We start from the raw sequence: 247,208 nt of genomic DNA on the forward strand, positions 1-247,208 counted from the left end.
CATAAGCTCAATCCAGATAAGATTGAGGCACTGTTAGCAGGCATCTCTCTAGACCTGATGAATGGGAGGTTGCCTGCTCTTGATGGGGTTATGCTCCCTCTAAAGGAGCAGGTACTTGGCTCAGAGGTCTTTCTGATCCATTGCTGTTACTTGAGACTGAGGTGGCTCAGTGGTGCGGAGTGCCTTCCATCAGCTTTGGCTGGTGACCCAGCTATGTCCCTATCTGAACAGGGATAGCCTAACTTCTGTCATCTATGCCCTGGCAACCTCTAGGTTAGATTACTGCAAAGCATTATACGTGGGGCTGCCTCTGGAGACAGTTCAGAGACTTCAGCTGGTGCAGAAATCAGTGGCAAGGTTGCTCACTGGGGCAAGACGGTTTGAGCATATTACACCCATCCTGGCCCAAATGCACTGGCTGCCAATTAGCTTTATAGGTTAAATCCAGCACTTTGAATTGGGATTGTCCACAAAAGGCTTATTCCTTTTGTTTTCTTCACCTCTCCACTCCCATCCACCCGCAAGCTTCCTCCAGCTCTGAAAATGTAACCTCCAAAAATTCCTCTTAGGGATTTTCCATGTCTTCCTCAGCATCTCCTTTATCCTAACACAGTGTTTCTCAACCTTGGGTCTCCAGCTGTTTTTGGACTACAATTCTCATCATCCCTGACCACTGGGCTTGCTAGCTAGGGATGATGGGAGTTGTAGTCCAAAAACAGCTGGCAACTCAAGGGTGGGAAACACTGTACTAAGTTTCCCATATTTTTTGTTCTGAAGGCTTTGTAGAGGAAAACATACCATTGCTTTTAATCTCAAGTAATCCTATGTACACAGAACAAAACAATGCTATTGGTTAAGTCAGGACCCACATTTTCCCCCCATGACAGCTCTGGTTTTGCAACAGCCTTAGGTGCTGTGCTCTTGGATGAATTAGTTCATTGTATGAAAGCCAAATGAAGAAGCTGTGGTTGCAGTCAATTGCCTTTGCCAAACCCTGATCCATGTGGAATTCAGTAGAGCACTTGGCTTTCAAAGGCTGCAGTTCAGTGGACAGACTTGAGTACATGCTTTGCATGCATAACTTTTCAGGTTTAATCCCTGGCATCTCCTGTTAAAAGGCACCTCAGGTAGAAGGGCTGGGAAACATTTTTGCCTGAAGCTTGGTGAGTCAATGTCAGACACAGCAAATAGTATTTGGCTAGAGAAACCAAAGGTTTGACTTTGTCAGATGTTTCAGAGCCAAACTAGAAGTGATGTATGTGCTTGGTTTTTGTTTAGATGGGTGATCTGGACCAGGAGTGGTCAAGGGCATAGGTCAGTGGTACAGCAGGTGCTTTGCCTACAAGAAGTCCCAGGTTCAATCCCTGGGGGACTCTTGCTTAAAATCCTGGAGATTGGCGACAGTCAACATCAACAATAGTCCTAATCCAGATTCCCACTCTTGCAGCTATTTGGTAAACAACAACGAAGTATGCAAGAGCCAATAATGTAGTTAAAGTCAGGTCTACTTTGCCCCTACATCAGCCTAGGCTCATGCAACTGTGAGGTTTGAATGACTAAGCTCTATTATTCTGGCACCCATATTAGGGCAATAATACACAGTGGATATGATTTTTGTTCTTCGCATGGGGCCTCTGTGCAACATGAAATTGGCAAGCACCTGAAAGTGCCTCATTTGAATGCCTGCTGGTTCCTCCCAGACACCATCTAAAACTTACTGGATGGAGACATAGACAGCTTGGCTAACAACATCCAGTTTAAATCTTTCCCTTCCTGCCCCTTGAGCTCTCTCTCTTTTTTTTTTAGGCCTGATGAAGATTTCTGGGAACTTGAAGGTGACTATTTTATGACATTTGGGTTGGGCTAATAACAGTATTGCCCTAATCTGAATTTGCATTTTTCAAAACTTTTACGCTGTATTATTCTGTCTGCTGTGAATAACATAGTGTGCAGTTACCTCATATCATAACATTATAATGTTCCTGTTTTCAGCAGACTATTAGGGATGTGGGTGGTGTTGTGGGTTAAACCACTCAGCCTAGGGCTTGCTGATCAGAAGGTCGGCGGTTCAAATCCCTGCGACGGGGTGAGCTCCTGTTGCTCGGTCCCAGCTCCTGCCAACCTAGCAGTTCGAAAGCACGAAGTGCAAGTAGATAAATAGGTACCGCTCCAGTGGGAAGGTAAACGGTGTTTCCGTGTGCTGCTCTAGTTCGCCAGAAACGGCGTAGTCATGCTGACCACATGACCCAGAAGCTGTACACCGGCTCCCTCAGCCAGTAAAGCAAGATGAGCGCCGCAACCGCAGAGTTGTCTGTGACTGGACCTAATGGTCAGGGGTCCCTTTACCTTTTTTTATTTTCACCTTAAGCCATAGAGAATTTTGATTATTACTGTCTGCTGGCTTTCTAACCTTGTAAAACAGGGCTTCTCAAACTTGGGGTCACCAAGGTTTTCTTTTGACTAGTTTAAAACTGCAAGTCTACACGGTGCCACCAGAGGGGGTTCGTGACACACAAAACCCAAACTTTGCTGTGGTACTTGTGAGATGCTGAGAAGACACCAAAAATGTTGAACAAATTCAGAAGCAGCTCCTTTTGAGACAATACATGATGCCCAACAGTTTCCCTCATGGCCTGGGGGAAGTGTTAGGCAGTGGTTAGAAAGTTTGGTTTGGATTTCATGTCCCCACTTGGGCCTAGTCCTCACAAATAGATGAGGTAAACCTGTTTCAGGGGCACTTCAGACTGCAAGTGTGAGATGTCAGGGAAAATGTGTTCTAGCCTAGACTTTCCCCTGACATTTCACCTTCTGGGTGGAGGGCAATTTTGGGGCCCCCAACCATAGACTGAAAAGGTACAAACCGGAAATCAGTTTACTACTTCATCTGCTGTTTGTGAGAATGAGACTGCAGTAGTACTCACACCTACCTAGGAGTAATGTAAAAGCTAAAGGACCCCTGGACGGTTAAGTCCAGTCAAAGGCAACTATGGGGTGAGGCACTCATCTCGCTTTCAGGTCGATGGAGCCGGAGTTTGTCCACAGACAGCTTTTTGGGTCATGTGGCCAGCATGACTAAACTGCTTCTGGAGCAATGGAACACTGTGACGGAAATCAGAGTGCACAGAAATGCTGTTTACCTTCCTGCCGCAGCGCTACCTATTTATCTACTTGCACTGGTGTGGCAGGAGCTAGGTTGGCAGGAGCTGGGACAAAGCAATGGGAGCTCATCCTGTCATGGGGATTTGAACTGCCAACCTTCCAATTGGTAAGCCCAAGAGGCTCAGTGGTTTAGACCAAAGTGTCACCCTAGGAATAAAGCCTCTTGGAACAAAGGGGACTTACTTCTGAGTAAATATGCATAGCATTTCACGTGGCCATGTGCCCTACTCCATGAAGGACAGTCCTCTATTTGAAGGGCTGTCTGGTCCAAGTCCAGTTTAAACCATGAATGGGAGGGAGGCTGGGAGGGAAAGGGTCTTGAATTAGCCCTTGGGCACCAGACTGAGCAGGGACACAATTCTCCTGGCCAGATGTGCTACATTTCTATTTAAATGACAGCGATTACTTCTAAATTTGCATTGATATGTATACATTAGCACATACAGTTTTTATGCAAATATGTGCCCCCCCTTTGTCCTCTTTTTGGTGCTGCCTACATCTCCATTCTAATAGAGCTGTGTGATTAATGGCCTTGATCACTATCTTCTTGATGTGGCTACTATATTGCCCTGGTCTGTGCTTGCCAAGATTTTTCTTATCATATTTTTCAGTATTTTGCATCCTCTATATAAATTGCATCATCAACTGAGCAGTGTTAAGCAATTCAATACAAGACCTAAATAAGCTCCAAAAAGACAACATACATAAAAAATGGAAGACTGGGGTGTGTGTTCACATTTTCCTATAAAATATGACTCCTAGAAATGTGGAGTTAAGGCAGATAAAAACATTCAAAAAACAAACACTATGCAGACAGGGGAAATGATGGGAATGACTTTACCATCACAGTTATTAAGACTATTAAGAGATGTGAAGATTATGGAAAGAGAGGGGGGGGAACAGGAAAAATAAGCAGAAGAGTAGAGTGAGCAGGCGGAAGTGGGAAATACATTCCAATGATGTGATTTAAAATCACACTTGTGCATCATACAGTTAAAAACTGGCTATTTGTTGAAGGTGTATGTTGAAGAAGGTATTCTTCACAAATTGTACAGATCACTATGAAAATCTTGTAATTCCAAGAAAACAAGGCATATACCTGTATATGCATTCCAATGAAAGCCTGCTATGTAATACAAACACTCTCTTAAACACACAACAACCCTTATCACGGTATACTAGATAAAGCAGGCAAGATGGTTACAATCAGTAAAATGGAGCTGATCAGACCTTGTGCCGAAGGAAAACAAACACAGTTAATTTATCGTGTTTTTAAATCCTTATAACTAAAGCGCCCAGCTCCTCTGTCCTAATGAGCAAAAGCGAGAGATCACAGGACACAGTATTAGGATCTCTCTGTCTAGTCCAAGGAGACAAGTCGTCCTTTCACTCTGGTGCTGGGACCTGTCTGAGACTTGTACCGAGCTGAGCTTTCTTCTTGTAAAACAGCAAGTGAATAGGCCCACAGTTAAATGTAGTGCTTATAATGCTGGCACTCCAGTATCTCACTGCCAAGAGCAAGTGCCCTGCCACCACAGAGATTAGGAGGAATTCAATTTACTGCGTTTTGTAATATTGCCAAGTGTAGTGATTTGTTTTCTATTACTCATGCAGAGGTCATTCTGCAGAGGGTGAAAATGGAATGCAAACTTTACGCCAGCTATGCTAGGCAACTGTGCTCAATACTTTCCTCCGAAAATTACTTCAGTACTACTGAGAATCCATTTAACCTACCGTGGGGCATTCCAAATTAAAAATTAAAATTTAAAAAGTACCCAGTTTGCGCAGCTCTGTATACTTTTTCTTACTCCCACACCCGTGGTTAGACAGTGTAAGGAACTGGTTAAGGGCTGCAGTTATGGAGACTGACCCTAGGCAGGTATACTTGGAAGTAACTCCTCTTGAGTAACATGGGATTTACACCAAAACAATGTTATAAATCTCAGTCTCTCCTTCCCAGGAACCTGGGTTAAGGCCATTGGCATGCTACTATAGATTTCCAATTACTCCATTACAGTCCATTACATGAAAAATGTAGATCTCTTTTGTTCAGCTTGGTGATCACTGAAGACACTCTTTTCCTACTCAGAAGTTAATTTACACTGTTTACAGTGCTGTTTTGGCATTTTCCAAACTTTTTTGCCAGAAGTAAATGAGGCTTTAGAGGCATTGATCCAATTACAAAATAACCAGTTCTATAGAATGGAGAGGAAAAAAGCAAATAAGATTAACAAGACAATGATTAAGGAAACTGAGTTAATCCACTGAATAATAACATTAGCTGCATCTATTGATTTCCTAAACAACCCTGGTTTGGAGATTATGGGTCACAAAGATCTCAAATTAGTGGCATTTAATGACACAGGTACAGAAAGGGGAGGATGAGCAAAATGAAGGTGTTCGCAAATCTTTTGTTCAGTATGCCTTTTGTCAGAGTAAGTAAAATAAACTTCAGAAATCCTTGTTAAGTGTAACATTTCCTTGTATTAGAGCAGCCCATTAAAAGAAGTTTGTTAAGCCAATGGAAAAGTATTTTGCCTTTGTTCAACATATACTGGATCCTGGGTTTCATTGGGGGGGGGGGAAACAATCAAAAAGCCTTGTGGCTCCTTAAAGATTAACAAACTTATTATGGTATAAACATTTGTGGGCTCAAGCCCACCTTATCAGAGGCATAAAGTGAAATCTTAGCTGAAAGATATATAAAGGAGAATTTTGTAAAGTGAGGGTTGAATGGCAATGAGACGCAAAAATTACAGTCAGCATATTTCTCCACCCCCAGTCCTTTCAGAATGAGATCCTACTAGTTGCATTGTTTAGAAAGATGATGTTTTACTTCATGAATCCCTCCCGTCACTTTTGAATCCCAACTATGTGATGCTACAGACTGTTAACATTTATATTTGAACAATGATTAACAACCTTGAAAGAGAATTTCAAACAACTAGACCTGTTCTGTAATCCTTTTCAGGAAAACACAGAAAGACTGCCACTTCACATGGCTAAAGAGAAAGCCACACAAGGATTAAATATAGCTTCTCCATTGTTCACTTTGCAGTAGTCCCTGCATATGAAAAATCATGACTCAGTGGCTTGATCCTGGACAGTTGGAGGGCCCTTGAGACTGGTGATGGATGTGGTGCAGGAAGCTGCAGGAGGAGGTGGTCGAAATTCATCTCCTCCATTTTGCATGAACAGAGGAGCAGCTTAGAATCCAAGAACATAGAGTTGAGAGGAGCAGATTGCACACCATAACTTTTGAAGTACATTTGAAGCACATCTGCTGCCCAATAATTCCCCAAGAAAAGTGTTTGTCAAGGGTGCCAGTAATTGTAGCTTTGTGATGGGCAGCCAGTGAGGCAGTATGGCTGGGACACTGTGGCTCTCCTGGAGCCAATCCAATGCTTCTGCCACCATGTGCTGGACTGCACCAAACTCCCCACACACCTTGCCCCTCCCCTTGCTAAGCAGCAGCAACCTGCTGTGTTGGGAAGCCAGGAAGGACACTACAGGTGAGAGGTAAAGTACAGTTCCCTGTATTCTTGCAGGGGGGCGGGAGGTATGTGCTCAAAGGTATGGTGGCATCTGTGAACAGACTGCTGTTTCCGTGTAAGGAAAGACCAGCTTTTCGTTAGTGTATGTCCACAGTGTAAACATAAAGCAGTTTTGAAATAGTTTATCTGTTATTATTACCATTATAATAACTATATTAAAATAATTACCCAGCCTTCACCAGCAGGTCCCAAACGGGTTACAACAATTTAAAGTATTAAAAATACTTAAGATTGCACTACAGTCACAGGAATAGCATGGGTCCTAAAAACACACGTCTGCCAAAGATCAGGGCAAAGAGGTGTGTCTCCAGCATTCACCTGCACCTCTGTGGGCAGTTCCACAATTTAGGAGCTACCACAGAGAATGCCCTCTACTGGGCCACCCAATCCCCAACTTCTGAAATCTGCAGAGCTAGTATCAGGAGACCCTTTTCTGCTGCTCTTAAAGCCTGAGAGAGCCTGTAGGGAAAGAAGAAGAGTTTGGATTTGATATTCCGCTTTATCACTACCCAAAGGAGTCTCAAAGCGGCTAGCATTCTCCTTTCCCTTCCTCCCCCACAACAAACACTCTGTGAGGTGAGTGGGGCTGAGAGACTTCAGAGAAGTGTGACTAGCCCAAGGTCACCCAGCAGCTGCATGTGGAGGAGTGGAGACGCGAACCCAGTTTACCAGATTACAAGTCTACCACTCTTAACCACTACACCACACTGGCTCTCAGTCTCTCAGATATTTGGGACCCAAGTCATTTAAACTGAGTTCAGAAATGAACTAGCAACCAACGCGGCTGTTTCAGAATGGGAGTTGTATGACTTTTATAGGCAATCAGGCTGCTGTATTTTGAACCAGTTGAAGTTTCCAAGTTGTTTTCATCTGGCTACAGATTTCTGGTAGATTGCTTTAGATGCCCCCTAGCAAAATAGCACACTCTACATGCTGGGCATTATTTATTTATTTTCCAAAGTTATACATCACCTTCAGGGTAAAAGCCTCCCAAGGTGGTCCACTTAAACATTTTAAACCATAAAATACAAATAAAACATCTCATTACAATTTCAAAAACTAAAAACAGCAGTTCTAGAATACAATTCAGTATAACTCAGTACAGCAATCCAGATAAAACAGATTTTTAACCAACAACAACACAACAATTTAACAGTTAGGTACTCAGCCCCTCACCTTATTAAAAGCAAATTGAAATAAAGAAGGCTTTAAAGCTAACACAAACAGGGCCAGACATCAGTTCCCTCAGGAGTGAATTCCACAAATATGGGGCTACCACTGAAAAGCCCATGCCTCTAGTGTTTTCCAATCTAACAGATCTTGACAGTAGCCATGTGAACAAAGCCTTTACATTCTAATCTTAAGGGCCAGGCAACTTCTTTTGGGTACAGGTGGACAGAGTCCTTCAAATAACTTTGTCCTGAACTGTTTAAAGGTCAAAACAAAATAAAAAATAAAAAAATTCCTTCCAGTAGCACCTTAGAGACAAACTAAGTTTGTTCTTGGTATGTTTAAAGGTCAGTATCAGCACTTTAAACTCCCCTGGAAACTACAGTGGTACCTCGGGTTACAGACGATTCAGGTTACAGACGCTTCAGGGTACAGACTCCGCTAACCCAGAAATAGTATCTCAGGTTAAGAACTTTGCTTCAGGATGAGAACAGAAATCATGTGGCAGTGGCGTGGCAGCAGCGGGAGGCCCCATTAGCTAAAGTGGTACCTTAGGTTAAGAACAGTTTCAGGTTAAGATGTGGGGAGGGAAGCAGGTATTTATGATATAACCAAAGTTGTGTTCATTCTGAGAATGACAGGACGCATGCTGCCTTTGTACCCTCTGAAAGATCAGCTGGGTTGTAGTTATTGCAGACTGGCAAATCTTGGCGTATATACACACTGAGGTGAAATGGTTCCAAAAAACCAACAAAGGGATCATCGCAGTAGCAATCTGTTTCCTGAGGAAAGTGGGAAGGTACAAAATGCTCACTCTCCCTCCCCAGGGATTGATCTTGCAAAGATTCCCATAATATGATATATGTTGGTTTCATATGCGAATGTAATTTTCTTCTTTTCATGAGGTTCCCACCAAGCAGAGACACATACACACCAAGTGGGATGCCACGTATACTTCTGCTGCATAACATCCTGGCAAAAAGCATTTTTAAAGTCAATAGCCACCATCACCCAATAAACATTTGCACATCTCTGGTTCATAGTAGGAAACATAGTAGAAAATATTCAAATCTTACAGAGAGAAATGCTTCTGCCAGAACAGGATTCCCTGCAGCTGTCTGTTATTAGCTTCTCATGTGGATCCTTTGGATTTTATAGTGCAGGCCCCATACATACACAGCTTCCTGAGGGCTGGAGACACAGCTGTAGGGAAAAATGAGCCACAGAATTTTATGCAAAGCCTCCTTGATGTATGTAGCCCTCCAGATGTTGGCATCAATGTCCCATTATGCCTGACCATCGGTCATGCTGGCTGGGGCTGATGGGAGTTGGAGTATCTGAAAAGTCACAGCTTCTCCGCCCCGTTGTATGTTTAGTCCTCACAATTTACAATGATGCATCACTACCTCCTTTGGTTAGTTCTCTGCAAAAATAGCTGCCCCCCACTTCCCCCTGAAAATAAGCTATTAAGCTGCTAGAGGAAATGTGTCCCCCCCATTAATAGGAATAATGCTACAATAGTATTTACAGCAGGGATAGAGAACCTGTGGCCCTCCAGATGTTGTTGGGCTATAAGTCCCATCATGCCTGATCACTGGCCATGCTAGCTGAGGCTGATGGGAGTTGGGGTCCCATAACATCTGGAGAGCTGCAAGTTCCCCATCTTTGATCACCATTTATTTTCCTTCGCAAAATCATTCTTCTCTTTCAGAACTAGTTGACTAACATCCAAGCAAATTTGTGACGTTATAATTCCTTGATAACAGTTTGCAGTTTATGAACGCTTCACATCATGCTTCAGCAATACACTAGTGTATTGGGTGGGTGATTCTATTATTTTATCATGTTTTGAGATAATTTGTTTTTCACCATTAGAAACTGAGATTCTCTGTGAGATCTCTTCAGCTTTGCCCGGCGATTCTGGAACCAGATCTGAAAATGTTTGGGGGGAAAAAAAGGTACACTTGTTACAAATCAACCATCTTTATAGCACCACTTAAAGGAAAGTGCCATGTTGGAAAATGAAGCCTCAGTGTACAACCATATACTAACATAAAATATTGCCATAGGGAGTTTCCTTAGGAACATTGTCAGAGGAAGAATGTGTCTGAATACCAATTGCTGAGACTCACAAAGACAGGGCTGTTACACTCAGATCTTCCTTGTGGGCTTCCCATGGGCATCTGTTTCGCCACTGTGACAACAGGATGTTGGAATATACGGGCCTTTGGCCTGATCCAGCAGGGCTCCTCCTTATGTTCTTTGAGCTATGACACACCCAATCTGGGTGCTAGATTGAAATGAACATTTTGTAGATAAATGAGAGAAGAAAACTTGTGGAATGGCTGCATTTGGTGATTGCTTTTAGGAGATCAGACTGTCACAGTCTCTGATGCAGATCTAACCAGACTTCTAAGCTACTAGAAAGTGCTGGCCCTGGATGCTTGGTCATCCACTGAAGTCCACAAAAGAAAAACTTTTTAAAGCATTAAATGATGCAGTTAAAAAAAAAGTTACAAGTCAATCATCAGCACCTGAAGGAGAGTCAGAAAGTATTCTGAATGGCATCTAAAATAAGTTGCAACCAGGTTACAAAATACAAATTATGTCTACTTAGTAAGTAAGACATAACTTCAGTCTGTTTGAAGGCAGATAAAACAAAGTTGTTTAAAACTATTTGGAATTTTAAATCAAATGTTGGATAATAAGTCTCAGATTGCTAAATACACTTTCATCATTTTGTAGTTATAACAAATCCTATTTTAAGTTTCTCATTCCACTTAAACGGAAGTTTGAAAAATGTACAGCACCCAATGCCATCCATGTTTACTCAGAAGTAAGCCCCATTGTGTTCAATGAACCCTACTCCCTGGCAAGCATGCTTAGAATTGTAGCCTTAGTTTTTGCTAATATAAATTCCTAATATAATCATAATTTTACATTCTCTTGCAATCCTAAACACACTTACTTGGGATTAAACATCACTGAATTCTGTATGAGTTACCTCTCACTATACAATCAAGACCAAGTCTTAAATCCTGGCAACATCCATGCTTTCAGGTTAAATAAAATGCATTTCTTTCATTGTAAGTTTATATTTAGGCAAATATATGTGGAGTTAGGGAGTGCAAATATATGCAGTGTCTGGTTTTCTCCCATAAAGTGCTCCAAAGGCAATCCCAAATCAGTAGGAATCAGAATCTCTGCAGCTGCTAAGCAGACAGACAGACGTGATCAGAGAAAGATTCAAATAATGCTATTCAAAAGTTACCTGGATCCTGTCTTCATCTAAATCTAATTTTTGAGCTAGTTCTTCTCTAACATCAATCCCAGGATAAGAGTTCATTCTGAAAACATTTTCCAGTACTTCAATCTAAGGAGAATAAAGAGGAACGCTATTATTTATTTATTGTTCACTGCAGCAAAAGATAAAGTTGAATCGCCTGATAAAAACTGAGGTCAGATTCCAAACTTAAATACAAATCAACAGTAATCAACTAAGCTTTTTTTTGAAAACATTGATGATTACATGTTAACATCTATATTTTTTTTTATTCAGTAAATGAATGATTGTACAGACTTTTGTGAAACAGGCATTTCTGGATTCTTGCCAATAAATACCCTCTTACTAAACAATGCACCAAGCAAAACATCCATTCTTAGATTTATGAATAGGTTAAATGTACTCAATCCCTACCTGGCTTCGAGTGAATGCAGTTCTTGGCCTCCTACCTCTGTACCAACTCAATTCCCTTTTGTAAGAAAGCTTTTCATTGACTGCAAAATAGTTTTCACATTTCCGAACTCTTTCTTCTGCCTCTGGGTAGCTGATCGCATTAAACAATGGGATTGCATAGGAAATGGCAGGAAAACGCAGACAAGGGTTGCAATCCTCTCCTGAAAAGTCACAAATGCAGTGTTTTAATACCATGAAATGTTGGGTTATACGTTTCAAACCTAAGAAAGACAATACAGTATTGAAAGATAATGATCTGATTTTTTCTTTACAGCTTATTTAATGGATGCACACTGGCTTGTTAAAAAAACTTTTTTAAAGCCCTGAACTCAGATTGAAAATTTTAGAACACAGAAATTAAGCTTCCCATCTTACCTAAATCATTGCATTTATCCATCCATGGCCTGTGTGGCTTTGCAGCAGTTGTGCCATCTTTTTTCCGCTCTAACCCCAAAATGCTTTCAATGGAAAATGAACAAGATGCCTTTTTGCTTTCCCCAAGATTGGATTTGTCCTGATGGTTGTGAGAAGTTGCATTAAGAGGAAAGAGTGATCTGCTTGCCATTCTTGTACTGTCAGCCTAGGTACCAAATGCACCATAGTTCAGGTTTTTCTTTCTCAGTTCCTCCTTATAGCTTTGTTGACAAGGGGGTTGGATTCGCCAAGTCATTAATTAAAATCTTTTATTAGAAAGTTTTAGCATGTCAATGAAGATTCTCCCACCAAGAGGCACGAGGAGTTAATTGTTTATTTGTTTGCAAGTAATTAGCAACTAATGGTGACACCAGGGGGGGCACCAAGAGGGACAAAAAGTGTTATCTCCTCTAACCAGAGCATCAGACTTAACTTTCTCAAAAGAACCAGCACACAAATATAGCACTTCTCTTTTATTTGAAATCATTAATGTATAAAATCAGGTTTCTTTAAAAAAATAACATTCTAATGGACTCCACTTACCTAAACATAACAGCATGATAGGAAACCAGTCAAGTAATAAGTAATCTCATTTAAGTGAATTTTCTTCCAATGAAAATTTAAAAATAATCTCTTAATGCTATTAGGGTAATCCTGATGAAAAAGCTTCTGTTTTTTCATATGCATATGTAATAGTGAACATGGTCAATAATATAACAATGGTGTTTGGCATAAGGCACACTGCAGTGGGTTGGCAATGTTGTCAGAGCTCAGTGTAATTGTCTTCCAAGAGCATGGATTAGTTAACAGGAATTGTTGAACTAAGTAGTTTGAAAAGGTAGGAATTTGTTTGCTTCTCCCCAGCCCCCAGCACTTATATTATGCTGATGTAATTTTATGCTCTAAACAAAATAAAAAGTAAAAAATCCTTCCAGTAGCACCTTAAGAGACCAACTAAGTTTGTTCTTGGTATGAGTTTTCGTGTGCATACACACTTCTTCTGATATTCTAAGAGGAGTCCAACAAATACTTGTACAAAACTTTGGAGAACAATCCCAGTGAAATCAATAGCAAAATAAAATAACCTTTTGTTTTAAAAAAGCAGGATTGTACCCTGTATGCTAATGATTAACATTAGTCAGTCTCAGGGTAGACTCACTGGAATCAGTTAAGTAATTTGCCATTAATTTCAGTGGGTCTACTCCAAGTCGCAAAGTACACCTTTTTATATCAGAAACTTATGGATGGTGTCTTGTATGACTCCTTCCGGCAACTCCTGTAGTCTAAACCACTGAGCCTAGGGCATGCCGATCGGAAGGTCGGCTGTTTGAATCCCCACGACAGGATGAGCTCTGGTTGCTCAGTCCTAGCTCCTGCCAACCTAGCAGTTTGAAAGCACGTCAAAGTGCAAGTAGATAAATAGGTACCACTCCGGCGGGAAGGTAAACGGCGTTTCCGTGCGCTGCTCTGGTTCACCAGAAGTGGCTTAGTCATGCTGGCTACATGACCTGGAAGCTGTCTGCGGACAAATGCCGGCTCCCTTGGCCAGTAAGTGAGATGAGCGCTGCAACCCCAGAGTCGTCCGCGACTGGACTTAACGGTCAGGGATCCCTTTACCTTTACCTTTTTAAAGCATATAAAAGAAGGTTTGAAGTTAAATACATTTATTAAATACATCGGTACTGTTTGTCTCTGTTCCACTGTCAAACAGTTATTACTGTCAGAAAGTTCTTCCTGGTGTTTTGCTGGAATCTCCTTTCTTGTAAGTTGAATCCATTGGCTTGGGTCCCACCTCCAGAGTAGGAGAAAACAAGCTTGCTCCATCTTCCATGTGACAGCTCTTTAGATATTTGAGATGGCTATCATATCTCCTCTCAGTCTCTTTTGTCTTTTCCAAGCTAAACATACCCAACTCCTTAACCATTTTCCTCATAAGGCTTAGTTTCCAGACCATTGATTGCCTTCTTGATTGCCCTCCTCTGAACACATCCCAGCTTGTCAATGTCCTTCTTAAATTGTGGCACCCAGAACTGGACACAGTATAACAACAACAACAACAACAGATAATTTATACCCCGCACATCTGGCTGAGTTTCCCCAGCGACTCTAGGCGGCTTCCAGCAAAATATTAAAATACAATAGTCCTTCAGGTATTAAAAGCTTCCCTAAACAGTATTCCAGGTGTGGTCTGACCAAGGCAGAATAGAGTGGTACTATTTCTTCCCTTGATCTGGACACTATCCTTCTGTTAATGCAGTCTAGAATAGTATTAGTTTTTTTGCTGCTGCATTACACTGTTGGCTTATGTTAAGCTTATGGTCCAAGACCGCTAAATGCTTTTAATATTTACGGTTGGAAATCCAGGTGTCTCTCATCTTATATTTGTGCAGCTGGTTCTTCCTACCTAAATGTAGAGTTTTGTATTTGTCCCAAACTGTTAAAGTCATTTTGAATTCCGATTCTGTCTTCTGTGGCATTAGCTACCCCTCCCAGTTTGATGTCATCTGCAAATTTGGTGTCATCTGCATCCTCTCAATTCCTTCATCCAAGTCATTTATAAAGACATTGTTGAACAACAACAGACCCAGGACAGAACTCTGTGGTATCCCACTTGTCACTTTTTCCCAGGATGACAACCATTAGTGAGCACTCTAGGTTTGGTCATTTAACTAGCTGCAAATCCACCTTGCCCAGCGCACATTTTGTCTGCTTCTCTGCAAGAATATAATGGAGGACTTTGTCAAAAGCTTCACAGAAATCAAGATACGCTACATCCACAGAATTCCCCTGAGTTGGGAATAACAGTTTAGCCGCATAGGTGAATTGTTGTGCCATTTTGTAACATTTTTATTTTATTTTAAAACGAATGTTAAATTATTGCTTTTTGTTCTACAGTAGTTTGTACTGTAGGTTGGACAGTGTTCTTGAAGCTACTAACATGAGTTTGGCCAAACTGCGAGAGGCAGTGAAGGATAGGCGTGCCTGGCGTACTCTGGTCCATGGGGTCACGAAGAGTCGGACACGACTGAACGACTGAACAACAACAACAACAGTTTGTACTGAAAAGAACATTAACATTAATAATAGCTCTATAATGCTGCCATCTAGTGTTGGCAATTTCTTGGTGTAAGCTTTGGGGGTAAGGTAAATTATAGAGTTATTTAAAACATTAAAGTCTCTTTAATTCCTTATTCAAAAGAAATTATAAAAATGAGAGCTTAATTAATTTATGAATAAGCAGCTTTAATTACATTTTTGAGTTAATAATCAATTAATATTTGCATTTATCATAGTTTGTTTTCTGAGAATGGCTTCCATAGAAGGAAAAACTAGAGAAATAAATTACTTCATGTATGGCATACGACTGAAGCCTGCTTTGCTCCTTTCAGGTATGCTGACCAAACCCAGGTTTGTGGTTAAGCTCTCTCCAGACTCACCACGAGCTGTAGCCAAAGTTTGTCTGGAGACAGGTTAAGCACAAGCCTAGGTGCAGAGAACACATGAAGCCAATCCTTTGCTCCTTTCAAGTATGCTTTCAGCACAGGCTTGAAAAGGACCAGGGAAAAGCAAATTACCTGTAGGTATGAGCTCCAACCAAGCCATACATTCGTGCTCAGCCAAAGTTTAGTTCAGTGTGATGTGCACAACAGCCCAGGGAAATAACAGCACTCTGTTCCACACCAGATGGAAACCCAGCAATGAAATATTGAAATCTGCAGGAGTGCAAAACATCCCATAAACATGTTCGACTTTAAAAATCCAATATGTATACAAACTCTGCTCTTCTTTGGGAATACATTTACAAATAAACTACCAACGATTGAAGAATGGCAGATGAAAATGATGGACTATATGGAACTTGCTGAGATGACCGGGAAACTCCGTGACCAGAGGGACGACGCGGTGGGAGAAGAATGGAAGAAATTTAATTTGTATTTTAAAAAGTATAGTAAGATTGAAATTTAGAAGAAACTTGGAAGAAAAGTTAGACTGCAGATTTAGAATTATGCTAAGTGTTAAAGAAATGGGAAATAATGAATTAAGATTATAGTTAAAGAAATGGATAGGATCTTTTGAAAAATAAGGTTTGTACAATGTAAAGAAATTACTAAAGATGAATGATAATGAATGCAGGAAGGGCAGACGGGAGGAAGTCAAAGTACAATGTTAAGGGAAGATGCAATTTTTAATGAATTATTTTTTTATTTTTAGTAGTTTCTATTGGTTTTTATTGTCATTTTTGTAGTTTGTATTAGATGTATTTGTTTGTTGTATGTATTTTGTTGATGTTTTGAAAGTTAATAAATATACTTAAAAAAACCAAACAAATAAAACTAATTTGAATGTTTATTGTAGAACCTTTGTTATCTGTTGGACTCTTGAAGTGAGCAATGCTCTCAAGGTTTAACTATCTAGCTATACTTGTTCCAATTTTGCCAGTGAACTGTCTGTATCTCTCCATCTTCAGTCCAGACAAGCAGGAGGAGGGGTGGTGAGGGGTGCAGCCTAGGGCAGTGTTTTTCAACCTTTTTTGGGCAAAGGCACACTTGTTTCATGAAAAAAATCACGAGGCACACCACCATTAGGAAATGTTAAAAAAATTACTCTGTGCCTATATTGACTATATATAAAGTAATTCTCTTGAATTTTTCAATTTTTCCCACGGCACACCAGGCAACATCTCGCGGCACACTAGTGTGCCGCGGAACAGTGGTTGAAAAACACTGGCCTAGGGTGAGGAGACTGGGTGTGGCTAAGGAGAAGGTATGGCCTGGAAAGTCCTGCAGGCAGATAGAGAAGGCTGGAGGGCTCCATTTGGCCTGCCTGGCCTGAGGTTCCTCACTTCTATCGTGATTTATGTGAAAGAGCCCCCCCCCCAGCCTGTTCATAGGTCCTTATATGATCAGTGAAAACAGTTGGTCCTGGCAAGTATTAACCGCTTTCAATCTTAACCTGATAACTGCCATTTGTCCAGATTTTAATTTGTCTGAATTAATTTTAAGATGTATTTTAATTATTTTTTTTTTTAATTTTATTTTAATAAACACATTACAAACTTACATATACATACATACACATACACGTATACAAATACATACAAATACATAATACAAATACACATAAAACATACCTACACAAAAAAAGCAATTACATGTAATTTTAATCCGAATGATTTTAATTAAGTAAATTCTCTAAAAATAATATCTTATTCTAGCCTCCTGAATGAATTTTAATTAATTGATGCCTGTTTTATGTATACTGTTTTATTTGTATGATGTTAGCTGCTCTGAGCCTGGCCTCGGTTAGGGAGGGCGGGGTACAAATAAAATTTATTATTATAAAAATGTAAAGAGTGAATGGCAGATGTAGTATGAGTACCGGTAACTAATGACAGTGCCCCTTATCTTCCTAAAGATGCAGCCAGTACCGCAGAAAAGTATTTTACTCTGGAATGAGTTAAAAAAAAACATGGATGCACCTTTAGATTAAGTGCAAATGCAGCCTTATGCTTTCTGGTGGTAATGTAAGTTCAGTACACTGGAATTTTGATTTATGCTTTATTTATTTCCTTTTTTTAAAAAAAAATGAACCTTTGACTATTTTGATGTATCTGGCAGTCCAGCCAGTGCCATCTCAGTATACATAAAAAGAGAGGGGAAAAGGTCAAACCAGGAACAAAACGTAATGGCCTAGGCTGCAGTTCTATACACTTACCGGTACCTGGGAGTAAGTACCATTGAATTCAATAGTGCTTATTTCTGTGTAGACGTTAGATTACACTGCTAATTAATCATTTGATTAAAGGTCTTACTTTTTCTAAGTAAGTTTGTATTACACATGGTAAATATTTGATAATGGAGTAATTCTTATAATGACTTTGGTTTATATATACTAATGTACTGCTGCATGTATCCCAGTCTCTGAGCAATGAGACTGCTGGGATTTCTGTGCTTACCTAGGGTTCTATTTTCTTGGAATGAAGGTCAACAGAGATTTTGGTGTCTTTAGGATATGTTGTTGTTTTTACACATATATACAATCTGAGCATAAGATTGGCTCACAGCATTAACACACTAACATATCAATTCTCCATTTGGGTTCCAGGGAAGCTCCAAGCCACAGTGCTTGGATCCAGAACAGAGAATGGCATACCTGTCTCTTCAGCTTCCTGTTGTTGTCGTTCAGTCGTGTCCAACTCTTCGTGACCCCATGGACCAGAGCACGCCAGGCACGCCTATCTTCAGCTTCCAGTATCAGCCAAAACGTACCTACAAAAACATGGCTAGCTCTTCTACCTTACAAGGTGATCTTGATTCTACGTAGGGGCAGTTTTACCCCCACTTGTCTATATGGCAGCATGGCTAATGTAAACGGCACTATTATACTGCCTGCCATTACCTTACCAAAGGAACAGGTTCAACCGGTTTCCTCATAGAGATTCCACCCCCACATACACTGGATCACAGGTTTGAAAGGAGCCATGGGTGTCATCCAGACTGACCTTGGCAAACTCACAGCAGTATTCTTAAAGCGCTCAGTATAACTTTATTTTAAAAACAATACTAATATATGATCAATTCTTTTTGATTGACCTCAGACACTTTGCTAGGTAAGCATAATGTTGGATAAGCAGAGCATACTCCCTCCTCCTAATGGTGCAGACAAGAGTTAATGGACATCATTTTCAAATCCATCTGGAATTTGCAGATCCCATGCTCTGCATGCCTCTTAATATATTTCGACCCATTCTCCTTTCGTATCCAACGAATAAAATAATATTGTACGTAAAGTAAAACACACACACAAAAGTAAACCCCCCCCTCCCACAATTGAAAACGTGTTTAAAAGATCCACCTAACAACAGAGGTGTGTGCTAGGCCGCAAAGCAGTACTTTTAAGAGTCGAGGTTGGTAGGGAAAAGGGCATCGGAAGCGGCGGCTGGGCTGACATGCAACATGGCGTGCCTGTGCCATCCTTTGCCCTTGCTTCACGGAGAAGCCCCGCTGGGCGCGGTGAGGAATTGCTCCCAGGTGAGCCTCGCGCAGAGGGCGACCAGCCGCCGCAATAACCGGGGGGGGGGTTCCCCTTCCACCCTCTGAGGGCCGCACGGGGTGGGCCAGGAGGCAGTGCAGGAAGGGCCGCCAGGCCAGCCCCGGCGCAACAACCCCCGCAAGAGAGGCCAAGAGGAGAGAGAGCCTGTGGATCCGGATTAATAAAAAAGAGGCCGCGCGCCTCCTCCTGCTTCTGCTTCTTCGGTTCGGAGTGGCCGCCTCATCAGCCAATGGGAAGCAGGCGGAGCACGGTCCGCCGCGTCTGAGGGAGAAGGAGGCGGCTTTCGCAGCAGCGGCCCGCTAAGTGAGAAGTGCCGGGGCGGGATTTCCTGAGCTTCCCTGTTGTGGCTGCTCCGGGGAGGAGGAGGAGGGAAAGGGGAGGTGCCAGGCGGCGGGCAAGCGGCCGGGCGAGAGCGCGAGGGTGGAGATCCGTCAGCTGGGTGCGGCGTGAGGGGGCAGCTGGGCCGGTCCGGCCTGTGGAGATCCGTCCGCCGACATGCCTGGGATAGACAAGCTGCCCATCGAGGAGACGCTAGAGGACAGCCCCCAGGTGAGGAGGGGAAGCGGCGGGAGTGGTGGCGAGCTGAGGGCCCTCGGCGCCGCGAGGCGGGCGGGCGGGCTGGTGGCGGCGGCGGCGGGCTGCGAAGCCCCATCCCTCGCTGCCACCATCTCGGAATAGTAACGCTTCGCTCCCTCCCCCCCTTCCTTCCTCTCTTATCTCCCGTCGCCGTCGCCGACCCCCGCCTCACGAGCGACTCCATAGCGACCAGGACCCTGTGTGCAGGCGGCAAAAACTGTCCCGCCGCGGTCTGGTCTTTCTGCTTCGCCCTCTGTAGCATCTTCCCCAAGTGACACGGAGGGTTTGCTGCACCTCACATGCAGAAGTGCAGCAGACTTTTAGGGATGCCCCCCTGCCCTTTTTCAAGTCGCCACGGTGCGCTTAGAGTCCGAGGAAGCATAATCACGCGACTTCGACTGTCTTGGGCACAAAAATAATCAAACCCAAAAGGCCTTCTCTCTCCACCCCACTCCTTTTTATTTTTTTAGCCCTTGGCTAGTTTAGAGGAAGCACTGCCTCCTTTCTCCATGTTTGGGCTGTTGGGGGTTAAATGGGGATGTTGCTTCTGTCCAGTATAAAATCTGGAGGGTATGTACAGGGTGGGACATAAGAGCTCTTTCAGCGTAATCTTGATTTTTATACAGTATTGTATTCGCCCACCCCACTCAAGGTCTTTTTCCTCAGGTCCCACAGAGTCAAGGGAGACAGTATGGTAAGGGCAGTAGAGCCCAGTGAAATCTGTTCCTGTCATAAATCGCTGTGCAAAAAAATAAAAAATAAAAATCACTGTGCAGTTATTGAAATTGCTGCCTCAGTTTCCTCACTACACCCTTACTCCTACATTTGGTGGATTTGTTTATCAGTGACTTTAAAATTGTTGCTTTACATGTAGTGTTCAACCAACAATATATTGTACCACGGTTACGTAAATACATAAGCAAACACACCAAACGTAACCAGCTGCATTTCTTCATTATTTTATTTTTGTTATACACATTGAAGTGGTTTATATTCATTTTCTAATTGTATGCAGCTGGTTACGTTTGGTGTAAATTTACATGTAGTTAGCTGAATTGCCTTGTAGGGATACCTGTTCAAAGATTAGATTAATAATGTACCATTTCCTTATGCACATTTACTTTGAATTTTGTTCTCTTGTAAGTGTGATTGTTTTCAGGTACAGTTTTGCAGCCCACTCCTATACACAATTAAACATTCATTTTTAAAAACTGAAATATAACAAAATGCTTGTCAACCACATACTGTCTCAAGAAAACTTGACAGATGCTTGCCTGTTGATTCTCAAAAAAGTAAAGATGTGTAACAATATACAGTAATGCTTTGAAAACTTTGTTTCAACTACTGAGTCGGTATGTGACCAGATTGGAAAGAGATGATGGTGATTAGCATCTTCTGTTTCTTTTGAATAATTGGCTTCATCTCATATGTTGCTGTGTAAGATAGTAACTAGTGCTGAGATCTTTTACACTTCCTGTGATCTTATCTAAACAAGCTTTCAGAGTAGTGCTTTGCAGTCTCTTGTTTATGGTCTTGGCCACAGCAATAACATTAGTGTGCAAATGTTGTACGACAGATGCAACTTTGTTAGATTGAGAGAGTTTTTATACTAAGAGAAAGACTACATATAAAATATGGAATTGATCTAGACCTAGTCTATATATTCATTAAATCTAGAAGATACTTCTACCTAATCTACCTAAAATCCCTTCCAGAATTATAGAAATTTAAAAAAGAGGTGTTATTTGGTTAAGGGTTAGTCAATATAGTGCACTGCAGATATTGTTGCACTATGTCTCCCACCATCCCTGTAGACATACTTGCTGGTGATGATGATGGGAGTTCTAGCCCAACAATATCTGGAAGACACAATGTTTGCTACCCCTGCTTTAGTTCATCATGCATCAATAGGACGGATGGTGATTTCCCCCTAATGATGCAAATGGGCAATAATTAAAGTATAAAATGTTTCTAAAATGGATTCTCTAGAGACCAGAGACATTCAAGTTGCTGCTAGCTTGATTAATAAACAACAATCAGACCTTGAAGCACAACAGATTATAGGGGTACTATGCATAATTTCCTATATCTTAATGAAGTTGTTTTCAAACTGTGTTCTGGTGTTCCTTAAAAACTTAATAATGCTTCATTCAGAAAATCAGTAATGTGGGCAAGTGTGCTCATTACTAGCCATCTCCTTACAAAGCTACCCCTAGGGCCCATTTGAGAACTAAAAATTACTGAGGTCCACCAATCACAAAATTGTGCTGCAGGGGTTGGATAGAAGCAGAAATTGGCACCATCTGCTGACAATTAACTAACATCCAAAAATCATTGTGCTTGTGGAATGACTTCATTGAGTGCAATGAACTTCTCCAAACTTCTCTGGAAGGTTGGGGGAAGCCCCAAAACCAATTTTGGTGTCCTTCCTCCTCTGAATGAGGGAGCTGCGCTGCTAGCATCTAGCCAACCAAAAGTCTACTGTACAATCAGGGGGTGGGTTGTAGCATTGAGGCAGGACCAGAAAGTGGGCTGCAGGCCACTGCCAGTCCTTGAACCAGTTTGAGGAATGCTGCTCTACAACTCTCAGCTACAGTTTGACATATTCTAGGAATCTAGAATGTATTCTCAGTGTGGTGATTTAGACCTGGACAGCATTACTCTTGAATCAACTGTGCATGCTACTGATGGTTCAGTACCCTCTGCAATGTACAAGAATTCCTTTACCGAAGCTCCTCATCAAACTAGCATGAAAAGGTTTTCCTGAAAGTGGAAAGCTTTGGTATAACTCAAAGATCCATCATGCAAGCAGACAAAAACATTCAGCAAATTTTCTCCAGTTTGAGCATTCAACTGATAAAGTGTAAGCATAGGATTGTACTGTTGGCGTCACAGGAAACTTGTACCCATACAGGGTCATTTATCACAACCTCCATTTCTTATTCTAAATTCTTGCATCTGGAAAGTGTGAAGCTTCATTCCCTTGCTTTGCATAGCATAAGGACTCTATCTACAGAAAAAAATATTTCTTTTCCAGACCCCAAAGGAGCCTTTGAGAGCATATCCATTAGTAAACACCCCTATATAAAATAAAGTGTAAGCATGACAAACTTCAATTAACTTCACACTAACATAGCCTGTTTGAAGTCTGTTATGAAAAGCGATGGAAGCTCTGTTGAATTACAGAACTGGATCAACTCTGATTTTGTCATGATGATAAATTGAAAGATTGGGGGCAAGGCAAACTGAACAAACTGTGGCTTGCTTAAATTCAGTGCTTAAGAAATATTTGACTCATAGTGTTCCTGACTCTTATCCACAATGCTACACCAGTCTAGAACATTAGTACGTTTTTACACACATTATATTTTATCAGAAGCTACTATTTTAATATGTTTACTTCCTTTTGGAGAAGAAAATATACATTCCATTACAATTCATTTTGACTGAACTTTTGGAGGCATGGTGATTGCACATAAAGTATAAAATGAATAGATAAGGCTATAATCCCAATATTAGGACAAAAACCAGTGTACTCAAACAGCAGCATAAAGGCTGTTCTACTACTCCAGAGGTGCAGCATTTAAACAGTTCCACAAATAAAAACAAATATTTAAAATTGTGTTTTCCTAATCAAGTAAAAAATCATATAGCTGAAGAATAAAAGATGAGCTAAAAATGTAGTGTCCTTTCTGGCACCAAAAGAACAGCAAGTTTGATGTTAGGCAGGTGTCCATGGTAAGCTGGTTAGTAGTTTACAAGCACACCTAGGTAGTGTTTGTCATTCCAATTTAAATCCCAGAGTAAATAGAGATTGGGTGGTGGCTCTAGTTTTAATGTCTACACTTCTAAATAGCTCATCGTCAGCAATACAAAAAGTAGGACATGCATTATAGGTGTTGGCATATAAAAGAGATTGCATGCCTTCTTTGGAATCCATAATAGTCTATGATAGACATAAGAAAATAGCAGGCCAGTGTGGGAGAACTTGTGAGCCCTCCAGATATTGCTGGACAACAGCTTCTATCATTCTTGACCATGGACATAGCCAAGGGGGAGCAGGGGGGCATCTGCCCCCCTAGAGCAAGTAAATAAATACAAATACTTAACTAACTGAGGTTCTGCCCCCACTAATATGAAGCCCACCCCTAAAAATAAATCCTGGCTACACCCATGTTCATGTTGGCTTGAGCTGATGAGTCCAACAACATGGAGGACCGTAGTTTCCCTATTCTTGCTCCATCCCTCCCTCTTTCAAACAGCTGCTCAGTGTTCTGTCGTCACCGAGTATGCACAGTTGTTAATAGATCTGCATCATAGGGTTTAAGGTTTTTTTGTACTTCTGCAAACATAGGTTAAATAGCTGTTTTGGCTATTTAAGAAACAGCGCTTGACTTTGGTCACATTCATCACTTCTCTGACTTTTGGCTAAGATCAAGTAACTATGATCACATTCATGTACTTGAGGCACATGCATTCCCCCAATGAATCCTGGGAACTGTAGTTTACCCTAACAGCTACCATTCCCAGCACCCTCAACAAACTATAGTTCCCACAGTTGTTTGGGGGAAGAAGCTATGTGTTTTAAATGTAAAATGTGGGTGTAACCGATGAGTTTGTTAATAGTATATAGGATATAGAAATAAATGATTTTATTCCCCCCCCCTCAAAGAAGTAATAAGTATAGAAGTTTATGCTCTTTGAAACTTGAGATTTATGGGACATCCCAAATTGAACTAGAAGCCATAAAATTAGTCTTTTCCTCTCTCCCCTTCTGTGCTTGTTTGTTTGTGTATTACCGGTACATAGACCAGAAGCTATATATTCCAGTACTTGGTCTTCATTAGCAACTAGGTGGATGGAAAGCTCACAAGGACATGCTGGAAATGGCTGTTCCTGTTGTTTGTTATCAGGTCCCCCTAACTGGAAGTATAAGCTGTCTTCAAAGATATGAGTTCAAGTTCTTGTTATTACAGCATGTAGCCATTGATGAACCTATTATCCATAAATTTATCAAAGGTTTAAAAAATAGCTATGGTAGACAACATGCTGTAGCAGTTGATTCTGCAAGGAATCTATGTACTGTTTGCAGTATTTATAAACTTCGGTTGTATTCTAATCTCTTCTTGACTTTTACTACCCGCTGCTTCCTGTCAAGTTATCATTCCATAAGTCATTGCTCAGTTCCTTATCAGCCTTTAGTGAGTGACTTTGTTGAAACATTTTGAAAAATCGAAATATAAAGGCCATCTGTGTCGCTCAGGTAATAGTTGGATCAGAAACATGCCTCAGTTTCAAGCTTTGCTTTATTTACTTTAAAAATTAAGAACTTAATGTCAAATCAGTTTAGACTATATTTAACTTTATGTAAGGCACCTCAACTGCGACAAAGTAGGAGTCCATTTGAAAATTATCCACTAACTTAGCATTAAAAGCAAAAAACTCATTCACAAAGGAAATATATCTTTAGTGAAAGCAACCTTAACTATTCTGTAAAGCGAGATGAGTGCTGCAACTCCATAGTCGTCTGCGACTGGACTTAACTGTCAGGGGTCCTTTACCTTTTTTACTTTTTTATAGGGACACGGGTGGCACTGTGGTCTAAACCACTGAGCCTCTTGGGCTTGCCGATCACAGAGTCGGCGGTTCGAATCCCCACGATGGAGTGAGCTCCCGTTGCTAAGTCTCAGCTCCTGCCAACCTAGCAGTTCAAAAGCACACCAAAAAGTGCAAGTAGATAAATAGGTACTGCTCCGGCGGAAAGGTAAATGACATTTCCGTGCACTCTTCTGGTTTCGGTGTTCCATTGTGCCAGAAGTGGCTTAGTCATGCTGGCCACATGACCTGGAAAAACTGTCTGCGGATAAATGCCGGCTCCCTCGGCCTGTAAAGCGAGATGAGCGCCACAACCCCAAAGTTGTCTGCGACTGGACATAACTGTTGGGGGTCCTTTACCTTTTTTACCTTTTTAGCCATGTCAATCTACTCTGGCCTACTGGGTTCACACACTTGTCTTAGGGGGTGCTTTCTGCTTCATGACTGATAGACACATACCAAATGCCTAGTAGCAATACATTTTATTTCAATATGTTTTGAATCACTGGAAACTAAAATCTAGCTACTACACTATAATTTTAATGTCATGAATGTACATTGTTTCTGATTTTTAGACACGTTCCTTGCTGGGTGTGTTTGAAGAAGATGCTGCAGCCATTTCCAGATACATTAGCCAGCTGTATCAAGCCATGCACCGAATTTATGATGCACAGGTAGGGTGATAATTGCTGAATGCATATATTAGCTAATCTTGAGTCAGCTCTCCAAAATAGTGTGATTTATGTTTTCTATATTCTATATGTGTCTTTGGGTCTTTTCCCCCCTTTCCATTTTTTCCCTTTGTGTTCATTACTTCACACTCCAAATGCCATGTACCGACATTCCATGTATATGTCTTTTCCTTGGTTTTTATTTGCTTATTTTTCCAGCTGCTGTTCTCCTCCTGGTTAACTTGTTTACCTGCCCTGGAACATTATCCAGCTGCTCCTTTCAGAGTTCTGAGGCTGCTCCCAAAGCTACGATAACTACCTTCCTGAACTCCACTTTCCTTCTTCCCTCTCTCCCCACCACCACCGCGCATATGAGCTCATGCATGCACACTTAATTATTATTATTTAACTGCCCCCTTTGTGGGTGTAGTTTTAAATATATGTATACTTTTACATACCTTGTCATTCCCCCAGGGATGCAGAAACCTTCCTTCTCATTTATTGGGTTTTCTTTCAAACTGATTGGCAGGGGACTAATCTTGCTGTTAAATGATACTGCCTTCTATTTTGAATGATGGTCCCTTTTACATGGACTTAACAGCAACCTGAATGTGATCATGTATTGTTGGTTTAACTTAGAAATACCTGGTATCTGCAACTTTTAAAAGTGTGAAATTTACGATACCCCCTTTTTTTACTTAATAGCTGAGCACCACCTAACCATGGTTAAATAATCCAGAATGTTGTGTCCAGAGTGGCTCTTTGCAGTTGTGTGGTGTATTTGTGAAATCTACAGTATATTTTCATTATCAGTGCAAAATAGGAAATATTTATTGTCTTTTTCCCCCTTAACCAGAATGAATTAAGTGCAGCAACACATTTGACTTCAAAGCTTCTAAAGGAATATGAGAAACAGGTATGAATGAACATATTTGGGTTATGTTCGTAGAACTCTACAATTCTATGTTACAATTTGAAGATTGCTAACCTCTTATACTGGGTCAGCTTATGTTCATTTAATGCGGGGCAGGGAATTGGTGGTCCTTGGTTGTTGTTGGACTCCCACCTTCCATCAGCCCCAGCCAGTTTCGTCAGTGAAAAGGAGAACTGTAGTTCAGCAACACACATTCACTACCTCAGCTTTAAAAGTAGCCAGTCATGTAGGAATTAAGCAGGTGAAGTGTTTCCTGTTTCTTTATTTCTGTGTGAGGCAGGGAAAGCTCCATTTGCTTAATTTCTTCACACCATGCTTACTGTTAAAAACACAGAACCTGACTAATAAAGAAATAGCATCCCAAGTTAAAACCACCAAGAATAAGCAGACTTAACATTTCATTTTTAGAACAACATAGGCATACTGGTATATGCCCAGTGCAATCTACTAACATCAGCTAACTTGTCTTTTTGTCAGGTTTGTTCATTCAAAAAAGTTCCACAAATACATTTTTTCTTGGCCTATAATCATCCAGGAATTTCCATTCTTTGAGCATATCAATGCTATTACCGGTAGATACCAGCATATTTTACTAAAGCTTTGAAGTGTTGTTCTAAATCTTTATAAGAAAAGTAAACGGAGGTTAACTTCTGAGTAAAATGGATGTTTTTGTTTTGGTAGCGCTTCCCCTTGGGGGGTGATGATGAAGTTATGAATTCTACCCTGCAGCAGTTTGCAAAAGTGATAGATGAGGTAAGGTTGTATGTGTGTTGCTGTTCTTTTTTAGACTCACATTTGTCTATGTATTTACAAATCATAGTGATTGTTTGCAATAGACCAATTCATACTGAGCCTTTTATGTAAAACTGGTGACTCTTCCCCTTTTCTGATGCTTTAAATGAAGAGTCTCAGTAGAATGCCTTAAATTAGGAAGGGCCTGTTGTGTTTCTAAAGCAACAGAGCATGTGTTTTTTCTGCATTTCTTTAAGTTCATTTAAGAGTAACTTCCTACTTGTTATTCATGGTTAGTGCTATAATTGTACCAGAGGGCCTTGTTTAGGATTGGTACCCCATTGTGCTAAATGCCGTAGTTCCTGATAAATTGAAAGAAGTCAAGTTTAATAGTTATGTTCTTTTGGTGACAGCATTTCATGGCTGAAGAAATTGGTGTTTAACTGTTGAAGAGACAGGTGGCTGTTAGAGAAAGCTTTTAGCCTATGTTAAATGTTATTTTAATCTCCAGAATGTAAGTGTCAAATGAGGAAATGCATCATTAATAACTAATGTTGTTTAAAAATGACTCCCTTGTGCTTTTTATCTCTCTATACTATAGTTTTGTAGGTGTCATGATGTAGTTTGCATGGCCACCCACAGGTGGCCATGCCAACTTCAGTGCAACAGCGAGAGAGCAGCAGGCAAACAAATGAGCAAGTGGGGAGAGGGGTGGGGAGCCAGCCTAGGTGAGCTGCTGAGGAAGAAGAGATGCTTAATGTAAGGGGGGGCACTTCAGGGATCAATTTTCCAAACCACTATTTGAAGCACGTCTCACCGTTCTTTAAGTGCTGCTCCAGGAATGTGAGGATGCTTCATAGAGTGCTTCAGCAAATCACTCTTTCATGCACCCTATCTCCATTAAACACATAACAAGTTGTGAGGGAAGAGCTGTTTGAGCAAGATGTGAAAGAAGCAGGTTGGGATTTGGTGTGGGATGGGTGGAGGAGGTGGGGAGTTTGGTCAGGTGTTGGGGAAGGGACATTGGCCTGGTGTGAGAGATTGGTTGGGGTTGGGGAGTGGCACAGAGGGGGAAATAATTAGATCCTTGATTGCTGTACAAAATTCATAAGGCGGTCCCTGTCCAAATGACCCTGCTACTTAACTTACACAAATACCATGAATAACCACTTTGAAGTTTTTACAATCAATTTACAACCAAATTTTAGGAAACAAATTAACAAACTAAAACCGGTTGAAGGTCGAAAGAATAGGACAGACTTGATGAAGGAAATGAGTTGTAAGGACCACCCTATGCATATTTGTTCAGAGAGTTCAGTGGCACTTGCTTCCAGATAAGGGTGTGCAAACTGGGGTGGCTGTATGAACTTACATTGGCATTACTAGAATGTTGAAGTGCTTAATTTTGGCTGGATTGTGCCCTCTGTGTCTGTTTTTAATGAAGACTTGTAAGTTATCTTTAGTTGAAACTTGATGTTTGCATTAGATGAAGTATTTGTGAAACAGGAGAAATCTCTATTTGCAGATAAAATTGTGTACCTTTGTGGGTTTTTTCCTCTCCTTAGCTCAGTTCTTGTCATGCAGTACTATCAACTCAATTAGCTGATGCCATGATGTTTCCCATTACCCAGTTCAAGGAAAGAGATCTAAAAGGTACGGTAGTTACTGTCACAAATGATGTAGAGAAGTTGATCATGCTTAAGTTCAGATAATTTGAATTTTTAACATTCTCTGGTTTCAGTAAACAGAACTCCAGTATTCTATTTTAGATACTTTGAAAATTACTATTCATTGCAGTTTTTTGTTCTTCAGAGTCACTTTTGAGTGGAAAAGGAGGCTAATTGAAAAAGAAAATAGGCAGGAGTCAATGCCTATTAGACATTTAGAAATATAAGGCCGAACCCTTATGCACATTTACTTGGATCTTTTTTTCAGAGATAGAGTTGCAAGATTGGTTTTTTGTGCTGAATGTTCAGTTGTCCAATCATAAAACCCTGAATCAAGTCTTTTTCTATATTTCATAGTACAATTAGCAAAACTGCTTTGATATTATACACTTCCTTAAATAAAATGCATTCATTTCAGAGATTCTGACTTTAAAAGAAGTTTTCCAGATCTCAAGCAATGGTAAGTATACCTTAAATGTTAATTTCCTGACACTTCTTTAATGTTGTACAGAGGTTTGAGAGGAGTGAAGCATTAACATAGTCTCCATTTCTAGCTTCAGTGCTTTCTTTTGCTAATTTGTTGGCTGAAGTAGGCATCCTTTAACTTGAAAGTTTGAAGACATAGCTTATTTTAAACACAGTGGATGGGAGAAACTCTTTACAGGTTCGCAAGCCCTTGACATTCAGTTTGCTAGCAAACTCATACCATAATAATATCTCAAAAACTATTAAAATACTTCCAGAATATCTAAACGCATGGGGGGAATCTTAGTAGCTATTGTGTATTAAAATATCCTACTATGGCATTTCATAATTTAAATAATTCTTTTGCGCGCAGTCAAACATCACTTCTATGAAGAGAAGCTTATTTTATCTTTAAATTAAGCACTTATAGTATCATAGAATTGTAGAGTTGGAAGGGACCCTGAGGGTCCCTTAAACTTAAATTGTTTTGTAACTGCTACTCAAATGCAGTGTAAACTTCATTTTGCAGATCATGATACTGCCATCACCAGATATAGTCGACTGTCAAAAAAAAGAGAAAATGAGAAGGTTTGAGAAATTTTCAATACAGCACTTAGATTTCATGTTATAGAATGGCTACAAAATCTGGTAATTCTTAAATGATGCACATGCTTAATTATATTAACAGTTACACACCTCCAGCAGTTTAGACAGTCTTGCATAGAAAATATATATTGTCCCATTGTAAATGTGGTGTGTGGGATTTTTCTTTGAAAATACATAGTTCAATACAGCAGAATGGGGAGAAGGCATTAGTTCTTTTTTTAAAACATGAGGCGTTTATATTTTAAATCTCCAGAGCTTAATGCTTGTTAACTACAACCTGGTCATGAATAAGGAGGCTGATTTGGTGTTGCAGAGATCTGGTTGGGTGGATCAACTCCAAATTACCCTCTCATGGGTAATTTGGTGCAGGACCAGCATAGATTGAAAGGAAGAGGAAGCGGGTGTTGCATCTATCAAAATGTCATCTCTTTTACAGGAAACTAGTGTGCTTGAGTGCTAAATTTGAGGGTTGGTATTTAGTGCTGGGCCAAAGAGACAAAAAGGCACCCTCTAGGTATACCACCCACCCCAGTATCCAATAGTTTCTTGTCAAAGGTGGTGTTGGAGAATCCACAGTGAGGTTGTCCTGAGGACTTCAGCATCCACAGTGAGGTTGTCTTCTTAGGTCCAGCTCAGGAATTCATGGCCTCCATGACAACCATGGGACTATGTTATAAGAGCATAAGAAGAGCCTGCTGGATCAGGCCAGTGGTCCATCTAGTCCAGCATCCTGTTCACACAGTGGCCCAATTGCAGGTGATCGTTGATCTTGGATTTGCCACACAGTGGACTTGTCTGGTTCTGTGATTGGGGTGGTTGTCCTTAATACCCTTCTCATGGATGGACTTTTCTAGTGTAGTTTTACTTGACACCCAATTCCCCTCTATAGGTATGAGGGGACTGATTAGTATGATCCACCCCTAGAGGCTTATGAACTCTCATGAGTTCCTGAATTTGCTGGGGGATTTTAACATGTCTGATGCTCCTGCTGAGGCCTTGGTCTTGCTGTTGAATGGTGAGGTGGGGAGGCAGTTGGCAGGATTGCTCTTAAACACCTCACACTCAAGAGCCTAAACTGTGCCTTGGTTTTCTACTGAGCTTTTGGTGATGAAGCAGATCAGAAGAGAGCTGGTGCACATGCTCTGTAGTGAAGCCTATCTAACACTATATGCTGCCAGGCCTAGTTTAAGGTGCTGATGTTAACATACAAAGCTCTGCGCAACTTGGCTCCTACATACTTGATGCAACATCTTTACCCATATCAAACAGCCTGGGCTCGTGAGATTGGCTGAGGGAGCCCTTCTTGTCTCATTGGCGAGTGTTGCTTGCTGTATGTGGAGGTGGCACTGGGCCTTCTTGGTGGTTGTGCCTGACACTGGGGACTAGTTCTTCCTTGAGGGACAGGTGGCCATATCCTTGATGGGCTACTTAGAACATTCTTGTTCTCCAAGGTTTTGGAAGGATTTGGTTAATCTTGCTTTGGATCTTGGGACTGGCTTTATTGCTCTGTTGAGCTTAATTTATTAATTTAATTGTTTTATGGATTGTGTTACTTTAGTTATATATGACATTGTTTGTGAACATAACACGTTAATAAAAAATAGAGTTGTTACTTAATAAATGTCATGTAAAACAATTCTTTTATTGGCACAATACACTGCCTTGAGTCAGAAATTCTGTTTCTCCTCAGGTCAAATATGAGGTTACAGAAGATGTATATACTTCCCGGAAGAAACAACATCAGACCATGATGCATTATTTCTGTGCATTAAATACTCTGCAGTATAAGAAGAAAATTGCTATGTTGGAACCCTTGTTAGGATACATGCAAGCTCAGGTGAATGTCTGTGAAATGAGATGTGTACATAAAATTATTTTGGTTAAATAATAAGTGTACTTGGGATTTATGTCTAGGTGTGCTGTTGATGCTTAAAACAATTTAAAAATATTAAAACCTCAAAAATAAATATGCCAGTTGCATGAAAATTCAGTACATGAAGAAGTAGGACTGCCTTGTGCCACCATTGTGCCACCATTTGAATTTAGTATCGACAGAACAAGTCCTTGAGTGTGACTGGTGAGGTGTGGGGAGACTCCCTACATGCAGATAAATTGTGGAGACTGAATCTGTCTAAGCTTTTTGAGGAGATAAAGGCATATATAAACAGAAGTTAAAACATTGTACAGTCTGCATAGAAGTAGTTCTTCCTCATAATTAGTGGGGATCTGCGAACAAACGCCAGCTCCCTCGGCCTATAGAGCGAGATGAGCGCCGCAACCCCAGAGTCATCCGCAACTGGACCTAATGGTCAGGGGTACCTTTACCTTTATTCTTTTAGTTAGGAGAAATTGTGAATACAGTCTCTTATAGGGGTTGTGTTTTTCTCAGTTTTCTCTTTACTTAATCATAAAGTGTGACTGATTATCCTGCTCTGCGTCTGTAGTTATATTTTTGTTTCTTTAAAAATAGAATCTTAATTTCCATTATACACACCTAAATGTTAATTGTTAAATGATTTGATTCTCCTTTCTAAAAGATAAGCTTCTTTAAGATGGGCTCAGAAAATCTTTCTGAACAGCTGGAAGAATTTTTAACAAATATTGGGACAAGTGTTCAGGAGTAAGTTAACTTTTTTCTTTTAAAATGAATGGTTTAATGTCTTTTTAAAATAATACTTATTACAGTTAAACTAAAGCATTTGCCCAATTTTTTAGTGTTCGTAGGGAAATGGATCATGAAGTAGAGACTATGCAGCAGACTATAGGAGACTTAGAGGCAGCCAGTGACCCATTGTACCTGCCAGATCCTGATCCTACAAAATTTCCCGTCCAGCGGCACCTTACTCGGAAAGCTGGTTATCTTAATGCAAGAAAGTAAGAACCAATTTCCTCATTCTATGTATGAATTGCAACAGCCTAAGCTAGTTTATAGGACCTGAATTATTGCTATGTGCATTTAAAAATAGAAGTATTTCCTATGTCTTCCAAGTATTTGAAATGGTTTAATTTTCTGATCTTTCCCCTAACACTATATTGAATAAACTATTTTGAAATGACATACTTACATTTACATTTAGTGGCAAGTGATGCAGACAATTTAATAGAAGAACTTGCAAAAAGAACTATGCTAGAATACCAGTAAATTCTTAGATTACAAAGTTGAAATGCAATGCATATGCTTCTGTCTTAATGTGGTAGAGACTTTTTATTTTCTTTATTTGCAGTTTTATAAGCAGCTTCACAGCCAAAAGGTATTAAAGTAGTATACAATAAGATAAGATACAAAAGATTACAGAGTCAGAAAACTGAACACCAATAAAATAATTTATTATAATTATTTCATTAATATTCCATAACATGATTGGGCCACACTTCAGGGAAAGCATTCTTGAATAAAAATGTTTTAATAGTGCCTTAAATACCAAGAAGCTTATCTAATTTCAGGTAACTTATTCCAGAGGGCTGGAGCTGCAACACTAGAAGCCTGGTTTCTAGTACATACTAAGTGCATCTCTGGAGCACGTGGCACACTCATCAGTGCCCCATTCCAGGAGTACAGTTGCTTGGCAGGGCAAGATGGGGTCATCCAGTCTCCTTGGTGACCTGGTCCCAAGTTGAGAACTTGCTAAAAGCAAAACCTTGAATCAACAACCTACCTGCTGCTTTCAATATCAGCTGCAGCTTCCAGACTAAGCCCAAGGGAACCTCTACATAGAGTGTAATAATTCAGCATTGAGGTTACCAGTGTCAGAACCACAGTGCCACAGCTATATCAGTCCAGGAATGACCAAAACTGTCTTATCAACCAAAGCTAGTAAAAGGCACTTGACTGATAAAATAGCTGCCACGCACACTCTCGTTAGATTGGGAAATGATGATATGAATTTTACACCAGGCCTTGGATTTGTGAAAGCTCTTCCGTGTGGAGATGCCTGCCCATGCTCGCCTCCCGCTAGTAAAATATTAAGTTAATCTCTTTTCTTATTTCAGCAAAACGGGGCTGGTGTCTTCCAGCTGGGACAGACAATTTTACTTCACTCAGGGTGGAAACCTAATGAGTCAGGCAAGAGGTGATGTAGCTGGAGGACTTGTTATGGATATAGACAACTGTTCAGTAATGGCTGTGGATTGTGAAGACAGAAGATACTGCTTTCAGATAACCTCTTTTGATGGCAAAAAGTTTGTATTTTGTTTCTTTTGTTTTAGCTAATGCAGCTGTTAGAGAGAAATTTGAAAGCACTTTGGGTTGGGGGGGATTATTAAAGAGAGAAGGTGTGGGTAGAAGGGAGGGAGGCTTCATTTTTTGTCCACCAGATTGGAGAAAATGGCAGGCATGTTAAACTTCTAGTAAAATCCAAAGTGTTTATATTAAATCAAATCAGTTGATCAGGACTTAATATCATTCTGTGTACTGAAATCTTAAGTAAATTTTGTAGTCCGAAAAATGAGGATGTGCTGTATTCAAGCTTTATTTGGAGTAGGCTCATTAAAAAAATGTTTATATTGGGTATATTACCATTTTAGATTCTTAGTTAAAATTATTTTTGTTTATCTAGCCCCAGATTATTTTCTACTGAACTCTTCATTATCTGTAGCTTGCCTGCCTGCCACCTCTGTTCTTTTACTGAGATGACAGTATTGCACAATCCCAGGCAGGGCCAAATTCTTGTTAAAATAGACACCTCAAGATTGCTGACTTTTACCTCCCTTGTATCAGTGAGTGGCTGTCTCAGTTGCTTAGCTCATGGACGCAGCTGGATATGTGCTATTCACCCCTGGGACTTGGTAAGCCCTACAGCACATAGATAAACTTTCCAAATGTGAAAAATAAACCTGGAGTGTATTTTATCTGGAGTGTTTTATCTATAGTTTAGAAAGCAGCAAAGTGTCAGTTCTATATTTAGTAAAGAAATACACACACTGCCTAAATAGTATCAAAATTCCTATTATATTATATTATATTATATTATATTATATTATATTATATTATATTATATTATATTACCTGTATATTGTGTTGTGTTGTGTTGTGCTATTTCCCTTGAGAAATACATTTAAATCTGTTCATTTTACTTACTTTTCTGCCAGGTCTTCAATTCTTCAGGCAGAGAGCAGAAAAGATTATGAAGAGGTAAGCTGCTGCACAATAATGATGCTAAAATTACAGATTGTCTTGTGGAGCTTCAAAGACTTAAAGAGATGAGCATCTGACAAAGTTGACTGTGGCCTCAGTTAGAGCAGGTTAAAATACAGTACACAGTGAAACACCACCACAGTGAAACCAATTCAGCACACCTTATTAAAGCAGATAAAAAGACGGCATCATCAAAAGTACACAGAGAGTCATAACTGGAATTCTCACTTCCAGACTGTTGGAGCTTCATGCTCCAGCACCGGTGGGCGGAGAGCAGGTGGGGCTGGGGCTGGCATGTGTCCCAGGGGCAGGGCGCATTGCCTGCAGGGGTGTGGTGCCTAGCGCGGGGGGGAGCCGCGATGGCACCCCACCGGGATTGCGCTGCTGTGGGCGGTGTGCTTCCCCCGCACTCCTCATCCTCCACCAGTGCTTCCAGAACCAACCAAATTCCAAGCAATCCAAGAAAAGCCTGGGCAACAAGATTGGCAGCTAACGGATTGAGGTTGAATCCTGACAAGACATAAGTACTGTTCTTGGGGGACGGGGTGGGCTGATATGGAGGACTCCCTGATCCTGAATGGGGTAACTGAGCCCCTGAAGGACCAGGTGCGGAGCATGGGAGTCATTTTGGACTCACAGCTGTCCATGGAGGCACAGGTTAATTCTGTGTCCAGGGCAGCTGTCTACCAGCTCCATCTGGTACGCAGGTTATATCGCCTGCTTGGACTACTGCAATGCGCTCTATGTGGGGCTACATTTGAAGGTGACTCGGAAACTGCAATTACTCCAGAATGCCACAGCTAGACTGGTGACTGGGAGTGGCCGCCGAGACCATATAACACTGGTCCTGAAAGATCTTCATTGGCTCCCAGTACATTTCCGAGCACAATTCAAAGTGTTGGTGCTGACCTTTAAAGCCCTAAACTGCCTCAGCTCTGTATACCTGAAGGAGCGTCTTCACCCCCATTATCCAGCCCAGACACAGAGGTCCAGCACCGAGGGCCTTCTGGCAGTTCCCTCGCTGCGAGAAGTGAGGTTACAGGGAATCAGGCAGAGGGCCTTCTTGGTAGTGGCGCCTGCCCTGTGGAATGCCCTCCCAGCAGATGTTAAGGCATTAAGCAACTATTTTATTTCTAAAAGACAACTGAAGGCAGCCCTGTTTAGGGAAGTTTTTAATGTTTGATGCTGTGTTGTTTTTAATACTCGGTTGAAAGCCGCCCAGAGTGGCCGGGGAAACCCAGCCAGATGGGCGGGGTATAAATAAATTATTATTATTATTATTATTATTATTATTATTATTATTATTATTATTATTATTATTATTATTATTATTATTATTATTGTTACAAGATGAATTTTCACCTAGGACCTAAATGACAAAAGTGTAGGTTCCAGTAATGCCTCTTTATAGGGGGGGTTGCCACTATGTCGAAGCACCAAAAAACTCAAAAGTAGGAGAAAAGGCTTGTACAGCTGTCAGTGTAGTAAGGAGGAACCATTGTTCAAATATGAAAATAATGAAATGCTGAACAAACCAGCCCCCCCATTTTTTTGGGGGGGGGGTGAACAAACTGGCCTTTATTGGTTGGAACTTAACTGACTGCAGCTTCCGATTCCCCTTACTGCCCCAGTGTGCAATTGCTTGCTATTAATCAGGTAATGTGTCATGACATTATGCTGGCAGTTTCACATTAATGTTGATGAAATTGGGCAAATATCAGAATTGGGTGCTTAATAGTCATAAGTGGCCAGAGCCCCTCTATTGGCCGATGGTCCAGGGGTCTTTAATTCTACAACAGGTAAATTCTTCACCTTATTATTAGTCTTATTCTGTGTACCATTATGAACATCTGAAATGAGTATTCTCAATAGGTTATTGTAAGGAATTCTTTGTACTTTTGACCAGGTATGAACAGCTTGCCCAATAATTTTTATTTTAAAAATGGCATTATCTGGAATCTCTACTGTTGGTTTCCTGTGATTAAACTTTCCACTGTTGCCCCCATGTGGTCAGATGAATCACATCTTTAAACTCCCTGAAAAATAAGCTGCTTCAGACGTTAAATATGAACATGTGGAAACAAATTACATGGAGAAAATGTAGTGAAAAATGTGGAAGAAGATTTTGCACTATTTTAAACTTAGTTGCACCTCTTGGCTTTCTTTTTCAGTGGATATGTACAATAAACAACATCTCCAAACAGATCTATCTAAGTGAAAACCCAGAGGTAATGTGATTTATTGGTCTTCTAGTGTCAGAGTAAATTTTATTTATAAACATAAATGAAAAGTTAAATTTGTGTTTTAATGAAATTTTCTAATCCAGTCTGTGCTGGGAAATTAAGAGGAGTGTTTTATAAATTAGTTCTAGTACAGAGTATGAAACTTCAGGTTTAAACCTACATTTACAATTTAAAGCAACTTACACTGCTTTCTAAGCATACTAAATGCTGCCATTTAGATGTTCATAAATTGCAATTTCACTATAAAGATCACTCTTGGGGAAAGAAATATGCGAAGCACCTCTGAAATGTGAATTCTTTTCTTGTACAGCAAGGCTCTTTATTATATAAATATGCCATTTGCACCCTTATGTGTCTACTGCATTTGCCAAAATGCTTACAATGCAGCAAGGTAAAGATTTAAATATAATTATTTATTAAAATAATTTTGAGAGGGTAAAATACAGTTGGCACACAGCTTCTATATGACTGCCAGTGAGAAGTATATATTCAAATTTAACTGAAAGGAAACTCCTTTTTTGTCGCCCTCCCTGCAAACATAGGAAATTGCTGCACGTGTAAATCAGTCGGCTTTAGAAGCTGTTACCCCCTCTCCTTCCTTCCAGCAGAGACATGAGAGCATGAGACCAGCTGTGTAAGTTGTAAAACAGGAATGCTTTGATAGTGTTTCCTGCTTGGCAGGGGGTTGGACTGGATGGCCCTTGTGGTCTCTTCCAGCTCTATGATTCTATGTTTAAAGATTATGTTCGGTCAGTCATGGTTATTCCTTCAGGAGCCAGTGAAGTTTGGATGGTTATTTGGGGTTGTTTTAAAATATTACTGAAGGTTACTTAAAGCTTGCAATGAATTGCCATGCATTTCCTCTCAAAGTCAGCTTTGTAAAAACATTTCATTGATGGTCTCTTATTGCAGAAGTGGCTCCTATTGCTTTAGGGAGAGCTTGCTGATAATCTAAATTCTCTGATTTGTCTGAGTATCAATTTGGATTTGTGAAGTTTGTTGACTTGGCTCTTTCTAAAACTGTCCTAGCATACAAGGTTTGGGATGTTCTTCCCCTTCCGCTTTGTATTTCCCTTCTAGCAAGTCTGGAAGTTAGGCTAAGACAGAGTGTCAATTAATTTTCCTTGCAAACTGTATCTTAACAATTTAGTCATTTCACTATTGCTTCTTTGCTGATGGGGTTAATGTTTCCAATTGTCTTGTTAATTGTTCCTGATGTATTAGTAGGTACTATTTGGAAGAATGGCATGTGGGGTATCTCTCATAATATTGAGTTCCAGCTGCAGTTAATTTCTTTAAAAAACAAGCTTGGGCACTAATTCTTAAGTTACAGAGATATTGTAGAGAACAATAGGAATGGGAACATTTGGAGAGAAGTATCAAGTTCCTTGTCTTTTAGCAGAGCTAATGGAAGGGAGCTGCAGTCCTATCTTTATACTTCTCTTACATCTTGATGGAATGGATGTTGTACGTATGTCACTTTAACAGCCTGTTTGACCTGGACATGATCTGAGGGATTATCACATTACTGTATCTTATTTAGGCCCTTGCTTATTATTCTTCATGACCATTCTGTAGTCCAGTATCTGGAGGGAACTGCATTGGCAATCCTGATTTAGGGTGTTTCCGTGATCCTGAAACTTTATTTAAGACCATCATACTGACCTGAAGTGGGATGACTGGCAGGTAGTTTCAGATTGGTAAGTGGAAAGGAAGTGATTATTGATGATGACTAGGGATTTCCTCAGAATCCACTGAAACATAAAACATTGTATAGCTTGAGACAATTCCTTTTGTTCTTACTTGTGTGGTTTTATGTTTTTTTTAGACAGGCTCGTCCTCCCACGACTCGTACTAGCAGCACTGGGTCTTTGGGATCTGATTCAGCATCTCTATCAGCTCTTTCCTTGGACTCTCTTGTTGCTCCTGACACTCCTATACAATTTGACATTATTTCTCCAGTAAGTGAAGATCAACCTGGCCAAGCAAAATCCTCAGGGCAGGCAGGCAGGTAAGATAAGAGCAACAAAGGATGTACAAGTGCCAAAACACAACTGAAGCAAATGCTGCTGATTTACAATAATTGGGAATAATTTATTAGGAATAATTTTATTGGCCAAGTACATTTTCCAACATACTTGGAATTTGCTTTGGCTAAATTGCAATGTAAAAATATACAAACACTAGTACATTACAGACCAAGAGCCTTTCTCGGCGCCTCGTAAGATGTGGTGATGAGTGTAGGCCCGATGGAGTTGGCCGGAGGAGGGAACAGTCTTCCCAAGCACTCACAGGAGCATCAACAGCAGCAGTATACATATACATATTACAGTATATACTGTATATACAGTATACATATTACAGCAATTTAAAATGGGGAAACCAAATTGCAGACAATAAGACATATTGAGTGCTACATTAATGGGATGAGGAGCATGCTGTGGGATAGCTTGCTGTCTCCCACCATGGCTGTATGCTTTCAGTCTACCATCAAGTACTTTCATCAGCTTTAACTATGTTTAGTCCTAAATAGGGCTTGCTTTTAATTAGGTTTTAAGTTTAAGGGCTTGAAGCAAATACCAAATCTTTGGTTAAGAGTGAAACCAGAATAGCATGTAGTCACTATTAAGGTGTATGCTGATATCGCCATTACCTGTTTAAAACTCTGTGAGGAATGCATGCATGTAGGGACAGGGGGCTGGCTTCTGAAAGTGTCTGGTTCCACAGCCTCTGGCTTAGTCCTTTAAGGGCTAGGATTGCCAGATCTATAAGAGAAGAGATGCAAAATCAAAATAATGCACAAATGGAAAAGGGTGTGCTTGAACCTCTATGTGCAGTGTCTTAATTCTTGTAGCAGATTTCTTCTGAGCAAACTTTAACCTGTTTGGGGTTTTTTTATTTTTAAAAAAAGGTATTTTCCTTTCCGACTGCTTGCTTGCCCCAGCACTTGGGCATTTCCTTTTGGAAACTCAAGAGAAATGTGGTAGCCCTGCCTCCAGGTGGTGATGGCAGACTGATGACTGTCATCCTAAGCTTCAAAAGGCTAGTGAAAATGATCTAGGCTTCTACGGTCACATCTCCTAGGAAGATAAATTTTGACAGTTTTTAAAGATATATTTTTCTTACCTATCCCCAATATTAATAATTTTATTTTAAATTTGAATATTTTAAGCATTTGCTTTTTATCAGAGAAGAAATTTATGTTTTTACATACCGGTATATGAAAAATGAAGCAGCATTCAGTACCTACAGTAAATCTACAAGGCTCCAATAAATGCAGTTTTGTAACATGAAGACTAGTCTTAATGGAGAATGAGGAAAGTGATAGAGAAGCTTTAAAGCTAAAACAGGAGCAGGCAGTATCTGACTTCTGTCTTATGTCTTATGGCTCTGCAAATGTGCTAGGACTCTTTTACTCTGGACAGAAATTACAACATGAGTAGAACCACTGTTTTCTACTTCATGTGGTGCCTTAGACACCCTCGTGATAGATAATGGGACACCCAAGTGCTGACTGAGACAGTTATGTCTTGGATTGATGTATGGGATTTTTGTGAGCTGAAGAAATGAGTGAACTTCAGTTACCACTAAGAAAAGTTTAAAACAGGTAGAGAACTGACTCAAAGAGAACTGTTGGCAGAAGAAATGTGAATTCATATTTAATATTTGAAATAAAATGTCTGTGATACAAAGTTGCCAAGAACTCATTTGAACACCACTACCAAGGTGTAATGAAGCTCAGTTTCTTGAGCTTTGCTCTGATGGAGACACAAGCTATTTCAGTGAAATGTCCAGAACTGAGTGATCATTGCTAAACTGAATGAATTTCTTGAAGTATGCTGAAAATGTCTCAGACTTCAATTAGTTCTGATCCCAAAGCTGAAGGCCAGTATTCAGGTACATTTAGTTCTGTTGAGCAGATGCATTCTGGTTGTAATTCTGAATGGCACTTGGAAACTCCAGTCAGAAAATTCATTCTAGTGATTCCTATCCATGAAAAGACAGCAGTTTTTAAAGTTTCCCGAGAAACTGCTTTAAATAAATTGGCAACACAACTTAACTGAGATAACCAATAATTTGCTGCTTATTTGTTTATGGGGCTCCTGTTTAAAATTAACATAGCGAAAGTTGCTCTCTTTCTCTTTTCCCCCTACTATTGTGAACACATAAGCTCTGAATGTGTTATACAACAATTGGGTGGTATTCAGCTAAGTTTTACTTAGAGTAGACCCACTGAAATTAGTGAATATGACTAAGTTGGGCCTATTAATTTCAGTAAATTTAATCTTAGTAAAACTTAGTTGAATACCACCCACTATATTCAAAAGTATTATTGACAAAATATTCTGTTTTACGACCTTCTTAAGACCCAATTTTTAAGTTTCGTTAAAGTTTTTCATTTGCCTGTGATACACACTAGAAGCCTAGAGAATTTTCACAAGTATAATTCTACAAGTTAATGATACGTCTACTGATAGCCATGTGTAGTCCATGTTTCTCTTAAGACAAGTCCAATTAATGCTTTCAGAGAGCTGTATTTTAAATGGTAGTCATTTATAACTGAATAGTACAGTGGTACCTCGCAAGACGAAATTAATTCGTTCCGCAAGACTTTTCGTCTTGCGGAAATTTCGTCTTGCGAGGCACCGTTTCCCATAGGAACGCATTAAAATTTAATTAATGCGTTCCTATGGGAAAAAAGTCAGGGAGCGCCGGTCGGAAGGGGCGCCGGCCGGCACCGGAGCCGCGCGGCGCCGCATTTTAAGGCTGCAGCGAGCGAACTGTTCGCCCGCTGCAGCTTTAAAATGCGCCGTAGCTAAAAAGGCTTACCTTTTGGCTCCGGTGGGGGGGGGGTTCCCGAGTCGCGTCCGCCATTTTGGATCGACTCAGACATGCGCAGTCGATCCAAAATGGCGGACGCGACGCGGAAAACCCCCCCCCACCGGAGCCAAAAGGTAAGCCGCGCCCCTCCCGACCGGCACGGCGCCGCGTTTTAAGGCTCTGGCGAGCGCTGCAGCTTTAAAACGCGGCGTCGCGCCGCAGCTAAAAAGGCTTACCTTTTGGCTCCGGTGGTGGTGGGGGTGTTTTCTGCGTCGCGTCCGCCATTTTGGATCGACTCAGACATGCGCAGTCGATCCAAAATGGCGGGCGCGACGCGGAAAACACCCCCCCACACACACCGGAGCCAAAAGGTAAGCCTTTTTAGCTGCGGCGCGACGCCGCGTTTTAAAGCTGTAGCGCTCGCTGGAGCCTTAAAACGCGGCGCCGTGCCGGTCGGGAGGGCTTACCTTTTGGCTTCGTTGTGTGGGGGGGTGTTTTCCGCGTCGCGCCCGCCATTTTGGATCGACTGCGCATGTCTGAGTCGATCCAAAATGGCGGACGCGACGCGGAAAACACCCCCCACACACACACCGGAGCCAAAAGGTAAGCCTTTTTAGCTATGGCGCGATGCCGCGTTTTAAAGCTGCAGCACTCGCTGCAGCCTTAAAACGCGGCTCCGGTGGCTCACAGTGGTACCTCGCCAGACGAATTCGTCTTGCGAAAAACAGCCATAGACGAATTCGTCTCGCGAGTCAACTAAAAACTCGCAAAACCCTTTCGTTTTGCGAGTTTTTCGTTGTGCGAGGCATTCGTCTTGCGGGGTACCACTGTATAACAAATAAACAAATGAGATGGTATGCATTCTTGATTGGAGAATATTACCTTTTGCTGTCTTTGCAACTTGCAATCTTGCATTGTATTTTTCAAGTGAAAGAAAATTAGCTAACTTGCCAGACTAGAATTGAGGTACATAAAAGTTTCTCATGGGTTGCTTTTGATCTTCTAGGTAAAACATTGGGGTGGTACTCCAAGCTACTGATCTTTTCACTTGATTTTTACTGAAGTGCAGCAGTTCTTCAGTAGAATAGATCTTAAATAATCCTGTGTTGTGAAACCCATTGCTGCATGTATCCTCACATGATCTTAAAATCTTGATCCTTGCTTTGTTATAATACAGAATTAGATTATTGGGTTTCAGTGTGCAAGAATCACTTTTATTTTATTTTTTATTGACAGACGAACAAATCCATTTGGAGAATCTGGAGGAACCAAATCAGAAACAGAAGGTAGAGCAAAACTGTACTTAAATTGAAGATGTATTTAATTATAATCTCTGTAGCCCTCTCCTCCTCCTTCTAAATCTGTTGATGAAAAGTGTTGGCAGACACTTTTGCAATTGAGCCTGAACAGAATTAAACAGTTCCTAGTTGGAGTTTTAGTAATTTTCATAGCTGATGCCTCCTGGTAGGGAAGTGGGGTGGGCTTTGAGACTAGAAATTCCTGTCTTTCTCCCAGTATTTCTGTCCATTTCACACCTTGTTCATCCTAAGGAGAAAATAACTGAAAACTGGCCATCCTGTTTGCTTGACAAAAGGGTGAAAGACTTGATGGTGAGGAATTAACTGAACCATCTGTTTGTCTGCGTCCTATACCATTAACTTGAAGGCCTCCATTCAGGAGTTTGAATAGACTTTGCTAGCAGCTTGATTTGCAAGGTATGAAATATTTCCCGAGATGAGGCCAGCATCAGGCTTGTACCAAGGTCAAGCAAGGTTCAAGATGGAGAATCTCATGTCCTGTTTAACCTATGTCAATCTTGTACTTATACACTCCTGTCCACATCTCCAAAGGCAAGGAAACACAACTTTCATTTGACAGCGCCTTTTCTTGTCCTTAGATTGGGGAAAGCTTAGATTTGCTATATCCTTTTAAAGTAATTGAAATTTGAATTAAATGTATGAAAATTGGAGCAGTGTTATTATTGTTATTCTGTTAGGCCAAGGCCACTGGTTTTCTAGAAAGCCCAGACGTTGTTCATATCATTTTGTTTAATATGTGCTTGCTCCAGATTCTATCCTACATCAGTTATTTATTGTAAGATTCCTTGGATCCATGGAGGTGAAGTCGGATGAAAGTCCTGATGTTGTTTATGAAACAATGCGCCAAATACTAGCAGCTCGAGCTATACACAACATTTTCAGAATGACAGAATCACATTTGTTGGTCACATGTGATTGTTTAAAGTAAGTATTCTCATTCCAAACCAGCACATTTGTCAAGTGTTTAAATACAGTTCTCTTTTTCTTTGTATCATAACTTATAGTTTCTTAAATTAACACTTCTAGGTTAATTGATCCTCAGACGCAAGTTACAAGACTCAGGGTGAGTTACTAAAATCAAAGCAGGTATAGAAACATGCTTCATGATACATCAGTACATTCTCTGTTTTCTGTCAATTATAAGTTGCACCCAAGCTTAACTTCCATTTACTATGTGTACTTTTATCACAACTTAACAGGTTCAGGTTCCACATATTTATCATATAACATCCGTTCAGTAGTGTCACATTTACACCAGCATTTGTAACTTGTAACACTTATAAGTTACAACAGCAGTTGCAAAGTACATGGTATGCCTGGTGCTAAGCATGTATTTCCTTGCCTATAAATCAGATCTGGGGGACCACTGGCTTCCAGATGTTGCTGAACTACAACTCCCATCAGGCCCAGCAACTAACATTAAATATGTTTATCTGGTATTCAATGAGCTTTAAAGTTCTATCATTTTTTTCCTCAACAGTTTCCGTTGCCAAATGTAGTTCTGTATGCCACACACCAGGAAAACAAACGCCTTTTTGGATTTGTGCTTCGGACTTCAGCAGGGAGAGCAGACAGTAGACCAACTTCAGTCTGCTATATATTCGAATCAAATAATGAAGGGGAAAAGGTATTTATCATGCTCCGGCTAAGTTCTACAGTATGCTAAACTATTCTATACTTGCAGCAATGTGATTTAATTATATATTTAAAGATGGTCACAGTTGATCATGTTTACTGACTGTGTGTTCCTTTTTTTCATCCCATTTAGATTTGTGACTCTGTGGGACTTGCAAAACAGATTGCATTTCATGCTGAATTGGTAAGATTTTCATTTGATGTAAAATATGTATGCATTCTGTTGGCACCACAGAATTAATGAGCTGAAAGGAACCTGAAGGCCATCAGTTTAGGCATCTTCAGTAACACAATATATTTTGCCTATTAACCATTTCTAGCATGTTCTGTTAATCAGTTTCTTCTTAAATGTGCTATGGGCCTGCATTTCTTCCAGTGCTTTTTTTTCTGGAGAAACATTTCTGTTTCATAAGTTCTTTCTTAACAGTGAATGGATGCCAATTGGAAATATATTACAGTTTTTTAGCTTTGTTTACTAAATACAAATAAAATAAAGATGCTAAAGTAGATCACTCCTTAGGCCATCAGAAACTTTTCTGATGCAAGTTGCAAATTATTCTATGATTTTTAAAAAAATTCTAATTTTTACTTTTTTGGAACATCCATATTTTACAGATACCTGTAAGCAAACACTTTAGTAAAGCAATCCAGATCTGCATTGCATTTGGCATGAGTTGCTAGTTATCAGGACAAAATAAAAAAATAAAAAATTCCTTCCAGTAGCACCTTAGAGACCAACTAAGTTTGTTCTTGGTATGAGCTTTCATGTGCATGCACACTTCTTCAGATACACTGAAACAGAAGTCAGAGTTGGAGAAGAAAAACCATATTAACTTCAAAGCAAAATTAGAAGTGTCATTTGTGACTCCTCATTTAACCACCCTGAGCTAGTGAATAGGAATGTATTTACAGGAACAGAGTTCCTTAAGCATTTAAAGGCTATTGTCTCAAATTAAGGACTAGACAGGCTGCCTGAAACCACTTTCCCACTTTTTTTTGCTTTACAAATCCCTACCCACTGCCCAGCCATATCCTTTGAGAAAATGCTTCATGACTATCTGCCTCTAAAGTATTATTAACTCGTGACACGTGGTCACTATGAAATGATGCTCAGCTTTCATTTTAAAAAGCAACAAAAAACTTGCAGCATTGCAAAGTAGGCAGGAAATTCCTTTTCAAACTTGTATTTGGTAGTGTTGCCAACAGTGTCCAGTCTAGAAATTGTTTGGTTTGGTGGTTTTTTTGCTTTTCTGCTGTAATCTGATGGTGCAGAAGAATCATGCAGGCAGTTCCTCTATTTTGAAGGGCAGCAGCAGATATTTATTAAAAAACATTTGCTACATACATCAGTTCTCTGAAGTGAAACTTTCAATGGAACATATATAACATACTAATGCAATTTTTCATCAAGTATTTATGATGTAGTAAATTACTTTAACAATTATTAATGTCCTGTGCCTTTTTTAATTTTCCAGGATCGCAGAACATCAGAAAAGCAGAAAGAAATGGATAGAGTGAAAGAGAAACAACAAAAAGAACTCAGTAAACAGAAACAAATAGAAAAGGTATGTTGTCTGCCAAAATTTTACCTGGAAAAGAACTTGTATGCAAGAAAACAATTTGTTCTAATGACTAAACCACAAAATTTAGCTTTAGAATTTTCATGAGCTTGGGCCTTCAGAAGAGCTGAAAGTGGATAGATTTTTCTCCCTGTTCACACTGGAGTTTGAATTCACCTAATGAAGTTAATGGCAGTACATTAGGATAGGCAAGGGAAAGCACTACTTCACGTAACACATAATGAAGGTTTAGTGTTCACTGCCAGAAAATATGCTGATAACCACAGACTTGGATGGCTTTAAAAGGGAACTGGATGAATTCATAGAACATCTGTGTTGAGAAGCACTGAAAACTAGTTACTGGAGAAAAGGCAAGCGGTGGGGAAGGCTGGTTGTCTTCATGCCCTGGAGTCTTCCAAGAATTGTCCAGTTTTATAACTTGTGGTTTGGTGACCATAGTAAAATTCTAGTCTTTTATTGTTGAAAATCATTGCACTATTTGTATGCCTATTATACATAAGAACATAGCCCTAGACCAAAGGCCTACCCTATCTCACAGTTTCTGGCCAGATACTGTACCTCTGGGAAGCCCACAAACTAGACATGATGGCAATAGCCCTCTTCATTGTTTCCCTGCAGCTGGTATTCAGAGACGTGAGAAATTCAGCGTCATACCCTTCTGATTTTGGCTTGCCAGACAGAACATTCCGCACTCTTCCCCCCCCCCCCAATAAAGTTTCCTAGTAGTTCTCCTGACTCTCCGGAGTGGATTTGAGGGAGGCACAGTGAAAGGAGGCAGGGAAAGCTCTCAAGGGAACCCTGGCAGTGGCTTCTGCTAACGCTTAAGAGCCCTTGAATCTGGGCCATGGTGTCACTGATCCTGGAGGTAGTATGCAGCCATCATGACTAGCAGCCATCAATAGCCTTATATTCCATAAATTTGTCCAATCTCCTTTTAAAGTAATCCAAGTTGGTGGCTACTGCATATCATGTGGTAGCAAATGCCATAGTTTTAGCTGTGCATTGTGCAAAGAAGTGCTTCCTGAATCTTCCACTATTCAACTTCATTGGATGACTGTTATGTATTGGGTTTAACACATGTTATGATTCTAACCAATCGTAGAAGCGTAGGTGGATGAAAGTTCTAATGGCAAGCTCTGTCAACTGCCAACTGGCAGTTCTTGTTGGGGCTTTCAGAGTGTGTTCTTGTTTAATATGGGAGTGAGCTGTTGAATAAACGCAGTTACATTGGGCTTCTGACTTTTCCTGAATATTTAATATTGGTGACGAGGATTGGATACATGAGCTCTCGCTAGATACCAGAGGCTTGAGACTGCAACGCAGCACAGCCACCTGCGAAGCCCCGGAAACGAGACCGTGCCTGCCGCGTCTTCGCAACCACCCATAATCGCACAAGCGACTACTTCAGGTCTGAGGATGGCCACCAGTCATAGTCGGCCGCCACCGGACTTCGATATGAGCCATCCTGCAGAATGGCCACAGTGGCTCCGCCGAATAAGGAGCTACGTCCGACTACAAGGCTTCACTAGGGAGGCAGACAAGGTGGATGTGCTATTGACAGTGCTGGGAAGTTCCGCCATCACTACTGGAAGGTCTGATGGCACCCAGGGACATAGAGGCCTGCACTTTCGATGAGCTGACACATGCTATGACAAGACACCTCGCACCTCAGCCAACTAAGAACCACCGCCGCTATGACTTGGCGCACAGAGTGCAACAAGCGCAAGAGTCAGTGAGTGAATACATCACCGCGCTCCGGGCAATTGCGATGTATTGCCAATTTACTGACATCGAGGAACGACTTCTCGAAAGATTCATCACTGGCGTGCGAGACAGCCATCTCCGCCGCAAGCTGCTGGCAAAAGATGACATCACAATGATGGAAGCAATAAATATGGCCACAGCCTTTGAGAAGGATAATGCCCATGAGGCGGCCTACAGCCTTCATGCCAAAGTGAGAACTCACCGCATACAGCGAGACCAGTCATCTTCTGTAGATTCCCACAATGAGGATGTCCACCGAGCTTCGGACAGATCCGACCGACAACACAGCTCCCAAGCTACGAGCACATTGTTGAACCAGCGATCATCTGACGCACCTCAAGGGACCTGCGCCAGCTGCGGAGAAAACCACGAGCGGCGGACATGCAGGTTTCGGGATGCCACATGTCGCCGCTGTGGGAAAACTGGGCACATTGGTCGAGTCTGCCGCTCCAAGACCTCCGGAGCACGACCCAAGCAACGTGTCCATGAGGCCTTCATAGAGGAGGAGTTACAGTCCACCTCTTCAGCCAGGGTACTGCAACTTCCGTCCCCGGGGCCCAATAGAGGGATCCCCATGTACTACTCCATAATATCTGCTAAGACTCTGAAAGAGCTTTGTCCTGACGGCGGTCCTCCTCTCCGCCCGGCCCCCATAGTGCTGCGGGACTTCCAGAGGAAAAGAATACAGCTAAAGGGTATGGGCACCTTCAAGGTCCAGTTTAAGAAGTACACCAAGAATTTGAACCTCATCATAACTAAAGGCCCATTCACTAGCCTTCTAGGCCTAGCATGGTTCGGGCCATTAGGCTTAAGCATTTCAGGGCTTAATCAGATTTCCCCAGGGGCAGAATTCGAATCAATCTGCCAGGAGTTTCCATCAGTCTTTGATGGAACCCTGGGCCTGTACAACGGACCCCCGATTTCCCTACGGCTGAACCCCACAGTGCAACCCATCCAGGTCAAGGCCCGTAGAGTCCCGTTTGCACTGAAACCCAGGATTGATGAGGAGCTTGATCGCTTAGTCGCACAAGGGGTCTTAGAGCCGGTAGATTCGGGAACCTGGGAAACCCCAATTGTCACACCGGTTAAGCCGGATGGCTCAGTCCGTATTTGTGGTGATTACAAATGCACCCTGAACCGGGCCTTACAGGACCACGCATACCCGGTTCCAGTAGTGAACCACGTGTTAGCGACCCTGGCTGGGGCCAAGATTTTCGGGAAGTTAGATTTAGCGCAAGCTTATCAGCAGCTGCCCGTTGATGAGGCCACCGCAGACGCCCAGACAATCGTGACTCACAGGGGTGCTTTCAGGGTCAAATGCCTACAGTTTGGAGTTTGCGTGGCCCCAGGGTTATTTCAGAGCCTAATGGACCGTCTCCTTAAAGGCATCCCCAGAGTCACACCGTTTTTCGATGATGTGCTGATTGCCGCATCATCAAAAGAGGACTTTACCGCCAGATTACGGACAGTGCTCCAATGCTTCCAGGCAGCAGGACTTAAAGTAAAGCAGAAAAAGTGCCTGTTGGGAGTTAGCAGTGTGGATTTCCTGGGGTTCCGGGTTGACGCGGACGGCCTGCATCCAGCAGAGGACAAAGTGCACGCCATTTGCGATGCCCCAGACCCAAAGAGCAAGTCAGAGTTACAAGCCTTCTTGGGACTTCTTAATTTTTACCATGCATTTCCAGATTCTAATATAATCACTTTCACCATACAATGCATAATTTTATAAAACCGTATCATATCTTCCCTTACTTCCCTTGTTCACCTTTTCTGTAAAACAAAAATCTCACATTGTTGTAAACTTCCTTTGTAGGCTACCCTTTCTGCACCTTTTCCAGCTCTGTAATACCTTTTGGGTTATGTGGTGATCAAAATCTACAAAATCTACACTGGTATTCCAAGTGTTTCAACAGCATAAAACTGTATAAATGCAATTACAATGGAAAGTCCCATTTAAAAGTGGATGCTTTCTTTCAGGATTTGGAAGAGCAAAGCCGGCTAATAGCTGCTTCTAGTAGATCCAACCAGAGCACTGGGGAGGGACAATTTGTAGTCCTTAGCAGTAGTCAGTCAGAAGACAGCGATTTGGGAGAAGATGGAAAGAAGAAACGAGAATCTGAAGCATGAAGTGACTCTGGTGTGCAAGTCTTCGGACCTGTTGTCTGACATGGCAAGTCGAAAGTCGGAGAAACAAAGGTGGTGGGTTTGCTTTATTAGATGAAACTCCATTGTGCTTTGATTTTTCTTAAACAGCCTGCTTAATGTGAATATGGACTTTCTTCCATATCATAAGGTACCATGGTGAAACTTAGAAGAAGTATACATGACTATATATGGATCTTTTCTTTTCTTCACTTGCCTTGCTGTGCAGATAATTTCATGAGGAAAAAATTGGTATAAGGTAAGCATAAGAAATAGACAAAAGCTTTTGTCTTCACTTTCAACCTGCATTGGATAACCATTTAGTGTGTTGTGGCAAAAACAGAGTCCTTTGACTCTTTTAAAGACCTAACAAATTTAATATTATGAAGTGGAGTGTAGTCTACAAAGGGCTCTGCTATAATAAATTTGTTAGTCCCTATTTTTTCAAAGTTCATTTTGATTCCCAAAGATTACTGAGAACAGAAACAGAGTGCTTGCATGTAGTTTAAACATGTCTGAAAATGAATTGCCAGCAGAGAATAGTTCAGGAAAACTGGTAATGCTGCAATGGTATTTTTACTTGAGAATGTACTTGGTGGTACTGCCCTTGGCTATTCTGCATTATACTTCAGAGCACTTTGGTGTGGAGGGTGTCAGAGACATTAAAGCACATATTAGAAATTAGGCTGCAATTGCAGTATGTGTTTTGGTAACGTATGAATATGTTTTGTAACAAATACAAATAGATGAGAAGAACAATTTGTATGGAGACATTGCCAACTATTATTTCAGATAAAACTGATTCTGTGATCTGTGCCCATATTTGCACAATTTCTCTAAATACTGTTTAGCAAGACCTACTGAACAATCCCACATACAACATAAGTGCCAAATCACTGAGGGAAATTATGCTGACCTTCTTCTTCTTGATCATTTTTAATTGCAAGTGCATGACAAGTTTAGTTATATCGAACATGCATTGGCCTTTTCCTCCAGCAAAGTAATACTATTAATACAAAACAGTGCATCTGTTTTTACAGTAGTCAGATCCTTTAGTTTATGCAAAAAGAACAATTGGTCTTACCTGAAGAGCAGACTTGATAGGTTGGGTATTATCTTGTCACATGACAGAGGCAGGATGGCAAAGAACCCTGGGAGGCAGGTGCGGTCATTCCTCAGTTTTATAGGATTCACCAAGCTTCAACAGGCATTGAACTTACAGTAGGAATTAAAAATCTTTACATATGCCTATCTCTGGCTCAATGTGTAAACTTTAAATAAACACATGTTGAAAACAATGCAGCAACTAACCAAATTATCAATATCACTGCAGTCTATACCAGGGAGAGGTCCCATTCATGTCATCATTAGCCTATCAGATCTACTCTTCAGATAATACCAATTGTTCTGTTTAAGTTGCTGATGCCATGAATGGGATGAACGTATCACAGCTTTCCCAATTAGGGTGTGTCCCAACTGCAGTTACAGTGACTAAAGCACCTGTTGAAGGACTCTGTGCCCAAAGGTAGCGGCAGACAAAGCAAACAGGTCCATTTTGTAATGCCTGGTGAAAATACTTGTGAGGACTAAGTAGCTGCTTTACAGATCTTTAATAAAGCAGCATTAACTATAAACTATAAAGTTGCTGCTGATCTAGTGGAATGATCTAATATGTGCAATGGCTGAGGCAACTTGAGTGACTCGCACCCTAGAGGTGTGCAAGCCCTGCTCCACCCTTGCAAGTGTGGAAGGAGCAACCTTTATACCCATAGTTGAAAGGAACAAGGAGTCGGTGATTCTAACATCCTTTCAATATACACCTTCAGTGTAAGGCAAACATCAAAGATGTCTCAGATGTTTTGGATCTGGACAAAAGATAGGTAGCACCAACTCTTGCTGGACATGAAAGTGGGAAAGGACCTTCAGTAAAAAGGAAGGATCTGTTAGAATGAACTGGTCTGTGACCAAAATAATAAATTCATTCAGTCTTTGTTGATCTCTTAGAACCCCTTTGTCTTTGTGAAAGGTGCACAGATGTTTAGCCACCAATAATACAGGCAACTCAGACACTTGACATGCAGACATAATGGCCACGGGGAAGAGAACCTTAAAGGATAGATGCTTTAAAGATATCTTGCACAAAGTTTCAAACGGTGGTTTCTGCAGTGCTGCCAGCACCATATGCTAACTCCAGGAAGGAAAACTATGTGCTACTAGTGGGTTTTGCAGAAATGCCCCCATCAAAAAGCGTTTAACTAATGAGTTTTGCAAATCTGTGAAATGGGGGCATGACCTGTAGTGCACAAAACTGAAGGTATTGGCAGAAACTTGCCTTTTTAGAGTATTTGGTTTCAAACCATTCTGTAGCCCATGCATTGAAAGTGTAACATAGTTCACATAGAGCTTCAGTTCCGGAAATGTCCAGAACTGAAACTTATGTGGACACAGCTTTACTGTAGAAACACCAAGTTGATAAATTGGTCCAGGTTGCCTGATATATCCACACAGTGGAAGGTCTGCATGAGGCCAAAATGGTGAAGATGACAGCTGCATCCAACCCTTGATGTTTCAGATGGCTGCATTCAAATGCCATGCAGTTGAACATAGTCACTCTGGATGGAACAATGGTGTTTGCTGCAGTAGGTAGGACAACACCAGAAGATGGCAAGGAGGTGAGATGGCTAGCTCTTGGAGCTCCGACATCCAAGGCCTGCAGTGCCAGAAAGGGGCCACCAGGATGTTCTCTTTCTATCCTGATCTTTTGGAGAACACATTGCAGAATTGACTGGGGGGGGGGGTATATAGGAGACATTTTGGTCAAGGTACCATCAAGGCATCCCATGCTTCCACTTGACTGTCTTTGAACCTGGAAAAATAACATGAAACTTTATTGCAAACAGATCCACTTGACATGGACCTAGATACTCCTGAATCAGGTGGAAGACTTGCCTATCACTCCCTTCTCGATCCGGGGGAGTGGATGCTCAACAGTCAAGTCTGAGAAGCTGACAGGCAAGTCTGAGAAGCTGACATACAGAGGCCCAGGATTATCGATAGATGCTTGATATCAATTTCCTTGGTAGATTTCAGCAGAAATGCTGCTGCTCTGATCTTGTTGGTGCACTCTGGAGACAGAGCCACCAAACCTTTGACTTGGCTTCCAGATGGATAAGCTGCTGTGATGGAACAAGGCAGCTCTTCTCCTTGTTTATCAGGAAACCATGTGATTGAAGGGCCAACATAGTCGCTTGGAGATACTCCTGAGCTCCTTGCAGGGTTGTCAAGATGTTTCCAGAGCCGATTCCCTTGACGTTTTTTGCACGCCACACTGGCTGTTGATGCAATGCACATAACTGGAGGCAAGAAACTAAGGACAGCCATCTCACCACCAGAGTTCTTTCCTGAGTGTGGTGATGTTTTCATGGACTGTTTACTTTTCCCTCCCTCCTGTTTCATCCTCACCTGAGGAGATTTTGGCCATACTCTTGACAGTGACCTCAGTTCTCAGGCCTGATTTCTGTTTTCCTTCATTCCGCCTTTTCCTGGCCTGGTTCAGATTGATATGGTCCATGTAATAAACACAAATCTGTTGATCATGAACAGTTTCCCATCTTAAAGGCAGTTCATCACCAACACAGTCAGCAAATGTCAATGGCTTTGTAATCAACATCATCTGTCAGTGTCTTGATGTGCAAGTGAAAACTTTGGCTTTTTAGTGCTGCTGCCTCTACCTGCCTCCCAGCCAGGCTTGTTTCCGTCGCCAGCAGCTTGCTTCCTTGGCCCTTCCCTCAAGGTCCCCCGCTCCCTGGCTGGCGCTTGGCTGCTCCTGAGGCACTCACCGCTGAGCGGGAAGGAGCCCCTCGCTAAACGTGCGCTCAGCTGAGGTGGCAGCAGTTGGAGCAGGGTTGTCACTCTTAAAAGTAGATCATTGAGATATGGATAGATACAAATCCCTTGAAGATGCAAGTAGCACAGTGGTTCCCAACCTTTTTTTTTTTGGCTATGCCTCACCTAAGCATTTCTAAAATCCTGATGTCCCCCCTCCCTCGGTGACATATAATTCTTATTATTCAAAAGGTGAACTATTCACGTGGAAGAAGCTTAAAAGGCCATTAACTTGGTCTAAACAAGCTTCCAAATTACCCCCCTAAAAATCATATTGCCCCCCTGTGGGGCGTGTGCCCCATGTTGGGAACAACAGATGTAGTGTTACCATCACCTTGGTAAAAACTTGGCGATGAACACCAAGCCAAATGGAAGGATGAGGAATTAGTAATGCATGTCACCTATGGTGAATCTTAGTACCTGTTGATGACATGGATGCATTGGAATTGAAAGGTACACATCCTGGAGATCTGTGGATGACAGGTAATCGCCCACATGCAGCGCCTCCCTAATGGAATTGAAGGACTCCATCTTGAACTTTTAAACCACAAGGTGTGTGTGCGCCACAATTTGAGCTGCCATTGCTCTGGCTGAAAACTGATTTACAACCAAAGTGGCATATGCCACGAAGACTTCTGTTTTAAGCTATTTATTGAAGGACTGCAGTATCCTCACACTATCCTGTGGAGGATTCTTTAACAATTTAATCCAAATAATACATGCACGGGTGCAAGTGGAAGTCGTGCAAGCTGCTCGCATTGAAAGTGCAGTGGGCTTATGTGCTTTATGCAAGGCAAAATCCATACGCCGGTCAGTCATATCTTTTAACTGTACCTCCCCATTCTTAGGCAATAAATTCTGAGAGGAAAGGGAGACCACAGGCCTATCCGCAGAAGGAGCCTTTAGCTGTACCATAAACACTGGCTCCAGGGAATAAAATTTGTTAGCTAAAGTCATTCTCCTTTGATAATGTAATGGAGCATCCCAATCAGCTTTAGCCACCCTCTTCAGTGCAGCAGGAACCATCAAATAATTTATCTGTTGAGTGCGTATCTGTCAGCAGAGAAATGCCCTTAGGAAAAGTGGCCTCAGCAGACTTACTTTCCTGTGAAGTCAGACGTAAAGTAGACATGACCTTATGAAATGTTGTAAAATTAGACTCCTGAAACAAGCGAATAGTAGTTTTTGCCTCCTGCAGTGAGCCTTCACTCCACTCATCCTCCTCTTATTCAAAGAATTGAAAATGACTTGACACCTCTGAACACAGAGATGGCAGGTGGTCATTCTGAGCTGCCACGTCATCTAGCATTTGGTAAGGATTAAGAGAAAGGAAAGGAGAATGAAAAAGAGACCGCAGAGATAATTAATAAGCTTGGGCTGTTTCCCCCCAGTAATATAAGGGCTTAAAGCAGAAGTTAGAAATTTTTGACCTTACCGCCTTGGGTGACCCTGCTGGGAGTACGAGATTCCCGACGGCTTTGCTCACAAGGCTCATAGGAACGTGCAAGCCCACTCACCACGACATGGTGATGATCCAGCAAGTGAGTCATGTGTGGATGCCTGATTATCGTCTTCCAAAGCAACTACTGTATTCTGAACTTTAAAATGGAAAGCGTAACGCTGGTGGTCAACAAAAGAGATTTAAAGACTTTCTCACTGCAAATCTAAAAAAATGTAGTATAAACACCGACAACTGGGAAACACTGGCCTGCGAGCACTCCAGTTGGAGAACAGCCTTTACCAAAGGTGTCATGGGCTTTGAAGACACTCAAACTCAGAATGCAAGGGAGAAACGTGCTAAGAGGAAGGCACGCTTAGCAAATCCACACCGGGATCAACTCCTGCCCGGGAACCAATGTCCCCACTGTAGAAGGATGTGTGGGTCCAGAATTGGCCTTCACAGTTACTTACGGACTCATTGTTAAAACCGTGTTTATGGAAGACAATCTTACTTGGCTACGAGTGATCGCCAAAGAAGTAGTAGTTAGAAATGGAACACAAAAACTGAAAGAACTGTAAGGTAAAGGATGAAGTATATGCAAAAGTAACCAAAATTAGATGGGAAATTAGTTCAAAACCCCAGTTGAAAAGAGAGATTGAGAGCCAGAAAACAAACTGCTTTGACAGGCAGGAGAGAGAAAAACTGAGGAGTGACTGCCTCTGTCTCTGCCTCCCAGAGTTCTTTGCTTTCCTGCCTCTGTCACATGACAAGTTAATACCCAACCCATTCATGGCATTGGCAACCAACTCAAATTGTGAGTAGATAACATAAAGAAATCCATTTCAACCTGTTGATTACCACTTTCTCATGTGGTCTGCCTTTTTATCTAAATCACTTCTTAAAAGAAATCAACAAAATATATTCAGTATTTTTTTTAGAAACAATGTGAGAGAAGAAACCAATGTTCTTCCCAAGCTTTGCAAAATCTATGCATCACTTCTTTCAACCCTAGCAGGTTTTCAGTTACTAAGAACACCTAACTTTGGGGAAAAGCAAACCCAAAGGAGAATTTAGTTTTTCTGTAGCAAAAGAAAATGCAGCAGCCAATATTTGGGACCTTTCAGAATACTCCAAACCTTTCCCACCCTTCTCCAGAGAGCTGTGGAGGGAAAATTCATTTTGGCCTTTATAACACTTCATTGTAATGTGTGTTAAGAAGCTTTTTCATACACATTGGGGGTGTTTCTGTTCTAAGCTATCTGAAGGAGAGGGATATCACTCCAGTAAACCTAATGGACTGCAGGAGCCTATTGAGCAGTAGTGCCATCTTCTTCTGTCTCCCTTAGTATAAGATTGAGGGAATGCCACCCATATGGTTCTTAGTTCTCTTCATTGTAAGGAACACTAATTTTAATTAAGTCTTCATATTTTTGGGCAGCTCAGTTGGCAAATCTATATTAAATCATACCACTTTTTTGAGCACTTGAAGCCATATTTAACAGTGCTCCCAGATAATATAAAATTTGATATAACCAGTTCACTTCACCTGATGAGTTGCTTTGTTCTCATGTTTCAAGCTAACCTCTGGCAGTTGTCACTTGCAATTTGGATATGTATATGTGTGTGTATACATGTATGTTAAATTACTGTATTATAATGTGTATAATACCAAATTTTCTCATTTATATAACCAGTTATTTTTTATCTTCTTTCTGTTAAATATTGATTTCAAAGGGCTTAATGCTCTTTGTGGAACTGAAACCTGACAATTGTTCCTATATATAATCTGTATGTTCAGAAGAAACATTAAGGGAGAGTATGTTTATACCTGCGTAACAGTGGAAAGGGGAATTTGTGGTATTCCCATTGTCAAAGTCTAGACATGTACTATAGACATGAAACCATGAATTTTGCAAGTCTCTGGTTTATGTAGCGTGTACCTGTCCCACAACTTGCTAGAAAAGGGGCCATTGGTCCTACCTGAAAGGTTTTTCTCTTGGGTAATCATCCCTGTGTGGTGTAGGAGAGCCAGTGTGGTGTAGTGGTTAAGAGCGGTAGACTCGTTATCTGGGGAACCGGGTTCGCGTCTCCGCTCCTCCACATGCAGCTGCTGGGTGACCTTGGGCTAGTCACACTTCTCTGAAGTCTCTCAGCCCCACTCACCTCACAGAGTGTTTGTTGTGGGGGAGGAAGGGAAAGGAGAATGTTAGCCGCTTTGAGACTCCTTCGGGTAGTGAAAAGCAGGATATCAAATCCAAACTCTTCTTCTTCTTCTTCTTCTCAAGTAAGAAAGGCAGGAAATTCATCAAATTCAAGAAAGTAGTTTACTTTGCTCACTCTATCCTAGCCAGCCTCTTTCATGACATGACCAGGACACAAATATACATGAAAATAGAAATACAGTGGTACCTCGGTTTTCTAACACAATCCGTTCCAGAAGTCTGTTCGAGTTCCGAAACGTTCGAAAACTGAAAGCGGAAGCTTCAAAATGCAAAACTCAAAATGGAAGCCACATTTCCTGTTCACGTTCCAAGGTATGTTCGAAAACCAAGGCATTTACGTCTGGGTTTTCGGCATTCAGGTTCCAAAATGTTTTACTTCAAAGGCGTTTGAGAACCGAGGTACCACTGTAACACAATTTGTATTGCTACCATACCTCCCCATCACAGTTATATATCAAACAGAAATAAATTTGAAGAACATGTTAAGTAGAAATAAAAAAATACAAGTTACAGATAACAATACATTAAAAGAAAATTCATTTGAAGATAATGCTGACTGACAGCTGCCCTTAACCCAACATATAATCGGGGGCCTTGATGGACTATCATCAAGGAGACATGTTTCAGGCGAGATCAACAGTGCCGCCTTCTTGAATGATAGTCCAGCAAGTGGGATGCACAAAAGCAGGCGATATTAAGGTGGGGAAAGCATGCTGTCTAGGTCTTCAAGACATATCACATGCCTCCTAAGACATAAGTAACAATTTTATAATGCTTTGTGATTGCATTTGATAAAGATCAACCCGTCACTCAGGTCTCAAAATAGATTCATTTGTAGGGAAGGCTGCTGTGGTTGTCTTAAATCTACTTAAATGAACCATAATGTTCCTTGGTACAGGTAACTTTAATGCTTCATAGGATAAAATAAATGCTGTTATAAGCCAACATGCTATGATAGCTGATGGCACCTTTTAACTAAAGGTTGTAGTATGAAAAGACACAAAAGAGGCTTTGTTTGTCTAAAGTCTATCATTCTGTTGATGTGAGGAGGGCATTAAACTAGTACATTATCGCTTTTCTCACACCAAGGAAATGGACAAGATCAGGGCAAAAAGTTCACAGGACTAATTGTTGTCGGCAATGGAAGCTAGAGTTAACCTTTGGCACAAAAGAAGGAACTCTTTATATCACACTGTCCTTATGAAAAAGCACAGATATCTTGCTAAAGAAAGAGCACTTATCTTTGAAACGAATGTGATTGCAACTAAGAACACTACCTGGAAGGACAGGAGCAGGAGAGGCATAGACTTCAGTGACTCAATAGGAGGATGCTGTAAGGCCAAAAGAATTTTCTGAAGGTTCCACAATGGGTTCCACATTGAGATGTCATTTAGTATCAGTAATAACTGAGCTGACTTAAAACGCTGCTCAAGCACCATGCTGTCTGTCTCAACCACCCTGGTGGTTCTTGTAATACTGGGTCCTGTACTGTTAGATCTGGCTGAGGTGGCAAGGCCCAAGGGTGTGACACCAATAAATGAAGCACTCCTGAGAATCACACATGTCCAGGCCAGTCTGGGGCCACAAGAATCGGTTGTGCCTTTTCTTCCTGGAGCTTCCAGAGTGCAAGCAGTGAGGAATATTTGGGGAGAGGGGAAGCATCCATAAGATCCTTCAGCCATGGAACTAGGAGCACATCCACTGGTTCTGCTTCTAGAGATGGATAGTGGGCAAAACAACAACAACACATTACTGACCATTGTATTTTATTTTTACAATTTCTGAGAAACAAATGGAGACTAAGAGCACAATTGGCTGGACAAAAGGCAGGAACTGGACTGGCTAGGAGAAAGAGCACAGCAACCTAGTTGCTTGAATTTTTATGCATTTCTTGCCTTTGGATGCTAGCTGGCATGAAAAAAAATCTGATCACTGTGTGCAAATACATTCTATTTCCTGCATTTTACTATTGGATATGATTGCTGTATCTAAAAATCTGGCAATTTGGTTGGTATGGTCATGGTGCATAACTCGCCTGTGCCACACTTCAAATTGTATGTTAAAAATGAGGTTTCCTACCCAGAACATCTTCATACTGGAAGATTCTAGTGTGTAAGGTAATGTCATGAAGCAAACTTTCCATTTTATTTTTGAAATAAAGAGTGAAACAGTTACACCCCCCACCCCCTATTGTCAGATTAGGTCTTTGAGTAAGCTACCACATATCAGTGGGACTTAATTCTGAGTAAAAATGCATAGGCTTGTGCTGTCAAGGAGCAGAACAGCTAATCTCCACAGTGAGCACAATTGCTTTATTATAGCTTTTATACTTCAGTTTTGTAAACTAGAATGATCAATGTTTCAAGGCCAAAATTGAAGAAAGAAAGATTATTAAATGTTTGTGAGAAGTGAGCTTCTTAAGATGTGCTTTTCTGTGTTACCCAGAAATACAGCAAAGCGAAAAACATTTTTGCATGTCCTTCTCTTCCCTAACATGCTGTAATTGAAATGCATTCCTTTTAATTGTTTGCAAGTGAATCTGAGGTTTAAAAAAAAAAAACAAATCAGATCAGCATTCTCACTTGTGTTCTCTGCCCCCCCAAAAAAGCACTAACACCCAAGTTTGGTGAAGATTAATTTTTTTAATTACTATTTCTGGACATCTCTTTTTTAAAGATCCTTATGTGAGTACTCCTCACTCTGCAAAATTGAATTTGCAACCAGTAGACTAAGATCATGTGCTCTAAGCTGGTAGAAAGAATAAACCAGCACACAGCTGAAGGAACAATAATGATCTGTAGTGAGGTTTATATGCAAGCTAAGCTGCTTGTATAATTATATGGGTGACTTTTATAATGTAGTGGATGGTCAAATTCTTACAGTAATGTAATGGTTTGGTCCTGTTCTAGTGATTGTGATTTTTTGCAATGTTTTAAGAATCTAATACAGTTTCCCTGAATACTTGTTAATAATATCCAGTGATTGTCAAGTTGGTATTGTCAACTGCAGACAGAAATCTAGAAGATACTAATAAACCTATCTGGGAAGGAGCTTGGCAAAGTCCAGTCAATTTTAGAAGATGGCTTTCTGTAATGATTATGTAAAATATATTTTGTTTGCAATTGCTTCCTAAAAGGTCATCACCATCATCATGTTATCCAAAAAAATTAAAAAGATCCTGAAATTTTGTCAAATGTATTTTAAGTCTGTCAGTTATTCAGGAATCTTATTCATATATTTAATATAGCCAGAGATCATTCATTGTACTTAATAAAAAAAGTTAACAGCTGGAATAATGTCTTCATTTATTTCCAATAGAACAACAAACATGTGCCTATCGTTTGTAAGAGCTCATATATAATTTTTATTTTATTTTATTTTATTTTATTTTATTTTAGTGTGGTTAGATTGGAGAAACTGAAACCATGTCCCTCCTAATGTGACTGGGGTTATATTACTCCATCTGCTTTATATGTAATTTGCAAAGAATGAGCAGATCAGTCTCTACACCTAGGGATATTTTACATCCAGAGATGTAAAAGGGGAAGAAACTGCAGTAGTTTGCATTACTTATGCTTTGTTCTTTGTGGTCTCTGTGCTGCCACACACTTGGGCTAAATCAACTCTTTCACAAACAGAAGGATTCCAATAGCTACAACTTAAACATGCACAGAATTACGTATAGGATCCCCTCCAAATATAACTCTGTATATACCTGTATTAGTAAATTCCTTTCAGGTTTCCTTGTCCAAAGAGATCATATTCCTTATAGAGAATATAGTCTTTCAAACGGTTTGGTAATCGCAGAAATGTAAGGAAGACAGGGCAGCGTAGACGCAAGCGTCCTAAGCACTTGCGGATTTTCAGACGACAAAGATGTTGCAGAGAACGGGTGTTTGCTGGAGGAGGAGAGAACATGCATTCATTGTTAGGCCTGCTTTTGAAGCTTCTTGATCTGGTGGGAGTGGGTACCTGGGATTAAGTCACAGGACAGCCAATGATATCTATAAGCATGACCTTGCATAAATCACTACCTTTCCTATTTTTTAAAAAGGAGTGACTTATTTGCTTCCCAGAGTTGTTAAGAACATCTGATGAAATAAATGGCTTTCAAGATAGGAAGAACTGTAATACTCTGAAGCTGCAAACGTATGTATACTTACCAAGGAGTAAGGGCCATTGAACACAGTATGAATTACACTTGAGTAAACAGATTGTTCTGCATGGATAGGAAAAAGCTCTCAGGCTGAATTGAGAAGTAACGGGAAACACTTTGAACACTGCAAAGTGTGAAATAAAAAAGGCTAATTACAACTAACTTTTTTTGGTCACGTGTAGCCTCTGTCCTAGTGTAACCTTTGCAAATTGTGAGCTGTGACAACAGGTACAGTGCCTTGATCAATCAAGGCAGAAAAGCAGGTGTCAGCTCAGCCATCCCATTGTGGATTGACTCTTGCAAGTACACAGTGTGCTGAGTAGGATATAAATCATGCACTCAGCATTTGAATACACACCTTACTGTATCACTCATGCAGTGCATTTGTGATCCATTGGCAGTGTGCTGGAGATATTTTGGATTTGCTGGGTCCCAAGCCCCCTTGTTCCCCCACCATCCCCCTAGATAGGCCAAAGAAGTGTGCCAACCTGGGAACTTGCAAAGTTATTTTCCTTCTCAGTGGAAGGATCCCCCCCCCCCTTTAAAGCCAAATAGGCAAGACAGAAAACAGAAAACCACCCAATATCCTCTCTTTTTGTCCTGGCAGGCACAAAGGGGCTTAGAAATGATGGACCCATAAGATTTTTCTGCTCTGCTCAGTAAGTTGGAGAGGTTGTTGGTCCACAATGTCAACATTTGAACATAATGCTAAGCCAAGCCATGGCTTAATATGAACTTGGTGGCTTATGAGAAGAAGATCACAGCCCTTTTGATCCTCCCTAGTCCTTTTAGCTTAGTGTGGTGCAGCAGCTAAGCAAAGGTTTGGCTTAATGTGACATGAATGCAAGATTGTGGTTAAGCTCTTTCCTCCTTAACCACAATCTAGCCAAGGTTTGCTCCCGGCTTACCTTGACATGTGCACCATGCCAACAAGTCATCTATCCAGAAGTCTGGATAACACAAGTGTACATGTCTGTATCTCCTTACAATACAGTGAAGGGTTTATTATAGGCAGTCTAGGTGACTTCATAGAGACATGGGTGATGTCAGTATGACCCACAGCAATTACACTGAGTATTGTGGCTTTGAGTCACATTTATCAAAACCAAACCTGCTGGATCTTTGTACCCATATCCAGCAATTGTTTTAATGCTATTTTAAGCTTCTAAGGGTGGTGGTGAATGAAATACAAACGTTGCACTGCTACATCCCTACCCAACCTTGCCATTACATGTAGCATTTCCTCCCACTGACTCCAACCACTGCCTGCCACATCCCTTTGCAGGTTGCTGACTTCAGAGCACTGACATTGGTTGGACCAAGGTTGCTGTAGAAAGGGAAGCTCCAGTGTTGGAGCTCCTATGCCTTGAATGTTGGAAGAATAGGTCTGATCTAGGGATTCTGGGAGGCCCTTGCAGGGACCACAAGTTTGCACCCTCAAATGTGATGCAACTGGTAATTGGAGGGCTACAACACACGCTGCCCCTCATATTTGAATATCACATTTCTCGAGATGCTAAAATGTATTTGACACTTACTCAAAATTTCGTGGATTTCTGGCCAGAGTTTCTGTTCTTGAAGTACAACTTGAAGCTTAGAGCAGATCTTGACATGATCAACATAATCTAGCATCACACGCACCACTTTCCCAGACAGGTGCTTTAACCACGCTACTGTTATCACCTCACAGAACTGAGAGAGAAAAATAAGAGCATTTGAGACCAGTTCATTCAGAATTTTGCATTATTAAAGTCCCCCAGAGGACTCAACCCAGTAAAGCCCCAGGCCAAAACAGCAGCAAAGCAAACCAGCCATACAGCAAATTCGGTTCAGAAAAAAACAACACCATTTGCAAAGAGGATAACCAAGTACTATCCATTTACTCTAAGGAGTGTCATCTTAAGGGTAGTATTTGATTTTGCAGTCCCCTATATCAAGATCCCTATTTGCCTTGAAATGCTAATACACAAGGTCAGCAGATGGTGCTTATTTCTTCCACTGTGACAATATCCAGTTGTTGTTTTTTAAAAAAACTTCCCACTCATATGCAGACTCACAGTTCTGGAGCCCAGCTGGGGGGAAATAGCCTGATGGGTGTTGTTGGGGCAAATCTGAAGATAGTGCATATGTAAGCAGTCCTCCCTCCCATCAGAAGCACTCACCATTGTGTCTTTGATAACAGTTGAGGTCCAGCCTTCAAATATGTACTGGGAATGCACACTGGCTCCATGAGGACAATCGAAGCAGCGGTGAACATTGTACCCATAATTCAGCAACATCCTTAACATTACTTCATCTTTCAACGTGTACTGCAGAGCTGATGGGAAATGTGTTGTATTAACCCTACAGAAATAGTTCACATTGGCCCCATGGCGAAGCAGGATACCAATGAGCTCGTAGTTGCCCATTCTCAAGGCCAGCTGGAGACAGTTAACTGGGTCTTGGTTTGGTAGGGCTCCAGCATCCAGGAGCAACTGAACGGAGTCAATATCCCCATTAGAGACAGCAAAATACAAGGCTGACCTCCTCTCATCATCATAGCCTTTGCGAATTCTCTGATGCAACATAAAATTGGCATCAAATCCAGATTTGAGAAGGAACTCAAGGCACTGAGGATGTCCGCCTGCGGCTGCAGAGTGAACTGGACTGATCCCACTCTCCTTGATGGCAGCACTGTCTGTCACTGGAACCAAGATCTGTACAACTCTAGGGAGCAAAACAAATCTTCGATAAAGCTCCAGCTTGATGAATTTTTGACAATGGGGACAATAGGTCATTTGTTGCTCCTCACTCAGGCAAAAGAGGAACGGTTGTAGCTGCATGTGTTGGGAGTTTGTCCCTACAACTTCAGCACTTTTAAAAAGATGTAACATGGTGGCGTAGGCACATGGGCAGACAAAGATCCCAAGAGGAAAAAGAAAATGCATGAATATACCCAAAATAAAACTGCAAATTGAGGAAATATATGAAAAAGAGAGGTGGGGAGGAAGGTTGGTTTAGTTTGTAGCTACAAGGAAAGGAGAAAGGTCCAAATGTTGCTGTGGTATTAGTGGTAAGAAAAGAAATGAGTGGGAAGTTGCTGATCTTGTCTGCTCAGGAATGCAGTTGAATTGGTGGACTTTTGCACCCAAAACTTTTACTGAGTTAGCCCTAGAAGCTTCTGTACAAGGGTTCTGTGCAAGTGCAGAACCTGTATGGAGGACTGCACAGAGACACTACCTGCCCACAGACTATCTCACCAGAGCAGTGCATGCTCTGGTTATCTCCCACTTGGGACTACTGCAATGCACTCTAGATGGGGCTACCTTTGAAAGTGACTTGGAAACTACAACTAATCCAGAATGCGGCAGCTAGACTGGTGACTGGGAGTGGCTGCTGGGACCATAAAACACCAGTCCTAAAGTATCTTCACTGGCTCCCAGTACGTTTTCGAGCCCAAATCAAAGTGTTGGTGCTGACCTTTAAAGCCCTAAACGGCCTTGGCCCAGTATACCTGAAGGAGCGTCTTCACCCCCATTGCACAGCCCGGACACTGAGGTCCAGCTCTGAGGGCCTTCTGCTGGTTCCCTCACTGCGAGAAGAGAAGTTAGAGGGAACCAGGCAGATGGCCTTCTCGGTAGTGGCACTCTCCCTGTGGAATGTTCTCCCTTCAGAACTACCTGTCCATAACTTTTAGAAGACATCTGAAGGCAGCCCTGTATCAGGAAGTTTTTAATGTTTGACATATTACTATATATGCTGTAAGCTGCCAAGAGTGGCTGGGGAAACTCAGCCAGATGGGTGGGATATAAATAATAAAATTATTAATTATTATTACATTACCATCATTATTATCGTCATCATCTCAGGTTTTGATCAGGTTGTTTACATCAAACTTGCAGATGAGTATATGAAAAATTATTGCCCTGCTCATTTCCTGCAAACAGTTATGTCACAAGGCAGCTTTTGGGAGAGTGTCGACCTGTAAGGCAGTGTTGACATGTCCCGGGCATATGATTAACTCCACTAACCCCATTCACCCATATCCATCCCAACTGTATAACCTGATGGATTTCATAACTCACAAGAGGTGTCCTCTATAAGCAGCTCTGTGAATGGGCAAGTGACCTGAATGCTTTGGTACATTAGCATCAGCTCCATACTCTAGCAGAAGAGAGACACAATCAGGATTTCCTCCTCCAGCAGCTTCAAATAATATGGATGCGCAATCAGATGCCTGGGAAAGAACATTGGCACCTAAGGGAGGAAGAGCAACAGAGAATTAGTAATTAGCACCCTCATTACAGCACCCCAGACTGCTATAATGTGAATTCTAGTTCTTTCAGAAATAGTTGTGCTGGAATAAGTTGGGGTTTTCTGCAACAACTTTGAGATATGGGATCAGTATTACACTGCAACAAGACCAGTCCCGAAGAAAGGGCTCTTGTAGGCAAAAGTGGCTTAACACATTAACAAACCAGCAATCTCTTTTTGCACATCCACACACATACATCAAATTGCTACCACAGTCTCACTTCACATTCTGCTTCCTGGTGCCTCTAAAACCTTATCCATCCTTTCTTTGTCCTTTATGCCTTACATCTGTGTTCTGAAAGTATGATGGAGCTAAAGAATAAACTTGCCACTAGTATCCCCCAACTAGAAACCTCCTCCTTCAATGCAATGAACCACACCCAGAATGGGCCGTCTACGAAATTCCCACACTCAGGAGCCACAGTTGTCTTTGAACTTTCAACCGTGTCCTGAATATATACACTGAGTTTCATTCCAATGTTTCAATGCTCACTGTAATGTAATATCTACCTTACGTTTTATGTCTCTTGGCTCCTTTTTTGGAGTAGCTGAATTGGTATCCGTGAACACAAAACATAAATTTGTGTTGGAGATGCTCACCAGATATACCAACTGAGAATCCTGAATTTGCACATTTAAGCAAAGGTCTTACTTTGCTCAACCAGCAAAGTTTTGCAAAATTCTCAGTGTACACACCTCCATCAGCATTGGCTCCTTCAGATTGGCTATCAACAGATCATGATGGGTTGGCTGCTGTGAATCAGCAATCAAAGACCGAGAGAGAAACATATACGTATATGCCTGGACAAAAATCTCTGCCATCAACTCCGTACAGAGTATTTTAAATTCTATACCTGTGTTCCCTTAGTTAGAACAGCATTCTGTCACAGGACTGCTCTGGCAATTACTAGAAAAACTAGCCTTAGGTGCACCACTGAACTTCCAAGTAATTGTATGAAAGTCCTCACCTTTACGCAATAGAATTTCCAGAATTTCTGTATGCCCATTCTGCGCTGCCAGTGCTAGAGGGGTGAGTCCATATGCACTCCGTGGATCCGGATCTGCTTTAGACCAAAGCAAAAGTTCCACCATGTTTTTGAAGCCTAGCCTGGCTGCCTCGTGTAAAGCTGTCCTCTTGTTGACACACTGGAGATTGACATCGGCACCAAATTGTATCAGCAAGGAGACAATTTCGTACGAATTGTGTTTAATTGCTGTAAAATGTTAAGAAAGAGCAGCATTTTACACGGTTAATTAAAAAGACATCAAATCCAAAAGCTTCCCTCTCTTGTGAAACCAAGACGGGAGAAACCATTGCTTGGCTGCCTCGTGCTATTTATATGCAGCAATAAAGGTCACGTAGCACTGCGAGGGGCTAAACTTAGAATCAGACTTTGTGTTCAGTCCCAAATTTAGCAAAATGCAACTAATATTGACAGTCTTGTGCTACTTTTGCAGGGTTTTTCAGAGATTGAAGAAACTCCTCCCAAACTCCTTCCTATTCATGGTGGGCCTCCCTTTGAATAGGGTGCAACCAAAGCGGGAAGCAGCAGGCGTTGCTTGATCATAGCCGATCAAGGTATGGGGAGAAGCACACATGTTTTTATTTGTGAAAGGTCCCAGGTTGAATCCCTGGCACCTCCAGGTGGCGCTGGGAAAGATTCCTTCCTGAAACCCTGGTGAGTGACTCAGTGTTGACAATACTGTGTGGGCCAATGGCAGCTTCCCATCCAAATCACGCCCTTTCATAAAGGTAGAGAGGGCCTCTGGCAACTTAAAATGGTGTATGGCTGGGTCTCCATGGCACAGAGCTTTGCAGCACACCTAAATACCCTGCAAACAAAAGGGGAAATAAGAAAGGGCAAGGTGATTTGAGTGTTGTACCTCAGTCACAAACCTCAACCCTGCCACCGCTGTCTAGAGCTTGGCCTCCTCCCCTAGTCTGAGCATGACTCAGAGAGGGGAAAAGGTAAGACAAGGCAGTGGAATGAAATGAGCTAAATTCAGGTCTGCCATTTGACCAGCACTGAAATAGACAATTGTCCCCCGAGTCTTTCTTAAAATGAGAAAAAGATTTGATACACTCACATTATTTAAAAAACAACACAAAAAGCATCCAAAAAAATCACTACGTGAAACTGTGCAATTTGATTTACCAATAATTAAAGCAGAATCTCCTTCTTCATTCTTCACATCAGGATTAAAACCATTGATGAGGAGAAATTTGACGTTTTTCTCAAGACATTTGTCCACTGCTACAAACAGAGGCGTTTCCCCTTTCAGGTTTGTCAGTTGCCACACCACAGGGTGTGAAGCTGAAAGATAATCAGGAGAGACACATCGTTTTGGCACCAAGTGAACATACAAAGCTGACTTGAGAACAAAGCTGCGGGGGGGGGGGGAGATCCTTCTACCTTTCAGAGTTATTTCTAGAATATTCTTGTTGGGTTGTGCTGCAGCTTCATGTAAAGGAAGGCACCCTTGCTGGTCTGCTTCCCGAAAAGCAGAGCCACACCTCATTAACTTAAGCAAAGCCTCTTCTTCACCTGTTAAGAGTGAAAGAGGTCACAATAATGCACCCTTCATGCTTTTGAAGTCCAAAGATATTTATGAGCATTGTTAACCCTAATGAACTCTAATTAAAATGGTGAAGTGGGAAGTTTCACACATTCAGTGCTTTTTTGTGGGGGGATGCAGGGGTACGCATACCCCTAAACATTTTGTGAATCTAATGGGAGAAGAAACTTTTTTTTTTTTTAAGTTTCTTCTCTAGCACAGTTAATCGTCAGCTCCATCGAATAGCATGGTGAATCATCAGTTCCGTTGCTACCCCCGATGGTGGCCTCATTTGCGTGGCCAGGCGGAGTCCCCCGAACCCCGGGTAGCCCTGGCCTCATTTCCTGTCACGGTGTTTCCTGAGTCTCAGATGGAAGTGAGTGTTTAATGTGTGAAGCAGGAGTTGGAATCTAGTGCGGTGATTGGCCAGTTTCATTATATTTACTTTATTTATTTTTCCTGATTTGAACTATAAAATGGTGATTTTCTTGAGTCAAAATGAGAGTACCCCTCAAAAAAAGCACTGTACACACCCATGTACATCCAGTTCATACCAAGAACAAACTTAGTTGGTCTCTAAGGTGCTACTGGAAGGAATTTTTTTTAATTTTTTATTTTGTTTTGTGCAAAATAAAGTAAATCAAGTACTCCTGTTTGTGTAGGAATCCCACTTAATTCCCCAAAGAGGTTAAAGCAGATACTTAACAGTCCGAATGGCAGTGATGATCTTCCTGTAATCTGTACTTGTAGCAAAATTAAAGCTGAAAGACAACAAAAATAGTAATTAAAATCAGCCAAAACTATTCATTTCTCCCTCTTGTTGCACAGCCTCCTAGCATTGCTCCTTCATGACATTTCTCCCCCAAACATGAAAAGAAACAAGAGACAATGCTCACTTGTTATCACTCCAAATAGACATTTAATATGTTTGTTTTTCACCCTCTAGGCGTTTGGATTGGGCTCAGTTTCTTCTGGTGTTTTTTGTTGAATCATTCCCCCTAATACTATGCTTGGATGGTCAGTTATCAGTTTAGAAATAAAACAAGATCATTAAAAATGTGATATCTGCACATTTAGCCACACAGAAGTGTATCTGCTTGCAAATTGAAAGAAAGAAAAATTAAAGTGTAAATATTTGATCCCCTAAAGCTCAACAATGGCCTATGGTCAGTGCTTTCCAAGAGCTACTGAATGCAGCAGGCAACTCAGCCAAAGTATGTTGAGACTCAAGCAGCCTTTGCCAATCTGGGGGAGAGAGGAGATTGTTCAATCTCGCAAGTGGCAATGTTTGTACAGACAGAACATTCATAATAGTGTGACATTTAATTGCACTCATGGTTCCCTGTAGGTGTCCCATTTAGATATCTTAAAGCATGGGTAGGCAAACTAAGGCCAGCGGGCTGGATCAGGCACAATTGCCTTCTGGATCTGGCCTGCGGACAGTCCAGGAATCGCCGCGTGGATTGCCAGCACACGCCCGCGTTCTTTCCTTCTCCCTCACGCGGCAGCGGCGGCACCTCCTCCCTCTCCCCTCCTGGCTTCTCGCCGCCCTGCCTAGAGGAGGAAGGGGGTTGGGCATTGTTGGTGCAAGCAGCAGCAGCAGCAGCGCTTGAGCAGCCGCCATTTTAAGCAACCCCTCTCCGGAGCCCTTTTGCACACCGCTCATCGTCCCTCCGCTGCTGCTGCCAGACCCTGCCACTGGCAAGAAACAGGTAAGCAGCCACCGGGGCTCGTGGTGCTCTTGCATCACCCCCCAAAAAAAATATAGTCCAGCACCCCACAAGGTCTGAGGGACAGTGGACCGCCCCCTTGCTGAAAACGTTTGCTGACCCCTGTCTTAAAGAGCTGCAACAGCACATAGATCATCTGGGGGGCTTAATTTTCCCACTGAAATAAATGGAATTTAAAAGCCCTTTGCTGTCTGTGTCACCAGAATTCTGACAGGAGGTTTGGAACAGTGTGGGAAAGGCTGCCATTTCAAAGACACACAATGGCACCTTTGTTGGCAGCATTCAGTAGTGGACATACTTTGGGAGAATATAGGATTCATCATTAATGCAACTGCCAGCCATAAAATTCTCTCTCTTTCTCTCTCTCTCTCTCTCTCCTCCTCCTCCTCCTCCTCCTCCTCTTCCTCCTCCGGTGGCATCCCACAGCCTTAGACATATTGTAACTGAAGCTATGAGGGTCTGTATGTGATTGTTTCTAAATGTTTTAAATACTTGTTTTAGTTTGCCACCCTGGGCAACTTTGACAGGAAAGTCAGGAGAAACTTAATTAACTGATAATGATGATAACAATGCTGCATGGAGACAGCTTGCTTCTATGTCCAGTGCAACAGGTGAACAAGACTTTTGAATCTTCTGAGGAAAGGAACCATAAAAGTGTGGCTAATAAATGTGCTGCTGCTCCCGGGGTGACCGGTGGGGAGTGGGGGGAGGGGCCGCCGCTTGTCACCCCCACGCACCGCCACTCGCTCTGTCACCGAGGGAGCAGCAGCGCACAGTGTGTGCGGTGCTGCTGCTCCCGGGGCGACGGAACAAACGGCGGCACGTGGGGTGACAAGCGGCGGCCCCTCCCACCACTCCCACGCGCCGCCGCTCCCTCCGTCACCCGGTAGCAGCAGCACATGGCCCGCCTCCGTCCAGCCAGTGGCGAAAAAGCCGCTGAAAGAGGGGGCATTCCCCCTTTCAGCGGCTTTTTTCACCGCTCCGCTCCCTGCCCGCTGTGCTCAGGGAGCGGAGCCCGGGGGGAAAGGACAGGGGCTGGCCCCTCTCCTTTCCCCGGGACGGCTCCGCTCACGGAACGCAGCGGGAGAGGGGCGGGGCGTCGTTCCGTGCGCATGCGTTATGACGTCATGCGCACGGAGCGACGCCCCGCCCCCATGGGTGCCGCTTGGCTTGCCGCCCCCGGCAGCCCGGCGGCTAGCTACGCGTCTGTGTGGAGGAGCGGAGACGCGAACCCGGCTCACCAGATTACGAGTCTACCGCTCTTAACCACTACACCACACTGGCCTGTATTGATTTTGATGGATTTAGGGGGAGCATCTGCCCCCTGCCTCCCCTTGGATACACCAGTGCTGGCATCCAGTGCTATGATTTGAAGCTGCACATTCAAAAGGTTCAACAATATCTAGAAGGACATACATACCTGTCATTTTTTGCTGTAGCCTCTTTCTCACTCTTATGAATGTCCTGCAAACTTTGCTGAATGACATACTGAGTTGGAATGTCATCATCAACATCATCATATATATCTGTAGTATTGTACATGCTAAAACCACATATCTTGGAAAACAAGTAGGATCAAATAGCTGTTCTATGCTGCAAAGACGACTTCTAATTCTTTTATTTCTTCTGCACTTCCAGAAACATTAGTAGTTATATATGTGGAAATAAATATATAGAATTAGAAACAAATAGAGCTGAAACAAAAGCAGAGATGTCTTAACTTAAAAGTCTCAACTGATCTCTTTTTTTAAAAAGCAACAACTTGATTTCCTGCCCACTGTCAGATTTTTCCCATGGTAGGAAAAAAGGATCACATCCGACACGCTGCTGAGAAATCTATTCTTGATCTTTACTATTGCTTTGCTCAATACTTGTTTAACTATTGGGGAACATACAGCTGTTGTGTTCTTGCCCCACCTCAAAAAGGTCATTGTAGAGTTGGAAAATGTTCAGAAAATGGCAATCAAAATGATAAGCAGCCTGGAGCAACTCCCCTACGAGGAAAGGTTGCAGAATTTGTGACTTTATAGTTTAGAGAAAAGGTGAGTAAGAGGTGACATGATAGCAGCTTATAAAATTATGCATGGCATGGAGAAAGTGGATAGAGAAAAGTTTTTCTTCCTCTCTCATAACATTAGATATTGTGGACACCTTTGCAATTTCTTCAAGTACTCTGGAAGGCATGTAGGACACAAAGTGGATTGTACCCATTAACAACACAACCCCCCCCCCCAAAAAAATTCCAGAGTAAAACTGCTCAGAATTTAACTTCATAAATAAAGTATAATAACATACAGCTTCAGAGTTTTTCCATATTGACAGACAAGTATTTACATCTGTTATACAGATCTGGTTACTTTATGAAAACACTAATATTTGCCATGCATATTGCAAATATGGTGAAATGTTATTCTCTATTACTGTTCAGGCAACACTCCCTATGGTAAGATGGTTCTGGTTTCTACTATTCATGGATACCAAATAGATATTTGAAAAAGTATTACAAACATTTTGAAACTAAGCAGGTGGCTAGAGGCAGTTTGAAACAGAATATATTTATCTACTAAGCTACCAAACATTTTACCATCAATAATTTTGGCTTAAAGCAAAGCATGCAGGTAAGTAGAGGTTTTTGGTACTACAGTTGCAATAGGATTTTAAAAATGCCAGAAGTACATATATACTCTTTAAAGTTTTTATTGTTGCTTTTAGAATTTCATTAAAAAGATTTAAGAAAAAGCACAACTCCTCCTCACCTTTCTTCCACATTTGAAACAGAGAAGACCTCACACTCTAAGCAAATGTTAAAACGAAGTGTGACGTTTTATGTATTGAAAAATGATCCTTTGCTTCTTGCATAGCCCATATCCATTAATAACTTTACTATAAATACCTGACCATAAGACACTCTGTTATGCATGCCCACAAGTTTCCCCATGAGGATTACACGAAGGTTAGCAGAATTCAGAGACATGAACCTGACATGTGAAAAAAAAGATCAGAAGGCCAGACATTTTTCATCACAATTCAAGAATTGCTAAAGGAAATACATTTCTCAATGGTACCCACTCAGAAATATCTTAAATGCATGGGAATGTAATTAAAACAGCTTCAAAAACAAAATACATTCAAAACTGATAAATATCAGACAACATCTACACTTTTCATAAACCTGGGGACATGATGCACCCAAATTTGAGGATTTTTAAAGTCCTGCTGATTTCAGTGCAAGATAAACAAACGGGTTCTCAATTACCATTAAAATCAATAGTACTTAAATGTGCTTAACTTTAGTTAGACAAATGCTTAGGACAAATTTCCAACAGGTTCTACTTTATTTACATATCTTTGCATTCGCTGTGCCAGAGTGGGCATAACTAATCCTGGCCAGTACAATGTCACATTGCAACTTTTTAGTTTACCATTCTTTTTCCACCATCTGGGTGGGAGAGAGACTCTCCCCACAGTTTCTCCTTGAGCTTTGAGTGTCTGGCTGCTGGAAGCAGATGCTGCACCACAGATGGTGCTCACTAGTGGGTAACTGGCACTGGTTATACAGACTCTCTTCTTCCAGGATGCTACGCAATTGCTAGTGCTATTATTCTGAATAGCACCCTGTGCACCTGTTTCCCCCCCTGCTTTTCATGTGATGCCTTGCACCATTTCTTTTGAATCCACACTACTGCTCTGGGCAAGTTGAATGGATATTAAGAGTTGAAAGGAAAAAACCAATATCTGTAAGCAACAGGAATGTGATCCTTCAACAGCCTAAAAATGCCTTGTTGATACATTAAGTAAGCCATTATTTTATCCTAGCAACTGACAATATTGTTACAAAAGAACAGGAGAATACATTGGTAACTTTACAAAGGAATAACAATCATGTTTAATTTTTAATTGCAAAATACTGCAATCAATTCAGAAGTTCAAATGATCAAACTACATCAGTAACAAAGTTCTTCACTTAGGGGAAGAAATCTCCCCATCTTTTCATGTTTTGATTCTGAGTTTTCCAGCATTAGTCATCCAGCTGGCAAAGCAGAGCAACCCCTCGCTTAATCCAGTGCTGGACTGGTTGATCAGTTAACAGCATTAATGCAATGACAAAGTTAGTAGAATGCCCAGTGGTTGAAAGGGTTCCTTTACGCTCACTTGTCTTGTAGAGTGGACACACGTAAGCATTTGATTTTTTTATGGCTGTTTTTTTTGCTGTAAGGAGAAATTTATTATTATTATTATTATGCTCTGTTAAAAATATTAAGAATACTGTATTGCATAAATAATTTCTGTGCTAAATAAAAAAAAATTTTATTCAGTAGAGCCTAGGAAAAAATTACTGTTCAACCTTATGTAAACAACAATTTGTAGACTACCCTGTAACACAGCAGCGTCAGTTTGATCAAGAGGCAAAAAAGAACAGCCACCCAACATGATGTATCTGTCGCTGGATTGTATGAATTCAGGCTGCAGGCTGGGCTATCAAAGTCATGTACCCCAAGGGTATATTTAAAAATCCTACACCTACCAGATCTGCAAGTCAGGGAGGAGATTCTAGCTTAGACTTCCCCTTGACAAGTTAGTTCAGGGAGTTTGGTTTGCTTGTTTTTCTTTTACATCTATTTGTTTATTCAAAAATATACCCATTCTTTCAGCTCTGTAAGCTGCTGATATGGTTTGGCAGGAATTACGAGAATAAAATCAAATGAGACATAAACATATCTAGGAAATTAAATTTAACCATCATCCAGGAACTGGGCACCATCTTAAACCAGTGACAGGAACTCTGTGTGACACCAGCGCAGCCAAAGTAAGGACTCGATTCAACAGCACCCAGAGTCTGCTTGAGCTTAACATCAGAGAGTATTAAAAAAGCCAGCCCTCCACCTATAGTCAAAAATAGTCCAGAACATCTGGAAAGCACCGAGTGGGGAAGGCAGGTATCATGTAGCCCTGCAACAGGTACTACAGATGACATTGCTGCTTGGCTTTTCAGCTCTGATACTGAATGAAGTCTAAGTTCACCATTAAGTTCACCCACTTGCAATCCAATCAAACTTTTTACACATTTAGCCCTGAAATAATGGCCCTTTGATAATTAATATATATATTGCTTCTATTTCAGGAACAATTCACAAATAGGTTAAATAATAATTATAATTCATTTGTCATGCTTACGTCATCCTGACGAATAGGACACTACATGTACGAACATGAAACAAAATGCTATTTTTTTTTAACCAGTCACTAGCAAAAGAAAAATATTTATGTTGCAGTTTCCAAACTATGTCCAACATGCATTTCAAATTAAGTCAGCAAAAGAATACATAGGAAGCAAAAGAGTACATCTCTTCTCCAAAGATTTCTAGATATTTAGGAAAACAGAAAAAATAAAATATATAGTCAGAAAGTGCAAACAAAGCAATCTAAGAGGTCACTGAAGATGAAAGAGATCTACTATACAGTAGATTTCCAGTTAATTATTTGCCAAATATCCAGTTTACTTACCTGGCTTTATCCATATAATTGGCATTGCGTCAAAGAGTATTTTAGGATATTGTTCAGCTAGAAGTCCTCTGATGAAAGAAAAAAAATGAACAGTGAAAAACAATTGTACACAACACATAATGCTGGCACAGATACTAAGGAAGATCTGAGAAAGAAAGTGTAATAGAAATAAGAGGGCAGAAAAAGAAAAAGTGTTGTGAAGAAAGGAAGATAGAAGTTAAAAGATGTCATAAACCTAAACTTCCAAAAACAATTGCTCCAAAATAGTTTTCTGGGTGCTCTAATGAGCTAATGAAGCTTCTAAATTCAATTCATTGTGCGTCTTCCATTCTAGTTAAAACAAAATAAAAAATAAAAAAATCCTTCCAGTAGCACCTTAGAGACCAACTAAGTTTGTTCTTGGTATGAGCTTTCGTGTGCATGCACACTTCTCGAAAGCTCATACCAAGAACAAACTTAGTTGGTCTCTAAGGTGCTACTGGAAGGATTTTTTTATTTTGTTTTGACTATGGCAGACCAACACGGCTACATTCCATTCTAGTTGTTAGAAAAAAAGTTCCAGTTGGTGAAGCTCCAAGTAGTGTTAGATGGAAATTCATATTAATGCCTTCATAAAGTAAGACTTTAAAGTAGTAGCAGAATCTCTGGCACGCAAACCTACTAAAGGCCCCGCAAGGGTCCCAATTAGGCCTGTGAGAACATTTCCTGTAACCATATTCTCTAGTCCCATACAGGATCTCATATGGCCCCTTTGAAGGCATCATGACTGGTGCTGACAGTTAACCCTTTGAAGTTGTCAATTTGAGGGCATGATTTTAATTCAAACTGCATCTGCAACAGGACCGGCCCACCCATGAGGGAAGGTAAAGCAACTGCTTCAAGTGGCAGGATCCATAGGAGCAACAGATCCCAATGTAGATTTTTACTCCCCTCTTTGTTCCTGATTTAGATCTTCACTCACCACTCCTATGCCAGTGGAAACAGGTGGTGGTGCCCTTTGGTGATTTACTTCAGCTGTCAAAATGTCTTGGGCTGGCCCTAACCTACAAACAGACATTTTTCTTCTGGAGACAGTTTTGCTAGATGCTTGGCTGCATCTGCAGATGGACAAAGGAGAGCTTGCTGTCATTGCCAATGAGCTGATCATCACCGACAGCAAGCCCTTGTGTAGCAGTTAAAATGCTGGTTTGCAACCTGGGACACCAGGGTTCATATCCCTATGTACCAATGATCCACACTGGGTAACCTTGGGCCAGTCATTGTCTCTCAGCCTAGCCTACTTCACAGGGAAAGAGGGGAATATGTATGCCACCTTAAGCTCCTTGGAGGAAAGATGGGATATAAATCTAATAATAAAAAATCATAATATTGGCATCACTCAATAGACAAGTGAGTGGCCCCACCCACCACTGAAAAGTGGCCCATAAAGGATAGGACAGTTCTTCCATCTGGTGCTCAGGCTGAAAAGGGACACCCTCTCCTGGTTTAAAAATAACTTAAAAACATGATTTGATATTGTAACATGCTGTAGGAATACTACTACAGTTGAGAATGTTTTCAAGTATTTCAAGCAGAAATTTGTCTTCAAATCAATACAGCAAATAATACATGACTATATTTATAAAAAGTGTTTTGTTGGCTAGAACAAATACATTCATATTGTTTTTCAATCTAATTTGATAGAGGAAAGTACTGTAGTCTTAAAATATTATTTCAATATTAAAAATATGTCAAGATATTAAAAGAAATTAAATATTAGCATGCATGAAGGATGTGGGAAAGCACTTTAACACATGCCAATTAACTGCACATTTACTGAATTACTAACTTCTTTCTGTCCCAGCGAGCTCCATCTAAAAACAATCCATGAATATAAACACCATCTTCTGGAGCAACTTTAGAAGTGTCCTTAGGAATAACCTAAACAAAACAGAATTTTCAAAGAATAAATAAAGTTGCAGTTCCATTTTTTTATCCTGTTCTGTTTTTTCAGATGGTTTGTGGTGTTGATAGATAGTTAGATAGATAGATACTTTATTGTCATTGTACGTAGTACAATGAAATTGAATGCCACCCCCCATTTACAGCCACATATATGCATTCATACATTTACAACCACACATACACATACATACCATCCATCACAACTCCCCAAAGATCATATCATTTGGTTACAGCATTTAAAATAGTTATAGCTCTTGGATAAAAACTGTTTGTTAGTCTATTCGTTCTTGATTTAATTGTTCTGTATCTTTTGCCCGAAGGCAACCGTGCAAACAGACTATATCCAGGATGAGATGAATCCTGTAAAATGTTGTTTGCTTTTTTGAGATAACGGGAGCTATATAGTTCATCCAAAGATGGGAGAGGATGACTGATAATCTTTTGGGCTGTGGTTATGACCTTCTGGAGCATTTTCCTGTCGGTGACTGTGCAACTGGCAAACCAAGCACAGATACTGTATGTAAGAATTCTCTCTATGCTGCCTCGATAGAAGGACACCAGCAGTCTCTCACTCAGATTGTTCTTCTTTAAAAGTCTGAGGAAATAAAGTCTCTGCTGGGCCTTCTTTACCAGAGCAATGGTATTAGTGCTCCAGGTCATACCCTGCTCGATAGTAACACCCAGAAACTTGAATACAGCCACCCTCTCCACCCGGTTCCCATCAATATACAAGGGCTGAATGCCCGCCTTTTTTCCTGTAGTCCACTACCGGTGTTGGTTGTGTTAGAAACACTATTATGGTACCAAACTTTCCAACACAGACAGCCAAAGCATTAGAGGGGCTTTTCAGTGCTCCTATGCCTTTAATTTAAAATTTCCTATTTGCAGGCCCTACCCATCTCCTGCTTCTTGTTGATAATGGCTGAAAGAGTGGCATCTTACTTGCCCCAAACAGTCTTGCAATTTATACCTATTCTGCTCTACATTTTAAAACAAATTTTGCTATACAGGCATTGACTGCATTCAGAGACAAAAGTGTGTACCAGGGCACAGAGAGGATCTGATTCAGGAACAGGCAGGCAAGTCTCTGAAGGGCCACAGGGTCATAACATGGGCTAAGATGGGCTGGTTTTGGAGCAGGCAGAGGAGAAATCCAGATGTGGCATGATAGAACAAGGGTTTTTCAATACTGTTCAGCAGCTACTCCCAGCAATGAGCTGCTCAGTCTCTGAGGCAAAGATTTGGGGGATCTGGACTAGCCTATGGAGTCATCTAACAACATTCAAACAATCTGGTACTGAAACTTAAAAGGTACCCTTGACTCACAAAACTTCGTCTGCTGTGCTTGCTGAAGAACCAGAACACTGACAGCACAGGAAGTAAGCATATAGTGCCTGACTGCTGTGAGCCGTGTGATAGCACCTTGTTTGTAGAACTCTCTCCTTGGGGAGGTATGCCTGATGGTGTTTAGAAGAAGACTGAAGGCATATTGGTTCACCTGGACTTTTGAAACATGAACATGATGGCAGTCTTAGCAACTTGATGTTGTTTCCCCACATTTTCTGGCTTTAGAGATGTATTCTTGCTTTTAATGTTTTTAATATTTTTTTGGACCTTCCATTCCTTCCCAACTCCTTCACACACACACACACATATCCTCACAGCTCCTCAGTATCCTCTCCACCCCTGCTTTATTCAAGCTTCTGCTGTTATTTAAAACTGCCATTTTAAAACCTGCCTTCTCTTTTGCTCCCCCCCCCTCTGCCTTGACTTCATGCAAATACAAAATTGTGATGAGGCACTACAAATTCTCCAATGGGGGCTCTTTGCTGAATAGTACTTAATTGTGAGTAACCCTTGTGGAAGGATCTTGATTATGGAAAAGGGCACTGCTGGATAAAACAACACTATATTAAGTGCTTTGAAGAAGAAGAAGAAGAAGAAGAAGAAGAAGAAGAAGAAGAAGAAGAGGAGGAGGAGGAGGAGTTGTGGCTAACATTCTCCTTTCCCTTCCTCCCCCACAACAAATATTCTGTGAGGTGAGTGGGGCTGAGAGACTTCAGAGAAGTGTGACTAGCCCAAGGTCACCCTGCAGCTGTATGTGGAGGAGCGGAGACGCGAACCCAGTTCCCCAGATTACAAGTCTACTGCTCTTAACCACTACACCATACTGGCTTTGTTTTAATTCCACTTCCAGCTAATTATGGAAAAGCAACCCCCTATAACAGCGTTAAAGGGCTCTAGTATGGAAGCAAGCACAATTGCTTCTGAAAGTCCCCTTAACTTCAAAAGTTGTAGAACACGTGGCTTGGCACCTGCTTGAGAAATATAAGCCCAAGTCCTCGTGGGCATGTGAAATTAGTTGTGCCATTCTTTGGATCTGTGTCAGCTATATTACTGAACAAGTGCTTGACTTCACACAACAAAAGAGGAACAGGTATAAAACCCTTTACAAAGATTAGTAGCAAGTTATATCCAATTTGAAAAATGTGGCTTATGCAGCTTGTTATACCTGAAATTCATATCCAAGTAGATCAATAGGAACAGTGTATTTTCGCGCATAGTTCTGCATTGCTCCAGTTAAAAATGCTTGCGTGAAGAAGAACCCTGACAGCCAAAAGACACAGGGCTTTCCAGATTCATACCATTCCTTAGAAGAACAGGAGATATACTTTAACATACTGGCTATAGATGTATCATATTTTACAAACTTATGTTAAGTAACTTATGCTGGTAAAAAACTCATTTACTGATGATTCCCAAAATACATTCCAAATATTATGATTATTTCTTATTAAACTAATTCATTTATTAGAAATTTACATTATTTAGTAACACAATACTTCTTGCTTTACCTGTAAGAATTTCAGCCTTCCTAGGAAATCAAGGATATAACTTCCCAGTGGTTTCAGACTTGGGTATGAACGCTTAGCCCAGTTCTCAGCAACTTTTCCAACGAGGAGACTGCCACAAAGGGCTTCCAGTTCAGAATCCATCACAACCAACCCCTTAATGGCTTTCTTCAAGTTCACTAAAGTTGTACGTATGGTTCGTATTAAACTAAATATGCAGAAACACAAACACAGATATATCACTAAAATTACCAGTTATAAATGGCCTGCAAATGTTGTATCCACTAATTTCAAAAATGATACTACAATGTTATGATGGCTGTACTACAAAATCAACTGTTTCTAGTGTAAGATTACATGGATTAATGAAATCCATGGGAGTTTAATACAGTGGTACCTCGCAAGACGAATGCCTCGCAAGACGAAAAACCCGCTAGACGAAAGGGTTTTTCGATTTTTTAGGTGATTCACAAAACGAATTTTCTAATGGCCGTGACTCGCAAAACGAATCGTCTTGCGCGGTACCACTTTAAGAAAAAGCCGGAACTTGCTGCTGCAAGGAGAGCGGCAGCAGTGGCGGGAACCGGAAGCGGCAGCTCGCCTCCTCCCACCGCCGAGGCTCACAAGTTCCAAGGTGGAGAAGCCGAGCCTGCCTTCGGCTCCCGAGCCTGCTCTTGGCTCCCCGCAAACCCCAGAACACTCACCGCTCCGGGAGGGAGGAGGTAGGTCCAGCGCCATTTTAGCCTCGGCTTCTCCCTTACTGCGGCCCCTGCTCCCCACACCCAGCTTTCTCCTGCTGCCGCCGCTCACTCACCGCTCTCGCCGCCCTTCTTGGCTGTGGCTTGGGGAGAGCAAGCGGCGAGCGAGGGAAGACCCAACTGCCTCTCCTTCTCCGTCGCCGCTGCCTACTTCGTTTCCCACCATGGCCGAGGCTCCTCAGCCCGTGGAGACTCCGGCCAGGGCCGCTTCTCTGCCCTGCTGCAGGCGGGTGGCCGCGGCTTTGCGCCTCGTCGCCCGGAGACCTGCTCAGCCTGCAGGAGGCTGGCGGCGGCGGCGGAGAGGGCTTCGAGGCCCTCCCCGCTCCTCTCCCCGCTGCCGATTGCTCTCCCCGCTTGCTTTCCTGGCTCCCCCCTGCGCTCCCCGCTTGCTTTCCTGGCTTCCCTGCTTCGGATCGTGCTCCCCGCTTGCTCTCGTTGCTCTCCCCGCTTCGGATTGTGCTCCCCGCTTGCTTTCCTTGCTCCCCCCACTGCGATCGCGATCCCCGCTTGCTTTCCTGGCTCCCCCTGCGCTCCCCGCTTGCTTTCCTGGCTTCCCCCTCTTCGGATCGTGCTCCCTGCTTGCTCTCGTTGCTCTCCCCGCTTCGAATCGTGCTCCCCGCTTGCTTTCCTTGCTCCCCCCACTGCGATCGCAATCCCCGCTTGCTTTCCTGGTTTTCCCCTGCGCTCCCTGCTTGCTCCCCTGGCTTCTCCTGCCGTGGATCCTGCTCCCCGCTTGCTCCCCTGGCTTCCCCCGCTGTGGATCCTGCTCCCCGGTTGCTTTCCTGGCTTCCCCCGCTGTGGATCATGTTCCCCCCTTGCTTTTCTGGCTTCCCCCTGCGCTCCCCGCTTGCTCCCCTGGCTTCTCCCGCCGTGGATCCTGCTCCCTGCTTGCTCCCCTGGCTTCTCCCACCGTGGATCCTGCTCCCCGCTTGCTCCCCTGGCTTCTCCCGCCGTGGATCCTGCTCCCCGCTTGCTTTCCTGGCTTCCCCCGCTGTGGATCGTGTCCCCCCATGCTTTTCTGGCTTCCCCCTGCGCTCCCTGCTTGCTCCCCTGGCTTCTCCCGCCGTGGACCCTGCTCCCCACTTGCTCCCCTGGCTTCTCCCGCCGTGGATCCTGCTCCCCGCTTGCTCCCCTGGCTTCCCCCGCTGTGGATCCTGCTCCCCGCTTGCTCCCCTGGCTTCCCCCTGCGCTCCCTGCTTGCTCTCCCTGCTCACCGATCGCTCTGCTGCTGGCTCTGCCGCTTGCTCTCCCCGCTCGCCGGCAGGAGGCTCGGACTTTTTTCCCATAGGAACGCATTGTTTAAATTTCAATGCATTCCTATGGGAAACCGTGCTTCGCAAGACGAAATTTCCGCAAGACGAAAAGACTTGCGGAACGAATTAATTTCGTCTTGCGAGGCACCACTGTATATTAAAAAAATAATGTTGTAAAATATAAGTATAGAAAATAATTCCCCTTACTTGTTAAAGCGCTCCATTTCTTGTACTAGCACAGTGTTCATACTTTCTTCATATCTCACAGGATACTTGAGCAGTGCAGCTTCAATATCATAATCACTTGGAAGCTAGAAATGTTGACATATTTGTTTCCATTTTGACAAATGTAAATAGGTTTTCATTTAATAATTCTGTGATAACATAATAAACTGACATGAAAGCTCATGCTGAATGAAGGATGGTCAAATTCTTATTGCCAGCAACACCACCATTACCTCTTTGTGTGCTTTCTAGATAATTCTGTGCTGTCATATAATTCAGATGGGAATTGAAGGTGGCTTTTTAGGGACCACAGCACAACTAAATAAATCATTACCAAATGAAACTTCACTAGTTCGAACTTTGCAATGAAAAAAGTATTAACAGGAATATCTAACTGGCTCAGACCTGATAAAGATGGCTATATCTATACCAGTTGTTTCCCCCAGGTAATCTCTTAGGCCACAGTAGTAATAGGTAGTACAGTTTGCACCTGAACCCCAACCCATGTGTTTGAGTAGGGCTGCTTTTTGGTTTTGTTCTAAGGAAATGTATTTCTTTGTGAAATAACTTTCATACAATGTCCCTTACAACGTTTGGACAGACACTGCAAAGGAAGTACCATCTTTAGGCTTGCCACTTGTTTGTGGGCAAACTGTTGCTGTCTGAAATGACAAGGTGATATATCCACTCATATGTAAATGGTTCTTGTGACATTTACAACTGACTTTTTAACATATGTAGTGCAAATACACAAACAAGCAATACAGGTGAATGAGCCAGTGAGGCACAGATTAATAGTGCTGTGACTAATGCTGTCGTTTTACTCTTTTTAAGTCTCATTGTTGATGGGGCAATATGAACACAATGAACATGTGGTTGTTTCAGGAATCCTAACCAGGTTCCTGTGTGGGGCTGAAACCTGATGGTGACTGAAACAGGAAAAGTAGCACTTTTCTGAAGTTATAGATTTGAAGGATGAAACTGATACTGCTATGAATCTCATACTATGTGCTTGATTCAGTACTCCTATAACACACAATCAATTTCAGCATTGGTACCGATACAAAACATATCACAAAGTCTCCCTCTTCTGCAAAGAAAATTCATTGTGTAAGGAAGGGTCTGTGCTTGTAGAGCATGAAATAATACAAAACAAAACAAATTTAAGAGCAACAAATTTTTTCTGGGAAAGACTATAAATACCTTGCTCAGGATGTCATCTGCAATTTCATACAAAGCAGTGTCACCACCACCTGAAGACCCTCCTTGATGGCTTCCTCCTTGTGTCAGAATCAGAGATTCAAAGAGGATTTTTGTTTGCTGGAGATCCTTTGAGATATCTACATTATCATGCAATCCAAACACCTCTGGCTGCTGACTGAAAGGGAGATTCTAGGACAAACAACATGAAGTTCATTATAGACTGGATGGCTACTAAGTATTTCAGAAAGAGTCCCTTTAAGTCAAGGACAGGGAACATGAAGACTGGGGGCTTAGTTAGGCCTGCCAGACCTCCCCATTTGGCTCACTAAGTCATTGTGACCTATCTACTCTCACCTGACAATCACCTGATGTCATATATATCAGTTGTGGGTAGTTAAATGTTGGCTGAGCTGGGCCAAAAGGGGTTTCTGTAGTACTGCCCATCAGCTAATAGGGATTCAGAAGCCCCTTGTAGAGTTTCAAAAACTACACACACTTGGCTTCTGAAGCTCCAGTGATCAGCTGATTGACCAGGATTCTGAAGTTCCAAAGATCAACTGAACATCAGGGCTTCAAAAGGCCACACAAGACTCCTTGCAAGCGCCTTGCACAGAGACCTACACAGCACTTTGAAGTCACAAGGATAAGGCAATTGTTGAGGCTTCAAAATGCCACCTCACCTAACATCAGTGTAACCTTAAATTTGGCCAGCAGGAGTTTGGGAGATAAAGATCTGCCCCACAAGTCTCACTCCCCACCCCTATTTTAAGTAAAGTTGGTATATGACCCAAGTACAGAGAAACAAGAGAGTACCTTAATAAATTCAATGTATTCATCATAGGTACCCCGCGGTGGGGCATAGTAATTGCCACTAGGAGAAAATAAATACTGAGGATTTTCAACTATTTCTGGATTGTAAAAGTCAGCAAGCATAGTTAGTAGTAGGCGTCTGTCCCAATCATCTGTCACTCGCCCTCCGTAGTTGCATTCACCCGTAAGGTAAGTTATTGCTTCAAATGGAACATGTTCATATTCATTTATAAATAACTGAAATTGGAAATAAAATAGTGGGTTTAAACAACTTCGCACTACGATATGGCTTACTCATAATACAACAGATAAGCAAAGTTCGGGAAATATCGATGAATTTATTCAATTGAAAGCATTCTATGCATATCACATTTTATCAATATTACTGGTTATATCCAATGCTAGTTCTGCTCAAGCAGATCCACTGAAGTGAGTGGACCCAAGTTAAACCTGTTCATTAATTTCAATTTTTAAGTAGGTCTAGCATTGGATGAAACCCTACATATATAAATTTTGTGAACCACATTGAATTTAGATTTTCAAAATAATTAGTTTATTTAAATAACCATTGCTGAATATATGAATGAAGTGGCATAGGGAGCTTCTGAAATTAATGTTATAAGCATCCAAGCTATACATGACATAATACCTTACATTCTTATTTGCTCTAATTTATGGGTGGTTTGCATGATGAAAAGGTGCATAATTCATATATGAACTCTTTGATCAGAATCTAGTATTTGAATAACTTTAACATAGCATATCTAACTGCTGATTAGCCAACTGCTAAAGGCTTGTTTCAGCATACAGAAACTATAGTCTGCAGCTACAGATTAAGCAACATCCTATTATTTGGCAAGTGTACTTACAGACCTATGTTTTTTAACAAGCAAACAAGCAAATCTTGAACACTGTTCTAGCTAACACTGGCTCTGGTATTGCTTTTTGAGATCCCTCAGGATCTTTCATAAGGAACAACTGCCACCCACTCTCCCCCTTATTTGCACAAACCACCCCAAATTCCTTTACACAGTAGAGCTGTGTTACACAGAACTTGCCAAACATCACCAAATTGCTGTTGACAACAATTTGTGGTACTCCTGCAAAAGGTCAGATGAACACTTGTACCAAAATTGGGACCCGAATGCACAAGTGAAACCTTTTTATGATTCTTTACCAAGGCCCTAGATGTGCTGCAGAAGGAATAAATATCTTTACCTGAAGCTGTCTTACACTGATTCGCAAGTCTGATTCATTAAATCCATATGGAATATTCCACCCAAGAGGTCCAAATTTCTTCCTCTCCTGAACAAGAGCATGAAAAAAACAAACTCCAAAGAGCAGTTTCTCCCATCTCTTTAGGAAATAAAAACAAACGGAAATAAGACAATGTAACCAAAGCTGAAGGAAGTATATCAATCTATATACAATCTATATACATGTATATTACTAGATATATTAGGATAAAAATATATACTCTAGGGTTGCCATACTTCCAAAATTTCCCAGACACAGACGGAATTCTGCCATCAGGAACAGTGTCTGGGCAGAAACGGCTGAAATGTCTGGGGAAATCTGGATGTATGGCAACCCATGTCAGCAGTGTCGGCAATTTTCCTTAAAAATAGCTCAACAACTCCCCCCCCCCTTTTTAAGAGAGCTCAACAACTTTTGTGTCCAGATTTTCACCTTTTGAAATACAGCAACACTAATATACTAAATGATATCACTCATTATCCTGAATAATACTGATACATCTCAGGAGTCCCATTACAGTCAGTAAGTCCATACCTAGGTGGATATCTTTATTTTTCTCTGGCTGCATCCACTAAACATCCTTTAACCTCCAGAACTTCAATTGCCTATGTCCCCTCTGTTTCCAAGTTCCTAGAGTTCCTTTGACCCTCCCCTGAGCATAATTTCCTGGGCAGAATATCCCCTTTAACTTTTAACTTTCAATTTTTGACTCTCCTATGCAGGAGAGCTTTTAAAGCAGAAATCAACCATTGTACTATTTGATTTCCAAAACGTTCGGAAACCAAGACACGGCTTCCAATTGGCTGCAGGAAGCTCCTGCAGCCAATTGGAAGCCACGGAAGCCGTGTTGGACGTTTGCGTTCCAAAGAACGTTCGCAAACCGGAATAATAATAATAATAATAATAATAATAATAATAATAATAATAATAATAATAATATTATTTTTACCCCGCCCATCTGGCTGGGCTTCCCCAGCCACTCTGGGCGGCTTCCAACAAAATATTAAAATACAGTAATCCATCAAACATTAAAAGCTTCCCTAAACAGGGCTGCCTTCAGATGTCTTCTAAAAGTCTGGTAGTAGTTGTTCTCTTTGACACCTGGTGGGAGGGCGTTCCACAGGGCGGGTGCCACTGCCAAGAAGGCCCTCTGCCTGGTTCCCTGTAACTTGGCTTCTCGCAGTGAGGGAACTTCCAGAAGGCTCTCGGTGCTGGACCTTAGTGTCTGGGCAGAACAATGGGGGTGGAGACGCTCCTTCAGGTATACTGGACCGAGGCCGTTTAGGGCTTTAAAGGTCAGCACCAACACTTTGAATTGTGCTCGGAAACGTACTGGGAGCCAATGTAGGTCTTTCAAAACCGGTGTTATGTGGCCTTGGCAGCCACTCCCAGTCACCAGTCTAGCTGCCGCATTCTGGATTAGTTGTAGTTTCCGGGTCACCTTCAAAGGTAGCCCCACATAGAGCGCATTGCAGTAGTCCAAGCGAGAGATAACCAGAGCATGCAACACTCTGGTGAGACAGTCCGTAGGCAGATAGGGTCTCAGCCTGCGTACCAGATGGAGCTGGTAAACAGCTGCCCTGGACACAGAATTGACCTGCGCCTCTATGGACAGCTGCGAGTCCAAAATGACTCCCAGGCTGTATACCTGGTCCTTCAGGGGCACAGTTACCCCATTTAGCACCAGGGAGTCCTCCACACCCACCCGCCTCCTGTTCCCCAAAAACAGCACTTCTGTCTTGTCAGAATTCAACCTAAATCTGTTAGCTGCCATCCATTCTCCAACTGCCTCCAGACACTCACACAGGACTTTCACCGCCTTCACTTGTTCTGATTTGAAAGAGAGGTAGAGCTGGGTATCATCCGCATATTGATGAACACCCAGCCCAAACACCCTGATGATCTCTCCCAGAGGCTGCATGTAGATGTTGAAAAGCATGGAGGAGAGGACAGAACCCTGAGGCACCCCACAAGTGAGAGCCCAGGGGTCTGAACACTCATCCCCCCACTGCTTTCTGAACATGGCCCAGGAGGAAGGAGCGGAACCACTGTATAACAGTTCCCCCAGCTCCCAGCCCCTTTAGATGGCCCAGGAGGATGTTATAGTCGATGGTATCAAAGCCGCTGAGAGATCCAGCAGAACTAGGAAACAGCTCTCACCTTTGTCCCTAGCCCACCAGAGATCAGTGACCAGTGCGACCCAGGCAGTTTCAGTCCCATGATGAGGCCTGAATCCCAACTGGAAGGGATGCAAATGGTCCACTTCTTCCAGGCATGCCTAGAGTTGTTCAGCAACCACTTGCTCAATCACCTTGCCCAAGAATGGAAGATTTGAGACTGGGCGATAGTTGGCCATATTGGCCGCATCTAAAGTTGTTTTTTTAAGAAGCGGTTTGATAACCGCCTCTTTCAGTGGGTCTGGGAAGGCTTCCTTACAGAGAGAAGCATTCACCACCCCACAAAGCCAGGATGGGCAAGGATCAAGGAGACAGGTGGTCGGTTTCACTCGTCCAAGCAGCCTGTCCACATCCTCGGAGGTAACAGATTGGAATTGATCCCAAGTAACTTGACTAGACAGGACTCTAGCACTCTCCTGCCCCGGCCCTGCTCCCACGGTGGAGTCCACCTCTTCCTGAATCTGAGCGACTTTATCTGCAAAAAACTTTGCAAAATCATTGCAGGAGATCATGTGGCCTGTACTGGGCCCCAATGGAGCAGGTGGTTCCACTAAATTGCGAATCACCTGAAAGCGTCTCCTGCTCAGGGCCGTCTTAAGCCTATCTGGCGCCATGGTGCAGGGATCTCTCCGGCGCCCCCCAACGCCCCACCATCCTTTGGCAAACAACGCCCGGTACCGCCTCCCTAACTCCCTCCCTCCCTCCCTCCAACCAGCTGGAGCCTCCGGGGGTGGGGGAGCACCGCAAATATACCTGCTCCTCTCCAGTACCCCTGATGCACCTGGAAGCGCGCAGGACGGCTGGGACTGGGAGCCCCTCCCAAAGGCGCGAGAAACCCCTTCTAAGCACCCAAGAATAAAAGCAGTGTTTTTCGGGGGCCGGGAAGGGGGCAGAGGATCCACCATCTGGGCAGCTGCAGGACAAAACGTGGAACGCCGCCCGTTTAATTGCGGGGGGGGGGGTTGGGCTGGATGACACCGGGGGGTCACTTCCAACTCTCCAATTCTGCCACAAACTTGGGAAAAACAGGCGTGGTGTGTATGTGTGCAGCAGGAGGGGACCTTGGTAAGCATCTAAAACAAACCTGTCCCCCCTTTTTGGATGGGGCTGGGTGGGATTCCAAAATAAAAAGCAAAAGTGCTCCAGCAGCAGGCTGGAGAAGCGCTCAGAGGAGCGGCGGCCGCCGGGGATCGCACCCTGCTCGGGACTCCTTGGGCTCCTTCCCACTGCCCCGCGTCCTGCGCAGCGGCAGGCTGGAGAAGCGCTCAAACTCAAAGGAGCAGCGGCTGCTGGGGATCGTCGTGCCTCGCCCGGGACCCCTCAGGCACCTTCCCGGCTGCCCCGCGCCCTACTCCAGTCCTGCGCAGCGGCAGGCTGGAGAAGGGCCCCGATGACCAATTGCAGCACTGAGAGGAGGGAGAAATAGAGGGCGCACGGAACTGGCGAGGCTGGAGCGAGGCGCCCCTTTTCCTTCATTCGCTCTGAGGCGCAGCGCTCGCCTCATGGAGGAGGAAATCTCCAAGGGAGAATGGGGAAGGAAGGGGGTTTAAAAGAAGAACGGCACAAATAAACACAGACCCCCTTCCTCCCCCCTTCCCCCTCGGAGATTTCCTCCTCCGTGAGGCGAGCGCGACAGATGCAAGGGAGTTACAGAGCCGCCAGAGGTAGACCGTGGAAACGCAGCGGCAGCAATGAGGGGAGAGCTGACTGAAGGTTCCTCCGAACTGAACGGCGGGAGAAGAGATGGAGTGAGTGGGGCTTCAGCCACAGAGCGGACTGAGGGACTGGCGGCGTGCAGGAGGGAAAGGGGAGGCCGCCGGCAAAGCCGTGCAGCCCCACTCGCTGGGGCGCCCCCTAGAGGCCAGCGCCCTGGCGCACCGCGCCACTAACCTCTATGGCAAAGACGGGCCTGCTCCTGCTGCTGTTTTCTGCAGATGCAATAGAGGCGAGGCAGTGAAGGTATTCTTCGCCGTCACTATCGCCACTTGGTAGGCTCGACATTGAGCTCTAACCCATGTCCAGTCAGATTCAGAATGAGTTATCCGCCACTGGCGCTCTAGTCATTTCAGTGATTGTTTCATTGCCCTCAGATGCATGGAAAACCACGGGGCTGTCCAGGCTCCATGCAATTGGAGAGGGCACTTTGGAGCCAAACAGTCAATAGTCCTGGTTAACTCCACACTCCAGCGGGCCACCAGAGAATCAGCTGAAAGGCCATCAACATGGGATAAAACACCCCCTACCACTCTCTGGAAACCATTTGGATCCATTCAGTGGTGGGAGCAGACCATCCGAATCGGTCCCACCTCCCTGCAGAGGGGAAGGGTCGCGGAGAAGTCCAGTTGCACCAGGAAGTGATCTGACCATGGCACTTCTTTAGTTTCACTTTTACTTAATGTCAGATCACCAACATCCATAGAGGTGAACACCAGGTTTAAGGCATGTCCGTGACTATGAGTTGGGCCAGATTTATTCAGGGACAGCCCCATGGAGGCCATGCTTTCCATGAAGTCCCGAGCAGCCCCTTGTAAGGTCGTGTCAGCGTGGATGTTAAAATCCCCTAGGACAACCAAACTAGGTGTCTCCAAGAGAACATCCGCCACGACCTGAAGCAGCTTGGGCAGGGAATCCTTGGTGCAGCGGGGAGGTTGGTACACCAAAAGGAATCCTGTACTGCCCCTATTACCCAGCTTCTAGAACATGCACTCAGAGAACTGGGTCTTCCCAATAGGATGCCTCACTTCTGGGTTTGTGGCATTCGGGAACCAAAACGTTTAACTTGCAAGGTGTTCAACTTCCGAGGTACAACTGTACAGGGTTTCAGCTTTATGCACAATCCCCTCAAATGTAACTCCCATGAAAGATGCAACCCTGGTGTAATCTAAACCTTAAAATTAAAGGTCATACTGAAGACAACAATATTCGGCAAGCATAACAACCAAAAAACTTGGATACTTAACATGTTAACAACTTAACATGTTAACAACTTCCAAGAGAAAATTTACCTGTTCCTTTCCAGGGCACCCAGCAAAAAAGGCAGGATCAGAAAGAGGATCGGAGACGTAGGACTGAAGCAGGTTTAACCGAAGGCCTGTAGGAGGCTCATTTGTCATCTTAACACCATTCTGTAAAATGGTTACTGGAAACTAGGAAAAACAAGTATGGCAACAGCACAGCATTAGAAGATTTCCATTTTTATTTATGATTTCTGTTCAATTATTTGGTATAAAAGTTGTTCAAAACAAGAATGTAATATACTGATATCTCAGGCAGCTGCAAACAAACAATTGAGGACCTTAAAGTACACCAGGAGATAGGGAAACTCTGCCCCCCCCAGACTAAACCTGGTCTATGGGGCCTCCCAGTTTGGCCCAGGAGGCTATCATGGAGAAGTCATGCCCCAAATGGGAAAGGGCAGGGCTGGGAAAAGGCAGGACTTAAAAATGACTTCTCAAGCTTTCACTTTCAACCTCCTATTATTAACATAACAACAGGCCTTGATAAGAGAATTTAATAAAAGCAACATGAAAACATTGACACTGTGTATCAAAGGGTGGTATTCAATGCTAGTCCTACTCAAAGCAGACACAATGACTCAGATGGTAGTGTTAGAGAATCATTCTCTTTTTAAAAAAGGAAGAGCTGAAAAACTTAGCAAAAGGCATGATCATCTACAGATTACGTACCTCTTATTTAGTACAGAATATAAAATTGTTTGATAAGTACACAGTTGACAAGACACAGAAACCATCAAACAAGAGGAGCAAAGGTCACAGAACAAAGAGGTCACAGGATAAAGCAGATGAAAGCAGAGATGGACCAAGTGAGGAAAGAAAGTAGCTGCAAATTCCCTCAACTCTCATGCATTTCCTGCCTTGGACACCAGGTGGAGATGAAGACCCATGGGACAGCTTGGCACCCATGGAAAGCATAACATGATTTTATAGGTTGTTATATCTCTCATTAATGGATCCTTGGGAAATAAAAGTACCTTGGGTGATGGATAACTAGTCAGCCAGAGTCTGAAAGTGCCAATGCAAGTTTCAGGACTGAACTCTTCACAGATTTTCTCCAACATTGGCATCCAGGAGACAGCAAGGTGGCAGTTTTGTAAGCAAACCCAAGTCCCTTCCTCCATTCCTGATCTAATCATTTTTGCTGCTATTGGTCCTTGTCCCTGTCCCAGAGATATGGACTGAAACTTGTTTCCAATCATATTTTTGTCATTTGCAAATTTCAGAAGACCTGTCATGAAAGGTGTCATATTTTATTCTGTGTTAATTGGAAAAAGCGGAGTACAAAATGCAAAAGTGAAGCTATTTGTATCATTTCATTTTCACTCATCAACGCAGATGACTAACAATCAGATTTGTGTAAAAAAGTAATTTTTATTGATTTTAAAATATACAGAGTCATATTTATCTTTCAGAGACACATGATGAATAAGAGCCTTAACTGGAAGACTGATTCAAAAGAAAAATGCACCACAACATTTAACTTACTGGCCATAGGATCTGCTCCAGGAGACAGAACAAAGATGAGTGGGATTGTAGAATTTGAATCTAAGTAGCTTTTTGTTAGGTCAAATGGTGGTGGCTCAACAAATTTCTTTCCAAGTTTGTCAGTCACAAAGGTGGTTATAGCAGGTGAAATCTGTTTTAAAAGAAATCTTCAGCATAAAATAGGATTTTGTTGCAAAAAAACATAAAATCTAGCTTGTTTCATCTAGGACCACTAAATAGTAACTATTTAGGGACTTTGAAGAAATAGAAATCTAAATCTTGTAGTCAATGACTGTAATACACACATAGGTAGACTCAGCTTATAGCTTAAGAGCAATCTTCCTAAAGAAATTAATATTAAATTCATCTGAATATTTGAAATAGCCTTAAAGAAACCAATAATGCATTTATGTTTTATTTCATTTTTGAAATTACGTTCATATATTTTACCTTGTCAGGTCTCAGGCATCGAAGAACAATCATCTTCTTTATTTCATTCAGGTTTGTATTCCATGGTTTTGGTAAGGGAACATTTTGGGGTTCTTTACTGTCATAGATTTTACGCCATTCTTTGAGTTCTTCAGCTATATGACTCCTACAGAAAGTGTAAACTAGAAATGCTTAGACTTCAGCTTTCCACTTAGTAAGAGCTCTTCCAGATGTCAACCTTTTCTAGAGCTCATGGTGCTTTTGGGCGACCCACAAGGAGCATGGGGCCTCGTGGTAGCTTCAAAATTGCTCTAGGTCCTCAGGCACCCAGCACATATTGCTGCAGTGGTGCCAGAAGTCCTAACATCATGCTTGTTGGGCAGCAGGCAGGCCATAAGTGGGTGGTTCTACCTAGGCCAAACCTCTTACATCTGTAGCCAATAAAGTTGTTGTCTTATTTGATCCATGTATCAGTTGTCATATCTTGCTATTCATTGAATTCAGGTGGTCTGCAGGGCAGGGGGATTGCAATGGCAATATCACTACTGCACTAACAGCATGTACCATATTTTCCCGTCTATAAGACGCTCCCATGTATAAGACGCCCTCTATTTTTGGGGACTCTGATTTATGAAAATGGGGGGAGATCTATCCATGTATAAGATGCCCCCAAATTTTGGACATTATTTTTTAGGAAAAAAACCCTAGTCTTATACACGGAAAAATAAGGTATATGGGGTGGGGCCCAGGGCAGGGTGCAGAAGTCGACTACTTGGTATTTGCTGGAGAACGGCCCTAAGGTCACCTTATACTGACCTTGACTATAGGAAAGCCACATCCTAGCACTCATTTCCCCCCTACATTTATTGGAGAGGGGTTGTACCCCATGGAAACAAAACTAGTAATGTTACAGCAGATTTTCTGTTTTACCGTAGTCCTTTAAAAGCAGTCATATCACTTGCACGGCAGAGTTCATCCCAGCTTTTATCTTGTATCCAAGATGGATCTGGATTCTTGTATTTGCTCTTGAGGCCAACTCCTCCAGTTAATAAGAACATAAATTCTTGGTGCTCTATTTCTTTCTTAGCCCTATTTTTTAAAAACAATGCTGTTTTAAGTCTACATCATTATTCTAGTTTGAAATGCAATTGTGACATAATCTTTTCTTTTAAAAAAAATCACAGAATAATGCTCATGTATTGATTTATAAACTTTTGCTCCTGCAGTTAAAATGACATGCTGTTCTGGGCAACTGGGTCACAGCTCATGTCCCACTTGTAACAAACTTACTACACGTTTTCAGACAGTCAGTGGTTCTCTGGAAAGCATGCCTCCATCTGCTTTTATTCACGCCTACCTACACTTACTAATGCTCTTGTGTAGCATAGTTGGGTTGTACAGGGACTGGGGGAAGCACTTGTGCAATTTCACCAATAGGATCCAGTGGTGGAATTACAAGCTGGAACACCCCTGTCCAATTCAACAGTCAAGCACCCTCCAGGACTGAAGCAGTGAAAGTGTCTATGGAAAAATGAAAGGAAACATGTGGACAGAAAAGAGGCAAAGAATTGGGAATTGAGACAATCTGACAAAATAGCTAGAGTGGCTAATCTGCACATTCCAATTACACCCCCTACTTCATTAGTTGTGGTGCAAGAAAGTTCCTCAGGCTTCCTAGCTGCAAGAATTTGCCAGAGCAAAAACACTGGTACTTGGAAGATAACTGCTGCTTTTCTTGTTTTTAAGATGCCCCTGCCTAAAGAAAACAATGTATTACTAGTTAATCAAAAGATTCCAGGAAACACAGCCCCTTACATTAGAAGATTACAGCACAATAAAAATGAAAACAGCAGCTTATCCTTCTCAAACAGGGAACGGCAAACGTTGCAATACAAGTTGTATGTGAAATGGTCATTCAGGTATCGCAGCCTTTTTTCCAAGATTTTAGACTTGTTGCTAAAAATAGAAAAGAAAGGACATATATGTATATTCAATTTAAAATGTTGATCTAAATAAAATAAACTTTCGGCATCCCCCACCCCCCCAAAATTGGTTGCGGGCCCCCAAAATAGGGGTAGTCTTATACATGGGGGGTGTTATACATGGAATAATACGGTACACGTGCTTAAAAATTGGCTTCAGTATTTCAAAACACAACAGAAATTAAAGAACTAAAGTTAGTAACTGCTCACCTGTCATGAATAGAATTGATGTAAAGATTTACAAACCAACTGAGAGAATACTGGTACATAGGATCAATATTAGCCAAATCAGCAATACTAAAGAACAGTACAGATGAATGTTTTGCAATGGGTCTGTAGCCTTCTCGAGACTGTGCTATTTTAATTTCAGTTTTTTCTGCAATCTAAAGAGAATATATTTCTTAGTAGAAACTAATAAAATGATGTCCAAATGTAGCACATGATATGGCACTTCCCCTTGTTTTCAATAAACAACAGTGTAGAAGGCTGGCCCTAAACCTTTTTCTCATTATATTTTCATACAGCAATGGTCCGTGCAATGTCAGTATAATGTCATGGCTTGTGCAGCAAGTCCTATGATCCGACTTCCACTGTGGGATAGAGTACCATGTATCCATGCAAAGCATATTGATGTGAATGAAGGACACCTGGAATCAGGGATCAGAGGAACCAGATCATTTACACCAGGGAAGGAAAATGTTTTCACCCTGAGGGTCACGTTCCATTGTGGGCAAACTTTCAGGGAGCACATAACATGGAGGGTTGGATGAGATGCAAACATGTGTTGAGCAATGGATGTGACTCATCTTTGTACAGTCACTCCAGCTATGACAAAGCCAGAGGTTTTCAAACACACACACACACACACACACACACAAGCACATATGGACGGGCAAACCTGTCAATATCAGTTTCTCTTTGTTTCTCACTTTGCCAATCTTAAGTTCAGTTCTCCACATTTCTACACCAGTTCTAAATTTTTTAAAGATCATGAAAATTTATCAGCATTTTTGTGTGAATTTCTTCTAGTATAAACTTTTGCAAAGCAAGTTTGCCTAGTATAATGTATTTCTGCATGCTATTTTGCCCCCAAGACTGAGGTCTCCCACCCCTGTTTTGCATTGTTTATATCAACAGCATGAGAGCAGAAGTGACAACAGGTGAGGCTGCCTCCTTCACACACCCCTCCACTGCCCTTGTTAATAGTGTAAGGAGAACATGGGAGCTGCAGTTTTCCAAATGACTCCTACAAGTCCTGAGTAGCAGTTCCAGTAATTCTCTACACTCGATCATGCTGTTAGCCAGGGCAATAGAACGACAGAAGCAGAGTGAAAAAGTTCCTCTTTTTTAGTATCTCCTGTTCCTATGTTTGTGCAGCCACCACTAACCTTAATGGAAGAAAGGAGTGTAATTTGGGAGTGCTGGGGGCAGTGATAATGCTTAGGGCTGAGGAAGGGCAGAGAGATGCATGAGGGGGGCTTGCCAAGTATTCTTCTCCCACAAAGTTGAAGAGGCTTGGGGCTCGTGATGGAGGCAGGAGATCAAAGAACTCTGGGAGGCAGGCACAGTCCCCTCAGTTTCTTTGGATTCACCAAGCAGTATCAGTCATTGCACTTATCTAAAAAGGAAATTTCTACAAACCTGCCTACCTCCCTACCAGCTCTACCCATGTAAACTAAAGGGACCACACTAGGGATGGATCCTATTCTGGTCATCAGCAAGCTATTAAAGCTACTTTTGAGACAGGGAAATGCTCTGTATTAGAGCAGCTGCTTTGTATGCAGAGAGGTTGGCCCATTGGTCTGATTTGGGATAAGGCAGCTTTCTATGTTCTTGGTTTTACAGGTTCCTGAGGTTCAGCTCCAAGCCTGAGCTTGGATAACTTCACAAACAGTGCACCATTCATTTAATACAACAATCATTTACAAATGCTGAAGTTGCTTACCTGCTGTTTCTTTGTAATTTCATTAGACATTAGTTTGGCAGAGTCCAAAATCGTAATAGCACTTTCATCTTCTAAAATATTCCCTTCAGAAGATTGCAATGTTTCTAAAATCTTATTTTCGATATCTTTTAGTTGTTTCTTATTGCTGGCTGACTGGAGAATAAGAGCATTCCGTTCCTCCTCTAATTCTGGTCTAAAAAAGGGTATATATCAAATATTACATACTATGCTGGTTGTACAAGGAGGAGCCACATTCCACATTGAAGCACATCACCTGCCACCCTTCAAAACGCCCTGTGGAGAATATGAACATTTACCTTTCCTTTGCTACAACAATGCCTAGAAGCTGATCTTCAAGTCCTTCTGGGGTAATCATGAAGTTGAGTAAAGAAACCTTGGTAGCTAGTTCAGGCAAATAATGTGGATTTCTTAATTTGGTGGTAATATAAAATTTGAAATCAAAGGAATATTCAATAATTGTTTCACCAAGCCGAATACAATCCATGCCCCCTAGAGTTGAAAAGACAAACATATTTAGTTGTTTTTCCTATGCACAAAAATATATATTCTGCAATCCAGCTTTCCTAATTGCAGAATAACATCAGAATCGTGCAGTGGAGAAATGCAGAGGAGCTATGCAGCATTCTGCATTGCTTTCAGAAAAAGTGTGGTGTTTATTTTAATTCAAGAGAACTAAAACTAAAGAGAATCCATTTGATTTCTCCAAGTCTCAACATGAATTCAAGTCATGTTTCTGTGGCTGGGTGACTTGAACAGTTAATTGGAACCCTGGGACCTAGGTGTCTAAAATCTGTCTACTTTCCTGCTTCAAGAGAAATTGTCAGCAGTGACCAGAACACTGAGCTGGAGGCTACAGTGCTGTTCAGGAGCCAGACCAGGTTCCTTGCTCTATCTAATGCTGGTAATCAGGTCACACTGAACCTGAGACTGGCAGGCAGACCACTGAACCAACTCTCATAGCACTATGGTCTCTAGAACAACAGCCAGAAAACCTCATAGACATATTCCTTTGGGTATGAGGAACTGAATGCCTTCCACAACGCCTCTCCAGCACAACAGGACAGGGAGCATGTCAGGTGGGAGGCCCTGGAATGCAGAAATGCCTATCTTCAGATGAGAGGGTTGGCACTTTAAAAGAATGGTTCTCCACAAGGAGACAGAGCCTTGGAGAGATGGACTAGAGCAGGCATAGGCAACCTTCGGCTCTCCAGATGTTTTGGCCTACAACTCCCATGATCCCTAGCTAACAGGACCAGTGGTCAGGGATGATGGGAATTGTAGTCCGAAACATCTGGAGAGCCGAAGGTTGCCTATGCCTGGACTAGAGGCAGAGCCTCAAAAGGACTCAGTGTGCTTCCAACCTTTGTTGGAGGAAGTAGCTCATTAGCAGTTGTCCTTGGTACTGCAACAACAAACCTGCTTTTCTCTATGGGCTCTTCTGCAGGACCAGAATTAAACAGAAAGATGTATATATTTTTACTTCTCACATGGCCAGGCTGGAGCCTTCATTGGTGCAACAACAGGGAGGAGGAAGCAAACTACTTCCTTACTGCTATTAGTGTGTATTTTGGTGGCATTAAGCACATGTTTTCCTCTTAAGACATTTTAAAACTGGTGTAAAACTGTATGCATTCAGGAGAACCCAAATTTTGTGAATGAGCTGAGTTACTGGCGAAAGAGTGAGGCTTCTTATTTTGATTTAAAACTAGCAGAGTGTATGACAAGAATATCTGCACCTGCCAAAATATTGTCCTTTATACAACTGTTTAAGGAAATTGAGTTTGGTCCTTCTTTAAAATAGGTCCTTCTAGCTCTCTTCACTTTGTAATTGCTGCTTAACAGAAGAGGGTGATCAAAGCAGCACAAAACATTACTGATTATTGTATATGCAGCATGGTAACTCGATCTTGAAGAAAATAGTATCAAGGTTCTTCTATTTCTATCTATTACTATACAAGACACTGCATGCGAACTATTTCATAAAATAAAGATCTAAACTCAAACATGCTCTCTTGTATTACCTTCATCTGTTGCTATGGAGCAGTATTTAAGGAATAAAAAGAAAAGTATTACACAATGCAATGAAGTGTACAAGAAATATCCAACAAATACTCCAATATAGTTTGGAGATCATAATGATTTGTTGTACCTTGTTTAAAAGTTGATTTAAGAAGCAGAGGTTCCAGTGAAGGATCAATTTCTTCTCCAACATTTTCAAGCAGAAGTGGAGTTCCAAACTGAATGCAGTTTTCTAGAATTCTCATGTAGTCTGTGTCTGTGAATTTTATTACACTCAGCCTGTTCTCTTTTTCGGAATTTTTTATCCATTTATTTGCTTGACCCTGGGGATCAATCATTAACGGCCTGCAACATATCAGATTTTCATTTTTTAAAAATAGAACAAATGCTTAAGGATACCCCTTTACAATATATTAGCACTGTAGTCAAAATAAAGTGAATTTCTATTTTGTTTCCTTATCACCACCTGTGTTCTATATTCTCGTTTTTGGTTAAGAGAATAACTCTGTTCTTACTTTACTGGTCTTCTTATAGATTTCACTCAACTATTTTTCACAGTATATTAATGCAGTAATTCCTTCTGCTTTCCTTAGCTGTACTGTATGAACATTTGATAATATGTGCCATGTTACTGGTAAGGCATTTCTGCTCATGTGAACTCTCCCTTCCCCAAATTCTGTTGATTCCTCCTTCCATTGCAGCCTGCTTCTTGAGTCACATCTCATACCATTTGGAAGAATCTCAGTAACTTGATGGCTAGGTGGGTGGAGATGCAGGGGTCTGTGGTGAGGAGCAGGAAGTTTGGTGTCTTGGCTCCAAGATGTTTGAAAATCCACTACACACATATATCTTCTTCCTGTTCCAAATGCCTTTCTGTCCACTTGTAGTGACTCATTAATGTTGGAAAATGTGACTTTAAACTCACTATCACTCATTCCACTTTTCATTGCCTTTGCTTTAATACATGGGCAGTATCTTTTGGGAGGTGGAGCTATGTGAACCTCTAATGCTTTTAAAAATACAATTCTTTATTTCACTGAGTTTATTATATTGGTTTTCAAAATTGCTAGCTCTTCCTCTTCTTTGAAGTCCACACTACAGTCATACCTCTGGTTGCGTTCACTGCGGGTTGCATTCACCATGGGATACGAACGCGCCGAACACGGAAGTACCGGAATGGGTTACTTCTGGGTTTGGCCCTTCACGCATGTGCAAAAGCGCCGAAACGCACAGCGCACATGCGCAGATTCGGCGCTTCAGGTTGCGCTCTTTTCATGTTGCAAACGGGCCTCCGGAACAGATCCCGTTCGCAACCAGAGTTCTGTTTCAGAGGATCCCCCAACCCACAGGAGCAAACTGAGGGGCACTGGGGGCTGAAAGGGGAAAGAGAAGGAATGTTTCTGGAACGAAAGCTCATACCAAGAACAAACTCAGTTGGTCTCTAAGGTGCTACTGGAAAGAATTTCCTATTTTGTTTCTGTTGTGTCAGCTGAAGCTTGTTCCATAATCAGGCCAACACCACTGGATATCACCCAATGTTTTCACCTTTATTCCTTTTATAGTTTTGCTGTCTCTCTTTTCCTCCTCTGTTTGGGCAACGTTTTCCTTCTTCCCTGAGGATTACTGCCTGCTATATTTTTTTCTCATTCTCAGAATTTGCTTTGGCATTTGAGTCAGTAACTCTTTTTCCCTTCAAAGCCTACAATTGTTGTAAATTGCTAGCTAAAATAATAGGTGCAGTTTTTCAGGCTTTCACCTACTGTATCAAAATGTAACTTGCTTTGCAGCTATATGCACCCTTCTGCCTTTTCGATTCATAGGCAAACTGAGTGAAATGCAAACCAAAAGCTTTTACCTTCTCTATGACATATATCATCGCTGAGGAGAAGGTGATCAAAGTCAGCCTCTCTTCAGATACCCCATGAAGTTTGACGTATCGGTAATATATTTCCCCCATATTTTGTTTCATTTTATCAACCCAGTATTTTGCAACACACACCCCCCATCCTCATCAATTTTGCTGCAAATGCCCAAGGACCCTCCACCATTAGTTCCTTACTCCTGCTCTCCCCCTTGGTCCAAATTGACTGGCAGCTCGGGCTTCCGGCGGCTGACGCCATTGCGGGTGGTCGTGGGCTGCTTCGGCTGCGAAGCACCCAGTCCATCCCGGGGGTTAGGAGCCCCGCTACAGCAAAGCGGGGCTCCGGTTGGGGTGCGGGAAGAGCGTCCCGCTCCCTGGGCTCCCCGGCTGTGCCCGTTGTGGCTCCGAACCCTTCCCCCGCTCCCCCTGTAAAGGGGGAGTGGGGGTGAAGGGACGACGGAGCCGGGCTATAGGGGACATGCCCCAACCGGGATGTAAATGCGGCGACAAAGCCTGTGATGAGCGTCTAAGTTCTACCTGTCTTTAGTGAGTGTAAAGAACCCAGAGGCGGTGAGTAATTGATTGACTCTTTGTATCTCTGGAACGATCTGGGGGAAAGAAGAAAGGCAGCCCGCCTCCCTCCCTTCGGCGGATGAAAGGAATTAACCCTTTAAGTGACTGCTGCCACAATAACTGATAGAAAGTATCTGGAAATTGAAAACTGAGACTGTTGAGATTTCCCTTCGGGGGTTAACTGGGGAAAAAATATCTCCATTTGAAGTTTTGGTCTTTATACTCCGGCATCGGAGAAATGGCGGCGACTTGGACTTTCGTGGGAAAAAGTTGAAACAAAGGAAGGAAGAGACAGGAACTGAAACTTGATACCCATCCTCCCCCCCAAGATGCTGGACTTCGCGCTCGCGCTGGCATTGAATTCTGATTTGGAGGATGAGGAAATGCTCACTGTCTTTCAACTGGAACTGCTTAATCGAAAACTACAAGCCTTGAGTGGAATTATAAATGGAAAGAACTTATTTTCCACAGAAGAGGCTTTTCAAAAGTTCTACACAATGGAAACAAACTTTTGCAAAGAGCTGGGAGAGGTGTTTGAAGGATGGTCTGAGATGGCTGGGCAACTCCGAATGGAAGGGGGGCCGGTTTCTGGGGGTGGCAGCCCTGGAACGGGAAGATTTACAATATCCAGACTCCGAGGTGGCAGCTCGGGGGCAAGGGACATAGAATTAAGATTTCTACAAGAAGAAGAAGTATGGCACAAAGAAACGGAGAAACCCAGAATAGAGGGGATGAATATCCTGAAGCTCGATGCAAGGTTTGTTGGGAATGCAGCCTGGTTCTGTGGACATCCAGAAGAAGATAATTGGAGATCCGGTCCTGGTGAAAGACAGAAAAAGACAATGGACAGAGGGGGAGTGGGTTGAAGTATTAAATGTATAATCTGAATGGTCTGCCACGGTATCCGAAATCGGAGTGTGAAGTCTGTTAATTACAAGTTTATTTTAAATAAGTAAGGAGATATTGAATTTTAAGTTAAAAGCAGCATGATAAAGGATAGAAGAATTAAGTTTAGCTATAGGAATATTTGGTCAAGATTTAGGTTATAATGCAAAGACTAAGACAATTGTGTTTTTTCTTTTTAAGTAAAGTTAAATTTTTTATAGAGAAAAGTTGTTAAGGAAATAGTATATTGATTTAAAACCGAAGGTGTATAGGCGGGGGAAGTCAAACGTCAAGATTCAGAACTAGAAATTTTTTTTTTTGTAAGGTATATAGATAAGAAGAAGAATCCTGACATTATGTGTATTTGTATTTGTTTTGGTATTTGTAGGTGTGGGGTTGGGTTTTTGTTATATTATGAAAATGTCAATAAATTCTGTTAAAAAAAAAAACACAAATTGACTGGCAGCTCATCCATACATGGGACATTCACTTTCCAACAGCAAAGACCACAGGTTCCTTGCTGTATAAAATACTGAGCAAGATGGACGAATGGTCTGACTCAGTGTAAAGCAGCTTCCTATGTTCTATGTACTCAGGATGTCATGATTATTTTTATTTTATGTACTTGACACTTTATATTCTCAACAAGCAGTCAAATGCATATTTAAATCATTTTGAGGACAATTTTGGCCATCATAAAAAGAATATTGGAAATCTGAATCGGCACTATGGAAAGTATAATGACTGCTCCCCATATCAAATGGGGGCGCCTTTTGCGTGGTCATGTGCAGCCCCCCGGATCCCAGTGTGGCGCCCGGTAGTATGGGCTGGCTTCGCCCTCCCCAGGCTGAATACCTGGAGGTCTCCGCCTACCTCAGCCAATCACCCAATCCCACCTGGGGTTTAGTCTATCTTCCTGAATGGGGGGGGGGAAGCGTGAAGCGGTGACCCACACCCCCCTTGTGGTGGTGATCCCAGGGTTCCCCATTAAAGGGGTCTTGAGGGGAGGCATTGGCCATACACTGAGAGGTTGTCATTGCTCTCCCCAGCGACGGCGGCAAAACAGGGGGCGGGCTCTCTGTTTGAACATATGTTCTCCAGAGCCAGCCCAATCCCCACACATTCTGGATAACCTCGATGTCTCCCAGATCCCTGGCTGGGGACTGGGAAGGATAAACGCCCAATGCCTGAGCCAAGGTCTCCCTACACCTGAAGCTTAATAAAGCTGTGACCAATTTTAACCCATAGCACGTTGTCTTGAGTCATTATTCCACTCGGGGGTCGCCTGTCCACACAAATATTACTGCAGTAAGCTAATTTTAGTTTAGTTTAGCAAAATAATAGGTTTGCATTACCTACCAACGTCTAGAGTTGTTGACAATCACACCATTGTCTATAGAAAACTGATCTGTTGGAAGACCTGCAATATTCCAGGCTCTAATTTTTATGGGATCACCAAGTGTTTTACTCAAGGAGAAGTTCTCAGAACAAGGTATATTTTTATCCTGTAAAGACAAATAAATTTCCCCATAATATCAAGTATTTATTAACAATTTATATAAAACCAGTTAACGGCTTGCACTGAACCTCAGTTTCTAGCAGGGCAGGTGACAGAAAATGAGGAAAGGACACAGCAGGCAATCACAAAAATATTTTTCCAAGTCACTACAATGAGTTATATCCAATTATGCATAGTAGGCTCTTGGCTCCAGTGGAGGCTTCTCTGAATGGTAAGAAAAGGAGCAATTTTTACAAATGCCCTTGCAGCCTTCCCTGGCACCGCCTCCCACCATGTTTCAAAGGGTCCCCAACCACACTGGAGCAGTTGGGGGGGGGCACAGGAGGCTGCGGAAGAGGGAATCTGCAAAAATGGGCTTCCCAGCTTCCATTCACAGAAACCCCCACTGAAATGAAGAGATGTCTAAAAATGGAGAATCAGCTGAATGCAACCCAACTTTTACGAATATGTTCTGGCTAATAAGCTCTCAGCGGGTATTTCTTGAGTTGGGGTTGTTTTGTTTTTGGCTAAAGCCACAAAACCACATTAAAATGCCTGAAACCTACTCAAGTACTGGACTAACAAGAGTGGCCCAGGAAGTGGGGATCCTTGCATACAACTTGGCCATACATTCTTGAAAGCTGCTGACTTTTCCATCTGTTGACAAGACAATCACATTCCTAGCAAAAGTATATTCAAACATTTCAGATAACACTAAAACAACAAGGAAGCAAAGTGAGAGACCAAGGACAGGCCATGCATCCCATTATGTTGTATTCAATGTTAGTCCTTCTTACAGTAGACCCTCTGAAATAAATGGACCTAAATTAGTCATGTTCATTATTTTTAATGGATCTACTCAAAGCAGCACTAGTAATGGATGCAACTCAAAGGGAAAGATTCAACAAGTCCTGCTATCAGAAGCCTGCTCATAGACTTCTACTAGCACAACAGGACTTTCCTCCCATCACCTCTACCTCCCCCCCCCCAATTGACTCAGGGGGTGTTGGGAAAGTCCCCAAAATAGTACATGGAAGAAAGAGAGGGAGAGATCATTCCATCTGGCAAGCTGAAATGTTTGCACTAATGTAACAATTGCCATAGTGCTACACTGAACTCCTATCAAAGCCATCAATAATTATTTAATTCCATTAATTTAAAAATCCACACAAACACTTGAAACTCACCCACCATAATCAACTAAATACATTTCACTGTTCCCTGACCTATACATAGATATGAGATCTACTGAAAGAGCCAGTACTAGGAGAGGACCTTGTTCTGGAGATTAATAACAATACTTTAACACAGTGGTTTTCAACTTTTATGGGTCCACGGCTGCTTCGACCAACTACACTCTTTCGCAGCACCCCTGTGGAGCTCCGGAGCCCAGTTGTGTCACCCCTTGCCTGCAGAACAGGCAGCCTCACACCCTTTTTCGAACACCCTCCCTTGTGGAGTTTTCCCTCAGAATCCTCTCTTCTCCCCTCTCCTTGGGAGTCCTCTGGGCGGCTGCAGCTGCCACTCCTGGTCTATGAGCTGCCCCCCTGCCCCAAAGAGAGGTGCCTCTTTGCACTGCCCACTGGATGAAAACTACTAGTTTCACACAATCTTACTTTACACAGCTTGCTCCAATCTTTTGCACACTCTTGTCGAAATCCCGAAGTGAAAGCACCCAGATAAGCTATCACTCCTGCTGATATCAAGACATCTCCTGTCAAATTATCATATGTGTTTTGAAGGTCATTTGCTGCATTAGACCACCTAGGGGGAAACACAATATTAACTTAGGTTAAAAAATGGCCTATTTCAACAGCATTTATTCCAGTTACATGGGAGCTGTTATAAAAATTAAAAATGGCATTTGTATCTTATTTAAAAATCCTGTTGTGTGTTATTTAAACAACTGAAATACAGATAATGTTTGGGGACATTTTTTACTTATGTAAGCTAACTTTTTCATTTTAAAATATTTCTGGTGTATTCTACTAAATATAATTTATTTTATACAAAATGTGTGTCTTAAATCTAGTTCTTGCTAGAATGGGTACAAAGTATTTTCATCTGACCTTGATTTTTCTCCACCAAGTCCTCCAATAAGCTTTTCTGCTCTTTCCAGCTTTTTAGCACACAAGTCCACCTGAAATTCTAGGCGAGCTTTTTCTTCAGTTTTCTCAACAAAGGTTTGTTGCAATGCTTCCAAACGGTCTTCAACAGCTTGAAGTTCAGCTCTTTTCTGATTAAGTAATGCCATCGTTTGTGCCAATGACTGTTGTGCTTCTGCTAATCGGGCTTTCTTAGGAGCAACCACCTATTAGATACATTTAATAAAATTTTACTAAATTTTACTAGGGGTGATAAAGTAATATAAAATGAATCTAGAAAAATACATGAAATCAGTGTATCTGGGTGGGATTTACTCTTAGGTAAGTGGGTTACATTGCTTGCTTCCATGCACCAGGCATTTGGTTAAGACTTATGCCCTAAGAAAAAGCAAGTTTTTTAGCTAGTTTACAAGTTTTTTCCCCCTTCTACATTTAAATTTTCTGTAAACTCTGGTTACACTGGAAGAAAATTCAATTTTACTTTTTAATTGCATACTGCACTTTGGGCCTTTTTCACCCAGATGCCTATTATAGCAAATGTATACTGGACAATATATGCAGGATTTTAAGGGGTTCTGGCAGCTAACTGGTCAGTGTGTTGTTTCCTTCTGTTTGTCTGTTTGCCACTTCTGTATCCCTCCCCTCAGAGAATATATGGGCTTTCCAACCAGCTTTCCATTCATGTACTGGCAGGACCGAGATCTACTCATGCTCAGTGGCAGAGGTGTAGCGGGTGCCCTGGGTGCATTTTCTGGAAAGGGCACAACCAGGCACCCCCACAACAGACTCCAGCGTGCAAGGGAGCTGCCCAGAAAGCTTCCTTGTGCCCAGACGCAGCTCAGCTTCAGCTCTGCTCCCAGGTCACGTCTGACCCAGGGCGGAATGAAGAGTCGGCAGCAGAGAGCTGCCGCCTCTCTCCTTGGCTGGGTAGTGCTGCACAAAGCTCCACCATATAGTGGAGAGAAGTCGCCAACTGTGACAGCTCCACCCCAGATCAACCCTGACCCAGGGGAAGAGAGGTTGCAGGCATGCAAGGTGCCCAGCTGCAGCACCTCCATCCCCGGGTCAAGCCTGACCTGAGGAGCAGAGAGAGCTGTTGCTTCTTCGCACCCAATGGCGAGAGGAGGGTGGGTGGCTATGCTGCCACTCACTCTCCTGGACTGTGGCATGGAAGTGTACCCTCTGCAATGTTTTGCAAGGCAAGCCACAGGGGGCTCCTTCTGCACCCCCCCAGGGGTGCATCCCGCCCTGGGTGGCGTTTCTTTATGTCCTCCACTGCTCAGTAGTAGAATCTTTCAGACACTTTCAGCCCATTCTAGGGTTAGTACACTATGACTTTAAAAGGATAAGACAAATCACTGAGGATAAGTCTATCCATGGCTGGTAACCACTATATCTAGATGCAGTATACATCAGATGTGTAAGTAAGTATCCTAGAGGATAAATTAGCATTATGTAATAATTTTCAATGTTGAGAAAAAATAAGGTAAATAATCATACCTTTGCAACTCTATCATAAACTTCCATTGCCATGATCCATTTACATAAACCTTCTGCTGCTGAGGATGCTTTAGCCACTTTAGGGGGATCAAACTCAGGATTAGTCAGATATTCAGCACGAATCTTCTGCATCACAGATACCTATATGAAAAATACATTATGTACAGTTGAATATAAATTTATATTTCGGATCCAGTAATTCAATTTCTGCTAATGCATGCACCAAAGGAGTACATCATCATCATAGACTTTTACTGCGCTAGTCATAGGCCATGGCATCATTCAGAAAAATAACAAAATGAAAAACAGCAATAACCATAAAAATCATCAGGCACCACACATACAATATAAACCATGATCACAACTACTAAGATTGTTTGTTGCATAAAATAGAATGGCAGAAGATTCTCTAGTAAAATGTGCCAAATTAAATATCCAAATCTCCTTTGCCTTTGACCACTATTTTATCTAGTTCTTTCCTCCTGATCTTCTTAGCTGCCAATGCATAGAGTGCTACTTTAGAAGTTACAAAGTCATCAGTATCGCTCAGCAGCCATTTCACCCTTTCCACCCTATTCAAGTGAGTTCCATTGGGAAACAGGTGTTTATGAATTGGTTTCTTGGGTCTATATATAACGGGCACTGCAATAAATAGTGGCACAGGTCCTCCACACAGGGTTGCCCACACAAAGTCTTTCTTCATAATGTACTTTGCTGTAGCTTCCATCCAACACCACCGAGGGCATCGATTGGAATTGTAATTCTGTGAAAGTGATTCTAAGCACGGCAAGTGGGAGCTTTGACGGGTAACTTGCCCGGGTATGCTCCGTTTTAATAAGTGGGAACCATGGCGAACTCTTGGTAGAAGCCATCATGGTTAGATCCCAAGGGAGTACATGCACAGCTACACTTCTGCTTGTCCCATGTTTCCCAAGAGCTTTTTTAGTTGCCCTGCTGTTTCCCCAGGAAGACCCACTGTTTACCACATTTTTATGTACGCAACCACAGCGGCTCAAATTTAGCTAGCCCAAAGATGGAAAGTGAGCGAGATCCCTATTAAGGAAGATTGGCAGCAGGTTTAACTTATAGAATAAGAGAGCAATAAGAATTTTTATTCAAAGAGGAGTGGAAAATTTTTGCTGAATATTTAGAAAAGAATTGTGTACAATTTAACGCTGGTAGTATTTAGATAAATTCAACAGTATGGTAAATATTTGAAGGATGTAAGATGGAGAAATGATTAGATTGGCTATAGTAAAATATGCAGTAATGATAGATAAATAAAATGAACTATGAAAGGGGAAGGAGGGAAGTCAATTGTTACATGGTATTATGTAAAATGTTTATTTTGAGATGTATAAACTGAAAAATTAATAAAAATTGTTATAAAAAAAGAAAACTGGAAGGAAGGAAACCACTTTCACATTGACTCTAGCAAATAAGAACATACATACGAAACTTACTGGAATGTTATCCTTGTCATACTCTCTCAGATCTCTTAAGAAATTCATGTCACCCAAAAGTTTTTTGCTAGGTCCCCAGTAGTCTAAAATCTTTAAAAGAAAGTTAAAGCAGTATGTAAAATATTTCAACACAAAAGAAAATGAGAAAATACAAGATTCTAAAAAGCTATTCAGATATTAATTAACAATCTAATTCACATTTTTCTTGAGATTTTGAGCAGTATGATGGAAGCTGAAGCTTCCTGCATGAGGAAGTAAAACTTCCATGCTTGAAGATCAAAAATATTCCCTTTATACATCCTAGGAAATTTGTAATTAGATATTTGTTGTTCTACTGTCAGCTTTTTTACCTTTCCTCCAATCCCTGAAGGATCTGCAACTTTTTCAGGTTTTATGTCCTTCATGACACAGATGGCAGCCATAACAAGTTTAACACCAGATGGTGGATTCTTCATTGATTTCACAATTGTAATATCTGAAGGCTAGAATGAAATAGATTGTTGACTTCTATTACAGTATATAATGCCTTAAAACATGATATATTAAAACAAAATCAGTCTTCATGTTGTGCACATAGACGCACTGCAACTAAGCCAAACCATGTTGAATTTTTCACTTATATCTAGGATTTACCTAATAATATGATAAGTCAACATATAACATAAATAAGTAAACATATAGCGGCTGGAATCTTTAGAAATCCATGGTCCAATTAATTCCTTTTTCTCTTCAGATATTAAAATATAAACAGGCAAAAGAGTAAAGCTAAGCCGAACCCTTTACAAGAAGTTAACTCTACAAATTGCTGATTAATCACCTGAGCTTGTATGGGGAAGAGCCCCATTCACTCCGATAGGAACATCCCCACTGCTACCACCATCATGCAATCAACAGGCCTGGATGGCAATGTCTGATCTGGACAGTAGGGAGCAAAGGGTTAAAGTCCCCTATCCCACACACCAGTGTACTGAACAAGAATGGAATATTCATGCTGAATATGTGGGAGAGAAAAAAAATCTTGTATTCGAGGGCAAACCTAGTGATTAACATAACCTGCAGTTTGACTCTGACTGGCAATGGCTCTCCAGGGCTTTAGGGAGAGGTTTTTCCAATCAAAGGCTACCTGATCCTTGAACTGAAGATGACAAGGAATGAAAATGGGACCTTCTATGTGCAAAGTATGTACTCTACTGCTAAGCTTTAGGACCTCCCCTTCAATTCATCCATATCAAAATAATGCTATTCCAGGTCATGCTCTTATTCTATTTATTTAACTTGCCTTCAGTGTATCAAGTGCAGACAATGCTGCCTCTAGGGCTGGAATGGCCTCTGCAAGATCACTTTCACATTCATTCTTCAGTGCTGTGGCTTCTGTTGCTTTTTCTGTAGCAAGCTCTTCATCTATTTTTACAGTTTTGCTTTTTGCTTCAACTTCTGCAGACTCTTTCTCAATTATCTAAAGAAAGAAGACATGAAATGAAATGTTCCATGTAGTAGAATAGTCCTGTAGAGCTCCATCAGATTTCTTTGTTGATTTATTCAGAAAAGCTATTATTTTAGAAAAGATGAATTGATGTTATAAAGGAGAACTTTACATAAAATTCTAAGCCCTGATTCCAATTAGCTGATATAATACAGATAGAGGCACACTTTGTAGTTACACCCTCCCTGGGGTGTAGTGTGGTAGAGTGAAATTATTACAAAAAGGGCCGCAGCTGATATTTCAATAAAAGTGCATGTGTGTGTAGAAATCTAGACCTAACCTGTTAATTAACAAATAGCATACTGGATTGCAACTGGCCTGAAATAAAGCAAATTGGACATTCCCCAGCTGCCCTTTGCTAGATGCCCAGTTAAGCTACACCAGCATCATTTAGACCACTGTGTGCACAGCAGCATTGATACATCTCTAGGAGCAGAAACCTTACCTTCATCATATTTGCATTGTCCACTTTAGCCTGCTCCAATTTAGGCTGCAAATCAACTAATTCTTGCTTCATTTCACCAACCTAAGATGAAGAGCAATTTCCCATGAGTTGATTTAAAGTATGGCAAATGGGGGGGGGGAGATAAATGAAGCATTTAAATGTGTCATTAAGAAATACTTACTTAGGGAGGAAGTCCCACTGAACGCAATGGGCCTTACTTCTGAACAAACATTGGATAGTGCCATAAGCAAAGTATTATAAGACAACATGATTTATTTATTCATTTGAAAGATTTTTAGACTTGTTTACATTTAAATATCCAGTTACCAGAAAAATAAGAGAGTACAGCATATAATATGCTCTAAAAATAGACTAAAACCAATTTCAACACAATCAACAAGTTTTAGGAGTAAAATATAGAGCACACAGAAACAAATAAATGAAAACAAAGGGCAAAACAAACCGGGCTACCTGCTGTGTTTTCTCTAAGTTGTGGTTTGTTTTAGTACAACTATGGTTGCACTGCACCACATTTCCTGAGCCGTGCCCCTTCCTCCTTGCTCTTGTTTTTTTTTTTTAATGTATTTTTATTAAAGATTTTCTTGATTTACAAAAGTATGTGCAATGTATCTCTCTCTTATTCCCCCCCCATGTAACATTTTTTTACAAATAGGTTTCATTTGTTGAGGCATTAGGAAGAAAAGGGGGAAAGAGGTGGAGGGGGGAGATGAGCGGGGGAGGGGTCGGGTGGCAATGTTTCTATTTTACTTAATATATTCCCCCCCAAGAATTTTTAAAACAAAACAAACACCAACCTTCAAACACTACAAACAATAACAAAAAAAATACAAAAACACAATACGAAAAACAGAGGGAAAAAATACAAAGATGATATTAAGCATCAAATTTCCTTAACATCATTTGTTGACTTCCTCACATCCTCACCTTCTGCATTCACTGAATATCATCCTTAGTAAGTTCTTAACATTTTAAACTCATCTTCACTAACTAATCTATATCTAACTCTATTTGCCTTATCACAACTTCTATCTGCTTTTATACCTTATATTAATTTCAAATCTGTAGCTTATCTAGTCTGCCTGCTCTCTTCTTAAATGCTGATCTTAACATGAATTTTTAAATATTCTTTAAATTTCTTCGTCTTTCCCCACCGCGTCGCCCCTGTGGGTTTTTGTGTCAGCATTGCTTGTGCAGGTTCTCTGCTGTTCACTTGTGTTCCTTTGGTGGTAAGAGAGGTTGGGGTTGGCCTAGGGTGTGGTTGTAGTTGGCTGTGGTGGTCTTTGTTTTCATGTGTGAGTGGGGTGGGTGGGTGTTTTGGATCAGGTTAGCCATATTGATTTGTATGCTGCTGGTGGATTTTTGTCATTGTCTTGTTGGGCTGTGAATGTGGTCCTTCTTGCTCTTGTTAAGCATGAGGAACAATCTGTTTTGGGAAGCCTGGGAAGCTGCAGCGCCCCACCCACACCTCCTCACCACCCTTCTGGATAGTTGGGATTCTGGACTACACTGCAGAGAATAGCATAAGTGTTTCTGACCAGCATTAGAGAACTTGCCTCAAACCAACCACAGAAGCAACATCCAGGCAAACCTCATCACCTTCACTGGGAATCTCTGGCCAGTTGAGGAAGACACTTTCTCCCACCACTGAACTGCTTGGCTGGGACAGGTGACAGCTCTGCAAATGCCACCACTATCAAACATTCCTTTTCCCTGGGCAACACCCAGAGCAGCTGTCTCCAAGGCTTCCACTCACATAATGGCCCAACATCTCCAGGAAGAATTTGCAATCACTTAAGACTGGGGAGTGGGGGTGGCATTCCCCTAATTCTCACACTGGTACGCTTTCTGCTCTGGCTGTTCTATAGTAGTGCAAAATGGGCAGAAATTACCACACATAAGCATCAAATCAATCTGCAGCTCCAGGTCAGTCCAAGATCCATCACATAACACCTCCAGAAGAGTAATTTTCAAGGATATCCACTATCAACACGCACCAAAGGCCACTAACACCCATTGAGGCTTTAGCAGTGCTCCATAATGAAGTATTCAGTGCTCCTCTGTTTTCTCACTGGGAGAGGAAAAGCACTAGGAAGAACAGTCAACTGAACAATGTCAACACCTTCTGATGGACCTCAACAATTGCATTAGAAATCAGAAACTTGCCCTACAATATGGTGGCACTCAGGACATTCAGAGGAACTGAGCAGCAAGGAAGAGGCAATCAATGCAACTAAGCTTGTCATCCAGCAGATCTTTACATAACAAACTGGCACTACGTTTTCTGGTTTCTAGCATACAGGCAACTCAGAGCTGGAGCATAAACAGTCTAGGAATATCTATGAAAGTAAGTGTTTTGCATAGGAAAAAGAAATTTAATTTCAGTATAGTGGCAAGAAAGGGTAAGGAGCTTCTTGACTTGAGAGACCATTGGGTGTTCCTTTAATGGGAAAGGAAATAATATGGTATGGTTTGGCTGTTGCCCAGAGCAGCTGAAGAGCTGCAAGGACATAGCAAGTAGGGTGATGATGTGGTGAGCTTATGCCAATACTTGAACAAATCACAGCTTCACACTACATGTAAACCAGGCACGGATAAGCAACCTTAGTTACAATGGACATACCTGAGATTCAGCGAAAGCTAGTTTATCTAAGCCATTAGTATATCTTTTCTTTGCTTTCATGACATTATCTCGGTTCTGAGTCAAAAGTTGTTGGAAGGAAGCAATAAGTTCAAGATAGGAGGTAGGAGTAACGTAATTATGTCGTCCCAATTGGTTCAAAAATCTGAGGAATGAGAAAGAAGTATTTCACTCTACTGGGTATTAAAACGGAAGGATCTATTTGTTTCATTGAGCATCTGATATCATCTGAATATTTGTCAAACTTTCCAAGGCTATGGTACTAAATGCTTTTTAAGACAATCATTTTTTTTCTAGAAATGGAGTTGTGTTACTTACTGATTGTGCAATTTCAAAGTGTCTTCCACCTTCCCCCCCTTAAATCTGTAAGGCTTCCTCTTCCCTTGAGTAAGCCTATCTGCTGCTATTTATTACTAGTGGGTGGATTTTTTTTTACAATTTTGAATAAGGGTGGTGAAACTGTTGTACAAAGACAATCTGGGAAAGCTATAACAAATTGACTCACTAGCAAAACCTATTCTATCAGTTTAGCTAAGGGTCAAACTAGATATGACATGGAGGATCTGTGAACAGAATCTTGTGTTGTTGTTTTTAAATTTATTCTCCATTCCTACCTGAGTTGGTGCTGCATGGGAGAAGCAAACACGTTGGCCCATTTACCTGATTTATCCCCCCATGAAGCTGAGATTTGCCATGAAGAGGAAAATACACAAATATCATGCGTGTGTAAGAGAGGCTGAGATCTAAATCAGGAATATAGGGAGGAGGCAGGCAACACTCCAGCATCATAATCTTTATCTGAATCTCTCCTTCTCTTTGCTTAAAAAAATGCAAGAGATTCCACTGACACATTTCATGCTTCTTCTAATTTGATTCTGAGTTGAGGATGAGGCTCTTGCTACTCACAGTCTATTTACTCTGGGTAAATTCAATTAATATAAATCAGATAATCTAAAACTGGCTTACAGAATGCGTTCAAGCATTACTTCTAAAATATTTTGTTTATTTTTGTAATAAATTTTAATTTTGTTTAGCAATGCTATTTTAATGTTATTGATCAGAGACATAAAAATACTTTTCTCTACCCTTCTAGTATTTCCCTCTTCCCCCTTTTATTTACAACAGCTTGCTTTATGAAAGTATTTTTAAAAGACCACCTTTCAGAAAGGGACAACACAGAAGTATGGAAATGTTTACAGATGGGAACAGCTTCCTGACGTTCATTGTCTGTGAGCTCAAGCCTTTCCAAAAATTTAATAGCCACACGTTCAAGAGCATCTTCAGGCCATGGCTGGAAAACATAAGAATAGAAACACTACTTGTGATATTCTCTTCATTATTAAGCATAGCACAGCATATTTGAGTATGTCCCCATCAGCAGTTCTTCGTGAAATCTGCTGCTAGCAGTTCGGGAAAGGAGGAATGGTTCATTATTTTCCTGCAAGTCAATGTCTGCGCTCCACTTTCTGGATTTCTTATTCCCCTCACAAACAAGCTGCAGCAGCCAACACAAATATTCTTTTTCTAGTACCACCTTACCCCTTCAACGAACACCCCCCACTGCCTTTTCCTGATTGCGTCCTAGTTTTTCCTGTGTATTTCCAGGCATATTTTAAGAACAACTCTTACATAGGTTTTAACCTCTTCTAAACTTAGCCTACTATAAGTATGCTGTTTATTGATGTTAAGATTTTTCGTAAACGTGCTAATTCCCTTTTGATATAATCAGATTTACTTCTGATTTATCTCCGTTGTCTGTGTTAACTTTTGGGGTGCCAAACTGTGGAGTGCATCCAACACCCAACAGCAAAAGATCCCCAGAGTTGAATGTCAGATTGCCTGCGAATGGCACACTTTATAATACAAACCAGTGTGCTTTGAGACAATTTGCTGTGGAGGGAGTTTTTAGTTTTTTGCTTTTACAAAAGCAGCATTATATTTAGAGCACAAGTTTCTACCAACTCACTGGGGCATACGTAATTCTTGCAATGTGAGAGAACATGTAATAGAGGTGAAAGCAAGCTTCTATAGGCCAGACTATATTGAGGAATCTATACTGAAGTCTTAGTACATAGTTTAAGTACCTGGAACCAGTCAATAGTACAGCAGTTGATGAGAGATGGGAACTGTCTCAGTCGGTTGCGAAAAGCATCTCCAATTGGGCTGAAGGCTACCACAACATGCAAGTTGTCTTTGCAGCGGTTCACAAAGAAAGCAAATAAAGCCAAGGGACTGAGCTCTTCATGCTTACTGCCTGCCTGGGCTACTGCACGAACACCCTAAAGGATAATAAATGTATCAAAAAGAATTACAAAAATTCTAAAATGTGATTCTGAAAAGTAATCAAAAATAAGTACTATAATCCATGCAGGATAAGACAAAGAAATTACATTTCTAGTTGTGAGTTAGATATCAGAAATCTTTGTTAATATGCAAGAAAATCATGCCTGTTAAACTAGTTTATAAGAGTTAGCTCCTAATCAGATGTAATGACCTCATTATGAGCATAAGAAATATTCCTCTTTAATGCTTAATCTTTAAAAGGGAAATAGCACATAGCAATTAAAAATAATCAGCCACTCATGTTAAAAAAGGAAATGGTGGTACTCAACTAAGTCCTTCTTAGAAAAGATCCATTGAAATTAATAGTTTGAACTGAATTCTAAGCAGTAGGTTTACATATTTTTTTAAAAGCAATGTTTATTTTAATTGTAACATTATACTTTACGAGAAGTAGTAAATTATGCATTTCTCATCATAGTACCTCCATAACCTCTTGTTTTTCATCAGCTGCAAAAAGGTTGGGGACTTCTCCAGTGTTAAGCACACTATCAACATCTTCTAAAAATCCTTCTTCCTTAATTTGTGTGTCTGTGATCAGAAATACAGTCTTCAAGCCCTTCATGCCTGCACTCCTCAAAAGAGTCTAAAAGCAACAACAAATATTTAAGTACAATAAATGTACTTAAATGTATTCAATAAATGCTTGCATTAAAAAAATCCTGGGTGCACATCCTAATGAAATGTGTTGCCTATGCCTACACTAGGTGTACAGAAATGTTTAACTTGTGTAAAAAACAGAACAGGTAAATGAGAAGTTGATTGGTAAATCTTCTGATGTTGATGGCTGGTCCTCTTCCCTGCTGCAAGAATCAGTTTGTCCTTTGAGGGGAAAGGACATCCCAGTTACTTGCCAGGGGAAGAGCAAGACTTGTGGGGATGTTTATTCCCTTCAAGCAGAAGTTCATAGTTCATAAAAGCTTCCCTTTATTGTTCTGTTCAGGACAGGAGTTGCTGGAGCAAGTTGCTCTTGCATTTAAAGGTAAAGGGACCCCTGACCATTAGGTCCAGTCGCAGATGACTCTGGGGTTGCAGCCCTCATCTCGCTTTACTGGCCGAGGGAGCCGGTGTACAGCTTCCGGGTCATGTGGGCAGCATGACTAAGCCGCTTCTGGCAAACCAGAGCAGCACACAGAAATGCCATTTACCTTCCCGCCGGAGCGGTAGCTATTTATCTACTTGCACTTTTGACGTGCTTTCGAACTGCTAGGTTGGCAGGAGCTGGGACCGAGCAACAGGAGCTCACCCCGTTGTGGGGATTTGAACTGCTGACCTTTTGAGCGGCAAGCCCTAGGCTCTGTAGTTTAACCCACAGCACCACCAGCGTCCCTTTAATCCCCTTTTAATAGCACTCAGGTTCAGGACTGGTGATACAACATGGGAAACTGGGATGTAAACTCCACTCCCCACACTGTACTGCTCAGATTGGAGTCCACCCCCACTATTTTCCCACAGCCAATTCATTCTTCCTTCTAAAAATCATTTTGGGTAGAAAGGGAGACTGCAACTTCCTGTGAGTTTTCCTAGGCTCCCAACTTGTAAAGTTACAGTTCGCTTCCAATAAATAAGATAGCATTGAGCAATATAAAGCTTACTGATTCCAGTCTAACGCCAACATATATAAACCTTTACCTTCAGATCGTCCCTCCACTCATTCATTCCATAGCTCTTAGAGATCTCTGGTTGGAATATATTCATTTTTGCCATAGATGTAGCTAAACGAGTCATGGACTGACGCCCACTTCCTCCCATTCCAACAAGTAAGGCATTACCTCCTGACTGCTTGAGCACACGGCATATGCGAGACAAATGTTCTAGCACATACCTATCACAAAAATATACACATCATTATTATAAACAAAGATCACAAATCTAGTGCTTTTAGTTATACAGACTAGCATGAAAGGGAGTTTCACTAGTCTGGATTTAGACTTTTTGGTCAGATCATGAAAGATTGCTGCCACCTTATAAGTTGTAGGAGTAGGTGTCTTTCATGCACTGTGGATATTTGAGAGGATATTTACTAAGACTTTTCATGGTAATGCATGTGTATACCACCAGCTGTGACCTTTTTGAAACAACTGACATGTTTAAGCAGGTTGTACAAATAGTTGGTGAGAAGTCAGTTGATTAAGCTCTGCCTGGATCATCTTAAGTAAAATTCTCTCTGGAAGCACTCTCAGAAGAACCCCTAGATCCCACAGTTCTAAAGAGAAATAATCTACAAACCCTAAAACAAAGTATCACATAAATCATTATAAATAAATAATTAAATATGCACCTGAAAATTACTAGGTTCATTCTTGTTTTATGAGTTTGGTTATATTCATCCAAACACAAATCCACAACATCACTAAACATTTGTACACTTGGAATTTCAAAATAAAGTCTTTCATCTCCTTCAAGATCTGGATTCATGTAGTCTCCAAACAACAGATTTCTCATATCTTCCTCAGTTACCTATTGGCAGAAAATAAATAGCATATAGTCTACAACATAGCAGTTAGAGTGTCAGACTTGGGCCTGGGAGGTCAGGGTTGAAATCCCCACTCAGCCATGAAGCTTATTGGATGACCTTGGGCCAGTCACTGCCACTCAGCCTAACCTACCTCACAGGGTTGTTGTGGAGCTTAAATGAGTAGGAAAGAACTATGTAAGCTGCCATGGGTGCCTTGGAGAAAAATTACAAATGCAATAAACAAAAAACCAAGCCTAAATGCCTTAACAACCTATTTTATGAAGGTAATAAAGGCCCCGTGATAACATAGGGTCTTGCAGCGCCTTTTAAAAACTAAAATATTTATTGTGGCATAATTTTTTGTGGACTAAAACACACTTCCAATCCTCAATTGGAGTGCATGAATGCTATTCACAGGAGAAAGAGAAATTGTAATCCAATCGGAATGTGGTGGCAACTGTTGCTAAGGAACCAGTGATGGCAGAGGACAGTTGCAGAGGCCAACAGTCACTTTGGAGAAAAAAAAAACGTTGGCATGTTAAGGATTCAAAATAATAATACTAATAATAATAATAAACACAAAAAACCTTGCCTATAGGCAATTAGAGGAAGCAAGGGAATGGGAAGGAATGTGAAAGTAAGACCTAAGCGGGAAAGGTTTGTTTCTTTGTTGTTGTTTTTCCTGAGTGGAGATAAGAAAAGAAACGAGTAAAGTTTGGAAATGGACACGCACACTGTGATAGACGAAGGACCCTTCCTTTCGTCTTACAACTTCGTCCTCTCACTTATTAAAAGAACTAACAGGGCTTTCTTAGGTAAAACTAAACCTTTCTCTTTTTAAATAAAAGAGAGTCCCTTTCCAGCACCAACGTGGCCAGGTACCCTTTTAAACTCTAGGCAAAATATGAGACTATTCCTTGTGTCCACAGTATAAGGGGTTCAGCCACTAGAAATCCCCTCATGTAAAAGCTCGCCTCTTCCCTGAGGTAACTTTGTGACACCCTGGGTCTGCCTGCCTATTTTGCCTTCACAGTGCACCTCGAAGACACACCCTCACCGTTCCGCTCTTGAAGGAAGTTTTGTCTTTTTAATGAGTGTCCACACAAATGAGTTTCATGTACCTTTGCTGGAAAATAACACAGACAACTTTTTGACTGGCACTTTAAAGATGGAAATTTATTTGCTTAAGGTCGTAATGGTTGCATTAAGGTTTTTTTGCATACAAGTGGTAATATCTTTGTTAATCATATAATAGATAACCTTACAACTACCTAACCTAAACCTACTCTCACAGACCTTCTTTTCAACCACCCCACACTCCCTCTCCAAGCACCCTCTCAACTGACAAAAAACGGCTGCCCATTCTCTTTAAACATTCATGGAATGTTCAGTCAGTTCAATCTGGAGTCTGCGTTAACCCTTGATGGGCCAGGTTGAAAAGGATAGAACAAACAGTGCAAAAACGTCACACACACAATACTATAAAGTGAAAGGATATAAGAGGGGACAGAAATGGAGTAGAAATGAAGTACTGTTAAAGGAAAAAACACTTAGCTGACAGAGCCGGGAGAAAATGACCTGATCCGTCAGGCAAAAGTGAAAAAACTGAAGGGGACTGAGCCTGCCTCCCAGAGTTCATTGCTCTCCTGCCTCCGTCACATGACGGGAGTCATAACCCAACCCATTTGGGCCCTCAGTAACTGTACCAAATTGTAAGAGGAATCAGTCTGAACAAGTCTATGTACAGCTTAAATATATACAGAAAAAACACACGGCACATTCACAATAGCAGTTATTCCTCTTTTCATTTTTTTGTTTTGTTTTGTTAAATTAACATTATACAATTATATATATTTGCTGTTTCAGTCGTTGACATTTTGCAACTGGCCCCATGGGCACAGGCAACCCAGCTGTGATGTTTTTGTAATATAAATATATGGGACACATATGGTCTCAAATAAATATATTTATTTACTTATTTATTTGTGTTTAATAAAACTTCTATTATTTTATAATTGTGTGTGTTATGTGTGTGTGTTGTTGAAATAACTGGACCTGAGCAGGAGTTAATTTCCTTCAATAGCATAAATTACCCCATGGGTGAACTAATCACAGGTGCAAGCTCAGCCAAGCCAGTTGCTATGACAACGGCCCAGTGCCTTGACTACATCTGTGACAAATGCATGTCAGCTCTGTAGTGTGTCTGTCTGTTAGTCAGTGTTACTTACCCAGTGTTAAGTCTTGAATTGCTAGACTTATTTACAGCAATTGAGATATTTTATGTATCTATATGTACATAAATAATATCAATGTTTTCCTAATCCCCAACAGACAAGATTTTCACATGGAATGATACAATGTGGTATGGTTTTGCTCTGGTTCCAATAAAACTAGTCAGGCAGAAATAGGTATGAATATGGGAGAGGAAAAGAGAGTGATAATCTTGTAATGAACAATATGAATACTCACTGGTGCATTTCCTTGTCTCAGATGTGAAAACACTGCATCAAATGATTCTTTGAAATGTTCTTTCACAATATCCTTCATTAGTTTGAACAGCCAAGCTCTATCGGTGTCATCCACAAGACGGTCATAAAATACTCGAAATACTTCATGTACAAAAAGACGCACCATTGTATGCTTGTTTACAACTGAATCCTTCTTGATGAGCAAGCAGCCTAGGATAACTCGTGCAAAGTCACGCAGATTGAATGTATAATGGGATTTAGCGGGTGTTGGTAACAGGTTGTCCATGGCCTTCTTATATACCTTGAAGATTGAAAGAAAAATTATCAAAACTATTTAAATTAAGTTTTTGTACTTAAATACTTTTTGTACTTAGGGCACGCAGATGTTTCTTGCACTCTTGGTTTAGTACATGTAGAATATTTCCCTGAAAAAATGTGAATGCAGAATCTAAAAGAAAAACTGCATTGTTGTTGCTCTGCACTTGAGACGATGTCCACACTGGCCCTAAATGAGCTACAATGAAAGGGAAGGACCACAAAAGACTGGATGCTGAATAAGAGCATCAGATTCCTGAAATATCCTCTACGCCGACACATCCTTAAAGTGCTATAAGACTGATGTCAGAAAACTGCTGAAATGTCAGTACTGGAGCCTCTACAGCTGTATATAATATATGAAGAACTGAATAATATTACATGGCATTAAATTGAACAATATCAGTTTTGCAGATATAGTAGGTAAGCAGTCATCATAATGGCTTATTGCCAGGCTATCTGAGGGACTATATTCTCCCATATGAACCTGCCCGGGTTCTGAGATATTCTGAGTAGGCCATTCTCTCATTCACTGCACCCTCACAGGCAGATTTGGGGGGCGGGGAGGAGAAGGGATTCTTAGTGGTTGCTCCCAGACATTGGCATTCCCTTCCTAGAGAGGTCACAGACTGTCTTGCAATCCTTCCACTGGCAACAGAAACATGAAGAACAAACTAAAGGAGAAAGTAGCAAAGCATTAGAAACTATTTCCCCTTGGAAACTAGCCAGGAATAGGCAGATAGATGGCTATACCTTTCATCCTAAATGGTTAGTCCATAGTTAGGCTAATTAATCTGTAACAGTAAAAAGCACTTTGAGTCAAGAAAAGGAGTTTTAATTGAATGTGCATGTGCAGACATACACATGTCTAATATCTGAACTGCCCTCTGAAATCTTTTCATGTACCTTTCTTTAAAAAAAACCCAGCTACGTGCCTTTCAGAACTGATATGCCTTTGAGACCCTTTGACCCTCCTGGAAGTCACCTATATATTCTGCCTGTGCAGGTAAACCAGAAATGTAGTGTATATATTGGCATCGTACCTCCATAGTGCCACTGACAATTTGGTTTCCAACTGTGAAGTATTCTGGGATAAATTCATTTGCTCTGAGGTAGAAAGATACAACAGTAGAGAAAATCCGGACCATTGTTTCATCACTAAAGGTATTAATTGTGCAAATGTTGAAGTGTCTCAGAAAACGAGGTGTGACTGGATTCCTTCCACCACCTGGTGGGCCCATGGCAGCCATCAATTGTATTTCAACTAATACAATTTTATTTGTATCTTTTAGGTCATACCTTCAAAAGAAATGGAAGTATGATCATCAGACAATTATAAATGGAACAGTACTTCTGCACTTGGAAATCTCTCATGTACAGTATCATGGGGTTCGTATTCTGCAGCAATAATTACATGAACACATTACATTAACGTAGGATACCTCCTTTACTTTTATGACTAATTTCAGCTTAGAATCTGCAAAAACAACAAAAGAACCTTAGATGAAGATGGAAATTAGAGATGGACACCCTGAATATCAGTAGTCTGGGACTTACAAAGTTTTGGCCAATGTTCACAAATCTAGCTTTACTAATGCATTGCATAAAAGCAAACTGATAAAAATGACACTTTTCTTTTAACTGTGTACATAAAAATAATTTAGTCTGAATAGTTACCAGATTCCATGGTCAAAAAACTGTCTCAGAAGTTCAATAGGAGGCTGTGCTCCATACTGTTCTAATGTAGGCATATTCATATCATCCACAAAGATGATACACTTCTTTCCCATAGGTGGGCCAAATATTCCTTTCCGTCTCTTGTCGAGCCTGGCCATGATAATGTTCTAAAATTCAAAAGCAAAACATATTTCTTAAGGATTAAAACCAGCTCATTCAAAAGAACAGTCAGTGTTGTTTCCAGAGGAAAATGTGCATAATGGGGTTGGTGAAAGCCGACTTCTTCACTGCCTCCCACTCGCAGAAGTTTGTTCTGTCTGATTTTCAAAGACGCCTTCATCCTCCCACCCCGTTCAGCAAGGTCCCTCAACCCTCAGAGGAATCTTGTGGGATCTACTGGAGAGAGAAGGGAGCAGGAAAATCAGCTTCTGCCAGCTTGTTATGCCTGCTTTTCTCTAGATCCAATCAAATTCTAGCATGTATTCTATAATACCGGTAAATACAGGTGTGTCTAAAGGTAGGTTTATTCTATTATTTTATACTGACTGCATTCACATGACACATTAAACTTTGGCTTACCAGAACTGTGTGAATGTCAGGGCTTCTAAATAGTCCTTTTTACTCTCACATCACATTGCCAAAGCTTAACCAAAAGCCAGGGTTTGGTGCTTTCTGAAGCACCATCCTCTGTTAAGTGCTGCTCCAGTCATGTTTAATGGGAGAGAGGCACTTCCGAAGTACCTCCTCCTCTTTTGAACAGTTCACTTGGGCTGCCTATTCCCCAACCATGCTTGCTAGCTCTTCTGCCTGCTGGTCTGTTGTCACACAAGAGTTGCCATGGCCACCTGCTGACAGCCATACAAACTGCAGCATGACAACAGCCTTACAGTTTTATTATATAATGAAATATGCAGTTGTAAACTGCCTGAGGGCCCATTTGCATCAAAAGCAGTAAGGAGTTTCAGTTTGTCCCTATTTGTCATTTTTTCCTGAAAATGTTTTCCATGAGCTTCTTGTGAAGATTTTCACAACTTGATTAAAAAAAACTCTAGGACTTAAACAGCTGTGCAAATATTCAAGCTTAAAAGCAGTTCAAGGGGGAAGTTATTGTTTTCAAGTGGCACATTAACCCATGTATTCCTGTTTACTATGTATGCCAATAAAGGTTGATTAATCGATTGATTAAAGTGGGCCATTACCTGCTTGCAAATGTTACTTGTGCAGATTCACCCTAATGAATTTATATTGATTTTAAAAATGGTGGTTATAAGAATAATCCAACCTGAAAAGCTAATATTTTTTACTTCATATGAAGTGGTGAAACTCCCCAAAAGGCTTTTGAGCAAAGGTAAAATACTATTTTACTGGTGAGTCTCCATCTGAGAAAAATGTTTTCTGGAATATCCCCTACATGCGAAGACAGGCTCCAGTAAATTGAGTAGATGAGACTAAGAGTGGGTCCAATGGTCAAGAAGGCAGTTTTTGCACATGCTGTAGAGGGGAATGAGTGGCAGATGGGGCTCATTAACCTGGGAAGGTAACCCATCTAGGAGAAGAAAAACTCTGATCCTAAACCTCTTCTGCCTTGTGGGACAACTTCAGGAGAAGAAAGGGCTAGAGCAGGCACCCCCAAATTCGGCCCTCCAGATGTTTACAATTCCCATCATCCCTGACCACTGGTCCTGTTAGCTAGGGATGATGGAAGTTGTAGTCCCAAAACATCTGGAGGGCTGAGTTTGGGGATGCCTGGCCTAGAAAGTAAACTGTACACAAATTCAGAGGGTAGTCTTCTAAGATGGTTGGATGGCGCCTTCTGGCAACTCCTACAGCCAAGCTGGTGCCAAGCGTATTGCTCTGCTTTCCTTTGGACCACATCAGTGTGACCAAGAGGAAAGTCTTCATCTGGGCAGCCCAAAACCTCCATACACACTGTCCAGGTTTGTGTCCCAGGGAGGTCACTTCAGCGCTGCTTCACCCCAGATGCGCACTCCATTGTCTCTCAAATGGGTGCCAAAAAACCCCCCAATGTACCTCCTGTATTTATTTAGTGTTATATGCTCAAGCCCTGGGATCTTCTACACCGAGACTAAATCTCCTGCCTTTCCCCTCCCCCTTTTAATTAAAAAAAATACTTACAGGGTTAAGTGTCATGTAAAGTGCAGGGCTTATGGAACTCCAGCAACTCACCATCTTAATTTACCCAGAGGCCAATTTGTGTCATTGGCTTAATGCACAATATCTTTAAAGTACCTAGCAACACTGCTGTTTTTTTTTACTAACCTGAGTCTGGTTAGCACTGGTTCGAGCAGAAAAATTAACAAAGAATGGAAAGTAGAGACTCTTTTCTATATGGTTCATTAGCTTGTCCTTCACATATACAGATTTTCCAGTACCTGTTGGTCCCACAAAAAGCAGCGGTCTTGGAAAGAAATTCATATACTTGTATTAGTTTCTCATTAGTGTAGACATAATGCTTGGAAATTATCAACAAATAAAGACTATTGATGGTAGCATTTTTACAGCGATTTTTAAACATGGCATTTTTCTTTTTGCATGAATACATAGCTAAAATCACAGAAATGTAAGAGAACAAATATAAATAAAATGGGATATAGAAGTACATGTTAGGCAAAAGACTCTTAGCTACAATTCCTGAATTATATTACCCCATAATTTTATTCACAACTCGTTTTTTATATGAACAGTAAGTATTTCAGAGTTTATAACAGAATTATAAAATTATAAAGAATATTTCTAAGACCAGACTAGTGTAGATTAATCTTTCTAAACTCTTAACTAGTGTCACTTACTTTTGAGACGCAATACAAAGTGATAGTTTACCTTTAAAGCCATAAACAGTGGTATCCAAAGGGCTGCTTTCCCCTCAAATGAACCTGGATACTTTCACTTTGGAGGTCAGGTAGATGGCTATCAGAGAGGGCGTTTTTGGTGGTGGCAAACAAACCATGAAACTCTCCACAAACAAGTTCATTTAGCACCTCTTTTTTTACTGTTTTCCAAAGTCCAGTTTGAGCCATCCAATTATTCCACAACTTAAATCTTATAATGGCCCAATTTGTCTGTTGTGTGTGTGTGTGTGTGTGTGTGTGTGTGTGTGTGAGAGAGAGAGAGAGAGAGAGAGAGAGAGAGAGAGCAGGGATGCCAAGTAGCCTGCACAGTTTGAATAAGATGGATCACTGCATTTAAGCCCCAACATTAAACTGGGGTTACATATGAAACAATCAGTTAGCTTCAACTGTGTGCTGTGTGCATCTATACCATTTATCTCAGCGAATGGGAAACTTTCCACATAGATCTTGGGCAAGAGCCATGGCTTTGAGCTGGAATATACATACTAAAAAGTGCAGTTGGGAACAATCAAAGAAACTTAGCACCCTACCTCTTGATGACAATTCTCAGAATTACCCCCCCCCCCCCCGATTTGTTATTATGTAAACTTTTTTCAAAAAATAAGATTAATTCACCAAGGAGCACAAAAAACCCAGCCGGACACAAATCTAAGAGGATAGTTTTTCTGGGGGTTCTATTTCTTAAGTGTATTTCTTGGAGTATTAATAACATTACTAGAATAGTATAATCTCATGAACAATGAAAACATTTTCACTATTATAGGAAGCAATTTTTCTTACTTTCCATATTTAATGCACAATTCCATCAAATAGGTATATCTCACTGTGTCCATTGTTGGGACTATAATGTCTTGAACCTTAAGATTTTTATCATTATAATTGATGCTTTTAATGGCTTCATTCCAATGCATCCAACGGCCCTTGCCTTTCATCTAAGAAGAAATGCAGAAATAATGTTTTGCAAAAGATACGGTACTGACAAAATATATTCAAAATAGTTTCACTAGAACTTGATGCTTTTAGCAGTTAGTTGTTTTAATTTAAAACATTTAATTGAATCTCAAAGCAATGGTTTCAAAATTATCAGCATTATAGATGTATAACATTGTACATCTATAATTTGCTACATATTTACATAGGGTGAATTGCAATGTATTTTTTAATTTCCTAACAAGTAATAATATTTAGTTCCGGGGCTCAGTAAGCTCACTCTCTTTCTTGCCCCTTCTACATATGGTATGCACAGCTGTGTTTATATAAAAAAGCCTCACTTGGCATAAAGCACAGTGGTGTATTAGTTGGAGTGTTGGACTAGGAGCTGGGAGAGACTAGGGTTCAAATCCACATGAAGCTCCCTAGGTGAGCTTGGGCCAGACACTTACTCTCACAGCCTAACCTACCTCGCAGCGTTGCTGTGAGGGTAAAATGGATGCAGGACTATGTCTACCACCTTGAGTTCCATGGAGGAAAAAGTGTGGGATACAAATGCAATAAATTAATAAATAATAAATTCCCCCTTCCCCAAAGAGGAAAAGAAATGTGTTTTCACTTCTTCAAGCTGAGCTTTGGCCTCACTGCAGCTTCCCTGCAAAAACCCAGTGGGGAGAAGGAAATACCCTTTTTTCTCTATGAAGAAAAGGATGAGAAGTCTCATTCTCTTCAGTTTTTGCAAGAAGCAGCAAACTAGTGCTTGTGCTAATTCCAAAAGCTCTTTTTTATCAGGAGAAAAACTTTTCCTTTCTTATCTCTGCAGAGAAAAGGAAGGAAAGAAGATAATGCCTCTGCCTTGCAAGCTGACTTCTTTTTTTATAAATAGTTTTTATTAAGGTTTTTTGTGTTACACAACAAAAAGGGAAAGGTACATCTATTGTCTCCACTCTCAATTTGTAGCCATTCCTCATTATTGCATATTACATGTCAATATCCCGACCCCTCCCGTGGTGAAATGAAGACACAGGACTCAATAAGTAAGGTTAATGGGCATGAAAAGGCCACAACTTTATTGGTTACAGATGTTGAGCGGTATTGGCTTAGGCATTGGAACTAACAGACTATATCCGACTCCAGCACATTGTGCTGGCAGTCTGGGAAGGGTTAACCACTGATGGGAGAGCCCCTGCTGCTGCACATCAGCTAGGGACTCACCCTGTGGTCACCGATATGGGGCGTGCCTTTGGCCCTCACCTACCACGGCTTTGGACAAGGACACGCCCCCCGGACTCATTTAATGAAGTACCCTTCAGCATTTGCGGGAGGTGATGACCCAACCTCCCCCCCACCTTCAGTCTTCCCGAGATAATCCAATGCCTAACCGCCAAGACCAAAGTTGTGACGAATTGCTACGAGGTAGGTGAAAACCACCAGCCACAGCCAATTTGCCAAGTAGGAAAATTCCTACCAGGCCCCTCAATGGCGACCAACCGTGGTCCATAGCAAGGTCAGGAAGAAAAGCTGCCTAAAGGAAGGGTGGGTGGGGAAAATGAGTCAGCTGGGAGCAGGAAGCAAGAGGCTGGGCCCTGGCCGCGCGCTCATTTAAATGCAACAAGCCACGCCCTTAGGCCGCACCGATTGGTCGGCCAGCCAGGCCCCGCCCAGGGCTCAACCAATGGCAACAGGGGATGGAGCCATCCCCTGCGCACGTGAAGGGCTCATAATGCCTGCAACCCCCCCTCCTTTCTATGGTCAGAAGGGGCTTTGCAAAAACAAGGAGGAAAGGAAAGAAGAGAAACAGAGTTTTCTTTTGTTTCTCTCCCGTCTCATTGGGTTTCTTGTAGGAGGCAGCAGCAGCAATGCACTTCTAGCACTTTTTGCAAAATATCTATTTAAAAATAAATGTAAGTGATATTTTAGCAATTTATTAGGTTTATTTAACATATATATATATATAAAACATAGCACTAATTATTCAGGCACATAATTCAGCAACCTTGCTTCTATTATGCAGTCCTGTTTATATATAAACATAAACATACATACAGGTACATATTTCAATGTTAAGGAAAGTGCAGATCAAGAGGTCCATGTATCAAATCCATGAGCCCTCTTCTAACTGCTTATATTGCAAACAATGGGAAGGTACAGATACCACACAGCATTTCCAACTGTATGTGTCATGCAGTTCCCAGGTAATGCAAAGCCATTTGAAGGCATACACATAGCCGGGGGGCAGGGGGGCAGCTGCCCCCCTAGATCAAGTAAATGGATAAAAATACTTAACTGACCAATTGCATCGCAGATAACTCGGTTCTGCCCCCCCCCCAACATGCCTGCCCCTCCTAAAGTAAATCCTGGCTATGCCCATATTTCAAGGCAAAGCTTTTGTGGATGTACCATATATAGGTGTATAATGCAGCATCATGTTTTCAAATTCTATGGCTTTCAACAGCTACTCATTCCTAATGAAATATTTAAGAAATTCAAATACCTGTTAATAATTATATAAATTATTCCATACCTCAAACATGAAATCATACACCATGCCTCTCTCTTCAAACGGATGTTCCCATTTCCCCACAGCTGCAGGCATCGGATGTTTGTCCATCTTCCCTCCTATAATATCCCTCATAAAGGCATCAAACAGAACCCGACCATCACCATCACAGGTTCCACCAATGGACCAAACCGTGGCGAAAGCAAAACAACCCTTCCATTTTTAAAAAGAGAAAGAAACGATGATGACGATGATGTATTCATGGCAAATCTCACTTGAAAGGCTTTAAAGTTATACTATTTATCTATAGCAGAAATAATATTTTGAAGATGCAATCCTCCAGCCAGTTTTCTGCATACTGAACTTAGTGGGACTTACTTAATAAACTCTGAGGGGGAGGTGGCAGGCAGGGGTGTAGCAAGGGGGGGGCGTAGGGGGCGGACTGACCCAGGTTCCATAATGGAGGGGGTGACAAATTATCAAGGAACAATTATTGCCCTACTAGGGCGGTTCATAAAAAACTTTTTTAAAAAATGCCTGCTCCAAAGGTCTTATCTTACTATACTAGGGATTATATAGCTATATATGAAATTTCATGCATATCGGTTAATATCTTGACCCGCCTCCACCAAAATAGCTACGGTATTTACTTGGCTGTTTTCCTATGTCGTGAAGGCTGAAATTTCAGTTCAGTGGAGCACTTACTGTTCCCAACCCTAACCCTGTGGAAACCATCTAATTAGACTTTAATTTGATTTTGAGATGTTTTTAGGAGGTAATTTAATTATTGTTTGATTTTATACCAATGTTATGTATCTGATGTTAGCCACCCTGAGCCAGACCGGCCGGGGAGGGCAAGATATAAATAAAAGATTTTCATTTATATTACTTGTTATTATTCCTTTGTAAGAAAATATGAAATAACGTAAAACCATTTTTGCGGGGGTGTGTGTGTGGCAATGGGGGGTGACAAGAAATTTTTCACACTGGGTACCACCTGACCTTCCTACGTCTCTGGTGGCAGGTGGGTGCCAGTTGCACCCTTCTCCACCGCCGTCTGGGTGGCCGGGAGAGATACAGCAGCCCAGAGTGCTGCAAGCCCAGCCCCGGGCCACACTGCTTTTGGGAGCAATGTGCCGGGTTCTGGGGCGCCTGGACTTCCATGTCACCTTGGGCTCTAGTGCACCACCTCCAAGGTAAGTGCTGTCAGGGGCGCCCCCCCCCAGCTTCGCTACTAAATATAGATCCAATTTAAGTGGGGTGGAATAACTCAAACAGTATGCTCAAAGAAGTGAAAACATCAGACCAACCATAATCCATTTGCGGATGTGTGGACTGGTAGGCTCCTTTTCCACTGCATCACTAAGCAACATTTCCATAAGCCGAATGAGAGAAACCACATTATTGCTATTGCTGGTGGGAACCAACTCCTATAAAAGTAATTTTAAAAAAGTATGAATGCCACATGAACATAGAGATGTTGTTGTTGCTGTTGTTCAGTCGTTCAGTTGTGTCCGACTCTTCATGACCCCATGGACCAGAGCACGCCAGGCACCCCATCCTCCACCGCCTCCCGCAGTTTGGCCAAACTCATGCCAGTCGCTTCGAGAACACTGTCCAACCACCTCATCCTCTGTCGTCCCCTTCTCCTTGTGCCCTCCATCTTTCCCAACATTAGGGTCTTTTCCAGGGAGTCTTCTCTTCTCATATATATTAGTATAAAAATGATTTAATACAGCAACACCTTATCTTTAAGAATTTAAATTCAGAAAATGTACAAATATGACTCTAGATTATTTTTGTTTCATATTATTTTAGAGAAGCCCGTTTCCAACTTAATCAGTTATTGAACATTTCAATCAATCAATTCAATCTTTTGTTTTTAAAATGTGTATTGATTCATATTTGTGTGTTTTTTCCGTATAGACTTGATAAAGATCACAAAATACTTACTAAAAATACTACGGCATACAAACTGAAGTTGTCTTAGCTCCATATTAGTTCAACATTAATTCCTTCACCTCAGTTAACATGTTTTACAATAGATTTCACTATGGTAAGACTGAACATTTCTTTATATACCCTGTGCCAATCCCATCAACAGTGGATTCTTTCTTTCTCCTGTCTAGGCTTAAGCTAGACTCCTTCCATGCTTCTACTTTCTCTCTGTTTCTATGCCTGCAAACTGTGTTTACTATTTTTGTTATGTATTCAGTGGTTTTTAATAATGTATATAAGCAGTTGCTTTGCCCGTTTCCCAGTTATGTAGTTCAATAAAGGTACTTGCTGTTGTCGCTGTGTCTTGCCTCGTGGGAATCCACCTACACTTCAATTTTCTTTTTGGATTAGTCAGGATCCTCTTCAAAGAGGTACCAGCCAGTACCCTTCTAAAAGGGAAGATCTTTAAACTAACTTAATATAGTTCAGAGAACTAAAGGAGGAAATTCAATTTGGTCTCAAGGGATGCCTTATCAATCACTCCATCACTGCCTGAGCCTTAATGGGGATGGGAATTTATTCCAGACAAAGGCTGTGCAAAGGAATCACTGAGGGAGAATTGAGATTCCTCTGTGAGTATCTTTGCTGGCAGGATCCCTGCCTGTCACAGTGAGAACTCTGGAAGCTGAGGGTTAGCATTACCGTCTCCTATCAACTCTCAACACCTTTAACAAAAAAACAACAACAAAAAACCTGTAGACACAACCCACGTACTTAACAATAGACACACTAAACTATTTTTCTTGAGAACAACCTACTTTGCATTGTTTTTGACGCATTCTTAATGCTGGTGGTACTATCCAATTAAAGAGATCTTCAAAAAGTTCTTGATACTCCTTTTGGTCCAGAGGTTCAGGAAGTGTACTCAACCAAGATGTTACAAGTGGCAACCAGCCCAGCTGTAAAGGCTCCAAATAAATCATTCCACAACGACTGACTGTAGCAGGCTGCAGGATAATAATATTTACTTCTCTTAAAATTTCATTATATCTCCAATTTCAAGTCCTGTGAATTATTTGAACTTGCCTTTAACATACCGAAGCCTGAGACAGATCCATAGCTTCAAAAATGAGGCTCATCTGAGGGGACATTTGAATGATTTCTCCACTCATCAAACAAAGCTAAGAACAAAAAAACAAAAACAAAAAACAAAACTCACTCCCAGTTTTAGACTGCTGCAAATTTTATGCACCAGAAGCAGCCCAGTTTCTTTAACCCTAATTTGAAATAGGGAGGGTATTGGAAAATTTGAACAAGTGCAGGTATTGTGACTTATCTCATTTATTGAAATGTCGGGATATTCTATAATCAAATTTGGAAAAATGCTAATTTATTAATATCTAGTTTGGGGCCATTGCTCTGCTCCACTATCATTGTATTGCTGTTGTTGTTTTTAGATGCTTAGTATACTATCTAAAACTATAGTTCCTCTGAACAATTATTTAATGAAAGAGGAAACTGTTGCGTGACTGAGTCTTTGTGCTAGTAAATACCGGTAAGCCCTAAAATACTGAAATCATAATTGGATTTGGATATAAGACTGCAGATTGTACCAAATACTGGATATATATGCATCCATTGGTTCTGTATGGCTCTTCTTAAGCTAGTTTTTCTGATACTTACAAAACCTGGCATTTAGTTAGTTATAGTGGCAAAGGGTCCTGAGAAATTCTGGGAGAGAAGTATTTAAAGTATATTAGTTTTACGATGAATTCCCCCTCCCCCGGAATTAAGAAAACTTAGTAAATGACTGGTTTCCAAGTATGTGTGTGTGCTGACTGGCTCAAGTAAGCTGGCTCCTACTTGCACTTATTGTTAAATCTGGTACTACAAGCTTAGAAAACAAAGTGCCACTCAAAAATACAAACATGAGTGCCAGAAATAATGATGTAATGAAGTAATCATGAAGTAATCATGATGATGATAACATTAGATGTGTATGATATGGAAATGAATTTTAGAATGATTTGATAAAGGACCTGACTGCTTATATATCAGCTCTGCTACTGGCACTCTTTCCAGTTTCCTCTTTTCTGCAAGTCAACAAACCTAATATGCATCTGTGATGTCAATTGTGCTGTAGTTACACAAAGAGCTAGCTATTTGGGGTCAAGGCTCAATGAATAACTTCTCAACCTATTTTATCTCAATACATTTTAAACTTCCTTGAACCATTTTACAATTGCCTGATGTATTTTGATTACTTAGGCGTTACCTTTTTGTTGTCATCCAACACAGTGTTCATGCTCTCTATCCAGAGGGTATCAATAGGACCATCAAAAACAACCCATTTTCGATCAGGTGTCTCAGTTAAAGCAAATTCTCGAAAAGTGTTGGCAACTATGCCATCTGTCCACTAAAATAAGGGAAAAAGACTTTTTAAAATTTGAAGAAAGCATTCAACAGAACCTAATTACGTAAATCATTTGAATATGGTAATCTGTTCTACTGAATGGACAAAACCTAAGCAAATAAACACCTAGGAAAAAGCTAAGCTTAAATTGTTTTCTGGACAAACTTTGGAATAAAATGTAGATATGTTACCATTAGTATGAGCTAGGCAGAGAATGTGCATAAATACTACCTTCCTTTGTATGAATATGTATTCATGCTAAGGGTTGCTGTCCCTGCCCATACTGTTCACAATGCCACCTACCCTCCCCACTGCCAACCCCAATCCTTCACACCTCACCCAAGGGCTTATATGGTTCATTACTGTAAGGTACTTTTTATTTCTCCCCGCTCCTCCGCTCTATTTTGTGATTAACTTACCTCATGAGATACTGGGTCAAATCTTCCAAAAAGTTGTCCCATAGTAATAGCTTTTGGATTCACAGTTCTGTGAACTACCCTTTCTTCATCCCCATACCCACGTTCATTCATAAGGGAAAGTGTATCTGCCAACACATGCAAAACTTTGGTCTTCCCAGCAAAAGGCTCACCTACAAGCATAAAACTGGTAAATAAAAAGTTGTTATTTAGTATTTTCCTTTTTGCCAAGAAGTCTCATGACTAAACATAAACATACACTTAACTGTTTATTATTGCAAAAGCTAGAACATTCAGCTCCTTGTAAAATCTATAGAAAGGTAAGGAGTGAGGTGGCAAAAAAATACAGTGAGTTTTCTTTACCCTGTTATAAGGGAAACTATGTCAACTTAACCAGACCAGCTCTGCTTGGGAACCACAGGGCAAAGGACTTTGGCCAATGGTAGGGCTGTAAAGCTGCTTTCTTCAGGGATCAGTGGTGTAACTGATTTTCCTAAAGGGAACTCAGTCATGCAGCCAAACCAGCAGTCTTCAACTCACCACCCACAGCTGTGAATTCAACCCTACTTTCTGCAGGGATCAGCTGTACAATAAAGTTCTCCATGAAGAACTTGGTTGCACAGTCAACCAAGAAGCATAGAAGTATACTTTCTCCACGCCATGTATAATTTTCTTAACTTCCCTATCATGTCACCTCTTATTTGCCTTTTCTCTAAACTAAAAAGTCCCAAATGCGGCAACATTTCCTCATACATGAGTTGTTCTATCCGCTTGATCAGGTTGGTTGCCATTTTCTGAACCCCATACCTATGAAGATTATTTATCATAATTATACTTACCCATGTCTAACTATCATCATTTCATAGGTCTGTATCATCTTTTCTAGAAAAACTTTAACAGGCTGAACATTGTGTGCTTTACAGCATTCATTTGCACATTCCAGAAAATCCTGAAATAAAATTTTAAAAGGTAAATCTTAGCTACCGGTAAATGTGAGAAAATAAAATAAGCAAACACATCAAGTTCTGAAGCAGACTTTGCATTCATGGTAAGACTTGGTGAACTGAAGCTTTTTGAAAACAGTCCACTTAAGAAATAGACACGGCACATCATTCAGTTAGGAACAGACAACTGCATGAGCTAAAACTGTCAAATATTGAAAGAATTACTGGGGAACAATACACTAAAAATATACTCACATTGTAGTCAGCTTCAGGAAGCTTAATACCAGGGAATAAATCACTTGTAATGCCCATAAACAGAGGTATGTCATGTGACAAAAACTTAGGTTCATTTACATCTTTGATTGATCGAAGGAGCTGAACAAAGGAAGAGAAACAGCAGCAGAGTTGAACAGAAATTATGTTCTAGTTTATATCACAAAAATTAAGCCGCACAACAATAAAAACAAAGTTCCATCAACTGCACTGTGTCTCCTACGAGTATTTTTCTTTCAAGCTGATAATTAACCACATTGCTAAGTTAAAGCAATACGATCCTAACATGAATCAAAATTTGTCTCCAAGAAAGAGAAATCATTTGGGGGGAGGGAGGATAGGGCAGTGCGGAATCTACATATTTAGCTATAGGGGGGCAAAAGTCTTTACTGCTACTCTCGTCTCTTGCATGTTCATGTCTGCCTCTTGCTGCCACTGGCACCACCAAGAGAAGAATGCCTACACACAATTCCTTCTCTTGGTGGCAGTGTCAGCATGGGAAGGTCACAGAGTGGAATGTTTGTTCCCCCTTCATGGTCTATGCAGGCTTCCCTCTCTTGGTGGCAGAAGTGACAGCACAACAAAGGAGAGCATTTCTTCCCTTCAGCAGCGTTTTACCTTCTTCTTCCTGGGGTGAGCAAAGAAGTGGGCCTTTCTATAGCCACCCCTCTTCTAATAAGAGGAACTTCTGCTTATTAGAAGAGATGTGTGGGCTGTAGCCAGCCACGCCACATCGCCATCAGGGAGAAAAGAGGCATGTGCATGTTCAGTGACTCCTTTTATTCTGGCCGGGTTCCACTTATTAGAAGAGTTGTCTACCCAGCAATACATTGCTTTGCTGCCCCCTAACCTGCCACCTGGGGCATGTGCCTCCACTTGCTCCCCCGTCTTGATACAGGCCTGGGAAAGGGAAACATTACTCACTCCTATAATGGGTATGACAAATCACTTCTATGACCTCTAGACTGAAAGGGCTTTGTAAATGTTAGTTATGTTGAATCAGTATGCCTAACACGTGCAATCCATCTGAAGATTTTGCCGATCTCTATGTTGAGGACGCGGGTGGTGCTGTGGGTTAAACCACAGTGCCTAGGGCTTGCTGATCAGAAGGTTGCCGGTTCGAATCCCCGTGATGGGGTGAGCTCCTGTTGCTCGGTCCCAGCTCCTGCCCACCTAGCAGTTTGAAAGCACATCAAGAGTGCAAGTAGATAAATAGGTACCGCTCCGGAGGGAAGGTAAACAGCGTTTCCATGCGCTGCTCTGGTTTACCAGAGGCAGCTTTGTCATGCTGGCCACATGACCCGGAAGCTGTACGCCGGCTCCCTCGGCCAGTAACGTGAGATGAGCGCCGCAACCCCAGAGTCGGACACGATTGGACCTAATGCACAGGGGTCCCTTTACCTTTACCTTATGTTGATCAAAGCTAGCTTAAGCAGCCTGGGAGAACACAATAGGTGGCAAAGCAAAGATTGTTCAAAGCCACACAATACTCTTGTATTTTACTGAGTAGTACCTTTCTCCCCCACTTGCTGCTGGTATTACAGTTGCTGGGGAAAGTCCTTACATGTATAATTTTGGGGTATTCTGAGGGTCTGGTAAATGAAAACTTATGCCACAAAGTAACTGTCAGTCTTTAAGGACACACAACTCCTTGTAGTATTTCTAGTACAGTCATATCTTGGAAGTCAAACAGAATCCGTTCCAGAAGTCTGTTTGACTTCCAAAACGTTCAAAAACAAAGTGTGGCTTCTGAATGGCTGCAGGAAGCTCCTGCAGCCAATCGGAAGCTGCGGAAGCCCTACCAATTTTGTGATGAATTATAAATAAAGTCAAAAAACAGTACAGATGTACCTTGGTTTTTGAACAGCCTACTGGTAGTTCTTGAACGTTTTGGCTTCCAAAAGAACATTCAAAAACTGGAACAGTCACTTCCGGGGAAGCCAAAATGTTTGAGAACTAAGCTGTTCAAAAACCAAGGTACTGTTCCTGACTTTATAATTCATCACAAAAAAAAATATTCATTTAAATTGGGTGGGGAACATCAGACCCAGGGGCTGAATGTGGCCCCTGGGACTCTCCCTCTCCTTATTTCGCACCTCTCACTGGTCATACAGGAGTCCATTGTGTACTGACATCAATGAACTGAACTGCTTTAGACCACTGAACTACAAAGACATCTGCCCTCTGATCTTATAAATTTCATACATGGAAAAATTACACCAATGTTACTGGAATGGGACAAAACAGCAAGGTACTAAAAGTCCATTTGAGAACTAATGACTATTTCTAAAGTCAAGTTAATAATGTGACACTTACCAGTATATCTTCATTTTCAAAAGGAAATTTCAGTTTTAGATTGCCAGCAGCTATCAGCACTGCTTTGACTGCACGCATACCATAGTCATAATGGAACTGAGATGAAAGCTGTTCTGAGCACAATCTGTAGGTCATTACTATTTTCACTGATAAAGGTTTAGCATTCAGAAACCCATATGAATAGAGAGAGATTTCAGCAATGAGAGCATAGTTAGGAACCATCATGGCAACAGTTCGGAAGAGGACCTAAAAGGCACATTAAGGAAAATATGATTGTTAAAAAATAAAAAAATAAAAAAATAAAATATATGAACAAATTGGGGGGGGAGAAAGTATGGCAATTCTGCCCCCCCCCCCAAGGCTATATTTTTTCAGTGGCACTAGTATGCTTATTAATATATACATTTGTCTTTCACTTTAACAACAAAAAAACCCTCCACAAACATTTAATGAATTTTCATACAATTGTTCTGGAAATGTTATCTCATAGCTGCCAAGCACCCTCTTATTAAAGAAGAAAGGACTTGCGTGTCGAGACCCCGCAGCCACCCCCCAAGGATGAAAGAAAACACCAGGACACAGGATATAAGGTTAATGTTATTGGGGAAAATTTGGCCACAACTTTATTGGTTACAGAATGTGAGTGGTATTGGCTTAGGCATTGAGTGGACCTGACTATATCTGACTCCTGCCTGCAGAGCAGGAAGTCCAGTAAGGGTAAACCACTGGTAGGGGGAGCTCCGTCGATTCAGACCAACTCGAGCTCCCCCTGAGTTCCCAAGGGGGTCGTGGCATGGCCCTAGCCCCGCCCCGGGCTTCGGACAAGATCCACACCCCCAGATTCCTTTAACGGAATACCCTTAAGCTTGGAGGGGCAGGCAATGGCCCGGCCTCCCTTCCCCCATCACAAGGTCACCCAATGCCTAACCGCAACACCTTACAAAGTTGTGACAATTGCTAAGTGGTAGGCGAAAACCAAATGGCCCAGCCAATTTGCCAAGTGGAAAAATTCCTACCAGGCCCCTGACAAGGGCAGGAGACCAACCGAAGTCCAAAGCAAGGCCATTGAGGGAAACCTGCAAGTAGGGAGGGAGGGTGGGAGATTTGAGGAAGCGAGCCGAAAGGAAGCCCTCCGGCTCGCCCCTCTCTTTTAAAGGAGTGCCCCGGCCACGCCCCCCAGCCAGCCGGTTGGCCGGCTGTTTGCTGACGCTGCTGGGACTCCTCCAGGTGCCGAGGGACAAAGTCCCCAGCCCACCCGGAAGTGGGAGGGCGGCTATGAGATCCACCGCAACTCCTCCCCACGGGTAAGTGGAGCGGACTTGCCATCCAAGCTGAACCATACAAAAAACCTACTGACCTGTTTTCCCCAAGAATATCCAGAACAAGAAAGCTACTATTAGACCACCACCTATATTCCATGCATAGGGAGCAAGCCAAACCCAAAATTCACTGAGATGAGCAGAGTTTGGAATAGGCAGGTCTGTGGCTCAGCTGGGGCTAAACTGACTAAAATCCCTCATCCCAACTCAGTCAGAGATATGCCAGAGTATCTCAGTTCTTCATCCAGGCCCAAATGGGACTCAGCCAGCTCAGTCATGAGATGGGGACATTCTAGAGGAGTGGTGGAGCTTGGCAGGAACATGGGGTAGGGGTAGGTTTACTCCTATTTAAAACTGATTCAGCTCAGTCACATGACCTAGTAATTCAGCAGATGTTACACTTGCAAAAAGGGTGATGTAAGTCAAACTCTTATTTTAAAGGCTCCCCTCACCCCACCCCCGCTCACCTTGCCTTGGGACAGCTCAGCCAGCAGTAGTCTCACTCCTGAAAGGAGTTTAGAAGTATGCATAGATCTTAAAACAGTTTTTAGAGAAACCATGCTTTTAAAAGCAGTATCTGAAATGACTCTCAGTTAACATGGTTTTTATTTCACTATTACCTTGAGATTGTCTGGCAGTTCAGAGCGCCCTGCATAACCTGGATTCATAGTAATAGCAACAAAACAGTTGGGGTTCAGCTTCAGTTCAGTGCCTTCAAAATTAAACGTCTCCAGCTTCAGCTGTATAGCCCTCTGGATGCAAAGGATCTGCTGAGCTACTACAGACAGGACTTCCAACTCAATGCGATTGAATTCATCAAAGCAGGCCCAAGCACCTGAAGAAGCCAACCCCTTGAAAAACTAGAAACAAAATGGTAAGCCAGCCATTGTATAACTAAGCAATAGTTCAAAGATGTAAAAAGGAGTATTGTGATGCCTTGGGATATTTGTTTACTACTACTGTATTCTTACCGCCGCATCAAATCTAACTGTATTAGGCAAATGGAAATATTGGGGAGCCTCTATATAATTGTTGCTTGCTTAGACTGTGTACCGGAAATGGTTTCTGTGGAGAAGCAGGAATTATTTCCCCTTTACAGCTATCATGGCAGTAGTCCTCCTGATCAACCACTGGTAACTTAATAAATACCAGAGAGGCAGTAATGGAAGTGAAGTCTGTTCTCTTCTTTTTCATGTCTCCTAACTCCCAGTTACAGCCATAAGAGCTCATAAAGTAGTGAAACCGATTAAATCAGATCAAAAGCAGCTGGTTTCACTCTTATGAGAAACTGTACTTTAACTTATAAGGGCTGTATGAGTTCATGTGTGGCTGTGGGCTGTTCAAACACTAAAAATAATTTTGCAAGAACATTTTAAAATCTGTTCTAAAGCTGGCGGAGAAGTACATTACTTACCTTAGAATCTGTTTAACAAGTGCCCAAGCGAATCACATCAAATGTATATTCTTTGACTGCAGCAGCATTAATTATGTTCCTGGATACTGCTTCAATTGCAATTTTAAAAAGACCTGCAGAACTTCTTTGGTTTGGACACATTAGCAACCTCTGTCTTGTCAAACTACCCTGACTCCTCAAAGTTTGAAAGCACAATGTATTGATGAAGTACAGTTGTACCTTGGAAGTCGAACAGAATCTGTTCCGGAAGTCCGTTCGACTTCCGAAACGTTCAACTTCCAAAATGCAACTTCTGATTGGTTGCAGGAAGCTCCTGCAGCCAATTGGAAGCCGCAGAAGCCCTGTTGGAAGCTTGGCTTCCAAAATAATGTTCGAAAACTGGAGCGTCTCCACCCACATTGTCCAGCCCAGACACTGAGGTTGAGTGCCAAGGGACTTCTGGCAGATCCCTCGCTGCGATAAGTTAGGTTACAGGGAACCAGGCAGAGGGCCTTCTTGGTAGTGGCGCCTGCCCTGTGGAAGGCCCTCCCACCAGATGTCAAGGCAATAAGCAGCTATTTTACTTTTAAAAGACAACTGAAGGTGGCCCTGTTTAGGGAAGTTTTTAATGCTTGATGCTGTATTTAGTATTTGGTTGAAAGCTGCCCAGAGTGACTGGGGAAACCCAGCCAGATGGACGGGGTATAAATAATAATTTATTGTTATTAAATTATGATAACACTCACTTCTGGTTTTCGATCGTTCGGGAGCCAAAACGTTCGACTCCCAAGGTGTTTGGGAGCCAAGGTACAACTGTACTTAAAAAGAAAGATCCTATGCAAGTTTACTCAGACTCCCAAGTTAAGTTTGCATAGGACTGCAGCTCAAGTATCAGGATGGATGCCCTCCTTGACAACATACTTAGTAGTTGTTGATATTTGTAACTTCCAGGAATAGAGAAGGCCTTCCTGGACTGGCTAACCCATGAGGCAAGATGAGGTGACCACCTCAGGCAGCAGGATCCACAGGGGCAGCAGATTGTGGCCTCCAAGGAACACACAGCCCTCTATAGCAGCCTCTTGGTGAACAGGAGGCGCTGCTGGTCTCCTCTCACCCCTAGGGATGAAATGGTGGGGGCTGCCCTCTGGGGTCTCCTGGACTTTGCACCTGATTCAGAGTGGGCCCCCTTTCCCCTCGCGATGGCCTTTGATTCAACTGATAGTTGTGAAGTTAACTGTACAGTTCTGTGCACAATTGGATTGTGTGACCAAGGTATGTGTTATTGTTTTAAAATGTTTTTGTTAAAGATGAGCATCTATTGGAAATGAAAAACAGTGCCACCTTTAAAAACTGGAAATCAAACAATAAAAGATGGGTTCAATTTACCTTCCCCATGGCTAGGTAATCAAGGCCATCAGAACAGTTGAAGACAACACATTGCACGGCAAGAGCTTTAGCCAAATCTTTGGTGGTCTCTGTTTTACCTGTCCCAGCTGGGCCCTCCGGAGCACCACCAAGATTTAAATAAAATGCTCCAATCTAAGAATAAGAACAATTCATGCAAATTTTTCAGAAGTCACACAATGTTTGGATACAAAAAAAAACAACTACATCCATTTGTATATGGCAGAGATAAAATATTGTAGAAAATATGTATCCTCCCCCTTATTTTCTTACACATTGCCTTGCATACTTTGTCTCTACATTCTCACCTCCCACCAAATCCTTCTTTTCTTTAGTTTTTGCTTTCTCTCACCCTAAACCATTATTCATTCATCTATTTATCCGCTTGGGAAAATACACCTACCCAAATTCTAATACAAACATACACATCAATCGTCTCTATTTCTCCATCCATTTTTCTATTTCCATTCTTCATTCCTAATGTCAACTTTATCATATTTTCTTCAACTTTTTCATAGTGCTAATGAAATCGGCCTATAACAGCACAGGTGTTAATTTTCTTTGATTCGCTGATCAATTTAAAAAGACATTTTTTGCTGCATTACTAAGAGATCCACAATCCAGAACAAAAGGATCTATATTTGCCTTGTCTCACAATTTTATTTACAGCTAATCAGAATCGGTTTTAAATTTTAAACCATGTCTCCAGTAAAGAGAACGTTAATGCTTTAGTCCCGTTGAATTTAATGGAATCAAGAGTGCTTCCCTTATTGTCAGAGCATTTAATACAGTAGTTCTGAGAACCTCAACGAGACAAAATCTCTACAAGCTACTGTCATAAATATAGGTGGAGAATATGCCTCATTGTAGCTAATCCAGATTTATAGGAATTCTTATTAGCAATTTAATATTAAAAAGCATACCAGAGTGCGGTAACATCTGTCTGTAAGAGGAGTGATGACAAGTCGAGGAGAGTTGCCAAGGTATTCATATGCATATTTTACATTGCAATTGATGATGCGCACCCGGACGTTCTCATACTCCCAGTAATACCGTAACTGAGCAAGCCACTGAAAATCTGTTTCATGCAACACGCCTGAAATAATACAACCATGGAAAATATCTTAGGCTCTACTCCTCAGCATACCATGGAAAGGAAGTAGAAAGGGGAAACAAAATGTTTTGAAGATGCAGCTGTCAGCTCCAATTTTTCTTTCATCTTAAACAGTGCTTTTTCTGGGGGGGGGGGACCACAGATTTTGTGAATCTTTGTACTTTTGTCCATTATTGATTATATTTATATTCCCCAATTTGAACTATAAAATTGTGATTTTCTTGAGTCAAAATGAGAGTACCCCTAAACATTTTTTTAAGAAAAAAAAAAAGCGCTGGTCATAAAGCAATGGGTATACAGTGGAGCCTTGTATTACGTACCATCCTCCTTATGAACGCTTTGGGTAACAAGCTCCACTAACCCGGAAGTAGATTCTCCCGGTAGCAAACTTTGCCCCGGGATGCGAGTGGAAGTTGTGCGCTAGCGGCGCAGCGGCAGCAGGAGGCCCCATTAGTGAAAGCGCGCCGCAGGTTAAGAACGTTTTCTCGGTAAGAACGGACCTCTGGAACGAATTAAGTTCGTAACCGGAGGTACCACTGTATGTCTTTAAATAATAAAATCAATATTTTAACATTGAGAATATTAGTTTAAAAAGCAATGATTTCCTGGAACAACAGAGAAGTATCAGACAATGTATTAATATTCTCATTTATTCTATGACAAACAAGAACAAGCTATTAGGTTACATACCACTTTCAATCATTTCCATGACGACATCTCTAGCGTGTACATCAATAGTAACCAAAGCACCCAGTGTGGTCCTTGTTTGTTTAGACAACTTCCCTCTTACCAGCTCCACAATATCATTTAACTGTAACTGAAGGTTAGCGTAATAATTCTTTAAGCCCTGCAGAATGAAAATGGATTTTGATAAATTCTATCTGCCACAAACAACTACTAAGAGGAAGCTTAGTGGTCTCTCTATATTATTATCCTGTGATTTATTTATTCAAAAGCTCATTAGTGATTGCTATACCAATTTTTAATATAGATGTCCCAGTCAGGTAGATCTAGCTTGCATAACAGTGTTTCCCATTCATATTTATTGTTTGTTGCTATTATGTTATATATTTTGTGTTTTGTGTTGTAAACCATGAAGAGTGGTATTAAATAAATAAATAAATAAATAATCAGCACATATTGTTCTGTGAGCAAGAACATGGTCTCTGCACCAAAATTAGCTTGGAAGCTCTTGGAAGCAGAAGCAGCCTGTGTGTGCGTTTGTGTGTGTGTGTGTAAAGCTCCTGTACTAAAAAGACAATTGCTGGATTGGGATGCTGGTATTTAATATTACAAAAGTATTCATGTCATTGGGAGTTCATAGGGTAAAATAAACAGCTTCTCATATATACTAGAGCTGGAATTTCTCAGAAAACAATTTTCAGTGAAAAATCCTCAGGCTTTTTTTCTCCTGAAATTTTATCCACAAATAAGGCGAAACATTTCAAGAGCTCATTTGTGCACATTCAGTATCTGACATTTATCTGTCCCTCCAAATATTTAGTTGTATTTTACCTGCCTATTGGGATTCATTTTTAATTGTTGTGTTCAGTTTTACTTCAAGGAAAAAGGAGGAAAAATAACATGAAAGATTTATTTTATGAAATTGTATCAAGCATTATTAATTCAAAGAGGCTGGTGACAATTTTATAAACATCTAAATTGAATATGGCTCAATGTGAACAAAGTACCAAAATAAAGCCAGGAAACATTAAAAGGAAACAAAAAGATTTGTGCCACCATACCTCTGGGCCACTAGCTATGGCTTCGTGTACTTCACTTGTCCAGAACATTTGTGAGACACAAATAACTACTTGACCAGGCCATTCTCTCACCCAATCTTTTCTTTCTGTTTCTGGATATGCCTAGGAAAAGTAAAAGACATTGCCCAACAGGATCACTACTAACCACTGAAATTATTATGCTGATCATTTATACAACCTATTATGAAATCATAGTTGTTGCTGGCATCCATCTGTCTCAGGAGGAGGAGTGTGTCTCTGCAGGTGAAGTCCAATTGTTATGAAATCACTCAGTGCTCACTCCCTTATAAAAAGTATAGTGTTTAAACATCTTCCAAGACAATAATGCCCACTTACAACACAAGGAACTCATAACCCATCTACTCTCAGCAGCCAGAAACATCATAACCAGACACTGTAAAGACCTGTCAGCAGTAAGCATGGACCAATGGTACCAAGTAGTATGGGAAACAGCCCTACTAGAAAAATTAACCAGCAACCTAAAACTAGCACAGGGACAAACAGAAGAAGACACCTTCACTCCCATATGGTTCCCCTTCATCAGACACACAGCCCAACAAGACAATGACAAAAATCTACCAACAGCATACAAATCAATATGGCTAACCTGATCAAAAACACCCACCCACCCCACTCACACAAGAAACCAAAGATCACCACAGCCAACCACAAATGAACAATCACACCCTATGCCAATCCCGACCTCTCTCACTGCCAAAGAAACACAAGCGAACAACAGAGAACCCACACAAACGACGCTGACACCAAATCCTACATATATTAAAGAAAATAGAAACATCGTCTCCCCACCTCACCCATCCCCCCCACCTCTTTCCCCCTTCTCTCCCTAATGTCTCAACAACCAAAACTGATTTGTACAAATGTTACATGGAAAAATACAAGAGAGACATTGCACACACTTTTGTAAATCAAGAAAATCTTTAATTAAAAAATAAATAAAACAAAAACATAATACTAAAAAAGTATAGTGTTTATGTCTGAGTCTCTCTCAAACATCTTTCATATCAACCAGTGCAAAAAGTTATTCATTAGTCTCCCCCTCCTGCTTCTATAATGCATTCACATCACAGATTTCCACAGATTAAACACAGGTAACTGTGTCCAGTATTGTAAAATATTTGTATCTTTTAGATCAGTGATAGGGAAGGGTTCATCCAACTCATCTGAAGGGAGTGTCTCAGGGGCACTAGGAGTATCATGAGGAGGACTGGGCAGTGTCCACTGGAGAAATTAAAGTTCCCCAGATGTTGCCAGACTACAGCTCTCATCATTTCTGACTATTGGCCCTACTGACTGGGGCAGATGGGAGAGTTATGGGTCCAACAACACCTAGAGGGCCACAGCTTCCCCATCCCCATTTTAAATAAATGTAATACAGTGGAACCTCGTGTTTCGGACGGGATCTGTTCCGGAGGCCCGTCCGTAACACGGAACTGATGCAAGCCGAAGTGCCGTGTCTCGGCACGATTTAGTGCTTCTGCACAAGCTTGACGCGCGATTTAGCACTTCTGCATATGCGCGAGCGCCAAATCCAGAAGTAACCTGTTCTGGTACTTCCAGGTTGTCACAGGACGCAACACGAAAGCACGTAACCTGAAGCGGACGCAACATGAGGTATGACTGGATAACAGAAAACTCCTCCCCCCCCCTTTGTTCTCATTTACATTTTACTAAGAAAGAATTCAATGTATTAGTTGCTATAACAATCCAGTTTTATATGCTGGATGACAGTAAGTGGAACAATACAGAGCTAAGTCCTCACAGATACAAAATTCTCATTGACTTCATTGTTGCATTATGATTTTTTGTGTGTAATTCTGCCTCTAGTAACTTCAGTTTTTACTTGCTTAAATGGCAAGAAGAATAAGAAAAAAGAATAGGATTCTAAAAACTGAACAGAACTAGCCTGAAATCAAATAAACAAAATACATGCATGTTCAGCAAGAACAGATTCTATATATTTAACGGAAAACATACCAGTCTTGATCTTGTAATGACATCATGTATACTTCTCAGCATAATATCTTCCACTTGTATTAGCCACTTCTCCACAGCACCTCGAGCTTCAGAAGTTGAGATTGTTGAAATAAACTCCACCCGTTCACCTTCAGTGCTGAACATTGACTTAATGTCCAGGTTGTAAAGAAATTCCAGTTTAGCAATGCCCTCAAAACACTTTTTCAAGTGAGGCTGGACTCTGAGAGGGTCTTTAGTCTCTGACAGGATCTCCAACATTTCATCATTAGACAAGAAGAAAAAGCTGCAAAGAAAGTACAAATGCATTAAGTTTCTATGCCTGCATGTATTTGTTAGGAATCAAATACTAATTGAAAATAATAAATATTTATTCTAGCTTAAAGACAATCAACACGCGGCATACCGAGGGAAAAAGAGACGCTTTTTCTCAAGATATGCATTCAGTCCTCTCATTATTTTGTCCAGAAGTTCATTACAATTCTGAAGCTTTTCCAATAAGCCTGTCAATGAAGTAGCAGCAAGAACCTAAAAAAAAACCAGGGTATTTAATAAGCACACCAACTAAAATGGAGAATAAAATTGTAATACAAACAAAATATCAATCCATTGGTCATATAAAAAGACATTGTTTTCTGTTCCGCCCTGCATCCATTGCCTGCAGTGCTGTTTCCTTTTTGCTGCAGCCCACACCATTCATTTCACTGGGTGGGGAATGTGAACTGGGTGGGGAAGACCCCCAGCATATTGCAGATTGTGGAGAAATGAAGACAGTGAGTACTGATTGTATTTGCCCACCTGATCTCTGCCCGTTTGTCGATGGACCCACTAACTCTCATCCACAACTTTTGTCAGTTTTTAAAATCTAATTTTTAGTCTCAAGTACAGTGATACCTCTGGTTAAGTACTTAATTCGTTCCAGAGGTCCGTTCTTAACCTGAAACTGTTCTTAACCTGAAGCACCACTTTAGCTAATGGGACCTCCTGCTGCCGCTGCGCCACCAGAGCACAATTTCTGTTCTTATCCTGAAGCAAAGTTCTTAACCTGAAGCGTTATTTCTGGGTTAGCGGAGTCTGTAACCTGAAGCGTATGTAACCTGAAGCATATGTAACCCGAGGTATCACTGTATATTGAAGTTTTTAGTTACAGTCTACATTTTCTTTAAATTCGTAAATATAGTTGGGATACAGAAAACCTTGAGGGCAGTGCCATTTTTCTAGAAAAAGAGGTGCAGGAACTCACCATGAATGCCTCCCAATGGCCCCCTCCTGAGGTGCCGGAACTGAGTTCCAGCAAGTTGCCCTGAAAAAAAGTTCTGTTTGAGGGTTTGTGTAAGTTCTTCTGTGTGCTAACAAGGACTGCCTTGATTTTAATTCTGACTGCTATTTTGTATTCTCTGGCAGATACGACCTTGGTGGTGGGCACAATGGCTACAAAAAGAAAGAAGAAGAACCTGAAATGTTCCTGTGCAGAGTTTAAGAACTTGTGGTTCGTTTCACCTGCTAACTACAGGCTCATCATTACTACCTCACCTTGGGGTCTTTGGCACAGTATTTCATAATGTCTTTCCAGTATCTATCCACCGTCTGGAACTGACGTCCCTCCTCTGGCATCTGTTGCATTATGTCCTCTGAAGAAAATATTGGTTCTAAGTAAAGCCACTGAGCTTGTACTTTCAACCACTCATCAATAGTCTCTTGAATCCTAATCAAGCGATCTTCCCATTCCTTTAAAAATATGGCATAGTTATTTGCATAAGACATCCATAGCATGTAAAGTAAAAGACAAAAACAAAAGGCATGGAGAAAAAACAACATATATATACAGTGGTACCTTGGTTTTTGCACGTCTCTGTTGACTGTTTCAGTTTTCGAATGCCGTAAACCTGGAAGTAAATGCTTCGGTTTTCGAATGCACCTCGGAAGTTGAACATGCCAAACGACTTCCATATTGAGTTTTTAGTTTTCGAACATTTCGGAACTCAAACGGTCTTCCAGAACGGATTACGTTTGCAAACCGGAACACTCACTTCCAAGTTTGCGGTGTTCGGGAGCCAAAACATTCAACTCACAAGTCCCTTATTCTTTAATTTTGGGGACATTTCTGAGCTACTACTTCTGACCTCTTAACCATGGCTGAGAAAAAGGCCACACTCTTCCTGCTGGCACAAAAAATTTCCCCAGACCTTCACCAGCCAACTTTAATCATGCTCAATGTTTACATCAGGACAGACATGAACCATGGTTAATGCTTACCAGAGTTTCAGTTTCATCTGAACTAACTAACAAGTTTAGATGTAGGGTTATATTCTAGGTGCAGTGATTTAAACACATGAATGCCACAATGTTTTGTTTCTTATAACTGAATTGTAAGCTTCTTGGGATCTGATAAGATGAAAAACAAATCTGAAAATAAATTTATGAATTTAAGGTTTTTTAAACATCTCAAGAGTAATTGTTACCTTCCTTCAAGAGCCTCAAAAGTGTACTGTATATGTAAACACACTTTACAAAGGAAGTTGATAAAAGGAAGCTATATAAATAAAAGTTTACAAATACCTTCATTTGTTTTTCAAAAGGCTTTATGAAGGGTGATCCCCTCATTGTCTGGGTTTTTATAATCTGGTCATCCAGAATAGTCTGAATTTCATCGACTGCGCACAGAATATTAACACCAGTCTCACGGTATAAGCTTATTTGGAAGGAAATTGAATCCCAGGTATCCATCATAGTGTGCATTGCTTTCTCTAATGAGAATTCCTACATCATAGGAAAAATAATGGATATTATTATTATTCATTTCAGATAGAGTCTTATGTATGAAATGTAATCATCTCTGATCTCCTTCAAATATTGTTTGAAGACACATATTTTTAGAATGGACATTAAATGGTCTTCCTATAATTGGTGTCTAAATGGGATATCAGATAATGAAGCTACTGTCCAATAGTTTTATTGTTCAAATGCAATGCGTTTTTACAGTTATATGAATTCTTATATTAGAATCATAGAATTGTAGAGTAGGAAGGGACTCTGAGTATCTTCTAGTCCAAGCCTCTGCAATGCAGGAATATGCAGCTGTCCCTTATGGGGATTGAACATGCAACCTTGGCATTATCAGCACCATGCTCTAACCAACCAAGCTATCCAGGCTGGGTAGTTATATTAACTCAATTGTTAAATTAATAATTTTGACAACTTTATGGATTGCACATCACTTTCTGAAGCAACTGTCCTAAGAAGCAGAATAGAAGTCTTTTAAATAAATAATAAGTAATATGTGCTGGGGCGGAAACGTTTATGCTTGTTCTTACCTTGCTCGCTCCCATACTTATAGTTTCAAATTTCTCTAGGAAAGGGGTCAAGTTCTGCTTTAAAACCTTTCTTAGGGTAGTTCCAGAATCTGGAGTTAAATCATAGCCAACAATTTCTGACATCTGTTTCCAGTGACGAGCCCTTATGCCTGGGTTACAAAGGATAGTCACCAAAGGGATATTTTCCTGGATGAGAAAAAAATATGGCAAAACAACTGTCACCATTGTAACTAAAATCACTTGGAAATTATGCAAAGTTGGAAGAGGCTGCAAGGGTCATCTAGTCCAACCCTATGCAATGCAGGAATCTTTTGCCCAATGTGGAGCTCAAACCCACAACCCTCAGATTAAGAATCTCATATTCTATTGACAGAGCTATCCCTTGGACGTAGCTTAGATCTTCAAATAACTTCTAATGTATCTTATTATTCAATGTTATGGATGTGGGGGATTGTGAGCTTTCATGAAGAGGCCACATTGTTGTTGTTGTTCAGTCGTTCAGTCGTGTCCGACTCTTCGTGACCCCATGGACCAGAGCACGCCAGGCACGCCTATCCTTCACTGCCTCCCGCAGTTTGGCCAAACTCATGTTAGTAGCTTCGAGTTTGGCCAAACTGCGGGAGGCAGTGAAGGATAGGCGTGCCTGGCGTGCTCTGGTTTTTTTTCAAGTGCTCAAATAATATTTGTACATATTTTTTTCAAGTGCTCAAATAATATTTGTACAACAGACTCTTAAAACATTTTCCATCTTATTTTTATAGATCTCCAGTTACCTTAAAATCTTTAACTTGCTCCATTACTGCATTACACATTGAAATAGTTGGGCTGTCCTTCTTTTCTTCTTCCACCCTCTCTTCTACCACTGCTCTGCGCTGCAGTGACTTTTTTCTCTCTAGTTCAGCTTTCTTTAGCTTTTGTTGAAAGAACCTTACTGTCTTATAAATTTCTCGAAAAAACTCATCTACCTCCGTTTCCATACTTTCACCATTGAGATCTAAAAAAGCACCATCCATCCATCTAGCAAAAGAAAAACTAAAATGAATCCTACATTGGAATAGAAATTGCAAATTTAACATAAGCATCAAAACATTTTTAATGCATCATGGGTCATAAAAAGAAACCCATCACATAACATGATGAAGTAAAATATAAACCATATGACACCAAGAATTACAGCCAGGAATGCATACTTCTGGACAAACAGAATTACTTAATACTAAGAAGAATTTAATTTTAAAAAAGAAACTTGGTCACACATTTTTCTATGACAAATAAAAGCACCCTTGACATTTCAGTCACTTTCTGTATATATAATTACCTTTTTTCAGTCCGCTGCCATTTCAATATGAAAGCAAAAAGTTTTTGGTAGGGCTCAGTGTTAACTTTTAAGGTCTCCAAATCTGGGTATTCAGTCTGCTCCCAATTAAAAAGCTTTTCTTCCTTGTTAATGAAGGCAACTGTTTCTTCAGCATCTTGAATGCGTTTCTGCATTGTTCTCATGTCAGTCACATACTGGAAACAGATTTATTTCTCTTGAGAAATACTGAGCAATTCAGTTAATAATGTATTTAGTTCATAACATTACAAGACAATGGGCTGTATCCACAGTCTTCTCACCTGTGAGTGCAAATCTCTTGTGCTAGCAGATGGGAGTGTTTTAATGCTGTGCAACAGACAAATCCAACTGCACTAGCCTTCAGTTAGACATGTACTTGGGAGTAAGCCCCAATGAACTCAGTAGCACTTACTTCTAAATAAATGTGAATAGTGAATTCCCCTAGTTTAATGCAATACTGTAATCTTTTCAAGAGGTTTTGAGAGACTGACAGCCGTGGCTTGTGAGAGGAGTGGTTTGATGGTGGACTACCAGCTTCTGCTGCTGAGCACCATGGAATAGTAGAATGGGACCAAATGCCCTTTCTATAAGGTGCAATATGCAAGTAGAGGAAAGGTAACTGCTGCTTATATCATATATGAAGATGACTAGTGAGTGTGCCTGCAAGGAGAAAATATATTAGCCCTCATGCCTCCACCCATGCCAGTTAACATTCTTTGGTAAAGACGTTGAGTCCCTTATCCTGAAAGCGGAGATGAGTGCTGCATCCCATAGTCAAATTCAACGGAGCTCCAATGTGGAATTTGGAAGTGTACTAGTAGTGAACCACTGTATGAGCTGCTGTTGGATTCTTATGGATGGATTTTGTTGGATTTTTTGCCAGGTAAAGTTCAAGAACTCACCCCTTCCCTGCTGCAAATAGGCTTGATAAAGCCTTATATTGGCTTATATCAGAAGAGTGATCTTCATGGAGATGGCAGTTCAGGGTAGGGGAGGCTGATTCTTACCTCCATAGATGCACTCTCTAGGAAGATCACTCCCCACACATTAGGCTTGAAAAAAGCCAATAACACCCCCCCCCCCCGACTAATTGCTGTTGGGGAAAGTGTGAGTGTGTGGTTATGATTAATGTTGTTTATGCAGTTGTCATGTGTGCATGGTTGCAGGGTGTATGTGCAATAGTTTTCCTGGTTTGGGCCTAAAAAGCTTGGTGACCCCTGATCCAAGCAATGAAATTCCATTATGATGTTCAACAGCAAAGTGCAAAATTTAATTAGCACTATAGCACATTGATAAAGCTTCATTGTTACACACAAAGTATGTGTATTCCTTATGCAAAGTAAAAAAAATCCCCTTTACACCATGTGCCACAGACCTGTTGCATGCGATCCAAATCCTGGTATTCTGTAAACTCATGCATACGACGAGTTTGCCTATCTATTTCCAGTATCAGTTTCTCACGTTTGGCCAATAAGTCACTTTCACCTTTACGTTTAGACCTTTCAATAAGCTATAAGACAGAGAAGTAGTTAGCGGCAGGCATCTATGAGGATCAAAATTTATGACATTATCTAGAGTCACTACACTACACGATATCAGACCAACTTCAGTTGTCCTCTAATGTTAGACATGACTCACAGAAGGCTTCAATATCAGCTCTCAAGAGTACCAGTATTTCCAACCCTGCAGTCTAAGCATTCATTTTTCACGTAGTGTAGTATCTGATATAAAATGCATATATTTACTTCATCATTTTCATCAAAGACGGGATTAATATTCTGAGGCCATAGTAGGACAGTGGCATTCAGTGACAAGCCTTCTGGGTCAAAGTTAAAAACATCTAGGAGGTAGTTCATTCGCCGTTGACTTTCCTAGAAAAGTAAATAGTCAAATAGTTTATATCTATTTTTAAATTAACAGGAGCCACCATTTCTTGCAGCCTGTCTGGCAGTTATCTTTCCTCCAAGCAGGCCTCATGCTAGGAGGCCCCCAAGTAGCTTATAGCCCACCAGACAGTCTGAGTTGCTCTTGGACCCACTGCCCACCTTCCCTTCCAGAACAGCAACTAAGTACATTAGGTTGGCAAACAGGTGCTGCTGCCACCCCAGAAGAGCCCACATATTCAAAGGGGAGAGATTCAAAAGGCAAGCTGAAACCAGTGGGATAAAGCAGCTTCCTAACTGGATGCAGTGAGGCAATGCAATCTTTACCCTGCTCCAGGATGGTTGTGTGGGTAGGTGGGTGGGTGGGGGTTGTTCTCTCTTTACTGAAACAATGAAAGGGATGCTTCAGAGTTCAGTTGAGAAAGACTGGTGGGATCTTCCTTTTCTCCCTTCCTTCCCAAGAACCCAGCATAGTTGGGATTCCTGTACATACTTCTATCTCCCTACCCCAATATGTCTTAAGGAAAGAGCCCCACCCCTTGTTTTCCCTTCTCTCTTATCCCATAATTGTGTGTGTGTGTGTCCCTAATGTTAAGTCCAGAAGATTTGTTTTTCCTTTGCCCAGCCATCCAAAGTCACTAGGAGTTGTGGCCAGATAGGGGAAAGACGCCAAACCAAAATGGTTTAACAATTTCCTTAAGGATTATATGTACCCCACCCTCAGGTTAGATAGGGTTTCTGTTTCTACAGTTGTACAGCCTGAGCAGGTTTACTTGGTGAGTAAAGCTTCTTGGGTTCTACTATGCTGGTGCTTACCATACGCATAGTGACAAAAGGCAGAAGGAACAGCACAGAATGAAAAGCCAGTTGAAGTTAAATGGCTTTAAATCAACATCCCACCTATCATTGTGCATTTAGTTTCAAAAAAAAAAAAAAAAAAAACCAACCCTAAAAGTATATGATACCTTACCTTGATCCTTTCATATAAACTTTGGATTCCTACGGTTTTAGCCTTGTCTATATATAATATGCTTTCCATCATTTCTTCTGTTGTCTCGGGAGGTTTTAATGCACGTTCTTTGATGGTCTCAAATTCCTTGCATATCCTAAAAAAAAAATATTATTTTGATATATGCCAAAGTTTAAGAGACCTAATTTGTTTTTTCATTGAACCATAAACATTATTATTTAACTTATCTAATGGGGGAGGGTTTAATTGGATTTAAGGAAGCTCTACTGAATTCAACAGAGCTTACTCCCAGGTAAGCGTATCTGGAAATGCAGCTTTGAAGATGGGGGGAAACACACATGACTATGACTGCCACCTAGTGCTCAAGCTTCAACACAGAATACAGAATCCATAAGCTGTGAAAATAACTCATTTAGTAGATAAATACTGGTAGGAAGGTAAACGGCGTTTCCATGTGCTGCTCTGGTTCGCCAGAAGCGGCTTAGTCATGCTGGCCACATGACCCAGAAGCTGTACGCCGGCTCCCTTGGCCAGTAAAGCAAGATGAGCGCCGCAACCCCAGAGTCGTCCGCGACTGGACCTAACAGTTAGGGGTCCCTTTACCGTTACCTTTTTATCACCATTCAAAGCAGTTCATCCACCTACCACTATGGAAGGCAGCTTTAGCAGAACTATTCATCTCAGTCCCAACCTGCATTTCAATGGCCTTCAATAGTCAATCCCACTGACACATTTGCTTGCACATTTCTCCACCATCTTCCAAGGCACAGGGCTACCTGCGTTAGTTCAAGTAGACCTGCCTCCCTTCACAAACTTTCCCCAGCTATTTGCATAGTCTTTTGCACTGTTTAAAACTTAGTTGTTGCTGTTTTGCTGATAGAATTTTATTTATTTACTTATTTTCAGCACTTGCAATGCCATCTTCTAGGAATAAGCCTTCCAAGGTGGCTCACAATATACAAAAGCACAAATTACTATTTGTAAAATTACAGTCTAAATGCTTAGCAGTATTATAATCAGCAGCATTTAATATGACATAAGACAGTTAAACATATGCTAAATACAAAACCAAGAATGCTAGTAATGTGAAAGTAAAAAGAGCCACAGTTAAATAAGAAACACTAAGATATAAATTAAAAGCAGAATCAGTAGTTTAACTGAGAACTGGCACTGTAGTTCTAGCAGCTGCTAACACTTCACTGCAGCAGCAAGGGTAGTTATTCATGCTGGAAAAACGATATGAGCAGAGTCCAGCATCCAATTCTATGCTGCACCAGCGGAGGCTGGTCTCCTAGAACAGAAGGGGCATTGCCCCATCCAGCAATTTCAGTCTTCCTTCCTTCAGCCTCCTGACCCCCCGCCCCACCCCAAATCTGCCTTCTTACTTACATATAGACCAGTTCTGCTCCTTTGTCTCAGTGCTATAACTGCAGAACTCAGCAAGATGAATGAAGGCAAAACTAGAATTGGGAACCCCCAAGAAGGCTTGGAGCCCCAGGATTGGTGGTGGGACAATGATAAGTAGCCAAAGGCAGAAGAGAAAGAAGATTGGGAGGATGTGTCAGAAGCTGAAGAGGTAACAGGGTTTAGTGAGGAGGGTCTGTGGCAGGAAGAAGTCCAGAAGCCGAAGGGGAAGGGGAAGCAAGAGAGGAGGGAGACTAAGAGGCCGAGATGAGTTAGGCTGGTGAAGAATCGCGGGGATCTCTCCCTCCTGTTGTGACAAGTTCCTCCTCCCCTCTGGACTCCCAGAGCCTGGAGAGGCATGAAGCAGGGGGACCAAAGGCAGGCACATTGGTATAGTCTTAGATTGCTTGGGGAAAACCCTGGAGAGGAGGAGACCTGGGCAGCTGTAGGAAGGCAGGGACCTTTAGTCTCTGCAAGACCTACTAAAGAGAGCTGCTGTGCTCATTAGGCCTAGCATTCCTGTACAGAGTGCTTTTCTAATCAAGAATTAACTGAACCTACTCCGTGTGATTTACTGCGGGCTCACTTCTGGCAGAACTCATTGGTTCGGCCTGTCATTGGTTCTGGCTCCAACTACTGTTGACCAACCTGCCTTCTGACCCACGGGCAACAGTCACCACTGTACTATGCAGACATTATACAGCAGAGCTTAAGGCCAGGACCGCAGTGTGCAGCAATAGTGAATTACAAGGGTTATTCTAGAGAATAATACACAAAGCGGGGTGGGGTGGAATTAACCATGTTATGCATATGGCAAAAAATATTTTAAGTGAAAGATTATTAATAGCAAGATTTACTTACATTTTATTTTCCGTTTTGTGATTTTCTGCTATTATGTACAATAATTTATTTGCAAAGCTCTTTGCCTTGTCACTCAAACCTTGCTTCAAATCTTCACAGTCTAATCGCACCATAGGGAAATGAGCAATCATTGGCAAGCTCATTATTTCCTTTGCAAGACTGAAAAAGTCATCTATAAACTTCAAAAGAACATCACATTTGTTAATTTAAACTGCAGTCTTTAAAACATGTACGTTCTTGAATAGGACCACAATCTTATATACCAAGAGTGGGGAACCTTAGGAATGGAGGCCAAATGTGACCCTCGAGACCTCTCTATCCAGCTCTCAGGACTCTGCCAAGGCAACATTTCTTACAGGCCCTACTCCACACCCTCCTTTAGTAATTTGCCTGGCTGGCATCCATCCTTGAATTGTGATAATGACTCATGCTTGCCTGGATGGAGGGATTTGTGTGTGTAGGCTTCTCTATGACTGAAATGCAGTGCACCATACAAAAGTAAGAGTCACATCTGTTGCTCTTTCCAACCAAGCAATCCATGGAGGATTGCCCTCAATAAAATGATGTGGTTGTAAGGATTGCTGTGTGGGATGTGAAACTTATAGCAGTCAAGTACAACATTCCTACAGTGGACATATTAGGGGATATTTTGTACCACTCAGGAGAAAACTTCCTGTTTCCCCCTGAGCTGGAATAGACTTCCACTGCATGTGTCTCAAAGAGGGTGTGGCTTCTTCTGGACCGAGGAGCAGACGTTCCTCCATGTTGTTCTGTTCTTTTTCTTCTCCATTTTGTGTTTCTGTGTGTTAAGGAGAAGTGACTGCTCAGTTGCAGTCACTTGGGACTAATTTCCTTATGGGATAGTTCATGTAGATATATAGTTATGTAACCTAAGCCTGCCTTCAGGGATCTATCTGTGAACCTGAATGAATCTGTGAGTAAACTATTCTTTTTAAGAGGGATTAGAAGAGATTTTACCAGGAATCTTCAGTAGTGAGGCTCAGATGAGCCAGCAACAAGCTAACCGCTGTGTAATTTAAAAAGGGGGATGTTTGGAACTCTGCTAGGATATGGAACTTGCTAGGGCAAGTTAGGAAGGATATCATTAAATAATGCATCCTCTCTTGCCTCCCTAATCATCCCCACGAGCTGAAGTCTTCTTACTGGCCTCCTGTTGTCTCCCCTTTGTCCACTCACATACACACAGTGCTCTGCTGAAAAATGTCTCATCTCTCTTGCTACACATAGGACAGAATGTGGAGCTTCAGAACTTTGCTGCCTTTTAATACAGTACAACTGAATTAGACTTGGAGAGCAGGAGATGAGGGGTGTTCCAATGGCAGCAAATACATTTTATCTATTCTTGCAGAACACAAGCTGCCAGTTATGCTGCTGGGAGCTTGGGGCTAAAGTCCAGCCTGCTCCTCAATAACCACCAAGAGGGGGTCAGACTATGGGAGGCATCAACAAACAGGCCTGGCATCAGCACCTGGGCCAGCATGATTATGTCAGAGTTCATGGAAGCGGGGTTGGTGCTGGTCACCTCAGCCTTCTTTCTTCTCTTTTAAAACTACAGGCAGGAAGCAGTGGGCAGACATGTTCATGATTATGGGTGTTAATTTAATTATTTTTCCTTAAAAAAATATCAGTGTTGCAGCAAAATTATACTTCTTCCTATGTAAATGTGTTCAGCCCTGGGGGAGCAGAAACAAACACCATTTTATTCCTACAGACATGATGATGTCATTATTTAAATGACAAATAAAAAGAATAGGTTTTTTTAAAAAAAATCAGGGCTGGAAAACATTGGGGGGGGTTGCTCTAACATATCAGAATATATAAACAGTTGTAAAGCATGGGGGGAAAGTGCGGGGGAGAAGAGAAATGTTACTTATGTGCTTCATAACTGAAGTCACACACACATGGCTGTCTAAAAGAGGGTGAAGTGGGTATAAGACTACTAAATCCAGAAAGAAAACATACTTAACTACAGCTTTGCAAGCTGGATTTACCTGTAATTATATAGGAAAATTACCTCTGTATAGTCATCAAAACTATGCTCGTCAGTTACAAATTCTCTTATTCGATCATCTGCAGTACCATCTACTAGCCAGCCATACTTTTCTACTGCAAAGCAACAATCACAATAAAAGTTTGTTAGCTATTATTTTGCTAGGTTATTTTGAGACCACTATATTGCAAAGCTCCACTTAAAATTACTTACAATAATAATCCAAGTGTGCTTTTGGTCCTTTCAAGTTTTCATTAACTGCTTCCCTCAGTATAGAGTTTGCCCATGCTATAACATGCTCAGGAAGTTCTGTGTCAATAGTTGCAACTGTGGTCCCACCAGCTAGCCAGGAATGTACTGCCTGGACATTCTGTTCAAAACACGCAAGAGTTCTTTATGGCCTTTAAATTACGATTTCATGATGACAGGCAATAAGAAATAAACTTGTCAATGATTCCTTAAAACATATCCAAAAGAATAACTAACTTTTAGAAAAGTTTTATATCACCATAAAGTGATCAACATTAACTTAATATGCACTTAGAATTACTTGTGAGTAAACATGCTGCACATTGCTTTTTTAAATGAAATTGTTCTCTAAGCCTCTTTGCAATTTGTTTCAGATCTGACTGTTCAGCTATTTTGCTTCATCTACAGATTCCGCCATCACACTTTGGGTACTTTCAAATGGAAGCTTTATAGTACAAATGGGCTGTTCAGATTCTGTTATGTGTGTTTGATTAACATGATACATTCCACACTTTCCGTTTGGATATTTGCTGCTAATCAGACATTTCGTGCCCAATGGGTGCAGCTTCACAGAATGTGTCTGGGCTCTGTTATTTTGTCCGTACCCTCAATTGCTCCTCCTGCACCCTCTACTTGTGTAGGTATTTCTGCATCTGTGTATAGGCACATTTTCCCCTTTAAAAAAATCATTGGAAATGCACAACAGCACAAGAATAGATATCTCTCGTTAGGCAAAATGGAAGGCTGTATTCTGGGAGAATGGGAGAATATCAATTTCTATTTGTTTGTTTTTTAAAAAATTAATATGGAGGTCTTGAACCAGAGTGATAGGTATATCAGTCTGTAGTTTGGAGTGAGATAGAAGACAATGCCCCAAAGAATTAGGAATAGCCCATAGGAATAGCCCTTACCACTACCAGCACAATCACACATTCTCACACACCCCCAATAAACCACAGCCATAATGAAATACTAATAATGAGGTCATGTATATGACCTCCATTTTTTAAAGCACAATGTGTTTACAGTTTTCTCCAGAGAGAATAGTTTCTTCAAATCAGGTTGCTGAAATGTGGATGTGCTCTCAGCCCATGTGGTCTGCCAGAAACAAAATGTCTTGGCCAGGCTGAGATAAGCAGCAAACAGAAGTTGGGAGTGCTGACACAGGACACCCATCAGAATGTCACCAACCCCAAAAATGTGTTAATGAGGCTCCACACCCCACAGTGCCTGTGGATGTACAGTGGTACCTCGGTTTTTGAATGCCTCTGTCGACGAACATATCAGTTTTCGAACACCGTAAACCCAGAAATGCTCCAGTTTTTGAACATGGCTCAGAAGTCAAACATGCCATGTGGCTTCTGCTAATCTCAGGAGCTCTCTTGCAACCAATTTGTTTTTGTGGCTGTCTGCGCTTCGGTTTTCGAACATTTCAGAACTCAAACAGTCTTCCAGAACACATTACGTTAGAAAACCGAGGTACCACTGTATAATAATTTTTATTAATTTGATTTTTTTGCAGAAAAACTCCATCTGCTACAATGAATATAAAGTACGGGCTGGCATTTGATGACAATGATGTTGTGAGGACAATGCAAAAAACAAAAAAACAAAAACAAAAACAAAATGTCCAAGCATGAGCAGCAGGGATTTCACAACAAACTCCCTTCTGGGAAAACCCTTGCTCTTTGCTACAGATGACTAATGAATACATTCAACAGTGGAGCTGGCATGTAACATTTATGATTACCTGTGTTCAACTGAAATATAAAGAATATGAGGCCTGAGGTGTAAGTTATTTAAATTCTTAAAGAATTGATGAGATAAAGTAACAACAGATTAAACAACCTGCAGAGTCTGTGAAATCAAAAGAACTATAAACAAAATGGCATCTTCCAGATCTTGAAAGGATGGATAGAAGTCCATTTTCTCATCATCAAAAGTTAGCTCCATCTTAAACAAAGGCAGACGTCTTTGGTCTTCAAGATCAAATAGTTCCACATACGCCTCAACCGTTCTTTTCAATAATTCCTTTATCTTAAAAATACATAAATCACAGGTAGATTTCATTGCACGAGGCCAATAAACAACCACATAAACCTAACCTCCACTCCCAATCATAGCAAGTTCATGCAAACAAGTATTTTAGAGACATCTAAATAATTATTCTATTACACCAGGCCTAAAATCTAGTTCAGCATTAAGAATTCCAAATTATATGAAAATGCAAATTCTGACATTTCAAGTAAAGCATGAAAATTTAGAGCAACAAACCACAGGAACCATCTGTACCACCCCTGTGGGTGCTAACAGGAGGGGATTCTCTGCTGCCACTCCTCTGGCAGGTGTGCAACCTAAATATTATGTCTGCTTTGGGGCCCTTACTGGTAGAGAAATGCATTTATTAATTTAAACCATTTATAACCTGCCAATCTGCTGAAACACTCAGAGCTCAAATTAACTAAAATGCTAATTTGTTTCATGCAGAATATTCAGAACAACACCTTACATTGTATGGTTAAATATTATTTTCTCCTACTTTTAAAAAATAACATTAATATCCAGCTGCTGGGGGACAATAAATGTTATTATACACACACACAGCCTGATGCACTGAACTCTTGCAGGTACAGAATTTCTTTTTTTCTTTTCTGCCAATTAATTTTTCTTAGTTTTCAAAAGTTTTCACTAATTTACATCCAATACAAATTCAATGTTGACTTCCCCCAAAGACACTCAACAACTTTTGTGTCTGGACTTTTAGTTCTTCAAATATAGCAACCCTACTGTTCCCTTCTCCCACCTTCTTGCTGCAATAGTAGTACATACTATATAGAGTAAAGCAGGTACAGAATTTCTGATTCATACACAAAGCTCTACTTCCTCCACAAGACGGTTTGTATGTACTTTAGCAAAGGCAGAGGGTTCTTTGTCTGTTAAAATTATCTGGGAAGCTCAGGAGTTCTGAAGAGGCACAGTGGGAAAACAGAGGCTCTGGATAGGACACACATTTGTTACTACATGAAAAATTAGCTTTACCTGATTAGACATAAGTGTAGACACACAATTATAGAAACTATCAATTTTGTCGGGCTTTATACCCTCCAGTGCTTCTTTTCTAGTGAAGAGATTGATAACCCTTGGGTACCATGTGTTTAGTAACTTTTCTTCAGTTTTTAAGCAGTTTATAGACACATCATTCTGAAGAGATTCATACTCAGTTGGGCCCCTCGACCTATATATTAAGAAGAGAAGACTGGTCTGGAAAGGGAAGCTGCATTGAAACATAGCCAATTATGTTGCTTAGCAGAAAAAAAATACGATCAGTATACACAATGAAAATGTCATGTTAAAGAATTAAAGACTGAGCCCATATCTTATATATCAAGCCTCTTAAACACATCGGTTGTAAAACAACAACAACAACAACAACAACAACAACAACAAAAACAAAAACAAGCCCCCAAACCAAAGACACACAAATAGGACCTTCAAAAAACATTGCAGTATGACATGCTCCTATTCAGGGTTCCAGTCAGCCGGTGATACCCACTTCCAGGACACTCCATTCCATTCCCCATTTCCTTTCAGTTTTCTGTCAGTCTCTCAACAGCATTTGTGCCTGCTGAGCGTGGTCAGAACTCATAGGGCTGTTTTTTGTTTCCCTCCCACTTAGGTTTTTCCCCCTAAATATTTTTGTACTTCTGAAAACCTTGGAGTTTTCCCCAAGACTGCCAATACCTCACTCTTTTGCATGAGGGGTGCCTCTGACTATATAAGGATTCAGAGAGAGAATGAGTTTGCCATTAATATATAGCAAAATAATAGTTATAGGATATCATAAGTGCAGCAACAATTCATTCTGGCTGCCTTACATGACTAGCATGTAAACATATTTCGCTATAACCTTAAACTCACTTACAAGGGAGTAAATCTAATGAAATTCAATAGGAATTGTGGTCTTAGTATGACACATTAAATATAATTTTTACATAAAATAAACTGGTTTAATTTTATGTGAACCTAATTAGAATTGCACATACACACCATATTTAGAATATTAATGCAACAACATGAATTTTACCTGAAATTTGACACATCTACTACAAGTAACTTTGAAAAGGTTTTATAACCAATATCCAGTAAAATTCTTAGAGTTGGGTGCAGAATATGTAGATTTGCAAATATCTGTTTTCTTGCTTGTAGAAAGCTTTTATGCCAGGGTCTGGAAAAGTCTAATCCTCTGAGAGAGGAGGAAAGGAATAAAATTAATATATTAAACAGAAGCCCATGCAACAAAGCTTAATCATAAATTAAGCATAAAACAGAAAAAATATGCTTCCAATCTCTTCCTTATACAGGTATTTGCACTAAAGCAAGGGAAGCAAGAGTAGGCCCATGTCTCTAACACAAAACTATGACTTAGTATTATGTCTAAACCAGCTCATAGTGAATTACCATCTCAATATTAGCCACCAGCAAACTACAGATGTGATTAGGGTGCCTTGTACTGGGTATACATTCAAATGGTGGGTTGATTAGATCCTAAAGCATTCATTAATTTAATTTACTCACACAGGTTCAACCGGCAAAGGTTCCTCCTTCTCATATTCAAGCAATTTTACACTTGGTTTGACAAGAACACTTCGCACTGTAACATATGTATAAATTGTAACGTTTATACAAGTGAAGGGAGTAACAATATTATAAATTAGGAAACATTGCTTTAAAGAATGCTACCTCATTTTTTTTTATTTCCTACTAACCAAATCAACAGGCTGTTACATTTTTTAAAGTGTTTTCTCAGGTACTACGGGGAAACAGCTTATACATTTTATATTAGCACATTTGTTAAGTAAACAGAGATTTGGTTTTTTTTATAAAAAAAAATACAGTATATTGAAATGTGTCAAGTATGGGTGCAGTGTGGAGACTATGAAATCCCAAGTTCAAGTCTTGCCTTGACTATGAACTCACTTGTATCCTGTTCCCAACAAGGGTTATCCAAATACCACTGGAAAACCCACAAGCAGGTAAACCACCATCTCTTAGCCTCAGTCCCCACCTAAAATATAGGGACGATAATAATGGCAGTGGTGTAGTACAGGTAACTCACACCTTAGAGTCACTGAATCATAGAATCGTAGTTGGAAGGGACCACGAGGGTTATCTAGTCCAACCCCCTCCAATACAGGAATCTTTTGCCCAATGTGGGGCTTGAACCCATGATCTTGAGATAAAGAGTCTCTGGCTTCCGGCGGCGACGCCATCGCGGAGAGGTCGTGGGTTGCCTCGGCTGCGAGGCGACCCAGTCCGTCTCGGGGGTTGGAGCCCCGCTACCGCAAAGCGGGGCTCCGGTGGGGTGCGGGAAGAGCGTCCCGCACCCCGGGCTCCCCGGCGGTGCCCACTATGGCTCTGAACCCTTCCCTCGCTCCCCCTGTAAAGGGGGAGTGGGGGTGAAGGGACAACGGAGCCGGGCTATAGGGAATATGCCCCAACCGGGACGTGGAGCGGCGGCAGCCCCCGCGACGAGCGTCAATGTTCTACCTGTCAAGTTTGGAACAAAAAAAAAACCCGGTGGCCGTGAGTATTCGATTGGACTTGTTTTTGTACTTTTCTAACGACCCGGGTGATATTTGGAAAGGAAGCCTGCCTCCCTCCCTTCGGGGGATAGAAAATAACCTGCTTAAGAGACTGCTGTTACAGTGATGGTTACAAAGTACTGGAATTTTGACAAGTGAGACTTCTTTGATTTCCCTTCGGGGAATAAGTTTGTGGAAAATATCTCTTTTTAAAATCTGTGGTTCTTGCACCCTGGATACAGGGAAAATGGCTGCGAAAGATTGTGATTGAGTGGAAAGTTACTGGCATTAAGATGGAGAAGTTGGAAAATCGAAACTGTAATTTGACACCTATGCCCGCTTCTGCCATGCTGGGGTTTGTTTTCGATTTGGTTATGAACTGTGAGATGAGTGATGAACAAAGGATCACTATATTGAGACTGGAACTGCTCAACCGAAAATTGGAGATATTGAACCGGGACATGTCAGAAAAGATATATCCCACAGAGGAGACTTTACAGGAAATGGCTGCACTGGAAGAGAGCCTTGGCATGGAACTGAAGGGGATGATTGAAGAACAGGGTGGAATGGTCTGGCGACTCTGGAAAAATGAAACGTCCTTTGGGGGTGGCAGACCCAGGACGGGGAGAATTGTTATATCTAACTCTCGAGGTGAAAGCTCGGGAGTGTCGGTGAAAAAAGTATTATGTCTACAAATAAAAGAGGAATGGTATGGTGAACCAGAGAAGCTGGAAGAAGAGGATACGCGTACCCTGATGCTCTATGCAAGGACTGTTTTGGATTTTGTCTGGATCTGTGGACTTGTAAGGAAAAAAGACACTTTGAGGAGCGGCTCTGGAGTAAGACGACTAAAGAAAATGGACAGAAGGGGGATAGGGTGAACTGTATTAAGGGTAAAAAGGAAAAAATGATATACTATGGTAACCTGAAACCGGTGTGTCAAGACTTTAAGCTTTTGATTAAGAAAAGAGATATTTACATTTTTGTTATTAACAGCAGTTATAGAGAAAGAGGATATTTGTTATGATCTATATTGAGAACAATGTGTTAAGAATTTGAATTTTGTGTGGAACTAATATGAAGTTATAATATGATTAAATCTTTGTTAAGCTAAGAATGGGGAACTATTGCATATTATAAAACAAGATTTGCTAAGAAGAATGTTTAGATGTTAATTCTTTAAAAGGAATTGGATTTTCTTTTTTTCTTTTTAGTATATGATGTTATTAAAGTAACATTTGATATTAGAACCGAAGGTGAAAAGGCAGGGGAAGTCTGTGCCAAGATTCGACCAAGATTTTTTTTTTTATGGTATAAGAAGAAGAATTATTGGTGTATATGTATTGGTCTATTTTCAGTTAGGTGTTGGGTTAATGTTGGTGTCTTATTTGTTTGTTGTAAAAAATCAATAAATTCTTATTAAAAAAAAGAGATAAAGAGTCTCATGCTCTACCAACAGAGCTATGTTAATTGTACTTATATGATTAGCGCAGCTTTGCGCAGGTAGGAGGGGGTGGGAAATAAATAAATAAATAAATAAATGGAGAGTGGACGAAACCCACTCTCCATGTATTCATTCCCACACCCACCCATGCACAGCTGCGATCACAGGCTTACCCGGCTTTGGGAAGAGGTGTGAGTGCTGTGGGATGCTGCCAGAGCCCTACTTCTTCCTTGCCAAAGCTGGGTAAGCCAGGCACCGGGCTCTGGGAAGGAAGTGAGAGGGCTCTGGCAGTGTCCTAGAGTTCTCATGTCTTCTCCCCAAAGCCAGGCACCCTGCTTACCAGGGTTGGTGAATTGAGTGGGGAGAGGGCTCTAGAACACTGCCAGAGCCCTCATACCTCCTTCCCAAAGCCAGGTAAGCAGCCTGGGGGGTGCTTCCTGACTTTACACATTTTTGCGTTTACATGTGGATCCCCAGAACCAAACACTTGTTTAAGATGCAAGTTACCTGCATTCAGAATGCTGGTCTATGAACTTCCCTGGGTGGCCATGGACTCATTATCTCTCAGTGTAAAATACTTCTCAGGATCATTATAAAATGGGAATGAGAACTATTTGCACTGCCTTGGGGTCATTGAAGGAAAGGCAGGATACAAATGTAAAAAAATAAATAAATGACTAGAGTTGTTGACAGCACTACAGTGTTACCTCCAGTTGTGGACGGGATCCGTTCCAGAGCTCTGGTTGGATCCCGAGGTTTCTTCAACAAGAGGAAACGCTTCTGCGCATGCATGTGCAGCGGCAGACAGCTTCTGTGCATGTGCGCAGTGTGGTAGAGCACTTCTGCGCATGTGCACGCAGCAAAACACTTCCGGGTTTGCCACTTTCGCAACCCGAAGTTTACGTTACCCGACGGTAACGTAAGCCGAGGTGCTACTGTACTGAGGTGATTATGTGATGTGCTATGCAAATACCAACAAATATGAAGAACAAAAATAAAAGCATGCTTTGAAGAAAATTAGAATGCAGAAAACATGATAAAGACAAAAATCAATGTAGTTTTTAGTACCTCTTTTGTCAAGATTTTATGTAGCTGAAAACTATTATTGTTTGATTTACATTAAATGTAAAGGTAAAGGGACCTCTAACCATTAGGTTCAGTCGTGTCTGACTCTGGGGTTGCGGCGCTCATCTCACGTTACTGGCCGAGGGAGCCGGCGTACAGTTTCCGGGTCATGTGGCCAGCATGACTAAGCCACTTCTGGCGAACCAGAGCAGTGCACGGAAACGCTGTTTACCTTCCCGCTGGAGCGGTACCTATTTATCTACTTGCATTTTGACGTGCTTTCGAACTGCTAGGTGGGCAGGAGCTGGGACCGAGCAACAGGAGCTCACCCTGTCGCGGGGATTCGAACCGCCGACCTTCTGATCAGCAAACCCACGTTTTACATTACTGTTCCTCTAAAATAAAATACCAGCTATAAAATATGCTTTATGTTCTACAAAAGCATTTGTAGGTATATATAGGGAAAATAACTTGCTAAGGGATGTTTTGCAGTATCAACATAAATATAAGGTGGAATATAACTTGTATAGACATGAGACAATATTGCTAGTGGAACTCACCCATGTATCTCTTCATGCTCATTTCATAATCATTTGTTATCTCAGCTAAGAGCTCTTCCACCAATTTCATTCTGCCCTTGCCTTCCATTAGATTACCAGGTACCAAAGTGAGCATGGACGCTAACCACTCTTGCTGAATAGGTACCACTGGATTACTTTCAACACACTTCTTCAAAAAGAGATAGTTGTTCTGAAATGACACCATGATCATTAACACAATGTGGTTGACACGCCCAGACCAGTTATTAAAGAAAATTAGGCAACTTCCTTTCATTTAAATGCAAAAAATGTATTAGCAAAAAAGTAAACGTTGCTGGACTATATAATCTAACACCTAGAATACAAAACAGCATAGATTCTATTGGTTTAGCTCAGCACACAGTGCATGAGTAAAGAATACCAGGGAGGGAAAAAGCAGCTCACTTGTTCACATGGTCCCAGTAAACCACAGTTTGGCTTACTGTGACCTGCAAACCAGGCCTATGTTACTTCTCCATATAGAGATCAGCAAATAGATATTTGACATATTTACATAATTTCTAATTCATTATGTACACACTCTTTAGAAAGTTTAAAAAAACAACACTTACTCTTATTTGTTTCTGCTCACTGTTCATCTGTGGGGCAAATGCAACAAAAATATGTTATATAAATTAAGAAAGAATAACAAAATAGAACAAGAAATCATTTGTTTGCAGTGGCACTCAGTGAGGGTAGGCATGTTTTTACTGATAACTGCTGGGGGAGGTAATTTCATTCAGCACCATGCTACTGAGCACTTCTTGACTGGTTGGTAGATGCAACACATGTAAGGGCTGCTGATGTCAATAGGGGCTGAGAATCATCAGCAACTGCAAGCTTCTCTGGTGCTGACTGAAACACCATTTGCCTTCAATACAATCTATTGATGGCTATGCACGAGTTTTTAAAAGATAAATGTTATTCTTGAAACACATATGCCCATGAACACTTTTGATAATTAAAATATTCATAATGACCAAAGTATATGCATGGGGTTTTCTAGGATTTTGCTTTATATAAACTTTTGTACCATTCAAGGCACAACTTCCTACTAAGACAAGAAGCAATAAAGAACGCTGACCTCTCACTCAAGGCAGGAAAATGAGCCAACCACTTTCATATTAAACACTTCCTTGCCTCTAAGCTCCCTGTTTCACACTGTATCTTAACTTTGCAATAGTGTAGCTCATCATCTAGTACAGTTCTGCAAAGAGATGGGTCAGGATTCAACATGCATGCATGAAATGAGGTCTGATCATGCAACGAGACTTCGCCCCTTTTTCTCCCCATGCCTCCCTTGAAACCTGTTTGGTGGGCTGCCCAAAGCGTCCAAAGCTGATTTAGGGGATGCAGAGGGCATATAGGGAGCAGAGGGTGGGGGAGCCCTGTTGTGTGAGTGGACCTCATTCCATGAACACAACTTAACTGAATCGTACCCAGGGATCCAAATAAATTTACTAGGGTGAGAAAAATGGAAAGAGCAAGGGAGGCAGATTTGCAGAGATCTATCCTAAAAGAGGGGGCCAGTTAGGGTCCTGAAATTACTACAAATCTAACTTTGTTACACGTTATTATGAGAAAGTGAAGGGAAGCATTTAGGATCAAAACCATCTCTATTAATCAAATGCAATTCCATAAACTGGACACTAGTCCACTTGCACAACGGACACAAACACAATACTCAGAGGCCAGGAATACCTACCAAAAAGCACACAGAGACAACTAGTACTGAGTATGGATGCACAATCTTTTTATCAAAACACAGCATTAGCAGTGAGGGTATTAGCAAATGGCACTGTTTTTGCAAATATGAATCCATTATATTTTTGCTTGAGTCTCTAGATCCCTCTTTGGCTTAAGTAGAATCTTCTGCTCAATTTTCTGGAGGTGACAGGAATTTTGAACTTAACCATGGACGTAGCTAGGATTTTTGTTGGGGGGGCAGGACACCCACCTGTCATCATCCTCTGTCTGGCTCAGTCTAGCAGATTCGGAATGAAATGTCTCAACAACAGTTGTTTTAAATTACTTCCTTCTGACAGCAAGTGCTCAGAAAAATCTGTCAAAATCTTTCTACAGTTTCTACTTTTAGTTAAATATTTTTATTTATTTACTTGATTTAAGGGGGGTGGGCGTTTCCCCCCAGCTATGCCCATGAACATAATCTAATTACTCTGAACAGTGGCTGAGGCATGTAACTCTGTCCTTCTCCCGAAGATGCAACATGAGCGTAGGTCTTAGATATACCAAAACTCTGTGGATTATGTGTTTGATGACACTTTACTACAGAATTCAGGTTCCATGCAGGTGCTGGTAACTTAGGTGGTTTATTAACAGTATTATCCATATTCATACATAGTGATAAACCAGACTTTCTACCTTATCATGCTTTATTATGAAGAATAAGCATGCCGCAGCATGATGCCCAAAGATTCCCATTTTGTTCGGATCAAGCAGGATAAACAAGCTAGATAGCCATTGTTTTCTGCTGAATCTGAGCTAGGGAATGTGCCCACTAACAACCATGGCTTCAAGCTAGTTGATAATCATATCTGCTTAGGGCAAAATAAACCATGATCCTTTGTGTGGCAGTAATGAGAAGCAAGGCTCCCTAGTTTTCATTATCCTGCTTGTGCTGTGGGGGTAAGCAAAATGGGAGCAACCAGGTAACATGCATTAGCATGCTGCTAACTCACAGTAAATCATGATAAACCAGAAAATCTGGCTGGTTATTATGTGGGAAAACAGCTCTTAGAACCAACTCCTTGGCAAGGTTCTTAATGCAGGCCTGCAATAGGGATTTTCCAAGACAAAGGAAGGTGCGAGGCGGGGTTATGTTCAAGAGGGCAATAAGTCATTCATGCACTGTGCCTGCCCACCACACATATTGTGTTGCTATAATCTAACAACAACAGAACCCCAAAAAATTATTCAATAAATGAGAAACATACAGTTAAAGGCAATTGTGGAATAGGAGGCTGGGGTTCTCTTCTAACAAATTCATCTGTGGCGTCTTCATACTCTCTTTTGGCCTCTTTAACTCTGAAGTAAAAATTTCAGTTAAATCTGAAAACTGTAAACAATGATTTGGAACAGAAATACAAGATACAGCAAAAGAAATGGTCCCTTAGTCTTTTCTCTGTTCCCTTCCACAATTATTCCCTCAGCATATAGCACTCAGCAATAATCAAACTAAATTATGTAAAGGTGGGCAAGGTTAGATAGTAATTCATTATGTTGTCCATATTTTCTCAGTGTATCTTTGTAGAACTTACTTTCAGGAAAGATCCTAATCCAATAAAGTTAATGATTTATACAACAGTCAGGCAACAGAAGGCAATAGCCCAGTATTCTAAATTCCCTGGTGTACCTCTGGTGTCTGTTTATTACCCTAAATTGAAATGTCTGAAACATACATTTGACTAACAAAATGTATGTGTATTGATGTACATAATTTTGGTAAAACAAAATAAAATAAAAAATTCCTTCCAGTAGCACCTGAGAGATCAACTAAGTTTGTTCTTGGTATGAGCTTTCGTGTGCATGTACACTTCTTCAGATACTTTTGGTAGTGAGCCTGCTACAGAAGTATACTCACTGGACTTGTAACACACATGTATCCATCTTCCCCAGGACCAGGAAAATCTTTCTTTCCTGGAGTAGAATCTGAATTTACATGATGCTGATTGGCTAAATCTTGTGTCCCATAGTGTAGTAGGTGACTACTTTTAACAGCTCTATTACTATATTATTATTATTAATGTTATTTTAAAAAGATATAACCTATTATTTCTGCAGTGGGCTGTGGCTAATTAAAGAAGCTATGGCCTTTTAAAATGGGAGAGGGGGTACTGTTAGTATACTGTATTATGTATTTTTGTGTTGTGTATTTTTTGTGTTTTTCACAATGTGGATATACACATTTTCAACTGCCAATGTCTGCATAGCTAGCAGCAGTTAGAAGCACAACACTAGTGGCCGGCTGAAATGTTAGCAATCTCCTGGCAACAGAGAAGTTCAAGACATGGATGGGAGCTGTCCTCAGAACATCACATAGAACTTGCAACTTACCAGTGAGTGATGTGTGAACTGTTGTCCTTTCATAATAGCTCTGTTCAGGTACTATAGGTAAAGGTAAGGGGACCCCTTGACCATCAGGTCCAGTCGTGTCCGACTCTGGGGTTGTGGCGCTCATCTCGCTCTATAGGCTGAGGGAGCCGGTGTTTGTCTGCAGACAGCTTCCGGGTCATGTGGCCAGCATGACAAAGCCGCTTCTGGCGAACCAGAACAGCACATGGAAACGGCGTTTACCTTCCTGCTGGAGCGGTCCCTATTTATCTACTTGCACTTTGACGTGCTTTCGAACTGCTAGGTGGACAGGAGCTGGGACCGAGCAACGGGAGCTCACCCCGTGGCAGGGATTCGAGCCTCCGACCTTCTGATCAGCAAGCCCTAGACTCTGTGGTTTAACCCACAGCGCCACCTGGGTCGTTCAGGTACTATACCCATGGGTAAAAACCAACACACAAGAAGGGAACAGGCCGTAGCAACCCCTGCACTGAGTAACTCCTCCCCTCAGTGCCCAGGTATACAGCACAAACTTTTGCATGAAAGGGGCCTTCACACTTACAACACTATAAGCTAAGGCCATCTCTCTGCAGATGCTCACACTGTATAATCTGATGCTGGGGGAGGGACTGCTCATCACAGGAGGTGTGAGTATGGGGATACTCAGTATGGCCCTGCTTATGTCTTAGACTGACAACACCACATATAATGCATAAGAAAAAGAGACAGGAATATTACATGATCTGATTAAGCATCTTCTGCTGTTCCTTGACTCTTCGGTATCGCATTAGTTTTTTTTGTTTTTCTGTCAAACCCTGGGATGTGGAGGGCAAAGCTATAGGTGGCAGGTGAACATTCCATGCATCATCATCGTCATCATCGTCAGGGGACCGTGAAGATTTTCCTGGAGCTGACATCTAAAATAACAAGGAAATAATGTTCATATGATTAAACTGCACTTGCATTTGAGCCTCCAATGATGATGATGGCTCTAAGAGCACCTACAGTTTATGTACCTGTTCCTCTGCACCTCTGGAATGCAACAGTATCTAGAACTGCCAACATCCCCAACTGGAACTACCCTGGAACTACCTACCCACGGGACCCTCTCTTTTCTGGATTCCATTTTTATTTATCCAGCATCCGCTCCACATCCAAGCATTGGTCCAACAGCTGCATAGACTTATCTGATTCAATGGGTACAGAGATACAGGGCTGAGTATCATCAACATACTGATGACATCTCGGAGATCTCTAATGACCGCTCCCAATGGCTTCATAGAAGTGTTAAAGAGCATTGGAGACAAAATAAAACCCCATGGTACTCCACAGCCCAAAAGACCCTAAGGGGTCAAGCAGGTATCACCTAATGTCACTTTGTGTTTGTGACCCTGTAGTAGAGTACAGCACTCTTGTGTCACAGCTCCCTGCTCACAGATACCATGGCTGATGGTATCAAAAACAGCTGAGAGATTGAGGGGAACCAACAGGAACACTCTCTTCCTGACTCTTTCCCAAAAAAGATAATCCATCAGAGCAACTAAGGCTGATTCTTCTCCCAAACCAGGCCTGAACCCAGAATGGAATTGAGCTACATAAACTCTTTCCTGGAGTACCTGGAGACAGCGGCGTAGCTAGACACTCGAGTGCCCGGGGTGGTGCACAAGTCCTGTGCCCTGGGGTGGGGCAAGCCGCCCATGGGGTGGGGCAAGCCGCCCATGGGGTGGGGCAAGCCGGTACTGGATGTGCTATGCAGAGCCCAAGGAGTCTGTCCTCCCCCTCCCCCTCAGCTATAGAGTGGCTGAGGGGGAGGCGGCAGGCAAACGCAAGCCCCACACTACCTTTTTGAGCAGAGCAGAACCTATAAGCGCCCAAGCCACCACGTCACTCCCAGGAGAGTTGTGTGGCTCGGGTGCGCTGCAGGCCATGCAGTAAGTGCTGCCCCCCATGGTGTGGGGCCCAGTGCCCTCCACCCCCTGCCCCCCCAGCTACACCACTTGACCACTTTTCCTAAGAAGGGGATATTTGCAACCAGGCAGTTGTTGTTGCAAACGTCCAGGTCTAATCTGGGTTTTTTAACAGTGGTTGCACCAATGCCTCCTTCAGAGTGGCAGGCACCAACTTCTCCTGCAGCAATGCATTCATCACACATCACACATTACACCCATTCAGGCAACCTCTTTTGGCTTGTTCGCACAAGTCACTTAGGAAAAGGGTCCAGAGAGCACATGATACTCCATACCACTGTGTGTTTTGTCCACATGCTCAGGATCCAAAAGCTGAAACTGAGCCTATAAAACTGGACCAGCCAGCGAGCGAATGGTACACCGTCCCAGGACTTGTTATATTTACTCTAGAGTCCATCTCAGCACAGAGTTAAGCAATTTTATCCTCAAAGTGCCTTGCATACTTGTGTGCAAGTGATCCAGACTGCAATTGACTGGGGCTAATGGCAAGAGCCCTTCAGTTTTTAGAACAGCTCTGCTAGATGGCAGTGTGATTTTCTTTTCAACAGTGCTTACTCCCAGGTAAAGGTAAAGGGACCCCTAACTGTTAGGTCCAGTCGCGGACGACTCTGGGGTTGCGACGCTCATCTTGCTTTACTGGCCAAGGGAGACGGCGTACAGCTTCTGGGTCATGTGGCCAGAATGACTAAGCCGCTTCTGGCGAAACCAGAGCGGTGCACGGAAACACCATTTACCTTCCTGCCGGAGTGGTACCTATTTATCTACTTGCACTTTTTGGGGTGCTTTCAAACTGCTAGGTTGGCAGGAGCAGGGACCAAGCAACGGGAGCTCAGCCTGTCGTGGGGATTTGAACCGCTGACCTTCCAATTGGCGATTTAAACCACAGCGCCACCCGTGTCCCTACTCTCAGGTAAGCATGCATAATATTGCATTGTGCATTTAGGACTGAAATCTTGTGCCAGCTAATGTAATATGAGGGAGCTGAGCTTGATGTGGATGGAACTGTCCTTTCCTAATGGCTTGTTTACAAGCCCAATTTTATAAGTATTTATTTGGAAGTAAATTAATCTGTATTCAATGTGGCTTGCTATGAAGTAAGCAGGCACGGGATTGCAGGTTTAGTGGAACTTACTTCCAAGCAGAAACCATGCATAGGATTGGGTAGTATCTTGTAGCTCACTGAAGGCCACAGGGTCAACCCATGGCATATTTATGTAGGGTTTGGAAAGGTTCCCATCTGCAATCCTGGAGAACAAGTCACTTTAGGCAGCACTAAGCTTGCCAGATAGACAAATCTAAGTCCAGTCACTTTTGAAGTCCTCTGTAGAGGCTGTGAAGACAGAAGAGCAGCTGCTATGGCGGGTGGGGTGGAGAAAGCAAAAGTGCCTCTGTCTAGCCCTGTCCGTGTAACTGTCTTGCTTTTAAAGGGGCAGCAAGGGAGGGATCCATCTGCACTGGGATTTTGTTCCAGAACCTCTTCTCAGTCAGTGCCATGGCACATGTTTAAAAGTTAGCAGCAGCATCACTTTGTGAGCAGTTTTTCTCTCTTCCACAGCATGTGGGGGGTTGCCGGAGGTAAAGGAATGTTGCTGTTAAGCAGCTCATCTCCTTTTATGAAACCCAGGAGGAAGTTTTATAAGAGGAGGTTCTTGTTTCGTTCTGTTCTTGTTTTTATTATGTATTTTGAATTTTTATCTTGTCTTTTTATGCTTTTTATGTGAATTGCCCTGAGATGGGCATATGAAGGGCAGTATGCAAGTGTAAAACAACAACAACAACAACAACTTGCTGGTGGCGCCAAGGCTCCCCGCCCCCTGGCCCATAAAGAACTGCCGGTCTGACTTCCGGCCTTGCTCGCTTCACGGCTGCTTACCTTTCTCAAAGCTAGAGCCCCGCAAAAAAGGCGAAAGTTTGGCGAGCGGAGGAGGGTCTGATGCTCTTTTGGGGGGAGACAGGAACGGGCTTGAGCTGCGGCGACGCCGAGCTCCACACACGCTTCGCGGTTCGTCGCCGGCAGCAGCAGCGCGTTGTCAACAACGCCTAGGTTGCTATGGCGACAGGAGGCCGGCCATTTCCCCCAGGCTCCTTCGCGAGCGAACGCTGGAATCCGGCTATGAATGATGGAGCCCGCAGGGCGCAGCAAGGGAAGGCGCCCGACAGAGGGAGCCGGAGGCTGAGCGGAGCCGGAGAAAGGGGCGTTTCTGGGGAAGAAACGCAGATCTGCTGGAAGACGACGTGGTTTGCTGAAGCGAGCTGTTGACGCTCCCTTTATAATCACAATCACAATCGCAATTATGATAAAAGCCAGGCATAGGGAAACTCGGCCCTCCAGATGTTTTGGGACTACAACTCCCATCATCCCTAGCCAACAGGACCAGTGGAGGGCCGAATTTGCCTATGCCTGATTAAAGAGGTGGCTGGGCTCAGCCATGCTGCTTTGGCCCCGAAACCAATCCTTCGACTGCCCAAGAGCCTGCATTTACTTCATAGTGTACAGGAAATTCACCCTACATGTGCTCAGAGGTAGACTTGGGTATAGCTTCACATGCTATCAGAGATGCCGGTTCAAATCAGAGGGAAGGCAAGTCTTCATAGGAACATAGGAAGGTGCCTTATACTTTGGGCAGCGGCCACGGAGGGTTTCAGCCTTTCCCAAACCCTATCGGCAGGTGCCAGGGTTTGAACCCGGGACTTTATGTGTGCAAGGTGTGTGCTTTGCTGCTGAACTACAGTTCCTTTCACAATCAGCTTGGATGGCACACACAAGGTTTGGTGCCCTGGATCATGCTTTTTCATATTATGTAGGAGTACTTTATATAAAGGCTACAGAATGCTGTTTGTCATAGGATTCAATAAAAAACACTGCTTCTACCATATGGCCCAATGCCACATAACATTTCTGACATGCAGAATTGTGGAGCAGTCATAGGCAAACTCGGCCCTCCAGATGTTCTCCCATCATCCCTGACCACTGGTCCTGTTAGCTAGGGGTGATGGGAATTGTATTCCCAAAACATCTGGAGGGCTGTGTTTGCCTATGCCTGCTGTGGAGGTTCGCTGCAATCTGTTTGAATGAACTGATAGGCCTGCATCCACACCTTGCAGTAGAATCATATACATGTCTCCTCAAATGCAGGAGCCAGGTGTGTAAATAGGATTGCAACCCCAATTACTTACAAGCTGAATTACTGTAATGCACTTTAGATGGTGCTGTCCTTGAAGACAGTCCAGCAGCTTTAACCACTTCACAACAGTGTGGCTGGAGTTTTTCTGGGCTTAGCAGGAAATATCATATTGTGCTGTTTGTAATTCATTTCCAGTTTGTTTTCAAGCTAAACCCAAGGCACTGTCTCAAGCTGGTGTTGAATCAGTGCATATCAAGAACTGCCTCCGCCAACCTCACATGAAACTGCTCATGACCTTTGCTCAGTTTCTGATACCCTTCTTGTTCCCCTGTCAACAGAGATGTAGTGGGTGGGGATGAAAGAGAAGGCCTTTTCAACAGCATTCTAAAACAGATTATTGGGGTCCCTTCTGCTTTTGTCTATTATTTTCAGTGCTTGTTGGCTTCCAATAGGGATCTGGTGGGAGACTGTGGTACTTTAAGGCTGAGCTATATAGACCTTTGATCCAACAGAGGAGGCCAGAATGGTAGTCATGTTAAACCTGAAGCAAAAATAAGAGTATTATGGCACCACATTTGTGAGGGCATAAACTTTCATGGACTGGTCTACTTCTATCATTATGAATTGCTATCTTGAGTCATGAATGGTTGTGGGGAGGGAAATTGTATGCTGATTCATACTACGGGGGCCACTTCATTCTATTGTTGTTTATATCTGCTAAAATCACTTTTGTTTAGATAAGTCTACCAAGAAAATGGTTGCTTTTATCTATATTTTGATAATTTTATTATGTCTGCTTGTTCTTAAAGTCCACTGATTTTATAAGTATTTTTAAATTAAAATTTTATATAAAACTTTTGGGATTTTTGATTGAGCAATACATTACATCTGGTTAAATAAATCAAAATAAATAAACAGTGGGGTGAGCAGCATTGTAGTTAAGGGGGGCAGAGAGGGTGGTCCACACTGGGCAGCAGCTTCCAGAGGGTGACTCAACCGTGGGCCTGCAGGTGCCCCAGCTGCCGCCTCCCACTCAGCCATGGCCACCCTCCAGCGGACCAAGCACTGCCGGAAAAAGCAGCGCAGGGCACAGTGCCGGAAGAACACCTGGGAGGGATGTCCCACCCCTGTGGGCGGCGCAGGCGCTCAAGGGTCTCATGCGAGCCCTGGGCACCCGAGCGGCTTGCTACACTGCTGGGGGTGAGAGGAAATAAAGTGCAGAAAAGTACAGACAGTGCTAATTAGAATCATAGAATCATAGAGTTGGAAGAGACCACAAGGGCCATCCAGTCCAACCCCCTGCCAAGCAGGAAACACCATTAAAGCATTCCTGACAGATGGCTGTCAAGCCTCCGCTTAAAGACCTCCAAAGAAGGAGACTCCACCACATTCCTTGGCAGCAAATTCCACTGTCAAACAGCTCTTACTGTCAGGAAGTTCTTCCTAATGTTTAGGTGGAATCTTCTTTCTTGTAGTTTGAATCCATTGCCCCGTGTCCGCTTCTCTGGAGCAGCAGAAAACAAACTTTCTCCCTCCTCTATATGACATCCTTTTATATATTTGAACATGGCTATCATATCACCCCTTAACCTTCTCTTCTCCAGGCTAAACATACCCAGCTCCCTAAGCCGTTCCTCATAAGGCATCGTTTCCAGGCCTTTGACCATTTTGGTTGCCCTCCTCTGGACACGTTCCAGCTTGTCAGTATCCTTCTTGAACTGTGGTGCCCAGAACTGACACAGTATTCCAGGTGAGGTCTGACCAGAGCGGAATACAGTGGTACTATTACTTCCCTTGATCTAGATGCTATACTCCTATTGATGCAGCCTAGAATTGCATTGGCTTTTTTAGCTGCTGCATCACACTGTTGACTCATATAAAGTTTATGGTCTACCAAGACTCCTAGATCCTTTTCACATGTACTGCTTTCAAGTCAGGTGTCACCCTCCTGTATTTGTGCCTTTCATTTTTTTTGCCCAAGTGTAGTACTTTACATTTCTCCCTGTTAAAATTCATTTTGTTTGCTTTGTATTAATTACATAATTAATAGTTGGTAGAGCATGGGACTCTTAATCTCAGGGTTGTGGTTCAAGCCCCACGTTGGGTAAGAGATTCCTGCATTGCAAGGGGTTGGACTGGATGACCCTGGTGGTCCCTTCCAAATCTACAATTCTATTATTCTAATTCATGAAACAGTTGTTGATAACACAGACATCCAGGCATTTCTAAGTCACATTAACATGCAATAACTATTTCTCAATTTAATCCACTGAAACTCTTTATGTATTGCAATGTAAAGCTGTAATGTAATGAAAAGTCCGCCCCCCCCCCCCGGATAGCCATTCTAAGGCCCTTTAACAGTGTTCTGGGAAGTTGAAATGTTCCCCCATTCGCTCTGGTTCAGATGTTCAGGTTGTGTCATTCCTTAGGTAGCCAAAACGACACAACCCACCCACGCACAAAAGCGGATCAGCAGGCTTGAGAGAAGCCTGAACGCTCCACACGGCGGGAGTCCCAAGCATTGTAACAGAACAAAAAAGAGAAAAATCCATTAAATGGGAGAAGGACAGCCACCCCACCCCCACCCCCGCAAAAAAGGCATGCTCAGCTAGCATGGAGCGTCGGCTGATAAAAAAAACGGCTGCAGCGTTCTGTTGCAAGTCCAACCTTGTTCAATATAATTGCGAAATACGTAAAATGAGATATGGGAAATAACGATCAGGCACTTCCGGCTTGTTCTACTCCTACCGCCCCCCCCCCCCCCCGCATAATATTTATTGATAGATTCACAGGTTACCAACTTCCGGGTTCATCTCCCTCCACGCTCCCGGTTCCCCCACCCCCTTTTAAGGGAGGCGTGGACACCATTTCCCAGCAGTCCCCGCGTTTCCTGCTCCGGCCTGCCTCGCCTCTCGCCCCGGCTTTTCCCATCGTCCCTTGCGGGGCGGGGCAGGCAAAGTGGCTGAGCCCTGCCTGGTAACTGAGGAGCGGCCGGAGAGCCGGAGAGCGAGGCTAGGAGGCGCAGGGCAGAGAGGCGCGAATGGTGCTCGCGTGGCGGCTGCGAGTTCATGTGGCGCCTGCTCCGCGGCACGCTGAGAGCCCTTCCCGGCCTGAGGAGGCGGCGGCAGCCGCAGCCGCGGCCGAGCGGTTCGGGCCCCGCCGACGGCGCGCTGCCCGCCATGGAGCGGGCCGTGGTGCGCTGCGTCCCGGCCGAGCCTAAGCTGAGCGTGTCCTTCGTGCTGGGCGACGGCAGCGCCCGGCACATGCAGCGCGACCAGGCGGAGCCGCTGGGCCGGGCGCTGGCGCGCATCGCCAACAACGCCGGCAAAGGCCACGCCAAGGCGGCCAAGAAGAGCAAGAAGGCGCGGGCCGAGGCCGAGGCTGCCGTGCCTCCTCCGCCGCCGCCCGCCGTCTGCCTCTTCTCTCAGGACGGCGAGGCCGTGGCCGAGGACGTGCCCAACGCCGAGGCCTGGCAGGACGGCGCCGTGCTGCAGATCGGAGAGGCCCGCTACCGCGTGGAGCGCAACCCGCCGGCGCTGACGGAGCTGCAGCTGCCGCGCTCGCTCCTGGCCGGCTTCCCCGTCTGCCCCAAGCTGCGCGCCGAGTTCGGCTCGCCCCGAGACTGCCTCTTCCGCTGGTACCAGGAGCAGAAGGCCGAGCCGGCCGTGGGGACGGCGGCTGCCGCTGCCGGGGTGGAAGCTCCAGGCGGCTGGGTGGAAGCTCCGGGCGGAGCCGAGCGGGTCTTCACGCCCAGCAACGCGCACATCGGGCTGCGCCTCAAGCTCGTCTGCACGCCGGGCAACGGGCAGCGGCGCTACGGGCTGCCCCGCGAGGTGGAGAGCAGCGGCCCCGTGGAGGCCGGGCCGGGCGCCTGCACTTTCGACGCGCGGCACCTGTACACCAAGAAAGTGACCGGGCCGGGCCTCATCCGCACCGTCACCTACAACGTCCTGGCCGACGTCTACGCGCAGACCGAGCTCTCGCGGACCGTGCTGTACCCGTACTGCGCGCCCTACTCGCTGGAGCTCGACTACCGGCAGAACCTGCTGAAGAAGGAGCTGGCCGGCTACAGCGCCGACATCATCTGCCTGCAGGAGGTGGACAAGTCCGTCTTCGCCGACAGCCTGGGCCCCGCGCTGGACGCCTTCGGCCTGGAGGGCCTCTTCAAGATCAAGGAGAAGCAGCACGAGGGCCTGGCCACTTTCTACCGAAGGGACAAGTTCAGCCTCCTCAGCCAGCACGACATCGCCTTGAACCAGGCGCTGCTCGAGGATCCCTTGCACAAAGAACTGCGAGACAAGCTGGCCCCCTATCCGGAGGTTCAGGGAAAAGTGCACCAGCGGTCATCTGTGTTGCAGGTAGAAGTTAAAGGGAGAGGGGGGCGAGAGGGTTGCCTGTTCGTTTGCAGGCATGGCCAGACTTGGCCCTCCAGCTGTTTTGGGACTACAATTCCCATCATCCCTGACCACTGGTCCTGTTAGCTAAGGATGATGGGAGTTGTAGTCCCAAAACAGCTGGAGTTGTAGTCCCAAAACAGCTAGCAATTCTAAATAGAGTTCCACTTAATACTTGTAAGCAGTGTTAGAAACTGGGATATGAAAACTAGGAACTAAAGGGTACCTTAAACCTAGGTTACAGGCGCAACAACGGAATGTCTGGGTGTGCTTTTTTTATAGCAAGAAAGAATACACTGCTGAAAATGAATGAACTGTGGCTAAAATATAATGTTCATTTTTCACATGGTCTAGGGCCTTCCCCTGCCCACTCCCCTAATATTCTTAAGAGGGTCTCTTCTCCAGTCTTCAAAGGGTAGCCAGAAGTGGGGAGGCAGAAAAAGGTCCTCCTTTCCTTTCTTTCCACTCTGTAGTTTTAATCTGAAATCTTAGTTGTGGTACTGCGCCCAGAGCTTAGAAACTGTTCGTGCTAAAGAAATTCCCAGTCTCAAAAAATGCGCCTAGATCAATGGGAGTTTCAAACTCTACTTGTAAACAGAACATGGCTTGGAAATTGATGCCAGGATATAAAGAAAGGGGAGTAGAGTAAGCTTAGTTCAGTCCAGCTGGTTGACAGTGGTGGGGGGGGGGTAAATGAGAGACCCGCACATCACATCTATAATTTTAGGCCGGTAGCTTCATTAGCACAGAATTGTTATAAAAATTCAGTTTTAAAATACAGTAAGCCTGCAACTTATGCAGGAGTTATGTGCCAGGGTTCACACCTAAAGCGAAAATAATGTATAGTAAAAATCCATTGGGTTCAATGGTGGATGAGGTTGCCCAAGTGATTTTTCCTGGAACCCTGCCCCCTTTCCACCTGCTATCTTATCTTATCTGTCGCCACATGCGTAAAGCTGAATGCACACAAGAGAGATGCACATTGCCAGCTTACAGTACTTTCTGGCTTATCGTAATTTCCACGTTCCTTGTAGGTTTCTGTTCTTCAGTCAACAAACGATTCTTCAAGAAAGATTTGTGTTGCCAACACCCACCTATACTGGCACCCAAAAGGTAATTCTGTTAACAATACTATGAACCATTCTAGGGTATATTTTGGGCCCTGGGGTGGGTTATAAATTCAGTATATTTATGTATTTCAATATGTCTAGGCCACATTTTCATTAAAAAATGCAGCATGTTGTAAACAACAAACAAAATTAAAATGCCATCAGTAAAAGCTGGGGGGTGGGGTAGAATCCATGTTTCAAAGACCTGTCTGAATAACGTATTTTTCTGGAGAAGTATAAAAGTAGGCAGGAATGATTCCTGATGTGGGGAACCACGAGAAGTGTGCAGTCAGAGCATCTCAGTGGTCACGGTACTAAGAGCCCAAGTTGTTTAGGGCTTTGTGAACTAGCACAAGAACCTTGACTCTGGCCCAGTAGCAAACTGGCAACCAGTGCAACACTCTCCTGTGAACAGCTGCTGCATTAGTTGCAATTTCCAGCTCAGATGCACAGGCAGCCTCACATAAGGGTCTTGGGGTTATCAAATAGTAATACAGATGCAATGTGTAAATCCTTCCATGAGAGCAGTTGACTGAAGTGACAAATTGAGTAGTCTCAAAAAGGAAAATGCTTCCTAGCCTAATAGCTGGACAAATGTGTGTAATAGAAATACAGTGGTACCTTGGTTCCCGAATGGCTTAGTTGTTGAACAAATCGGCTCCGGAACACCACAAACCTGGAAGTGTTCCAGTTTGCGAACGTTTTTTGGAAGCCAAACATCTGATGCAGCTGCTGATTGAGTACAGGAAGCTCCTGCAGCCAATTGGAAGCTGCGCCTTGGTTTTTGAAGTTTCGGGAGTTGAACGGACTCCCAGAACAGATTAAATTCGAGAACCAAGGTACCCCTGTCACACCCTTGTGATTTGTAACTATGTGAGGCAGAAGAGCTGTTGTTAAGCGTGGATGGGGTTAAAGACTATTTAGGATGGGTGTGTGTGTGTGTGTGTGTGTGTGTTAGTGCTTAAGATGTCTCACCTAAACTAGGACTTGGCTTTTTTGAAATGACTTGCATGTGTAAGTGGTGATAAAAATTCCTCAGATGGTTTGGGGTGGTTGTTGAAGGACTTAAGCTGAATTTTAAGTCTTATTGATTGAAATGACTTTAAGCCTGAAGGTTAAAAATAGGACCTTATTTTTATTTTGTCCTTAGGTGGGAACATCCGTCTAATCCAAGCTGCAATAGCATTGTCTCATATTAGGCATGTAACACATGACATATATCCTTCTACTCCTGTCATATTCTGTGGGGATTTTAATAGCACACCATCAAGTGGAGCGTATAGTTTCATCAGTTGTGGCAGCATTGCTGAAGAGCATGAGGATTGGGGCTCAAATGGAGAAGAGCAGCGGTGCACAATGTCTTTAGCCCATCCATTCAAACTGAAAAGTGCTTGTGGAGAACCAGCTTATACTAATTACGTTGGAGGCTTTCATGGGTGTTTGGACTACATTTTCATTGATGCAAATGCTTTAGAGGTTGAACAAGTAATTCCACTGCCAAGTCATGAAGAAGTAACTACTCATCAGGCCTTACCAAGCGTTTCACACCCTTCAGATCATATAGCACTAATATGTGACTTAAAGTGGAAGTAGACTAAAAAAAAGTTGGTATCTGTTCCTTTCTCTTAAGCAAGAAATTTGGGCTACTTATGAGAATTCAACTTGAATCCTAACTTGGCTACCAGCTTTTACAAAAGAGAATTGGATAAAAAGTGTTTATATGCCTATTAGGAATGTTAAACCAGATTTTCATCTCTCTGTAACTTGTCATAACCAGAATGTTCTTATGGCAAATACTCCCCCCCCTTTTTACACTAATAAGGAAAGCAATCAATGTTTAATGCTCTTTTAAAGTTAAATTATCTTGTTTCCTTTTCATATGGTTTTTGATTAAGGGTATTTTGTTTAAACTGAATTTATATAAGAATTGGAGAACTAGAAGGGTTTTGGTATTCTCAGCAAGTAGTATGCCCTGTCAATATATTGCTGTTGCCTTTTGAAAAGATATTCCTTGACAAGCTGCCAAAATTGAATTCAATATGTTGACCCTACACAAATATCCATATCAAAAGTTAGCATTCCAAAAATGATTTGACACAATTACCTGCTCTCAGGCATTGCTGCCAGGGGGGGGTGGGCTGTCCATGTAAACCAAAATAATTGTGCTTAAATAAATAAAAATCATGGCTATATGTGAAAGTGTTGATTTCCTCCCCAGAGTATGTAAAAGGAAATCAGTGATTCTGAAGTCTTTTGGTAATGTACTGAAGTGTAAACATAACTTGAAAAATACAGAGTTTGTCTCATTTGCTCTTAATACTGCAATTGATTTATTTTTCTAGTTGGCTGTGTCTCTATGCAATGAAGTTCTGAATTTCCAGTTATGCATGCTTCACAGCATAGAAACGATTTACTTCAAAATGTCATGTTATGTATGATACAGGGCCGCTTTGGGGTGAGAGGATAAATCTGTGTACATGTTATATATTTAGATATATATCTGGGAAGTGACATGTGAGGAAAAGTCTGCAAGAGAAAGTTGCAGTAGCGTAGTCACAAGTTGACTAGAGCACAAGTTTAAGCAACAGGTAAATGAGTATGGGAACACAAATGCCCTCGAAAGAGGGAGTAGACTATATAAAACTTCATACAAACACACACACACACAGTACTGTAGGTTCTGATATGTTTGTACCTTCTTGTTCAAATGAGTATTGCTTTGCTCAGCTATATGAGCCTAGTGGCCCCTCCAAGAACTGTTGAAGACAAAATGTGGGCAGCCCCAGTGTGTTCAATCTTGCATGAACATGTGAAAAAAATAACAGATTTATCTGCTAATAACAGTGATTAAGAGGGAAAACACTACTGATTTGATCTTCCCCCAGTTCTGCTATCATACTACCTGGAGCTAAACTGTGGTCTGTCTGAACCTGGGCTTTAATGTCAGACGAAAGCTGCAACCAAGGTTTGTTCTTGGCTTACCTAGGCTTGCACTAAGCCAAACCAGGGCTCAGCTATTGGTAACGTGTCAGCAGGAGGACCATGGGAAAGGTGAAGCAGCCCTGGTTTAGCACATTCATGCTTCAGCATAAAAATAAATCCTTCTAGCAGCCCCTTAGAGACAAACTAAGCTTGTTATTGGTATGAGCTTTCGTGCGCGTGCACACTTCTTCAGATAAGGTGCTACTGGAAGGAATTTTTTAATTTTGTTTCGACCATGGCAGATCAACATGGCTACCTACCTGTAACTATGCTTCAGCATGGTTTGCCTTAGTGCTGCATGCAGACTGGGCCATTGTATGCTTACAAATGCTTAGAAGCCCTCCTTTGTGCTGTATCTGTGATGGTTTAAAGAGCTCAGTGATATTGGAGACAGGGCTTGTGTATGTGGCCCTTAAACCATCTGTGTTGGGCCTTGCTTGTTGAGGAAAATGCCCGAATGGACTTCCCCACCTTACTTATCCATATTCAAACTCTTTCCCTACCCTCTGCCTGTTGTTAATTTGGTGTAGGTCACCCACTCTGTTCCCTCTTTAAATCCCCCTTTAACTGTGCCTTACTATTTTTTAACAGTCCTTGTCTTTGCTTCTTGACCTCGCTCATTATTGCCAATCCCCAAAGCACTTTTACACTTGTTGCAGGTTGATTTTAAGCCCCTGCAGTTAAATGTCTGTTGTTTCAGCATACTATTGGTAAGAGTGTTAAATAAGAAAAAGTGCCAGAAAATATGGTCTGAAGCTCAACATCAAAAAAACGAAGATCATGGCCACTGGTCCCATCACCTCCTGGCAAATAGAAGGGGAAGAAATGGAGGCAGTGAGAGATTTCACTTTCTTGGGCTCCATGATCACTGCAGATGGTGACAGCAGTCACGAAATTAGAAGACGCCTGCTTCTTGGGAGAAAAGCAATGACAAACCTAGACAGCATCTTAAAAAGCAAAGACATCACCTTGCCGACAAAGGTCCGTATAGTTAAAGCTATGGTTTTCCCAGTAGTAATGTACGGAAGTGAGAGCTGGACCATCAAGAAGGCTGATCGCCGAAGAATTGATGCTTTTGAATTATGGTGCTGGAGGAGACTCTTGAGAGTCCCATGGACTGCAAGAAGATCAAACCTATCCATTCTTAAAGAAATCAGCCCTGAGTGCTCACTAGAAGGACAGATCCTGAAGTTGAGGCTCCAGTACTTTGGCCACCTCATGAGAAGAGAAGACTCCCTAGAAAAGACCCTGATGTTGGGAAAGATGGAGGGCACAAGGAGAAGGGGACGACAGAGGATGAGATGGTTGGACAGTGTTCTTGAAGCTGCTAACATGAGTTTGGCCAAACTGCGAGAGGCAGTGAAGGATAGGCGTGCCTGGCGTGCTCTGGTCCATGGGGTCACGAAGAGTCGGACACGACTGAACGACTGAACAACAACAAAGCCAGAAATACCACTCTAAATGTTTTTGTCCAAGGAGGGGAGCTAATCTGTGGCCATCCAGATAATTGCATCTAATCAGCCCCAGCCAGCATGGTCAGTAAGAGTTAGTTTGCCAACCTCTGGAGGGATAAATATTAGCTGCTCTTGGATTAAGATTTGCTAGATCAACCAGAATAAACCTGGATGGTTCATACTACTTGTAAATAGAAGCAAATAGCTGCTTACCTATTTCTACCTTTACTTTGAAATTTCTATTACATGAAATGGAAAATAAGTCTACCACAAACTCTCTGCTATACTATATACCATGAAAGGTGATATAAATATAAAAATATAAGAGGTGGAACAGAGAGGGTCTGCCATCTTAAGAGTCAAAATATATGCCCATTCCTGGGTGCAGCATTATATTCCAGAACCTTTAAGAATGAGAGTCCTGGATAGTTTTCAAGCTTTGAACAAGGGAACCCATATTTGATGCATTTTATGTTACCCCTCTCATGTAAAAAATAAACTGGCAATACTTAAGATCAATCAAATCTATGATTATAGGTATACCCTAAATTATAGGCATACTCTTGTAATATTAATCCAGCCACTGAGTCTAGTGGATTTCATCATGAAATATTCACCCTCCAGTTGGTGTTACTTCTGCCACATTCAACCTTACTTGGCCATTGACCTTTCAGCTATATTATTTCCTACACTAAATTTCCTTCATATTTTCCTACACTACCACGTTCTTCAGTAGATCAATTTTATTTATGCTTCTCTAGCACGGCTGTAGTAAATCAGCTTGTTACAAGCTGCTCTTCAGAATGTCCCAAACACTGCAAACCTCCAGTATAGGATGGAATAATTACAAAGCCCAGCAGCATATAACCTTTAACTTTTACTGTCAATCTTCTCCAACTCTTGTGAATTCCTGATTTGGCCTATTACTGACCTGAGTGTTGTGTAACAATGCCACATTTTATATTCTTCTATAAAGAATGTGGTGGTGGCGGTGGGAAAAAAGTGGGGGATTCTGATATGTCTGGTGATGTGATGGTGGATCTCACCCATGGTATACTACATAGACACTATATTGAACAGGGATGGGGAGACCTCAAGCTGTTAGCCTCCCAACTCCTGTCAAGGATGGCAACTGTAATCCAACATCTAGAGAGCAACAAGTTCCCTGCACCTGACACAAAGTAAATATTAATTGGCCCTATGACAGAAGCAACAAGGAAGATTGTAATTATCAGATACAAAAAGAACAGAGCTGTCAAGATTCCATACACAACTGCAGAAGCTGTGTATTTCACAAGATGACAGGTTCAGATTTCTGTTCATGCATATGCTACCTCACAGGGTTTCTGCGAGGTGGCAATTCAACATATGCTTCAATTAATTGTCTGGAGAAAGTGCATGATTCAGATGTGTTAAAAATAAATGGTTCCCTTCACACTTGCTGCTGCTTTAGACTTCTGTCCTACGTGTAGAGCAGTCGATGTTGCACACCTTAGACTGTAGAAGCATGAAGTTGCTGTGAGAATTTCTCTTGCAAAGCACACTAATTTTCACTTTATAACAAAGATTAAATATGAACATCCAAGACATTTCAAAAGCAACTGTGCCTGTCCTGTAAGTATGATGAGTTATCTATATCTATAAAACCCAAGTGTCTCTGCGTCCAGTCCCTGTGTCTCTGGGTTTGCGCTACTGCGCATGTGCCCCATGCAGCCCGCCCTGCGGCTTCTCTGTGTTTCCGAGACGGGGAGGGAAGCCCGGCCGCCCCGCCGCCTCTCCGTCCCCGTAGGAGCCCCAGAAGCTCTGTACCTGCCCCAGGAGGCCTTTCCCGCCGCCATGGGCCTGCCCAGGATCCTCCGCCGCCTCCGCCTCCTCTTGGCGCGGCGCATCGGCTGTATGATCCCCCGGCTTTGCCATCTTTCCCCCAAGGAGGCCGTGGGCGAGAAGCCGCGAGAGAATTAGGCTAGCAGGCTGCTCCCCTTAGAGCGCTTCGGCAGCCGCTGCCTGGTAACCTCGACACCGCGGCTTCTCCGTGTTTCCGAGACGGGGAAGGGGGGGAGGGAAGCCCGGCCGCCTTGCTCGGCTCTGCCACCTCTCTGTCCCTGGTGAGGCTAAGCCCTTGGCGGGGAGGGCCTGCGCCGGCCAGAGCGCCTCTCCTCAGGCGCCTCTATCTCCCACTCTCTGGGCTCCCGGGGTAGGCAGCGAGGGGGTCTCCTCCCTTCCTTGAGGGCCTCTTCGGCCCTTCTCTCCGGGGTCTCCTCCGCACCCCCGTCTGGCCTCTGGCGTCGCTGCTGCAGCAAGGCCTTCGTGCTCAGTCCCTTGAACGTGGGGCGGGGGCTCTGCTGAGGCCGGGGCTGTAGTCTGCTGCCGTTCTGGGCCGCCTCTAAGCAGCAGCAGGAGGAGGAGAAGGGAGTCTCCCTCCGCGGCTGAGTTTGAGACAGAAGAGAACTGCCAGCCCTTAACGATACAGCTGCAGCCGCCATCTGACTCGGGGCCCCGAGGACTAGCGGCCAGGGAGCGCCGTACAACAGCCCGCCCCATGGAGTGCCGACGCTCCAGAGGCCGAAGAGGCACACCGCGCTCCCACAGCTGCTGCAGCCGCTGTGTGACAGCCCGCCCCACGGAGCAGGAGAAGGAGCTCAAGAGGTGCCTCAATTTTATAAAAATTGAACTTAACCCCCCCCCCACACACAAAAAGAAATATTTTTAAAAAGTGAGTTTTTTTAAAAAAAATCACCACATGTTCTAGCGCCCGTTATTTTAACGGGCTGAAACCACTAGTCCCATAAATAATGCATGAAGCACCACCAGCCTGGTGAGGATTTAAAATCCCTTATTGTAATTCTATACCAACTTAAACAACAATAAGAATTCAGGGGGTTCCTTACTGCTGATAATGATACAGCATTGGAATCTAATACAGTGGTACCTTGGTTCTTGAGCTTAATCCATTCTGGGGGTCCGTTCGACTCCCAAAACCATTTGACAAACCACAGTGTGGCTTCTGATTGGCTGTACTCAAGTGAAAGCCGTTTCAGATGTTCAGTTTCCGGAAAACATTTGCAAACCGGAACACTTACTTCCAGGTTTGTGGCGTTTGGGAGTCGATTTGCTCAACAACTAAGCTGTTCGAGAACCAAGGTACCACTGTATTTCCTTTCAATGTGCTGGTTCCAAATCTGGCTGGAGTAAAATGAGAAAAAAAGGAACACTGAAAACTCATCTTAGGAAAGAGGGATATGAGAGTAAAATACAGACGATGTTAGATTTTCTAAGCAAGTGAAATATAGGAAAAGGGTTGCCAGCAAGCACAATGTAGTCCTCTCCAATTAAGTATGAAACTGACACACTATTTGGGCAGTTTGTACTTTATTACAATTTTCAACTGTTAGTACTCTCATATCTGGACATCTTAATTTAGATTTACAGCTTCAAAAAACACTTTTACAGAATTTTAGTCTTGATGATTAACCAACTACACTGTACACAAGTTTAACTGCCCATCTTAATTTTTTGCCAAATTGAAAACAATTCAAAGGCTATTCAGATCTGTGTTTGTGTTCAAAGTACAGAAAAAACTCCGTTTATTGAAAAAGAATAATCTGTCACACATTCATATTATCAGTTCCACAAACTTAAGATTCAAGGAGCATACACAAAGCTATACATCTGTTTCATTTTTATTAAGAATAATTCTTAGTAGGTTATGAAGAAATTAATCAATTGAGTCTGAAGAATTTTCCAAAATCTGTCTTCATGAAGATATGTTCACCAATAAACAGTAAACTTTAGCAGAACTATTATACACTGGGCAAAACAGGCTGATATCAAAAAGCAACATGCAACAAAAAAAGGATACAATATAAAGGAAGACAATCTGCTGAATATTGAAAACCTCAAAGAGCTTGTTGCAACTGGCACAGAAATGTTCTACCAATCAGATTCATTTCACACAAAGGCAAAAGTGGGTTGACAGAACCCAAGGGGTTAATAAAATGTTCCTCAGTGCAGAATATTTGAATAGTGTTTTAGAGATTTTCCTGACGAACAATAATAGGAAGTGTTTTTATAAGAGAGAGAAATAAATATAAATGGAATGCTAGATTAAGTCAGCAGACTGTCTTAAGGAATGAAGTAAGATATCAGTAACTTAAAGAAGAAAAGGGGAAATCTTTTTAAAATGTACTTAATTTAATTGGGGCTCAAGAAGCATTCAAACAGATTTCAAAAGTCACAACTATATTCAGGCATTTAGGCTAACAATAGAAGTAAAAATCAGAAGATACACTTTTTCCAAATTAAGGAGTTTTCTTTTTAACCCAAGCATATTGTTACCCTGGCAACATATAGCTTGGGTGAAGAATAATTGGCAACAAAATAAGTCAAAATGCTGTAATATCCTGCCCAAACCAGTTCCAGATACTGTACTGTATAATAACCAAGATGCAAACTAATTTTGATGTAACAAGCCTAGACCACTTATATCAAACATGTCCCTGGTGCGAAAGACATCCAGTTAGCGCTTTGATAGCTCATTTGACAGCCAGTCAAGTCCCTCATACAGACCAGTTCCTTGTGTAGCACAGGTAGCTTGAACATACCACTGTTGGGAATGAGAAAGTGAAATATTTAATATCATACAGTTCATTTTTGAGCACATTACAGCTCTTCAAGACAATATTCCCATGCCCCCTCCCAATCATCATGCAAGGCAAATTTAAACATCAGAACATAAGTAAGCTCACTTGGCCAAGGCATAATTAGATCATGTCAGAAAGAAAAAGTGAAAAAACTAGAAGGGCAACACAGGCATTATGAAATCTCTAGCTGAAACATCAAATGAAAGGTCTTAAAGAGCCATCACGCAGCAAAAAGGGAAAGTAGCCAGTCCATGGAGCTGCTTAAGACAGGAACATACAAGTGGGACATTTCACCACCCAAAAATGTAAAGGGGTTAAGACAGATGACATATCTAGTAAACACACACACACACACACACAACCTTATTGTATTGAACTATGATAAATAGTAGTCATTTTCTCCACCCAAATGTGGAACAGTAGTAGTTGACAAACTAGCTCCAAGAACAACCTTCAGTGATTTAAAACCTAGCAGTTTGGATCCAAGGATATCTTTGTTAGGCATTTCAACTTACAGAGAAGGGGGAAGAAAATCACTTGCTCTTCATAAGTTCCAATCCAAAGAATATATGAAGATATGGAGAAAGCCACATGGCAAACTACTTTTGCTTTACGGTACTTACAGTTCTGTTGCGCAGGGACTGAAGGCCTAGTTTATCTGTCATTTCACTTATTGCCATGGCATTTGGCAAGTCTTGTTTGTTTGCAAAGAGAAGCAGCACTGCATCTCTCAACTCGTCTTCCTGAAGCTGGAGGAGGAAATGCCATGCTAGTTATTTCCCCTATTGATAGTTGCTATCACCAAAAGTACAAGTTAGGGAGGCTTCGGGGCTGGCAATATTTTTGTCCTTCATTCCCCCCCCCCAGTAGTTTTCAGTAGCTAGTTGATTTGGTTACCATCAGTGCATGTAAGCAACTCAGACAAAAAACACTATGTCAAGTTAGGGTGATAGTTGCAAGAAGGATTTCACTGAAACCAAATAGGGAAGTACTGAGAAGCACCACCTCTCATATTATTGCCTCGAAACACAGAACAGTGCATCCTAACATCCCACACTAAAATATCTCATGTTTTTGTAATTAACCTCTCAATTTTATTAGATATGGAGGACTACACCATCAGAGTCAGACACAGAAGGAGTTCAGATTAAGTTAGAGGCAGTTACCATTTTCTGGAGTTCTTCTGCTGCTTCCTGGATTCTCTCTCTGTCGTTGCTATCTACCACAAAAATGAGACCCTGAAAAGAAAATTAATTTCTCATCAAGCTTATTTGACATCCGAAATACCATTCAAATAAAATCTGAAGTCACCATTGTAGAGATATTTCATGAATCTTTGCTCCTGTGACAAGTGGGAACATATGCAAGAAATCAGAAGGTATCAGAGACCAAAGATTCATGCGAACTACAGTGGACGCTTGGGTTGCAAACGTGATCCGTGCGGGAGGCACGTTCGCAACCCGCAGCACCTTGTCTGTGCATGCGCGGGTTGTGATTTGGCGCTTCTGCGCATGTGCGAGCGCCAAAACCCGGAAGTAACCCGTTCTGGTACTTTCGGGTTCGGTGCAGTGCGCAACCTGAAGCAGCCGTAACCCAAGGTATGACTGTATTCTATCACAATGGGCTAACACCTCAGAAGGGCCAGGGACACTAACAGTTTAGTCTCATTGCTTATTTTTAAAGCAACAGTAACATATTACAACTTCCAGCAGAAAGCAATACTCTCTTCACCGGAGGAATTATTGCAACAGTTTCATCCAAGTCAACATGAATACAAGCATTTTTATTTGCAAACAATTCACAAAGTTGTCACAGCAGACTGCCGAGTGCTTCTACATCACAAGGATAGTTTGGCTATAATAGTTGTTGCGCTGCATGGAACTGTTGTGCCAAGTCACATTGTTCAGATGCAATGATGGTGGTGAATGAAATTTCTCCCCTACCACAAGTATACGTTTTCAAAATATGCTCCAAGCGGTGTATAGTCAGGTTTGGCTCATGTTTTCCACCAACTGTGATCCACAGACCGCTGAAGAACCAACTTAAGCATACATCTTTTTACTTTAAATCTTTTTACTAGGCAGTATAACTTTACACCAGTCTACAAAAGAGAGAGTGAAAATGGATTTGGCAAAGCATATGTCAGAGGAATTACCTGCGTGTTCTGAAAATAATGCCTCCAGAGTGGCCTGATTTTATCTTGACCACCAACATCCCAAACAGTGAAACAGATGTTTTTATATTCTACTGTTTCCACATTAAAACCTAAATGGAAAAAAAACAATAAGGACAATAAGGACCAGTGAGCACCCAATTTTCTAGCACTACTCAAGCTTGGCAGATGTGAGCCCAATCAACATCTAGATGACCAGGAGAGCATTGAGTGTCCAAACTTCCTAAAGGACTATGAAATAAATTTAATAAATGTAAGTCACAAAGATCTGCAATTACAATTTTACATATTCATTCTTCAAGTTCTATGTAGAGCAGGTATTTGCCAAACTTTCAGATAACTATTACATGTTGGTTTACAGAACAATTCTGGTTTCTGCAAGCTTCTTTAATTTGTCTATATTACAAAGAAATATATTAAGACCTGGCAGAAGAAAAGCTGGCCTTAGAAGCAAGCAGTGTTCCAAATTCACCATGAGCATTTTGCACATGGCTATAGGCTGCTTGCGACCAAGTGAAGATGTCAGGATGACACCTGAAGTCTCCATCATCTGGAGGTGCATGCCTGGGGATCCCTAGACCTTGACTGTTTTCACACACCAGCAGCACATCCTGTAGAATTCTATCTGTTATATTTTATCTGCACAATCAGAATGAATTTCAGGAACTGAAAAGTCGTATTGGAAAATACAACTTTCAAGCTACCTGACCCAAAAATGGCAAGTAGGCATTCCGCTTTGGCAGCTGTAAGTAACCCTGGTTTAAGGAGCCATTTGGTGCCTATATATCTGAGTTTCTAACAATGGAAGCAAATGGCAGATGTTGCTAAAGTCTATGTAGCAATCTCTACATAAATCTTCATCCCCAAAAATAGTTCCATTCTTGGAACACTGGTTCCAGGATGCTCTCTTTGTTGGCTTTGCCACCCAAAGCAAGAATCCCCTATTTCAGGGAAAATTCACAATCTTTCAGGAATTGTGAAATCCAGTAATATGTACCATAAACATAGTGTGGGAACAAACTCCGGGAGTTCTGCTCCTATCATATTCTCTGGCAAGTTGCTCATATCAACTCCTGCAAACATAGAATATATATATATATATAGTTTCAAAGCTTTAAACAAAAACAGTTGTTAATATTGACAATATGTATCTGATCTCGCTTACCAATTGTGGGAATTGTAGTGACAATCTCTCCTAACTTCAGCTTATACAGAATGGTCGTTTTTCCAGCAGCATCCAAACCAACTAGAGAAAACAAATGTTTATTAGTTTAATAAAATGAACGCCTGCATTTCATAAAATCTGTTTTGACAATGAACAACAAAGACTGTGGTACATTTTAAAATCAAATAGTTATTACTTTTAAAGATGTTTTTTAAAATAGAATTTCCATCCTGGGTTAGTTCAGACATAATTTTACACCATGTAAACCAAGCTAGATATAACACATGTTCCTTTCTTTCATTGTACTCTGCAATTCCCTCCCTAGTTTGTCAAGTAAGCCACTTATTTGCCTTACATCCAAACTAGACCTCATTCATAAGAGCTGATAACCAAAATTTTGAGAAGTGCAGTTCTCTGAAATAGATTCAGAGACAGCCAGCCTGTAACATCAACTGAAAATTGCAGTTTTTGGCTTTCTGTGACTGTTTTACTGCTTTAAAAAATGAGACCGATGTCACTGTTATAATGTATGGACAGAACATGAAGTTCCCAGTAGCTTCCTCAGAGTAGGGATAACAAACTCGGTGTTGGCTATTAACAAAAAATAATACAGTTGTACCTTGGCTCCTGAATGCTTTGCAAGGCAAATGTTTTGGCTCCCGAACGCCGCAAACCTGGAAGTGAGTGTTCCGGTTTGCGGACATTCTTTGGAACCCAAACGTCTGACATGGCTTCCGTGGCTTCCAATTGGCTGCAGGAGGTTCCTGCAGCCAATCAGAAGCCGCACATTGGTTCCCGAACGTTTTGGAAGTCAAATAGACTTCCGGAAAGGATTCTGTTCCACTTCCGAGGTACCACTGTAAATGGCAGAGGTTAACACAGAGCATAAAGAGTTTATTCTTTAATAATTGAGTGGGATGCAGGGTGGGGGAATCCTGAGACCTCTATATTACTCTATCTGACAGTGAACTGAGGGAGGGAGTGCCAACAGTGCTGTAGTCAAAATAGGAAAACTGAGAAACAAGAGGTAGATATCAGCATGCTCAGGGGAACCCCAAATGTAATGGCATCAACAGAATCACTATTGCTAGGAGTGGAGGATACACTGCAGTATTTTGTGGCAGGTCCCACCCATTAGAGCAATTCCCTTCTTCTCCATGACTCTTTAGAATATATGGAACACAAGTAAACAATAATGAAACTGCACCTGGTAGCTAGATCACTCATCCAAAATGGTTTCCAAAGCTCATTTTTTACTGCTTAAAACTTAAGAAAGATGTAGTCTGAGATTGCCTGCAGTACTGACAGAGTACACCGAATGTATTTTGTGGGCAGAACAGTAAATCATTAGAGACTATTTAATTGTTAATTAAGGAAATATTAAAATGCAGTGTCTGAGCTAGAATTTTTTTTTTAAGATGTGCTATAAATTATTTTCACTGCATTCTTTGCACAGTGCAATTTGGGACTGAATGCTAAAACACTAAATAAAAACAAAACAGAATTACTGCATCTTTAATAATAATAATAATAATAATAAAGATCCCTTCAGCAAATAGTTGCTAGGAAAGAGCCCAAGGACTATGGCACTGTCCAAGGTATCTTCGGTTTCTTGAATAAGCTATCAGAATTATCCTATACAGTACTGCATATTAAAAATCGGCTTTTCTATTTTTGCATCTCTCCTATTATCCATTATTTCATGCCAAGCAGTGTTTAGCAATTACACTATACAGTGAGGCTGTTACCCTGAGAACTGAGAGTGGAAGAAAACTGTCCCTTTGTCACATACCACAACAGCCTTCTGCAACCACAAAACAGCTTATCTGAAGGGGGGGGGGAGACCTCCTGAACAGCATGTTATGGGGCACAGGGATTGTTGCTCAAACATGCACAACCAACTAGAGAAGCTTTTAGAGATGAGTGGGGTTTACAAGGAATAAGAAGGGACAAGGAACCACACTTCCACTCATAGTTCTCAGGATCCAAGCTAACAAATCAGGCTGCTAATTTTTCAATTTAAAGAGAATACATGTTGGGCATAGCGCTTCTTTGCACCTGCATGAAATAAGCCACTGCAGAACATAGTGGAACTGATTCCCCATCACCACCCCAGGCTATTACAGGGAATGAAAGGCTTCCTTCAAGCCCCCCCTACTTGGTCAAGGAATGAGAACTCGAAGAAGCCTTAAGAACGAAAAGGGGGCTTTGTTACATCCAACTGAGATCCTTTTACATACAGGTGCTACACTTGCATTTGAGAAGCCTGTGCAGTGTCTTCCTTCCTACGGTATATTTAGGATCTTGGAATAGGGCTTATTATATTGTCTTCTGCAGTTTGGTAAATGAGAATGCTTTCTTCTGATGTTATCTAAATAACTTTCCGTACAGGCTGTAAAGTTTAAAGTGCTGTCTATTTTTTCAAGCTCTGCTGAGTGAAAAATAAATTCAGCATGTTCTTACATATTGACAACAGTATATAAGACATACACATCTAAGATCTGCAGCTTCCAACGTATTTGCTTTACCTTCCTGCCTTTTCAGGGCAATTCTATATTCTGGACACAGGGAAGGCAACCAAGATATTGCACTGGTTAATGACCAGTCTTATGTGAAAAAATTGTTGTTGTTTTTTAGTTGTAAAATTGTTTTGTTAGTTAAGCCAAGAAATATTTACAGAAGAGGTTTTTTGTAAAGAAAAAGTCAAGTGCATGAATACATGCTATCTAATCTTCATGTGACCTGAAAATCCTGTGGCTTGGATTCAGAGCTCCCATAAGGTACTAAACTCTAGAAGTCTCCTGCTGGGGAGGTGGGCACCTTTTGCTCTGCAATGGATGACATTCTGTGGGAAATGGTGCAGGGAAAAATCAACAAAAAATGCCTCCCCCCTTTTCCAGTGGAAGCTTCTACAGTGGTACCTCTGGTTAAGTACGTAATTCATTCCAGAGATCCGTTCTTAACCTGAAACTGTTCTTAACCTGAAGCACCACTTTAGCTAAAGGGACCTCCCGCTGCTGCGCCGCCAGAGCACGATTTCTGTTCTTATCCTGAAGCAAAGTTCTTAACCTGAAGCGTTATTTCTGAGTTAGCGGAGTCTGTAACCTGAAGCGTACGTAACCTGAAGCATATGTAACCCGAGGTACCACTGTACTGTACATCACCCTAGTTTGAAGACAACAATTTAGGATGCCTTAATGGGAGCCTAATATCTAGATACTCAAACTGCTCTTAACACCAACAGTGGTAAAGCTGGATATATAATATATGAGCTACAGTAATCTAAAGCTATGTAACAAAGTTACCATCAGGTAAGTTAGTATTAGAAGTAAGCAAGGTTCATTACCACTTCATGTGGTACCTATCTCCTAAAATGTCCCCTGTGAGAAAGGAGGGGGGGACTATCATTATTATTTATTGAATTTATATACCGCCCTATACTCAGAGGTCTCTGGGAGGTCTTCAGGACTAGGATTCCATCTTTTTTTTACCTTCAAAGTGCACCGATAAGGGAGACTAGAAGGCATTGTTTTGTGTTGATTAATGCCTGAGCAAAGAAAGATGGATAAAAATGAAGCTGCTTATTTAGTGTACATTGAGAAGTGCTGAAGGCAACTGGTTTTGACTGTAGGGAAAATCGAGGACAGTCCAGGTGAAGCTGTAACAGGAAAATCATTGGTGTGGAAGGTATTTGCATGGGTTGGACATATTTTTGAAAAACACATGAAAGACCCACTTTACTTTTCTATAAAGCTGATTGTCTACTATAATCAAAACATCACCATTCAGATTAGCAATATAAATATCTAATGTTCCCTCTCTAACAATATCACTAATTGCTAGGGAGAAACCAAACATCAGTTGCTTTGTGGGAAGCAACATGAGAATGCTAAATGATTTGAAGTAGCTGATAAGACTCCAAAAGTCTTAGCAGTACTGGAGACACAGAATACAAATTAGTATGTTTAATATTGGCAGAAGAGATTAATGACCTGGTTTTGAGTCCACTTCTATCATAGCTGTCAACTTTCCCCTTTTCTTGCGAGGAATCCTATTCAGAATAAGGGGATTTCCCTTAAAAAAGGGGAAAAGTTGACAGCTATGACTTCTATGTGTAGCCCAGTCAAAATGAAAACTTAACACATACATGGTACTGTCTCATCAGCAATTGCTAACAAGAGTGCTTCACCTACAGTGACACACATACAAGCCTACTTCACCCCTCCCCCTCCAACACATGCCAGGAGGAGGAGATTGGAAGCTTCCATTTCCTTCTTTGAAGTAATCTAAACCGTGAACTGTAGTTAGTTTAAATGATGCTTTATTGCAACAAGACCACAGCTGGTCTTGACTTGTTCCAATAAACTATAGTTTAAGCTAACCATGGTTTGTGCTTGTCAGATGTAATGACAAACAAAATTTATTTTAAATCTGGAAATGGATTCTTTCAATCTCTTTCTCTGGCATGTGTCCAAAGAAACAGGAGGAAGGAGCGCTCAAGTCCAGGTAGGCCTGTCTGTGTAGCATTAAGCCATTGTTTAGTGTTGTGTCCAATGTGTCCCTTTATGAGTTATCATCTCAGACACACACACACAAGAGATAATTCTAGAACAAGCACTGGCCTTTTGAAATTCAGCTTACAGTAATTGAAGTCCAAACAGAACTTCAACACTCACAACAGTTTGTGACTACATACTATCATTCTGGAATTTGAAATTAAAATTTTGAGGGGAGGAATGTCAGCATGTTTAGCATCATAATCATAGGATATTCCCACATGCATTATAACAATACAGTAACCCATTTTAAGTCTCTGTTCTCTCACTAACATAGTTCAATTGGATGCAAAGTGATCCGCCAGGAAAGACCCCTTGTGTTTGTGCTTAACAGCAACCCTTTGAGACAATTAAGAGCTGGTTTTTAAAAAGCTGTGTCTAGACCATGGACACTTAGGGATCCAGGATAAAACAACACTAGCACTCATTAATTTGATGTTAGGGTGCAATATTAACCCTGGCTGGCAACAATGGAGCTTTATGGAGCAGTACAGCCAGAAACGCATTCACAGTGTGATGCTCATGCTGGCCAAGGCAAGGGGGGAAATGCCAGCTTTGGGCAAGCATATAGGAGAGCTCTCCTGCAGCTGGAGACTGGTGGAATTGAACAAGGTTGGACAGAGGGCTACCTCCACACCATCCAAAAACCCTCCAGCATGGTGGATCTGAGGCTTGGGCTGCTCTGCCCAAGGATGACAAGACAAGACAAAGCAGATATGGGTGACATTTACCATTTTAAAATTGCATGCATCCTTGAGACAACAAAGCAATTCCAAATTCAAAACCAATGACTTTTCACAACAGCCACTGTATATAATTAGGGCAAAATCCTAAGTTAACATACCAGGCTATATCAACAGGATACTGTACAGGCAAAGAGTTATAAGCATATTTCGGTGAACCACCCAGCTCAGTATTGATTTGTGTAATCTTAAACTGAATGAACCAACAAGAGGCAGGGCATGCCCCTTAACTCCATACATTAAAAAAGCAAATATAAAATGTGCATCTCATTTTAATAAAAACTAACAAATACTAAGAACCCGCCCTGTCCAAAATACTAATGGCATGAAGCAGTGTGGATATCTGCACATTGATTATTCACCAGCCCAGAAGTGTTGTGGGATAGGATGAGAAGCAGGGGGAGAAAAAGAAAAATAAGTTACGCTATTGCAATTGTCTGCAACAAAAAAAACAACAACAAAAAACCTAGGAGACAACCGTCAGTGTAACTGCCTCTTCCATTTTTATTTGTAGCATAATTATTACTGCATTTCGCTTTACATTCCTGTATTGGAAGAAAAATGGTGCGTGTATTATGTATGCATGTATTAAAATAACAATTCCTACGATCACCACAACAAACGCGAAGGCTCTCTGTGTGCGCCGAGGGTTAGCAAGGGATCAGACTGACGGCACCGGACTTATTTTGAAACACAGGAAGCCCATCGGGACGGAAAACGAACCCACATCCTGAAAAGAGCAGAAGGCCCCGGGCGAAGATAAATTCGGCTCGTTCTAAAAATGTCTCCCAAGGTGGATTCCTTAAGAAAGTCCTGCAAGGAGGGCGGGGGGGGGGAGACCATGGAGACCCTCCCTTCCTCTCTCTCTGTCTCCTTCTTTCTTCCCCCTCCCTCCCTCCTTCTCTCCCGACAGCACAAGGCCTGGCCCGAACAATGCTGCCTGCCTGCCTGCCTGGCGTCCGCCCGCCCCGCTGCTGTGCCTTCCCAGCCCCCGCGAAGACTCCAACAAACCCCCACCCTCGCTAGGCGAACAGGGAGGGAGGGCAGCAACCGGCCGCCGGCTCCTCTGCCCGGGGTGGGGTCTCCTCGGGCCCGGTTCGTTACCGCGGGCGGACCGGGTGTGGAATTAGGCGGCGGCGGCGGGGGGGGGGGGTTGAAGCGCCTCTCTCTCTCTCTTTGCCCGCTCGTCTTACCCATGAGGATGCGCATCTGCTTCTTGCCGAAGAGGCGCGAGAAGAGGGAGGAGATGGTGAGGCCCATGGCGGCTCCGGGCTGGGCGGAGGTAGCGGCGGCGGCGGCGGGGAAGGCAAAAGCAAGAGGCCCCGGTCCCTCTTTCTCGCTACTTCTCTTCCTCCTCCTCCTTCCTCTCTCGCTCCCGCAGAGACGGCGAAACCAGCTGAGTCTCGGGAGCGGGCGAAGGGCGACCGCGGCGTCCGCGCACCGGGGCTGATCTGTGTCAGGGGAGCCTGGCTCTCTCTTAGCTCTCTCTTTTCTCTCTCTCTCTGCCACGTCACGGCCGCCCCGGCTCCAACGCGGACAAAATCGCGTCACGCCCGCCACATCCTCACCGCGGCACCACCCACACGAACCTCGAGCAGGCCTCACGACACGCAGGAAGACTACGGCTCCCAGGCCGCCTCTCGCCGTCGCAGCCTTGGCGGGTCTGGTTTTCGACTCGCGAGGCACGATGGGAAACGTAGTCCTTAAGAGGCTCGGCGGCTTGCCCCTCTGGAAGGAGATTGTGTGTGTGTGTGAGAGAGAGAGAGGAGCAGAGAGTGCTGGGAAGTGTAGTAGTCTCCCCCCCTTTTTTCTTATATCGGCTTCCCGTCTGCCTTTTCTGCAGCAGAGAGTGCTGGGAGTCATTGTCACCTCGTGCTGAGCTTGAGGCCTAGCCCCTTCGTATGGATGGTTAGAGAGCAAAGGTAGTTGTGGAGCCACCGGCAGCCATAGACATCATTCCCACAAAGCAGCAAATGCAGTGGTGGCAAACCTATTCCTGGACTATATCACTTCAGAGTTTGGGGGTGGAAATCGGGTATATAAAAAGCTAGATGTTAGGCGCTTCTGCTTCTCCCTGACATGCTCTATTTCTAGGTGCAGGGAGCAGTCATATGAGACTGTACTTGTCATTGGAAGTGGTACAGCAGATTTACCACTGCACCAGCCGCTTGTCAGACTTGTCCAGACAATACTAGAAGGAACTGGTAATGTCACATTGAATCAAATCCTGGATCCCCAAATCTCTGCTTCCCTTAAAAGTAATTCTTGCTCATCTGGAAGGATTAATGATGCAGGTAAAGGTAAAGGGACCCCTGACAGTTAAGTCCAGTTCCAAACGACTCAGGTTGCGGCGCTCATCTCGCTTTACTGGCCGAGGGAGCCGACGTTTGTCCGCATACAGTTTTTCCCGGTCGTGGTCAGCATGACTAAGCTGCTTCTGGTGAAACAAGAGCAGCGCAAGGAAACGTTGTTTACCTTCCCACTGGGGCGGTGCCTATTTATCTACTTGCACTTTGACATGCTTTCAAACCGCTAGGTTGGCAGGAGCTGGGACCAAACAATGAGAGCTCACCCTGTCGCAAGGATTCAAACCGCCGATCTTCTGATCAGCAAGCCCAAGGCTCAGTGGTTTACACCACCCGTGTCCCTAATGACGCAGACACATCCTTTCCCCCCTCCCTATATATTCCTGTAGTTAATCATGTTATTTCTCATGAAGGAGAAGACCATAATGATTTTAGATTGCCTGCATTTGAGAGAGTGGTGCCTGTTCACCTTCCAACTCAGGATCCTGTTTAATTATTTCCTTGGAATTTTGAAGGAGACATATTACTATATAATGAAAACAACTCCAGGTAGATGGTCCCCAGATTTGTTGGTCTATAAATGATGCTCGTAATGAAAGCAAAGTGGGAAGGGTAACAAGACTTCTCAAATGCTAATGTATGTTTGCTATGAAATATTGCCCATCAGGAGTTGTGCTGGATTGCAGGTTATTTGGAATTTAATTTCTGATACAAGTACCGGTATATTGATTAATAAATTCTCAACTCCATCTACAAAAAGAAAAATAGCTTCTGCTCAATCCTAATCTGGTTTGCAGTAGAATCACTAGAATGAAGTACTGTACATGATGAGGTCTTGTCACTTGTGTTGCAAGACAGAGGTGTCCTTAAATTGTTTGCTTTGGATCACTGTTTTGGTATAGGGTATGATATTACAGCAAGGGAAAAGGTCGGCTGGGTGGGATGCCTCAGCAAAAATAGATTCATGGTAATTCTGTTTGATTATTGTTCTTGCAGCTGGCAGTTGACAGGTGGAGGCAGAGTTAAAGGCAAGAATGCTGCTACCACAGCACAGAAACACACTTATCATTCCTCTCCAGGTATTGCTCTTCAGTGTCCGCTATGTCCACATAAAAGTTCCCTTCAACTTTTTATAACGCTTTTCGGGTGCTCTCACGATGGTTCAGGCTACAGCTCCCATCAAACACAACAGAAGGTTTATAGATTTGCAGGGACCCTTGTACTAGAGCTGTTTGTCACTGATGTGCCAAGAACTCTGCTGATCAAGCCACATGCTTTATCAGGACACCCAGACCAAGCGTTTTCCACACTGTCTACATCTTTTCCTTGGAACCTTCTTAATGTGGTACAGGCCTTCTTGAAAATGAGCTGAGCAGATTTCCAACTGTCTCACCATGGCCATTGTTCTCCTCCATTAAAAGAGCTTCTTTTGTTCTTTCGCTGTATTTTCGTTTCCACTCGTGCTTATTTGCTACGTAAAGGTTATTTAGCTAAAGTTAGTTCACAGTCAAAAAATATGTGTATTATGATAGCTTCTCAAGATTTTCCTCATTTTTTTCACTGCACAGCACATTTATTGGTTCCAAGGATCTCTGTAAGTCATTTCAAGTAAAGGTAAAGGGACCCCATTAGGTCCAGTCGTGTCCGACTCTGGGGTTGTTGCGGCGCTCATCTTGCGTTACTGGCCAGCATAACTAAGCCGCTTCTGGCGAACCAGAGCAGCACATGAAAATGCCGTTTTAGTAATAGGCACCTAATTAAAATAAGAATAATAGATTGTTATAGTGGCATCCTGCTTTTGTGAAAACAGGACTCCCCTCTGTATGGCCCCAAAATCTGCTCCAGAGGGTATGAGGACTTGCTGGGCACATCGAAGGGCACAAGGCAGTGGAGAGAAAGGAATTCCATTGTGCCCATTAGGACGGCATTGGATCTATCCTAAAAATAGTAAAATGTGTCAACTATTACTACCTGGGCTGCAAAGGTTAAAGCTGAAATAAAATGCAGTATGCGTTGGGTCTAGATGCACCCTTAAATTAGCAATAATGGCCTTCTTGCCCTTGCTGATAAATTTAGCACTGCTGTTTCATAATTTGGCACTATTATCTCTTGGCCTAAGGGCTCATGTTTCACTGTAACGATTCAATTGGTGTTGCTCTACTGATGTAAGGCATCTTTCTGTCAGGGACTGGCAAGATGCAGAGGAGTGGCAGGAGGCACCAACTGGAGAGCCCTCAAGGGAACCCCCAGGGAAAAAGACTTTGAGCCAGTGGATTGGTGGTGGGATGACGGTGAATGGTCAGACTGGGAGATGTGTCATAAACTGAAGAGGTAACAGGGTTTAGTGAGCAGGAAGAGGCTGTGGCAGAGCCGTCCAGACTCAAGAGGCAGGAGAGGAGTGGGGCCAGGAGACAGATGAGGCAGGCTGCTGAAGGATCCAGGGAGTCTCCCCCTCCTGCTGTGACCAGTTCCCCTCTCCCCTGCTCTCCTAGAACTTGCAGAGAAATAAAGAGGGCGGAGCCATGAGAGCTGTTGGCTGCTGGGGAAGGAACCTGGGAAGGAGTCTTAGAAAGCTTTGGGAAGGTGGGGATCTTCAGTCCTTGCAACTGCTTTGTTGGGTCTAGACCTACTGGGAGGGGTTACTGTGACCACTAGGACTGAGTTGCTTTGTTTCTTTGAATAAAGAGTTAACTTCATCACCATCAGGTGCTTTATTTTATTGCTGACCTACGCCAGCTCCTGACACTGTCACGAGTGGAAACGGAAGGGAGAACATAACAGTTACCTTATGGATCAGGCCAATGCCCCAGGTAGTCCTGTCCTCACAGTGGCAACAATATGCTTGTAGGAAACCTGCAAACAGTACTTGAGCACAGGAGCGTTCCCGCATCCCTTGCCCAGTGATTTCCAGCAACTGGTATTCAGAAGCATTACAGCCTCCATCTGCCAATGGAGCACCAGCAAGTGGATACCATTCACAACCTTGCTGTCTCTGGTATGGTCCACAAAGAAGGCAAGAAGGGACAGGCAAAGTTGGGGAAGCAGCACAAGACTCAAGGCAGTTGCTGCTGATAAGTAGCATGCACTTTGACCCAATGCTTGCTTCCCCAAGTCTAGTGTCCCATACAGTTATGCATAGGATTTCAGCTGCAGAATTATAAGTAAGAATGAAGTTCTTCATAGTAAGAATTCCACTGGATACGTGTTTTTATTTCATGTGGTTTACTGAATAAACAGAGACAAAGTTTCTGTAAAAGTGAAATTTATTTGCCTTAAAAAAATACATTTAGAAAATAAGCTAATGTAGCTAGTTCCAATATACTATGCAGTGCTTCAGTTAATGAAGATTTAATGGCCGTATTTTAAAAATGCTACTTAGTTGTGCAAAACAGTGAGTTAAATATTAATGCAATAGTGGCATAATTGTCGAAGTCCTCTTTTATACACGTTATTCTCAACTTCTGATTTGGAATTCATGTAAGTGAATATTAAAAATACATCTCCTTAAAAATACAGAGGGTAGTGTATAGCTAAAATTAAAGACTCTAAACAATGGTACAAAATGTCATACAAAGGCAGTTTTTTTCCCTACAACGGCCCTGAAATAAATGAATAAAATGTGGTGGAGTATTGATCATCATTAAACCTTGACCCAGCTGTTGCATTTCTTCTCCTAATGGTAACATACCACAATATACTGGTACATGTTAGAATTGGTATAACATTCTTGGAAGGTTCCTCAAAGTCCTATTTCATAAGAGTTATCAAACTCCTATGTTCTTGTGTTCTAAAAAAAAAGTTATGCATCTAGCAGGAATAATTTATTACAATGAGAAATGGCTCATTATGCATATATTTATAGTATATACATTAACCCTCTTCAAGTATTTTATTTCTGTGTAAAAGTAACAAGGGAGTGGAGAGAAATGCACTAAATGTGTACTACTCAGAAGCTGGGAGCCTCCGGTACTTTTGAAAGCTCTCAAGATTTTGAATTCCTGATTTAAAATCACACAGGAAGCATCCACAAACCCGGAAGGGCTCCCAGCTTCAGAATTTTATTCTCTAGCTCATGGAGGTTAAACTTAGCACACTTGTCCACACTTGTCTGTTGCTTTTACCTGTGAACAGAATACTTGAAGGTTATTGTTACAGCAGAGAATCACAAAAGGCTTCCCTAGAGAAACAGTAGATTAAAATCAGCCTCTTCCTTCTTACATAACCACATTCTTTGAAGGCAGTTAAAATTAAGTATTATGACATGATAGCAAAGCACCCAATGCACTTAACAAAATTGGGACGGACATTGATTTGATGCAAGTTAGTATTCCTGTTGCTATTTAACTGACATACTTTGGAGTAAACGATCATCACCCCAACCCAACAAGGGCAATCCACACACACAAACCTGTTTTTGCACATGATCAACCCCATGTGTGCAAAATGGTGCTGGAAAAGATAAAGCCCTAACGTGGGGCCAGGGAGGTGAGGTAGCTCTCTTAACCACCACCATACAAAGAAGGCTGTGGCTGTCCTCAAGGCACTCTCGTCTCCCCATTCGTGCTTCGGCATGAGGAAATAAGAGGCATTTCTGTTCAGCAGCCTGGTCTATGTGCAACAAACTGCAACACATTCAATGTGTATTTTCTGGAATGGCTATTATGCAAAGTTTCTGTTAATTAACCTTTGCCATTTTAATCTTTGTGCCACAATTTAAAATTTAGACTTATGATAGCAAGCTTAAGACTTTAGACAAGAAGCACCCACTTAATTTTAATTACCGTATATACTCGAGTATAAGTCGACCCAAATATAAGCCGAGGCACCTAATTTCCCTACAAAAATGTGGGAAAGCTTATTGACTCAAGTATAAGCCGGTCCACCTTTGCCACTGTGGTAGAGAAGGAATGAGCAGCCCAAAGCAGCCCTTTGGGCTGCTCCTTCCTCTTCCTCCTTTGCTGCTGTGGAGCTCACCCCGTCGCAGGGTTTCGAACCGCCATTCTTCTGATCAGCAAGCCCTAGGGCTCTGTGTTTTAACTCACAGCGCAATGTTCCCTTGTGTTATACAGAGAAGGCTGGGATCCTGTCCTGTTTAAGCAGGAGCCAGGGAAAGTGAGCACCTGTGGGGTTTTAATACTTCCTTAACTGATAAGCTTTCTGTCTTCTGGGGTCTAGAGTTTGCATTTATGTGAGCAGTTCAGGAATGGAACAAGCTGCCTGGGGAGAGTAAAGAACCACCGTTCTTGCACACTTCTTAAGGAATGGTTGACTTGAGTATAAGCCGAGGGCAGCTTTTAAAGCACAAAAAGTGTGCTGAAAAACTAGGCTTATACTCAAGTATATACGGTATGTTTTTTTTTAAAAGGTGGGGCACCACTAGTTTTATATTCTAGAGACAGATCTGTGATCTGATAGGTAGTAAATTCACTATTACACACTGTAATCGCAAGTCATTTGATTCAGATGTCACAGAGCTGATGTGAGAGGGAGGACCATCACAGGTCTGTGTGCTCCTCTTCCCTGGGCTTCCATGTTCCTTTCCATAGTTTAAAATAAGCTCAAGCTGCTGTAATATCTGAACTGCATAGACTATGGTTACCTCTAATCACAGACTGCCTCAAAACTAAGAATGAGTCAGGTTTTAGTCCTGGGTGGGGACACAACCGAAGTGGATTAAAAAAGCAATTTTTAGTTTCAGTTTTGCTTTCCAAAAGCTCAATTCCCCATCTGTTTTTTCAAATGTGAAATTGAATTTTAAAAATGTAAATACAAAATCTCTAAAATACCAAATAGGTTAATATTAAATAACCTCAATATAAGCATGTTGGCTCTAAAAGTTACACTGTAAATGAATATATTCCTATACCAGATCCATTGAATTAAAGGCGGTTTTTCTATGTATGAACTAATTGGAATTTATCAGATATTAATATTTATGTTCCACCTACACTTTGCCAAGTTACTTCTGTTGTATCAGTCATGGGCATTTCAGTTTTTGATTGTTACTTTTGTTTGATTCTGTGAGGATAGGGCTTGGCAAAAGCAATAGTGAAGCAGAAAGGAGCAACACTGGAGTGAAGATAAGACAATTGTCCAGTGTTCAGTTTCCTATACTCCCAAACTTAACCTCACAAACTGTCATGGGTGCCAAGTGCAAGAAAGAATCTATATGCAAATATTTTAAAAGGTTGAAGAAGGAAAGCATACAAACTATATGTAGTGAGGCAAAATATGCAAGGCCTGGTTGCAAGAATGAAAAAGTATAAATACTAATTTAGTTATAAATTAGTAGGGCCCCAGTGGTGAGATTTGCACCATTATTTAGGAAATACTAAGATTTACCCATGAGAATGATTTAAACCACCTTTTTTTCTTGCTGATTTAAATCGGGATTTGTACTGCCTTGATTTAAAATCAATACACCCTGCAAACTATGATAAGCAGCAACCCCCGTTTTCCCTGTTGAAATACTAGAGCAGCCTCCAATTACTGTAACTGGGAATGTGGGGAAAAGATACATGGACCTAACAGAAGGAAAATGGAGGAGTGTTCAATACTACAGGGGTGATCCCAATTGTTAAACCAGTCTGAGAGCCAGGGTGGTGTAGTAGTGGTTAGTAATGGACTAGGACTGGAAAGATCTGGGGTCAAATGTTCACTCGGCAATGATTCTCACTGACCCTCAACCAGTCACTTATCTTTCAGCGCAGTCTACTTCAAAAGGTTGCTGTGAGGGTAAAATTGGCATCGAGGGTGGGGAATGATATACAGTGCCTTGAGCTCATTGAAGGAAAGGCAGGGTATAAATTGAATAAATGAATTCAGGTTTGGCCATCAGCTCTGTAATAACTGAACTGAATTATAATATTTAGTAGACTAGCATTTGAGATCTTAATAGGAAGTAAAATATCAAGACAAAGTACTCACTGGACAGCTACTAGCTATTCCATTAAGTGTGATAAGTCATTGAAACCAACAGGAATATTGCTTCCCCTGAGTTTAATACAATTGGGCAGATCAGCACCCATTTTAGAAGCTCTGCAGTGTCTGCACTGCATTGTGGAAGTTTAAGATGCATGCAGATGTTCAGTAAGAGCACTTAATTTTAAACGTATGCCAAAAAAAAAAAAATCAGTTCCTTCCATATTCAAGTTGAACCTAAGGGGCTGTTTAAAATAATGTTTTAAGTATTAACATAGTCTGTTTCCAGTACCATATACTTTGCACGTCCACTGTTCTTTGCAAGTGCCTTTACACCTTTCAAATGTGCAATGTGGTACATATGGCTGCATAAAAGTCCAGTTAGTCACGTTGAGCCCGTTTTGATGAGTATACCCTGTAAATCTTCTGGCAGTGCAAGAATAATTGAATCAATGTGCATCTGTAACTTTTCCACAGTGCCTGGTTTCACAGGTAAGTTTTCTCCATCAGCCTATAACCACAGAAATTGCAATTAAAAATCCATGGTCATCTTAAAAGAATCCATAAGAAGTCAGCATTTATGAAAACAAGCATGACAGAAGAATCGAAAATCCATTGGCTAAATATTAGTGCAAGCATCCAAACAGAGAAACCAAGTGGCTCATGTGTATTTCAGACTAAAAGGGCCTCAGTACATTCAGGATTCATTCAAGCTGAGCTCGCCAAGAAGCTGGAACATTCTCTTGGGGCATACTCTTGGTTGCCATCTGTTGATTTTGCTTTTTGTTTACAGATAAAATTTCAACACTCTTCCAATTTTTAAGGGAGAATTTGCATACAGAAGGTCACAGGTTCAATCCCTGGCATGTCCAGGTAGGGCTGGGTAAAGATTCCTCTCCGAAATGCTGCAGAGCCACAGCTGGTCAGTGCGCCCAATATTGAGCTAGACAGACCAATGGTCTGACTTGATATAAGGAAACGTGCTATGTTCTTATTTAAAATCAACCTTTGGTTGAAGTGGTCTCTCACACTGAACAGAAGTGATAGCAGTTTTAAATAAAATTTAATGGAAAACACAACTACAAAGTATTCTCTTAAGAATGTTTGTAAATGCAGTTCTCTTCAGTAACTACATGCGACCACCAGAGGGATTTTACTATCAAGAAAGCATATTCTGCAAGCAACTTTCTTCAATTTAAAGTAAAGCTGCAGGTAGGGAAATGTTGGAAGTACAGTAGTGATGTACCTTTATAATGCAAGCTACCAGAGGAATGGCTACCTAGCTCTGCTGGAAAGCAACAAGTATGCCCATGGAGAAAATGCAAGGAAGCCACCTCAAAAAGGGGGGCTTAAGTAGACATATGACAAAGCCAGCAATAAAAAAGGAGTAACAGTGCTAAATGAGAGAGAGAATGAACCTAGGATATGGACTGTTGTAACTCACATCCTTCCAGTCTAGCCAAGAAACTCAGCAGAGAAAGCTTATCAGTGCTCAACCTGCTACCTCCCACCCTTTTCTGGTCAGGAGTGGAGAGCATGCACAGAAAACAATAGCTGTGCACTGGATTTCCCTAGGATCACACTGGCTGCTGTGCAGGTTTTCTTCTGATAAAAAGAGGAAGAACATTCACGTTAAATGTTTTCTGACAGAGGAGGTCGTAGTATCTTAATTATGAGCTATTTCCATTGCCCAGTTAAGGCAGAAGTCAGGTAAGACTAGCTCTTCCCGTAGGACTGAGAATCTGTCTCTTTTCAATCTCCTGAGTATCCTTGTGATTGAAGATGAAGAATTATGTTGGGCCTTTAGAGAGGCTTGATAATCCTGCTCTGTAGCTTTGTCCTTTCTCCTAGAGAAGCCAAATAATGAAGCTTCTTTAAAATCACTACTCTTCCTCCTAATAATAACAGTACTCAAAACATGAGGTGATTGAGCATTCCAGCAGGTCTTGGGGACGGGTCCAGTATGACAAGTACAAGCTAAACAATGAGTCTGGGGGGAGATGGAAACCTCTCATTAGTGAATTCAAACTCTGAGGGAGTAGAAGATACTTGACTAGACTAGTAAGAATGAGACATAACACGAAGCACTGATAATGGACGAATAGTACGTTGAATACATTTACCCACCAATTTGTCTACCTACCATTTTATCCTTTAATTTCAAAACTAAATCCACTGTTTCCACTTCAGTATGCTTCTGACTCCAGAAAAGCAAATCCTATCAGAAGAATATGTTCAAAAATCAGATTCAGTTAATTTCTTTACAATGACAGCACCGGGGGGGGGGGGGCGGCTTTCATTATTGGAGCTTTAGGAAATGTCTTCAATGCCCACTTTATTGAGTGGTAGCCCCTGTACCTAAGGGAGTGCTGATCTCCCAAGGGTCCCTTGACTTTGGAGAGAGAATTTCAGAGGGCACAAAGAACTCAAGTTAGAAGAGTGCAGCTGAAAAGACCCAATGTACATAAGGGAGCATATGCATAGCCCTTTGGATTCCAGCCATTAACAAATGCTACTCCAACCAGGGCTTATCCACACTTCCTCTTGTTCCACTACTTTTCCCAGGGGAAACTGTGCCTTAGTGCTCCATCGGAGCAAACAGGTATTTGGGTTTTCTCCAGCTTGCTCATAATTTAGAGTGAAATAGTAGGTTTTCCCTGGGAAAGGAGTAGGGCAAGGGGAAAACTGCTTGGGGCCCATGCTTTCTAGGCACAGGGCAAATGAAGTGTGGAAATGCGCACACTGGCCATATGATTTAAATTGGGTTTTCAAGGGCATATTACGCTGTTTATTTCTACAGAGAAGACAAGGAAGAAAAAGCTTAAAGCAAAGCAGTTTTTTCTGACCTCATTACATAGCGCTTCTAAGTGCAATGCCTCCAGCTTCTGTGTCATTTCTTTCCGCCGAGTCCTGAACCAACCGTCAAAGTTGTAAGATTTCAAAAAATGCCTTTAAGACAAAGGGGAAATTAGTTCTACTAGTGGAACAAGGTGACACTTCGAAATCAAAGTTACAAAGTTGCTCTGCCAAGCATATGGGGGCTAGAGGTGATCTAGTTGACATAACATACTTTGGCTTTCAAAAAGCTTTTGACAAGGTATCTCACTAAAGACTCCTGAGTGAGGTTAACAGTTATGGAATAAGAGGAGCAGTTCAACTATGGATTAGGTACTGGTGAAGTAGGCAGCAGAGAGTAGGTTTAAATGGACAGTTCTCTGCATGGGGGAGTGTTAGTGGGTGGTTGTTTTTATTCTGATTTATATGTTGTGATTTTTTTCTGTGAACCGCCCTGAGACCTCTGGGTATAGGGCGTTATATAAACGCAATGAATAATAATAATAATAGTAATGTAGAAATGAAATCCATGCATATATCACTATCATAATGCCATTATACAAATCTATAGTGCAACCACACTTGGAATACTGTATACTATTCTTCTTGCTTCATCTCAAAAAGGTTTGTTTATTATTTCATTTATAAACTGCTTCCCACAAAACAAGCAATTTAAAAAGATAAACAATACATAAGGCTTTGTACATCAGTACAAACACTTTGAACTTAGCCTGGTAGCCAACTGTTGATCAATTAGTCATGAAAGTCCACAACTGATACATTAATCCACAACCGATATATTAAGACTCTATTAATGTGAAAAACAAATTAAACAGATTTAGGAATTCCTGTAAGAGAAAAGGGGCAACAACCATAACATTATTTTACAAAGCAGTTCGGTTAGCATTAGAGACAAGGGTTTGTTTGTTTGTTGTTTCGCTGCTTCCAATATATTTTTAACATGAAATTTGGATGTCTCTCACGCTGTAATCTTAGCAATAGTCAAGGTATAAAACAGCATTACCTGTAGAGTCCTATCCAATCTCCTTTTAATCTTGAGGTGAGCTGAGGCCCTGCTTTCTCAAGAGTTTTCATAAATTCCTCTTGGTTGAATGGCTTCAACGGTGGTGGGCTCTATGAGGGAAACACAGCTATAAGCAAACACAAGCTGGCAGCTGTTCACAAAATGAATATTTAGGTTATCAATGTATTTTCACCTTCCAAGGTGATATGCTCTTTTGCAGAGGCATCAGGCTTGCTACGTATCGTTCCTAGAACAACAAATAGACACAAAAATAATGATGTTGAATCTCTGTTTTTGGCAAATCCATATAATTACATTTCTTAAGCGCTTTCTGACGGCTGTTCAAAAGATGGCCTCAGAACCCATTGTGACTACTGTTCAAATTATTTCCTTTATTCTAGCACAGGGGTCGGCAAACTTACCCAACCTCGGGCCAGTTCCTCTGGCGCCAATCGTGCAGCAGGCTGGAGGGTGGGGGAGTGCGCACCCATATGCGCGCACACACGCTATTTATGGCACACTTCCGGGTCGACGGAGCGCCAGAAATAGCTTGTGTGCATGCGTCATTTCCAGCGCTCTTCCAGGTTGGCAGAGCGCCGGAAATAGCTCGTGCACATGCGCACGGGCCTCCGACCCGGAAGTGCACCGGAAATGACGCATGCATATAAGCTATTTCTGGCACTCCGCCGACCCAGAGATGGGCAGCCGTGCCGTGCCAGTAAGAGTAGGCGGGGGGTGGGGCGGGGTGGATAATTGGCACGCTCGGGCCGTATCCAGCCCACGGACCTTAGTTTGGGGACCCCTGTTCTAGCATCTTAAAGGTTTAGATTACCGTATATCGCGGCGTATAAGGCGACTCGGCGTATAAGACGACCCCCCAACTTTTCATGTGAAAAAAGAGTTTGGGGTATACTCACCCAGCCCGGGCTCCATGGTGGCTGAGGTGGCGGTGGTGGCTGGAGCGGCGGGGAGAGCTTCCCCTGCGCCGCACAGGCGATCTCACAGCGGCCTCCATGGCTGCTGAGGCAGCGGCAGCGGCGGGGAGAGCTTCCCCCGCGCTGCACAGGCGATCTCCGCGCTTGCCGCCCAAGCGCACAGCGGCCTCCATGGCTGCTGAGGCGGCGGCAGCGGCGGGGAGAGCTTCCCCCGCGCTGCACAGGCGATCTCCGCGCTTGCCGCCCAAGCGCACAGCGGCCTCCATGGCGGCTGAGGCGGCGGCAGCAGCGGGGAGAGCCTCCCCCGCGCTGCACAGGCGATCTCCGCGCTTGCCGCCCAAGCGCACAGCGGCCTCCATGGCGGCTGAGGCGGCGGCAGCGGCGGGGAGAGCCTCCCCCGCGCTGGACAGGCGATCTCCGCGCTTGCCAGCCAAGCACACGGCGGCTGAGGCGGCGCACGCACACACGCAGCCAGTGGTGGGGCGGAACTCCACATCACGTCAATGATGTTGCCGGCGTACAAGACGACCCCCGACTTTAGAGAAGATTTTTCGGGCTTAAAAAGTCGTCTTATACGCCGCGATATACGGTACAAAGCTTTTGTAATGTTCATTGTTCAGTATAGAAGTGTCATAGACATAGCAGCTTACTAGAGGAATAATGAAGCTCTGGGTCAGTTCCAAAAAATAACGACGAAGGATTATGCTTTGAGCTTCTCCGGGACGCTTCTGCTGTACTCCCTAAAAAAAGGCAATCACAGTAAACAACTTGAAAACCACAAGCTATAGCAATGCACTGTTGATAAGGGTATCTATAATATTTAACAGACTTTACACTATGGGTGCATTCATATAGTAGTTCAACTACAAGTCTGAAATTACCTTTTGTAACTGTTTTATGATTTCTTCATCTTTGTTCAAGTATGACTTATAAGATGTATAAACACCTAGGGGGGAAAAAACAACCACCATGGGATTGTCGTCTGGTTTTGACCCATAACAATATTCTGCAAATATAGGTTATTCTGCAAATGTTGGTTATAGTGATGAAACATTACCAGGCTTAGAATCCAAAGTCTTTAAGTTCTTTAGCTTTTTCACTTTCACCTGCTTTGGTACTTCACCTGCCAAAATGAAGAGACACTGTGAGTATATCAGTCAGATACTAAGATCTGAAGAGCCCTGGGCATGCTCATCCAAGAGGTTCTTGCACATCTTTTGGTGTAACCATGTAAAACGTAAGTTTAATACAATTTTGTAAACAGCCAAGCTTACAAAATATTTTCATAGATGAAAACATATTCAAAGTCAAATTCTTTATTGCATTAGTGTTTAGCCATAGCATAAACCCAACAGACAAAAACAAACAGTACCGAATACAAACAACAGAGTACAGCGGTACTCCGTGTTACGCACACGATCCATTTTGGATCATGCTACGTAGCACGGGCGTGCGTAACACGAACGCCCCCCCCCCAAGAAAAACCCCGGAAGTACCACAATTTGAGCACTTCTGCGCATGCGTGAAGTGCGCAGAAACGTCCTGCGCATCCGGGGGTCGCACGCGAGTCGCGTGCGCTCCGGAAACGCTTCTGGGTTGCGAGCGTTCTTAACTCAAACTTCCGCAATCCGGGGTTCCACTGTACATAAGTCGCACTGAGCTGCAGACATAGCATGGCATAATAAAACTTAAATTACAATAAAACAGATAGAGCTAATATCTAAAACACCTGAGGCCGATTCTCTAAAATTACTAATCGATACCAAGCAAATAGAAATGTGGAATAGGCTCAAAAGGTTGAACTAAAACAAAATGAGGACAGTGATGATGGTCCTGATCCAAGTCGCACACCCTGTCAAGGGAACCCTGAGTTTCAATGCCTGCAGAATAAAAATGGCCACTCCATGTGAGACTTGGGGGTTTGCGTCTACTAATAAAAATTTCAGGCAGTCATCCTTAGTTATAATGGAGGACGGGATCAGGAAAAGAAGTTTGGGTCTTATTAAATCGTATAGGGGACACTGAAAAAAGAAATGTAAAAGGTCCTCTATCTCTTTCATGTTGCAGGGGCAGAGGCGCTGATCAATAGGGATCTTAAGGTGTATACCCTAGACTAGAGGAAGGCCATGGGTCGGGTATGGAAGCAGGCCATAGAGAAAGCTCTTCTTAATGCAGGCTCCGTCAGGTCACTCAAGTAACCGGTGAATGATCTTACGGCCTTCACTCTAGGGAACCACATTGAGAGGTGGGCTGACTTGGACCGTGCCAAGTCCATAGCTTTGTCTTTAGCTAGAATCCAGTCATGAATTTTATCTTGATCCCAGGATGACAGCTCGGGAAATTCCGGGAGAGAATAACGAATAAGGATGGCCTCCAAGCCCTTGGTGAGAACATATTTATTCAGCTTGATGTAGAGTTTTGGTGGTTTAAATGTACACTTCATCACTTTTCAAAGAAGTTGGAAATACGTTATGAAAGACATTACTTTGCATATTTTTTCTTATCACTACTTATACCTATTCCAGTTCAGTTTTTGCAAAGTCTAATCTATAAAGTGACTTAAGTCAACTGAAGAGGCAAAACCAGCCTATAGTTTAAATCGAAATCACCTCTCTACTTCTTAACAATAATGCCCCTATTATTTCATATTTTGTTCACATTTAACTAAGCTAAAGGAGGAAAGACAGTAACTTGTAATACTCTATACACTGCAGAAGAAATGTTCAGTCAATTAAAAAAAATTACCTGACAGTTTAATATCTCCTATTCGGATGATGTGTGGCCAGTGTTGCAGAGTTTTAGCAAAAAATGGATTCGTCACTCCTAATATGACAGAAGGCCTGAAATATGGAGGATTATCAATAAGATCAATAACCTCTGCATAGATTTAAAGTAACCACATTCCAGAGAAGCAGTCTGGATAGTCTGTTGTAGAAAACACCAACAGTAGCCTTGTGATGAACTGAAGACTAAGGCTTGGATCTACAATAGCCTTTTCATGAAGAGGAAAGCTCCTTTCATTGGTGCAAGGGGGAAGAGGAAGGACTAATTAATTAATTTCCATTAATTTCAATAGGTCTATTCTGGGTAAAACTTAGTTGAATGCCACCCATACATAGGAATTCTGGTACACCATATAGGATCTTTCTTTTCTTTTTTTAAGCTGGTCCCCAACTGCAAATTTATTTATTTTAAATATATATAATCATTTGACAATTATTAAGAGTAATCAGCAAAGCAGCTCAAGGGGGGGGGGAACCATTCAGGTCCACAATATTCTACAAGAAAATATGACATAACGTAAAATTACAATGCTTCTTTTAAAAAAGAAAGACAAAACTTACTTGAATCTGTTTTTATCGGAGGTCATTATTTTCTTGACAATATTGTGTTAAGGGGCAACCTGTTTTCCAAGAATTTATTTCTAGAGTCCCTTGCAATTCTCACTCTTAGATGTTATTTTTCCTATTATTGCCATATAGGATCTTACTGGATTTAAGAAATGTTTATTCTGACTAGGAGGATGTCTTGACAGTCCTGTAATCAGAATTTGTATTAGTACAAGTTGAAACTCTATATACTGGAATATATCAAAACATCAGCTGCTTTCTATTTTCCATCTCTCAACATGAGACTCAATTAAAACAGTTGACTGTGGCCTGCACTGTTACAAAACTGAAGGGCGGGGCTTTTGTTAAAGCTTCCTAGGCTGAGGCCCCAAGTCCACACGTATCAAGAATTATGATTAAATGATGAGTCTAAATATCAAAACTGTATAATCCATTTTACTTACGGGGTCTGAGTACGAGTGGTATATTCCTTGAATTCACTGTCATGTATTGTAAAATAAGGCCTAAAATCACTATAGTACTTCAGAGGTGAGATACAGCTGTGAAACAAACACACAAAAGAAAAGTGTGTGAATGGAGAGAGAGAATATTATAAATTTACTCTGTAGATTACTCTGGTTGATCAGTTGGAGACCTACCCAGGGATGTCAGCTTGGTGCTGACATTGTCCATTAGGTGAAAACTGGTGAAAAATGAAAGCTATTTTACTCTCTTGGATTCTTACAGATAATTTTTGCTATGTTGTTGCTATTTTACTACTGTCTTTCAAAATACATGCTGCTGAACTGTTAACCTTATCCTAAAAGAAAACGTATTTTCCCAATGTGGATCCTTATGTGGCCAAAACAGCATACTACTTAGAAGTATCAGCAGACTAAATGAGTGCTGGGGGAGGGATGAATGGAGTGTCACAAGAAAAAAGCACAGCTAGTGTGCTGAAACCCTGAACAGGAATGCTCCACACTAAAAGATTTTGTCCTGAGTCCTACTTGCTATTAATTTAATTCTATTTTCGAAGTGCTTGTAAGCTGCTTCGAAAACCTCACTTATTTTCAATAATACTTTGAAATAAAGGTATTTGTTTAAAATTAAAATGACATCAACGAAAGCTTTAGGGGATTAACTCCAAGTCTCCACCAATTGAAGTTATGGTAATCTGTCCTACTGGTTTCAGAGAGGCTTAAGCCCTGGTACATGGGATCAGTTCCATCCAATACTGGTGGTGAAACACAATCCATGTCCTTCTGACATCCAATTGTGTCTATCCACAGGGAGAACAGATTTCTGCTTGCACAACAGTACTTCCTTCCTCTCCTTCCCCATGTAGACACCCCCAATGCCCCATAAATCTGGTCTGGAGGGTTGGGGGAATGCTCAAGAATAATTTTGGGGGCATACGTGGAGGAAAGTCCTGCACTTCCAATCACACAATGTTGGATATCACTCTTTATTTTGTAGCATTTGATAATATTAACTTCCCAGAAAAATTCACTGTAATTATTATTATTGTAATCCACATTCCATGCTTAAAAGATAATGCAAATTACATCAGCTTGTGCAAGTAAGGTAGCAGGTGTTTCCTGAAAGTTTGGGGTTTGCACAATTTGTGGTTTACTTTTAAGTGCCTTGGAAAACAAGAACCATTCTGGGTCACTAAAAAGGCAGAGGGTGAGGCTGGAAGGCCAGCGAAGACTCTTCTCAAACTATCAGCAATAAAAAACCCTAAAAGTATTAAGGTTTTGCATGCTTTTCAAAACTTTTCTTCAGTTTCGCAGGGGTGTTGTCGTTTTTAATGAAAACCAAGCCATTCCTAGGATTCTGCTAGAGCCTTCACATTCTGTGACTCATGGTGAGATCACAGTCATGCAGCTTTTTCGACTCCTCCATATGTTTACCTTACAAGTGCCAACACGGTTTCTGAAGACTCTGATGGTGATGGTGCCATGACAACAAGCGGTTCCCCTAACAACACGAGCTCCCATAGCATCTGGATGTGAAAGAACACTGGCAAGAAACATCTGAAACAGATTTACAAGAATAGTCTTTTTTCCCCTTCTCGCTCTCTACTTATAGCAGAGAGAGCGGGAGCAAAGAAAAAGAAAAGCAAAAAAGAGAGGCGGGGAGAAACGTGCAACTGAAAATGTGACCTTGGCTCACAACCATCTTGAGAGTCTTAGATATGCCTGGCCGTTGAGGCTTATTGAAGGGTGTAAAAAGGGAGGGACAGGAAAACCACAAATATAAAGTGTGGGTAGATCTACAGCCAGAGGCCATACAACTACAGTTGTCCAGCTTTGGCCAGGTCATGTGGTGGCCAAATACATAATTATTTCCTGCTACAAAGAATTTGAAGAAGTGTGCATGCACACGAAAGCTCATACCAAGAACAAACTTAGTTGGTCTCTAAGGTGCTACTGGAAGGATTTTTTTGTTTTGTTTCTGCTATAAAGAAACCATAAAGGTGCTAAGGTATATGGACAGGGCTGCAGGAGTGTGGCCCAGTGGCAAGAAGAATATGAGTACTCTCTCCCTTTACACTCTTGCAAACTGTATCCCTGAGAAATGGCAGAGCTTATATTAAGAGAGTAATGAACACCTGTGCTCTCAATGCACTCAACAGAGAGACTGAGAGTGCCAACATAACCTATCTCCTCATAAATAAGCCCCACCGGATTAAATGAGACTTACTCCCAGGTAAGTGTATACGTATTTGCAGGCATATTAATAATACAGTTAAATTAATTGTCACAACGTTTATAAACAATCCCCTCCTTTTGTATGCTCTAGATTACCAACAACACCTCGCTTATGTTTGAAACTCTCTTTGATGGGGTACAATAGCTTCAGGACTTCAGAAAGATTAAGCCAATATGCCTTTCAGTTTTTACCTGAAGAGATCAACTTCATGGACAGTAGGCAATGCAATGGAGACCTGTGTGTCCGTCTAAAAGCAAAACAAAAAGCTTTTGGTCAAATTAGCAGATCATGCGATAAAAGGCCAGGTGTATTGTGCTACTTTTAAAATGATGACAAACTCTCTTACTAAGTATATCGCAAAAGTCTCGATTGGCCCTGCTGTCTTAAGCTTCCCTCACCTACCTACCCACCCACCCCAGCCAGCAGGGCTTTATGGAGCATCAGGGACCTTGCTACATCCACAGTCTACCATTCATGGCAGCTTGGGAGGAAGAGGAAGAAGAAGAAGAAGAGGAGGAGTTTGGATTTGATATCCCGCTTTGTCACTACCCGAAGGAGTCTCAAAGCGGCTAATATTCTCCTTTCCCTTCCTCCCCCACAACAAACACTCTGTGAGGTGAGTGGGGCTGAGAGACTTCAAAGAAGTGTGACTAGCCCAAGGTCACCCAGCAGCTGCATGTGGAGGAGCGGAGACGCGAACCCGGTTCCCCAGATTACAAGTCTACCGCTCTTAACCATTATACCACATGGCATGGGGCAGACAGTAAGAACATTGTGCCAGCCTGGAGCATGTTAGCATGTAGACTGGCACAGACCCACTCCATTTGGGGCCTTTTGGCCGGCTCCCCGTGGTACTTCCCACCTAAATGTTCAGTGGCTAGCAGGAGGCTTAGCCAGGAGAGCTGGGCATTAAGATACCTCTGCTCATTCCATCCTCCCAATCTGGAGTAAAGGGGGTTGGACTTCTCTGTCTGTTGCCTACATTGACTAACATTCTCAGGGTTACTTTTTTCTCAGTGAATACTTCAATGCATACTCCGAATGGTGTTTTACAACTGCTGCTCACTGGGTCAACTTTTTCAATGGGCTATCTACTTATAAACCCCAAGGTTTTGTTACTGGTCATTCGCCACCCATGAACATATATATATGTGCAATTAACATTTTTAAAATCCAGTGTACATCACTTTATACTTGCTTACATTGCATTTTATTTGCCATTTTATGGCCCACCGACACAGTTTGGAGTGATCCTTCTAGAGCTCTCCACAATCCCTTTTTGGTTTAACTAACCTGAACAATTTGGTATTGTCAGCAAACATGGTTACCTCAACTACTCACCCCTCATTCTAAATCATTACAGTTATGGTAGAAAAGCACACCTTACTTTTCTAAAGTACGCTACTTCCTCCACACATCTCTCTTATCTCCCGTGCAGGCATGCCAAAAGCCTTCTCAGCGTTCAATGAAACTTTTGAGCAAGGGGAAAAAACCCAACAGGGCCAGGGAGGAGAATGGGAAGAGTCATAAGAGCCGGATAGGGAGGCTTAGAGTGCCGCAATTGGCCACTGGGCTACAGACCAAGCCTGTGCTGGAGGGATGATATGTTAATATATGAATTTTATATTTTAAAGGGGCTTCAAATAACTTCTTACGGTATTAAGGATTAAAGTAAGACACAGGGCTTGGAGGCAAGCTGTACTAGTGTAGTGGTTGAGCCAGTGTGGTGTAGTGGTTAAGAGCGGTAGACTCGTAATCTGGGGAACCGGGTTTGCGTCTCCGCTCCTCCACATGCAGCTGCTGGGTGACCTTGGGCTAGTCACACTTCTCTGAAGTCTCTCAGCCCCACTCACCTCACAGAGTGTTTGTTGTGGGGGAGGAAGGGAAAGGAGAATGTTAGCCGCTTTGAGACTCCTTCGGGTAGTGAAAAGCGGGATATCAAATCCAAACTCTTCTTCTTCTTCTTCTACTATGCTTCAGCTTTAACAGACAGAAAAGCTTATGGAATCTAATCTATGTCTGCAAAAAATATTTGTGCAGATTTCCACTTGCCAATTCCTATGCTACAGTTTTGTACTTGCAACTCTACAGCTAGTCCTCATTTACAGAAGACACATTCCCTTATACTTGAGGTCTGGAAATGAAATGTGACAGTCAGCCCCTTGTTTTGATGGAGTATTTAAGTGGCCGGTGAATCATTCACTACCTGCTGTGTGGACTGTATTACTTGGGTTGTTCCAGGATTGTCATGGCAGGTAGGAATCCGCACCTTAGGAAACAGATACGATATGCTTCATTTATTATTAAGAATAATACAAATAACCTAATATGCTAAACTGACAAGTTAATAGAGGCACCAGCAACTTCTGAAAGCAATACTTAGCTAGACTTACACTGGTACAAATATTTATTATTTATTAAATTTTGCTATGACCCTTCATTCGGGGATCACAGGGTGGTTTACAAAATAAAAACACAAAAATGTGTAGCATTGTAACAAACAAACTAAAATATTATTCCCTAAAAACCATTGTGGTGGTGGTGTTTTTAAATGGTTGAAATGACCAAGAGCTATACTTTTGTCAATCTCGACATCCCAACCTATGAGTACTAGCCCTTGTGAACATCTGAAGTCTTCAAAGAAATAATGCAAAGAGCAAACAGGGAGACATACTGAAGGCACTATTAATTACTTAAGAGCAATAACAGAGAAGTTAATTTTAAAAAAAACACAGAAGTAAATTAAGTAAATACTAACACAATGTCCATTTCATGAGTGCAGCTACAGGCCTGATCGAAATAAATACTCTTCAGTAATATGTATTTCAATAGGTCAGTGGAAATTACATGTTTAAATTGCTCCCACTGAAATAATCCAACTTCAGGAGAATAAAGAAACACATGCTGACAAGTCGAAATATGAGGGGAGAAATTCAGGTTCAAGAATACCAGAATTTTCGTACATATCCCTTCTATTCAAATACACCCTCTACTCCTACTCATTATGTGAACATCACAAGCATAAAATCAACGCAAACATACAGGGACTACGGTTTTTAAAAATGTTCATTGCATTGTTACAAAGCCACAGCGTGAATTCATACAGCAAACAAGAAGGGAAGAGGCTTAGCATTACCTTCATTACAATGCCCATAATAGGCAAATTTAAGGTTTTTCCTGGGACTGGTGGTGGCCATCGATCAATATCGCTACAAGCTGAAAAATAATAATAAAGCAATAATATTTACATGTAAAAACAACAACAAACCCTCCTTTAACAAATATCTCTTAAGATTTGTGGTTTATGAGACCTACCAACAACCCACCCTGACCAAGGCTACAGCTTCTGTTATGCCATATGGCTTATCAACGGGCAAACTGGCAACCCACGCATGAATAAACACCTTCCAACCTCCTGATCTTCTTGGCTGCATCCCCTGCGCCCACCTGAATGTCAGATATTCATAGTGCACTGCAACTTTAAAAGGACCCCAGAATGGCACAAATGTGCAGTTACCTAATTTGCAACAGTATTACCAACCTGCTTCCAAGAAAGGTTCGTTTTTTTCAAAATATTCAGGTGCAATTTTTCCAAGCACAGTGTGAAAAATGTGGCTATAAGGCAGCTTGCTGATCAGAACCAAGGACTAGTATAGGAGAAAGAAAATAATCTGAAATTAATCTTTCCTCAAGCCAGTACTGGTATTTAGAGTTATAAATTAAGCATCAGTTCCTCACTAAATACTTATATTTATAATGCCTATAGTTAGCTGTTGTTTTTTTTATTCTGCTACAAGCACTAACATTGTTCCTAACCTACATGATACACCTATCATGTGACAATGTCTTAAATATGGAGAAAGTCCATGGGGCAAACAGGGAAGACTGTGATTTTGAGCAAAGAATCAGCAGGGATGGGTGCTAATCTCTCCCTGTTTACCAATTCCCCATGTCAAGTTGCAATATCCCCCTGCCCTGTGTTTCCCCCTGGGGGTTCAAGGTTTTTCTGCCAATGTGCATTTGGAAACTTGTGCATAACTAGATCTAAAAAGGAGAGACTAAATATGTTGTTCACTGCATTGGTGGTGGGTGAGCCAAAAACCAAATATGCAAATAAACCAGATTGTCAACAGTAAATCCAGCAAATCAACCACACAATTTGCAATCCAATGATTCCTTTACTTACTTATCTCCAAGACTGTACATTGGATATATTACTTTGCATTTATGCATGCTGGTTTTAGTCTGAAAGTTAACAGCTAAGACTAAGGGCATTCACCTCTCATTCTTAAACACATTATATGATTTCAACAGAACTTATTTCTTTCCAAAACTAGATTACCTTCTGAAAGTAGCCTCTTTTTAAGGTTTTGTCTTGTACTTGTCTGAAATATACATAACCATAATAATATGCAGGATCCTTCTGTAAAGAAACCAAAACCTTTACTGTTTTTAAAAAACAAATACATTCCATAATACTTTACACTTTCTGAGCAATATTTCAACTTTATGGATGAGTTAAGATTATGTACAAAAATAAAATGAAAATAAACCTCCTTCTCCCCATAAGAGAATCAGTTTTCATATTTCATTTTGCTTAATGCTATCTATCAGGCATCCCCAAACTCGGCCCACCAGATGTTTTGGGACTACAACTCCCATCATCCCTAGCTAACAGGACCAGTGGTCAGGGATGATGGGAATTGTAGTCCCAAAACAGCTGGAGGGCCGAGTTTGGGGGTGCCTGCTATATATGGCACTGTAAAAATACTTAAGAGTCTTCAACTCATCTGAATATGAAAGGTAAGAAAATCCATTGTTATAACTTAGAAGCAAATGTTTTCCGAGACTGTTGAAAAAATCTCTGCATAGTTTAGCTATATTTTTACAACTGAACACAGAAAGGAGTCTGCTATGAAATAAAAAAATGCCTCCATCTAACTTGAGCTGTGATTCTAACTATATTTAAAATAAAATAAACTTTCAAATAAATATACCGGTACTAATCATTCAAAGTACTGAGATTTAAATTCTCTTAAAGGCTTGAATAGCTTACCAATAGTAAACAGTAATGGTTTACAACTTGGTGTTCCTGGAACCCTCTGCATTTTGCAACCATAGGGCATTGCTGTCAACTTTCCCCTTTTTTGAGGGAAATTCCCTTATTCCAGTGCTGTTTCCCATTGCAAAAAAAGGGAAAGTTGACAGCTATGGTCGTTTCCCAATGCAAAAAAAAAGGTTGACAGCTCTGACCATAGGGATGTGCTGAATGTATTCTAGGGCATGTATAGGAAACCTGTGGCCCTTTATCCCCAGTCAACATAACCAATACTCAGAGATAACGGGAGTTGGAGTCCAGCAATGTCTGGAGGATCACAGGTTCCCCATTGCTGCTTTACGGTCAACTGATACACAACTAAATGTTCACCATAGATACTCCTCTGCAATAATCAGGAATTATTTGGCAGACAAAGTAAATGTTTCCCCAAAACGGAACATTTGAAAACAACTGTACATAGGAACACTGAAAACAAATTTCCAAAGGATGGAAGTATTTGCAGAAGATTAAATATGCTTTAATAGTTAATATTTCCATTCCACCAGAAATAAAGTGGTGCCCCGCTAGACGAAAATAGTTCGTTCTGCGAGTATTTTTGTCTAGCGAAGCGGCAATGCAAACCGCAGGCGAGGCAAGCCCATTCAAAAATTCGTCTTGTGAGGCGGGCTTCCGCTAGACGAATGCCTTCGTCTAGCGAGTTTTTCGTCTAGCGAGGCATTCGTCTAGCGGGGCACCACTGTATGTTGATCACTAGAAGTTACATGACTCAGTACACCACCAGCTATTTGCTGAGTGGTGCCTCTTGAAGAATGGGTTTTAGAATGGACCTCACAATTTCAATATGAATTATCAGTGCAATACTTGATTGCAAGTTATAGAAAAGTACTACAGTATAATGTTTGGCCAAGTGAAGATAAGCTACTTTCCCAACCTTCAAGTAAATGGGTAGGTCTCTGTCAAACTGGTCCAGTAGACAATGCCATGAAAGCTTTCTGCTAGAAGACTGTCGAAATCTAAAACAAAACTGTGTGTCTCCAAGGCAACCTAAGCCAAAAGGAAAGGGACACACACACACACACACAAAGTAAATACAATCAATAAATACATTTACTGAAATGTCCCGTCACTTTTGTGTCTAACAGCAGCTAGAGTGCATCAGTAGGAGAAAGACAGAGGTGTGTTGTAGCTGTGCTGTTTTGTTTTGAAAGACAGAGAGAGCACCCATACTGGGACAGCTGAAGCAGGATGCTGTGCTTCTCCATTAGACTAATATAGCAGCATACTATGGTTTTTGCAAATTCTAACTTTCCTCTCTTGGCAGAAAGAGGGAGTGCACACACAATACACATGCTTAGTCCAAGAGTGGGTCTATTCCTGCCTGTCTACACTAATATGCATTAGAGGTTGAAAAGTACTAGGGTTCCTACCATTGCTGTCCAAACCACAGGAAATGGGGAAACCGAGTTGCAAGCCCTGGTTTGAATAGTTGAAAATGAGTCATGATAAAGCTCCTGTCTTAGTTCTGCAAAGTTTTCACAGGCAGTATTAATGTGGTGTGGCTTCCTGTCCCATTGCCCGGCTTACATTCTGTGCTTAAAGGGGGATCGTCGAGAGCTGTCATGGTATTATTACCTGTTAAAGCAGGGGTTGGCAAACTAAGGTCCGTGGACCGGATCAGGCCCAATTGCCCTCTGGATCCGGCCTGCGGACGGTTCTGGAGTCGCTGCTTGGATCAGCGTGATTGCCATTTGGGGGGGGGGGAGTGTGCCATTTTTCTCATGATTTCCTCCCTCCCTCACACACACCGCGACAGTGCCTCCTCCCTCCCTCTTCCTGGCTTCTCCCCGCCCTGCGGAGGGAAGGGGCCTGGGCCTCCTCGCCCGCCCGGGGAAAGCTAGCACGGAGAGGAGATGCGCCGTCACCGCCGCTGGCTCCCAACCGCAGGCAGAGCAACAGAGAAGGTAGGCAGGGGGAGGGGAGGGCTGGGGGAGAGAGGGAGAGAGAGACACATCCCCTCCGCCCCGTGCACGTGCAGCCCGGCCAGTCAAAAGGACTAGGGGATGGTGAACCGAACCCCTCCCAAAAAAGTTTGCTGACCCCTGTGTTAAAGCAACTATACTTGCACGCTCTGCAGCCAAAGCTTTCAGGAAAGTACTTTGTAGGAAGCACCATATTTAAATTCATGCAATTTAGAACTGTGGATCCAGTGGTGCAGATATTTCACCCGAACAAGGTTTAGGAAATACTAACAAATTTGCATCTCATATGCCAGAGCTGGAGCTATACCAGATATGCCATAATGGAGTAATTACAAACAAAACAGAAGTAGATAAACAGTCTAAGCTTCTACGAAAAAACATGATTGTTTCACCCATCTCTTATTGCCAGTGGCTCAGTATAATGACCATTCTGTTTTCCATGCTCTACACTTCAGAAACGGAACAAAGAGTATTAAGTACTTGCTGGTTTATATAGTGATAATGCTAAGCTAAACAAGATATTGATTAAGAACTGCAAGGATACACACACACACACACAATCTTAGTACAAGAGCTGGACTTTGAACTATTTATCCAGTGGGCAGGGCAATCTATGGGGCATGTGTACAGACATTTTTTAAAAAATACATTTGATTTTTTTTAATATTCGGGGAAAAAGCTAGGGCACAACAAAAATGTACACATAAGAGCAAAAGCTCATCATTTAAGGTTACAATTATTCACACTACATATTGATCCCCAAAATTCCATATTCATAGTCAAATTTCCATCTCTAAGGTTCTCCAGTTAATATTTAACTGTAATATTAGCTCAATATTAAGAAATTAGAGCAGCAGCAAACCAGGCTCTTTTCTTCCTTCAGTAAAATGCTGATCCAAAACAGGTTATTGTTCTGCTAAAGACCCATCATAGAGACCTTGATGCATGGGGTGGGAAATCAACTTTAAAGGGAAACACAAGTTGTAACTAACTGATTTTTATTGCAATACTGGTGTAATAAGCTGTAGCTAATAATGTGTCTTAAAAGAACTATTCAACAATAAATTGAATAGGAGAGTTGCATGTAATTTGATCAAGATTCCCCAGAACATTGTTAATGCAATATCATACAAACTGGCTACTACATCACAAAGAACTGATTATCCAATTTAAAGGCAAAAAGCAACTTCAGTGCTTAGAGACTATAAAGAGGAAAACTTTCCATGTGACAGAGTGCAGGATTACACAAGGTGAAATAAAATACAAAGTTAATTCTTGGTTTGGCCAGGGTCAAAATCATGGAAGGACCTATGCAGGCCAGTGTCTCTTAACCCTTTCCTAAAAAGAAAAGAAACCCAGCTTAGAAAAACAACAACGACAAAATAGGCCTCTAGCCCATTTGCTTAGAAAGAAATAATAGCATAGATGTATACAGCCTTGTCGTACTCCTTTCCCAATTTTGAACCAATCAGTTATTCCATATCCAGTTCTAACTGTAGCTTCTTGTCCCACATAGAGATTTCTCATCCGTCTCCTGAGAAATGGGTAGGTCTCTGCGCCGCCAGAGCATGATTTCTGTGCTTAACCTGAAGCGTTATTTCTGGGTTAGCGGAGTATGTAACCTGAAGCGTATGTAACCCAAGGTACCACTGTATGGTCAAAACACACTGGGTGCAATGGCATGTGGGATTGTCAAAGTCATTGTTCCCAGAATCTTGCCCCTTTTCCAGTTTTTCTCGATTTTTTTTAATTGCCATGTGCATAATAATAAAGCTGAATGTTCACAAGTGAAATGTGCGTAAGTTGCTGGCTTCCTGTAATGTACTTGTAGGTAAGCACCTAGTTATGCAATGGGTCTTGAATTGCCCAAAACCAACAACACTGAAAATATCACAGAATATTGCAAAGTGATAAAGGGGGGAAATGCTGTTCACTACTGGGTGCTATTTTTCAAATCCTATCCGTGGGGCCTCCAGTTTGAAATGTTTTAATTTACTTTGTTACTTTTTTTTTAACAAAAAGAAAGATCAGAGCTGATCATGTATTTGATACCTATGCATAAGACTGCATTAATTAATTCATATCTCAAAAGCACTTTAACACTTGCAAATCCTTCTACATACTGGACGTAATCCAGTCAAAGGTAAGCACTTTGAAGTCCCACTGATTTCATTCAGACATTTAAGCAGGTGTTTAAAATCAATGGGACTTCAAAGTGCTTAATTTTGGAGTCCCCCTCGCCAACAGCAGTACAGTTCTACAGTGCAATCGTAACCTTCCACCCCACCCCACCCCAGGATGTTGATGGCTGCTTTACCCCGTCATTGAGAGAGCTACCACTGGCTGTTCGGCTACTGGTGGCAGCTAGTGGAAATTCCTGAAATGGGTTAGTGCCACAGCAACTTTGAATCCAAAGGATTCAAAGCCCTGCAGATACCCTGAAGGGCCAAATACTCAGACCCCTCAGCTATGCCAGCCTTGATTTAAATTCTCCATGTAGGACAAACACAAGTATTTAGTTTTTTCCTATCACATGCATTACATTTTCACTTAATAAAAATTGAACATTAATGAGAATGACAATGCTATTAACAGTACAGTTCTATCTTAACAGAAGCATTTCATTTTTCATATGTGTACAGCATGAATATCTAATAAATAATTACCTGAATTGGAATCTGGGAAAGACAAATAGCAAATATTGGTTTTCTAGGGGAGAAAAACAGAAGTTACATTTTGTTAAGAGAAAAGTGCCATCGTAAATGTATTTTAAAACTTCTACTCACCTCTTTATCTGTAAGTTTTGCATGTTGAGGATGTATTACCTGCAAATGATAAAACTTGCATTGGTCGACAAAAAGATGGTGCAATCTACCAGCATTACGAATTGTGCAAAGTTATATGCACTAAGCATACCTGTGACCACATATTCTCATAAATGGTAGGGTATGCACTTCTAGACAGTAGCCCCTATCTAGAGGTTTCAGGGTTTATTCATGGCAGCTTTGCAAGGGTTTGCATACATCCAATAGATTTTTTTTCCTTGATCAGTCCCTTCACTTTACACTGCAAACAGCATTTGGAAAGTTCAAAATCCAATCCATTACATAAAGGCAGCAATGATATCCAGGGAACATCAGGAACAAACTCCATGCATTTCCCTGCAAGCATTTTTGGTTTGTTCATTCCTGCTTATATCATCCATTTTTGTTAATAAATCATAATGCCTTACCTTCTGAGGTATTACATGGTATTACCTGGAACACAAAGGACTCTTTCCAGCTATTTATAGCTCTGTGCAGATGAGCTGAACCTGTTACACTTATATCCATTTACATCTTTCTTATATTATGATGTACTTTCAACTGATAATACATGCTATAGCTTAACTGCAGATTAGGGATCAGGAATGTGCCGAAGACTCCCCTCTCGCTTACCATTTCCCTCCTTAATTTGCAAGTTGCTCAAGCCATAGCTCTCCATGATCTTGAAAGAAGGCAATGGCGGTTAGTGCTGTCCTACAAATGCTTTGTAAACTGATTTAAAACAATAGTTATAAATAATTTTTTGGAGGTTACCATTAACCTTTTGCCTGATTCAGCTATCACTTAGACCAATCTAGAAATGGACGAAGGGATTAACATCAAAGAGATTGAAACTATGGAGGTTTGGAATGTACACAAAGACAGTCTAAACTGAACCAAAAAGACCATATTGCATTACAAGATTTCAGTTTACCGATCAGAATAATGGCTTGCAAGCGTTTTGTCTTTTGGATGTTCATTAGTTAACATTAGTTCTAGGGAACTTCCATTCCATGAGCCTAGCTAGACACTCACCTGCCCTAGACCTAATGATTGCAGGGTTTGCAGCCATTCCTGATCAGCTGACTCTCTGTACCTACAAACCACTGTGCCTTTGCCCATGAAATGTGATTTCAAAGTGCAATGGCAAAAGGAAGCAGAGTTTGCAGGAACTGACCATCAGCTGATCAGGAATATGTGCAAAATTTGTTCCTTTTGCCCGCATGGTTTGATTTCAAACAGCACAGGCAAAGAAAAAAGCTTCACCTGATATCAGGTAACTGACAGGTGAGTGGCTGCACCCACCTGTCAAAATTGCCCACAGTGGTTGGGGAAGGTCATCCACTTCCTCTACCCTGCTTACCATACATTATCATTTTAAGAAGTTCAAGATAATGTGCCGAATGTTTATAGGCTAGCTGAGGCTAAAAGTGTGTTTGCTTTGGAATTTGTCAGCTTTCGATTCTACAGAGAGATCTAAAAGGATATCAGTATTTAAATGGAAAGTGCCACTGTGCATTTTTAAAATGTTTGAAGAATCTAAAACTTACTTTTGAATACAGCCACAGGTTTACATTTCTGCCGTATGAAACACATTAATTTAGTTTATTTGAATCACCTATTCCTTCAAGGAGCCAGAGAGACATATATGCACTTATCATATTTTAGTTATTTCTTATTTCTTAAATATACAATACTACTAGAATCATAGAATGGTAGAGTTGGAAGGGAACCAGTCTAGTTTACCCACTGCAAAGCTACTCATTCTGTTGTTTCTTGCTGTTATTATAGACTTGTTTCAAAGTTACCTAGCGAGCTTCATAGCTGGGCAGGAATACACACCTTGGGTTTTCTAGATTCAAATTTAACACTCCAATGACCATTGCACACTAATTTCCTCAAGAGGAGACAAACAACTGGAGGTTCTTTCTCTTTCAGCCGCTGCTAGCAAGAGGTAAAAAATAAACAAATGAAAATGCCCTAAGTTAATCAGTTATTTTGTGGCGGCGGCGGGGGGGGGGGGCTGCTACATGAATAGATTTGGAACTCGGGACTGTGGTCTATGATAAGACACGCACAATTTTGTTAAACTGGATTATCATACTTAAACTATTCCAAATACATTAGAGTTATAGAATCCATTATTTTACAGGATATTTCCTCCCTAGAGTGAAAAGTTTGGGACCAACTGTAATTTATTATGTATATCTTAACATGACTGGAGTTCAGAAAACACAAATCACACTTAGAAACTAAGTCTTTTATGTGCCTTGCGGAACTCCCTACCTCAAAAAATGTGTCAGGTTCCGTCCCTACCATCTTTCAGAAGTCTTCTATCAATTGTACTCTTTAGACAGGCCTTCAGAATATGATTTTTTTTAAAAAAAATTAACCAGCCAACATCTACTGATGTTTTATTGATACGTTTCATTGTGTTTTATGGATATTTATAGACTGCCTTTATTGTAGCTGGATAGCACAGCTGGTTACATCATGGCGCTGATACCACCAAGGTTGCAGGCTTGATTCCTGTATGGGGCAGCTGCACAGTCCTGCATTGCAGGGAGTTGGACTAGATGATGCTCAGGGTCCCTTCCAACTCTACAATTCTACGCTTCTATTTTTTTATTGTAAGCTGCCTTGATATATTTTATTTAAGTGTGGATTATAAACAGTTAAATAAATAAATAATCACCCCCTTAGTTAATACAAATTGGTGAAGGCCAATGAAAGTTGAAGATCAGGGTGCATGTAGATACTGTGAATGACAGCGTCTTATGTGCTCTGGATATGAACCAAACTCCAACAAAAACTATTGCAGAACAGACTTGCCCCTCACTTCCGAGTTCAGATACAGCTTTTACATTTTCCAGGCTCACTGAACAAACACCAATATACTATGATGCTGTGACTACTGTGTAATGGCCCTTTACAATGAAGCTCACACTGTAATGATCCTCAGCAATGAAGTATAGCCTCGGGCTTATCACCCTGGGCTGCCTTCTCCTAACACACCCCACCAGTGGAAGCCCAAGGAATTTCACTTGCCTCCCCTTTCTCTTCCTCCTGTGTGCCCCGAAACTGACTGGGTCATGAGAAAAAAGGCACCGGGATCATTCCATCCAGAAAGATTCAATGCTTGCACATGTCCACCCCATGTCTCCCAAGCTTAACTTGCCTCACAGAGCTGTTAGGGTGGTTTAGAGTTATCTAATTTTTATAACCGAGTTTTAAAGAGAACTGATGAGGAAAATTATAAGACCCAAATATCACAATTAACCTTGTATTTTGCTTCCAGTCACTTATTACATTTGATACATGAAAAACAAATCTTGGACTAAAAAGGTACGTGGGAAAGGAGTCTGGGCGGAATACAGTAGCTACTTTTCTCAAACAAGCCAATCTTGAAGAGCGCTCTTTTAAATTTTATTTCTTTTGCTATCACTTTCGTTAATGAAGCAGCCTCCTTTCCCGCTTTGGAAACAACGGAGCCTGTGGACAAGGAAAGCAGAGGCTCTTGAGAGCAACAGCAGCTGATAAAAGGAGAGCCGCCCAAACTCCTCACATTTCAAAACACGTTACACTCGTCTTCTTTTGCTGTTATTACGCGGAACAAGACCAGCAAACGGGGGGGAAATAGAGACACCCTCTTCTCTGGAAGCAGCAGTACTATTATTCTGAATAGCAATACTGTAATCAAAACGCACCAAAAAAGCGATTAAGAGCCACTTTATCAACAAAGACAGCCGGGCACAAAACACAGCCGCCTACAAAGCAAAGGAGCTGGAGACCGACCCGCAGCGCCCCGGGGAGATGCCGGGAAGGTCTCCACTCCATCCACGGGGAGCGGCGTTCCCACGACCCGTGTCAGCCCCCGGGCAAAGGAAACAATCCAGCCCCGGCTTTGCCTTCCCTCCTCCCCACCTGCAGCCAGAACGCGCCGCATCTCTCCTGGTCGGAGGACGCGGTCCTAGGGCTTCCCCGTCCCTTCCCCGCTCACCTCCACCGCCTGCCCGAGCTCCAGGTCGAAGCCCACCACGCACACGCAGTGCAGCCAGGCCGAGAAGCGGTCCCAAGGCAGCAGCGGCATCAGGCGCCCGCCCGGCGCGCATTCCGGGAGCTCCCGAGCCTCCTCCGGGGAGCCCGCCCGCCTCGCGCTTCCGCCGCCGCCATCGCCCGGCTTCCGCAGGGACATGGCGATTGGCGGCGCCGCACCGAAACGGCCGCTGGGCCGCCGGCACTCGAGCAGCTGCCGGATACCCCCTCACTCTCGCTTTAAGCCGCCGTGCAGCCGGTTCTGCCAGAAACCCCAAGGAAGGGCCACGTGACGCGTGTCTCTGGGGCCGCGGCCGCCCCTAACCTCCCCCCTCCCGCTCCGCTATGGGAACGTCCACAACAGACCGAGAAGAGGGAGGTGGAAGAGTCCAAACGAACATCATAGGGGTGGAGACAAGCAGAGGGGAGGAGAATAGCACTTGGCGGCGGCAGGGAGGAGGGAGAGTATTTAGTACGTCTTTGGAGGGGGTGTAGGAAGCTTCTTCGAGGATTTTTTTTTAACCCTTCCAAAGAATATGATATGTTCACTGGGTTGGTGGTACAGACCCTCAGGGGAAGGAGTTTTCCTACGCATACTTTCAAATCTCTCTTTTCTACCCAGGCATAGAGCGTTCCAGGCGCTTCTCCGGTTATATTTAGCTCAAGGCCCTTTAAAACAGCAACTTTGTTGGCGTAAGGCTGGGAAGCACTTTAAGGTCATGGCATTTGATCCAGTACCATACACTGAGGCAGGCTTCTGATCCCCATTCTGGTATTACAGACAAACAAACACAAACAAACAGACACAAACAAACAGACACACACACACACACACACACACACACACACACACACACACAAACGATTTTGACTTTGCTTTAATGAAGCCAGAATAACTACAGTTCTCTTCTATATTTGCAACCAGGAACATTAAGCAGAATTCTAACTGCATAATTCATATGCAACCCACATTTGTTTATTTAGGGTACAGTATTTGCAACCTTGCTCTTCTGTCCTCAGAGGGTCTTCTAAGGCAACTTACAAAGGAACTTTCAAAATAACAGCAAACAAAGCTTTTTATTTCCCTTAAAGCTTTCTGGGTGGTTTATAAAATACGTTACTTCTTTATCTGCAGGAATTGATCCTGAATATACCGGTATATCGACACATATATATTTGAAGGTGCAATTTTTAATACTCATGTGGGGATGGGTAAATTCCATCCTTCCTGCTGCTATACTTCTCTTTGATGTGGGATGCATCTATGCAACTGCTATGAACTCCCCCCCTACACTCCATAAGATCCGTGTCAAAGATCTGCACCGAAGCGTAGGGTAGCACTGAAATTGTATCTGATCTGGCGCCAATGGGAGCTTTTCTCCTGACACAAATAGCAGGCACTAGGATTTGGGATGGGGGGAGAATTTTATTATTTTATTTTTTGCATTTTAGCAAGACACTACCTAATTTGCACTTCTCAAATGAATATGAGAACCAAAAACACAGCCATCCTTCAAAATCCGCACTTCTCTGAGTTTTGTGATGTAGAACTGTCCAGGGTTTCAGACTGAGGTCTCTCCCAAACCAACTTGGAGATGCCTCAGATCACCTCTCCTGGTATGAACTGACCTGGAAACTGCAATCAACATATGAGGACCTTCTTTGTGTGCCTCTTCCATGAGAGGTCCAGAGGGAGGCAACATGAGAACCAGCCCCGTCTTACCCATTGGGGCTACTGGCGCAGTGCGCCAGGGCGCCGCCCCCGCCGGCATACCGTGCACCCCCCTCCCCAACCTGCCCCCACCCCCATGGGCGGGCGCTGGCACGCGAGCGCCCACCCTCGCCTCCCGCCTTGCGCTGGGAGCCCCAGCTAGAGCGCTGGAAGGGCACACAGCGCCACGCCCCTCACCCCCGCTCCCCCACCCCCCCTCCCGAGGGGCGGCCAGCGCAGGAGGGAGGCGGCCCCAGAGGCGGCACGCCATGGGCGCCGGAGGGATCGCCGCGCCACAGTAGCCGATCTGCGTAAGACAGCCCTGATGAGAACAAGCCTTTTCTGTGGGCTCCCTACAGGTGGAATGCTCTCCCCAGGGAGGCTCACCTGGCACTGTCATTACACATCTTTAGGGACCAGGCAAAAACATTCCTCTTATCCCAGCCTTTGGCTAATTAAATAATCTATGGCCTTTTAAACTATTGTTTTTGGTTGTTATTATGGTATGTATTTTTGTGTTTTTATATTGTAAACCACCCTGAGATCTTCAGGTGAGGGGTGATATAAAAACTTAATAAATAATAGTAATAATAAAAAATAATGCTAGGGATTGAACCTGGGAGCTTCTGCATGCCAAGCAGATGCTGTACCACGTAGCTGCACAGCTTCCCTAAGACAGAGCCAATACTTCTGGCTTTCTGGATTTCCTCAGTTCAAAATTGGGTCATTAACTAATATAAATAATTGACTAGCCAAGCACATACATGATTATATAGACCTGCTCTGGGAGCCAGATGAGAGGGGGGCATTTTGCTTATCACCAAAGTAAAGGTGTTAGGGCAGTTTCACAAGACACCAAAAAGAGGGCCCCCCCCCACATATTCTGTAAAGTGGTTTTTTAATTCTACACTAACTAATGTAAGTTTTACAATCACATTACAGCACTTTCATTTGGAGCTTCAAAGATTAGCTGTATCAATTTTTCAACAAGCAGGTGATTGAATTAAACACTGAATAGTTGCTCTGATAGGAAGAGCTCTAATAATTTATTGATTTTTTTCATTTTACATGGTAAAGGTTAAAAAGAGCTTTGATGTATTTTCCATGAATGAAAATGTGCATGAAAGCAAACCAGGAAATTGCACTTCACTATGTCTCTTGGTGGGACGCGGGTGGCACTGTGGGTTAAACCACAGAGCCTAGGGCTTGCCAATCAGAAGGTCGGCGGTTCAAATCCCCGCAACGGGTGAGCTCCTGTTGCTCCTGCCAACCTAGCAGTTCGAAAGCATGTCAAAGTGCAAGTAGATAAATAGATAGCGCTCCGGCGGGAAGGTAAACGGCATTTCCGTGCACTACTCTGGTTCACCAGAAGCAGCTTAGTCATGTTGGCCACATGACCTGGAAGCTGTACACCGGCTCCCTTGGCCGGTAAAGCGAGATGAGCGCCACAACCCCAGAGTCAGCCGCGACTGGACCTAATGGTCAGGGGTCCCTTTACCCTTTACCTATGTCTCCTGTTAGTTCTATTTCTTGGGGATAAAGGTACTTTCAACCTTAAGCATTATGTAACCATTAATTGCATTCTAACTTTTATTAGCTAGATTAAAACTAGTTAGATTAGTGCCTTGAAGCACACATCTGTTTTCTCTCTTCAATCTATATTCTAGGGAAGCTTTCACAAATGATGCTAGTAACATATTTTATCTGGAATGTGTTCCTTGTAGATATTTCTACTACAAATAGAAAATGCATTTTAATAAAATGTACATTCTAGCCTTTGTAGGTTTTACAATTAAATTACTACTTATATAAGCGATGGAACAGTGTGAAATTAAAGCTGCCTATAGGGGGCTACTCTCGACTATGAGAACCTTTAACTCCTACAGAATGTGCTAAGGTTGTGTCAAGAGACAGTGTGATCCAAAGCATGTTTACTCAGAACTCCAATGGAGCTTGCTCATAGTAAGAGCATTTAGCGTTGCAACCTGAGCCATGCTTCTTGGGTGTATAAACCTGATTACAAAAATTGACAGTTGCAAAAGGTACATATTCACTTGTTGTGATGGCCACCAACTGAATGGCTTGAAAAGACAAATTCATGGGGGGTAAGTAGCAGCAACTAATATTGATAGTTATAAATTACCTTCAGAATCAGAGGCAGGGTGTGTCTGAATATCCTGTCACTGGGGAACAACAGCAGGAAGCTATTGCTCTTCTGCCATACCTGTGAGCTTTCCATAGGCATCTGGATGCTGAATTAGATAGGCCTTTAGTCTGGTCCAGCAGGGCTCTTTATTCATTCCTGTTAATTTTATTCAAACAATAATTACAAATAGTGCTACAGTTTGAACTGAACCCTGATACCTTAGAATAAGTGTCACTGAATTCAGTAGGACTTGCTTTTGGGTAAATTGCACTGTATACATATTTGGCTTTTCCAACTAGGGAAAGAGCTGAAAATGGAAAGCTTCACTATTGTATTTATTTGCTTACAAAAAGGAAGGTTTTATTATTTGGGTCTGGAAGAGGTAACCTGTATGGAAATAATCACACAATTTATTCTGCATGCTCATAAAGGCTTTGTAATTGTGTTTCTCAAACAAGATCCTTATTGCTTATGGCAAATCTCTTTTGAATTTTAAAGCAGTTTGTGATACGGCATTGGGGTCTGCTGTTCAAAACAAAACAAATTACTGGGCATGTCCAAACCCTTGAGTTCCCCAACCTAAGATATCTATTTGGATCCCTGCCACTTCAGTGTTATCATTCAGAAACAGAAGAAACAAACACGTCACGCTAAAGAGCTCAAGAAACATACACCCATACAATGGTTGTTTTCAGTTTATATATTTATAATGCAGCTGAAGGCAATTCAGTTATGTTTATAAAAATATACCATTTTTTGTGTAGCCTATATTGCACTCCATCACAGGACAATTGCACTCTCATATCGTATTCAATATATCATAAGAGCACTGCCACCATATCATCAACATAATAAAATAAAATTGTGAACTGCCCTGAGATCTTCAGATAACAGACAGTATGTAAATTTAATCAGAATAAGAATAAAATATTACCCACCCATTAAAAACCACAATATACCTGCTGAAAATTAAGAAGCAGTTAATTTATCATAGCAATTAATTTATCTTAGCAATTAATAAAAAGCAGACCAAAATAACTTCTATGTTCGTGTGCAAATAACGGGGCCACAGCAGGTGGCGCTGTGATCTAATGCACTAAGCCTCTTGCCAATCAGGTCAGTGGTTCAAATCCCCACCACGGGGTGAGCTTCATGCGCTCTGGTTTCCATCACAGTGTTCCATAGTGCCAGAAGCAGTTTAGTCATGCTACCTTTTCACCTATTGGGGCCTAGGTGTATTTCCTGGGTGAGGGAATTCCATAGGTGCAGGGTAACCAGCAAAAAGGACCTGTTTCCTTTGTTCCAGAGATAATCTATCCAGAAAGTCTCACACAGAGCTGCCAACTAAATTTAATTATAGAATCACAGCCTACAAAATGTCTTAATTTTTTTATTCTGAAGCAGAACCATGATCTACTTGGTGTCTTGCATTTTTATTGCAAACTTTGGACGTGTACTTTACCAAAACATTTTGAACTGCCCTTTCTTTCTATATGCCAGCACAAGAGGACATTTGCTGACATTTTGTAAACCAAACAGCTTTGTCTTCTCCCTAAAGCATTTTAACTGATGCATTTGAGCTAGTTTGTTTTTATGAAAGGATGATGGGAAGCTTTCCTGGCAAAAAAATGCTGATAATCATTGGCAACCTGCCAGGCAGCAGCAAAGTCTAAGTAGATTAGTGTAGTCAGAACTAGTTTTCTGTATTGCGTAACTTTCCATAAATTATTATCTAAATTCTACATTACTTTCTGGATGCTTGATTTGCCTCAAGTCATTTGCAGGTCAAGTATCATGATACACCAGCTACCAATTTTTTGTGTCTAGTCTTTTGAAACATTGTCTTAACTTTAGATTCTGAACACTGAAAATAACAGATTAATATTCCTTTTTAAAAAGAACCAACACCTTGATCATAAACATATTTCCTTACAATTAATATTATTTTTAGCTAGATAATTATAAGCATGCTTAGATATACCAGGAGCTCATGGTTATATATATATATATATATATATATATATATATATATATATATATAATTTTTCTGTTACAAAATTGTACACACAAAATAATAAACATGATATGGTTGATAAAAAATGGATCACTAGTAGGGTTAAATACTTAATATTAATTTTATTTGTGAACCTTTCATCATTTAGGATCCTCATTCCTTAGCCCAGTGTTTTTCAACCACTGTTCCGCGGCACACTAGTGTGCCGCGAGATGTTGCCTGGTGTGCCGTGGGAAATTACTTTATATATAGTCAATATAGGCACAGAGTTAATTTTTTTAACATTTTCTAATGGTGGTGTGCCTCGTGATTTTTTTCATGAAACAAGTGTGCCTTTGCCCAAAAAAGGTTGAAAAACACTGCCTTAGCCCTTACTTTTGCCTCAGCCAAATATTCTGTAATGGTTTTTTTTAAAAAGGAGACAAGAACTGCATTGAATTTCTATTGACCCCTCCAGTCTGTTCCTTGCTTTCCTCACATCACACACCCAGTCTCTTACACACACCTCCTTCCCTGCTTCTTGCTCCTGAAGTAGAATCTCTCCACTCCATCTGCAGTCCTGCAGCCTGCTCCATTAACCTTGACTATCTTTTCTCTTCCTCCTCATCCTCTCATTCATTTCTTCCTTTGCTAGGAAGGCTTCAGGCTGTTTCTGTCTATGGCTCCTACAATGTGTCCCCCCCCCCCAATTCCTTCAACGAAGAAGAAAACAAAACCCAGCCTGAATATCACATTTCCTTTTCCTGAAGCTTCTTTAACCTTTCCATCTTCAAGATTTCCTAGGCCCCCATCTGCACTATATGTTTAAAGCTGTATCATATTTCTTTAAACTGTCTTGGCGTTTCCTAAAGGATAATGGGAGTTGTAGTTTGTCAAGGGCAGGGCCGTCTTTACCCAGGGGTGCAAGGGGGTGCGGGGCACTCAGGCGCTGAATTCTGGGGGGTGCCAGGTGCCTGCCGCTGAGGCCGGCTAAGCTCTATGAATAATTTTGATCAAGCTAGAAAAACAAAATACTGTACACATATACCTAGGTATTACCGAAATGTATACCTATGTTTCACTACAGGACTTTCAACTTTGTGTGCTCATTTACTAAAGATGCGCCGTGCCAGTGGCGTCACTTGTCATTCACAATGGTGACGCTTGACTCAATGACGGCACTTGTCAGGACTCAACGATAGTGCTTGTCATTCTCTACGGTGCCATGCACACGAAATTAACTCTTACATCATAATAAAAGCTAATTTGGGGGCCTAAACTAAATTTGGGGGCGCTGGGTGGATCTTTGCACCCTGGCAGTGCATATGCTAAAGACTGCGCTGGTCAAGGGTGCTGAGAGTTGCTAGTTGTTATGCCCCTTACAGAGCTACAATTCCCAAAGTGGTTTAACAATCAACCCCCTCTTCGCAGGGAACTCTGATACTTGTCACTCTAACAAAGTACAGTGGTACCTCGGGTTAAGAACTTAATCATTCTGGAGGTCCGTTCTAACCTGAAACTGTTCTTAACCTGAGGTACCACTTTAGCTAATGGGGCCTCCCCCTGCTGCTGTACCGCCACCGCACAATTTCTGTTCTCATCCTGAAGCAAAGTTCTTAACCAGAGGTACTATTCTGGGTTAGTGGAGTCTGTAACCTGAAACATCTGTAACCCGAGGTACCACTGTACATTTCCCAGGATTCTTTGCAGAATGCCATTCTATTATACTGCTTTAAATGTATAGTGCAGATGGGATTACACATCCATATATGGTATATATAACAACAAGAGCAATTAGGCTCTTATTTATGATGACTATCATAGAATTACAGAGATGTGTGGCAGCTTTTCCTTTGTCTATGGTGGCAACACTACCTGAGCAGGTGTGTACCATGGCAAACAACTAGTAAGGATGCAAAAGAGGTCAACATGAAATAATTTTTAACTGACAGTTTCTGCAAACTGAATAAGTGCATTTAAGCTCTTTTCTAGTTTACTTCACTGGATCACACCCAAATTATTCTGAACTTTCTACTGAGTTCATTGCTTACAATATGTAATTATTTTATTCTTAATATTTAATGTTGCTTAAAAATATTACTAAAAAGGCTGCAGCTTAAATATGAAGCCATGCTGCTACAGCTACACACCTGCAGAACGATTTTGAGTAGCTTAACTTCCTTATATGACCCATAAATTTAGGGAGAACTGTACATGCAGTAAGAGTCAGGCAATTGCATGTAAGAATTTGTAGAGCTGGCCTCTCTGTTCCCCCACACATAGAAACACACCCATGTTTACACACGATAACATCTTAACCAAGACAGAAAGGAATTCAGAATCCAAAAACATATAGTACAAAATGTGCATCATGACATCTCAAGCAAGTGCCTGAGATTAATAACAAACGTTAGCAATATATGAGTACTTGAAACCAGAAACAACGTACATACAGTAAATGGAATGGAAAGCACTTCCTTTAATGGTGGTGTTGTTTAGTTGTTAAGTCGTGTCCGACTCTGTCACATTAGAGCTCAACCTTGAAATCTAGAGCTATGGACAGGATACTGGAGTAGGAAAAGGGGAGTAATCCTAAATTGAAGTACGGTATTTGATGGTGTACTGCCTATGGCATGGGTGAGGAACTAGTGGCCTGTGGGAGGATCCGTCCTGCAGCATCTGCCCCGCAGCAGCATACGATTAATGTTACAAAAACCCTCCCATTTACAAGACTGGGAGCTTTTTTCCTAAGCCTAATTGCCAACTGAGGTCAATTTCTGGAAGTATGGCACTTACTTGGGAGTAAGTCCACTGATATCTGTGGTGTTTACTTCTGAGTAGACATGGATAAAATATGGGGTTCAATATACTTTCTAGGTTATAAAACCCGTGAGCATAATTGTGGTTACCTCTGAGTAACATGCAAAGGGTTACACTGAACAAGGGACCTGGAACACAAAATATCCCAAATGAATATTGTCAAATATGGTTGTCAGATGTGGCCGCTGAAAGTGGTGCTCTGGAAGTGCCACCAATCAGCTGCTTGTCGGTGCTTGCAAAGTGCTGTGATTTTGCCCTTTGATTTCAAAACCATTGACAACGGGTCACCCCAAATCACCATTGTGTTGTCAGGTAACTGACCAGGTGGCCAGTCCCACCTACCTGTCAAATTTACTACACACACCCCTGCCCCTAGCCAGATTCAGTTCTGACTCCTATCCTAGACAATAGAAAGTGTTGTGCTATAATATGCCCTTGTGAGGTTTTTTCAAACAAAATGAATCAGGAAGCAGAAGTAAGTGTCCTTTTCTTTGTTGAGGTGATTTACTATTCCATATTATACAGGTGAAACTGAGGAAAAATTAGAATATCGTGGAACAGGTTCATTTCTTTCAGTAATTCAACTTAAAAGGTGAAACTAATATATGAGATAGACTCATGACATGCAAAGTGAGATATGTCAAGCCTTTATTTGTTATAACTGTGATGATCATTGCATACAGCTGATGAAAACCCCAAATTAACAATTTCAACTTAGGGGTTTTCATTAGCTGTACGCCATAATCATCACAATTATAACAAAGTCTTGACATATCTCGCTTTTGCATGTCATGAGCCTATCTCATATATTAAACTCCAGTAGCTAATGAAAACAATTGCTTACATAATTTCCACGATATTCTAATTTTTTCGAGTTTCACCTGTATATTGGAATTGGGGAAGTAAACTGTTCTACAAAACTATCTATGTTAAGCTGTTTTGTTGCCTTAATTATACATTACTGCATTGATTTAGGCAGTGTTCTGCATTGCAGGGGGTTGGACTAGATGACCACCCTTCCACTTCTACAATTCTATGAGTCTATTGTCAGTCTTCTGTGCCTGCTGAAGATCAGCGGCCTAATTCATCAGACTGTAATCTTACCCCACCTACCCAGAAGTAGTTTCTCTACTGGGCACAATTCTGACTAGACATGTACAAGACTGCACTGTTATGTAACATGTACAGGACTACACTGTTACTCACATCTTTGCCCTGGCCTTTGACAGTTAAGGTATTATGTTTTGTGGACCCACTCTTTTGTGGAATTTATATTGGCCTGTTCTTGGCTGGAATGGTTTACTTGTGTTTATAATTATAACTGTTTCATTTGTTTTTATAATTGTAGTTATATTGTTGTAACCTGCCCTGGGCGCTTATAGCAAAGGGCCGAAAATACATCTTAAATCTATCAGCAGTACTGCCTCCCACTGTCCTTGGGATCTCATGTCCCTGATATTATGGTGCTTGTTTCCTCCTGCTGCTATTACACTCTGATGGCTTCTCCTGTCTGTGCACTGGAAATGTAAGCAAGAACTAAGGCTCTCTGGGACTTGTGGTTTTCAACAATGTGTTACACAAAGAGGGATCCTGTCACTTCTGTCCCTAAAAACTACAAACCCTGAGTGTTTCCTGTCCAAGCAACCTTGTGCTCTCATCTCTCCTGGAAGATAGCCTGGGAAAGCAGCTACCGGCTGTTTATGTTCCAATGCAGCTTCTGATTGACTCTAGCAAATCTTACAACATTTGGACCTCTATATAAGCTATAGGGACATAAGCTTTCATAAACTCTTCAAGCACCCTCACGTGTCCAACTTCCTCAAGCAGGGGTGGGGAACTCTTTGCAGCCACATTCCCTCATGGGTAACCTGGGAGCAGGCATTTGCCACAGTGGGTTTACGGTATGTATGCATTTCAGTATGCTTCTTGGGGAGGAAAAGCAATGACAAACCTAGACAGCATCTTAAAAAGCAAAGACATCACCTTGCAACAAAGGTCCGTATAGTTAAAGCTATGGTTTCCAGTAGTAATGTACGGAAGTGAGAGCTGGACCACAAGAAGGCTGATCGCCGAAGACTTGATGCTTTGAATTATGGTGCTGGAGGAGACTCTTGAGAAGTCCATGGACTGCAAGAAGATCAAACCTATCCATTCTCAAGGAAATCGGCCCTGAGTGCTCACTAGAAGGACAGATTCTGAAGTTGAGGCTCCAGTACTTTGGCCACCTCATGAGAAGAGAAGACTCCCTGGAAAAGACCTGCTGTTGGGAAAGATGGAGGGACAAGGAGAAGGGGACGACAAAGGCTGAGATGGTGGACAGTATTCTCGAAGTACTAACATGAGTTTGGCCAAATGCGGGAGGCAGTGCGGGCTAGGCGTGCCGGCGTGCTCTGGTCAATGGGGTCACGAAGAGTTGGACACGACTGAACGACTGAACAACAACAACATGCATTTCAGTTGCACTTAGTTCCAAATAACCTCACAGTATAATTTTTGAAAGTGCCACTGTCTATAGCTAGTTATCTTCCACTTTTGGGTTCAGGTTTCATCAGTGTAACAGTTTGCCTCTGTCCTTCCTAATTAGATTGTTGACGTGTACAAGTGTACAAAGTGTACAAACAACAAGCCTGTGCACGCTTAGATTTGAGTCCATGCAAATAGGGTTTCTGAGTAAATCCTGTACAGGTCCACTGAGAAAACAAGAATAACACTGAGTTCAATAGGCCTCAGTAGTGCTGTCCCAGACATTAGTGCCCCATTCAGCAGGAGGGAACCCAAAGTGGCAGGGCTGGTTTACTACAATTTGTAGTAAGTTTGTAGTAAATAACATTACCATCTAAAACTGGGGAGGGGGGAGGAGGAGGAGGAGGAGGAGAAGGAGAAGAATAGAGTCCATTAAGTCCCGAGTCTAAAATTAGCTAACTGCACCACTGATGGGATTTGCTCCCAGGTGAGTGCCAGATCGCAGCCTTCGGCTCCTGCAGCACTAGATTTACCGGAATCGTAGCACCTGCTCTACATAACTTGTGGAGCCGCGATGACATGAAGCAAGGATATCTCCTTAAGCCCTATGGAGGCCTCCTGTCAGTTTCCTTTGCGCCTTCAGGTACTAACGCGTTCATTTCGACCTCCCACCCCCAGGAAAAGCAAAAAAACAAACAAACCGCAAACCTATTTCAACCCCACCTGACCACGATCATATTGAATGCGACCACTTATCTGCATTTCCTCCCCCACCCCCCACCCCAAAAAGTAAAATCTGCAAAATTTAAATTGCAAGCATTTTCTTCTTCCTCGGTCTCTAAGGGGTTATTACATCATCTTTCTTATTTATAAGATATATATGCAGTATATATATAGAGAGAGAGCCACCTAGGGTACCCGGAAGCGGATTCACCAGGCCATTCTAGGTTAAGGGCAGCAAATGCCAGCAGAGCCAGCAGCGGGGGCGGGGAAGGGAGGAGAGAGCGCAAAAAAACTTCACCTACTTCCGTGCGCATGTGCCACCTGACGGGCAGGCGCCTGCGTAGTAGCGGATGGGCGGCCGTCAGCCCTTGGTTTGGCCAAGCCCATCGCCGAGCGGCTCCTCCTCTCCCCTCCCAACTCCCTCCCCCCCTCCCCGGCAGCGCGGCTGCTGCTGCTGCTACACCGGGTAGGTTTCCAGTCACTATGGCGGCTCCGTCTGCTGCTGGGAAGGTAAGAGTGGGTGGGGAGGGAGGGGAGCTGGGCGCCCTGCTCCGGCCGCAGCCGCCCCTTCCCGGCCGCCTTGCGTGCACTTCTGCGGAGCCCCCGGGGCCGGGCGAGAGGCGTCGTCGTCGGGGTTTCGGGCCCCGCCTGAGCCCCCCCGAGTCTTCTTGACCGGGTTTGTTTTGATTTTCGCAGGTCGAGGGAAAGTTTTCGCTGCCGGCGGCCGCCTGAGAGAGAGAGAAGGAGGCGCCCCGCTCGGAAGGCGCCCCGGCCTCCAGGCCTCTCCGTCGGCGGGAACGGGGCTGCGAGCCCCGCCAGGGCAGGGCGGAAAGGCGCCTCTCTCTCCCCCTCCCCTCCTCAGGAGAAGGGAAGGAGGG

General features: G+C 42.0%; 7 protein-coding genes across 9 annotated transcripts; 2 read left to right on the forward strand and 5 right to left on the reverse strand.

Moving 5' to 3' along the window:
* Positions 1-9,379: 9,379 nt before the first annotated feature.
* Positions 9,380-12,929, reverse strand: HESX1 (HESX homeobox 1). Its single transcript, XM_033140965.1, has 4 exons — positions 11,995-12,929; positions 11,581-11,780; positions 11,155-11,256; positions 9,380-9,815 (listed from the first exon to the last, which is right to left on the reverse strand). The coding sequence occupies exons 1-4, from the start codon at positions 12,182-12,184 to the stop codon at positions 9,717-9,719; spliced, it is 591 nt and encodes a 196-aa protein (XP_032996856.1). The 5' UTR covers positions 12,185-12,929; the 3' UTR covers positions 9,380-9,716.
* A 6,525-nt stretch (positions 12,930-19,454) lies between these two features.
* On the forward strand, positions 19,455-51,654 carry APPL1 (adaptor protein, phosphotyrosine interacting with PH domain and leucine zipper 1). The gene is made up of 22 exons (XM_033140963.1): positions 19,455-19,635; positions 25,833-25,931; positions 26,785-26,844; positions 27,544-27,615; positions 29,160-29,247; positions 29,680-29,721; positions 30,256-30,314; positions 32,023-32,169; positions 32,870-32,952; positions 33,048-33,206; positions 34,323-34,511; positions 35,421-35,463; positions 37,638-37,694; positions 38,252-38,343; positions 39,538-39,720; positions 43,767-43,816; positions 44,599-44,773; positions 44,876-44,912; positions 45,330-45,476; positions 45,618-45,668; positions 46,960-47,049; positions 50,806-51,654. Exons 1-22 carry the CDS (start codon positions 19,582-19,584, stop codon positions 50,953-50,955), a joined length of 2,127 nt encoding a protein of 708 aa, XP_032996854.1. The 5' UTR covers positions 19,455-19,581; the 3' UTR covers positions 50,956-51,654.
* Positions 51,655-59,406: 7,752 nt separating this feature from the next.
* ASB14 (ankyrin repeat and SOCS box containing 14) lies at positions 59,407-74,405 on the reverse strand. 2 transcript variants are annotated; one of them, XM_033140966.1, is made up of 11 exons: positions 74,010-74,405; positions 72,674-72,903; positions 70,233-70,284; positions 69,382-69,517; positions 69,124-69,282; positions 67,936-68,181; positions 66,739-66,910; positions 64,837-65,380; positions 64,213-64,366; positions 62,234-62,417; positions 59,407-60,231 (listed from the first exon to the last, which is right to left on the reverse strand). In XM_033140966.1, the coding sequence occupies exons 2-10, from the start codon at positions 72,793-72,795 to the stop codon at positions 62,239-62,241; spliced, it is 1,764 nt and encodes a 587-aa protein (XP_032996857.1). In that variant the 5' UTR covers positions 72,796-72,903; positions 74,010-74,405; the 3' UTR covers positions 59,407-60,231; positions 62,234-62,238. The 2 variants fall into 2 exon arrangements, with proteins under 2 accessions (XP_032996857.1, XP_032996858.1); XM_033140967.1 differs by having other exon boundaries at positions 69,382-69,513; positions 70,229-70,284.
* Positions 74,406-75,111: 706 nt separating this feature from the next.
* DNAH12 (dynein axonemal heavy chain 12) lies at positions 75,112-173,114 on the reverse strand. The gene is made up of 73 exons (XM_033140968.1): positions 172,960-173,114; positions 171,105-171,195; positions 168,723-168,749; positions 168,133-168,322; positions 164,057-164,132; positions 163,566-163,724; positions 162,521-162,716; positions 161,330-161,518; positions 159,446-159,602; positions 159,257-159,348; positions 157,222-157,400; positions 154,957-155,092; positions 153,849-153,974; positions 153,479-153,613; positions 152,086-152,279; positions 151,541-151,784; positions 150,768-150,953; positions 150,013-150,213; positions 148,987-149,181; positions 147,860-147,981; positions 147,457-147,739; positions 145,441-145,560; positions 144,386-144,542; positions 143,505-143,677; positions 142,564-142,716; positions 140,405-140,644; positions 138,466-138,711; positions 136,132-136,251; positions 135,772-135,881; positions 134,936-135,119; positions 134,379-134,519; positions 133,201-133,284; positions 132,922-133,110; positions 131,476-131,595; positions 130,190-130,378; positions 127,516-127,667; positions 126,146-126,284; positions 123,866-124,032; positions 123,232-123,487; positions 121,875-122,174; positions 119,229-119,407; positions 118,580-118,772; positions 117,372-117,533; positions 116,692-116,886; positions 115,765-115,898; positions 114,590-114,752; positions 111,949-112,029; positions 111,300-111,476; positions 110,371-110,502; positions 110,021-110,110; positions 108,558-108,698; positions 107,022-107,263; positions 106,569-106,716; positions 104,814-104,959; positions 100,266-100,480; positions 98,413-98,605; positions 98,096-98,288; positions 96,361-96,533; positions 95,984-96,124; positions 95,099-95,257; positions 94,190-94,334; positions 93,740-93,890; positions 93,229-93,482; positions 92,243-92,383; positions 87,022-87,159; positions 85,807-86,040; positions 84,994-85,182; positions 83,773-83,876; positions 81,558-81,762; positions 81,215-81,352; positions 78,587-78,678; positions 76,759-76,826; positions 75,112-75,462 (listed from the first exon to the last, which is right to left on the reverse strand). Exons 1-73 carry the CDS (start codon positions 173,007-173,009, stop codon positions 75,272-75,274), a joined length of 11,775 nt encoding a protein of 3,924 aa, XP_032996859.1. The 5' UTR covers positions 173,010-173,114; the 3' UTR covers positions 75,112-75,271.
* Positions 173,115-180,256: 7,142 nt separating this feature from the next.
* Positions 180,257-185,141, forward strand: PDE12 (phosphodiesterase 12). The gene is made up of 3 exons (XM_033140969.1): positions 180,257-181,671; positions 182,742-182,820; positions 183,967-185,141. Exons 1-3 carry the CDS (start codon positions 180,382-180,384, stop codon positions 184,407-184,409), a joined length of 1,812 nt encoding a protein of 603 aa, XP_032996860.1. The 5' UTR covers positions 180,257-180,381; the 3' UTR covers positions 184,410-185,141.
* A 5,463-nt stretch (positions 185,142-190,604) lies between these two features.
* Positions 190,605-202,139, reverse strand: ARF4 (ADP ribosylation factor 4). Its single transcript, XM_033140970.1, has 6 exons — positions 201,723-202,139; positions 195,231-195,311; positions 194,048-194,157; positions 193,059-193,130; positions 192,516-192,641; positions 190,605-191,855 (listed from the first exon to the last, which is right to left on the reverse strand). Exons 1-6 carry the CDS (start codon positions 201,787-201,789, stop codon positions 191,769-191,771), a joined length of 543 nt encoding a protein of 180 aa, XP_032996861.1. The 5' UTR covers positions 201,790-202,139; the 3' UTR covers positions 190,605-191,768.
* A 7,061-nt stretch (positions 202,140-209,200) lies between these two features.
* DENND6A (DENN domain containing 6A) lies at positions 209,201-234,686 on the reverse strand. Of its 2 annotated transcripts, none has more exons than XM_033140971.1 (20): positions 234,440-234,686; positions 230,422-230,460; positions 230,302-230,344; positions 226,588-226,700; positions 224,940-225,020; positions 224,139-224,244; positions 223,734-223,813; positions 222,804-222,866; positions 220,789-220,844; positions 219,796-219,918; positions 218,344-218,439; positions 217,296-217,390; positions 215,608-215,673; positions 215,432-215,496; positions 215,201-215,290; positions 213,809-213,862; positions 213,616-213,725; positions 212,603-212,705; positions 211,900-211,974; positions 209,201-210,267 (listed from the first exon to the last, which is right to left on the reverse strand). In XM_033140971.1, the coding sequence occupies exons 1-20, from the start codon at positions 234,632-234,634 to the stop codon at positions 210,142-210,144; spliced, it is 1,779 nt and encodes a 592-aa protein (XP_032996862.1). In that variant the 5' UTR covers positions 234,635-234,686; the 3' UTR covers positions 209,201-210,141. The 2 variants fall into 2 exon arrangements, with proteins under 2 accessions (XP_032996862.1, XP_032996864.1); XM_033140973.1 differs by lacking the exon at positions 234,440-234,686 and adding an exon at positions 231,073-231,107.
* Between the last annotated feature and the right edge of the window lie 12,522 nt (positions 234,687-247,208).

The sequence above is a fragment of the Lacerta agilis genome, chromosome 2 (genome assembly GCF_009819535.1).
Source record: "Lacerta agilis isolate rLacAgi1 chromosome 2, rLacAgi1.pri, whole genome shotgun sequence".
In the NCBI taxonomy this organism is placed as follows: Eukaryota; Metazoa; Chordata; class Lepidosauria; order Squamata; family Lacertidae; genus Lacerta; species Lacerta agilis.

What these genes read in the sequence shown, in the direction of transcription:
- HESX1 (XM_033140965.1), bottom strand. Translation starts at nt 12,184, where the DNA reads ATGGCAAGCAGATCACTCTTTCCTCTTAATGCAACTTCTCACAACCAT. An exon ending in GGATAAATGCAATGATTTAG is followed by an intron (nt 11,781 to 11,994) that starts GTAAGATGGGAA and finishes GTGACTTTTCAG; the next exon opens with GAGAGGATTGCAACCCTTGT. An exon ending in TAGATGAAGACAGGATCCAG is followed by an intron (nt 9,816 to 11,154) that starts GTAACTTTTGAA and finishes AAACATTTTCAG; the next exon opens with ATCTGGTTCCAGAATCGCCG.
- APPL1 (XM_033140963.1), top strand. Translation starts at nt 19,582, where the DNA reads ATGCCTGGGATAGACAAGCTGCCCATCGAGGAGACGCTAGAGGACAGC. An exon ending in TAAAGGAATATGAGAAACAG is followed by an intron (nt 26,845 to 27,543) that starts GTATGAATGAAC and finishes TTGTTTTGGTAG; the next exon opens with CGCTTCCCCTTGGGGGGTGA. An exon ending in CAAGGAAAGAGATCTAAAAG is followed by an intron (nt 29,248 to 29,679) that starts GTACGGTAGTTA and finishes CATTCATTTCAG; the next exon opens with AGATTCTGACTTTAAAAGAA.
- DNAH12 (XM_033140968.1), bottom strand. Translation starts at nt 173,009, where the DNA reads ATGCGATACCGAAGAGTCAAGGAACAGCAGAAGATGCTTAATCAGATC. An exon ending in ATTTGGATCGCATGCAACAG is followed by an intron (nt 152,280 to 153,478) that starts GTCTGTGGCACA and finishes ATCTGTTTCCAG; the next exon opens with TATGTGACTGACATGAGAAC. An exon ending in ATGATGATAGTTAGACATGG is followed by an intron (nt 135,120 to 135,771) that starts GTAAGTATAATT and finishes TTTATTTACCAG; the next exon opens with TTTTATGCTTGTAGGTGAGC.
- ARF4 (XM_033140970.1), bottom strand. Translation starts at nt 201,789, where the DNA reads ATGGGCCTCACCATCTCCTCCCTCTTCTCGCGCCTCTTCGGCAAGAAG. An exon ending in ATTATTTTCAGAACACGCAG is followed by an intron (nt 193,131 to 194,047) that starts GTAATTCCTCTG and finishes TTTTCTTTTCAG; the next exon opens with GGTCTCATTTTTGTGGTAGA. An exon ending in CAGAAGAACTCCAGAAAATG is followed by an intron (nt 192,642 to 193,058) that starts GTAACTGCCTCT and finishes TTCCTCCTCCAG; the next exon opens with CTTCAGGAAGACGAGTTGAG.
- PDE12 (XM_033140969.1), top strand. Translation starts at nt 180,382, where the DNA reads ATGTGGCGCCTGCTCCGCGGCACGCTGAGAGCCCTTCCCGGCCTGAGG. An exon ending in AGCGGTCATCTGTGTTGCAG is followed by an intron (nt 181,672 to 182,741) that starts GTAGAAGTTAAA and finishes CGTTCCTTGTAG; the next exon opens with GTTTCTGTTCTTCAGTCAAC. An exon ending in CCTATACTGGCACCCAAAAG is followed by an intron (nt 182,821 to 183,966) that starts GTAATTCTGTTA and finishes TTTTGTCCTTAG; the next exon opens with GTGGGAACATCCGTCTAATC.
- ASB14 (XM_033140966.1), bottom strand. Translation starts at nt 72,795, where the DNA reads ATGTACAATACTACAGATATATATGATGATGTTGATGATGACATTCCA. An exon ending in AGATCATCACTGCCATTCGG is followed by an intron (nt 69,518 to 70,232) that starts ACTGTTAAGTAT and finishes CTTTCACTCTTA; the next exon opens with ACAGGTGAAGAAGAGGCTTT. An exon ending in GCTTATAGAGGACACCTCTT is followed by an intron (nt 65,381 to 66,738) that starts GTGAGTTATGAA and finishes TTTGCTCCCTAG; the next exon opens with AGTTGTACAGATCTTGGTTC.
- DENND6A (XM_033140971.1), bottom strand. Translation starts at nt 234,634, where the DNA reads ATGTCCCTGCGGAAGCCGGGCGATGGCGGCGGCGGAAGCGCGAGGCGG. An exon ending in AGCTCGGGCAGGCGGTGGAG is followed by an intron (nt 230,461 to 234,439) that starts GTGAGCGGGGAA and finishes TATCATTTGCAG; the next exon opens with GTAATACATCCTCAACATGC. An exon ending in CAAAACTTACAGATAAAGAG is followed by an intron (nt 230,345 to 230,421) that starts GTGAGTAGAAGT and finishes TTTCTCCCCTAG; the next exon opens with AAAACCAATATTTGCTATTT.